At 36.7% G+C, this 209233-nt stretch overlaps 5 protein-coding genes across 9 annotated transcripts; 2 read left to right on the top strand and 3 right to left on the bottom strand.

The window, feature by feature from the left end:
* Positions 1 to 20542: 20542 nt before the first annotated feature.
* Positions 20543 to 30936, bottom strand: LOC139150229 (uncharacterized). Of its 2 annotated transcripts, XM_070722466.1 has the most exons (13): positions 30819 to 30936; positions 30135 to 30176; positions 29840 to 29892; positions 28228 to 28389; positions 27099 to 27252; positions 26754 to 26989; positions 26319 to 26431; positions 25896 to 26028; positions 25419 to 25498; positions 23473 to 23614; positions 23108 to 23219; positions 21169 to 21860; positions 20543 to 20726 (listed from the first exon to the last, which is right to left on the bottom strand). In XM_070722466.1, exons 7-11 carry the CDS (start codon positions 26319 to 26321, stop codon positions 23152 to 23154), a joined length of 426 nt encoding a protein of 141 aa, XP_070578567.1. In that variant the 5' UTR covers positions 26322 to 26431; positions 26754 to 26989; positions 27099 to 27252; positions 28228 to 28389; positions 29840 to 29892; positions 30135 to 30176; positions 30819 to 30936; the 3' UTR covers positions 20543 to 20726; positions 21169 to 21860; positions 23108 to 23151. The 2 variants fall into 2 exon arrangements, with proteins under 2 accessions (XP_070578567.1, XP_070578566.1); XM_070722465.1 differs by having other exon boundaries at positions 21169 to 23219.
* A 20378-nt stretch (positions 30937 to 51314) lies between these two features.
* Positions 51315 to 89413, bottom strand: LOC139150228 (apoptosis-stimulating of p53 protein 1-like). The gene is given in 13 exon segments (XM_070722464.1): positions 51315 to 52484; positions 53015 to 53214; positions 54097 to 54263; positions 54885 to 55018; positions 55520 to 57292; positions 57295 to 58518; positions 59335 to 59528; positions 59986 to 60115; positions 61045 to 61188; positions 84036 to 84094; positions 87535 to 87657; positions 88984 to 89131; positions 89327 to 89413. Coding segments are annotated over 13 exon segments (4401 nt in total). The 5' UTR covers positions 89399 to 89413; the 3' UTR covers positions 51315 to 52451.
* A 14317-nt stretch (positions 89414 to 103730) lies between these two features.
* Positions 103731 to 120264, top strand: LOC139150227 (DNA polymerase eta-like). Its single transcript, XM_070722463.1, has 10 exons — positions 103731 to 103995; positions 105812 to 105946; positions 106594 to 106841; positions 107415 to 107569; positions 107791 to 107894; positions 109178 to 109297; positions 111569 to 111692; positions 112390 to 112455; positions 117525 to 117694; positions 118321 to 120264. The coding sequence occupies exons 1-10, from the start codon at positions 103871 to 103873 to the stop codon at positions 119303 to 119305; spliced, it is 2232 nt and encodes a 743-aa protein (XP_070578564.1). The 5' UTR covers positions 103731 to 103870; the 3' UTR covers positions 119306 to 120264.
* Positions 120265 to 123975: 3711 nt separating this feature from the next.
* On the bottom strand, positions 123976 to 195169 carry LOC139150226 (ras guanyl-releasing protein 3-like). Of its 4 annotated transcripts, none has more exons than XM_070722461.1 (18): positions 195102 to 195169; positions 192685 to 192802; positions 173268 to 173373; positions 162890 to 163036; positions 159004 to 159109; positions 157796 to 157903; positions 155378 to 155509; positions 148619 to 148769; positions 147737 to 147910; positions 147327 to 147443; positions 146369 to 146466; positions 142636 to 142813; positions 136967 to 137047; positions 135370 to 135474; positions 134825 to 134940; positions 133594 to 133874; positions 131627 to 131871; positions 123976 to 129862 (listed from the first exon to the last, which is right to left on the bottom strand). In XM_070722461.1, the coding sequence occupies exons 3-18, from the start codon at positions 173344 to 173346 to the stop codon at positions 129692 to 129694; spliced, it is 2289 nt and encodes a 762-aa protein (XP_070578562.1). In that variant the 5' UTR covers positions 173347 to 173373; positions 192685 to 192802; positions 195102 to 195169; the 3' UTR covers positions 123976 to 129691. The 4 variants fall into 4 exon arrangements, with proteins under 4 accessions (XP_070578562.1, XP_070578560.1, XP_070578563.1 ...); XM_070722459.1 differs by lacking the exon at positions 195102 to 195169 and adding an exon at positions 193102 to 193475; XM_070722462.1 differs by lacking the exons at positions 192685 to 192802; positions 195102 to 195169 and adding an exon at positions 183864 to 184150.
* LOC139150225 (uncharacterized) lies at positions 193451 to 207277 on the top strand. The gene is made up of 10 exons (XM_070722457.1): positions 193451 to 193684; positions 194039 to 194133; positions 195275 to 195371; positions 195649 to 196237; positions 197330 to 197458; positions 198026 to 198137; positions 198526 to 198662; positions 199271 to 199451; positions 202186 to 202288; positions 202732 to 207277. Exons 1-10 carry the CDS (start codon positions 193577 to 193579, stop codon positions 205372 to 205374), a joined length of 4194 nt encoding a protein of 1397 aa, XP_070578558.1. The 5' UTR covers positions 193451 to 193576; the 3' UTR covers positions 205375 to 207277.
* Positions 207278 to 209233: the final 1956 nt, after the last annotated feature.

Here is a 209233-nt window from a genome sequence, read left to right as displayed (position 1 = left end):
ATCAGCAAACAGTTTGCTGTAAATCTTGAATGTTTAATTTTATTGTTTCTTAATTATTCATTCTATTCTGAAGAACAGTGTGAATTTCGCCAAATACAAGAACATTATCCTTACCATCTTCTTGAATGCCGGCTGGATCTCCTCAATACTCATTGATAGATTGTGAACTTGTTCATGTGTTGCGCTAGCTCCCGTGGCTTGCCCAGGTTGCATCAATGACAGGTGTGAACTGTCAGGTTGGAGTGTCTCTTCTTTAGAGGTTCTGCAGTCCACCGCCTCAGTTGAAGAATCCATTTCCATACTAATTGGTAAGTTTGGTGGTTTGGTCATCATCACACTCCCGTTACCTGGAATCGGGCCCTTGTCGAAAATTCCTTAACAAAATCATGAGAATTAAATGTTGTATTAGGAGACGATAAAACTGTTAATGAATTTTCTAAGAAAGAAAATAACAAGAGCAGCAATGTTTCATATTTTTTTATAAATCAAGTAAATTTCTTTTGATTTTATGAAAGTAAATGGCAAGTCACCTTCATCATTCACTGTATTATATTATAAAGGCTTTGATTACAAATCTTTGCTCATAAAATTGTATTCAAGTATGTTGTCAATTTAGTTACATATTGTGGCTGATTGCATCCAGCATTTAATATTGGAATTAGCAAAGTAGAAGTAGCATAAAATGAAGTTGAATAAACCTCAGTAAAAGACAAGCTTTAAGGCATTTCTAACAAAATTTTTATTTCAAAATTTGAGTTGCGTATGACCTTTTCATAGGTGAAAATGTTCGGAAATGCTATGAATATTATCAAGAATGGATTTTTGGGTCCCACAACTTTACTGTTTATTTGGTTATCTTAATTGTGTTTGGATAAGTCAGGATAAAGACAATGTTAATGGTTATCTTAATTTTTAGCTCACATTTGGTACACCAATGTGAGGTTATCGTACAAGGTGAAGTCAGTGGCGTCTGTATGTATGTGTCTATGTACATATAGTATGTCCCTCAACATCAAAAACTCGCTGCACATTTAGCTTGGTATTTGGTATGTGGATGCATCCTGGGCCATAGATTGGATTTTGTTCAAATAAAGTTTGCATTGCCGAAATTAAGCAAATGACCTTAAAAAATGAGAAAATGGTCAAAAATTAAACTAAACTGAGAACCACTGTTTTGATTGCTTTGAAAATTAGTATACAAGTACCTTAGGTGGTCCCTATACAGTTTTATGAATATTGTGAAGACATCTTGAATTTTGTATTTTTGCTGTATTTTTTGGTTATTTTCCTCATTTTAAGTAAAAATTATTCTTCTCTGAAATCACTGGCCAAATCGCTCTCAAATTTGGGTGGGATATTTGCAAGGATGTTACTCTTCTACTTTGTTGAAATTATGACAAAATTAAAATTGGAAAAATTTACCGTTTTGGAGCAATATTTGTCATTTTTGGTCAAAAAATGTTAAAAAATCTTTTCTTTAAGGCGAGAAAAAAAAATTATCTGTTCAACGGCCCGACCGACCCATATTTGGACCACTCCACATTTTTCTTTTTTTTTCCCCCGAAATCTTTACGAATCTGAAGAAACGCGGAGATGTTATTCAGTGAACATCTGTCTGTAAGATGAATGACCTTCACATTTTCGATGACATTGACTTGAGTGAGATTGATACAGGCTATGATTTGAAGAGTAAAGGTGGAAGCGCATCACAAACATTGGTCAAGGTGAAGGGCAGGGTTACGCCGTGGAAAATAAACTATTACGCCACGTGTTCCGTATAGCTTAGACACTCTGTACTGTATTGTTTCACCGGCGTTTATTTCACGTCCAACTGGTTGTACAGTCTATATTTTCTAGTGTTCCTATTTTCAGTGTTCCTTGAAAATTCTTTATTGTTCTTTGAGTTATCACTCGTTCCGATTTTCGTCATGGCTTTCTCCTATCGAAGTGTGATGTAAGCAGCAGTTCTCACTGCAGGACGGACATGATTTGTGTTCCCGTTGTCGAGACTGCACAAGGAGTCAACCTTGTGACATTTGTTTGACTTGGACACAGGAAGAATGGTCTAATTTCGCTCCCTCGTTCGACGACGTCACCCCGGACATTCCCGGGGCTGATCCGTCAGTTTCTGAGTCGCGAGTTTTGGTTGGAATGCACCGTGCTCATATGGCTGGTGACACCAACACAGAAATTGGCTCCGTTAGATTCAGGTGCCGCCAACGAAGCTGTTCGTGCAAAAAGGTGTTCGTGCGAAGTTTTTCAGTGGGCGGGCAGATTTCAAAACTAATGAGCGGGAGGGGAGAAAATATCGATATTTATTGTAGGCGGGGAAGAAATTTCATTACTTCCAGCAGGCAGGGAGAACATTTTTGACAGTGGGCACCGGAAAATACTTTGAGGGAGGGGAAAGCTGCGTGCTTAATAGAACCTAACTTAGAGGGGAGCAATGTTCCAAGGTATACTGCTAACTGCTTGCATGGTTTTGTGTTGATCTGGGTTGCCTAGTGGGCATCTAGTTGGCAATGGGGAATTTCAGTAGTGGGGAGAGGGCAGCGGGGAGCTTGAATTGTTGTGGGGAGTGGGGAGCGGGCAGACTGTAGATACCGGAGGGCAGTGGGCATCAAAATTCAGTGGGAGAGCACATTTTCAGTGTATACCAGTGGGAGGGCAGTTACGAACAGCTCTAACTTTCCCCTCCAAATTTTCGGTCTGGGTCAAAATAAGAAAAATCGGTATATCAGCCTTCAAAACAGGTTTTGTGATGATTTTGAGAAATTCATGAAATTTACCAGTTGGCGGCACCTGTAGATTGAACTGTAGAAGTGAAGGCAAAGAAGCTGTTGTGAGACAACCAACCCATGTTAATAAAAAATTGAAAAAATCATGAACGTACTAAACAACATATCCATATATGTTATGTGACTAGAAAAAGCATGAAACACACAAAAAGTGTTTATATTATATGTTCTGTTTAAGAAAAACCAAAAAAAAATAAAATTCAAAACCAAAAAAAAAATAAATCAAAAAAAAAAAAAAATCCGACCTACCTACCCAACTTTGAAGTCATCCGCCCGTTGAACAGCTTTTTTTTTTTTTTGGCCTAAGACTGCTACATAGACAGCTTATTTATTTGGTGTATAGATGCCGAGGGATCATATAGTTTGATATGTGGAAATTGTCCTGAAATATGCAAATTTGTATTTTAAGACAATTTTGTCATTTTGGTCAAGAAAACTTGCTCTCAAAAACTACTTTTCTGATAGCTTTGTAATTTGGTATAAAGACCAGAAGAACGTTATCAGATAAATCTGCTGTTCAAAGTGTTTTGAAACTCCCAATTTGTATATTTTAGGAAATTTTCTCAGTCTGTGACCTTAAATTACCTGAGTGTACAGTACTGTACCAACCGAAGATATGTAGTGAGACAGCGTTGACGGCTGTAATTTTATCATATTTGTATCAATTTGTAGTAAAAGTTGCTCCAGAAAACAAAGCTGGGTTATTTTTTTCATTGCGGACCAATTTTTACAACTTTTCCATGTAAGACACACAAGAATTGATGAGAAATTTGGATCCAGGATAATTCCAGATGTCGTAATCACCCCCACAGTGGAAGGCATTTCATTATCTGCAACTAACTTAAATGCTGTTTACATCGAATGATAGCACTGATAGCATTTAGCTCCATAAGCTGTAACTTTTGGCTATTTTTTTCAAAAGTTTGTTTTGTGGTTTCCCTACACTTTCTACATTGAATCCCTAAACTGTAATTTAATTCCAAGTATTTAGCATATCAACAGAACCTATATGAGTATAATCTACATTGTTGATGTTGAAAATTGTATTCAAGTCCGGACTAGAATTTATTTGTAAACAATAAACAATGATCACTACATCATATACAAGCTGTGTTAACAAAAGAATACTCGAAATTTCAGCATGACAAACGGATTAGAGTCAGACACGGTAGTTGATATACAGAAGCAGCATACTGAAAAACTTGCCACAAGTTACAGCTTAATATGTCCTTTTAATTAAAAAATCCCCAAGGTTGTATATAGTTGACAATATTACGTTTCCTGCCATCTGACCATTGTAACTATTTATATAAACATGGTCAATACCAAGGGGAGGAACATTTGATATCCAGGGGGGATCTAGAAGATTGATGAGGTGGCATTATTTTTTTTCATTCTCGTGAGCCAGAGCATAATATCCGCTCCGATGACCTACGCAAAAATTAAGCTCTGGCAGACTATGCTGGGAAACTGCAGAGGTATGAATGGGGTTAATTAATTATTCATGAGAACATGTCATCAAAGTTTTAGCCAATCACGAATTATGCCTTACAAAGTCATGTCGGTTCGTGTATTGATTGGGGATCTGCAAAACAAGGTCCTTATTAGTCCCCACGGACACCGTCCGGGGGGACTTATAGGTTTGGTCATGTCCGTGCGTGCGTGCGTCCGTCCGTGCGTCCGTCCGTTCACGCAGATATCTCAGAGATGCCTGGAGCGATTTCATTCAAACTTGGTACAAGGATTACTTCATATGTCATACAGATGCACATCAATTTGTTTTCTGATACGATCCAATATGGCCGCCAGGCGGCCATTTTATTACGATTTTTTCATGTACAGAGCCATAACTCAGACATGTTTCAACCGATTTTATTCAAAGTTGGTACAAGGACTTTGACCAATGTCATAGATATGCACGTCAATTTGTTTTGTGATACGATTCAATATGGCCGCCAGGCGGCCATTTTGTTACGATTTTTTCATGTACAGAGCCATAACTCAGGCATATCTCAACCGATTTTATTCAAACTTTGTATAAGGACATTGACCTATGTCATGCATATCTAACTTCATTTGTTTTGTGATACAATTCAATATGGCCGCCAGGCGGCCATTTTATTTCGATTTTTTTCATATACAGAGCCATAACTCAGGCATGTTTCAACCGATTTTATTCAAACTTGGTACAAGGACATTGATCTATGTCATATATATGCATGTCGATTTATTTTATGATACAATCCAATATGGCCGCCAGATAGCCATTTTATTACAATTTTTTCATGTACAGCGCCATAACTCAGACATGTTTGAACCGATTTTATTCAAAGTTGGTACAAAGGACATTGACCAATGTTATACATATTCACGTCAATTGTTTTGTGATATGATCCAATATGGCTGCTGTGCGGCCATTTTGTTACGTTTTTTTCGTGTACAGAGCCATAATTCAGGCATATCTCATCTGATCTTATTCAAAGTTGGTACAAGGACATTGACCTATGTCATACATATGCACATTGATTTGTTTTGTGATACGATCCAATATGGCCGCGATGTGGCCATTTTTTTACGATTTTCCATGTCCTAAACCATAACTCAGACATGTATCAAGCAAATTTATTCAAAGTTGGTACAAAGACATTGACTTATAGTATACATATGTACGTCGATTTGTTTCTCGGTATGGTCCAATATGGCCACATGGTGGCAATTTTGTTATGGTTTTTTTCATGTCGAGAGCCATAACTCTGGCAAGTCTCAACTGATTTTATTCAAAGTTTGTACCTGGACATTGACTTATGTCATACATATACTTGTTGATATTTTAAACAGTAAGATCATAAATTGCTGCATGGCGTGATTCTGCTAAGATTTTCTCATGTACTGAGCCATAACTCAGACATGACGTGTTAGGATAGTATGAAAAATGTTTTGCAACATCCTGTCAACTAATTCCCAGTTGACTCATTTAATGACCTTTAGGATAGTGGCCTACATTGGTTTTATGTTTTCATCACCATGGAACTCATTCTTGGCCATTGAGTACCATCTGTATCAAAGTTTTTTATCACAGACCTAATGAAGATTACTCTATCCTCTCTGAGGACCTGTAATCAAAGTACCCATTAACAAGTGGGGACTGTGTCATCAACGATGACTTGTTGTCTGTGTATTTGTACACGATAATCTTTACGGCCCTGATACGGCTTTTGCGGCCTGAGGTTGTACGGCAGAAGGGCCCGAGCGTGCGAGGGCCCGTACGGCGTACAACCAAGGGCCGCAAAAGCCATATCAGGGCCGTAAAGGTTTTATCATATACCTTATGGAATGATAAATATGTAGTTTACATAATATTCAACATTGTTTAGGAGATAAAAATGCGTGCGATATCAAAAATTCATCGCCATTTGTGTCAGTTTTTCATAAATACGATGGCCGCTTCCCGTCGCGGATTGACATACATAATGACGTCATTTGTTTACCTGCAGAATTCTAAAACGCGCAAAGCAATATGCGTGCTATTACGTGACCAACAGCGATCAAGGCTGAAATCGAGGTGTAAGAAGGACAAAAGCGTGATGTCAGTTTCTTGTAATTTATACTGAACAGGCACACACTTAGTATACACAGGATTTCACTAGAATTTAGAAATAAAAGCCGATGTTACGGCGCGGCTCAACTACGATCTGAGCGAGCAGAAGTTTTCCAAATCTCGCGCTGGCTTTGTGTATGAATGGAACGTTTGCGGATAGCAACGCGCGTAGTAACCAGAATCGGGATAGTGCAGAAATGCACACGATTGCCCATATTTGGGCACCGGGCCGGGGCATGATACGTAAAAAAAATGCACGGATCTGAGGGCGCTTTCTCCCATAGCTTTACACAGGAACGTGAATGTAGGTATATATAATCGAACTTTCAGGCTCTGAGATCCTGTTCCATTGCATCTCTTCAATATGTGTAGCACTAAATCCGGCAGTTTTCAAAATTTTGACACTTTTTCTGTCATGGTCTAGAGCAGCAGCAACAGCATGTGAATACTATGGCTTCATATGAACACAATACACAAGAGACTATGGCCTGCAACCAATCAGGCCGCCCCACTTCAACATTTTCCCCGTCGTGTATGACGTGAACACACCTGGCTGAACAGCAAACCCATGGAGCAAACTAAACCTCTTGGTTTGATTCCGGCTAGCGTAACTTTTATGATGAATTAATGAAACATAATCGGACTTGAACAACCATGCAATAGACGATGTTCCGCTGATTGCGAGATCTCGCGAGACTTTAATACATGCCCGTAGAAACAGGTTTCCAGCTTAGTAATACAAGTCAAACTTTGTATGGAACTAGAAAAAGTGCAGAACTGAGCAAAGATTGCAACTTCATATATATTATGCAGTGTTTAACGTAATTAGCGACTTGTCCTGTTTTACCAGCTTTGTCCTGTGTTGCGAGAACACGTCCACTGCGAACCACATATTCTCGCGATATCTCGGAATGTCTCGCGCGGTTCGGAACATGGTCTATTTGCCGAGGACAGTGTGATTTTGGCTGTAAACGATTGCAAAGCAGATACCACAGGCTTTCTCGAGATAATTTAGGGCCCTAATTTACATGGACAATTGTACCATTCATATGTTTCTAGCTCCATGATTATACATACAGCAAGATAAGAAAACCATCAGTTTGAACCTAAATGAAGTGATCGATACATTAACATTACATAACTTGTAGTAAAGAGAAAATTTATAATGGTTTTGACCAACGGTTTTACACAGCATTGTTGTTCTAGTCCTGGGTCGGCAACTGTACACAACAAGGCATGAGGCTGGCTGCTCCAGATATGTGATACCCTTCGATATAACGCTTGCGAAACACAATGGGGACGGCCTGCCTGGTAGCATAGAGACTTGCCACTGCTGGTCCTCGTGCAAAGAAAACCATCTTTTCCTTGTAAAAAAATTATTAATGACGTCTATTTGGTGTGGATAGAGTGGTTTGAGTCCAAAAACATTAAACATAGGGCCAAAGTCCCTGAAGACTATAGACATGGATACAAAATTAAGTATTTCCTGACTGTATGAAATTATCTCACTAAGGTCATCCTAGGGACCTGTAAACCAAATATTAAAGCTGTCTGACAAGCAGTTTTGAAAAACAAGCGACCCAACAGCCGACAGTTATGTAGAGAATAACTTTTTGTGATACATGTATTGATGAAGAAGGTGGCCTGACCAAAAATGGCAAAATTAGCTGCAAAAATACAAAATTGAAGATTTCATCATAATTTCAATATATTACATTAAGATAAAGCCTAGAAACCTGTATACCAAATATCAAAGCTATCAGATGAGTAACTTTTGAGAAAAAAATATTTTGACCAAAAAGGCAAAAATTGACCCAAAAATACAAAATTTGAAGATTTCATCAAATTTCAATATATCACACTAAGACAACCCCTAGAAACCTGTATACCAAATATCAAAGGCATCAGACAAGTAGTTTTTGAGAAACACATTTTTTGACCAAAAATGGCAAAAATTGCACAAATATATCATAACATATCATAATAAGTTCATCTGTAGGAACCTGTATACCAAATATCAAAGCTGTCAGACGAGTGGTTTTGATGAAATAAAGTTTTGACCAAAAATGACAAAAAATTCCTTAAAAATACAGATTTGCATATTTCATCACAAATTGAACAATTTAAGTTGCGTTATCCCTGGGGACCTGTATGCCAAATAACAAAGCTGTCTGATCGGTGGTTATGAAGAAGATTTTTTATCAAAAACGCCTTTTTTGGCACTAATTTACATATTTCATTAATATCAAAAAATTAAAAAAAAGTTTCTAATAATCATATTTTTCATCTACACAACAAATATCAAATCAGTTAGTACTGCGGTTCTTTAAGATATTTGAGTGGACGGATGCCTCCACAAATGGACATGCATACATACATATACATACATACATACATACATACATACATACATACTGACACGGACGCCGGATGGATACCCATCCCAATAGCTTCTATAGACTATAGTCTATAGTAGCTAAAAATTGCATGCTCATCATCGACAGTGAGCGTGAGCACCAAGATCAGCCAGATCGTTGTGTATTAGGCTTACTAATTATAATAATTTATACTGTTTTATGAGACACACTTTCTCATTGGCTCCGTTCAGCCAGCGCCGCAAACCAGCGATAGCTCTACGAATCTTTCCAAATCAGCAACCATGGCTTCTTTGCGGGTAGCACCAACCTCTTGCCGCAAAGGGGCCACGTGGTTTACGACGATGTATTTTTTTACCTGATCATTGTTACATTATTTTTTTCCCTACTCTCCTACCTTTTCTTTTTGTCAAGCCTTTTCTGTCTGATTTTTTCTATTGACATTTGCAATTGCTTATGTATGTAGGATCTGTTTATCCCATTGCTATGTTTGCATTGCATGTTCCTAAAATTGACCTCCAGTACCTAAGTTGCAGACCTTATGTACTTTTGTCATTCTTGTTTTTCTGGTTTAAATATTTCATGAATGGACCAATTCAAACCGAATGTGAGCACAGTGTCCTTGACAGTATTTTCTAATCTGTTGCAGTGCACTATCTGCACGTATTTCCAGTGTTGCGTGTGATGTTAATTATCAATCAATCAATCAATCTTTATTATACTCAACTCACACTAGCAGAGAATGTACGTGGTATGGTACATTCCAAATTGGACAAAGTACAAAACTGAACACTTTCAAGAGGACAACAAAGTATCCAAGTTGTACAATAAACAAACTGTTTCACAGTGAATTATGGCTGCTGTAACTTGCCAACATGCAAGCATGGTGAAAATAAGAAAGTCATGGATGAGGCGACCAGAACTTTAGACTGAGACTGTTGAACTTGGGGTCAAACTGACGGTGACGACATGTTTGATGTGACTTTTCTTCTGATGAGGACCCATATCAGTATCAGTGCAGCAATGTGGAAGTCAGCAACAAGTGAACAACTATATGGGAATGAAACTGGCGATTTGTCAAGCGATGCATATACATTTTCAGCCTCAAAACTAGAACAGGCGCCCAGTCCGATGAATGAACTTGCTTTGACATACGCTGTCACAGGTGCTTGGCTCATCACTTCGCAAAGCCCCTATGATACAACAACAAGTATAGAACTTCTTGTATCGTAGGGGCTTTGCAAAGTGATGAGTCATAAAGCGCCTGTGCCTGTGAAGGCTGCCTTTGTGATGCTGCAATGGCCAAATGAATGGGGTCCAAGCAGCTAAACTCCGGTAAGAACTTCTACAATTAGTTAGCCTATAATGGCAGGCGTAAAGACACTTCTGACTAAAGATAAATAGAAATTTAAGATAAAGCTAGACAAATGTTTATAGTTAACAAGCATAGACTTCATTTGAAAAACAGATTAGCCGTGGCAATCAAAAGAAATGGCGTTGAGAGCACAGATCAGACTGAAATTTCCAGGTGACAGTAACAATTAATACATATCTGTAAAACAGTGTCTCAGATTTTTGGTAAAGTTGATAGAATAAGAGAATTCTTGCCTGAAGTGATCAAAAACCAGTAATTTATTCAAAAACCTATAGTTGGTACTTTCTCACCTCATTGTGCTGAAACTAGAAGAATTGAAAATATCTGTTTCACCTTTTCCCCCAGGGTACTCAATTGTTGATTTCTATTTACAGATTACGAGTTGGCATAGTCCTTGCATACCTATTTTTTTTAAGTAAATCTAAAAATGCACATTTTGAGAAAAATGAACACGCCCAAAGTTATTTTGTAAATCAACACATTTTTCAATACTTTTAGATATAGAGCTATATTACAAAATATATAATATGTAGGGTCTCAAACGTGAACTTTGATGAGATACAGTGGATTCAAAATAAGTATCCCGGAATGTGGGTCTCCACCTTAAAATCCCCATTTTGTACCTACTGCAGTTTACACTTTTATGGAAGACATTATTTTTACAATCAGCATAAACGTTTGCTGTTAATCTTGAATGTTTAATTTTATTGTTTCTTAATTATTCATTCTATTCTGAAGAACAGTGTGAATTTCGCCAAATACAAGAACATTATCCTTACCATCTTCTTGAATGACAGCTGGATCTCCTCAACACTCATTAATAGATTGTGAACTTGTTCATGTGTTGCGCTAGCTCCCGTGGCTTGCCCAGGTTGCATCAATGACAGGTGTGAACTGTCAGGTTGGAGTGTCTCTTCTTTAGAGGTTCTGCAGTCCCAGTTGTAGAATCTTTTTCCATACTATTAGGTAATTGTCAGCTGCTGTAGATAAAACTGTTATGGAAGTCACATTATATAGAATGCAGTTTAATAAACCTCAGTGAAAGGCATAAGTAATAAAATAGAATGTTAAAATTCTCATTTTTGCCTACTGCAGTTTACACATTTGTGGAAGCAATTTGATTCTTGGCTTCAAATTAGCAGTAATACATATTTTCAAATATAAAGCATTGATACAATGACAACGATAACTTTGATTATCTTATCAGTGTATGCCTTCTATGAATCAAACTCATTTTCCCTGTATAGAACAAGAATATTGTCAGCCTGGCTAACATTGATTGCGCATGTGTATTGTAATAGTAATACAACTGTCCATGCCACTAGAATTAATTTGTTAAGAATGCTGTTGGTGTACACTTATAGGCGATATTATTCAGTGGAACACTTATTGGATTTGATTTGGGAAAAGACAAGAAATTAAGAAAAGAATAACATTCTTGAAAAAACATCTGAAAATTGCATCTATTATAATCATAGCAGTTTGGGTACAGCCTCCATTTTAAGCTTACAAGCCAATCACTATTTGTTTTGCAATTGCCTTTTTGAAACTGTAACAGAAAAACCAATCTTGAATTGATAATGCAACACTGAAGCAGATAGAATTGACTAAGATTGACTAGTTCAGTGAAAGGTGGCTAATGAGGGCAAATGAATGTTACATGTTTTCTTCAAAATTCATACATACATACAACTGCATTTTCAAGTCAATAAGGTGCATATTCTAAGACCTTGCAGTGCGTTCAGAACTCTTGCAATGAGATTTAGTTTTTGGAAACTCTGGGTGCCACCAAAAAGAAATTTTGTGGCACAAACAAAGAGGTAACTTTAACACTCCTAGAGATGTTGTTTATCAGTTTTTTATTGAAGTTAATTGGCATACAAGTAAAAGTGGAAAGTAAAGCCATATGAAAACTGAAAGGAAGCATATATTGTACCTTACTTGAAGTTCATGTGAATCTGAAACATTGCCATTTCCAGTGTTTGACATGTAATTGGTACAATCATTCCATAATGAGTGCCTGATAGCCCATAGAGGGCAGTGATACTTAGTAAATTCTATAGTGTTGCATTATTCAGTTTGCAGTTGGTTTTTCCATTTTTTCCATGTATGTTTCAAATTACAACTAAATAAATGCACAATACAGTGACATTTGAATATAGCAATTAACAGCCAGTCATATGGATTCCAAATGCACATGCAGTCACAGAGTATATAGGACGATCCCCTCCTCCATACCAGTGCACTGTGGGTGTATACATGCATGGTGGCCTAAATGAAAATCCTTACAAACTAGCTATGCCAAAATGAAAGTTTATGTTCCTGAGCCCCAAGGTTGGTCTGACTTAATTAATGGGCACAATGGTGATGGCCTAGTTTAATATGGGATATTGGTTTATGCTTGTTATTTCCGGTATGTTGTTTAATTGACCTTTTAGATTTCATTTTAAAATTTATTAAGCACTGTATACAGGATATCCAAAGATTAAATATGGATGTCACATATTTGGGTCCAAGTAATGGTACTTTTACAGGAAATAGTCAATACCTAATGTAGAAAAAAAAATTGTGGCAACTTGCTGTGGCTGGCTGAATACAACCAAAAGCATAGCTATTTTATAATACTTTTTTATAACGTACAACAGCCACAAATTACACTTTTATGCAATTTAATATTAATAGATCCTTTTTAACTTTTGTGGAAAGTCTGTTTAGTGAAACTATTGCAACACTATCCACCGTTTTATCTTCTAGGATTTTTTTGAGACCAATTACTTTTCAGATCATATAATTTAGCCTAAGAACAATTTTGAGAGACTGACTGTTCACACTATGTCAGCACCTTTCCTGTATTAAATGAACAAATATCAGCCAACGAAGGAGAAATATGCATGGGAAGTTATGGAAGTTCATATCATAGTGTCATATTGATGTCAACATCTCAATGTACTTTTCTGTGAGCTGGATAGCCTTGCTCATTTTTGGGTGCCAGTGAGCTCAGTTTTGAGCTGCCATTGAGCTGTTAATTAATACAAATGTAGTCCAACAAATTTTACCTCAGACAATTTTAAGCTGCATGATGGCTGGCAGCCTCTTTGATCTGCCAAGAGCTGCGAGATTCTGAATTCATCTGTAAGAGATACTGAATCTACAGTAGACCCTGATATGACAGCTCTATTTAATAACTGTGCAGATCTGTATTTGAGCTGCTTTGAACTGCCACAGCTCTGAAAAATTCTGCGACAGCTAAGTCCAGATCTGCAGGTTTGATAATAATTAAGGGGAGTGGCCATGGACCGACGGTTTTCCATTCACAGTCCCTGGCTGGAACTTCGTCAAACTACTGCTATTCGGACATTTTGATAAGCTTGGCATTTATGGAAATTAAGTCATAGGAATAATAATATCTATAGAAGACTTTGAAACTCACCACGATAAAAGCAGAACTGCCCGACCAATTGTGAAATGCGAACAAATCAAGACGACAAAATGGCGGAGACAATCGAGTGTGGATAGTTTCGCTCTCGAATGGCGATTCCTGCAGTATGGTTTAGTAGTTTAATTATTAGACAACACACGTCACGTGAGTTTAATTATTGGACAATACACGTCACGTGTGTATGACCCCCCTAATACAATGAAAAATATATTGCGGTGAAGTACTGGCCAGGATTGCTTTTAGTGCATTAAGGCCTCAGGACCCTCTTCCAAACCAGCTTTAATCCCTCTTCAGTTAATATTGGTATACTTTGAGTTTACTATCATGGTAGATTGACATGACCTTTGAATGACCCACCCAAAAATGCATGCCTCCATATTTATGGCTACTTAACTAAAGGAAAACATCTTTTGCATTGTAGATGCTGATTCCAAAAGTCTGGTCAGGAAATGATAATGAACAACTTGAAGGTAATTATTGTATTTTTAGATTTTGAAACTGATTTATACTACCTGACAATTTGATATGAACATATCAGCACATGTGGCTCAGACATATTCTGTTGGTTTGCTAGAGCTGAAATATGCAAATAAACTTCAAATATGCATAAGCTGTAAGACTATTCTGCTCATAGCATTATACCTGCATGAGGATCGATGCACGTCTATACTCATGCATGCTCAAATTAGTGTAGAGTGGAACAGTATTTTTTTAAGAACTTTTCTTATTTTCCTTCATGATGCTGCATATGCATTTATAGGGTTTGTTTTGACAGCCAAAGGGAATGACTTCGGGGAATGACCCCCACTTCCCCCACCCTACAATCCTTTGCTCTGACAGCTGAGCAACAAAGTTCCTGTAAGATTTGCCAGTGAGGGCACTGTTGATGTGCATGCTGAAACTGCTGATGGTGACAGAGTGGCCTATATGACATATCTTTGGCCAATCGGCCGCTGACAGATGGACATGATCTAGTAAATCTCTTCAATACCAGGATATTTTTAAGTATAATACAGAGCAATACAGTAGTAGATGCATTTCTGTTACATTATTTCCACACTGAACACTCCACATGCCTGGCAGACAGTCTGAATGGCCTAGAATATTAATGAACCTGGACAAGCCTCCTGGGCCTGAAACAATTAAGGCTGAGGTCAAGTGCGGTGTGCAAGAAAGATGGGTAGCTAGATAATGTGTACTAAGATGTCTATGTCAGCATTGCATAAATGGTTTCAGGACAGCTGTGTTCTGCAAGGCAGCCTAGCTCTGAGGACTTACAAACTAGAGAAATCTTTATTGTGTGGCAACCAACCTTTAGGATGTGCAATACATAAAATAATCAAAGAAATGGTCATTTTGGTCATTTTATTGTGAATTGAATAATCATAATGAGCAATTGTAGCCACTGTGAAACAACACTATACGTGTATACCAAATGTGTGTTAATTGCCCAACAAAAATACTTAGTTTAGTTCTGAATCACAATATAATCCACTTAGCAGGGGATTATGTCTGAGTGAGCTCTGCATGGTTGGAGGCAGATACCGTATACACTGTTACAACTACCTGAAATTAAAGCATAGCGATGCGGTCCTGGTAGCTTGAATTTTGTGTTGTGAAACTAATTTATAATAAAATAATAAAATTTTTATTTATAACTGACATATGTTGTCCCCAAAATGTGCAAAATGTCCCCTAAAATAAATGGTACCAGTGGGAAACAGTGTCTGCTGTTTTAAAATTCCTGGCTGCAACACAGGCAGTTGTATTACCAGTTACTTTAATAAACTATCGTTGCCTTAAGACAAGTAGTACTGTAGTTAATAGTGTTGACAGCCCAAGCTGGTGATTTATTTGACTTGAGCATTATGTTTTAATATCAAGTTAAATTTTTAATACGAAGATAATATCACAGCTAACCATGATTTTTATAAGCAAGAGGGAAAAATATGGCGCAAAAGCTATAGAGGCAATGAGCAAAGTGTTTTCAATCCTTTTATGAACTAGCAATATTATTACATACACATACTAAGATGTGGCAAAAGAAACCTTCCCATGATTTGTTGCCACAAGGACGGGCATACATTCAGCCTAAGTAACATCCAATGTGTAAATGTTTACCAAATTGATATCTTGTGATAATTTGTCAAATCGGCATAAATTTTCTTGCAATGCCATAGCTGGCAAAATGCTGTTACACAGCCATCCAGTTTTATTGGATGCCAGCTTTAAATGAGGATGCAGGGTCAAACTCTACAATTACAACCAGACTGAGGAATCTATTTGGAATTGAATACATGCTAATGTTTCATTATCAAGACCAAACAATCTATCAAAATAATCTCAAAGCAATGTTCACTTCATCATGTCACAAAAGGAACTTTTTAACATGAGCAATGAGCACTTTAGATGCGGTGACTGTAACTCTTAGCAGCTTCTTTTTGTTAATTTTATTGTATAAATGAAATCTTCTGAGTCAATTTCTATCAATACATGGAACTAATAGGCTATCAATCCACTGCTTATCTGTTCATTGCATAATTAATACTTACAGTTGATGTGTTCAACATTTGCCTTGACATTAATTCAATCATCACTAATGAAATCCACTTTAATAAACAAGCATATGCAGACAAACTAAAGATTTTAATATTTCTTTAGTACAAATATCCTCTGGTTGATACATAGAACAGGATTAATGAATAATCATTTAAAGTTATGGTAATTGGAGTAGATATATTATATTTGAAAATATCATTACAGTAAAAGATAAACCTGGATAAGCTAGTTGAGTATTCCAGAGAAACTGTGGCAGAAGGTGGGTACATGTTGATGAACAGTGAGGTGTGATTAAAAAGATAATTGTAACAGGGCATTAATGGAATGTAATCAGAGTGTGCCATAAAACAAAACATATCTCATGAATATGGGGAGCCTGAAATGAAAGATATTCCAATAATTGGGCACGTTAAGATTGCGCTGAAAAATGAAAGATATTATATTAACCCTTTGAGCACTGCAATTATTCCCACCAAAATTATTATAGTGTGCAACATTTTACCAATTATGTGAATTTTTCTGTAATTTTTTTGACAATTTTGGACCAAAAGAACATCACATTTTATTGGCTTCAGATTTTTAACAAAATTTTTGCAAAATTTAGAAAAAAGTTGACTGTTGGATATTTTGATATAGGCAACAAAAATTGACTTTGGAGCTCAAAGGGTTAAACATAAGCCAAATGTCACTGAAGCTACTATAGATGGTACAGAGGATGTACATAGCATACTGATACTGATACTGATACTGCCAGATATAGTGAGTGCAGAGGTCCTTTGGCATTCCAGTGTATTCTTATGGCAGAACTTGAGAGTGTTTAAGTATGGGTTGTACTTACAGAACCCGGTATTATACACAGACATTCATCAAGAGTAAGCACAGAAAACTGCCATCTATGCTTATAAAAATGCAGGATTGCCCGAAAAATACAAATTGCAGAGTTCATCATTATTTCAATGCATCATAAATAAGATAACCCCTAGGGCCCTGTATACCAAATATCACAGCTATCAGATGGGCACTTTTTTAGAGAAATTCTTTTGGCCAAAAATGGAAAAAATTGCCACAAAAATGCAAATTGCAGATTTCATCATAATGTCAATATATCAAATTTATTTAATCTGTAGGAACCTGTACACCAAATATCAAAGCTGTCAGACTAGTACTTTTGAGAAACAAATTTTTTGACGAAAAATTGCAAAACTTACTGCAAAAATACAAAATTGTAGATTTCATGATAATTTGAATATATTACATTTTGATCATCCCTATGAACATGTATACCAAATATCACAGCTGTAAGACAAGTGGTTTTGATGAAATACGTTTCTGACCAAATATGACAAAAATTGCCTTAAAAATGCAAAATTGCATATTTCTGTACAATTTCAAGAAATCTTGAATAGGTCATCCCTAGGGACCTGTATTCCAAATATCAAAGATATCTGACTAGCGGTGATGAAGAGGATTTTTAACCGAAAACGGCTTTTTTGAGCTAATTTGCATATTTTCAACAATATCAAAAAAACTAAAATTGATAGTCTATCGTAATCGTATGTTGCATCAACACAACAAATATCAAGTCTGTATAAAGTACTGCGGTTCTCATGATATTTGAGTACTGAGACAGACATCCTCACTAACGGACATACATACATACAGACTGACGCTGGACAGATACCCAATCCCAACAGCTTCTATATATTATAGTCTATAGTAGCTAAAAATGAGATGCCCACAGGGTGTGCCAAAAATGAAAAGATATGGCTGAAAGAAACTGTTGGTGCGTTACTTTCCACTTCATGTCTGCTGGCAAACTCTATTATTTTTTCTGCCATCCTGGCTGGATTTTCTTTGTTAGAGTCAGCTTTTTGGAATCTTTTTTTCAAAATCTTCCTAGCTCCTCAGGATCAAATGGTTTACTCCTTAGAACTACCATCTTGACACCAGATATGAACTGAAAGTGCTCACCTGTTTCAGTAAAGTATTTTGCGATAATCTGTAAATTGACACTTTTCTCTGAAGGCAGGGAGTGGGGAAAAAGCATTGCTACCTCATCAATCTTGTAGACCCTACCCCCTCCTGAATATTAAATGTTCCACCCCTTTGTTGATCATGTTTACGTAAGGCCAGATGGCAGGAAATGTAATTTTACAACCTTGGGGATTTTTTAATTCATGCTATGAGTGCTATCATTTGATGTAAACAGCATTTAAGTTAGTTGCAGATAATGAAATGCCTTCCACTGTGGGGGTGATTGTGACATCTGGAATTATCTGGTTATCTGGATGCAAATTTCTCATCAGTTCTTGTGTGTCTTACATGGAAAGTTGTAAAAATTGGTCCGCAATGAAAAAAATACCCCAGCTTTGTTTTCTGGATCAAATCTTACTACAAATTGATACCAAATATGACAAAATTATTTTCACAGCCTTCAAAACTATCTCACAACATATCCTAGGTTACTGATGTAGGTCATTGTAGGTCACAAACTGAGAAAATTACCTAAAAAATACAAATTTGGGGGTTTCACAAAACTTTGATCAGAAAATTTATCTAATAACATCCCTTAGGACTTTTATACCACATTACACAGCTATCAAACAAGTAATTTTGAGAACAAGTTTGCTTGACCAAAAATGACAAAATTGTCTTAAATTTGGGGGTTTCACAACACTTTGAACAGAAAATTTATCTCATAACATCCCTTAGGATTTTATACCAAATTACACAGCTATCAGACAAGTATTTTGAGAACAAGTTTTCTTGACCAAAAATGACAAAATTGTCTTAAAAATACAAATTTGTACATTTCAGGACAATTTGCACATATCTAACTATTGTCATCCCTGGACATCTGTACACCAAATATAAAGCTGTCTGTCCAACTGCTATAAAAGAAATATATTTTTGAGATTTTTTGACCAAAAATGACAAAAATTGCCCCAAAACGGTAATTTTCCGAATTTTGTCATAATTGCAACAAATTAGAAGGGTAACACCCTTGCAAACATCCAACCAAAATTTGAGAGCAATTGGGCTGGCGGTTTCAGAGAAGAATAATTTTTACTTAAAATGAGGAAAATAACCAAAAAATTCAGCAAAAATACAAATTCAAGATATCTTCACGATATACATAAAACTGTATAAGGTTCACCTCAGGTACTTGCACACAAATTTCAAAGCAATCAAAACAGCGGTTCTTGAGTTATTAATTTTTGACAATTTTCACATTTTTTAAGCTCATTTGCATAATTTTGGCAATGCAAACTTTATTTGAACAAAATCCCATCTATAGCCCAGGATGCATCAACACACCAAATACAAAGCTAAAACGTGCAGTGGTTTACGTGTTTTTGATGTTGATGGACATAAAATATGTACACACATACATACATACATACAGACGCCACCGACTTCAACTTATAAGATCACGACTCAACGATAACTACAAAATGTGAGCTAAAAACTAAGGAAGTTTGAATGTTCAATTTACGTATGTGCACTTTTTAGAACATATAAAGAAGATCAAGAGCAGTGATGATTATAATAGGATAACATAAGATACAACTTTATTAAGTCCCTAAGAGGGCAATTTAAATGCCTGCTTGACAAGCGATACAAACAAAAGATTCAAACGTTAAAAACTGCAAAAATCACAAGGCAAAAAAGCTGAGGAACTCGATTTTTTGGCAAGAAAATTAGATAGAGTGGGTACAAAACACATATTGACTGGCCAATTACTTCGGTATTAAACAACATACATAAATTTGTTTTCCCTCAGGCACGAGAGTCCCCTAAAACAGTCTGTTGCCCTCTGTGTTGGGATGACTCTCAGGTCCTCAGTCAACAACATAACAGTATGCTGTTAGGGCAACATTTTTTATTTTTGTGTTTCTCATCTCCCAAACGACTGTAAATTTCATTTCCGACATGTAAATAAAAAAAACTTTTTTATTTGCGCCGCCTCTGAGGCGATCATCCTAGCAACAGCACCACCATCATCAATTGTGAGATTGCAGCGACTCATACTGAAAGGACAGAGAGCACAGAACACTGAACTGAAAGACAAGAAATTGCAGAGCATTGAACTGAAACCAATATACGTTTTTTTGTACTTAAAAATTGTAGAGACTGAATGGACAGAACTTTGAACTGAAACAAATACAGTTTCTTTTTGTTTGTTTTGGTACTTGTTTTTTTTATTGCAACCGCCCGCCCCGCCGAGTATTCCTCTGGAGATGAGAAACAAAAAAATAAAGGGTCACCCTTACCCACATGGCCAGTCAATATGGTGTATACTGGTTGTGTGAGTTAGGTATCAATTAGACTGATGAAAGTGTACTGATCGAGTTACATGAGGACTTTGATACATGCAATTGGTAAATACGGCACTTTAATTATCAGAACTTTATTTCTTAATATGTATTTAAAGACAGACACAATAAAATCATTATAATCATGGTAGTACTATACTACTTTAAATTCTGTGTAGTAAGTGATAATATTGAAGAATTGTTCAATATGAAGATAATTTTACTGTGTCTTAAATTTCTCATGTTTGCACTTGACTTTGATTTTTCTAATGAGCAAATTTGTGAGATGATCAATTTTTCTCATTCTAATCATTGCAGATTTAGCCCAAATGTTCACACAAACTCATACCACTTGATAAACTGTTGAAATATGACAGACTTATAAATTAAATTCTATAAAAACATATTACCTACTGTAACAATATCAATGTGATACAAAAATGAACTGACATTACAAACTGTTTCAAGATAACCTCTATACCCTACCAATCTGTTCAAAAGAACTATGAAAATTAATGTAAAATATACAATAGAAGTATGGTTAAGCTAAACCACATATTACTAAATTTACATTAAATTTATACTGTACCTATGTATACATCAGATTGAAATATCATTGAAATATTGGATTTAGCATTAAAAAGTAAACTATGGTTAAATCTTGTGACATTAAATTCCCAAATAACCCTATATCTTACCTGTATATGCAATAACAACATGGATATAAGTTGAAATATTAGTCCTGGCTAAACTACATGACAAACTGAATTTCAAAATAACCCTATACCTTAATTTCCAGATAATCCTATATCCTCCTTATCTCTGCAATCATGATTGGAATACAATATGAACTGAATTTCCAAGTAACCCATGTCAGCAATGAAAAGCACATCTGATTATTACATATGATACCATACTTGAAATATGGCATGACTACGTTACACAACAAAATACTACATAACCCATACCTTTATACCCATTAGTCTCTCACAGAAACACAAATATTGAAATTTTAAGTTCAAATATACCATAAATGAAACATTATTGGACTACAAACTGAATTTCCAGATATCCCTTTATACCTTACCTCTCATTGCAATACAAACAGGAATATTTTAATTCAACTATGCCGTAATTGAAATATGTTTGATTACCTTATAAATTAAATTTCAAGATAACTGTACACCTTACCAATCTCTGTAATTTAAAAGGTGACACAAAAGTTTACAAATCAAAGAGTTGACTATGACAATTCGACACCTATTTTCTAAAATCTCGTGTGATAGCATATCAGTACAGTTTAATAGTTTTACAGTTTTTGGCCCAGACATAAGGACTTTACCTACATATGTATGTGCTGCCCAAAGATGTGGCAACACTCTAGTTTTGCCATGATGTTTCTGAGGAGAAAAAGAGAGCAAAAATATTACCCATTTCATCAGAAATTAGTAGTGCAATGTATGATTTTCATTCACTAAATATGTTTTGTTGTCTTTTTGGCAATTAGAATGATAGTAAGATTATCCTTGTGTACTCAGCTTTATTGTTTTATAAATAGATGTATCAACAATTTAGAAAGGATTTATAACAAATTATTGCAGCTGTAATACATCATATTGCTATAATGTAATTTTATATTAATTACACTGCTATGCAGATAAGATTGATCTACATGTAAATGTTATCACACTTGTGTAATTGGTTTGTAAAGTTGTTCCAAAACTTGCCACAGGAGTTGCACTTACTTTAACTGCTGTGAAAATTAAAGAGCTTTTATGGACCCATAATAAACACACACCAGGGAGTACACTTTGCAGTGCACTTCACATACACAGAATCATATTACATTCCAAGCCAGAGTCAGAGTCTAGTTGTCATTCGACTCTTGTTGCCTTTGCAATGTATAAAGTTCTTTGGCAAACAAATCATAATCTGCGGGAAAATAGGTGTACATATGTCAGAAGCTGAATGTGAGAAAGTTGTTGTAATGTACTGGGATGGAAAGTCAGGAAATCTTAACCCTAGACACAGACACTAATCAGTTCCTACTGACCCATAGGCTTTGCTGTATCAACAATTACAGTAGAAGCCTACTGTGAAACAACACTATCATCCATCTGTTGTTTGCCGCAACTTAACTACGATTACTGATCCTGAAGTAAATTTTGAAAAAATTTCACAAACCAATTTACACGAGTGTGGTAACATTTAGATCAATTTCACTGTCCTTCTTATCTGCATAGAACAGTAAATATCGTGACTCGTTGATGTGTCAAAGTTTCAAAAAGTTTCTGCAGGACTCCATATTCACTTTACAAGGTCATGAAAAGTTGCAAAAAGCTGAATGGAAATACCATTGTGTCGAAAATAAATCAGTACAAATGAATGTCACATTGTGATTTTTATGTGAATTTACATTTGTTTAGAGGTCAGAACTAACAGGTGTCCCAGATGAACATGAATTTAGAGTGTAATAACAACAAATAAACAAATAATAAACAGTAGTTTATGGTTTGCAGTACATGGAAACCGGTTACAGGTTTTCTATCCTGATACAGGGACTTGATACGCCACATACATACTGAACTACAAGCAACTGTGATGCAATACAAATTACTTCAAAGACTAATCAAACAGATATACTAACAGTAACACTTAATGTCTCAATTTCAACTGGTGATGTGGACAAAATCATGTGTCAATCTGCTTAAAGCCTAATCCATCTCCTTCACAGTTGCCATGTTCCTCCAAGTCATATTCTGAAAGCAAAAGAAAATACAGTGCATGATTTGATCTTGAAAATCTTGGCATGATGATGGTCTGACTACATTTTACCTATTCTGTTGATGGACATATTCGTGTATTCATACCTCTGGGTATTTTGCAACTCAAATTCCTTGATATTTGAAAAATTGTATTGATAACAAACTTTCTTTGACTCTGCTGCGGAGGAGAAATATTGCGCTTAAAGATTTTGTTTTGATAAAAGTTGAAACAGAATCGTACGTTTACCTTTGAAGTACTTAGAAATAGAATTACTACTATCATCCTTCAGTGCATAATTGCATATCTCGGTAACATCCATATCTTCATCAATTTCAAAGTTAGAAATTCCATCCATGGGGTCATCCTCTGTGCCATATTCAGCCTTACACTGTAAAATTAATAAAAATGAGACGAGTAAAAGTTGTGCCAGTTGGTACAGTTAAAGCTGCAATAAACTTTATAGGAGGTATGGAAGACAATACAGCGGCATAATACCAGTTGGCAAGTGTAAAAGGTCTTTTGACAGTATTCTTATGACTGATGAATTGTCTAGTATATGCTAAAACTTGCAACACCACTGCATACAAAGCACAGATAAGATATCTTTAATCTGTGGACAGAGGAACATGCATAGGAAGATATTAGCACAAGTACAGCGCTGTTATATATTTGAAAAATATGTACATTAATTTGCATAATATCAGGACTACAGCAAACATCCATTAGTTGCTGTACTGACAAGAAATTTTCGCTCATCCTTCTAGACTGTTCCATGTATCATCACCTGCTCCCATCACAGACAAACATAAGAAGTCAGTCAAACGTAGTGTAACTATACACAGACATCACAGTGATTGTATGAGGATGGCAACTAAACTGTCACTGCAATTCTTAGAATTGTCTTCAAAGTGCAAAATTGCTGATTTTGCCGCAAAAGCAAAAAAATTGGACAAAGGTCATCCCCAGGATCATCCATAACAAATTTCAAAGCACAAAGATGATCAGATTCTGATTTTTATATTTTATAACAAAAAAATGGCAAAAACTGCCCAAAAATACAATCATGCCAATTTTACGATAATTTCAAGTAATTCCACTGGGAGATCACCACCAGGATCCTGATACCAAATTTCAAATTTATAAGAAAACATCTCAGAGAAACAGATTTTTGACCTTATGACAAATGTTGCCTTAAAAATACGAACATGCATTTCAATCACAGTTTGAACAAATCTGCACACAGCCATTGCTAAGGGACTCATATACTACATATTATTAATATTACAGTTGTTTGAACAGCACTTATGAAAAAGAAGTTTGTCCAAATATTGAATTTTTAGCTCATTTGCATATTTTTGACAATATCATTAAAAAACATCACGTTGTATACTGACACAGCTTCAAACAAATTATCAAATTTGAAAGAAATTTTGTTCTTAAGTAAGTTAATGACAGATATCCTCGCATACCCCGGCATATACACATGTACAAATTGACAACCAATGCCAGACAAATACCCATATGTTTAATGTCTTCTATAGACATAGTCTATAACAGCTTAAAAATATAAATTTTCCATTTGTAGAACTGTCACTGTATATAATTAACAGAATAAAGCATTTACAGGAGACAACATATGCCATATTACTATTATCAATTCCAATGGACTTGGTGAAACTTGTAATATGCTCTTTCAAGTACCACCATCATTTTTACATATTTTAAACTGATGCATTATGTTACTACTGAAATAGAAGATTATTGCCTGTCAGAATACATGGGGTTATGTGCCCGAGAGCAGGTGACAATTTGCCTGACACCAGGAGGGCAAATTGTCTTCTGCTGCGAGGGCACATAAATTCATGTATTCAGGCAATAATACTTTTATTACATAGTTAATGCTATATGACATTTAGTTACATGCAGGGCATTTTCAAACAATTTTACCATTATTGACCAGTATCAAACAGATGTTAATGAAAGTCAAAATAGCAGTCAGTGCACATATGGATATTTTACATCTAGTGTTTAGCTCTACTTTGATGTCAAAAATGTCTAAGGGCTTCACTGGACTGGGTAACCATGGAAACCAGTCAGCACATGTTCACCGGCCCGCTGACTCCCCAGATGTTCCTATTCTAATCAAAGCACTGATTTGCACTCACATCAAGGCACGTAATAAGATTACTTACTCCACTGAAAACTTTGTGATTATGTAATTTCTCAAAGTCAGTTTGGTCCATGCAATCTTCCTGCTTCTGGTCACTGATTCCTGAAGGCAAATTAGAAATTTGTATTCATCTGTTTCTTCTGACAATTAAATTAGCTAAGGTTCAATTGATGCCCTAGCTGTTGTAGATGATCTGAGCTCTGCATTCATTACACTCACCTGGCCAAAAATTTATCTTAAAACTATAAATACTAACCAAGGTCATATAAAAATCAAATATTGAACACTTTATTGATAACCATGCAGGAGCAGTTACATGAAAAGCTAAGACTAAAATCCAAACAATTTTGAATCTGTATATAGCCATGTTGATGGTAGCATCATCTATTGAAATGAGTTCAATTAATTTAGATTAAGGACAATATCACTGGAGAAATAGTGTGACCTGTATAATTAACCAAATTTTGTCCAGGATATTCAAAAGAGAGATGAAAATTACCAGCAAAGTTGTCATTATAGCCGTCCATAGTCTGCTTGGTGCCTTTTTTTTGGCCTGTGGACTTGAACTCATAAAACACACCTTCTTCTACTTTGTTGTCCTCTTGTGCTGATTGACCATCATGGTAGTCCATCTGAAAGAAAAAGTGTTGTTGTTTAGTTTATGTGTCTGAATTGGTGATGTAAAGTTTCACCTTGATTTATGTTTTGTAAGAACACTGAATTTGAAATAATGTTGCTGGGTCAGATTTTCTCATTATTGAATACATACATGTATCATATCAGTACTTATATTAAAATAACTCCACACTTTTGAACCAAGTAAAATATTCATGATCCATATGACTATGATGATGCATCACAACTTAGACCAAACTAAATGATAAACCAGGAGCATGTATAAACATTGGTTACCGTAACTTACCATGTCTTCCCACCAGTATATGTAGACATATCCACCCCGGGATTTTCCTGTGGTTCAACAGTGGTGGGCTGCACTGCTTCTGGCAAGATCCCATCTCTTTTGTTTCCATGTTCCTGGAGCCATGGCAGAGATCATTAAATGATTTGATTACAAACTTAAAGAGGTAACATCATGCAGGTTCAGGACGAAGTAGGCAAACTTGAAAATGTGTAAAAGGGCCCTGGTCACAACTGTAATGGTATTGGGAGGTATTATCATTGGGGAGTTAATCAGAACATGAATTTATTTTTTTGATACATCTTTGGATTGAGATAGTCATTTTCAGTTATATTGGCTATAAAAGTCAATTACTTCAGGTGTATCAGCACTTGAGTCTATTTAAAAATGTGGCATTTTCTCTAAAGATGATTAGAAATTATATGCATATATACTCACTGCCTCAGCTAGCCCTTTAGATAGGTTGTGTATTTGAATATGTGTTGATTCATTTGCAGCAAAGCGGTCCACGTTAGTCACCGTGAAAGAAGTAGTACTTGTATCTGTTTGATTTGTTTCTTCTTGAGAGGCTTTGCACTCTATCTCCCTCTCAGTGGAACCTGTCTCCATATGTGCATTAGTACTTTTTATGGTTCGACCATCAGCAGAAGAGATATCCAGAGTTTTGGGTGGTGCTGTGAGAGAAATATAAAAAAATTTGGACATATCATCAATATTTACAAATGGAGAAATTGTGTTGCGTTGCATGTACACATGGGAGAACAATGCGACAAAAATAATTACCTTTTATTTTATTCTTAGAACATGTCCTTCCAATGTGTGTGAAAATCAGCCTTCCTGGCGATGGTTCGCCCGCATGGACAATGGTAGTGAGCATGCCTATCTTTTTTCGCCTTACGACATCCAAGATGACAAGCAAACACATTCAATTTCAGTTCTGTTGATTAAGATAAAAAATGAGCAAATTAATAAAAATATCTGAAGGCAGTGGTGCCTTGAAATTGAAAGACTGAAATTATTTTCCTCAGACTTCCCTTAAAGAAACTTTCCATCAAATTCTCAACCGTTCTCTTTCAAATCAAGAATAGCAATTGGAGGGTCACCATGCAAATTTTGGTACTATGAAAACACAAACAGCCACCATCCCCATGTTATCTCTATGGAGATTTGATTTTAAAACAAATTACCAAGTGAGTACTTTATTTACGTGGTATGAGCTTCAAAGTGAACCCCTACAAGTGGTAGACCAAAACAGTGGTATTGTAAAAGTTCTGAATGTCCATATATCTGTCCCAAAGGTGCATTCTACTTTATTCATAAAGATATGACACTGAACTCAATTTTTTGAATCAAAGGTTACTTGGGGGGGGGGGGGGGCCACCGGCATAGTCTGCTAATTTATTGTATTCTTTAAGCCACTACTTTTTTTGCTCCATAATTATTTAAACTAGAATATGAATAAACGACAAGAATTGGTGAAAATTTGCATTTGGGATGTAAGAGTATATGTACCAATAATTTATTATTGATATACACACACACATATATACGATATGCACCTTATAAGATTCTGTCACTCAAGGGAAAATGTAGTGCCACTTGGTATTATATCCCTGATACTGAATGACTGCAGCTAATGTTTAAACTTTGGGGGTCAAAACAAATTATACTTAACTAGTGTGTAGAATGCTACAATCTGCGTATGTACACTTGTCTCTTGTACAGCAATCCTATACTGCCTGGTTTGATGCCGAAAGTGAATAGTTTTACAGTTTAAACTCATATTTAACCATTACAGTCATCGGTAATAGTTGCCAGTGGTGTTTTTCATAATTAAACCTTCTCAGCAAAGTTCATAACATAAACAAAATTACAAATACAGAAGGATGTGGTAATATTCTGGAAAGCTTACCTTTAAGATATATTCCATGATTATGTGTTGCAAGGTGCTGATTAAGCTTGTCTTCTCGTCTAGTTGGTTTGAATTTTGTGAATGGACACAAACGACATCCTGATTTGCCTCTCTTTGTATTTTGATGATAAATTTGTTCCCTGTTCCAATAAGTGAAACGTGCTACAAAAGAAGTTAGACATGAACATAGGTCCAATAATCATTTATCGTTCAAGGTAAAAAGATTAAACTTACCAGGTCCAAGGAACAAATAGAAAATGACAATAACAAACAGGGTTATCTTGAACCACTGCTTAGAAAGAAAGCCATGTTCCTGTATATATAAAAAAGTGAATCTTTGTATCATTAAATTTGATAATAAACTTGAAATTGAAGAAAATAGCAGCCCTTTTAAAAAATTGTGTCATTAACAAATCCAATTTTCCATGAAAATCATGTAAAATAAATAAATAAATGTTACTTCTGAGTTCCTTCATGACTGCAAAAGCCTATATGTTTGATTTGTGTTTAATCAATGCATGCAAAAATTATGGGGACTCCAACAGTATGTGATTGTTTCAGTTAGATATGACCACGATCTATCTTGATCTATCATCAAAATCATAACACTGAACTTGTGCATAAGTGAACAGAGTAAACATTAATTGCTGAGCATTGACCTTCTTGAAACTACCAATCCATACAAGGTTGAAAAACGTATATGATGAAAATTGTTTTGTGGATGACCTGTGTGGAAAAGACTGCTATTTTCCTCAATTTTAAGTTAATTGTAACAGTCCTAAATTCTTTTTTCACCAATGATAAAAAGATTCATTTTTTTATGTATGCAGAAACATGGCTTTCTCTCTCTCTCTCTCCATTCATCATCATTAAAGAATGAACTGTGCATTCAGGAAAGTTTAGTGCTTCTCAGTTAAAATTTTTTTGGCAACAATAACTTAAGAAATAATCAAAGAAGAAAAAATTGAAATTAATGGACTATCATTCTTGATTTATTTTTGTTTTACCAGCATATCAGTGAGCTTTATAAGTGAATGGAACAGTTTAGTGGATATGTGTAAGCCAAAGAAATTCTCTGACTGATCAAAATATTAGTTTCCACCGCTACGAATTTTTCAACAGATCCAAGTCTTGCTTAAATCATGGTCCCCTTAGAAGGACTGTGCTTAAATGAAGACAACCTACTGGACACAGAGACTGAGTGGCAGATAAATCTTGTATAGGGCACTGACAATAGAATGATCGATACACCAAGAGCCCAGTATTTTAATCACAATGTAATTCCATTAGGCTTAGTTCAAACATATTGACACAATGTCCTTCTTCAAATACATATATCTAATATTCTGATGATTCTTTTGTGCATTTCACTGCAAAGCTTTTCAATGAGCTGATAAATGTTTTAAAAAAGTAATTTTGAGATGCCTTATTTCATCTCTTTCTTGTACGTGAAATTTTTCAGTCTTGTAATTCTTTTGTTTTGTACTTCATTTTATGCCAATGTCACGTATGTATACACGGCTAAATAAATAAAATAAATATACATCAATTGTAGTCAGATCAATTCAGCCAAATATTTTTATGTGTATGTATGTAAATCATAATTACTTACTGGAACGATATTCAGTTTCTTATCACTTGTCTCTGCTCTCCAGAATGCTTTTCCTGTTCAGAAAAGAGTATATCATAAACTTGACATATAGTACTTTGCTTGTATCCCCTATTGCTACTGCTTTCAGGGCCATCACTCAAACAAATACCTCTATTCCCTTTAAAAGTATGTATTGCATTTGTGTTTCGGGTTTTTGGTCATATTTATTAATGATAAAACGAAGTGACAGGGAAAACTCAGGTTATATACAGGCTAGTTTGTAAAATCAGATTTTTTATAACAGAATATAACTTACTGTATTAGATAGTAAAGCCATCACTGCTGCTAGTGAAGAAAGCTGCAGTTGTCAAAAGATGTGAAAGAAATGAAAGTCTGTCAGCGACACTGCTGTAAAACATATACTTTGGTGTAAACAACAACCAGGAAATGTACGTGTTCCCTAGAATCAATCTCTGGACTTTACACTATACCAGTCACCAGCACTTAAAGTCTGCACCAAGTTTGTACTTCTACTTTCAATTCTTTTATTGCAGCAAATGTAATACTGTTGAAAATATGTGCTTGGAAATTGAGCTAGTGGTGCAGTCTGCTAATGCTCTGAAACCAAAACATGACAGCTCAATGCACACCTATTATTATTATGTAGAGTTTGAGGAGGGGCCGGTACATTGCAATTTGTCATTTAGTTCCGCCAGAGGTGCTGTCCAGTTTAATTAATGTTGAAATAAGCTTAGCACCTCATTAATTATACATATCAATCTCTTGATAAGTCAGCTACCATTTTTGCTGTCCAGATTAATGACGTTTGCTGAAAACGATCTATTCTGTGAATGAAAATCTTTAATGCTGTTATGAGAACATATATATAATCTGATTACTACGCCATAGTAAAAATCTGAACAAAAAAATAGGATGCTGTAGGTTAAGTAACATGAGGTGACATTGCATCAATCTATATAGCAAAATATATAGAACTCACCGAAATATTCAATTGATTGACAAATTAGCTTGTTGTTACAGCACTTCCACACTCGGTATTATTTTTCGACTGTTAAATGGTTTCCAATCGGCTTCCTCTAGACCGCATGTCACCTGATTCCAGGTCACACAATGCATGATGGTATGTACAAGTCTTAGATTCACAACAAAGTGTTGATCGACCGCCTGCATAGTAAATGAACATGAACTAAACAGTTAAGGTCATAATTAAATTTTCATCAGCTTGTGTAATTTCAAATTGTATAAATTGTATACTTACTTATAAGCTTTTTTAAGTGTGTTCAGATTGTTATTATGATCCCTGTATTCATACTTCAATGAATGACCACTGAGGGCACTCAAGCACTGCGTAAATCATATTTGAGTTGTGAGATTTGAGGAATGTGTTTTTGCCACATACCATTCAAAGTTTTTTTGCCCTATAGATTGAAGCAATTATAGAATTTATGTTGAGCTCCCCATATAACAATGTCAAGTGAGCAGAAGTGTCAAATAGGCATCTTCAGCTGGCAATTCGTCTTTTGGTGCACAATCATTCCACAAAGTGGTCAGTGTCATTAATCAACACAAATCTTCTTCTTCATTTTAACTGCCTGTCAATGTCACCAGCTTTAACATTCACCAGTGAGGTTTCCAACAATACTCTCATGCAGATTTGTTCAAAGTATACAAAAACTGTCCTTTGTGGTATTTTTTCAGGCGGTTTTAGATTTTATTTTGGAAATTTGTCACTGAAATCACTGATGAAACACAGTAATTGTACTAAGTCTTAAAGTACAAATTAATGAATTTGTTATTATTTAGAAAATACATGTATAAATTTGTCATTTTTGCTGGTCATTTAGTCTCCAAAATTGCTCAATCCTAAAACTGCTTTAATATTTTACTTGTAGGGTTCTATGAACACTAAATTATTGTACTAAACATTTTTACCTATTTTTGGTGGAGAAAACTGCTATTGTAATAGATTTCAAAGGAATCACTTTCTAAATTTTTTTAAAAATGTTACTAGATTAGCAAATCCTTTTGACTTTCCATCAGCTAATAAATATACCATTCTAGTATCATCATCATTCAGTAATTATCACTCGAAGTCTTCTGATAATCTATGTTTCTCATTTGGTTCATTTTTATCATTCTGAGTGCCATTAAAGACTGAAATTATTAGATTAGCAATCTTTTGACTTTTCATAGAGTCAATACATATATTATATATCATAATTTGTGAATTAAAAAACAATATGAAGTGAATTGAATCATTTATTTTTTTAAATTTTGTTTATTAAAACTCCTAGAGGTTTTACATAGGCTTATCTGAAAAAAGTCAAGGAGAAAATTAACAAATCACATTACGGATATGATGTGTTCAATTCTTAATCTTTCTGGGTTATAACATCTCCTTCTGCATTTTACATCTTAAGGTAAACTCACATTTGAATCATTTATTCTTGTTGTAATTTTATGTGAAACAACATTACAGTAGAGCTGTTTTTTAGAAAAGATGAAAATAATATATAATATTCACAAATTTCTTGTCAGAAATATTTGTGTCAGATAGATATGCATATGACTAAATAATAAATGTATCTTAAGTAAATTAAAATGTTTTCTTTTTCATTATCGTTTAATACAAAATGAAATCCACTTCTGTTAATGTCATTTCCCACAAAAAAATTCAAAGGGACTTTTTTAACCTCAATGTACATATTAAATGTAGCATCAATAACAGTCTTCTTCGATCGGTCATTTCTGGGTAGAGATGCTTTGAGTTTTCTTGCTCTAACAAAGTGCAAGCTTTACTAAATGGCTACATATGTATGGTATTTATGAGGATTTTTCTCAATACTGATAAATCTAATGTCTGATAACTTTGAAATCAAGCATGAAACTTTTCATCAATAGCCTCACTCTAGTCCAAATTCTTTGAATAAATGAAGTTTTTATATTTTTCTTTTTAAAATATTTTCCCTCTTCTTTCTAGACTTGTGCAAGTAATGCAAAATATCACGTTTCAAAATCGACTTATGTGTTCCTTGACCTTTTATGCTTTCCATACCTATCACTCATTTGCCCTAAGCAGTTTCACATGCCTCTACAATAAAGTAACCCTCAGGCAAAAACTTCTTGCTTCTGTTTTGATCTCTGGTATAGTTAAAAAGATACTGACAGAGGAAGCACAATATCAACCAATATTGGCCCCAATTCAGGTCCAGTTCTGGTTTTCATGTAATCGGACGATGCTTTCAGCAATTTGTTTCATGTTTCAAGAAGTCAAAAAAACAAGCTCGGATCCTTTTCATATTAAAGAAAATTCATGGGGAAAAGCTACAAAAAGAGTCAGACTTAAATTTTTCTTGTGTACAATATCACTCTATTTGGAAAGACTGCAGGCTGTTGTGATTATTTTCAAAAATTACAGCCAATTAAGTAGATTCAGATATGAGTTGCATTCTCATAACCCTCACATCCATTGAAAGAGTGGCACCATCATTTTTCAAGTTGACAAAAAAAAAAATCTGACCCTGTTCCGATAGCTCTATTTGGCTTCCCAAGGCCAGGCTTTAGTATCTTCCCAAAATGACACAAAACAAGGTGCTCTTTTCTTGTAATGAAATGGTACTTTTACATTCAGTAGACACCATCATCAAAATACCGGTACTCATAATAAAAATATTTCACTAACTTGTAGCTCACATCTCTATTGCAGGTTTGTGGAAAGCACTTTAGTTCTGCCATACAAGGCTAATTATCAGAAAATGTCATGAACACTGATGTGATTTCTTTGTTTTTCTCTATCGTAGTCCAAATATGGAGACAAATTTTACAACAATTACGAATCAACATCAATTTGTTCTCAATGTGTTACAATTCTGCAGTACAAGCGACATACAAGTAGGCTGCAATTGAAGATTTCATTGTAACTTGATATTACCGGTATTATAATTAAGATCATCTGTAGGAACATGTCTACTAAATATCGAAGCTATCAGACAAGTAGTTTTCTTAGAAACAAATTTTTTGATCAAAATGAAAACATGGCCCCAAAATACAAAATTGTAGATTTCATTAGAATTTGAATACATTACATTTTGTAAAAGCCTGTTTACTGAATCTGTATACCTGTATCAAAGCTATCAGACAAACGGTTTTGGAGAAGTAAATTTTTGACCAGAAATGGAAAAATTTCTCCAAAATTACGAATATGACAATTTCACCACAATTTGAGCAAACTGACAGATAGGAATCAGACAAGCCGTTTCAGAGCAGAAGGAAGATGATTTGAAATTTGGAAAAATTTGGGTTTGAATATATGTCCCCAAGGCGCATTCATCCATAAGGGAGCACTAATGCCATAAAGTAATAGCAACAGAATACACCTGATACCTGTAAAATGGATAACTATTCGCAGGAACATAGTTCTCAATTTGTAATATAAACGCTGCAGCAACCTGAAATTTGATAAATAAACTCAACACAGTAACTTCCAGATTCAGTTTGTGCTCAACATATTCACAGTTCCTCTATCCACGTGGATAGAGGAACTGTGATTCATTCTTCCAAATACACCGCGGCAGTACGTGGATTAATTCCAGGGGTACTCCCATAAAAAGGTGTACGGATATTTTTGTGCCGACCCGAATGGATCACGTTTTCACAAAAAGTACCTAAAATGAGTCACTTTACATCAAAAGACCCTAAATATTGTACTGGTGTATAACAAAGAATTTTTAGCGTCCCTTAGACCTGGAAAACCTTCACATGCAGTAGTAGCATATTGGTAAAATCCGGGGGGGGGGGGGGGGGGGGGGGGGGGGGTAAAATACGATGGTCTTGCCAAAATAAGTAAGTTGTTCTGAATGGGTTGGCGCATATCTTCTGGAAGAGCTCCTTTGTTCTATTGTACGTTCCTGGGAAACAAAAAGAAAATGGCACAGCAATATGTGTGCTCCTTCGGCTTCTTTAGTAGTTTGTACGATCTGGTCCCCTAGCCCCTACTAGCCCCTTCCACATGTCTGCCGCTGGCTGCGCTGCCCATTCGATAGCAGACTTGCGCAGCCAACGGTATAACAAACAGGCAACTTACCAATGTGTCGCAGTTCTTCCGGTGGATGCAGGTGACTTTTGCCTGAGAGATGTGTGGTTACAGTGACACCGTCCGTGCTTGATTTTGCGTATCGTTTGATGCGAGAACACGATAATTTGTGGCAGGTAATGGGATCGACGAGGTGGGCTAGTGCCAAATTCCCAATGTAAATGTAACAAACGGATCCAGAGGATCGGCCAGCAAGTGCAGTGATTTGAGCGCGGGAAAATCACGGGTACACTTTAGTTGACGGACTAAGTTTTCATCGTAAGTTACTGTTGTGGCTGAGAATCAAGTTCAGACAACTTGGGAATATTCCTGACTGTTACATGTAAACTGTGGCCTTAGGTCGGAACTAACAGAAACTAAAAACTGATTGAGACTGGGTACAGTATGCAAGTACTGTATACTATGCACTAGTTAAAGAATAGTCTAACCGAGCGATGCAGTAGAGTCTAGAGAACTTGAGTCTTGTATAAATAATGTGTTGACGACCTCCAGTCATCGAATAAAAGCAGAGAAATTTAAACGAAGGAAAGAAAGACTCTGAACGTAGTTATACAGTGCTGTAAAAAGTTTACTGGTGTGTGTGACGCGTGACGGCCGAAACGACCTGCTAATACACTGTGAAGGGCCATTCATTCACTTGCAATGATTGATTGAACTTCTGTGTACAGACTGTGGTAGAAATACCTGCATGGTGCGCGGTGAGCCTCCCGTATACTGCATGCCACAAGTGAAGTCAAAGCTATTTGCTATGGACTTCAGCTCGACTGGAGAAGTCTGAAAGAAATGGGAAGCCCGCTTCGTGATACTGATTGTTTTCGCAGTGTATTGTGAACACAGACCGTGTGATGTCGATTTGCTAAATGAACCACAAAAGAAAACAATAATTTAGGTTTTTTTGTGTCATAGGTCTATGATTGTGTTTATGGTAGGACAGTTCTGTCATGTTATCTACACCATTATTGCACCAGCATTGGACAAGGGCAGTGCGAGCAGCACACGCAATATAAAATTTCTTGTGTTAAGAATTAGATAATAATAGATGGAGTTCATCAAATTTGCAAATTGAAATATATGAGTTTGTAGTCAAACACAAAAGAGTGAGAGTAGTCTAACTTCCGATTGTTAAATGCAAGTGCAAGTAAATTTTGGTAAGCCCACGCAAAAAAAGGCATTCGGGGTGACTCCAGATTATTTCATGAAATTAAGATAGTTATTTAAAATTCCCACCAGACCTGATCATCAGCTTGCACCTTATACCTGAAGGACATTGTTAATCAATACTTTCAGCAATTTTGACAGGTAAGTAAGGTTTCTCTAATTTTTTTACTGTAGTCCTATTTTTTAAAAACTTCTTCTGACATTGATCATAAAATTTGATGATTATTCTCAAAGTTTTGGAATTGTAAACACACTGAAATCTGGAAACCAAATTAATTTTACTCACTGAGCATTACACAGATAGATAAATATCATCTGTTATATATATAAGGAAGTCTTTTATAATGCTAAACGGATTTTAGTTGGTGTCAACTTTGACAATGTTTGCAAGGAAAGTAACTTAGTTTGATATTGTATTTCCTTGAAGTTTGTGTGCCATTTCAAAAAAATCATAAAAATTTTCACAAATTTAGTCTTTTTCATGCATGACCAGTGTCAGTTTTTATTAGTGTTTTGTACATTGTGTGCCTTCAGAAGTATTACATTAGTGAAGTCAGTTATTTTTATTTTACTATATCGGCATACAGTCTCATAATTTTAATTTATACTGTTTAATACTATAATATCACTGAAAAATACAAATTTCTTTTAAAACTAAAGTGTTTAGTGAATTTTGACTGAATACAATGGATGAAGTAGGAGTAGAAAATGATGTAACCGTAGAGATAGACGTAGGACATGATGATGTAGATTCGGCTAAAATAAGTTGTGAAGTGCTAAGTTTTGAAGCCATAACAGACAGACAGGCAAGTTGTAGTCATAGTGAAGGGTCTGAAATTGATAAAGAGGAAGAACAAACTGAGGGAGTTTGCGTCAAAGAGGATATAATAAGCAACAAACAGATACAGGAACTTTTCAAATCACTGAAGGAGAGATCTATGGCAACTGTGATCGCAAAATTCAAAGAAACATTCCCATCATTAAAACAGTCAACATCTGCTGACACTTCACTGTATAAAAAAATCAAAGCAGTATATGAAACTGTCAAAAAATTTAAAAGAAATAAAAAAGAAGAACAACTACAGCAATATCTCTCAGCAATGTTTATAATGCCCATGTTCACTACTAATGCTCATAGAAGACTTGCCAGCGGCAAAACTGAAAAGGAAAGAAACTTAGCCACGTGTCTATCATCAAAAGAAAGTGAAATCAGACAACTGAAGAGGAATGTTTCTCAGGCTGAACTTGAGAAAGATGACAGCATCAACCAGTATGAAGACTTGCAGAGAGAATACAACTCAACAAGGGAGGTACTGGAGTGCCTTGAAGGTAGATTAAAAAAATTAACAGAAGGTAATGAATTGGAAAAGACACAAAAAAGTCACAAGTTACTTCAAATTAAGTTTAACACACTGAGCAAGAAACTAGATGAAATTCAACAGAAACTTCCCAGACTAAAAAGTGACAAAATAAGGAATTTGAATAAAAAGATGAAGCGAAGAGATCTGACAATTGAGAACCAAGCTGGTAAGATTGCAAGTTTGGAAACAGAGAATGCAGAGGCTGAAGAAAACTTAAGATCGTTGGAAATGGAATTTCAAGCACACCTTGGAACACTTGGTGATGAGCTAGACTCTCTGCAGAAGGCATCAGCAGAAGTGGCAAAACTGAAAGCAGAGAGACGAAGTATAAAGCGGAAATTGAGTTACCATAGGTTGAGAAGCTACAGATTTAGCAGACCAAGGGACAGAGCTGAAAAGGAAATAGAAAATTTATGGAGGGAGGTTAAACAACTTAGACAGGCAAACTTGGAACTTCAACAACTCGTCAACCTATTAGAAGACGATGAAGTAGTGACCTTTCACGATGGGCGTTTCACAGATGACGTCAGGGAAACCATTATGAACCTCCTATCAATGAATGTCAGCATGAATAAGGTCAACGATGTCATCAAAGTTGTGCTCAAGAAGCTTGCTGGAAAAGACGCCAGACGGTTACCCAGTGCTGGGGTTAAGTCAAGACTGCTGACTGAAGCAAGATGCCTTGCCCAAAAACAGGTTGCAGAAGCCATGTTGCAGTCTGATCCCAACACGCCAACAGGAAATGTCTTGCATGGTGACGGAACATCAAAGTACCACCGTCATTTCCACTCCTTCCAAGTCACTTTACCAAGTGGACAGAGTCTGTCTTTTGGAATGAATGAGGTCGCAGGTGGTGACCAGCCTCAATCATGAAAAGCTTCACACAGTCCATCGATGACTTGGCAGAGGTAATTTTCAACAGTGATGGAGAGTGCTCAGATGCCATCAAGGAGCACCACATTGCCAGGTTAGTCACCAGCATTAAATGCACAATGTCTGACCAGGGAGCTGTTAACCCATGCTTCAACAGACAACTGGCTGTCCTACGGGAGAACCTGCTAGCAAGATCTGTGAAGAACTGGGACACACTGACATCTGAAAGCAAGAGACAGATGGTAAGTATGGGTAATTTCTTTTGCAGGATGCACATTTTGGTCAACTTTGCCACGGAGTGTGACAAGACTCTGAAGATCTTTGAAGGCATTGTCAGCAGTGCTGATCCATCACAAACAACACACACAGTACAGACATCAGAAAGTGGCGCTGCTAGACTGATCCGTAGTGCTGTGAAAGCTTTCCACCCACATGGTAGTAAGGAGGCAGGCGTAGCTTCTCATTTCAAGTCATATCTGCATGGAGTTGGAGACAACTTGAGACTAGCTAGTTATCGAGGAATCAGGTTTAATATCCTGTTCTATGATGCAGCTGCCCTGTACTACCATCGGCAGCATATCATTTCATTCCTGGAAAGGTGGCCGAACCCCAATTACCTGCTCAAGGCTGTACAAGAAGATCTGCAGTCAACTGTCAACTTAGCTGGTGTTCGTGCCCTGGGAATAATTGACAAGATCATCAGTGGCCCACTCTGGCGAGCGATTGAGGGAAGTAACAGCATTTTAGATGTAAATCAACACCTGCATCAACTACAAATTAGCCTGGAAAGATGGTGTAAGGATGCATCTTCTTTACTTAATGGAGAGCCTGCGTTTGATGTGAGTATCCCAATTCACAAGGATGAGCTCTACAATGCAGTATTTCATCACTGCACTGAGGACAATCAAGAGCCAACACACACACATGTAGAATTTGATCAAATGACAGTTCAAGCCCTGGAAATGGTGTGCTTCTCTCTGTTGTTGATACTTGAACGCCAAGCGGCTGACCAACTTCCAGGGGGTAAGTATCACATACCAACAGAGTATGTGCGTGATATGGCTGCCAATGTCCCAACAACAAATACAGTAAGTGAGAGAGACTTTGGGCTTTTGGATATGTTTATGAGAAGCAGGCCAGCAGCAAGTACACTTGCCTATGAAGCCCTTATCATGTGGACCAACAATGGTACTAGGACGTGGCTAGACAATAAAACACGTGATGAGAAGGCCAAATTGATGCAAGATGCAAGAGTTAATGCCCCAAGTGTTATTGAAAAATACAAGGAGAGGAAAGCAACTTTAGTGGAAGAAAAACTCAAAGTTCTGCTCCCAAAACAAGAAAATAAAGAGAAGAAGGAGATTAGGGACCAAGCCAAAAGAGAAACTATTGCAAATAAGCTGTCTGTATATGGAGGAGTGTGGCGCACAGAAGAAAAAATCGATGAAGAGCTGAGAGGTCTACCTGAATGTGACAAACGAAAAGCTCTACTGTGTCAGATTGACTTCCATCAAATAGTCCTAAAATCCAGTGGCAACAAGAAACTCTTCAACCACACGGAAATATGTTCAAATTCAGGAAGACGGAGAGACCTTACCATATCAATGCTAAAATCTAATCTTCTTGAAATTCTAAGACTTAACCCTGTCACTGCTCCAAGTACAGCTCTCCCGACAAGAAGTCCGTTGTTACAAGAACAAGCGCAGACAATCATTGATCAGGAGAAACTTAAACTTCACAGAAAAATCACTCTTGCAAGGGAAAAACGATTAATTACAAAATGTCAAGAGAAGCTACCTCTCCTTTTGAAGAACCCCAGTGATCTCATTGGACAGCGTATTAAACACAAGTGCATATCAAAGGGTACGCAAGCAACTTGGTACACGGGGAAAGTAACACAAATAACAGAAACAAATGAAAAAAACTCTCTGAAGACTCTTTACTGTGTGAAGTATGATGATAATAATGATTGTGGTGATGATGATGATGAAGACTGGATCATGCCCCTGTTACAAGACTTAAAAAACGGAGACTTGATCATTTTGTGAACAGAAAATAAAAACACAAATTCAGAAACAAAAAAATACATGCGCAAAGAAACAGTCAGTGGGCAGAGTGCTTTTATCACTTGATCGTTATTTGAATTGTAATTCTTTTGGTGTCCTCAAAATTTGTGTTTCTGGAGTGAGCCAATATTGTTATAATTATATACATGATACCTGATTACACTTTTCTATTTCTGTAAAAAAGTAAGTGGTCCAAAACGTATCTGTAATTTTATCCATTGAACAGATATTTCTTTTTTGTTTAAGAGCAACAGATTAAGGTAGAATGCGCCTCAGGGACAGATATTCGGACTCTCAAACGTTTCTGATCTACAACTTGTGGGCCTTCATTTTAAAGCTCCTGGTGGATGAAAACTTTTTGCTGGCTTAGTTTTTCGAAATTCAAACATTTTATTTTTCTCTGTAGAGTTAACACAGGAATGGCGACCATTTTGAATTTGAAATATCGGTAAATCTTGGGTTATTCTTTTCTCTATTACCAAAATTTACGCAGTGACCCCAATTTTTATTCTTGATTTTGAAAGAGAATGGTTGAAAGACTTCTTGAGGAAAGTTTGAGCAAAAGTTTAAGTCTTTCACTTTCGAGGTGCATACTACCTTAAATTGAAACCATTATAACAAAGGTAAAAATCCAAACATCAAAAACCTTCAAACATCTGAAGGATTTCACCCTTAATATCAAGACATACAGTATTACATGTACAAAAAAATTCCTTTCACCTCTAGTGTTTGGTTTTCTGCCGCACCTTTTTCTTTTTCAGAATTACACCTGAAGTGTAAAAATACAAACACAAAAAAGTTTAAAAACAAAAAAGCAAAACAATATTGAACAGCAAAGAAAAACATGGAGAGCAAAACCCCGAAAACAACATAAAAATCCAAAATCTGAATAAAAACAGCAATAAAAAAAAGCAACAAAAGTAAAATGATTGTGTAGATGAATATACCTGGAAAAGAGAAAAATAGTTGTATAGACAAGAAACACAGGTGAGACATACATCAAAGCTACAAGGTAAATGTTATTTAATTTCCTACAATTTGTGCATGGCTTATGAAGAGAAGAAGGAAGCACCAAGATACACACCTTGGTATTGAAAACAAGGGAAAGGCACACATGCAGTGCGTAAGAATGTAATAGTCAGCAATAACTTAATATGAAAAAGTGATGTAGCAGCTCATGTAGCTCCGCTGTTATAATATAAGAATATTTAGATAATAGGTCACTGGTGTGGGCTAGGTTGTCAATCTAGGGAATATATTACTAATGGACTTGGGAGATGTTTGAATATCAGAAGTAATTTTCTGAATTAATTGCTATACAATTTATGGGGATTGGAAAGTTCAACTGTTGATTGTTTCCATACATCAGTGCAGTGCTGGCAGGATAAATTGTTGGTGGCGCATTTTGCCTGGGTACTGACATTAAACCATAACTCATCTGCCCAGGCAAACATTTGACCAAATCTGGCAAACATTGCCCCCAAAATATATGCAAGTTTTTATCATAATAACAGGTCATCAGGTCATCCTTAGGAACCTGCATGTACGGTATAAGTAATTGGACAAGGGAATTCTAAGAAGATTTTTTGAATTTTTTTACCAAAAACCACAAAAATTTGCCCCAAAAGTACAATATTGTAGATTTTATCATGATTTATACAAAACTGATACTGATATTGATAATCGTTAGTCATATTTCCAAGCAATCATACAAGTGGTTTCAGAGAATTTTCAGCAAAAAAAGGTAAAATTGCCCTAAAATACAATTATGGAAATTTTCACTACAATTTGAACAGACCTAACATAGGTCACCCCAAGAAACCTCCATACCAAATTTCAAACCATCCCTGGGAACAGGCATGTCCAATTTTACAGCAATCAGGTTATTTCAGAGAAATTTTTGACCTAAAATGGGAAAATTTTCATTTAAATGCAAACAAACCTAAAGTCACTGTAAGAAAGCTTTATATCAAACTTTCAAAGCAATGAGACCAGCAGTTTTAGAGATTGAAGTAAATTGTTGATGGACGATAGACTGACAGACAGTGGTACAATCAACCTATCTTATAGGCTCAGTGTCACTGACAGCAGGGCTAAAAATGAAGAAAATTAAAAACATTTTCATTCCATCTTGTGTTAACATCTGTTTCATCATGGACTGCTCTAAACTGATCTCTCTTTTTTGCAGGTGTACTCCAAAGTTCTAGAGTTCCACAGTGATCTAATCCAGAAAAAAGATTAGAGTTCTTATTGTGTTACATGTATGCTTTCAATCCTTCGGGTGTGAGTACAGATGTAGGAAACAGTAACACCATTGCAAGTCCATGGTAACATAATTTATAAGCTATTTGAAATAAATGATCAGTCATACCTATCTATTATCTGAAAGTCATAGTCGTATGAAGAGGGATGTTGACAATTTCAGTTAACATCCAAGTTCAACAGATAACAAAAAAACAAATCCACACACCCACATGGCACACACATGAGGCACACAGTCAAATCAATGAAAGAAAGATGTATGGACTTCCATGAATGAAACATAACAAGAAAGATTAAATATATTTAATGAAACAGCGTCATTAACAATTTCATTTTAGTGTCTTTTACTGAAAGAGAATATCCAGACTATGAATCACATGTTGCCATCATGTGATTCCACACTATCTGTTACAAGGTTTCATTTCCATGGTAACACACTTGTAGCTTTTTTTTGTGTAATTGTTATGTGGTGTTGCAACCAAAAGTTACACCATCAGAAATTTTACAGGAATTGCAGAAGAACATCAAAAGAAGCTATTATGTGTGAATATGGGCTATGACATTATTGCTACAATGTAGCATTTCCATGGTAACACATTTTTCGCTGTTTCATGCTCTAAATGTGTTAAGCAATACAAAATTTACATGGTCATGCAAATTTTACACGCATTGCTGAAAACCTTTAAAATAATCTTTAATGTGCGACCACAATCTCTCCACCCACAGAGTGACTGTGGTTCAACAGTAGCCTATCTCATTACTGCTATTATATTGCATTTCCATGGTAACATCCTGTCAAATGTAATAATAATGTTCAAATTTAGCAGGACCACCAAATATTGGACAAGTTGGGAAATATTCATCAAGATTTGCTGTGCCGATCTTGAGATATTCACATATTAAGTGTAATTTCTAAGTACGCTAATATCTAATATGCAAATTCTGATGTCATGCCACTGAAATGTACCATTTTGTTGTAAAATTGTTGGCTTGAGTGTCCCAGAAAACTAGACCAGTTTTGAAATCCCAAAATCCCTAAGCTGAAGACTCAGGAGTCAAATTTTACTGGAGTGAAAAAAAAACCTACGTTCACTATGACAAATTCATTTTAAACGTTTTTTAGGCCCTTTTTCAGTTTGAAAAGTTCAAGTCAAAAAAATTGAACTGAAACGCAAACTTAGTACTGCATTGAAGTTTGTATCAAGGTTGATAGCAAGTCAATTATCAGAGAAGCATAATATTATACTTACAGTATACAACAGCTTTCAGAGAGTTATTTGGTTGCATAGCAACAAGTGTGTGACTACCAACTACAAGTGCAGTTCAACACTTAGTGTGTATTAAAAGGCCAGTAGCTGTAATTTTTGGTGATGTTTTCACTAGTTTTGTTTTGGCTGTCAACCACAATTTCAAGTTCTAAGCATGTTATATAGTAGAGCCTTTTATCTCAGCTTGTACATGTGTAGAATGCATTTTTATTGTTGACAATTGAATTCTGCCTGGACTAGAATTCAAATATAAACAATAATAATGCATTCTACACGTATAGATGCTGTGTTGGCAAGCTAAAGAGTAGTTGTTTCAACTCACTGTTTGGAGTAGAACAAGAACTTGTAATGGACAAAACTATCGTGAAAACAAATCATCTAATATGTTACAGCTACTTGCCCTTTGATTGCAAGTGAACTGCATCAATTTTATTGTGATCTTCAGTATTTTTAGACAGAACTCATATTTCTGTACTTTCTTATCAGCATTTCAGTGCTGCAATATCTGGCAACTGTATATGTATTTTTTGGTGTTGCTTTGTAATCCCAAGTACATGGTTCCTTTCAGTAACACCTGGCAATGGTAGGTTATCAGTGCTATCAACTGTCATGTACAGTTATTTTGGCTGAGTAGATTGTGTACTGAGTAAGCTTAGGGTATACTGCAGTAAAGCTGAGATGAGTATCACTGAGAGACCTGAAGGTGACCACAGTGCAGCTGAGGCACTTGTACAGTTGGGAACACAAGAACCCAAACTCCTGATCAAGACATGTTGACACTTGAAAGGGAACTGTGTTTGCATGATTTGTGGATCAGAGAAATTGAAGGAGGACAGCAGAGGCAGACTGAAGAGTTTCATCATGAACTCATGCAATTACATGATATATACAGAGCTATCAAAAGTGAAGAAGTTGGAGTACAAGAGTCCAAAAGTTGCAAAGTTCAAAGAGGATGATGAGATTGATGCATACGTACATCAGAACTTTAGACAAGTTAGCCAACGTGCATGAATGGCCAGGGTAAATGTGGGCTACAAGATTGGCTGTACTTTTGTATGGAAAAGAACTTGATGTTTACTCTAGTTATCCCCTGTAGAGAGCAAAGATTACAGGAAAGTTTGCAAGGCAATCTTGAAGTGGTATGCCAGAGAAAAAGAGTTGTAGATCAGGGACAAAGATGCTCACTCTCTTTTTCCGTCGCATACCGACAAGTTGCAAGCATAATGGCAGCCACAGGGACCATACAATAAGTAACCAAGAAGATTTCTACTGTTGACTATGAAGTAGAGATAAGAAACAAGAGGAAGAAAAAGGAAGAAGTGTTTCATGTGAACATGTTACGAAAATGGTTTCCAAAAGAAGGGACTGCCTTTCTAGTAAGGAAAGCTTATAAAGACTATGATGTGTCTGTGGTGGTTGAAATGGATGCCTGCTATTTGACGTTTCCCCAGGATACCATGAAGAGAAGTTGACTTAATATACAGTTGATCAACAAATATAGAGGGCAGAAGAAACAACTCTGTTTGAGAAGAGTTCAGTAATTTGTTTACTGACTGTCCTGATGTTGATACGGACAATCAAACATGGAATGAGCATATTGGGCATCTACGGCTGTTTTTCAAGAATCAGAGATGCGGGACTGACCATTCAACCAAGCAAATGTAAGGTTGGATTTCCAGAAGTCTCAGTGGTGGGACACATTGCAGAATGTGGCAAAGTAAAACCTAAGCCAGATAAAATTAAAGCACTACTGAGTTTTCCAAGACCAGTTATGAAAACTGATGTCAGAGCATTCTTAGGCCTAGTTGGTCACTACAGGCATTTAATATGCAACTATTCAAGTATTGCCTGCCTGTCCACTCACAAGCCAACCAACAAAGGTGTACCTGTAGAGTTTGCCAAATTTCACAGAGTTGAAGTGGTTGACTTCCACAAGCCCTTCGTCCAAGTAGATCCAATTGGGGGGTTGGTACTGTACTTTGCCAAGTTGATGATAACAACGAAGAACACCCTATTGCTTACTTAAGTCACAAGCTTACTCCAACAGAAATTCTTATTCTACCATAAAGCGTGAATGCTTAAGTATTGTTTGAGCAGCATAATCATTGAGAAATTACTTGTTCAGCAAGTGTTTCATTGGTCAAACTGATAATCATCCATTGCGTTGGTTGTTACATATGAAAGATAAGAATCAGAGACTTTTGCGATGGAGTTTGATACTTCAAGAGTACTCATTTGACATTTTTCAGGTACTGCAAACAGAATACCGATGTTTGTCTTGTGCATGGGCAACTTAAAGCCCAAAAAATCACTTAGCAATAGCGTGTCATACGTCTTTTACTGTTGATGTTTGGTGGCATTCTTTCCAAGACTTCTTGTATTTTTTCAGAAACTTGTTTCTGACTTCATAAGGGGGAAGAATTTAATGATTTTTTGGACTTCATTGTTTTGTTCTACTGTATGGTATTCATATGTACAAGTAAACATTGACCTCATCACTGGTGTATTGATACACCTACCATGTGCTTTTTAGTCCCCACGGACATTGTCCGGGGGGACTTATAGGTTTGGTCATGTCCGTGCGTGCGTGTGTGCGTGCGTCCGTCTGTTCACGCAGATATCTCAGAGATGCAAGGAGCGATTTCATTCAAACTTAGTACAAGGATTACTTCATATGTAATACAGATGCACGTCGATTTGTTTTGTGATATGATCCAATATGGCTGCCAGGCAGCCATTTTATTATGATTTTGTCATGTACAGAGCCATTAATACTCAGACATGTATCAAGTGAATTTTATTCAAAGTTGGTACAAGGACATTGACCAATGTCATAGATATGCATGTCAGTTTGTTTAGTGGTATGATCCAATATGGCTGACGTGCGGCCATTTTGTTACGATGTTTTCATGTACAGAGCCATTAATACTCAGACATGTATCAAGTGAATTTATTCAAAGTTGGTACAAGGAGATTGACTAATGTCATACATATGCATGTCAATTTGTTATGTGATACGATCCAATATGGCTGCCATGCGGCCATTTTGTTACGATTTTTTCATGTACAGAGCCATAATACTCAGGCCTATCTCAAGTGATTTTATTCAAAGTTGGTACAAGGACATTAACCTATGTCATACATACCGGTATGTAACATCAATTTGTTTCATGATATGAGCCAATATGGCTGCATGGCAGCCATTTTGTTACAATTTGTTTATGTCCTCAGCCTAAACTTGGGCACGTCTCAACTGATTTTATTCACCAATTTTATTCAAACTTAGTACAAGGACATTGACCTATGCATACATATGCACATTGATTTGTTTTGTGATACAATCCAATATGGCCGCCATGTGGCCATTTTTTTCCTGATTTTTTCATGTCCGGAACCATAACTCAGACATGTATCAAGCGAATTTATTCATAGTTGGTACAAGGACATTGACTTATTTATACATATGCATGTCGATTCGTTTCACGAGATGGTCAAATATGGTCACATGGTGGCAATTTTGTTATGGTTGTTTCATGTCAAGAGCCATAACTCTGGCAAGTCTCATCTGATCTTATTCAAAGTTGGTACATGGACATTGACTTATGTAATGCATATACGTGTTGATTTTTTAAACAGTAAGATCAAATATCGTTGCATGGCGGTGATTTTATTACAATTTTCTAATGTACAGAGCCATAACTCAGACATATTTCCACCAGTATCATTCAAAGTTGGTACAAGGACATTGACCTATTTCATACATATGCTCGTCAATTTGTTTCACGTCATGTAGCAGTAACATGTCAATTATTGAAGTTTCGTAAGTAGGCTGATATGTCAAGAAATACTGCACCAAATTTCATGAAACTTTGTACAGATGTTAGCTCACATTTCTTTAACATTGAAAAAGACATTTATCAGTGTCATTTTAATTAATTTGTAATTGCATATGTAATGAACTTTCCTAATTAGAGTGATATAGCCACAAATTAATACAATGTCAAATTTGATGAAACTTGATACAGATGTTGATCTCATAGTGTTGTAAATACTGCATCAAACTTTATGAACATGGTACCAGTGATAATCTGTTAATTAGGATTGTATGCAAAAATGTTTTGCAACATCCTGTTGATTAATTCCTAGTGGACTCATTTTATGAATTTAGGATGGTGGCCTACTTGGTTTTATGTTTTCATCACCATGGAACTCATTCTTGGCCATTGAGCGCCATCTGTATCAAAGTATTTTTATCACAGACCTAATTAATGAAGAGGACTCTATCCTCTCTGAGGACTTGTAATCAAAGTACCCATTAACAAGTGGGGACTGTGTCATCAACGATGACTTGTTAAAAGTAAGATATTTAGCAATAAAGGTGCCGGTGTTTAATTCAAAGGAACAGGACCTCTCTGTGTTTGATTTTGTGTATCATTGCCATGGATGTGAGAATACAACAAAGCTATTCATTTCACGTTTAATGGATGGTGCTGGGGAGCTGCTAGAATAGTTGTCTAGGACGAGTAAGTTGGCTGATGTTATTTAGTGAAATGGCAAAATGGTGAAATGGAGATATTAAGAGATAAAGAAATTGAAAAATAGACAGATGAGTAAATCCAACAAACTCTAAATTGCATCGTCAATATTGACGGATGGATGATTTAAAGTAAATTACTCAGGCCACTCACTCTCCCCATTGTCCCTTAGCAGTATTGTTACAGCGCCCCCAAGTGGTTAATTAATTGGCTCCACTCTCTGAAGATGGAATCTTATTGAACTCTTAGCACCAATTAAGCTTGAAATATGCCCCAATAGGAAAACACGAAGCACCCAGAACTCTGGTTAATGATGCGGATGGGTCAATTATGACACCACAAACCAGATCACGCACATATAGAATCGGTCAAAGTGAGTTTGTCAGTAATGAATTTGGCTTCTCCTCTTAGAGGGAAGATGACTATCATCAAACAAATGGGAGGGGGATAGTTACATGATAATAGGATGACTGATGAAGGGACCCCACTTTGGTCCCTAAACACCGTTAGCACGTAGCACAAACGTAAAATCATTTTCCAGGGACCCAAGTCACATTACCAAAGTCAAAGCACTTGCGATTCACCGTTGTCTTGCCATGTATTCCACATACCAAGGAAGCTGTCATTATTTACGGCTGGAGGGTCGGAGAAATCACATTAGAAACTCTGAAATTTTGAGTTACCCCTGGCCAACCATGATGAATTTTAATACACCCCCTCTTTAACACAAAAATTTTGACTGAACACCCCCCCAAACTTGGAAAAGACAAATATCAATGATGTTTTTATATTATTTACGGATACAGTCAATAGTAAAGCCCTTTAAAATATGGTACACCCTGATAGATAATCATTAGTTGCCTCATGAAGGTTGAAAAAGGTGAAGATACAAAATGAAATATAAGTCACAACAAAATATAGATTAAAAGCTTACTCTATAACCAGTATCCAACCACATGGTATTGTTATAATAATTTGAATGGGTATGGTTAAATGTCAAAATGGTTATTGAACTTTCAGTCAGTTAAAGCGTGTTTCTGTGATAATAAAGGGTGAATTCACAACAGTTGCATTTTGTCTTAGATCCTGTGCACTAAATAATGGTATCTGCTGAGAGCATTCCTCCATGACCCAGCTCTCTTTTTGTTGATCAATGTTGCATGATAATCTGATTGGTGGTATCTCTGTTTGGGTCCACTGTCAAATCTGGTAAGTCACCTGTCCCAAGCCATGTCACATGCCATTACAGCCAGCAGTTAAAGGGCGCCCTCAGAGGGATACCAATTCCTGTCTGCTATTTGGATCTGTATAGTTCATGACGTACACAGGGAGCACACAGCCAACCAACATTTCAGACAAACAACACCTACAACTCAAAGAATTTTCTTCATGATTTCAGCCGGTTTATGTGACTCAATATTGGTGCAAGCGACAATGTATTACATAGAGCAATTTAATGAGCATGCAACTTACAGAACATGTTCATGGTTGAAGATAAAGTAGTTTTCCTATTCGTCAGAAAATGTTTAGCTTTCAAAATCAAAGTGAGTTTCCATGGTTATGTCTTGGCTCTTCTGAATTTAGTTAGTTTCTGCATACCAATTTAAAGGTGAAACTTCAGAACAGATCTCTCGCAATTATTCTCGTCATCGCGTAGTGAGGTTTGTATTTAATTTGAAAAATCTCTTTATACTTTTATGACATGTGGTAACGATTTTTGAAAATAATTTGCCTAGTTAAGGTTTTTTTCTTTAACATTGATTCTGCCTTTTGGAAATAATGGCTGTTGTCATTTTTTTTTTCAAAAACACTGCCAAAAGTAGATCCATTCACTCTCAGTGACAGAAAAACAAGAACAGCTTATTTTGCTAACATGTAACAGATAGATACAGCCAGGAAATCCTGTGTACAGAGTATATGAGTTACCATCTGCTTATTTATGAATATGGGGTCTTCACTTGGCTATAAATCACACCATCTACTCTTGCCATACCTGTACTATATAGAGTTCTGTAGCATTGATTCAAAACATGTTGATATATGTAATGATATGAACATTGCTGTCAAAATTGCCTTGACTTCCAAGCATCATATGAAAACCCTTGGTCCAGGATTTTGATTCAGTTCCCCACAATTTTTTTCAGATTTTTGTCCAAAACATTAATTGAAACTATAGCCAATGAAAATTTGTGTCCTTTTGGTCAAAAATATCAAAAACTACAGAAAAGTTCGTAAAAACTAAAATTTTGACAGGAAAAACTACAGCTGTCAAAGGGCTGAAGGTAGAATGCACCTCCGGGACAGGTATTCAGAACTAAATTTTTACAATTCTTTTCTGATCTACCACTTGGTGGGGAGGTAAAAATTGTTACCATCACAGTTATCAGAGAAATTAAGGAAAACTTTATTTTCCCCATAGAGTTAACACAGGGATGGCAGCAATTTTGAATTTGAAATACCAGTAAACGTCAGGTAGTTTGTTTTTCTAGTACCAAACTGATCATGGTGACCCATGATCATTATTCCTGATTTGGTAAGAGTATGGTTGAAAATTTCATTGAAGAAAGTTTGAGCAAAAGTTTAAGTCTTTCACTTTCGAGGTGAACATTACCTTAATAAAACATTTGCGGGATGAAAGACAGATGACGTTGGGATGTTGATATAGCCTATCGAGTGATTGACCATTATTGTGTGTGATACAAAGAACTTTTACAGAATTGACTTACTTCAGAGAATTTCCTGGTTTCATAAACCTGGAGAAAGAGTTGGAACTGGTACCTCTTGGCTGTACACTACACGTAAAAAGACTGGCAGTAACACAGATGAAAACCGGCAAATCAATGCAATGACAAAGAATAACTATTTTGGAAGTTCACTTTATTTCGCTGGCTTTTTCTCCCTACCCTTCCCTTCAAGACAGAAGTAAAACATCTGTACAATTTTGAAAAATACACATTTCTGGGTAAAAACAGCATATATATTATCAACAGTAATTGTTTATATATACATAAAACAATAACTGGAGGGTAAATTGTTAGTAAAAGTACATACAATTTTAATGGGAACAGGAGAGACATACATGTATTCTGTACTGTCCATATTACAGCTGCAGAAAAATCATACAGATTTTATCCAGACATCTGGATATCATGATTATATGCAGTTCTCTGGCAGTTGGGTCAAAAATAATATCTAACTAAAATAGCTATCTTGGAGATTAAAATAGCAAAACTCCCTAGGTTAATTAAAGACAGTAAAATAAATAGTAAGTATCTAATATTCCAATTTCTTGGTAAACATATCGTTTTTCACTTCACGAGACACAAAGACATGTAAATCAAATGCCACTTCTTTTTTGAAAAAAAGGAAGGCATTATAGTCAAATCCGGTGAATTTTAGAAAATTCATGCGAGGGTAGCTTACAAAGTTTGAGTTGCATTCTTCATGACCCTCGCATCCATTGACACAGTGGCACCATCAGTTTTCAAATTTACAAAAAACAAAATCTGACCCTGTTCCGATAGCTCTATTTGGCTTCCACAAGGCCAGGCTTTAGTATCTTCCCAAAATGACACAAAACAAGGTGCTCATTTCTTGTAATGAAATGGTACTTTTACATTCAGTAGACACCATCATCAAAGTACCGGTACTCATAATAAAAATATTTCACTAACTTGTAGCTCACATCTCTATTGCATGTTTGTGGAAAGCACTTTAGTTCTGCCATACCAGGCTAATTATCAGAAAATGTCATGAACATTGACGTGATTTCTTCGCTTTTCTCTATCGTAGTACAAATATGGTGACAGAAATTTTACAACGACTTAGAATCAAGCATCATTTTGTTCTCATTTTTTTTTACAATTTTGCAGTACCTGCGACTCACGCAGGCACTGGTAGTGTCTTGGTCAGGTATATTTTTTTGTCTTTTTCTGTTTTTATTTAGTGATCCTGTTTTCTCATTTTAAGTATATCCATGAATTCTTGTGTCTTCATCTTAGTCTCTTCTGGACTTTACCCTTGGGAACATCTGAAAAGGAATAGTATGTAGGTAACATGTAAGACACATGACGGGCATGATGATGGTTTCTTTGTGAAAGTTGAAGATATGAACATGCAGTATACACATTTATGTCAGAATGGTTGCAGTGTTGGCAGTATCTGCAGTCAAAATCCACGCCGTAATTACAATACATATTGTAGCATTGTGACTGTGCTGCTGACTACAACATGTACAATCAGAAAACGTGAGAAATACACGGTCACACAACTTGTACTACTTAAATTTTGCCAAATGTGTTCATTATTTAAAGCTGGAGGCTTCCAATGTTAAGATTACACTTGGGCTAACTTTGTCTGCATTATCGTAGTTGTCAATTCAAGAGAAAGCTAAATATAGAACTGAAGTTTTACTAAACATTTTATCAGGATTTCTCCTTGAAGAGAAGTAGGTATGGTAGACTACATTCCTCCCTTTCAAACATTATAATTAGTAATTGCTTGAGCTTTTCTTTTCCAACTATATAGTTGGTAAGTTTGATAAGAGTGGTGTATACTCACTCCAAGCAGATTCCTAGGCACATAGCCTTCTCTGTTTCCTTTCCTTGCCCACCACCATTCTCTTTCATTTTCATCTCCTCGTCTCAGGATCACCATGGCGTCACCATCCTTGAAGCTGAGCTCATCATGGCTTTCAGCTTCATAGTCATACACAGCGTACACCACACCTTTGTTCATTATGCCCAGCTTTTCTTGTATACCTAATATGAGCCAAAAAAACCCTGTCAGACTTCATCTGTTCCTCCCTAATAAACTTCTGAGCTAAATTGCCACATTACGACATTTAACCTGTGGTTGTCAAATCAACAGTTTAATATCATGTACAAGAAACACATTTCAAAACTATCAAATTCTTTCATTGCAATTTGGCCTCTAGAACAGCTGGATGTCAAAGCCATGGAATGTAATTATCCTTATGGTCATAGACGGAACAAAAATCACAAAAGTGAAGTTTGATGCTTCTGTAAGAGCACATGTGTTATTTAATAGAAGCAATATAACTGGCAAATTTCACCAACAACTTTGAAATGTGTGTGTGAAGGGTAAAGTTTCATACAATTTATCACTCTCTTGAAACAAGCAAATTCTCAGCGGTATACATGGCTTTACAAAAGACAGCAATTTGAAAACTAGTGGTAAAATATTACACAAAGTTTTACCACTTTGAGTAAGTAAGTCAGAAGTTTGTAACACCACTTTTGGATCAGTTATGCCGTTTCTGTCCCATTTTACAAAAGATAATTCTACTTCTACGAACTGGAAAATTCACGGCATAACTTCACTAAATCCATTAGCCATGCCAGCATTGACAAAGAATGCCTCTGATTGCTTGCAATACTATCTGTAGACACAGGCTGCTACTCAACAGACACTTTGCTTCTTTGCAGAGAAAGGTCACTGACATGTCTATAGGGAAAACACATCTGTCATCCGGAGGTCAGTTCCCTGCATGCGGAGGTCAGCGCTGCCCATCGGCATGCATGGCTACTGGACAGTTTCTGCATGAATTGACAGGGAGACAGGCAGAGAGAATGCACAGCAATGATCCCCACACATGCTACTTCAATTTTTTTTTGACTTACCATAGAGGTATTCAGAGCAACCATCAAATCCCTCCTCGTCCTCTTCACATTTCTCCGCTGGTGTCTCTACGTCACTAATGGTGGTTGCAAACAGACAGGCGCCTCGCTCTACCAGGAATTTCACCATTGCCAGATTGTTACAGGATGCTGCACAGTGTAGTGGAGTCCTAGCAAACACATGGAGATGGAAATGTTATCAAATGGTAACGTGAAGATGGCATTCAGACTCTGAATCTGACAAAGTTTTCACGAATGCATACTGTATACATCACGTTTAATTGGCAGTGACATTGGCATGTACCGCTATGGGACACTTTCTACTTGACTTGACAGGGAGAAACAGAGAGAAGGTCGAGCCATAAAGCTAACATGCTTCTTTAATGTTGAGTGGAATAGCACACATTTCTCTCTGTGTGCTGCCCACTGTTGAACAGAGGTCTGATAATAAATTTTTCACGCTGTTTCTGTCTGTATTTACCTTTCTACATTCCAGTTCAATCTCATTTTAAAGTATGCCACTCTGTTTACTCATAACATGTTCATTTCACTGTAATATCTGAAAATACGTCCAACTCACATTTATCTAGATTCCCATATCTATTGCATTTCCTCACATTCTCACTATTAAGGGTAGTACATCTGTTCAAATTGCGGTCGGTTCCATGAACCAAGAATGATACATCCCCATTTTCTCATACAAAGATCCAAACTCACTATGGAACACAATGTGTTTGGGGTAAACCATGACGATGAGAGGGTTGATATTCTGTTGTTAAATTTACACTCACCATCCATCACTGTCTTGAGCATTGACATCACAGCCATAGTCTATCAGGAATGTCACAATATCATAATGACCAGCACATATTGCATTGTGCAGTGCTGTTATGCCCTCATCATTAGAACCACTTGGATTTGTTACCTGTGAAATTGCAATAACAAAGACCTTGGTAAGATATCATGAATCCTTATTAGTTTCTATGTCCGTGTTTTGTTAAACTCTTCCATTTGTTATGATTATCCTATGATGAGAACAACAAGCTGGGTCTCCTCATATGTTTGTGACTATCTTTGCTGTTTTCCTTATACAGGCAATGTTGTAAAACCAGGATAATGAGCCACTCAGACTGACCGTACTTCTCCTTGCTGCACTTTCAGTGCTGATATATTTATCAAATTTTATCGTATAGTTTCCTTCAATGTTTCACGTCTAAGATTATCATTGAGTTGATGAAAATATGAAAAGAATAGTACCGTACTGTTGGGAATGCAGGTAGGTACAATTAAACTTAATTCTTTCACATCCTTTTTTAAAGCAAACATGTATATATTATGGAACGATACACAAAAAACAGAAACAAACACTCCGAATACACAACTGCAAAGTTTCTTTCATTCAAACATCATATAGCTTGTCTCTTACCTCACCGATGACTTTCCTAACCATGTTAAATTCCCCTTCCAACGATGCATCCAGCAGCAATGCCAGTGGATCAAAGCTGACACGTCGGGTTTTCCTGGTCCCGTTGGGCTTCTTCAGATTGGACTTCTTGGGCTGTGCACTGTAGTGTTGTCTGATCTGCAGACTCTCCATGGCAGATGACCTAGCAACCTGTGATAATGCCTCCCTGTACTGCTGCGGAGACGGTTCTAGGCTATCATACATGTTCTGTTGCCGGATCTCAGTCCTGTAGCCATTCGGGCTATGCACAGGGTAGTAGCTGGGGTAGTTGTTTTGCTGTGCAGGAACAGGGGAATGGTTGTTTTGTGACGGTTGCTGGGGTTGTAGCTGCTGTTGCTGCAACGGGGGTTGCTGGGGTGGCTGCTGTTGGTAGAATGTTCGCCTGACAATGTCCATATTTGCTGCGTTATTGAATGTAGTTGGAGGTCTGTCAGGTTGGTAAAATGGTAAGCCATCACTCTCTGATACAATCCTATCCCTGTTGATTCCTGGTGGTCTGACCATCGGCATGGCTTCTTTTTCCTCTGTATATGAATGCCGCCTCCTCAATGGCCTGGGAATGTTTCTGAGCCTGTCGTTGTCCCAGTGTTTGAGCGGTGGGTACCCAGGAGGGAATTTTTGTGAAAAGTACTTTACTGGACTTGGAGGCCTCCTATTTGGATCGTTACTTGCCTCGTAAGGAGGCGAATTTTGTCCACTTGAATTTGGTTGACTTTTTGGGACGTTTGGAAATAGGTACTGTGATTGCAGAGGTATTTGCTTGCCTTGCTGATGATTACCGGGCTGAGTGGGAACATTGTTACCCGCTGACTGTACCGCCGGGTGTGGAGGTGGTGGCTGGAATGGTGGCCTGCTGGTCGCTTGGGTATAATGAGGCGGAGGATGATCCCTATACGCTGGGTGTATCGGCTGGCTTTTAGGCAGTACATCATAGATCGGTTCTGCAGCTTGATTCATGGGCTTGACCGTGGCTGTGGCAGTGGTACTGTTACCCTGTGTGGTTGCAGGCCTGGATGCTGGTGGAGAAAATGGTCTGACTGATGCCATGGTAGTGGTAGGGATATTTGGCGTGGATGGTGGCCGCGCTGTGGTGACAGTTGTAGTGGGGGTGTGTGGTAAAGGTGGGGACCTTGGTGCATTTGCGACAGTAGTTGGAGGCCTCTGGTATGACTCAACAGGAGGAGTTATTGTGGTAAATGTTGTACTGGCTGTGGGCTTTGTTGGTACATATCTCTGATAGGTCTGAGTGGTCCTAACTGTTGGATCACCATTTCCTCGAAGTATAGACAGAGCATCATTTACGGCTGTGACATTGCCTTGTGCAGTACTCTCAGCTCCCTTGTTGGTTTCTGGTCCTTGGGTTGGTGATGGAATATCTCGCTTTTGGTTCTGTGATACTTGTGGTTTTGGGAAAACAGACGGTGCAGACCCTTGCTGCTGGCTGGCTGTGGGAGGTCTGTAGGTCAATACTTCAGACTTTCCCTGACCATTTTTCTGGACACTGTCTGGAGGAACTGTGATGGTGGCAGCAACATTTGCCGAGGAAGATTTTGGAGGCACCTCAGGAGGCGGTCGTTTCTGCCACACTGGTGATGAAGGGTGCTGTACTTGGTTTACCATGTGAGGCGACGGCGGATGCTGAGCAAGGCGGTGTTGAGCACTTGCAGGATTGGAAGGCGACATTGGTTGGGCACGACTCGACACAGGTGATGGAGGTTTTTGCTGCTGTGTTGGGGGCCGCATTGGGGATGGAGGCTGCGTCGACATAACTGGTGACGGTGGATGGCTTCCTCCCTGCTGTCTCCAGGTGCACCCGGAGATGGCGGATGTCGCTGCAAAGGCTGATCAGGCATAACAGTGGGTTTGGTCTGCCCATTGGGTTTCCTGTTCTGATCGTTATTCAAGGGCAGATTAGTTGGTTTCATGGGCACTGGTGGCTTGGGCTTTCCACCCTTGTTGGTCATTGCATCAGCACTCCTCTGCAGTTGAGGTGACCTTTTGTGCTGGGTCTGCATAGCAGGGTGTGGCTTTGGCAGTGTCTGAGGAGGCTGACTCGGTTTTGTAGTCGTGGGTGCCACCGACTGAACATTACTGTTTACTGTCCCAGCCTGAGAATACGGTGCCACATACGTTGTAGTTGCTGGTTGTTTACCAATATCGTTGTTGTTATTGAGTTTGCTGTTACTGGTGCGATTTTTACTACTGTTGTTGGGTTTGGAGTTCTGATGGTAGACTGGTCCATTGTCTACGCTTGAATTGTCCGTAACAGACGCAGTATCACTGCTGCTTTCCGTATTACCCTCTGGTTGACCCCTTATTCCTGGAATACCTGACTCTACATTATTTTGCTGCATTAGGTCCACTGTTGGAGGGGCTACAGTGGTTGCAAGTCCTTTAGGTGGTGGAGAATGGGATGAGATCTGGGTTCTGCCACTACTGTCATTACAGAGTAAATCATTCTTAGGCATTTTGTCCTCTACTTTTCCATTACTCACAGATTTTATTTCAGTCTCCTTTTTCAGTTCCTCCGGTTTTTCCTTGTCCACCTCCACAAGTTTTGGCTTCAACGGAATGGAATAGGTTTCCTTGGCTGGGTCTCCCTTGTTACTCTTGTTTGGAGCTTGTATGCTGTAAGGTTCCACAGCGGCAATATTGGTGGGTCTGCTGCTTGGTGCCCTGGGAAGTGTCACCATGCCGTTGGCCAGTGAGTTGCCGATCATACCATGGAAGCTGTGTTGCTGCTGATGTTGGGGTTGCAGAGGTTGCTGCTGCTGTTGTGGTGGCTGCTGCTGTTGTTTTTGTTGCTGATGTATCTTTTGCTGTGCTCTCTTTTTTCTCAGCCTCTCTGTAAGCTCCTCAATCCTTTTATCCATGATTCCCATGTTGTCGCTGCGTTCAGAAATTATCTGCTGCTGGGCTTGCAGCTTTGAGCTCTGTTGCTCATTTAGTTTGTTTCGAATCTGTAGGACAAGGAAACAAGACAGTCAAAATTTGCGTATCTTCAATGTTCGTGTATTTCTATTATCTCTAAATTGATAGATCAAACAAATCAACCAACATAGAAAACAATAGCACAGAATTGAACAGTTTTTACTGTTCCTGCTAAAATTGATGAATCTTGAACTTGGCCCCCTGGATATTTACCAGTCAACTCCCAGACACTTACCAGCCAGATATTTTCCAAAACACCAATTTGGGCTATGGTTAAGGATAGCGTTACGGTAAGTGCCTGGTTGGTAATGTCCAGGGGTAACCGTCCTAGAAGCCATTGCTAATCTTGATTTCTCTTACTGTATTAGGGATGGTTACCCCCTGGACATTCACTATCAAGACATTTCCCAAACACCAGTTGGGCTAGAGTTGGGACATGATTAGGGGAAGTGTTGGCCAGGTTAATGTCCAAGGGGGTTACTGTCCTAGACCACTGCCTCCAGCACGGAAGCAGTACTCAAAGCCCTTCCACAGTAATACTAGTAATGGTAGCTCTTTTCACAGCATTCAAGGTGCTTAGCAACTGTTGGTATGGCTCTTAATAACCATGAAGTCTGATCATTTCAGGATCTGCACCTGGCACTCTGAACTAATCCAACATTCATTGGTGACACTTTACACTTTTATTTTACACCTGTTGAGTAAAAAGCTTTAAAAGCACTGGGCTCTTTCCAAAGACCTTGTACGCCCACTCTGGCTGTGAATATAGCAACCCATAAAGGCAAAGGACTCTTGTTTAAATATTCCAAAGAGATTAGGCTGCATTCCAATATTGTGTCACTCACCAAGAGTTCTTTGCGTAGTCTCTCAATTTCAGCCGCTGTTGGTGAATTGTGTGTGTTGTCTCCATTCAGGCCATTCACTTTGCCCTTCCTCAGTAACTCTAGCTGATCAGAGAGCTCCTCCACTTTGGCCACAGCTAAGGCCAATTCTTTCTCCTTCTCATTGAAGAGTTGACGAATAGTTTCTAGTTCAGAAGCTGTCGGAGGGGAATCACAGAGAAATGGCATTGGTACTGTAGAACACAGCATGTTTTCAAATGAGAGTTGTGGATGTTACAGAGCAAAATTACCACGGCAAAGTCAGGTTGGAATAAAGTCAAAACTACAATTATAGAAAATGCCTTTTGTTTTTCAATATCAAACACAATTCATGGAAAGCCTGACACTGTTTGCCACAGGTTACTGTGCAAACCAAGCCCATATCAAAGTTTTGAAAGTACTTGAAATTGGTAATCAATGAGAGAAACATAAATTTGTAATACTGAAATAATCACATTTGTCAAATTTCAACTCTCCTTACTTTGTACGGCATACTAACAGGAACAGCAGTGAAATCTTAGACTGATTTGACATCAAAATAAGAAGAATATACTGAAATACATTACACATAGATGGATGAATGATGCACATTGTATCATTCTGTCAAACACTTACTCAGGGATGAGTTATTGTTTTTGTGTGTATCAACCTGTCCGCGAATTGCTCGAAGTTTGCGTAGCTTTTGCTCTTGGCTTTCCACTTTTTCTCTTAGTTTTCTGAGACGTTCATTTTCTGCTGCCATTTGCTAGAAAGAGTGATAGAAAGACAGTGTTATTATAACATACACATAAAATGACTCAAACTACTGAAATAAACTTTGTGTGGGTTATTTGATAGCTAAATTATGTATTTTGAAAAAAAATCATCTGAAACATGGGTTCAGTTTTGTCTTTGCTTAAACTTGTCTGAGCGTATTGTTCTATGCATAAGTTTTACCTAAATACTGATACTTTGGAGAAAGTCACACAAAAACGGGGTCAAAGATCAAATTAATTACATTGTGGTATGTTCATTTCCATGCAGATGGAAAAGAGAAGAAAAGACATTCCACCGGGTCCATTCAACAATATAGAGTATAGGCTAAGTTAGTACTCTTTAAAGCAGTTCTTAAAACTTGATAGTTGAGGCTGATAACACTGATGTAAGTTTGCTTAGTTTGAAATAAATTAAAAAAACAGAGAGATGTTTTGTAAAGCTCATTCGATATAAGGTTCACACTATTAGCCATATTTGAATGCAACGTTAATCTTGAAGGTATGCTTCTATGACTACATACCAGCTACAAAAGCATCCTTGACTATCCCAATGTCTGTAGGATCCAAATATCCAGTATTCTTCAAGCATATCATAATTTTTGTGATTGAAATCTTACCTATTCTTATCAAAACTCATACATGTGTTCATGATATTAAACAATGTGTTGAGATCACAAAGATGTTTTCTAGCATGGACAGGTCTTGTAACGCTGCTGTACCATCATATTTTTAACAGCAGGGACACATTTCCATATTGAAAGCACACAGTTATTGCAATAAACATTTCATACACAACTCTGCAGGGGAATCATAACCCACTGTGGAAACTTTAATGCAGGGTTGTCTAGGTCAGCTGACATACTTTGAACTAGGGGTGTCAAGGTTTAAAGGCGACAGGGGCAAAATGGATGTCACCTACTTGGTGTTTCTTCTCTTGCTGTTTCAGAAACTTCAGCCGTTGCTCTTTAGCAACCAGCATCTGCTGTTGAGATTCAATTTGTTGCTGTTGACGAGTTGCCATTTCTTGCAGGTCAGTTAGTGTTAGGTCAACACCGGCAGGGAGCTGTAAGATTAACAAGAAGGAGAAATAATCTATTAGTGTATTATGTAAGGAGATTTCAACTGATCAAGAGTTGTAAAATTGTCGAAATGAGATTGCAACCTCTGAAATGAAACGCTCAACCCTTGTCATCATTTCCCTATTAATTAAAACATGTTTCTCTACCACTATCATGGGACAGCAGCAATATGGCAATAAACTCTGTAGTTTTAGAGAAACAGTAATATTGGACCTCTCCTTCCACTGTTATTGACAGAGATATGGGCTACCCTCAAACTTATTTTATTTTTGGAATGAGTTGGGAACATGTGAGAATCTTATGTGCCACACGATGAGAATGTGATAACTAGTGCAGAGTCAGCATGCAAATGACTGGAAATCATCATGTGATAATTACAAAACATGGTAATGAGCTCGATCACAATTCAGGACTTCACTGAAGAAAGCTAATGAGTGAATTCTCTTTCTTCTTGAGGAGTATAACTATAAGTGACAAAGAAAATACCTGGCCTATATATTTTTCATGGAACATTTAAGGAGCCACTGTCTCCTTGAAGAATGTGAAGCTATCTACTATACACCCCTTCTTGAATGAAAGCAGCATCTCCTTCTCTAAAGAGTAGAAATCAATATCTCTTACAACATCTTTTAAAGGCATGATTAATTTATTGGCTGGCAGTGGACAGGGGGTCCTTAGCTTGTGGTTTTGCAACAATGGTAATGAGCCCTAATCAAAGTAAGCAGATAAAACAATCAAAGCCTATTCACACAATATTATAGGCCCTTTTGTTTTCAGGCAAGGCAGACAATGATGGCACTCCCATAGGAATCTGGTGTCCAGGAAAAGCCCTGATTAATGAATGGCTTCCAGAACTATAACTGTGCTTCCATAAATAACTCATTACGACATATTGGCTTATTTGAGTATAACTGCTCAGTAGGAATAAGTAGGTGCAAAGCCTGTAGTGAAGGTTATTTTCCTATCTCTTTCAAGGTGGTAAAATGTGTGAAGAAAATTCCAACGTTTCAATAGTAGGACTCTAAATATGTGTTTTGTGTCTACGGTATTGTTCAATAGCATCAGATTTAATGCTGGTTATTGTTTGCTCATTTCACAAGAATGTATTATTCACATAAATGATAGCATACAATTTTTGGTGGCATGCTGGGACTTCATATTGTCTGTATCTCCTGGTTACGAGCAAAGAACATTTCATCTCCACACCTAACACGTAACATTCAATCTTCCCTCTGGAAAATATACATTTATTATTTTATGACAGAAAACACCATTATAAGCCCAGAATACCATCGTGTTTATGACATTATCCATCCAATAAAATGTAAAGCAGTTTAAAAAGTAACACTTCCGAGTGCTAATTGTATTGCTTCCGATTGCTGATTTACTGTTTGGGCCTCTGTCTGCATTTATGACTTTTAGGTCAAATGTGTTTATGATATCCAGGCCATATAAAATGATCGTGAGAGTGGGTATTCAAACCACACGGAAGTGATTATCCCAAAACAACAATGCATGTGTACCACACAGCAAAACCAAAACCAAACCAGAAAATTTAAGTGGGTGTTACAGTCAGTCACGGGACCAGGTCAAGAATTTACAAATATACGTTCTGGAGATCCTATGAAAATGACACTACATATCAACAGGAATGAAAGAAGTTTGTGTTCCATGTTTGAGATCACAACTTATAAAAGGAAACAAACAGAAGTACATTCCCATATCAATATCCTACATACAGGAATGCCATGCTGTAATGATACTGGGAAAACATGCACATTTCTCTTATTCAGTTTACTTATATAGTTTTTTCACCATTATCATGAGTTTTTCCATGATAAAATAAGAATTGTATTGGGTAATAGGGTATGTGATAACAACGCATTTGTACTGGAGCAGGTAGACTTTCTTCTCTCCCACTACAATGACCTGACAGACAAACTAGAGTTTGAAATATGTGTTTATGTACAGTCTACTTCAGTGCTTGAGTGTTGAGAAAATATGGCAAAACAAGAATTGATAAGAGTGTTAACACCAACCATAGACTACTGTCTATGCACCGACCATACAGCATTGGACCAAGCACGATACACTGTATATGATAAATCAATACCTGCAAAAGTTTGATATTGTACGTGTACAACACACACACAAAGCTGTGAATTACTGGCAGTTTGGAAAACCTTTGAAAAAGTCGTCAAGATATGCAAAGCAGTTTTCTAACCAAGTACAGAAATGTTGAAACAGTTACAATATAATACCTCTGCTGTCTGCCCCGTTTGGCCAGGCTGAGGATCAGGGTCGAGATGTCGTTCCAGCTGACTTTTCACGTATTGTAAAGCATGCAGCTCGGCATCACTCATGCCAAATACAATTGAATCATCCATGATTAATCTCCGTCTCCTGGTCACATTTGTCCAGTTGAACACATTTCATGGAGCAGAAGAACACCCAGCAGCGATCAGAAGACTCACAAAGCTACCTAAGAGTTGACAAACAGCAACCTTCCTTTGCTACCATTACTATGTCTCCTGTCCTTTCCATGTATGTAAATGAAGACTTTTGTTCATGATGGAAACAATAGGCTGTACGTATTAGAGGCAACCAACCACTGCTCAGACAGAATACACTGTTTTGACGTACACCATTTATCCTCTGAAAACATTGATTACGCTGTACTGTAAGATGATTAGTGACAGCATGTCACATGATAAAATTCATAGTGCATGAGAATAAATCATATTTACTCTGACTAAATGCCAATACCAGTTTGTTACTTAGATTGACAGTCTTCACCTTGTCATGACTATACTTACAGATAGCAGCAGAATGCCCTTATGAGCTTTCAGATCTAAGGTACAGTTACATGTAAATAAAACATTGTTTGTATAATGGGGACATCACCATGTACTGGCACAGTAATGAAAAGTAGCCCCTTTCTCATTAGAAGTTCAAAGATAGAGAAACTCAATTTTCTTAAAACTTTTGAAGAGGAAGTGTGCCACTTACAGAAGTCTGCCTACGTAAAGTCCAACAGCCTTGTGCTATGATTCAGCCTTACGTTTTCACTTATGCATCACGATACACTATGTAATGGACCGAGGATGAAACTGCTTATGGTGTGATGTCAAAAGAACTCACAGATGAAATATTCTTACAATGGTCCCGAAAGTTCACAGGCAGCCGGCAATAACGTAACAGTTCCATTCATAACATCAGGCACGGAAAAGAAACATGTACATTGCTGTCCCATCTCCATGGTAACAACCATGCCTTTAAGTCACAGGCTATTGTCCCCTATTGAAATAAACTTTTGTGCAAGTCCAGTTACTATTTTGTTGTTGTTATGAAGGGGTTCTGTTTACCCTAATAACAGACAATTACAAAATCTGCTGAAGTGAATCAGCTTTCCATAGTAACACATGTCAAAGCTAAACAATGTCAAATGGGTTCTTTAACACTGTCATGCTAACTTGGCTATTGCCCGGTTTCAATGCATGAGTTGAAATACACCCTCTATAGCCAAGTCTTTATGCAGCATTTCAATGAGGATATAAAAAAGCACTTAGGAAATTCTTCTACATGCACACAAATTTGTATCGGCTGGGGCATTTTCAAGACACCGAGGTATTTACTCTAACTACAGGATCCAAATGGCATATCTTCTACACCCACTCACTGGGATATTAGTGAAGATGTAAAAAGCACCATAGTATATATACATCTTGTGATTCAAATGCAAATTATTTTGCTAGCATAGCTGACGCTGAAACTTGAGGATTTGTATAAATTTGGAAGGGCTTGATGAAATGTTTCAGCAACAAAAAACAGTACTTTTTTGTGTATATGTTCAAATAAACAAGCTAAAACATGCATGCTATTCTACACATGATAATAACAATGACCCGGTATATTACATGTAACATACAGTACAGTGTGTTTTCCAGACAGACTTTACTGGTCTGTGAAAACCAATTTACCTCATACCAAATTCCAACCCCAGGAAGGTCATAAAACTGTTTGCTTTGCTTTGATTAATAAGGTCCTTCAATAATTAAAATTTTAGCAAATTAGGCATGGTCCCATTATGGCCCCCCTGACAGTATTAACTTACTGTCTAAATTTAGCATGTGATGTTGTAGTCATGTTGATGGAGCGAGGGCAACGAAACCGAATACCAGAAATACAGGAACAGCCAATTGGCCTCAACAGCTGACACTCATAAATCATACTAAAATTAAAACTGGTCTTAGTCACTGAGATGGATTCCATCCTATTTGCAAACAACTTAGGAGATAGTGCTTCCTTGAGAGAGTGATTTGTCTGGTATTGAGTGTCAATTAAATTCTAACCAAGCTAATGAAGTGTACAAAGCTTGGCCTTTCGCTTTCAAAGCATTGTCAAAATCATCCAATTCAGGAGACATGTTGACTGATTGAAACCACTCTGAGCCCCCTCCAATCGATCTTTTTTCTTCAGTCTTGATCATGACATATCATTGGTCCATGTCCAATTCCAAAACCAAATTTTGAAGCACGGTACCGTAGAATAATTTACAGATGAGAAAGAAAAAACATTTCTGGCTGCATCATAGTTTCTAAACAACTTTTTAAACTACCTCGTCTGTTTGTCTTCATGGAATAATAAATTATGAAGCTTATGTACCACAATTTTGTCTTGGTTTGCTATTATGGTACTGCATTATGATTATGCCAAACAGAAGAGAGCAATTTTCCAATGAACTACTTCACTGCTTTGCAGTTTGCCCTAAAGTCTATATCAATCACAATGTGTATAATATTTACAAATTTGAATATTGACAAAGGGTTTCACCAGTCAGAAGGGCATGTATAACTGTACAGCGCCTGAGGTCAGGAGGTAAAATTATTCATCAAACGTGCCTAAAATTATTCCCTGTCACAAACTGGACAGTGTTTGTGACAAAAGGAAGAAATGGCCGGAGGGGTAATCTTCTCATGTACGACCCAGTCAATACAGCAGTGTAATAGAACAAGAAAACTGTACGACTGGTTATTGTATCCTCTTTGCCAACAATGAAATTATTGATTAGAAGGAGGCACACATAACCAGCTGTTCTAGATATAGACACAAGTAAGTGTAACCAGGCCTGTGAACATTTGTGTTTAAAGAATTCCTGTAGAAATAGCATCACTATCAACCTTTAGTGTTTAATGTTGATCCACCAAAACAACAGAGTTCTATGTCGGCTTTTTTCACCCTAAAACCAGTTTTCTGCGGTACCATCACAAAAGGAGAGATTACATGGTTTCTTGCACACTCAAGGTTACCAACTTGCAATCAATATGTTATAAGAGTCAGTCTGCTTGTAGCTGTACAATTATCCCTTTTCAGTCGGAATTAAAGAGAAACCCACGCTTTCTATCTTTCAAACCTTGGCTTAACCACAATGCGTACAAGCAAACCGTGGTCTTTGTAACTAGCGTTGAATGATTTGTTTGTGTTATATCCTTTAGTCCCACTTCGACTGCAGCTGTGGCTGGGTATTGTTATCTCTAGATCCAGTGAGCTCATGCTGCATGTTAATATGAGCTGACAATAGCAATCCTAGACACAGAGACAATATTCTGGTTTACCCCACCTATTCTTCCGATTAAAGGTTCTGTGTTTCACTTGGCACCTCACTTGCTGACATACCCATGGTGAGGAGTTTGAATGACAATACAAACTGTCATATCTCTTCTGGTAAAATACATGGGAGATTGACAGTGTGTTTATGGTATTCCATCTTCCAAAGACAAACTGTTGATATTATAATATTTTTGGGCCCGATGCCGCATGCGTACCATCTTGCAAAGCTCACTAAGGGGTAGTCTCACACAAAGTGTGAATAAGTAGATGAAGTACAAAAGGAAACAAGATATAGCAAAAGCTCTCTACGTCTAAAACTGTGAAATTTCTATTTATCCTTTTATAAATCAGGGATAGTCAGTGGTCAAAGGGGACATTCTTTTGTCATGAATAGACATACCAATAAGATTAAAACAGGTCCAGTGAAATAAAGTGTAGTATCTGTTCATCCATTCTGATGGTGTTTGGGCATTTAGAGTCCAACACAAACCATATAAATACTACACTGACTGAAATAGTTTCAGCAACGATGACTACAATATATTATAACTCTGCTTCAAATTTAACTTGTACTTCAAATGCAGTCTATCAATGTTTCAAAGAACAGCTGCCATTTATGTGGTTCATAATGGTTGTTGTAAACTGTATATATTTCAATTTCTGCTGAGTGTGGTTCAGTTTACAAGGCTGTTCTATGACTGCCTTGCCTGATTTTCCATACATATGAAACTCTGGGTTCTATCATTACAGTAGCTGTTCATCCATACAAGTGAACAGGAAAGGGGGTAAGGAAAGATGCCGGAAAAAAATTGAATTGGGAATACAGCAGAAGGCCTGCCAGAAGACTTGGGTGACATATAATTACTCCACAATGTCATGGAAAGTGAATGCCATAAGAAATGGTTTGTAATTGCGAGGTGTTACTTTACATAACTGGCATGAATAGGATAACTCTAAAATCACATTACGGTACACTTTGAGGGGATGATGGGGGATTTGTATGCTGTTAAACACGGCAACAAATGAATTTTTCTCCCATACGAAGTGCATGTTGAGTAATGTGGGTGGCCTTGTTGTGTTTGGAGGTTGTCTCAATGTTTTGCAGAGGTAGCTGAACCATGAAAGAGTATGGTTCATTTCTGGAGTATTGCATACCATGTGAAAATCATTCTACTGGGATTAAAGAAGAAAATATCTTGGTTTTCAAGGCTGGAATCTAAAGCCCTCATTCATGCATTTGTGTGTTAGCAACGATGATCATACAGGGGATCAACATGCACATTATTTCAAAAATTGATATTGTGAGATCTGGAGAATTTCCTGACAGCATTAAATAATTATTGAGGATTTTACCATTGGAGACAAATCTTCAGTTAAATAACATTGCAATATTAAAAATTTTGCTCGGTGCTTGCAGGATACTCAAATGAAATGTTAATATTCCTTAGATTTTGCCTGCTGCATGCACATATTTTGAAGGTTGACCAGGACTCTCAAAAAGAAAATACTCATGAAAAGGGATGATGTACAACTTATGTGGCTGTACAAATGGCTGAAAAGGAAAATCTTGAACAGTTTGCCATTTGCAAACTACTTCATGGCGACTGATGTTGATAGAGCAGGGTTCAAAAGATACGCTGCTTTTCCCGGGTTGATCTGACACACTCATGGTACGATGTGTTTATGACTATAAACAGAAGCTGCTGGCCTAGATTTATAAGTCTACAGTCCAGTACTGCTTGTAATCATCAATAACATACTATAGACAATCCATTCTTCTCACCATGTGAGTGCACTCATCATAGCCAGCCATTTAGTTTGCAAACATGCCAAGATTTGCTATTGATCCAACCCTGGTAATTTGTTGGTTTGTATAACAGGTTCCTCGTACCCACTGTTTACACTTAAAATACAGGATTGACTAATCTACATTTACATGAGTTGACTTTTAGTGGCTTATTTTGATTTTAGAGAAGTGATACGGAAATAGTTATCATGTGATAAGAACCATTTCAAAGGTTACCTCAGAGATTTCTCTGTTTGCAAATATATCAACTTCCAGTGGACCCACTTGATATTCCAAACGATCTCAATCTTTAAATCTTTACTGTGTAGGACTGTGGTATGCTCACTTATCTTACAATCATAGCTGGGTGTATTAACACAACTGTTCATATCCATGTCTGAAAGACTTGATATTTTTGTGATGTGAGGCTTCATACATGAAGTATTAATACAGCGTACATGAAGCATTAATACAGATTTATAATAACGTTAACCTGTCATCTGTATCGGAGTGAGTCAAATCCATAAATATAATAATACCACCATCCATGGTCCCTCAACCACATAACTGATGTCAAGAAATATCCTCCTTATTTTGGTACACTATGACACTTCTCTGTTTTCCTAACTTCAAAAAAAGGTAAAAATTTAAATGTGAGCGACTGGCCTGCCATAAAATACTCTACTTTGTGAACTGTGGTGCCACTGAAAATTCCTCTGCAAGCTGGTGTGCCTTTGGACTGATGAGTAAACCAGCTGTAGCTCATCAGTTTAACCTGCAACTAACTAAAATACCAAATCAGGAATTCTCCATTGGTATGTATGTGCAAGTCTGAAATGCTATCATTATCATTTATTTTTAAATGGCATACTTTTGGAACGCACAGTTATCAACATCTCTCTTTGGCTGGCTGTTTAGAAATTAAACACCATACTGCATGTACACTGTACTAGGACAAGGAAGACTCCTTCAATTTTGAGCTATTAATGTCAAAACTTGACATCAATGTCCTTGATTCTATGTTACCATTCACAAACTTTTCCAAATTTGCTCAAAAGTGTCAGAGTGACAAATTTCCCTGAAGCTGATTGAAGGAGTCATGCTTTACATCCATGCTCTGTCTACAAAAGTAAAACACATGAAGCCTTGTGTTTAGCAGAAAGCTATAACATAAGGCAATGGTACTTGAGTAGTATGCTCTTCAGTTCAAAGTAGGCAATCATCTGAAGTTTGCACTTTACCATCTCAGCTGCCAATGGTGTCTTTTCAGTACAGCAATTGTAACAATAATTATCATATGTTGATTTTCAAATTAAGTTGTCCAACTAGATTTTTTATAACAGCAGGCAAAGATATTTAGAAGTTATTCTCTGATATACACTCTCTATTGAAATTTGCTACAATCAGAAGGACACACTACCCTGCAATATCAATGTTACAGTACATTTACCAATGATTTTGACGATGAGATACAGCTGGATATTGATACACTACCTAATTAGGTTTGTCAGTTTGCTCGAGAATTTACCCTTTTAGTGGTCAACTTTTACAACTCTGCGCCAACATCAGACAGACTAAAAACAGCAGGTGATGCAGCAAGATGTCTGTAAACTAATTTACAGCAGCTATCAGTTTCAATGGTGACACACACAGAGACTGGTTGCCAAGTTTTACAAGCAGTTCAAATTCACGGAGAGGTGGTAAAAGAACGACGTTACTGCAAATTTAGACTCAGAGGACAGTGTTCTTTGTAGTTGAATATCAATAAAGTTCATGACTTCAAAAATAATAGAGTGATGTGTAAAATGAACAAACTTTACTTTGAACTGCTTGTAAAACTTGGCAACCAGTCTCTCTGTGTGTGTCACCATTGAAACTGATAGCTGCTGTAAGATATAAACATACTACATAGTAAATTAGTTTATAGACATCTTGCTGCGTCACCTGCTGTTTAGTCTGTCTGATGTTGGCGCAAAGTTGTAAAAGTTGACCACTAAAAGGGTAAATTCGCGAGCAAACTGACAAACCTAATTAGGTAGTGTATCAATATCCAGCTGTATCTCATCGTCAAAATCATTGGTAAATGTACTGTAAGTGGTGATATTTATTTGTAAGATAACATGACCTGGACAACAAAAATTTGTGATTGGCCCAATCTAACAACTTTTTCTAGAACTTGCACCAGTCCTATGGTTTGATGTTACACTTTCAAAGGTAATAGAACTTTGTTTCGGTGGATACGACAACAAACCTTCCTTTTGACATTACCTGTGTAGCAAACACCACTGAGACCCGACTTGCTACTGCAAGTTCATGTTACCAAGTTATACAGAGCCGCTGCTGGTAATGTACACCGGAGGACGGCCGTGGCGGCTTTGGTCAAAGGGAAATGTTGCTGGGGCTACACATGTATCAGTTTCCAAGTAGAAAGCTTGTCATTAGGCCAAAAAAAAAAAAAAGCTGTTCAACGGGCGGGATGACTTCAAAGTTGGGTAGGTAGGTCGGATTTTTTTTTTTTTTTGAATTTATTTTTTTTTGGTTTTGAATTATTTTTTTTTGGTTTTTCTTAAACAGAACATATAATATAAACACTTTTTGTGTGTTTCATGCTTTTTCTTAGTCACATAACATATATTGGATATGTTGTTTAGTACGTTCATGATTTTTTCAATTTTTATTAACATGGGTTGGTTGTCTCACAACAGCTTCTTTGCCTTCACTTCTACAGTTCAATCTACAGGTGCCGCCAACAGGTAAATTTCATGAATTTCTCAAAATCATCACAAAACCCTGTTTTGAAGGCTGATATACCGATTTTCTTATTTTTGACCCAGACCGAAAATTTGGAGGGGAAAGTTAGAGCTGTTCGTAACTGCCCTCCCACTGGTATACACTGAAAATGTGCTCTCCCACTGAATTTTGATGCCCACTGCCCTCCGGTATCTACAGTCTGCCCGCTCCCCACTCCTCACAACAATTCAAGCTCCCCGCTGCCCTCTCCCCACTACTGAAATTCCCATTGCCAACTAGATGCCCACTAGGCAACCCAGATCAACACAAAACCATGCAAGCAGTTAGCAGTATACCTTGGAACATTGCCCCCCCTCTAGTTAGGTTCTATTAAGCACGCAGCTTTCCCCTCCCTCAAAGTATTTTCCGGTGCCCACTGTCAAAAATGTTCTCCCTGCCTGCTGAAAGTAATGAAATTTCTTCCCCGCCTACAATAAATATCGATATTTTCTCCCCTCCGCTCATTAGTTTTGAAATCTGCCCGCCACTGAAAAACTTCGCACGAACACCTTTTTGCACGAACAGCTTCGTTGGCGGCACCTGAATCTAACGGAGCCAATTTCTGTGTTGGTGTCACCAGCCATATGAGCACGGTGCATTCCAACCAAAACTCGCGACTCAGAAACTGACGGATCAGCCCGGGAATGTCCGGGGGTGACGTCGTCGAACGAGGGAGCGAAATTAGACCATTCTTCCTGTGTCCAAGTCAACAAATGTCACAAGGTTGACTCCTTGTGCATTCTCGACAACGGAAACACAAATCATGTCCGTCCTGCAGTGAGAACTGCTGCTTACAATCACACGTTCGATAGGAGAAAGCCATGACGAAAATCGGAACGAGTGATAACTCAAAGAACAATAAAGAATTTTCAAGGAACACTGAAAATAGGAACACTAGAAAATATAGACTGTACAACCAGTTGGACGTTAAATAAACGCCGGTGAAACAATACAGTACAGAGTGTCTAAGCTATACGGAACACGTGGCGTAATAGTTTATTTTCCACGGCGTTAACCCTGCCCTTCACCTTGACCAAATGTTTGTGATGCGCTTCCACCTTTACTCTTCAAATCATAGCCTGTATCAATCTCACTCAAGTCAATGTCATCGAAAATGTGAAGGTCATTCATCTTACAGACAGATGTTCACTGAATAACATCTCCGCGTTTCTTCAGATTCGTAAAGATTTCGGGGGAAAAAAAAAGAAAAATGTGGAGTGGTCCAAATATGGGTCGGTCGGGCCCGTTGAACAGATAATTTTTTTTTCTCGCCTTATAGGGAAACTGCATGTGTACAGTGTATTAGTCCACAGGAAACAGTCTGACTTGGAGCATGCAATTAAATCATCCCATATTGAGCTTCATAATATCTAAAAATACACAGTTTTTTTGAAGTGGATAGGAAGGGACGGCTCAGACAGCATTCATTGGACGGCTCTTCATTGAGTCTCTCAGACAAATGATTTTGTACTTTAGACTGGGTGGGAGAGTCGTCTACACTCCAACTATGGAATCAATTAAGCCTGCAAACTGCTGTTTTCACGCTATAAACATAGTCTTTGGTAAACCAGACAGGAAATAAAGTGTTTGGCTTATCTCTTGTGGTGATTTCCTCTGACATAAAGGAAAAACGTCTGTAGAGTCGAATCCTGGTTTTTAATAGACACTACCAAGGGAAAGTTTTTGAGACGCTCTGTACTCCTAATCAAAACAAGTCTACAAAACTGCTTTGTAAGTAAAGCCAAAATGATCCAGTATGAGGTCAAGTAGACCCTGCATTCTTCATGGGTGTGATTCATATCAAAGCCACAGCCTGGTACCACCAATGCCAAAAAGCTATCTTTCAAGCCTGTCCTTTAAAGGCTTCAAAAGGGAAACTGTGCTAAGTAGCCTTAAAGCTTTCACATGGCTACAACTTGGAATGGAAACTTTCTCTACTCTGCGATGGACATAAATCACTTTCAGGAAAGATTGGGAAGCTGTATCATTTGTCTTGAATTGAAATTACAGATATGTACTTCCTCCATTATCTCTACTTCATGGTGACTTCCACTTTCAATTTCACCACGTTTTTTCAATTGACTCTTGTTAGGGAACTGAAGGGTGAACATCATGTGAAAACATAATGAAATTGTTACGCATGATGAAACAACTGGAAAGAGAAGAACAATTCAGATGGAGTGCAGAAGCTGATCAGATTATTTACATAGAGTGTGATGTATCAATCTTTCATCACTAGGTCATCCTTTGGCGCCAATTTTCTGCTCACCGCTTTTCAAACAGATGAACACACTTACCATTCTCCTATGCCATACAGCAGCAGTCGCCATGGTTATTGCTTAAAATTATCCAAGTTTTGGGGGGTTAAATATGTGGAATCCTACAACAGCAAAGGCAGCAAGCGGACAGGTTTTCAAAAGTACTGCTAACACACACAAGACACCCAGTAGACTGACTGATCTCTTCGACTGGGGGCTGAGATGGTATGTGCCTGTACCAGATATCAGGGGTATTGAATTTCACCACCACATATGCCTGCTGTTTATTCCGAAGAAGAAGTCGTAAGTCAATAACAGATCGGAGGCTGTCAGACGGCGCTGTCACCAATCCTTCCTTCAGAATAACCAAAGTGGTTACTATATCCAAACCACTCAAGCCTATCTTTTGCCATAAAATATAATGACCTATAACCTTCAGAGGTTTGCCCTTTGACATTTTACCAGTAGCTTGGACACATTACAAATGATTCAGAGAAGATATAACGGTATCACTCTCCATCTCAAGTTAAACCTTATTTCCTCCTGGCTGAGGTAAACATTAATAACGGGCCCTTTGGATATTCAAGCACCTTTTTTATGATCGTAAACAAACTACTATTCCTGGAGTCATCAAATTATCTATGTCCACTTCAAAGGGCTCAGATAACCACCGCATAAAGCATAAAAACAGAAACGGCAAAATGAAATTTTATGGCTCATACCAAACACAATGATGTTGCTTACTACATCCGTGTATTTGTGGAAAATGTCCGTTACTTTTCTATTATCTGGACGGCGCCAAGATTATTGGTAAGGGGTGGAGTCTGCTTGTATGGCTCAGTGACAGCTATACAAAAACCAACAATGCACATAGAAAACGGGAATTGAAAATGAGAAAAAGATTTGAGTCCCTGTGCTCACTATCAAAACCCGGTAAAATACAACTAATTTGTAACAATGAATAGACTTTTTTCAGATAGCCTTCCCGATCAAAAAGTGCTTCCGCCTCGCTACATGTTCATAAAACTGTCAGCTACTTATTTCAGAAGAGTTTGTTGTAAATTTGAACATTTAGCTGTTATGATCAAAGTCTTCTGACTTCAACAGTAAGCGTTCATGTCACTACACTGCTATTTTTTGTACTACTCCAACTTGTGAAATGATTTACGTGGACAGAGGGGACCCTAAGTGATACCTACATGCCAAGCATATCATATTTATGAAATACATTTGGGCAAAGAATGACTCCAGACGTCAGAAGTCAAGCCACATGGGAGGTATGTAAGACCCCGAAAATAGACAAAGTGAGCGTCAAAGTGCTCGATCGAGCACTTTGTGAAAAATGACAAACTGAGCGTCAAACTGAGCGTCAAACCGAGCGATCGAGCACTTTGTGGAAAATGTTAAACTGAGCGTCAAAGTCAGCGTCAAACTGAGCGGGGCATGATGGCGCCTCCAACGATAGGATGTGGTATAATTAATTTTGCCATCAGCTGTGAGATCGCGTCCCGCCAGGTCGATGTTATACATTCACTATGGCGGTACCCAACGAACTCCGTTCGTCGTTAATCCCGCCTGATGATTTGGCATGAGTTGACATTTCCTGTTACTGTTGCCCTGTTTCGGGTAGATAATCTTTCCGAACAGATTTCGCTTCATGGCCATGACAATTATCATTTTTATACCAGGATTACCGCTGCTCAGAGACTGAATATTCATGAGAAAGTCATTTTACCACGGACTGGAAGTGAAACATTCACACCTCTTCCACTCCTAACGATCGCGGTAATACCGCAGGCATAACGGTATACCGTATGGCATGAACGGCTACAGTTTGCAGTATTTTTTTTTTTTTTTTTTTGAGAGAGAGAGAGAGAGAGAGAGAGAGAGAGAGAGAGAGAGAGCGAGCATGTACGTCTTGGTCAAATAAACTAGTACGTTGTCACTGTTGTGTATGTTCACTTCCGTCTGTAAAATATTGCAAACTAAATACCTAACAAAAAGGTGCAATTCATGAACACCCCTAACATGTCTTAGGTGTAATCGATGTCAAATAATAGTTGACGATTTATCAAATGTAACGTTCAAGTTAATTACGACACCCAAATTTTGTTCAATTTGTGCGAGATCGGGAAGTAAAACTCTGGTCATACATCGGTTGTAGAGCCATTCCATGATAGCAAATATCGACATCGCGTCTGGGGACAATTTGTCGGGTCTATTTTTTATCTATATTTGATAGCAGCATGAATGTCCTTGTACTCAATAAAGAAGGCACTGAAATTACCAGTTAAAATTGGCTAACTACTACGATGGATGGGTTGCGACGTTTCAGCCACATCGTTCACCCCCTACGTAACAGCCTATCACCGACCCGACATGCGAACATCCGGGTAGGCGAAGTTTATTCCTTAAATTTATGTCATTTTGATATTTATACGCCTACAGACTTGAAGCAAGTTTACGATCAAGTTTATCATCACTTCATAAACACGTTCAATAAAGAAAGCATTCTGCTATAAAGCTCGTGTCAATAAAATATGCTGCTGGTATAATTGTTTTGAAGTCCGAAGCTCTGCATTCAAGATTACAGTATGGTAGGTATTGTTTGATCTTTGAGCAAACAGAACGATGAATGTAAGCAAGGAATAAACTAGAAATATTTATGTGTTTATCACACGACACCAATGTTATGTCTTGTGTTGATAGCATTGTAGTTTTTTTACAGAGTGATAGAGATATTGCAAATCTAGTTGGCGCGATCACCATGAAATAATCAAGAAAAATATAAATTGACCGACATATCTACATAGTTTACGGCTCTGCACGCATCGATAACCATAGTCGCAACGGGGCCTGGGGTATGTGCCGCTACGGACCACGCTTCTCTAGATAAAAATCGCTCTGCATTTTGATGACTTTGAATGATTGTGTCTGTGCCAGGACTATTGTGGCTGCACAGTAAAATTTCAAAGATCATTTCTGCGCTGATCGCCATAAAATGCCGACGTATTGTCAAGCGACGCCGCTCACCGGTACCATTTTTTGTATATCCATGACGGTGATTTTTCCCAACAAAATTTTTGGGGGAGATTTTACCAATTTTCATGAATTTTCCTGTCATTTTTTATAATTATACACTGTTTAAGTGTATGAAGAGAGTGTACGCGTTAGCATATAGTTGTATCGGGCCAAGTAATGATAGTGTCCTTGTAGCGTTTCTTATGACATCTACGTTACGCTTGAAACATTAACAACAACACAACAGTTATGTTCGTTGAATTGTATTGGTCAACAACAACAACACGACTAATAAACATAAACAACAATACAAACAACAACAACAACAACAACAACAACAACAACAACAACCAGACTTCTGGGATCCCTATGCTCAGAGGGTTGAGCCCACTGCAGCACTGAAAATTCCGTGAACTTGATTTGTTTGAAGTCCTGTCAGCGAGGCTAAACTTGACTGACGTACAGTTCGCGTACGTTCAATAATGATTCTACATAAATCAGACTTGTTATCCAAAGACTCTTGATGTTGAAAGGTCAATTTAGACGTTGCCTGAATAAACACATTGTCTGGAAATCGTTTGCTGAACGTGACACTCTATGCGATGATCGTTTTTTGGACGTGGGATTCTGTGCATGTGATGACCGTGATTTTCTATCCATTTGACATCACGATTGCCGAACAATGTCTTATCATGACAAATGTTTCAGAATTAAAGCAATGTGAAAGAACATCTTTCACCCGAAAAAATGAAAGTTACAGTAATTTTTTCGGCTTCAGGCGTAAGCTTATGATTGGCTCAAAACTTTTCAGTCTCAGTCAACACATAGAGAAGGACGTAATTTGACCTCGCTCTGCCTGCCATTTGTCAACTCCCGTACATGCACACTACAGATAGTGATTGACATTGCTCCATCGAGGTCCGTCAACTGCAGGACCTTGACTCCTATCTCTTATTCTTTTTGACTACGAAGAGTAAACTGTAATTAATTGTAATTATGACACCAATATTGCGCGCATCATCGTAAACACGTTTTTATTAGCCGACTGGCAAATCGTGTACTATCCAGTACGCGCTAACTGAGCACCCATCATGCAAGCTATATTTCGCATATTCGCTACGTTTTAGCACTCTTACTAAGTTCAACGCTCAGTTCTTTTTTTCGCCCGGTTTGACGCTTGCTTCGTATTCAACGCTGTTCGTCACTCTGTCAGTTTCCAACGCTCAGTTCGACGCTCAGTTCGACGCTCACTTTGCCATTTCCAACGCTCAGTTCGACGCTCACTTTGTCATTTTCCACGCTCAGTTTGACGCTCAGTTTGACGCTCACTTTTTCGAATTTGGGACCCTTACATACCTGCACATGGACAGTTATCTCCTTCTGGAAAACATTAAACAAGAGTTAAAAATGCATAAAGCTATTCTGAGAGGAAAAAGGAATGTCATTCTGATATTTGAACATTTTATTCAAATTATCATATTTTGACTATAGTATTGTGCAGGTAAGTTTTCTGCTCCACAACACACAACATTTTAATGATAATCTAACACTTATCTGGATCATAAAAAGAGTTCATTCTTGATAAGAGTGTGCTTAAGGTAGTATGCGCCTTGAAAGTGAAAGACTTAAACTTTTGCTCAAACTCTCCTTGAGGAATCTTTCAACCATTCTCTTTCAAAATGAAGAATAAAAATCCGGAGTCACGTCAAATTTTGCTACTAGAGCAACAAATTACCCATGATTTACCGATATTTAAAATTAAAAATGGCAGCCATCCCTGTGTTAACTCTACGAAGAAAAATAAAATTTTAGATTTTTGAGAGACTAAGAGGGTGAAAAGTTTTCTTACACCAAGAGCTTTAAAATGAACCCCCACAAGTTGTAGGTAAGAAAAGAATTGTAAAAGTTTGAGAGTCCAAATATCTGTCCCCGAGGCACATCCTACCTTAATACATGTACATGCCAGGAAACAAAAAATTTGGAATGAAACAATTCAAAATAAACTGTACACAACTAAGCTCTACCCATCTTTCCAGCAATAATTACTGTTGTCACAGCCGTGAGTCATACAACACGCATGCTTGAAGTAGTGAATGCTTTAGTCGTATGTTGCAAACGGTGACCCCACCATCTTTGACTTTTTTGACTTCGAGGTTGAAAATGCAGGACTGTCCAATTGGATCTCATTCTTAAACAACTGCTTTAAGCCATGGGAAATGGCAAACCAATCTGCAAGTTTTAATTAAAATTCACCGAGGGTAGACTTCTATAAAGACTCTTGCATGTCAGCTGACAATCAAAAGATTAGTTGTGTTATTTCAACACTGGACCCATGGCCTCACCTTACAAAGTGTTTCAGTGTTTCCCCAGCATTGGCTGAACTGCTTCCATTACCTCAAGGAATCACCTATTGAATCACATATTAGGTAGGCTGGCATGCACAAAGTATGTTTGTCTGTGTCTGTTACTGTTTTTTTTTTCTCGGTCTCCCCAAGTCTCTCCCTCTCTAAATGCCCTGCAGGAATTTGCACCTTGACAACGTACTGTTGTAGAAATCACACTTTCCTGACCTGGGTACAGTACGCATCGGAATGTCTACTGATCCACTTGCAGTGTTAAAATGCATTTTGTTTGAGTTTACCACGTCATCTGTTTGAACCAAAGCACAAAACTAACTTGCTCAACACCACAGATTTAGTGGCACCACATGGCTACATTTAAATTTCTTGAACAAAGCTCCTTGGTTCAGTGGATACAAGATTATTGTCTAGCAGACTGCTGGTCAATCAAGGTCATCACCTTGTGGTAAAATATGGCAACTTTAACAAGGCTTGGTATTTACCAAATCAAGAACCATTCAACTGACCACATTCCATCCTACCACTATAGTTTTTTGAACGCAAAAAATATTTGGAAGTCTCACAAAATACAAACCATGTGCTGAATGGGACTAGAGCTGTAAAGAAATCATAATACTGCATGACATAATGTGTAACATGTGGGTACACATTCTTTCCTTTTATTCAGGAGATTGTGATTCACGATAAACATCTCTATAAGTAAGTCATATTTCAGCTCAAGTTAGAGTCGTGTTTGAATAATTGATGCTGAACCTGTTGATAGCTATGGAGGAATGATTAATGACTTTGCCTAGGCTGTAACTCACAAATTGAGTGACAATGGAGACAAATATGAACAGTTAGACATTACAAGTGATCCCGGATAGAGGGTTATGCGTAATTTAGAAACTGAGTGGGGGCTACTAATCAACACAGAGTTAGCCAGTGAGGTATGATACACCTGTCGTGGCTATTAAACCTAATCTCAAACACGCTGTACATGATTAATTCACAAAACGAGATCCACTCAAAAATGCTGTGGGAAACTAAAAAGTTGGTTCCATGGCACTTTTAATATGTACCTGTTGAAACATGGTCCTAATGGTCCTATTGCTAAATGTCATTCATGAATGGCTCTACTGTAAATCAGAAAGGCCTCTTGAACTTCACAGATAGTCACTCAATTTACCTATGTAGTCTGTGTAATATCCTGCCAGAGATTATGTGTGTTTTCACTTTGACCAAAGAAAGGAACTTTTCAGCTTGGATTAGAATTTCCCGTAGCAAAAAGTAGTACATGATTTCACACAAAGACTTGCGGTATGAACCGCTGTGAAGCCTTGTAAAAGCCATTGTGTTGTTGTAAGTGACAACATTCATAGACATTTACCTACCATTGATAGGAGTGGTGGATAGGAGTGGTGGAGGACGATAAGATTGCGTGCTCATAATGTTTAAACCATAACAAACATACAGCATGTACAGAGAGGTAGCAAATGAAACATGTAAACTGGGGACACCGCTTTTTCATGATTGGTGTCTTCAAGATCACCGAAGCTTGTGCGAAACCCAAACAACACAACAAACAGTCCAGAGTGAACTCTGTATCTGTACTACTCATAGGTTTATGGCTGGACACAAGCTCATAAAACTTGACATCTTGGAGTCAATATAGCTGAGTAACTTTTATTGGGGTGATCTATTTCTTGCCACACCTGATTTCAAGAAATAAATACACACCATGAACTATAATGAAACTACATGTGTGTGACTGATCTGCCTTATTTGACCCTCAAGTGTATATTCACTGACAGTGCCGATATGTATTGAGGACAGCCAACATACCACCATGTTCAGCAGACTGTGTGTACTCTGCTGGTATAACCTTGACTAATTTGGTCACTATTTTTTTAACACAGACGTTATACACACAAATGAACAGATACAAACAGTTTCATTCACAGTCAAAAGAATTGTACCCCTAAGTTAAGATTAATGCTTTGACTTGAGGAAGTTAAGACTAGTACAGTACAATCAATCAGAATGCTACCAGCCCATTAAAAAAAGGTGTACAACTTACCCAGTCCCGAATGCCAAAGTAATCCATACTGTTTGCCTAATCTCCCGTCCACCACAATCAGGGAGTTGACTGGAGTTTAAGAAACTATCCCAGCACACCCGAAAAAATCCTACACCCCTGATATCCCATGAGGGTTTGAGGGGGAAGAAAGATAGGCCACAAAATGGAGTGGCAGTCTCACTTGATGGCAAGCACACAAAGGCGGCTGAATAATTAATACGTAAACAGTGAGGGTCAATGACTGGGTGGAAGTGTAAAGGCTACCAATATTGACACATGAGAAGCGCTGAAAGCCAATTGATGTATTCCTTTACCAAGTCAACTGCCTCTGAAAAAAGGAACATGTTTGAACAGCACTACGCAGAAATAACCGAAAATATGCTAGGTCACAGCAGTGTTTTTTGAGACTGGCAGGCCGCATTAAAATCTTTCAAAATTCTCGGCTAGAGGCGAACAAACAGCCTGAGAAAGGTCAGCTGACTAATAGGCAGGTAGATTGACTGGTGATAAACTTTGGAAAGAAACACTTACATTCTAGTGTCATAAAGAAAAACACTGTATCTACTCTACAGAGTTAAACCTCTAATGAGAGAGAACACTCCAAGTCGCTTTGTCATGACTTCCAAACAAACTTTCACTCCCAGTGAGCTGGTGAAAACCAAAAAGATATGCTACAAGGCTGTGTAAGGGACAACTATAATAAATCTTTTTCAGTAGTGGAGGTTCTTTACCTGAGCTGACCTGGGAAATCCATTCGCTGCACCTCAGTTTAAAGCTGGAGAGACAGAGCCAGGACACATTACCTGGCAAATCCAATATATTCTGGGGGCTTTACTGAGTGGAATACAAAACTCTGCCTCGACATGCAGACAGAGTAAACACGGAGGTAAACAGCCAGCAATTGGCTGACACAGGTAAAACAAATCCCTGCACTTATCACCACGCTGTTTTTGCAGAAACATTAGAATGACAATGAGTCCCGTACAAACAGTTATTTGTATCACAGGCTTTTTTGGGGTCTTTTGCAGTGACAGAGAAGATCATGTAAGTTTGACGCAAATCATCATGTCCCTTTGTTTCTTCTTCACCTTCTTTTTTATTCATTCTGAAAGGATTGAGTTCAATGGACCTGCAAGATGAGCCTCTGAAGCCACAGACTTACCCAAGAACAAAAAACAACTTTCAATTTATGTGACTGAATCTTCTGTTTCAAGGAACAATCTTTGTTGTTGTTATTTTTGTCTTCTTTTACACGAATGCAATGAGTTGGAACAGCCGATATGTCAAAAGGTAATCTATGGCTTTGGCATTGTCAAAGGTAGCTCTCTGAATGAAAAGTATCCCTCTAAAATACTCTCTGTATGGATTTTGTTTTCTCTAACTGCCCAACAAGGTTGGATTACCTAATGGGCGCCCAGAGACCAGTTACAATTTGAATTTATTACTATTGAGTAAACTTCAATACACCATGCAGAAATATTTCCTGTTTAACTCTTTGATATACTTTCTTGATAACATATCTGGTCTCGCATACCACGGGTGATATCCTTTCACTGACCAGAAAATTTCCTTTAAGAGGGCAGTCCATACCAAAACCCACAAAACTCGAGTCCCCAGGTGATCGTGTATTTCATACACTGAATATTGTCGGTGTCTGTATCTGTGGAGGCTAAAAAGCATTTCTTTGTTTCCACTGGTGAAATATCCTTCGCTTACATCCTCATAAAACTTTTGAAGTGATCTTTTTGTTGTTCTTTTGGGTGGCAAAAACATGTTCACCGCTGGAGCAAGGTTAGACAAGCACAGGAAAAAGACATTGGTTTTAATGTAAACAGCTAACTTCTAATATGTCTCTGAGTAGCTGGCATAGTTCACTTGCTACTTTCACTCTCCCTTGACACTGTTACAGGATATTTTCAAACAGGAAAGCCAGACAAAAAGTCCTCTGTTCACAAGACAGGAACATATCATTGAAAATATGCTATGATCACTGGTATCAGTTTTGTACCAGTAATAATTTACCAGCAGATTAATTAGACTCTGCGCAGGAAGCATTTTACATAATACAGACGATTCATATCTCTGTTTTCACTGTCAAATGCAATGCTAATTTCATGATTAAAATACCTCAACTGGATGGAGAAATACTGAAATCCTTGGAAGAAGAGGGGATTCAACTGATAAACATATGTCTCGCTAAGTGGAGTTCAATTGAGTCTGGATGTTTCTAATGTAATCATGTGTGCTATGGAAAAAGCCAGGGGGCTATCTGTGGGGTAGTGGCAGTGCCATATCTGTTTCCTTATGGCAAGTGTGACATCTGCTCCTGAGAAACCTACCTGACACCATTAACTATAAATAAAAACACTTGCCACTTTTTAGGGCGAGAAAAAAATTCTTTGAAAAGTGCTCAGAAGCAATCATGCATTCCAAGCTTAAAAGGAACAGTATGAGGGCAGGTGACATTTCAAATTGCCCGGCCTTACTGCAGTGTGATCAATGTTAGTGCACAACAGCCAGGTCACACACAGATGTACAACGGAAAAGCTAAAATGAGCTCTATATGTTCTAATATACACACTTATTAGTACTCAATATAATTCGAAATTGCTTAATTTTGAGTTCAAAACGATAGTAGGATCCTTTTGCCTAATTCAACAGGTTGCATGCTGAGACACTTGGTTTCCAAAGTCTTTCCACTATATATATATATAAAGCACTCTCTTCCAGTATTGCTTTCAATTAAATTCTGAAACATTCCTGTTTTTGAGTTGAATGAATGACTTGCTATAAAAAATTATATTTTGTAAATAAACATGGTCAAATAACACTTTCTGTCAAGCCGAAAAAATGTTTTCCATACAGGCAAACATTGGGCCTTGCAACACAACATCTACCACTGATCACTACACTTTCCCAGCTACCGTGACAAGAAATTGTCACTTACCCTCAAATCTTCTGTCTCATCTATCTCATTGACACCGTTTCTCTTCTTATTTCTTCGACCTGCAAGCAGTGAGAATGCTAAGCATCAGAGAAACGTAAAATCAGACATTTCAAGGACTGTCTTTGACAATTTTCCGAGACAAAAGCACCTTTTTTCCAAGCCAACAGGGAGATTTAGATAATGTAGGTGTCACAAAGACAAGGGCTTTTATCAATACTGTACCGTGTTCAGCTGGAGTCCTTTGTTTGCTGTCCAGCCTGTGTCAGCCCTCTGTGATTTCAAACTACTCATCACATAATGTATACAAGATGGTTTATTTGCTAGTCTCTCAGTGGTTCCAAATTAAAATTCTTCCAATTGAATGGGTTCTAATTAAATTAGAGCTGAGGTGGCCAGTCCAAGATTTAATTGACTTACTTAAAGGGCCAAATGGCGTTGACACAGGTAAAAACTAAAAATAATTATGGAAAACTCAAATCTGCATGGGCCTAAAACGAGTTTTTGTCAAGATGCGTATTGTAAGTAGTAATTGTCCAAAGTGAACTTATCGAAGGCTAGATCAGAGATATCTCCTGTTTATGACACAAAATGAATAAGAAAAACCCAAAATTATCACAAGAAATAACATAATTGAAGTCCACCTCAACAAGGAATATGTATTTCTGTGTCTGCATTTTAAATATTTGAGCCTCTCTACCATCACTGCTCAAACTTCCTAGCTCCTCCAAGTAACCCCATGCAGTTATACTAATTGTGGCCCCCCTGAGGTTTATCTTACAGATTTATACACAATGGCCTAATTGTTTCTGACTAAAGGTTACACAAATAGCTTTCATGATGCATTCCCATTGCATGGGAACCTTTCAACAAATCCCCATTTTCACAGTCCCTTTGTGGTCCAATGTTTCTAACTTTGAACTGTGATGGCGCTATACCACTTCAAACCCCAAAATGCATATGTGTGAGACAACATAGTGGATATCCATATTCAACAGGGTCAAAGAGGCTTTAGGTAGTCAGTGAGGTGAGATGATCTCGTAAAACTGTTTTTTTTGTATGCATGGAACATAACCCTTGGGCAGACGAGACCTGATCATTCATAGTTTTATCACTCTAGATGATTTGTTTTCATTCATGTTGCAGGAACAGGGAACACAGGACTTGCACACAAAGTGCCCGTGATTTTGAATTATTTACCAAACAAATACATGCAGACCTGAGTGTTGGCGATTTCATTTTTGATTCCACAAAGAAAGAGCGCCGATAAAAGCATTCCTGCCAGTCAAATCTTCACGAATACCACACACAATAAACAAAGCAGGTACTTTCAATGATACAGTAATTTTCTGACCCTGCATTGCACACTTTCATGACTTTGTTTACTACATCGGCAGACTTTCAGGGTAAAGTCAATAATCTCTGCTTAGTGCTGTATAATCCATTTGAAATCCTGATCACAAAAAGACAGTGACCTTCCTACACTCCCAAGACACAGCTAAAGCTATGGACAGGAAACACGCTTATGCCTAGCAGAAGGAAACACCACTTTGTTTCTCCTTTCTGGTATCCTCTAAACACGGAATTTCCACTCTCTCACCTTACTTCCTTCAAGAGTTTAAAAAACAAAAGGGGAAACTTTTCAAGTCTGTTGTGAAAACACTGAATTCCTTTCGGAGAATTCGACATGAAATGTAAATGCCCACGGCAGTCGAAAGATGCAAACAGGAAATAAGTTTTAACAAGCGGCACTTTGCGTGAAGGCAAACCGAGATATCCTGACATCCTATGCACATACTTGGACAACTTCACTCTGCTGATTCTGGTCAGTAAACAAGTCCTTTCATGCCAGGAGATTGAACCCAGTCTACCCTTATGACTATCAAGTGTAGCGTTCACCGAGCGTCATGCAGTTTAAGCTGTTCAATTCATCTGGGACAGAGAACCGTGCCTTGTATTTGTTGTCACTCTGTAAGTTTTGTTGACATTCGTGCCACTCAAACCCTGTCATCTGGTAATGCGTTGAGTGATCCACAACATACTGAACTACTGAAAGGAAGTGACCACAAATGGATGGAAAACACCAAAAGCAGCAGCAGTCATTGATTTCTGGGTTCCCTGGAAATATCATCATGTACACTAGAAACAAAATCATTATTGACCTGAATCAGATAGATGTTTTATATTCTTCTCTGACAATAAAATTAATGTATAAATATACAGAGGAAGGATGCTTTTTAATGGTCATGATAAAGGTTTATGCTGATAATTTAGAAATCACAAGCTTTAAAAACAATGACGCCATATGTTTGCTTCTTTGCCATAAAAATAGAAGTAGGATGTTTTTTAATTATCACGATGAGAATTGATACTGATACTTTTGAAATCACAAATTTTCCAAACACTGATGGCCACTGTTTGTGTCTTTGCCAACTTTTACACTATCATTCATTCAAACCACAACTTGGGTTCAAAGTAAAACACAAACACATCATTTGCAACTGTAAGCATCACATCTTCCATGCCCCTTTGAACTGCTTTATATGATAGTAATGAAGCTGGGAGCCAGCAAATAACCAAGTGGCTGTCGGCTGAAATTTGCCAGCTGTGAAAATTATTAGATTATGAAAAATCAGGACATTTTACACGAACTTAACGAAGTGCTTGCAGACTACTTTTAACCACTCTTACTTTTATTTTCGCCATTGGTAGCCAAAATTTTCCACTAACATCCTTGTTAGAGTGGCCCTATTGTACATGGCGATATCCACTAAAAAGTCCTACATTTTTAAAGACTGGGCAATAGTCTCTGACCAGAACCACAGGAAGTCTCATATTTAACACACTTAACTTCATCCTCCTTGCCACAACAAGGATAATGTTGCTATGGAAAAACCAGCGAACACTCTTACAAACTAGTTCTGATTGGGACAACAGGTAATTGACAAACTTGACCATGAAATAAATTAAAAGCAGGACTGAAAGCAGCTCTGACAAAAAAAAACTTCTCTTGACAGGACTGATTGCTTTTCAAAACTTACCTGTGCCCTTGTGCCGACCAAATGGCATGGTATGGGATAGCCTCAATATATCTGGTAAATTCTTTGTTCTTATTTGCCCTTAAAAAAGACCCCTTAAGGATATTCCGCATATTTCAAGTACAAAACCCACAAATTAATATTCATGATAAGAACAAACCAACTGTTGGATGACCTCAGGTTATTTGAAAGAAATATGTGAAATCAAAATATTGATATTGACTGTAATTCCTAAGAACAAGGTTTGCTTCTAGGCATAGCATGATCTCTGAAAAATTCAACTTTAACAAACCCAAAATCAAAACACGCTCCCTATTATTCTTTTCTGTACCACGGTGGTTTAAAAAGCATTTCCAAGTGAGTGATTTTTCAGTAAAGGCACACACAGACCGGTGTATGCTGTATATGTGATGGAATGTGACAGAAAGCACAATGTGAAAGGCTAGCAAACAACTTCACCGTACCGGGATTCACATTCCCAAGAGGTATGGCATTCTCGTGTCTCAGAAAGAACTTGACTTCTTCTCTGTGTATGCCCCACTGTTGTAAAATTTCATACGGCTTCTCTTCGTCTCCGATTGGTCGCTCTGCACAGGTTAAAAAAGAAAGCGAACATAAAGAAAACACATTCTGAATTAGATAAACAAACCCTTAAGTGTTTTGTAGCCCTTTGACTTTTTTCCTTTCCTACCACAATATTTATTGAATGCTTTCCCTAAAGTAAAGTGAATGTGTCTTTCAATGATCCTTTTAATGTAATAGAACAGATGAGGTTAGGTTGCTGAACAAGAAAATTACCAGAGGGTATACACAACTTGACTTGCACTGGTTCAAAATAGCACCTTCCATATAAAAGAACGTTGTGAATTACTTATTCTTGATATCAGTAAAAGATGTCTTTCCAATGTACTGTTTTCATGTGTCATTTTACTTATAAGTCCTTTGAAAGCTGGTTGTGTAGCAATTTAACAATGTCACCAGCAGCTTCAGTGAAAATAGTGGTGTGCTAACTAATATTGGTTTTGTTCTGCGTCAATCACTCATTTGAATGTCCATGTTGACAGATTTCATATCACTTTGATTTGAACTTGCAGAAGAGATAGCATACATCCGTACATCTGATTTGGCAAAGGTGCATTCCGTATCTACACCTGATTTTAATCGGATTGTTTTTTGGCAGTTGTGACTAAAACAGTGATTCCACTTGTTGTTGGAGAAAGGAAATCTATTTGTTTTTCACATGTAATGACCATCAAAACATATCTCATATGGTATAACAACTACACCATAACTTGTATGTTTTATAAGATCAGAAAAAATACATTTCCATTACCATACTGTTATCTACATGTCTGGCAATAATTTACTCCCCAAAAGGTAAAATATTGAATCAACTTTTTACTTGTTCGTGAATTTAATGGTCACAGGAGACTGTTCAGTTTTGTAATGATATCACTTGGCCAAGGTACAGCAAATATGCTTTGTTGTGGTGCATATTTTCATTTTATAAGTCAGATTTCAAAAGCTAGAACAGACAAAGGTAACAAAAGACTGTGGTGGCAGCCAAAGCACTTAGTATTAAAAGACCAATAGTTGGGAGTGTGCTTGGTTTGTACAATGGATTTTGAAAGGACTTTATGTCTCAGAATGCCAGACAAATTATGAGGTTTCGTAGTTTTGATGAAAATGAATGAAGTAAAGGTGTCTGGCAAAGAGTATACACAATTGGCAAATGCAAAACTACAAGTGCACCGCAAGCATGCCAGATTTTAAAGGTGTCTGCCTGTTGTTAACACCATTGCATTGTACATTGTATGTTAAAAGCATTGTAGGGAACCAACACACAGCGCAGAATTCTTTGTTCACAAATGCAGCCTGACACGTGCTTGTAATACAAATTTTTTAAGACCTACCACAGCCTCGCCAAAGTTCAGCTAAGTGGCACTGTTCTTCACCGGGTTGTCTGCAACATTCTATCACATCTCTGCAGGTTGTTTCTGGTGTGATAGGCACGTCCACACCTGTGTCATTACTGTTACTAAGGTAAACCTTCAATATCACCTGTGAAGAAATGAGACAGAAGAGAAACTTCAATCAGCATGAAATTCTCCGCTGAGGTATTGGATATCACATATGTGCTCTGTTGTAAGACTACAGAACCAATGGGTATTGACCTTCTTAACTTTGGTTATGACTAAATTCAGAAATATTCCACACTTGATATATCCTCAAGAATGTGTACAATTCAGGGATTACCTGTCTGAAGGACTGACAACCCGTCCCAGGGAAAGGAATGACAACTGATTCAGATACGATGCCTCTTGACATACTTGATGTTTCCGATATTATCAACAGTTACTTTACTGTTACTTTGGAATCTGTAACTCCGATAAGCTGATGTATGATCTTGCTTGATGTATGATCACAAATGTGAAAGATGTAAAAAACCACAAATTGGTCTGCATCTGCTATCAAACACTCCTACAACAATGGTCAGTTTGTCCTGTGGTGTCTGATTCAACCAGCACCAGTATCTTGTTCCTCCAGCCCAGGTGTTTTTAACATTGACTGGGTGGGTACCAATAGTATAAGCTTACCAGGATCTTGTGTGTGTATGGTTTAGTGTATCACTTTTTCCTACCATTCTAAACTGGAATATACGAAAACACTGTTATGTGCTTTTGTTTCTCTAGTATAGCTGGCATACATCCAGTACCAGAATTGAGTATTTAAAACTGACTTAGCAGCAGCTGTTTTTCTAATCATTAAAACAGACCATTTTCTTGTTTCCATCATTTGGTACATGCAGAGTTTGGAACTGATCAACTATTTTGGAATGGGTACGGTAAATCAATTGAAAAAAGATAAACTTTCTAACAAATGAAACAGAGGATTTTGCGTGTATCTTTGTTCTCTGTCAGTGAAAGACATTTTATTGAAACCAACACACGAAACTGAAAAGTTGATTTTAAAGCTCAGTAATGATCATTTTACCACCAAATTTAAATAGAGTGGTTCATGAGGAATGCTACTTCCTTGCATTCATTGACTCTAAAGTACCTATTGCTAGCAGCTATGTATATATCTCTGGGCAGCAATCTGAAGAGGTTGTGTGCAATTACAGTGAAAAATGTAAAGATATTTGACACTATCACCAATCATGTTTACGTGCCAGAGATTTAACTGGACAGACTCTTGATAAACTAGTTACTGCCAGTCATAGGAAAGAATGTACTGTACAAACTAATGTACCAGAATGGTATACGGGACATAGTTCACACCTCTTACTCCAGACTCCTTAAATTTGTGCTGGAAGACTGTTTGTAGCATACTCTTGATGCACTTGTAAATGACCTTCAAGCCTCATATACATGTTACTACCCTCCAAAATGGAAAATGTGCACTGTTTCTTACAGTATGATCCTTTTAATCTATGTCTATTGAAGGAGTACTGTTGATTTCAGCAAGGCATTAAAGATATTAGCATGGTTTCAGAACAATGCCTTGTTTAAAGTATACAGTCATGCTGCTCCAGCTCTTGTAATTACAAATTTTTCATGTGGCCCCCTGTGTGGCCATCTTTTGTCAATTTTACGGTCAATTTGGGATACAAGATCTGCATCTCAGCTTTGGCAAAAGCCCATTCACATGATTTTTTTTCTTTCAAATTTCATGTAACCTCCATCACAGGTAAAAAATACATGACATGAATCAGTAAGAAGACAGTCACTACAAAATGATGCAAATGAAGTATAACAGGTCTTGAGTTTTAACTTCCGACCATAGACTCTTCTGATCATAACTTCTCTGGTGAACAATTGAAAATGGATACGTTATATTTTAGATATTTCTAATTGCACATTGAGACCAATGTCTCTTATTTGTGTTATATTCACATGGTCAGGTTGACCTATGTTCAAAATGTTTTTTAAAAAATCAACAAAAATGTACATTAAATGTATATGAAACATTAATAAACATTAATAAAAAAAATCAACAAAAATGTATATAAAATGTATATGAAACAATAGCACTGCAGCAGGTAAATAAAATATTTTTAGCACTACAGCAGGTATTAAACACGGCAATGGGATTCAGCATGTTTTACTGTTTACATGTATACCAGTATTTGTTATTTTCTATTTCACAAAATAATAAATTTTTGCATTAGATACATTGTTTTTGGGTAAATTTTTTGTCTCTTGGATAAAATTGAGCTATGTCTGTACAATCTCTGTACCGCATTGTAATACATTTGTGAGCACTACGTTTTTCAATTCATATACCATAGCATATTAGTGAACTAATCAGTCCAGGACAATCTGTGACCAAGGAGGCCTTTCCTTTATTTTGCACCTGTACTGTCAATAACGGAGGAATAATTGCTGGCATACAATATATGTGAGGATGTATGAACAGCTGTAAAGGATTTCAGGATAAGAGAAAGAAGTCGCTTTATAATATAAATTTAAAACAGAATTCCACCGTGGCTGACAGGCAATTACACAGTTCAAAAGCTTCTTGACATTGTGAGGTATGTTACTTAGTCACTGTTTATTCACAACTCTCTTTCCATTAAATTTTGAGCACATCTTGACAGCCTGACATACTATGGTATCCAAGAGAAACTCTCTTGTGTGTTCTGTATCTTTGTGGGAGGTTGATGTAGAGCCTATAATATCTGTCCACAGTTAGAATCTAAGTACTGTAATAACGTTTTTCCATTGTCTACATTACAAATTGGAAAATCTCCATATAAATGGTAGGCATCCTCTCAGTTATATAACACCCACAAAAGACTGGATTGTAACTGTGAACGGTTTTATTGAACTGACATTCCATGACCTTCATTGCTAATAAGATTTCAACTCCAATATCATTTTGATCTATGGCACAAGTTTCAATCACCTTTTGTTCTGAATTATGCTCAATGAAAAACTAGTAACTGTCAAAAATGCCAAAGACAAGGGCTTATTCAGATTACAAAAACACTATGTTGGTTTTGGAATGTGCCTGACACAATGCCATTGTGAGTCAGTTTTACTACCTGAGTAGTCAGGATAAAAACTTAACCAGCAGGTGTATGCCGGAGTGTGTCAACATGTATAGACTTTGATGTCCCTTTAGGCAAAGACAAAAAATTTGCATTTCCTATTGTGTGCCACTTAGAAGTATCAAAGGTCACAAAACTGTTTTTATTTTTTATTATTTTCTTGCTGTGATTCAATAAATTCATACAATGTAGTTTCTTGTTGGTGGGTAACATTTCTGACAGGTTATGTCATTGGAAATTACAGTTTTTATTTGTTTTTATTGCGAATATACACTGAGTAAACAAAACAATGATGATATTCGCAAATTTTGTAAATACTTAATCTTGATTAAAGACATTTTGAGTTTTTACACAATGTAATTTATGACTTTTAGTCTTCCATAATGCAAAACACTGATCAGAATAAGAGGAAGTCAGCTGTCACTGTCATGAATCTCGCCTTAACAACTCAAACTTTGCCATAATTGGTACTCTGATTAAAACTCAGCTCACATGATTGATTGATGAAATGGGCAATTATTTCTGCACATTATATTGAAAAAATAAAGCCCATCTGTGGCTTGTCTTTACGTCATACTACCAATGCATGGGATATTTAAAACCCAACTAGCTGTAACTCTTGAAATTTGTTGACCTTAAAATATCTTCCTATTCTTTCCTGGTTTTCTCTGAATTCTACCCTCTCAAGGGATATGGGCTTTTTACTGCATTAGGAAACCATTCCTTTGTGAACCATTTGACAAGTAAATTCAAATTAAACAGTCATTTTGATTTCTCGCCATGTTCAAAAATTGGCAATATTACACAGGAAACACAACATACAATGTCACAGTTGAAAACTGTGATTCACCCCTATTCATCACATTGAACTACTCAGTGCAGTTTATACGAAGATTTCAGTATCCATGATTTTCCTGACAAACAATGTTCTCACCCCTGACCTATTATAGGTTACAGACCAGAAGAAACAAGTATAGCATCCTGCTGAACAGAATTATTGTACCAGTAACAGAATATAGAACACCTATTATTCACACAGATTGTCATCACAGACTGTCCAACTGTTTTCAACAATACTACAATGCAGACCTTTATACAGAGTAGCTGGCTGAAGCTAAGAAACGTTCTGTTGTAAGTTGAACATGTGGCATTTATGCATATCTTTGAAATCACTGCTAACCAAACAACCTTGAATTCTAGCTGGCCTTCAGAAGTAAAATTGCAGGTCATGGCTGAACGGGTACTGAACTTGTGATATTGGCCTTCAACCCCTTACATGTAAAATGCACTACTGCTACAGGGATTTTATACAAATCATTGTGAACTTGATGTGATTTTGTATACGAGCCCTGAAATTATCTATCATGAATAAAAGAACTACATTAACATGTATGCTCCCTGAATTTTCTAGATATTGTGAGATACTTTACATGGGATTTTTACGTAAATCCATGTCAATCATCCATCATACTTTATTATTGATTAATTAATAGAAAAGAAAGCTATATCAAATTGTATTTGGTAATTTGTGATGGCTGTTTTGACTGTTTTATGTTATCATCACAGTACAATATTTACCTATTAAATAAATAAATAAATAAATAAATATGTAAATAATTTATTCATTCATTTAATATTTATTTTTGTATTTCAGATCAAAAGTACAAAGACACAGTTATTGCACCTGTTATAATATGACTTTGATACGACAAAATCACCGATACCTTCTTGCTGGTCAAATTATAATACATCAGCTGTCTGATTCTATGGCATAAGCTATCAGCTGTTACCTTTGTAGTGGGAAATGGAGGAAACAATGTTGACTCTACTTGTTTGGTTTTGCTATGATTCCATTTCTTCACAGCGAAACCGCCCATGAAAAGGTTTAAAAAGTAAGGGCAATTTTACAAGTAAATACTCTGGCTCAAGATATTAGCAATTTCTTATTAACTATAGGTGGTAGCAAATGAACTCCATCATTGGGACTTAGTTTTATGATTTACATATATACATGGCTAAATCAATAACTTTTGGTTATTTTTGTTTCATGCAAGAGAATATATTTGTATCTGACGAAAGAAATATGATTAGCAGCTGACTGCACGATTTCTACTCTAGCCTTACTGTACATACATATTATGTACACACACCAATGACGTAATGTCTGCTATACTCAAAAACGTTACCAATCAAAGTACAGTATGCGTGTTATATGTACTGCAAGGTAGCCCGAATTTCACCATTGTCCAAAATACACTGATCATGATGTACGTGAGTTGATAATTTGTTAAGATTTAACAAATATTCAACATGGAAGTTTGATGACATTTCACATACAACGAAACACTAGAATGTAGAAAGGTATATGTACCCTGGATTTTATACACATGGATGATGAAATTTTTGGTACACAACACAATAATTGAAGTATGTAGTATACTACAGACAATGCATATATGATGGTGCTTTCAGGGTTAGTGCAAACTGAATCAGTTTTCAATGAAAACAACAATTATTTCTCCAAAAATGGCATATTTACTCTTTTGATATGAGATTGGATTGAACACTGTATCAGTCCTGCAAAACTTATCTTATTGTTGGACCCCCTTACCATAATATAATTTTACGGTTCATACTACAAGACATGATGTAATATCTTCAGGTTCCTGACGCACTGTATGAATGTATATGCGTGTGCAAACATGAAGAGGGACAATAAAGTTGGTAAACTCCTCGCAAACCTTCCCCTAAAAATTGAGTGTTTCAATAGCAAAACCATGGACAGTCTGGGTCATCAATCTTTGTCAATCCATAAACTGTCATCTTGTCTTATAACACAAAACAATTTAACCGGTGAAAAAGCTTCATTGTTACTACTATTAAATGTTTCCGATAAAATGCCTACATAAAATGAATTTATATTGTTGCAAAACAAAAGGAAAGATAAATCAAGTGTTTATTATTAGAGCTATATGACATTTGGTGAAAAAAAACTGAATGTAAAAATTTTGAATTCTCATCTGTTCTGAGTAATGCAAAGCAGAACAACATCTGGCATTGCCTTCCTTCATATTAAATCTATTCAAACATTCAAACAGATTAAAATAATTGTATTCAATTAATGCAGAGACAGAGAATTTGTTTTCAGTCTAATTATTTTGTGATTTACAAGGAAAACATAGGAAATATTGTTCCTTTGTTGCAAGTGTCTGAGTGTGGTTCAGTTCTTAGTACACATTATGCATGTAAGCACAGATCAATGTTTAAGCAAACACGTCTGACTGGAATGATTCGAATGTCCCCTCATGACGTTGGAATGATAATATTCCCACAATGTACACAAGGCTTAGAATAACACTTCAAATATTGCTGTATGAACGAAACCAAGTCTTAATGGTTCAGCATGAGCAACCCTTCTTATGCAATACCAGACACTTGATCAGGAATATTAGTAAAGTAATATCAGTGTACGGTTCAAAGTTTTCTGAATGCTGGAGACGATATGAGTATGATACTGCGATCACAATAGGAGTGAGAATTTGATGAAAACCACAACAGAGTGAAGCACTGACTGGCACACCCACCAGTGTCAACACTAAATCAAACGTCGTACTCCTCACAATGAACAACACATTGACAATGCTGGAATAGAGATATCAGATCTTGAATTCTGACACCGGAAATGCTAGTTCAGGAATTTCATCTCACTCACATTCTTACTTTAGATCAATACAGCACTGTACTAGGATTGTTTGAGATAACATCAAGCTTGGAAAGAGGATGGGGGATTTGAATCCATGTAGTTATCACAGTTATAATCAGAAGATGTGATTGATAAGCAAAAAATATTTACTTATCATGGCAATGGAAGGCCAATGCCCTACGACAAGCTGGAACAAATGAGACACTATACAAATATGTGATACTGACAATAGAAACATTGATGTAGTTCACAGTACAAGGATCATTCTTTCACAGTAATTTAACTCAATTATGGATAAATCATAGGAGAGGTACACATAAAAATTACATTACCCTTTTCCTGGTAAAAATTTTAAATAATTTGCCTGAGAGTTGAAACTACTATAAATCATTGGAAAAACCCATATATTGGTTGACAAACAGGACCATGTATAATAGAGATACACATAAAAATTACTTATCTTTGTTTCCGGTAAAATGTCATATTTTTAAGAGTTATTATAAAATTATAAACACCCATATGCATAATGCTTTATGAAATAGCACTTTACAACTCACCTATCATTACTCTCTGGCTTCATCAAAGATTCTGTTACGATTCTGAATCTTGAACTCTACAGTAATTTACAATTATCAATTTAAATTTGTATGACTAAACATTTCAATACCTCATAAAAACATGTCATTAAGCTTTCAGGAAGAAGATGTAGGGGGTAGTAGAACTTTCCCATTGTTAATATTTCTATCTATAATAGAATTTTCCCATTGTTAATACTGCTATCTATAAATTGAACTAGGGGATTCATGGCAAAATGAAAGTCTGCACACTAATAACTGTCAGTTAGCCTTTCTCTGAAATGCACCCAATGTGAAAATATCCATAGATTTGAATGTATGAATGCCTCCACACGTCTAAATCAGTATGATTGATCATACCATAAACATGCTATATTGATATTTTACACTACTAATAGTGTGGTCTCGCTTGGCTTGTAAATCAATATGATATGATGTTGTACAATTGGCAGCACCATAGAAAAAGAAGCTGCATGCTACTCATGGAGTGATTGACGTTCCTGGTAACCATAGACGGCCAGGACTGTCATTGTTTTAACCCGGAGATACAAATTCCAATCAAGGTTCTGTCAATTACTTGAAAGAAGTGACCCTGTTAATCAGGCGAATTCGGCCACCTGCCTCTTTTCAAATGAATGCCCTGACTAATGAGGGAAGACTCACCAGCTAAAACATGTTTAGATCACATAGCTCATTACTGGTATTGACTTTGACAAGCGCATTCCTTGGATGGTGCTAGGCTCATGTCAAGTGAGGAAAGCTTTGCATTATGCATGCATATTGTTGTTTTTCACACTGGATAAATCCCCTGCATGTTTTATTCAATATGCGAGAAGAAGAATGTATCTTTGTACAATGGGATATGTAGGAAATATCCTAGCTATGGTATATAGAAAACTGCATGTATAACCACAATTCAGAACAAGTATCTCAATTTTCTTAACCTGTATTGTACGAATAAATAAATGGGTGATAACTACACCTTTTACCATTTAATATAGTGGACACTAACATGGACAAATGAATCTCATATTGAACAAGAAACATTTAAATATTAAAAATACACACCCCTCATGTACTCAGGGTTGACACAATTGAAAGGCTGTGATATGAATACCCTTTTTAGCATCATAAAGTTATTTTTGTAATGTTAGATGGCATGTCATGGCCACCTGTGCTGTCTGTTCTACTAGTACTCAATTATGACCATTTACATCAGAATGTGGTGTCTCTTCTCCGGCCGGCTGAGGAGAGGATGAGATTTTGTAGACGTGGTGATTTACTGCAACGCTGCATAAAATGTGTAACATCTCTGCTGCTTCTCTTTGTTATTTTGCTACTGAGTCAAACCCTGGCAGTGGACTGAGGATAGTATTCTCATTGCCAGCACATGTTAATTCATAATGATCTGTAATCCATTCTCTTGTTTATCTATTGTCTTTCTCTAGTGCCTATTGATTCCCTGGTTATACTTATACCATTCACATGTTCAATGCAAGTCTATAACTGTTGCCCCCTGTCTTTTGTACCATAACCGCAATGTGTGGTTTGTCAGAAAGTGTATACACTAGACTCCACCACTATACTTACATTTTTCATTATTTTCATTTTAACTGACAAAATGACTTTGTTACAGCCAAAGAAGAAATTGCCATTTGTTTGGGAAAACCAAAACATGTGAATGTTTTTAGCGGATAAGATTAATAGATTCAAATGGACCCACCTGGGTACATTTCATTGTCTCTTGTTACTTTCACAAGTCAAACCGTTAACGTGGACACTTCACACCTTAAACCACCATCTTGTTGTCTTATCTTTTGAAATCATTGGCAAGAATATTTTAATGCAACATTCCTTAATTGTTTTGTTCTTTGTTCTCTATGCCTGTGGGGTTTTGTAGAAACATGAATTTCTCGGTCAAGTTTTTACCAACTGGCATAATTTCTATACATTCATTACTGCAGAATTTGAACACTATTACCCATTTATTGAGCAATGTTCCCGTAATTCACATTTACAGTTTAGAATTCAATTTGTTAAAAATATATTGATAATAGTCTCTTCCTGTGAGATAAAAAAATTGCTGCTGTAACACTGATACGGAGTGACAGCTACCCATTTTTACTATTTTTGACATGCGATGGTAGAGTTCAGGCTTTTAGGATGCCACCATGAAAGCAGAGGTCAGTTTCACTACAAATCACCCAATGCACAATATACACAAGATGTCATCCCAGTGTGACATCCATGGTATTTCCCCTCCCTCATTCCACAGCTTTGTGTACACAATGGATGACCTGGTAATGCCATGGTATGGCTCTTTGCATGTGTCAATGTGTTTTAACAGTTGGTATTTTTTGTTTCTAGCTTGCCTTTTGTAATTTGTTACTAATCACAGTGATCCTTCACTGATTTTCTCGAGCTCCCACACAAACAGAGTGTCAGAAATTTGCCACAGCTTTCAATACATGTGCATTCCACAGGAAAAAAGTTATGCTTACAGACACCAACAGAATGATTCCAACTGGACACTGCAACCAACAAAATGATCCCAACTGTACACTGTAAGATTGTGTAAATCAACATAGCAATTTAGTCAATGGCTGAAACTAGCAGGTACATATACAAGGTCATGTACGCTGATATGAATTGAACCATGGAGGTAGTTAGGTGAGATAGGACATTGAAGGAGGAGTTCAAATGAAAACCACTTTCAAATTTGGAACTGTTATTTCTCACTTTCTAATCAACTCTGTGTTATGACTCACATGTACATGTGTACATGAACTGGGGGCAACCTAATTCTATAAAAATTGCTTTTACATGTAAGGTTTTTGAATGACTAGAAGTGTAACCTTGCGAGGACAGAGACATGATAATAGACTGGATAATGAAAGGGCATTTCATGATGTAACTCTGTAACATTGAAATGATCAGTATACACTTGAGTGAACAGCAATAACTTTAAATAACCCCTTTCATCATTTTGGTATTGTGTACAAACTATCCGTCTGTGTCCAAAGGGTTGAAAGATTGCAATTGCCTAACTGAATTTACTGCATGCCAAATTTTTATGAACTTGCGCTCAACAAGTCCCATTTGATTTGACAAGTTATCTGTTCAAATTTCAACAGTATGAATATTCAGAAAAATCAAACGTAAACTTCAATTTAATATTTCATTGCTATGATTTAAAGTTTATACACATTTTTAGAAATAGAAATATCAAGGGCACAGAATAGTGATTAATTAATTCCACATTGGTAAAAAAGAGGATCTCAGCTGTTTTTTTCCATGAACTTTACTAAAAATTCAATATTTACCCTGTCAATTCTGCTTGCATAATTTCATTGATTTTCATGGAATTGAGAGTCCAGAATTGTTTTATGAAATATGATTGAAACACAATGCACGCATGCTAACTGAAAATAATTCTCCAAGTATACGCTGTCAATATATTTCCATGAGAAAGTTAAAGTGAGAGAAAGTGAAACTTTCTGTCAGAACAGCAACAATGTGAAATTATGTCATCCTTACTGGTAAACCCCACACAAACATATTGATTGCAACTATGGGTGTTCTACTTACATGTAGGTCGCCAGCACGATTCAAATCAACGTATGTATACTTAAAAATTAGAAAGTCTTAAGTTGAGAAAAGTAAGATTGGAAAAGATTTAGAAAAACATTACAGGCTGTTAATTTAGCACAACCAGTGAAGGGTGCAAAGGGGAGTGTTTTCTGGTCTTTGATGCGAAAGTAAAGTGATTAGCAGGTGCATGAGGAATGACTTTCTGAAAAGTGATGGCACGTCGCCATTGTTAATTCAGGTTTTTTATTGACATCATTTGGTTAAATTGGATTGTCTGTGTTGTTATCTTCAGCATTACATCTTGACAAGGAATTTGCATGAATTATTTGTAATCTTGGCCTGCTACTTCTGACAACCACCTTTGACAAAGGCAAATGTATTGACAGAATTTAATCCTCTTAGCTGGTCTGGCAATGGGCCATTGTGATTGGAATGTCTAAACATCTTGGGGTGTCGGCTCCAAATCCCAAATACATCGATTTGTGTACAAATAACTAATTGCTAAATTTAAAAACTACAGTATGTGTAAACTTTCAGCTAGAAACAGAGAAGGTAAATTACAATTCACCACCACAAATCATTTCAAATCATTTGATGAATTATAGTGCAATATCAGATATACAGAAGAAAATGCACCTCAATACCAAAATGTTAAGTTTGAATAAATTGAAAACTTTCAACTTGTCTAAAGTACATTCTGACAGTGATGTATGTGAATCAGCGGAGTTCAGCTAAAGATGTGCACGCTCAACGTACGGGTACTGTTATATGTTATTTAGGGAATGAAACAGCATAGTCTGTTCAATGGACCATGGCAGTCTGGACTGTCTGTCATATTGCTTGACACATGGTATCCAACTGTGCACAAGTATGAAGGTCGTCATTTATGAACTCACAGGGGTGAAAATTTCTCCTTATGGGAAGAAAGTGTCTTGCTGCAGTCATCATAATTGTTGATGAAGTGGTATTTAAATTCAGCACATGGGGATTCATAAAATTTTCAGGAGAGATTTCTGTGATTGCAAGTTATATGTATCCGTTTCTTACCAGAACAAATGTTACACTCCTTGCTACTACGAACAGCGAACAGCGTTTGAGCTTTTACCACCACTAGAATAGGACCTCTCTTGCATTTACATGTAAATTTAAGAGATCCTAGATTATGTCAATCTACACATATCTGCCATTAGTACGAGACTTGCACTGTCTACAGTACATGTATACACACAGTAGAAAGTAATCAGTGTCATGTTTATGTCATTCTATCTGCTTCACTGGGAGTGCTGCGACAGACCATATGTTAATACAATTAATAGGCAAGTACCACCACACAGTGTTAACACTGCAATTACATCATTGGATATATTTTTTTGTCTTTTTGAAAATATTTTATTGAGATTTTGCCATTAAATAAACGACCATGAATATCACCAGACATATTTCCAAGTTTTTAAAATGTTCAACAGCACGCAGCATTATTCCATACAACTCTGGTGCTCACACAATCACTATTTTTGTACAATAATTTGAGGAAATAATCAATTCTTGAATATCCTGTTTCGTATGTAATAGTGGAACAGGTATTTGCGTCAGCAAGAACTGCTTCCTCCCTTCTTTGACACATGACAGGAAATACGCAAGTTTTATCATGAATGTTTCAGTCTGAATTATGTAATCTTAGTATGACACTATCATATCAACTTCACATGACTGTTCCCTGTGACTACACCTTGCACATCCCTGTATGAAGCATTTACTACTATACATCATAATAATATATCCATTTACCAATTTATGATATGGAAAAGTTAGGAATTGATAATCTCCTGGGAATGACTCTTGACATGCAGTTTACAGATAGTGTTCAAACACCATGACTTTGTAGTTACCTAGCAACTAACTTACTCAGTCAGTCAGTCTATATTTGTTCAGTGTAAATTGGACAAACAAATCAATGTGAGTAAAATCTACAATTATTCCCACTATCCAATTAAACCAAAATGGGTAAATTGTTCCCAAGACCACTAGCAGTTATTCGAAGAGCCTTGGGGGACATTGTATGTTCATATATATACAATCCTGGGTGAAATAAAGAGATGTTTATAGTGTAGGTATGTGCTATCATTCACAATCGAAAGATATAAGTAAAAGCCGGCCTGCAGGACCATTTCCATAATGCCATTATTTCATTGATGAATTTTGCAAATTACTGGATAAATTTTCAATCACAAGTTCCACGTGAGAATGGTCAAAACATACAACTGAAAGCATGATTCTTGTCTAATCAGAAAATACAGAGAAACCTGCCTTTCCTAATCTTCATGATTGTAGTATATCTGTTTTGGAATGACTTGATTTATGGTACTTTGTGACCTCAATGATAAGGAGTTTCCTAGGAAACTGAAGGCAATCCCCAAGAAGGTGTCTCTGATACAAAGAGAGTGAGTTGTGATGATGGTCCTTATTCATTCAATGGTCTATAAAAATCCGATATGTCCCTAGGACTATGATGAGACTCCCTGGTGCTCCACCCACTGGATTATCTTACCAGAATCAGAAATGAAGACACATGCCATCTGGGGTGTTTGTCATTATAAAGTCTGCTCTGAACAGCGGGGTGCATATCCATCGCCGTCTCAATATTCTTACAAACACCACTCGGCATGATTTGAGGAGATAAGCATTTTCAGTTTTGTTGTCTGACACAGAATTGTAGTATGTCTAATTTATTGTGCTGCACCGGTAATAGCTGAGTAATTGTAGGCCAGACATGGTGTAATAAACAATGGCCAAACCGTAAGCAGGGGAAAAAAGCGGAAATGCATGGTTCATCCGTTTTCATTTTCAAGCGAAATAAAAGGTAAATGAGTTGAACTTACCGGAACAAGTGGCTCTGACATGGCAACGTTATGATATATCCAAGGAACCACGCGAAAACAGAACGATCTAATATTTCTCCACTAAAACTACCACACAGCGTGATGTGTTGGGCCGCGAGTTTGGCTGCATGCACTGGTTAGTTGTAACACTGATCACTCATTCAATTTTGAATCCATCACTAATCGAACGGCGGCTTCGTTGATTTGTTTGCTGTGTTCTGGAAATCTGAGAGACAAATTGATAGTTCATGTGTTGGCTTGCATAACAGCGGTTTCAAAATAAGGCGAGAACGAAGGGTACGGTAGTGGTAATCACAAACTACGACGGCGTCCAAAGTATAAACAACAGCTGCCCGTCAAAAATAATGAAGCCGACAACAAGATGATGGGGGGAAGTACTTCACAGATCACTCGTACCCACATTTTAAAAAAAATGACTCCAAAGCTAAACAGACTGTGTACAGTTGTGTTGTCTGTATCGTATGGTAATGTTGGTATATAAAATTACCGTTAAGGAAAATTACTTCGAAGATAATCGGAGAAACCTTACCTGCTAACATGCAATTATGATATCCATTTGATGATTACCGAAATTTGACCTTTTTGGCGAAACTAATTTGCATCATATTTGAATACGCCCTGTGTGTCATAGCCTCTTGCGCGAGACATTTGCACCGCTAGTTTGGGATGCATTAAAATTCGGCCAAATTTATATAAAGTTATAAATAACCAATCGTGTTACTTTAAGTATTTTATCAGATTTTCATTATATTCCAATAAATGAAAGACTTACAATGCGCACCTTTCTAGAAATGTCCATAGACCAAATAGATCCTGTTCTCTCGCGAGATCTCGTAGACAAGTTCATGACGCGCCATTTTGAAAATTCTCTTGCACTTCAACTTAGCGCGCGGTACATAAAACATATTCTTATTGCTACTCTTCAGTCCCAATAAACATTATTTAACCGCGTATTACGGGTATCACTGTCTCACGGCCATGGATAGGGTGATTGCTCTCGTAGATATGGATTGTTTCTACGTTCAGGTCGAACAACGAAGGAATCCTGCCTTGAAGGGCAAACCTTGTGCAGTTGTACAGTACAAAACTTGGAAGGGTGGAGGGTAGGATGCACGACTTTTGAGTATTTTCATGTTGACATTTCCATTAACATGCATGTTTTCCATCCAAGGTGACTTGTCAGCGTCACTACACGGTCACTTACAAATTTGTGGAGTAGTGACCGTGTACTGATACAGTATACCATACCATCCCACAAAATATTATCATTTATTTATATCAATGGAGTAGAAAATGTTGGATTGACATCAAATTGTTGCAGTAAATCTCGGTAATCCCACAGTATTATTTTAGGGGAGAACGTTATTGGATTCAAGTAGTGCCCCTTCCCCACAACTCACCCAGTGGATGGCAGATAAGATGTCAATCAGCAAAGTGGATTTTGGAATACAACTGTCAGTGTAATGATCTGGAACACTGAAGTATTTCACTGCCAAGATCAACGCCAGAATTAGTTTGTCTTTTTAATGAGGGGGTTAATTAACACAAAGACAAACCAGACAAACAAACCAAATAAAAAGTGCATGATCTGTGTTTTCTCAGGACAGTGTGACATTGCACAAACGAACAAGAAAGGATACACATCATCTAGTATGAACTGAGTCAAAATTAGCAAATATCGATACTGTCAATAATTATCGTCTAGTTCATTTGACTTGACACCTATGTCACCTTTGACTTGTAAACCAAGTGAAATATTGTATATTTAAGCAATAAAACACACCCAGCGATGGTATAGTATACCACAAGATTTTGACCAGTTCTCGACATATATGCACGAGCGATTGTGAGTGCATATATGAAGTGAACTGGTCATAATCGAGTGGTAAACCATCGCTGGGTGTGATTTATTGCAATTATATCATAACAGTATATTGATATTTTGGCGTAGACTGTCATAAACAGATTTTTGCTCAAGCCGAGAGCTCGCGCGTACAGCAGCCGTGGTATATCGCCAATATACCACGGTTCTTTTCGCGTCTCGACCAATCAGATCGGAGTATTTGCACCATCAATATACTGGTATGATATAATATTGGATACTATCCATAATATCGTCTAGTATTATCCAGTTAATGACTAGAGACCCATGTTGCCTCCGACTTTGAAACCAATAAGCTATCAGATACTATCAATAATATTGTCTAATTTATTTTTCTCGTCCCACGTCACCAATGACATGTTAAGCACGATATCTGATGGTATCAGATACTATCAATAGTATCGTCTAGTTTATGTGAGTAGAGATCCATGTCGCCTATGACATGTGATGTCTATGTTTTAAAACATAAATGGTACTAGACAATACTATCAATAGTATCTGATACTATCAGATATAGTTTAGGTTGTGACATTGTCGAGATCCAGCCAAGGATGTTAAAAAAATATTGTTTACTTTTATAGCTGAGACGATACTAGATGACACTATCTAGTATCGATACTACAAGATATATAGGTTAAATGTACAATGTAGCGCTGTCTTCCGTTTTCTAATACAGAGTTGCCAAGGGGAAAATTACATTTTTTTCAGTGATCTCCCCAGGATTTTCTGATAGAGTGGTGGCTAATTTGCATAACAATAAATGTAATGTTATGGTAATGAGTTTCTATTGTTTACCAAAAATTATAGAGTGGCGGCCACCACTCTATAATAGCTCTGGGGAGAACACTGTTTTTATTCAAATTTATCATTCTTGTTTGCCCTCATTTGTCATTGTGTAATTACTAATGTATTTAAATCAAATGTTGCCATGACAGCAACTGTGTGATCAAGTATTTATAGGCACTTTTTGCTTCAATTATAAGGAAATAAATAGGCAGATAAGTAATTGTAAACTATTTTTACCTATTTATGGATAGGATCATAGCAGTTGGATATGAAGCTAGGGCACATGGAGTGACACGCAATATGAGAGGAGATGAAGCCAAGGAAAAATGTCCAGATATAGCATTGGTTCGCGTACCAGAAAACAGAGGCAAGGCAGATTTAACAAGGTATAGTAGTGAATGGAATGTCTCACCTTGAGATTATGTTTGAACACGGGTGCCCAGGTGAGTTGGCATGTTCATGTAATTCATGTGAAGATCTAAGCCTTGTAGCATCTACAGCATGTACAGGTAATATTTGTACTGATGAAGAAACCTGAGTATGTACATTTTCAGTCATTCCTGATCAATCAGTGGTTACTTCCATGCTTCACCCATAACTGATATAACTTCTTGGATTTAACCCTTTACCTGCCAGACAGCATCACTTCCCCATCTGCCAAGTCAGTAAAAAGTGGTATTGAGCCAAAACCATGTGTATTTTTACCCACTTGGCTTGGTATGTTATAGCAGCTTTAGTCTGCAAAAATTATGTTTACAGTATCTCTGTCTTAAGGGAACATTGAATCTTCAAGTCTTTGTTAAAATGTACCATGTGGGACATATTTTGCTTTACTAGTTTTAACAAACTTCACCTGATGGTGAAATATGAACTTGGCAGCAAAAGGGTTAATGGCAATATCTAAAAAATTGGAAAGCTGGTAATAGTCAAGTGACATACATTCAGCTTGATTTTGTGCCCTAGATACTGATATTTTTGTGGAAGGAGGTATAAGCATTATGGGTGACAAAACTGATATCATCCAATGTTTCAGGTACAGAAATGCGTGTGTAGAGGTGATTGAAGTGCTGTGTAAATTTAGCAAGAGTGTGGAGAGAGCAAGTGTTGATGAAGCCTACATTGACCTCAGTGATGAAGTGCATAAAAGGATTGAACGACTGGAAAATCAACAAATATCCATCGATATGTTGCCAAATACACACATCGTGGATTGGAATATCAATGAAGACACTGGTGTTACTGATGGAAATACTGGACAAACAGAACCTGAGAGTGCTCAAGGTGGATACACAACCTTTGTTATCCTAGTTTTTTCCCCAACCATGTGAAACCTTACCCTTGAAAACAGTGAAATCATAAGTAAGACAAGAGTGCACTGTTATTGCTGGCATTTGCATTTTAGTCCAGACTGAAAATCACTTATCAACAACAACAGTGCAGTTATAAACACCTACAGGCAAAGTTGACAAGCAGAAGACTGTATCTCATCATGCTTTGGGGAGTAGAACAAGAAACTGAAGTTGATATTAAAAAATAGAGAAAAATTCATCTAAAGTGACAGCTACTGGCCCTTTAACAGTTCCATTGACACCTTCATCATTCTACCTTAGACACCATTTGCAAATACTGACAGGAAATATTGGTATGGTACATATCCATCATTTGTTATCTCAGTTTATAGGAAGTTGAAAGATTGATAGTTAAAACTTAAATATTGTTTTGCTACATGTCACTCGTTGTATGCAAATTGCATATACACCTGCCACAGCTGAAGATTATCGCCCAAGTTTTAAAGTAAGTGCCCAGTCTTGCTTATCAATCTCTGTTTCTGTGTTACATCCTTGTATCTTGCAGATAAAAGGGTAGCAGAATTATTTCAATGGTTAGACAGTTATGGCAATAAGGAAGACAAGCGATTGGCTATTGGTGGATTGATAGCGGAAGAAATGAGAGCAGCTGTATTTCAAGAGACTGGCTTCCGTTGCTCAGCTGGTGTGGCACACAATAAGGTAATGTACTGCAAATTCTGTTGTAGATGTATTTTACAATCCCACAATTGTTAATGTTTGTACAATGTAGATAGTTATCAATAATTTCTTCCATGCTGATAACTTTTTCTACAATTCATCGTTATACATTTCCAATCATGGAATAGCAGAAGCAGAGCTTGTCTCTCACAATCAAAATAGCTGTTATTGTAAGCATATCATTCATTTTCTATATCCAATAGGTGCTGGCAAAGTTAGCGTGTGGACTCCATAAACCCAACCAACAGACAATATTGCCACATAGATCTGTTCAAAAACTGTACAGAACCATGCCCATCAATAAAGTGTAAGTCAGTATTCTATTACTTGTTCTCTGCTCCAGATTATGGACAATAGAAATGCTGACAGTTATGAAGTCTGATTAAATATTCTTGATATTTTGACAGTTTGATCATTTTCAATCAAAAGAGTACACTGTACATTTACAGCCAGTTTCAACATAATATGAAAATAAGATTCATAAATACCTTTCTGAAGAATCAATCTAGGTTACTGATATCGTTATGAAATGTACAGAAGTTGTTTCAGATGTTGGCTGCTAGGATCAGATCCTCAGAGACAAAAACAATATCGACATCCAGTTGTGTACAAAGAAAATATAAACTTGTTTTTGTATATGTTTACACAGTCACATGTATATTCTCATCAGTACTGTCTAATTACATATCTCACTTGTTAATCAACAGGATCACACTTGGGGCCATTAATTGTCACAATAATATATAATTATACAACATACACATAGCCGTCATAGTGACTGTGTTTGTTAATCTTTGTCTTTTAGAATCTGCCGCCAGCAGGTTATGTTTAGAGCAACTCCAATTATTTGGAAACAATGTATTAGATACAGATGTGTAATTAAGGAAGTCATCCCTGTATCTCATCATCATTTCCGGAAATGTCTTTGTGCTGGCTCTGCACCAGTTAGTCTGTGGGCTGGACCCTGAGAAAAAGGCTCTGGAAATTGTTTTTATTTATTTTATTTTTATATTATTTTATTTATTTATTGTAGATATAGATGTGATGTGAAATGACCATTTGCAATATACTTGTATGGAAATAACAAACCCAATTGAAAGTTCTGGCGCTGTAATTCGATTTTTGATCTAAAACCCTGTTTTTTGATATTTTCAATAAAAACAAAGAACTGTATGTTTTTACTCTTTTACGATAATTATTGAAGCTATTATTTCAATTGAAAAACTACCACAATAGCTGGTTTTTACCAAAACCCTATAATTTTCAATGTTTCCTGGCAAAAGTAAGGGAATGCATTTGGTTTACTTTCTATTAAAAACAGTTAAACATTTCTCTTTTCATCTCAAATTTTCTGACTGTCAATCCACATGTATCTACTGAAAATGTCTAATACATTAAACGTAAAATTTTCTTGCATCAAAGGAAACTTTCTGTTGTCAGTGAAGTGTCAAATTAGCTTAGATAACACTCAGGGTGTAAATTCCCAAAAATAAAGTGTGTGATGAAATCCTACCTATGGAAATAAATGCTGTATACAGGAATCATAGCTTGCTTGACTCCATCATGTTCTCCGACATTTTTTATTGACAGACGTCATTTCGGAGGGAAACTTGGTCAGCAGTTGCAAGATGAACTTGGAATGCAGTACATGGCAGACATTGGGAAACTCACACTAAAACAGCTGCAGTCTCAACTTGGTGACAAAACAGGGTAAGAACGTGAAACATGTGAATCTGAACATAGTACAAGGATTTGAAGTGACAGCCGAGTTAATGGACTTGTCTTCTACTGGTCCAGGAGAACAGGATATTACTCTTTTGTCAGAAATTATATGTAACAAATATTCTTACATTTACAGTGCTATAAATGTGTCATTCACTTTTAACCCTTTCACCCAATTTCTGTTTTTAGAGGTCCAACCTGCCTCAGAAAACGTTCGGGTCGTACCAAGATTGACTAGTGAGTGGGGGTTGAGATTGCCCAATTAAGACTGCTGAGTCCTTTGATTGTCCCAGTTCTTTAAGGTGGTTGGAAAGGCTAGAGCGTCAGTTATAAATTTCAACAAAACTATTAAAATATAAAAGTAGTCAACATTCTCTGTGGAATAAAAAAAACTAGACATTTGGGCACAAAGGCATTGCAGAGTTATAGCCTGTTAAAACTTCTGAAAAACTGACCAAATAAGAAGAAGTTGGGAGTCCTTAGTGTATTAACTATGGTAGAGGTCCCCTAGCTTTTAATATAATGTTTGAAAAGGGAAAGTCATTATTTGCTGTTTTTCAGGAAAGTTTGACAAGGCGGTGCTGGCATTCAGAGTGAGTGACTGCTATTGTAAATGCATTTTTAGATTCTTCGAGTGTCAAAGAGGTGTCAAAGTGAGATTAGCCAAAAAAACTGCTCTATGACTTCAAAAGAGGGGTGCAAATATGGCTTGTTTTCAACATTTTTGACAGAATAACAGTTTTCCTACATAATTGTAAACCAAATTAATCCAACTTTGAAATGAGATATGGACATGGAATTTTTACAGCCTATTAACAAGGTTACAGATAAGATTTGTACGGCACAATTTCCTGTATTTGAAGTACTTTTTGAAAAATCACATTTTGAAATTTGAAAGAATTTTTAATAATTTTTTGATATGTAAACCCATGTAAAATCATAAAAACAAATTTTATTTACAAATTTTGCCGTACAAATCTTACAATAAATAGTGTCAACATATTTATAACTAATTTGGTAATATTAATGCCATCCAATTATTATTAAATTCAAATATGTAAAAAATATATGAAAAATTAAATTTTAATATTTACTGGTGTCATATTTCAAAATCATGGCTGCAAATATACAATTTTTATATTCTTTGGAGAAAATATTAACTAAGGGAGTTATCCTGAAAATTTGAACTAAATATCTTGATTCTAACACTTGAAACTTGACATTGACTCTGAGAAAAGAATTGGTGCAAAAATAGCCTTTCCAACCACCTTAACTGTCTATGAAATATCCCTCCTGAAAAAGTGATTGCAGCTGGCAGCATAAATCAACTGTGATATAGACGCAGAGTGTAAATTTTACAAACTATAGAATGCCGAACCAAACTTGACAAAATATACCAAGTCTTGCATGCATTTGTCACTTGTTTTGAGTTGAGTTTCGCATCCTCCTTGAGGATCCATAATATGAAAATCAGTAAATTGTCTTGAATACTTGAACTAATTTTAAACAAATGTGTTGTTGTAGTCAATGACCATGAACCCTTTTCAGTGTTCTGTTAAAATATTTAATAGCATCAGAGAACACCATTTAAATGCAAGAGACAGCCTTGGAAATACAGCAATTTTACAAAATGCACACAAATGCATCCATACACTGTTAAAATCAACATGCTAAAAGGTTTTGCCTTTCATGCAAAAAGCCTGGGATAACATTCTCAGATTTAACCATGATAGGCTTCCATGGCAGATTGCAAATCTCTCGAAAATGTGTTGTTTTATTAAATCTCTCTACTGTCGGTGTTGTCATTTGATATTTCACTGCTGTGAGAATTCATAACCATGAAAATCTTGGAGAAGAAGAACCAATGAAGACCATTTGAACTGTATGAACAATGCGTAAGGATGGAAATTTGAACAAATTTTGACTCTCAATGGTAAATCATTGTACATTTTCAGTGGTTTCATGTTTTGGAAGGTAACCAATAGTGCTGACACTCCGACAGGAAATATCTTCCAGCTGTTTACCTAGTACTTTAACTTTTAAGTACCTTATCCCTGAAACTTGAGGTCGTTACCCCCTCTTTCTTGGGGTTAAAAGGTCACCAGAATTTGATCTTGCCATCTATTGATAGGGTTGGACATATCCTTCTGAAAACAGTCACTGTCTACAATCACTGTTGGCAACCTAATCCATCACTGTAATATTACAAAATTGTGAAATTTATATTGTGGGTTATCTCTCTCTCTGTCTATCTGACAGAGCATGGCTGTATGAGATTGGTCGGGGAATTGAGCATGAGCCGGTGAGGCCAAGACAGTTAACAAAGTCTGTCGGATGTGGCAAGAACTTCCCAGGGAAGACATCACTGGCAACAAAACAGCAGGTACTGGTAACATATTGGTGAAGTTATATGGCGGTTTCCTTGATACCAGTAGTAATTGCAAACACTGAAATGTATATGTGTGACCATTGCAATCAGAAACAGCTAAATAAAACACCACGGGTTGCAGTCATGTTTATTTTGATTCTATACTTCCATCCTGAGCATTTTTTGGCAGTGCTGTAAATTCAAACTATCTATTGACTGAAGTATTTCTTCCTGAAATCATCTGAGCTGAAACATAAATAAACTTTTCTTCGAAAGGTATATCTTGAAACTACCATTTTACATTCGTAGAATGTTCATTTTGCCTAATTAGGTTAAATTACTTCATAACATAATTACCATGCAATATGTGAAATAATTGACAATATACATTCCATAGAGACCAAGTGTTACGAGTTTTGAAACCTGAAAAATTGATAAACTGAATGATAAAAATGTTCAGTGAACACGGAAGTCATCAATTAAGAAAGTGGCAAGATTTCCGTTTTCACTTCAAAGTTGTAAAGTTGAATGAATACCTGGTGTAGCCAAGTATGGCCTGTGCAGAACACAGCCTTTGCAACTCATTTCATATACTGTGCGGCCTTGACAAGTGTATGTTCAAAGTCTTGGTTGACTATTCTATGACATGAAGCGGCTTATTCTGAAGTGAATCGCCTTGTGACACAATCTCATATGATACTGCCCTCTACAGGTGAAACATTGGTTGCTTCAACTGTCATTAGAAATTGAAGAAAGACTGGTGACAGAGCTTGACATGGTAAACACTTATTAAAAATTCAAATATTATTTGAATGGGTGAAGAAAGATGGGATTTTTATGTAATTATCCAAATTAGAGATTTCAAAAATGAGGGATTTAGGACTTTTCTTCATTTCTTTATTGCAGGTAGCAAGAAAAATCTTTTGATATCTCATGGCAAACAAAATGCTTCAACTTCCAAGCACAGTTGATATGTAATAGTTTTGCCACATAAGGAAATGACTGACAGCCAATGAAATATATAGGAACTGTATTATAGCCAACATAGATTGAAATTGTTCTCATGCAGGGCTCGAAAATTTTTTAAAAATTCACTTGCCATGGGGCAAGTGAATTTTCAATTTCACTTGTCCGAGAAAAAAATTCACTTGCCCTGAATTTCAGATGATTTAAGGAGTAAATGTGTATGGTTTTATTCATGTCATTGTAAAAACACCGTAGCTGTAACTTACTGATAAATTTGTGTCCTTATTCTGTGTATCAAAAATAATATCTTTAATATGTAATGTATACATGCACAGTGTTTCAGCCAGCTTTTGCTTGCATTGGGACACAGTGACCCATAGTAGGTCTTAATGGGGACAAATTAAATTTTGGGGGGACATGTAGTGTAACAACACCGGAACATTGTCATTGTGTGTCATCATGACCTGGTACCTTGTGTTAAATAGGCAAGTCAGGTAGGTGCACTAAGTGTAAGTATATAATAGGCCACTGGTGTTGTGTCAAATTGTGCCCATGTGAAACTTTCAGTATCATTTAGTTTACTGCTACCATGTGGTATGTGAATAAACTGCAAGGTTCCCCTATTAAAGTGTATGTCCCGCATAAATTCAAAGTTAATTTTGCTTACTATGAGCCATGCTATATGATTTTGCCACCCTACTTTACCAAATAAATGCATCACCCCAATGAAACGACGCGGTTAAATATTATTAAAATGCAATATGTTGTGCGACTTTGAAGTTAGCTGCCATTCGGGTCGTTTCGGAATTCGCGGGCATTGCCACCGGAAATGACGTAACTAATAGAATGTACGAGTGAGTGTGTTCACCTCGGCCATAGCGAATACCGCTGTGGCTTCAACATGGTGAGAAGTTACGCCTTTGGTGGCTGAAGTAACTGCAGCCATTGTCAGTTTATTGCATTTTAGGATGATGTATTAGCCGCATTTGACAAAATTACAAGAAAGGGTCGGAAAAGAGGCATTCAGACAAGCGTTTTCTGCGGTGCACATTTTCGAGTGCCGTGACTTAGAATAAACACGGTTCGGAAGCCAGATGTACGGTAAGATAGACTTTAATTCCCGGAGTTACTACATCGATTATGTAATCGCAATGCCGTACCAGTACGACAATTGTCACCAGAAAGCTTCGCGTGTATCATCATCAACTGTGGACAAGAGCGAGAACAGCAGCAAGACTGCAACAGGTTGCCCAAAACATGTCAAGGATGCGGGGGCCGCGGAGAAGTATGCCGTGTTTACATCCCCCAAGACTGATCGCCGATTCAGATGCTTTACGAAAGTGATTGTAAACAAATAAATGAATACAAGTACTAGATCTCATGCATGTGTGATTCTATAATTAGTAACGTTAGGAGATATCTAATTTTATATTCCTAAAAAGTTTACGTAGTGATTGACTGACTCTATGCGAGACTGAACGATAGGTCGTGTATAATACAGCACGGCGCTGCCAGTAACAGTGACACAACGTGTAGCAAAGAAGTTTATACTGTTGACGAAGCAGTCGCGTTGTCGTCATCTGTTCCCTTCTGCTCGACTAAGTCTCCCCTAAAATATTTAGCTTCTTTGAGAATTTCGCAGTCATGAAACAATGAACTCTGTGCTTTATATCGCTGACACTTAATCAAGAAAAAAAACTGCGGAAGCGTAGCTGATCACTCCGTCACAGAAATGGCCGGCTGAGCCGCGCTAGCCGCCCGGCCTCGGGTGCCAGTGTGCCCGATATTTACATCATGTCAATTTTAATTTATCTCTTCCCGAGAATTTGGCTAGACATGTCTTTACGGTCACATATTTTTAAAAGTGCCAATGTTCATGTGAGGTTTTATAACGCCAAACTGAAGATTTTGCGGCGAGAATACTACCTTTGGTGTTTATGCTAACATGACCCTCAGCCTGTTCCACTTCCAGCTGTTGATAGGAAAGATGTGTGTTATGAACGGTGGACAATTTTAACTTGATCTCTACTACATTTATCTACAAGCGTCATGGTGTAATTCAAATTTTTATATACAGATTTGAACGAGGCAATTTGTGTTGAGAAGTAATAATAAGGTGGGACGGCAACTCCAGACTTATATTTATATTTTGGTAGCTTGCGATTGTGTGTACGGTAGTGCACTGGTGTGTTTGACTGTGGTCACGGTGGGCTTGTCACTGACGCGACGGTCAACAAGAGTTCCGCTCTTGTTCTCGTTTAGGTTAAGGTTCCGACTGTTAAAATTTGCAGGCCTGTAAATTCTGAACAGCTTTGTCATATCTTCTGTGACGATGACATTCTCAGTTGCACTGCCTTCACTCATGAAATTATCACTGTCTCCATAGTCAATGCACGAAGTCACCATCACCCATTCTATTAGTGACGTCACAGCTACTTACGCCAAAACGGGGCGAGCTCGGCAATTTCCGGAAAATGTCGCCATGATGGAAATCGAAAAGTGCAACTTTTCCCGTGTTTCGTCGAAATAACATAATACAACCGTCTAAAAACCGCTCAAATAAGCTTCAGTTTGTGTGTAAATGTTTGTTTTATTAATACCAATTTAATTGACAACCAGAACTATAGTATATGCCCCAAGTCAAACGAAAAAGTCTCAAAATGTGGCAGGACTCACACTTTAAAGTCACCAAAATGATTAACCAACTCATTAGCCAAATCAAAATCAAATCAATAGCATCTTCAGCATAAGTATTTATCTTGAGACTTTTTGTCTCAGGTCAAAATCCTTTAAAACAAGACACAATGATATTATTCAATTCATTTCCCAATGTTTTAAAGAGTAGTAATAGTTTTAGTGATAATGATAACATTGTAGCCCAGGAACATTTTCATTTGATATTTTGATATCATCAGGAAACGTCTGGTGATGTTCACTATTACATCATTAAACTGGAGGAATCTGCAGAAATATTAATGTGATGATTTGAAATGGATATGCTTACTGCAACTACTGTTGACAATTTCCCTTTGCCATAACTGTTAATAAAATTTGATTTAAAACTGACAGTCAAGCTAAATGCCATTAAATTGGAAAGCACCAAGAAATTACCTTTTATCATAAGATTGTACCTATTAGACCTCCCTAGGTGGTTTCTTTTGAACCATATTGTTTACTTGAGGGGTCTTCATTCATGACATCACATAAGATGACCCTGATTTGACCTTTCAAAAACCTCAAGTTTTTCTCCTTTTCCCTTTTATTCTGACTCTGTTTGTGAAAGTTTCCTTTGAAATAATGGTTTTTACTATCAAACTGAGTAATGCAGGCCAAATTTGATTCAAGCAAAGTAGGTAAAACTTGGACTAAAAAGGCGACCGGTACACGGGACTCACAGAGGCGAAGCCAGGCCTCTGTGTATTCATGGACGTCCACAATGTAATGTAGCACGGTCTGTCCATAAGGGACTGGGAGGGACTGTGATTGCAGTATCGAACAGCCACAATTGGTACGTTCAGATTGACGACTTTGCGTCGGCCCAGGTCCCGACCAGGGCCGGGGCCGACGTAAAAAACCAATGTGGACACGCTGAGTCGGCCCTGGGCCGACTCAGTTTGGTCCCGGTTAGAAGGGGGGGTTCAGGGCGACTCAGGGCCGACGCAAAATTTGGTCCGACGCAAATCGCCAGTGTGGACACGTTACGTCGGCCTGGTCCCAGTTGACCAGGCCTCCGCTATGGATCGAAGTTGAACTAGTCACCCTATTCGCACAAAACAAACGACGTTTGAAACTAAAGTTTACACCTATCGAAAGTTTTCAATCCAGTCTTTATATTTTAATATCATCCCATGTACGCTGAACTTCCCACCAACCTTTGTTCCGCAAACGAGACCATGTCATTCGATTCCACAGTGCACGTAATAGACTAGAGAGGCATGTCAAAAATGCCGCGCACTGGTTATTCTCCACCGCGGTCTTATATATACCATATGCTCATCCAATAAATGGTGAAGATCTCTCCGATGATTAAAAGGGTGAGTGGTAGTCATATTTGCCCTTCTTGTGCGTAAAAACACAGGAAAATCATGAACAGTAGAAACAGCGTGCCATATTCAAATGCGCCATTTTGAACTTTGACAGGTCAGAGGTCACAAAGGAAGGTAAAGTTACGTCGGCCCTAATTCTGGTACCGGTAGGTGTGGACACGGACCAAATTTAATCCCAAAAGGACAATTATTTTGCGTCGGCCCAAATTTCAGTTGGGTTGCCAATGTGAACAAGATAAATGTTTGCTACCAGGGAATTTGTAACTTTGTAGAAAGGAGAGTAAAGTGTTTCAATTCATTGTAACTTTGTAGGAAGGAGGGTAAATTGTTTCAACACCTTACAACATTTTTATTGTAAGCTATAGTTTTCTGTTGAGGAGGCATTGTGATATGATTTCATGAGAAGAAAAAAAACACAAGATCGTGCAAAGATGTCAATATTTTGCCATTTTGTAACCAAGCAGAACAGAGCTATTCTATCGGCCGGCCATATCGAAAGCGGTACACTTGAAAGAACGGGCGTCGGGCGGCGGGAATTTTCGAGCCCTGTCATGGTATGATACCATAAAAAGATTGCCCTGTAGGTTTTAATATCTTCAAATCTCATGTTGGATAACAAATGCCAATGACAGGAAACATTGTTTACATAGACACAATTTATCCAAGATGTGTCTTTTCGAGTTGTGCATCTACGTTTCTGTCATTTCTTGGTGTTTGTATCATTTATAGTTTATTGATCATAATATGGAATGGTGGTTTTGTTTAGCAGAATTGTATCTGTTTGATTGATATATTGTGACTAAATTTGATCCAGACACCTCTTGTATTTCCACAGAATAAACGTAGTGCAAAACTACTGACTGTGAGTGTACGGATGGTGGGAACACCGCCACAGAGTGCTTCAAGATCATTCAAGTTAGTTAGCACCAATGCAGAGAGTATAGCCCGTAGTGCATTGGCTGTCATTCAGTGTTTCAATGTAGCTGGAAATCACCAAGGAGCCTGGTAAGATATTGTGCACTGAAAACTTTGTCAGCTTTGAAATGTTGGAGTTTCCCTGATTATTTGAGAGAAGGATATGTCAGCCAAAAAATCTATTGTGCCTATGCATTAATAATGCAACACCCCCATACAAGATATCTCAGTTGCCCGTATACTAAGTCCTCTGTGAGATTTTTGTTTTCAGCTGAAGAAGCTGAAAAAGTGAGACTGTATAGTTCATATTGAAGTGTGACTTTGCTGCAACTTTTCCAGAGTGTAGGTCAGGTATTTCTGTCAAGTACACTGGAAAGACACAGTTTAAATGTGGGCTTCTGATCCTTGAAATGCTCAACTGAGTACTAGCTCTCTATATTCAAAGAAAAATATTCAATATAATATGATTTCCATCACTGAGCAAACATGATAATTGATTGATATGCTTTCCTAGGAGGATGCATACTAGTTTTCTCTGTGTAAAAAGTTCTGCGTCAAAATTCTTAATTATGTACATGTATTTGTTTCAAAGAAAATTTCACTTGCTTTTGTTTCAGGCACCAGATGAATATAAGTAGGTCCATGTGTTATTTTTAGTAATAAACATGAAATCATCATGTTGCATGATGTGTTTAAATTTTTGTTTGACTCCCTAGGTCACCCCCAATTCTGACACTAAGTTTGTCAGCATCAAAGTTCAATGACACCAATGAAAGCAGCACACAATCTGCAACCAGTACTTCCAGCATAGGCAGCTTCTTCACCAGCCGTGCCTCTTCAAGCTCAGAACTTGATTTGCCAGGACCTTCACAGTCCATCGAGAGCAGAGTTGCTGAAAAGTCAGGACACGGTAAAAAGAAAAAGAGGAACAGTATTGAGTCATTCTTTGCGCCTTCTCAGAAGAAATTGAAAACGGTTGATGATGGTAATGAATTGAAAACGGCCAATGATGGTAGCGATAATTGTATGAAAGGCACTGGGAGTGTGCATTCAGGCGATGCTGCAAACGGAGGGGACTGTAGTGAAATTACAAGCGGCAGTACTAGCAATGTTAGAAGACATGGATTTTTTGCTTCAAAAAGTAAGTCAGATGTATGCATAGGAGGTGAGAAACCAATGTCAAGTTCAGTCAGTCAGCAAGAAGACTGCGTTTCGAACACAGTAATATCGACGCCTAACCTTGATGAAGATTCTGATGATGGTGACCTTATTACTTACAATTTTAAAACAAATGCACCAACTGTAGCCTCTGAGAGTATCAGCAGTGATAAACAGAATAACACCGGTAGTACAAGTGATGGAGGGGCTGCCCTGTTCCCAGATGATCAGGACACAGGAAAACATGTCACACAAGACACTAAATGTGATGCTGATGTTGTGGAATGTGACAAATGTGGCAATATGGTCTCAGTATGGGAACTGCCTGAACACTTGGACTTTCATTTTGCCATGGACATACAGGCACAAATGAACTCACAGCCACCAGTGCATACAAATGGTGTAGCGCCCTCAGTGGCAAATGTAGGTAAGAAGCTCGGTGCAAGTGGAAAGGCAGGACAAAATTCGAAAAAGAAAAGTAAAGCGTCAACAAACAGTACATTGCATAGTTTTTTCAAGAGAAAAACTGACACTACATTTTAATGAGTAAAGATTTTACCTGTATACCCTCAGGAAATTCATCATTGCTGAAAAGTGAAGAAATGAAATGAAATTTCAAACCTGTATTTATCAATAAATGATTAGTTTTTACTTCACCACAGCAATGCAGTTTGGCTGTGTATATATATTGATATTGAATGAATGGAAAGCTGTGGATTGAAAGTTGGTGAAAGACACTTCCTCATGGGACCATTTCTAAAGTGATTAAACTGTTTTCTTGCCAGGTTTGCCTGTCGCTATCTGGTCCAGTTTGGTAAAATCAGTAAAAGGCAACATTTAGTATACTGTGTACTTTAAGAGATGTAACCATCTGATTATCCCAGAAAACTCTCTGTAAAAATGATTTTCACTGACTTGTTATGCCTAGTCATGCATAAATAAGGTGATTTTTGCTGAATTCTCCTGATGGTGATATACCTGTCCTGGCAGTGCAGTGTAATCTTCTAGCAACCCAAGTGCTGCAATGATTTTTATGCAGGTTTTCAATATCCTGACCTGTAAAAGGTCAGTTCATCAATGATTGCTGGCTCTCCTGCCATTTTTATCAATGAATGTAGATGTGACAAAAAATACTTAATTTCCTTTCATGTCTATATGTGCCATCCCACTGCGTGGCTCATCCCCTTCAGTAAGGGTTCTTTATTGGCATTGTCTTCATTGTTTAATAAGTCCTTTGATAATTTACATTTAAAGGCATTTTTTAGTAAATGATAATTTTATATTTTAGCAGCCCAGAAAAATGATTTTAGTACTTCAACAGATTTTAAAGAAATCAAGTCATATGAGTAAGATACTGCTTCAAGTTCACCTATTTATGAAGTGCATATCTCAGTAATTGGAAGGCTACATAAGCTGTGAATATGCATCAAGAAGGTGGACATAAGCTGCACTAACTTAAAGCCCCAATAGCTGTAAATCTGCAATAAAAGGATCTCAAAATATCCCCCGTTTTCCAAGACTTTTCTTTGAATAAGACCCATTAAAGACTGAAAAAGTGTATAATACTGTCATAAGTGTCGAAGATGACATGTAAATTCAAACGCCTAACATCATTTTAGATTTCCCGCCATTTTCAAAAACTAATCATATGACAGAGAAAATAAAGATTACAACAGCAAAATGTTGGCCATCGTGTATTGTGCATTCAAATAATGGCTCCATGCTTGTTTCTGGTATGATCACCATGTGTACGTGCAGGAAATACTTTTTTTTTGTACTTGTCTGTGAGGGCGCCATTTTATGAATGCGGCACCCGTTTATTATTCAGCCTATTAAAACGTGAGCTTGAAGAGCACGCTGAAAAATATTGAACATACAGATATCTCTGATGTATGTATGCTTGATATGTTAAAGTTGGGCGTGCTGAAAAATATGACTGATTATTAAAGTTACGCGCCCGAAGGGCGCGCCGAAAAATACAACTGAATGATGAATTTGTGGCTGACACTAGCATTTTAGGCAATGATGAGCCTGTGTCAAAATTCAAAAACACACTGACCCCCCTATTGGGCATTTCAAAAACATGGTGACCCCCCCTATCACCAAAGTCAAAACAGGGTGACCCCCCCCCCCCCCCCAGGCTGAAGAAACTGACCAGTCCCATATTGGTATTCATTTCTGCAAAGTGCAACGACTGAACATTTAAATATGAAAATACAATGATAATGCTTATCATCAATGGAAAATATATTAATGTACCTCGGCTCATGCAATTATGTAAATGAGTTAGAATAAATGGATTGCCTACTTTGCTGGGACATGATGTATTAGGAATACCAGGCCATCAAAGAAGTGTTATGTAAAGTTTACACCAAAAAAGGAAAGGGCTAACTTCTCTATGAAGGAATAAGTGTATTCTGAAATTGTCTCTGATGTTGTTTTGTAGTGAATTTGGTAGACAGTAAGTAGTGCTTTACAAAGTGGTGGAGTTCAGTTATGTATTTACTGAAATAAGAGGTTCACCAGCACCGTAGTCAAGAGTTCATCAGTTGAATGCAATGGACAGGCAGTTGACGACAACACTACAAAGTTCTCGAATGGTGAGCAAAGAAAACTTTTAGCTCTTTCAAACTGAAATTATAATAAATATTTTTCAAAATCAAGTTACAGAGAGTGTCATGCATCTCATCAAGGTACAGGGATATAACTTACAGGATAGTTGAAAACACTGCCAAGTCTACATTTCTCTGTCAACAGTTTACAGATTGTTGAACAGAATGCCAGTTGTTTGATGATATTTTTGTGTCATTCAAGTACACTTCTACCATATTTCACCTCCAAGGCATTGAAGTTAGTGTCTGTTTGTTCATTTGTGAGGGTAATCGAAGTCTCATGAGGAATATTAGATTTCGACCAATGCTGCATGCTATAGCGGAACAAGATTCTGGTTTAGCGGATGCTGTGATGGACACTAACTATAATTAGGCCAATTCGTGACTTTGCTGACCATGACATTTTCCATGGAAGTCCCCAGATTCTATTTTATCTGATCAAGGAGTGACCACGGTCTAATGTCAAACACATTTTGTAATTTATAGCGACACCAAACCACCTGTGAGCTTGTCCTGTATATCACTGGCTTGTCAATGTGTACAATTCCCAGTGAACTTTGGCATGAACCTCACTTTCTGACGTGTGAGCTATTATTGTACCAATGTCTTTCTGTCTGTCTGTGTGTCTGTCAACGTGATACCTCAATTGAGAACGGCTCATCAGCAATTGCAAATACTGTGGCCAATATAGGACACTGAAACACCTTTTCTGGTATTGTAGAAATGTGCAATGTTTTTGGAAAGGCTTTGACGCTTTCTGCACTATAAGACAGAGTAGTAACAAGCTGTCACTGTCATGTTACACAGTAATTTTTGGCGTTTATGATAACCATTTTGTAATTTATAGTGACACCAAACCACCTGTGAGCTGTGAGCTCGTCCTGTATATCACTGGCTTGTCAATGTGTACAATTCCCAGTGAACTTTGGCATGAACCTCACTTTCTGATGTGTGCTCATCAGCAATTGCAAATACTGTGGTCAACAGAAGACACTGAAACACCTTTTCTGGTATTGTAGAAATGTGCAATGTTTTTGGAAAGGCTTTGACGCTTTCTGCACTATAAGACAGAGTAGTAACAAGCTGTCACTGTCATGTTACACAGTAATTTTTGGCGTTTATGATAACCATGAAACAATATTCTTAAATCTTCTTATTTAAATAGTGAAATATCAACTCTACACCATCCGATACACTGATATTAAGGTAACTATGAATTTCTTTATCCAAAAAGTTAAAGAAGTAATGTTGATAAAACAAAAATTTTTCATTGAAACTAAATTTGAAGCAAAGTTGGCTCTTTTTGGCTCATTATAATGTTTAGATTCATACATGCTCTCTCTTGTGTTTTTTTCTTAAACTTTTGTGGATTGTTTTTTTCTTCTTTATGTATTTTCTCTTTTTCAATGTAATAAAAACAAGAAAAACTTATCAGATTGGTGTCCAATCAGTGAGTACATAGATTTTGGAATGACAAGAACTGTGATTAGATTTTTGGTGGCCATAGCATACATAATAAATACTAATTTAGATAATTATTTGTTCAGAAATCAGGTATTCTCAAAATGACAGCATCAGATATTGTGAATCTTATTATAGCTGTCGATCAAAGAATGATTTGACAGATTTCAAGGCCATGTAGCAGTTTCATGACAATTATATTGCTTATTTGCATATGGTATATATATGTATGTTTATTCTAGATCCTTGATCAACTGAAATTTGAAAATGAAAAGCAGTGTTGAAGGTTCAGATTCCTCCGCATTGTTCAATGTTTGTACAGTTTTGGCATGTTATTATGCCAGAGATGCATCATAATCTGCAAATTTACATGTAACAAGGCGTCTTGTACAATACAATTTACATATGCTTTTTTTTCATTTTTTCACACTTTGTATGCACATGTTGACAACTGTGTACTGCATAAAGGGGACTAATAGAATCCAACACCCTAATTTGCTGACATGGGTTTAGGAATATTTGTCCCAATATGAACTTGAGGCTGGTGTGAGACACAAATTTCTCAATGTGTGTACATGTGAGACGAGCCATCTGAGACCATGTGATTTTATTTTTCTGATGACCATCCAATACTTGTTAAAATTTCACTTCATACGGGAAATAGTACCATTGGCATTGAGGACCTATTTTTGGCTTTTATTATTTACTGTAGAAAATTATAGATCACAATACATCAAAGTAACTACATTTAATATGGCATTATGATCTATTTTCAGACGTTTCAACAATACCTGCTCACTTTGAAGTACATCTTCTACCCATGCTATGGTTCATGTTTCACACAACTATATGTCATCCCATTCATCAGTTACCATTAGTACACATAATACTGCGGTAGGGCCAAGGAATGACCACTTGGCATTTGTCATACAAAAATATTTTCAATTCTTGGAATTATACAGAGTGGGAGGACAAACTGACCCTATGCTGGTGTTCTCACACTCCAAGGGTACCAGGGGTGTGAGATTGTTTTATTTACAGACGGCAAATTATGATCCGGTGGTATTTTCCATGTGCCACAAACAATGCTTCTACACAAATTTCTCAATTTCTACAAAGAGACAAATGACACAGGCTGTATATATTATCAGTTTAATGTTTTATTTGTGACTCAATACTGAAATTGCACATTTATTATTTTGTTTGTGATTAGAAAATAATATTTACAAAGAGGTATCCTCTGCCTGATACATAAATCTATTTGTAAACAAAACAAAACAAGAGTTCAAATCTGCAACACCAGTGACTTTTCAGGTGTTAAGGTCTTTACAAGTCTAAATCTGCCGTAACTTCTTCATAGGACTTGTGAAAAAAAGGCAACACGGCTGATTGAAATTACACGTCAACTAAAAAATTAAAAAAAAAACGAAAGGAGAATAGAAAGTGTATGCTCACTCACGTCACAAAGGAAATGTCATTGGTGTGTACATAAATTTGTTTCCAAATGTGCAATGTAAAGACCTGTTCAGAGTTGAAATTACTGTCATGAAAAAAACATGTTATCCTTTTTTTTTCTCTTGGTACAAGGTTGTTGATCTGTATCGATTAAAGCTGTCAACCACACTAAATACGCTAAAGCTAGGGATATTCTAAATACTTTCCACTTGTCCAATATGTTGGCCACCTAAATATACCTAAAGTTTTCTTGAAATGTGTCTATCAGACAAGTATGGTAATTTTATCATCTCTGATATGGGTAATCTTAAAGCTGAACCCATGCCGCCTTCTGTGGCATGATTCTACTTTTGTACTTTTTTTTCCAAAAAATTATTTTTTTAAAGAAAAAAGTGTTTGAAACCAAACAAAGTGTATGCAAATGGAAGACTTATTTTAAGAATGGATTCAAGAAATTGTGGTGTTCAAGTAACCAAGATAAAACTAACACTCTGTGATTTCTATGTCGATGAGTGCCAATACACAAATTTCAAATAGCTAAAACAATGTTGAAGACACACAAGTATGAATATGATATAATATCGGTAACAAAACCAGAAATTCTGGCAAAGTGCACTGAAGAGAAAACAAGGTGCCTTGTTTGAAATAAGAAATGATTGTCTGTTTTCCTACCAGTACATCATCATTTACAACTTTCCTTTTTTTGAGAGGGGGAAGGGGGAAACAATGGAAAGAGAGGGAGGGAGGGAGGAGGTGAAACAGAATACCAAGGGGAATTCTTGAGAATATAGAAAAGAACCAGACCTTTGGTTCAATGTAGTGGTGGTGTTGAGAGTGAGTCCATTGTGAGCGACTAGCCATTTCAACATCCATGTTCTGATTATGCATGTTGCACTTGACTTCGCAGGAACAATAGTAACTCCAAAAAGTTTTACCAAGACAACTGGTTTGCATTCCAACATGACTCCATTGGCTGTGACTTGCTTAGTCTATTCCTGATATCACGTCAAAGAGCATAGGATTCAGTTTGTGTGAATACAGTCTACGTATGTAAAGTCCAGTTGTCAAGTGTTCCACTGAGTTCTACTTCTGACCTGAATTCATTCAGCAACACTAACATTGCAATTTGGTTCACCAATGTTTTGCTAATACTTTCTATTTCAAGATAGTTTTGCAAGAAGAATAGGAAAATAATGTTATAAAACAAAAGTAATGAAAATGCTATCAGAAAGTTACAGCTTTTTTCCCACTAAGCACTTTCAGAAGAAACTGACAGACTTGTTGGAGATGACTGACCCCTATCCATTCACTGGAAGCAGTCGTGTAATAAGCTTTTTATTCAGATGATGTGCATATAGTCCAATTGAGAACAACCTTCAGCCCAATATGGCATCACATTCAAGCTCTGATTTTTAATGTCAGTTCCAAGGTCACGCTGCATCAGTGAAAAATATGTATGTCACAGCTTGCAAAACATGAAATTCAAGTCACTATGATCTTTTCCTTAATCCCCACGGTAGTTCAGGGGGAAAAGAAAGGCCTCACAGCTGTGCATTGACGTAACAAAAGCCTACTTGACTACAACAAAGGGATGAAATTGAAGATTACACTTCTAAATATCATGAACTTCAACAGCTGGCTGTCTGGGATTTAATCAAATTAGATTGGAGACCGTTGGGGCCCATAAAATCTTGATGTTTTGCATTGTGGCTGAATAAACTTGCTATTCTAATAAGATTCATTTTCACAATCTCGTCTGCAAAGCCTAATTAACAAAAGGATTAAAAATAATTTAGTTTGATTTTACTTGCACAATTGGCTGTATTGGTGAGAATTTACATGAAAATGTAATTATTCACAGGAAAAAATGTGCAAATTATATCAATTGATACTGATATTAAAGGGTTCAGCAATTTTGTCCGCATTTTTTGTAGCAGGGCTGCTAAGTGTGGTCTTGAACCTGAATTTCAGACACAAACTTAATCATTGTGATAATTTTAATTTCAAATAAAACTTTCTCCAGTTATCATATTTGTGGAAGTAACCCAGTCCACACAGAAGATAAGCGTGATCGACCCATTTTTGTCGAGCCTTTCAAAATGAGATGCAGCTTGTTTGCTGTGCCTGCTGATCAAATTCCTTCTTACCGCAGCAATAAAAATTTTGATAGGATTACATCAGCTTGGCAACAGTCCGTGTCAGTGTGTAAACTGAATGTGACCATCGGTTTGCAAATCAGCATAGGTTTGATTGAGGAATAATTACATTAAACATAGATACATGTCGAAATGAACAGACCCTTTTAAACAGATGTGCCATGAAAGTCATCAAAGAATGATAAAAGCTGGCTTTACTGTTCATTGCAGCTCTTTTAGATCATTACCATGACAATTTTTTCACTGTCCAAATATATCAAAGAAACAATACAGAATAAATGCCAAAGATTTTAAATTTGAGAAAAAAACTTCAAAGTAAACTTGCCTGATAATAAAATGGATGGGCAGTTGCATCTGATAACATCGAAAATATGTATTTGTTTGTTTTTAAGGTCAAGGAAAAATGTTGAAGCAAGGATGATGTTTGTTCTGATGGCCAAATTTAACCTCAAATCTTCATTAATGCGGTCAAAGGTTATTAGAGTTATGTTCATCGTATTATCAAATGTTTTGCTCCACCAATCACAGGGGTTGAAATGGTGATTCTTGAATAACGACTAGTGCTGCACCTGGCTAGTATTAACTGTGAGTGAATAACACTGGCAGCTGCTTCAATCTGTGTCAAATACACATTTCTGCAATGTCTTTATCAGATCCTGCTGATTCCTATAAAACATGTAAAATATCTCAAATGTATATCATTGGCAAACCCAAAGTGGACAACAAAAAGGACAGCCCTGCATCAGACCGGCTGTTTGCAGAGACAAAAGCTACTATTTATATGTCTGTTTTATATATATTATATATATATACTTAGAGTGACTTTCTGTATTTATAACTCCCTTTAAAAGAGACTAAAAATAAGCTGTTCAGTGTGGCGCTCCTTCCAAATATAAATGGTAAAAGAATATATACTCTTTGAAAACATTTAAATAACTTTTGTAGGACAGAACCATACAAGTGCATAAAGGAAATTATCGTAAAAGAACACCTTAGAGTTACACTGACTATGCTATATCCATGGATAAAATCTTCCCAGAGGGAAGAGGGTCAGCTTATGGAACAGCCACACATCACACAAACCATTGTGTCCTTGGACATGACTGTCAAAGCAATTAAAAGTTACAGAACAATTTTACACACAAAATTCCAGTATTGCAGGAAAAGTCAAAATTTCTTTACAAATTATGTACAAAAAAATTTACTACAACAATAGTTTTTTATCTCTTCAATAATTATTTGAATTTTTAAAGAAGAAGACGCATTCAAGATCGGTACATGTCCACAAATAAAATATGAATAACGTCCATATAGTTGCAATGTAGTACATATTTCTGAAGATTTTTAGACAAGCACCAGAATATCAGCTCTTGTCAACATTGCCTGATTCATGAGTCTTCTCTGTTTCTTGACTAGTTTGTATTTTGAAACGATCTCTCCCACTTCTAATGGCAGGATCATTCCATTCCACAGTAAATCAAGGGGGTGGAAGGTTAATTTTTGCATTTTTCTGTAATTTCCATAGAAAATGATTAAAACATTGCACAATTAAACAATATGTTTTTTTTATTTCTTTCTTTTATAAATTTTTTTGTTTACTTTTCTTTTCTCTGTGAAAAAAAATCGGTCTTTAAGCAGGAGTGACACGGACTCCATGATGAATCCAGTACTGAGAAGCTTTCCTGAATTGTAAAACCCCTTGTCAATACTGTCATGGTAATTGGCACTTGTAAGGCCAAGAAAAAATATATAGTGGTTCTCTATACATCTGAATTTATTCTCATGATCAGTGTGTTGTCAGACACTATCTTTTATACAAAAGAGTGTCTCTTGAATAATGCGCTTGTAATTTTCAAAACAAGGTAGCAATTCAGTAACTGTGTACGATGCATTGCAGATTTCATATTGATGTTGACACCGGATGTCTATACTCAGAGATTTATGCCTGGCAAAGTAAAGGGATTTGACCAGTGTGCTGAGATATGCAACCACTGTCTTATATTGAGAAAAGAACCACAATATTTAATGTTGCTGTTTGGGATGCATAAGCGTTATAGAAACTATGTAAGTCCCCCACAGTGATTGACAATTCAGTGGTGGCGTTTGGTAGCAGACAATGAGAGTACGATGTTGTTCCATTACTAAACAAATTGAACGGTTTTGCAATATGAGATTCCTCTTGGATAATTTGGATGGCCATGCATGGCTCTGGACTTTTGCAATAGTATGCTACAGTGGGGTCAAATCAGTGATTTTTAATTGTGTGGAAATCCCAATTTTGCCATGACAACACGTGGGCAAGGCTGAATCCTTGGATGTGGTGTAAGATGTTAATTTTCCTCAGTGACATATACGTAGTCATGAGAGATTGACTTCGCTATCATGGCTCCACTGAAAGTAGGTACACGTGTATCAGTTACACTTTAACCGTTCACCCCCGTTTTCTCTCTGTAGAGATCCAACTTTGTCATAGTAAAACTATGGTGTTGGGATAAACCATGGTGGTGAAAGGGTCAATAAATGTGTCAACTCTGCCACCCCTACTTTGATGTGAACATGTCCAATCACACCATTGAACACAAATGAGGTTAGCCTGAGTAGAGGTGGCAGAGGAGCTAGGATTATGACATAACCTCTCCCAGGGCCCTGGATGACAACTTTCAGCTGCTGTACCAACCAGCTGATACATAATTGCAGAGCTGAGAGAGATAATTGGAACACTACTAATTACTCATTTTCTACCTGTTTTTTAGTACTATCACTGCCGTAAATGAGTTCATGGGTAGAGAGTGTGGAAGGCGTGACACTCAGAGCCAGTATATCCAAAGTGAAATCTAATTGATCGGCTGAGGTGCTGCAAGAGATTTGAAGAATATGATCAAATATTCAAACTAGTAACCCATTAGCTGTGACAGCTATGCTGCAATATGGTCTCTCATCAGCATAGGCATTTTGGCAACCGTTTTATTATTGATCTTTTGTTTTTCATTGAAATGAGTACTCCAGATGAAAGAGCAAAATCTGCCAAGATGGGCAAAGTGAACTGTTTCCGATTTCAGAAACATATCTGTAAGTGTTTGCATTAGCCTCCATGATTGCACATCATGGTGCTGTCAGCTGTCACTGGATAGTTCTCTTGACCATAAGACGTCCACAAAGGGAGAAATGGCTGCGACACACTCAAGGCAAAGTTCCGCTGTATCCAGCACGCCCTATATTCCAAAGAACATCTCCTCTGTGATATGTCAGACTTCAGAGTCCTTTTGGAGGTGGAGCGTGTCCATCTGGTCCAAAATAAATGTTATTGTGTGCTGACGAATCACTCCTATGTGGTTTTGCAGTGTGTTGATTTTCTCTTGAGCTGCATGTAACTGTTTCTGAAGGCGTTCGTTTTCTGTGGACAGCAAATCTCTTGCCTGAAAATGAGAACACAGAACAAAATAATCAAATATTTGAATTCATCAGACATCAACCAGCCATGCACTTTTCTTTGATAGGAATTAATGTCCTTTCTAAAATTAATTTTGCCCCAAGTTGTCGTTGATACAGGAATAATATGTCCTTTCTAAAATTAATTTTGCCCCAAGTTGTAAAACAAAAGACACAAAGAGGCGGTTTGGTTGGTGCGTAAGTCTCTACCTGACAGCTACGGCATACACCTGTTGCACTGAATGATTCTTTATCGATGAAACTTAGACATGCATAAAATTGCTACTTGTCTGCTGCTAGCTTTGTCTGTATTATTTATGTGAATTGGTTTGTGGATTGGGAGGTTGCAAAAGTTCACAATGGGAGAACAGGGACACTGATCTGGGGTAAAAATGTCGGTCACATGTTGCATTTCAAAAGACTTCTTAGGGAAAATACCCTGATTGTCTCTTCATGTGCCTGCTGTTTGGTGCGACATATGTCAAAACAATCTAAAAAGTGCTTTGCACTCCAATTGTGTGGGGCACAGTTTTAAGTACTCTGCACTCTCCTATAGGTTTTGCATGCATATTCATTACAAACTCCATTCAGGTTTGCTGCTATCTCATTAGTTTCAATGAAACATTCTGAGTCTGTGTTTAAAGTCTGGAAATTAAAAGTTATTCATCTGAATTTTGTGAAGCCAGAATTGTACAGAGAGAGATTATTGAATTAAAACCAGCCATTATGGATGACAGCAATTGTACAAACTCATTTCCGTGGTAACCTGTCACTGAGGAGAGGAGGGAGGGATGGGGGTGGATGTTAATTTGATGCAAACTATCAATAATTTATCATACAAATATGTGTATGGTAAAAATGTATGCACCAAGCTATGGAGATCTATGGTTTTCATCAGAGTATTCCACTGTGGATCATTCTATTCTGTAGATGTTTTAGCATGGCTTTCATTATAATTGTTATTTCCTTTCATTACTGCTATCTTTCACACACAAAGCAAGTCATTTCATTGTCATGTTTCTTTCAAAACATCAATGGGATGTATTCACAGGTTAATTTGTGCAGGACTGGAGTGGGCGTGAGTTTTAAGGATGCTCAAAATGATCAATGAGGACATGTTATACCGGACTAGAGTCAGACTAGTTTGGTCTGGATCCAGGGGAGGTTTAGGGCTGACACAAAATTTAAGCCAACCCAGCATAATTTCTGTGGATAATAGATACGATGACACTTGTCCCAGCTGTGACCCTGGTACCAGCTGAGGCAAGGCTGTACTACTTCAACTGTTACTGTATTACTTCAGTCATAGCAAACACAGGTCCGAGGCACCGTAACCTTGGTAATAAATAATGTATCATCTCTGAGCAGGCATGAAATAAAATTATCAACAACAGAATCAAACCAAATCTATTACCTTACAATGTATGTGTACAAGACTAGCATGGCTTGTGCTCTTGGATGAGCTGGGTTAGATTTTTTCACAAACTTATTCAATTCAATGGGACCTTTCTCAATGGTGATAAGCTCACCAAAACATCCTCACTTTAATCTAATCTAATCTAATCTCATCTAACCAAATCTTCAGTCACGCCAAACTGATAAGGCATGACAGACCTTTTCATTTTTGCACTGGCGATTGAAATAAATGGAGATAGTTGTCAGAAATTAAAGCATTTTTGAGGGAACTGATACTTCGCCACAGATTGAATCTATCTGAATCAAAGGTCAGCCTACATGTTTTTATAACTGACCTGTTCAGCTCGTGCCAGTCTTTCATGCATATCCGTTTCCTCTTCATAAGATTCTCCATAGTTGTCAATATCATCATCATCATCTTCCTCATTCAGGCATTGATCAACAAGCTCTTTCTTGTTCTCATCTTGGACGTCTGGAACCTGGGTCTGTGTTGACTGTTGGTTGGCGCGGCTTTGTGAGTTTTGCTTCCGTCGTAACGACATTTTCCGCTTGCTGTCTATTGTCACATCCTTGGCTGTGACTGCAAAAATATAGATGATGATAAATTAAAGGCCCAATAGCTGTATCTTTTAGCATTATTTTTGTGATTTTACTTCCTAACTAAACCACATTCGTTGGAATGTACTCATTGAGCAGTGTTTATACAAGTATAATAAACTGTCCACTGGGACTGCATGTGCAATTTTGAGCAAGATAAATAATAAATGTTTGCCCAAACATAAAATGGCGCCCTCATGCAAATAAAGCAAAAACAATGTACGTCGTGCATATATGCATTAGAATCTTCACAGAAACAACATACAGTAGTTCAATATAATGCACAGTGCTGAATGTTTTCCACTGGGACATCATATGCTTTGTTTACGTTGTAATGTTACCAGTTTTTAAAAATGGCCGGAAATCAAAATAACAGTTAAAATTTAAATTTACATGTCCAATTTTTCAATACTAAAGGACTATATCCTTTCAATTTGTAGAATGTAAAGAAAACCAGAGAAAATAGAAAGCATTTTTCAGGTCAACAAATTTCAAGTGTTACAGCTACAGGGGCTTTAATGTTGCAACTACGGCTATAAACACTTTAATTCATGCACAGCCACATTGAGTATGGGTTCGAGTGAGAAGATTTTGACAATTGTGAAAGCATACACTGATCATTAACAAAATAAATTTTCTAATGTGTGCGCAGATCCACGCATTTTACAAAAAGTCAAAACGACATGAAGCTAACTAGTAAATCAATGCACAACTAAAGAAATACTATCACAGAGCTTGTAAGACAGAATTGACAGTTGCAACAAAGACAAACTTTTATAGATATTGAACAGATGTATTTTCACAGAGAAGGAAATGTTGCAGCGATCACATATCAGATGCATTGAATTTGTACATAGTATTATTTGTCCAACATCATTATTACTGGCAATCAAACTGAGCTGGGTTGCCACTGGTAATTTCTGAGACTGGATTATTTCACATTGGTTAGAAGTACATTTCCTCAGAGAATTATGTGTCAGACATTTGACATAAAGGAAGTTTGTAAAACACTGTTTTTTGACATCCATTTGCCTAATAGGGAGGCTATTGTAATTGTGACTTTTTCAGAAGCTGAATAAAATTATTAATTAAAACTGGGTTTTGACTTTTATAATGACATTAAGCTTGGATTCTCAAGCTCGAAAAGACAAGACTGTCACAGAGTATATGAAAACTGCCCTTCATTTATACTATAAACAATTATCTCAATAAATAATTAAAATCTAAATATCTGAATAAATACTCATTTACAATGTAAGCATTATTGATTTACTCCCTCTGCAAACTAAACTTATGATAATGCTTGAAATTGCAGAAATGCGGAACAAAATGAATAATTCGTGATGAAATAATTTAATCCATGTGAATGATAGAAGTAAGCTACTCTGACCTGTAAACATATTTAGACTTTTGCCTCTGCTGCCATAGAAACAGTGAATCGTAACAAACAAAGCCATGACGCAGATGCCGCGGATGATAGAAAATCTTTGAGTTGAGAACACTGGGTCTACTGGGTCAAAAAAGTGCAATGAATGCTATTGAGTTCATAGACACTTGATTCTATATGTTTAAGTAGGGAATTGTGTCTTTGCCCTCATTTCAATAGATTTCTATGTCCTGTTGTTTCTACATCGCTGACTGTTATTTCCCCAGGGGTGTACCAGCTAAACAGTCAGTGGCTTTTTTATAAAAGAAAAATCCCCACCTCCATCGACGGACCCATTGGAATGGCTGTGTGTGGAACTTGTTTTGGATCTGCACTCCATCACCACTAGGTCCTTGCAGTGTTTGTGAGAGTTGATGCCACATGTTTTGCACTTGACTCCCTGCTTGATGAGACCCCACAATAGCCCCGTGCAGTGCACGCAGAACGTGGGTTTGAAGTAGGTGTGTTCATGGAAATCATGTTTGAAGCTACTTCTCAGTGCGTGGTAATTGGCTCGGATAAAGTATGTCTTCATCTCTGACTTACTGATCATGCCATCCCTTTGAAATGAAAAATGATTGGAAGAGTGGAAGGAAAAAAAATGTCATTACTGGCACTGTAAAACTTGCCGTAAATTTTCCCTTTTTATTCAAAGGATTGAGTCAGACTTGGTCTGTACTTTGATCTACATAATATGAATAAATACGCAATAATGGCGTAAATTTTCACTGTTTGAAATGCTATCCATCAAATCAAAGCATGGTTCACTGTCAACGATCTACTACAACCAACCATTGCAATGCGTAAAATTCTATCAGAGCTCGTATTATTTTTGTTTTGGGTAATGCTGTATTTTGGCTTCTCCCAGGGGTCCTTCAATGGCCTTGCACACACCTCATATTTCACTTATTGAAATAACTTGGCACTCAAGCAAGCAATGTCTCATTTTTCAAGTCGTGGAGCGTGGACAGGTAAATACAAAATTTGTATGATGCACTCACAGAACAAGATGAATGGCTTTATTTACCTCTTTGACTTTTATATTTTTTTCCCCACTGGAATATTTTGCTTTTGTCAAAGCAGGGCAGTAGAGTGTGCACATAATTAAAATTTTAGCATAACAAGGCCATTTACGTCATATCTATTAATTAGCTGGACTGAATGGATTTTTTAGGCATCTCTCTCTCTCTCTCTCTCTCTCTCTCTCTCTCTCTCTCTCTTTATATATATATATATATATATATATATATATATATATATATATATATATATATATATATATATATATATATATATATATATATATATATATATATATATATGAAGGGATTTCATTTCTTTCCTCAAATGTCTAACATCCATATACCTTCCAATTGCCTATAACAGAACCATGATTATGGTTGCAGGTGGAAGAAAACATTCAGAACACTTCAGCGGTATGTCAACATTCCTTTCTGTCGATAAAAATACAGAATTAATGCAGAAAAAGTGTGAGAATTAGTGATCTTACTTGTCTGCATCCAGAACACAAAATGAATCCATGAATGGAAAATTGCCGGCAATGGCTTCAAATTCCTCCTGTGAGATGAACCCATCCCGATCATGATCATAGTTCTTGAAAACTGCCTGCAACAGGAAGTTGGAAAAAACTCATGAGAAATCGATAAAGCTTATCACTAAACTTTTTACTATCAAAATGCTCTGAGAAAACATGAATGGAATCAGAGAGTGAATTTTTGTCACTATGTTATTTTTTTGCTAAAGTTAGTTGGCAGGGTATCATTTGTAACTTCATGGAAATATGGATGACTGCCGCAAACAGAAAATACTCTAAAATATATAGAATAGCTTCAAAATTTGGCCTTTATTTTTAGCTTCACAATTACAAGTCAGCAGAGTTAGACCTGGGATATACTCCCAGGCACGCTACTTACAACCTAACAGTACAGTTAATATCTAGAATACCGTGTGGAGGTTATTAGCTTCATAAAACAGAACTGGGAGATTTTTTGCAGGTCTCACAGACCTGAATCCAGAATAGGATTAATAACTTACCTCCACCATAGCATGTACATGCTTGTTAATAGTTTCAGGATCTGGGGGAGTATTCACACCAGATGCCCAATCTGCAAACACTCCTGGCTTGGTTGGAGTTGGAGGCTGTCAGGGAAAACAGAGCAATTAATTCAAAAAGGTCAACAAAATTAGGAAGCATAAAAAAAACAAAAAATGGTGAAATTACATGAAGTATACAAGTGGTATGAATTTAAAAACATCGCCTTTATTTTCAAACAGTGTGTAAATATGTACACAGAACAAATTACCTTAAGGTTGAGAATAAATCTCTTAATATTGCCATGTGGCTTAAATTCAAAATTACAGTACCAATGCAATATCGGTGTGCATGGTCTTGTGAAATGCTAAAAATATCCAAAAAACCACACACTGCATCATGATAACTGGTTCTAATGAAGTGTTGGCTCAATGCATGATTTTTGTAAAACAGAGATGGCTGTGTTAAAGCTGAAATAAACTGTTCAGAACACTTTGTCGGTCTGTTCATCACGAAAAGTTAACCATTTGTGATGCTGATTGACAAATCTGAAATCATTCCTTGCTGTCTGAAATTGGTCATGATTGAGGCTGCAATACTCGACTCAAAGACATCAACTAAGAAATCGGCAAATGTGTTGCAAGGGGAAAAAAGAGTGGTAGGATAGGGGGTACTTTAGACAACCATCCAGGGAAGGGAATGTTCAAAGTCATGCTGATTGCATGTCGTTATATAATTGATGCCTTAGTGAAAGTACTTGAAAAATATTTCAATCAATTAGCAAAGAGCTGCTGTTAAACATCAGCTTTTGCTTGAGAGACTAGAATTGATGAAGAAAAAGTCACTTTTAAAAAATTTGGTTGCTTTAGATTTTTTCCCAATTTAGCACAAAGCCTAGATCTGCAATCAAGGGTCTAGATGACGATGACGAGTGAAAAGATGCTGTCTGCAGTAAAAACCATGGCAACTGGCATTAAAAAAAAACAAAGCAATGAAATTCAACTTGTATGGGGCTATAATGAGATGGTTCTCACTTGCCAATTATGCACATCTTTACAATGCGTTACAGAAAAGCTAAGATGTAGGCATTTCTAGGTATCATTAAGGCTATTCAAAATGACAAGATGAACTGCGCAAACCATCTGGGGGACAGGATTGTCATACAATTTCAGCAAGGATATCAGCCCACACAGTAGCAGCTATTTTTTAACATTATCCCATTTTTTCTCCTTGAGCAAAAGTCAAATGAAAATAGGTTATCAGATGTTATGTAGAGGCGTTTCAAAGCCCTTACATTGTAAAAATTTTGCTTTTTGCATTTTTCACATACCCTAGGAGTAAACATGTAAAATCTAGCAAAAGAAAACTTGCCTTAGATTTGAAATTTTGAGCTTACCCAGTGAGTCATGACAAAGAAAAGCTGTTTTATCAACAACAGAAATGCGTACTTTGAGGTTTTGAAAGTTTTTGGGTCTGAATAAAAATTGCAGTTTGTGCAAGTTGTTACTATTGCTGACCTACACGCATGCAGTGTCAGTGCATACACTGAGGGCACAGTTGTAAGAAAGGTGAGTTTCAAGCACATTACTGTGTACTCACGGAGCTTGTGGATGTCCTTGGTTCTCTTGCTATCGACAACTCATATATTTCATCTTCTGTGTAGTGAAGATCAAGAGATGCCTGCAGGAGAGAGAAACAGATGAGAAACTAGATTGTGATAGGTGAATATATAGACTCAAAAGACAGAGTCTGTTTTCATATATGTCACTTAATTTTTAACCTGGGACATAAGTGTGGATATACTTGGTTTTACTTTCAATAGTGCGGGGCTAAAAGACAAAGTACATCAACAAGTTTGCATGAACTTGCATCAATATTCCACGTGGTGTGGAAAAACTTCACACTTATACTCAGCTGTATCAACCAGGCTGCGAGGAGTTGAGTGTCACAGAAGAAAAGTATGATCTATGTTTTTATTTCATTCCTGAGAATGGAATTAATATTATTTTGTTTATGGATTTAACCGCTGTTTATTGATGGATAACCCCACATCAGATGTTATCAGTGTGTATATGCGGCATCATTTTAATTCATCTCAAATTGTTATTGTTATGTGTTGAGCTCTTTTAACAGGTATTTGGCACAATATTGTCTCTATATTCACAGTGCGGATAAATTCAGCTACAGGAGATGATGTATATTGACATATTGGTCTTCCACTCCAGAAGCAAGGGAAGTGGAGGGAGTCGGAGGGTAGATAAACGCATTAAAGCAAGCAGCTTGATGCATCACAAACCACTAGTCTAAGTTCCTTGCTATTTTTCTAAAGGGAGAGGAGCATTGCTAAGGATATTGATAGCGACTTAAACAACTATGTTATGTCCAGCATTTTATTGTCTGCCGGAAAATGAAGCTTGCACACAAACACATACAGTGCACACCAGGCAAGGATCTTAATCAAGTTTTGGCCAAGTTTCAGTGTCTGATCCATAATATGTGAAACCTATAGACAACAAATTTCAATGAAACTGGGAAATATGCCACTGCAACTTTTCAAGAGAAACATTCCTAGAACTGCGGTGATTTGGCGGTTCACTTTGTCTCTTCTGCTCTGCTCAGATTCCAGGGCACAGTCACATCATGACAATTACCTACGCTGACCCTATACATATAGGACATTGCCTTAGTCTTAGTTTCTATCTTCTACTCTTGCACTCATACATTGATATCAACCTACTTCTTTCTTGCTCAGCAAACAGAAGAGCAGAAGATGATTTCTAACAATCACAATGTTCACTTTCAAATTCATACCACACAGACAAGACAGATAGTTTAATAATGGGCTGGAAATTTACAGGAGAGATATGATGTTCCTTAAAAAAATAACAAGTCATTGTCGATGACATAGTTCCTGCAGACTATGGTTTAACTGGATCAAATGGAACTGAACGAAAGTCAGTACAATGTAGCAATTATCATGTGTGCAGTCTTGCATCAATTTTCAGTGAAATCATTTCAGGTGTTACTGTAATAATATGAAAAAAAATTGTAAACAAAAACAAAAACAAAAATTAAATTACAATTAAATTACCATGAGGCAGCCATATTGAGAAAAACCAAAAAAACAAATCAATATATGCATGTGTACAACATAGGGAATCCTAGGATGTGCCAACTTTGAAAGACATATATTGGTTCAGGAATGGTTTGGTCATGGCACAGCAGGATATGAAAAAATTACCACAAAATGACTTCTAAGCAGCCATATGGGATGAATATCATGAATAAATGATTGACAAGGACTTATGTTCTTGTACTAACTTTGAAAGAATATATGATCTATCCAGACATATCTGAGTTTTGAGTCTAGACATGAAAAGAACTGTTGAAAACACAGTGGCGGCCATATTGGATGTCCAATATTGTCCAGTAAACAAATCAATGTGCATATGACATAGGACTATGTCCTTGTGTCCATTAACTTTGAAAGAAATCAATTGAGGCATGTCTGAGTTAAGGAGATAGGGTTCATATGCAGGGCTAAAGTGCATCGTTTGGATGCTTTTAGCTCATTGGTTGGTTAAACTCATGGTTCTTATTGAATTATTTCCAAACACCCAATCAGGTAGAGAAGATAGCCCTAGTTTCAGGCTCCTAATGTTGCTCTAGATAATCATATCCTACAAATCAGATATAGCCTTTTGAGACGCTGCACATTACAGGGTGTATGATACAGAGTTTATGTCTTTGTACCAACTTTGAAACAATGATAAAAAAATCAGTCTTGGCATGTCTTTCTTATGGCTTTAGACATGAAAAAATACTAACAAAATGGCCACCTTGCAGCCATATTGGATCATATTGCAAAACAACGACATAATGTACATAAATTATGTATAACATGCGCTTATGTCCTTGTACCGACTTTGAAAGAACTGGTCCATGCATCTCTGAGTAAAGCTTGTGGACAGAATGGATGAACAGATGGACATACATGACCAGAACTATTAGTCCCCTACATTTCACACAGGGAAAAATATTAATTGCCAGAAATGTACGTGTTAAGACTTTGGATTTAGTTTGTCTGGCTTCCTCAATAATGAACACTCAGCTGAATTATGTCATCTTTGTAACCTCATCTAATTGAATAACCATGCCTCTTGATACTGTTATTACGGAGAGTACAAAAAGCTGCTTGAATAAATCGTACACTTGAAAATCAAGTGTTATTTACTTTTCCACACCTTTTCCGTGGGTGCATGCTGTCACTACAAAGTAATGCAACAAATGTATCACCTGCTTGAAAAATGTTAGCTGACTCATTAATCTGATGATGTACCTGGCACTCAAATGATAAAACAATTTGTGTAAATATACCTTTGTACACAAAACGATGGCTTTTAAACTTGAACAGTTCTAATAAATATTTTATGTGCAGCTGTATGGACAAGTTGAAATGTAATGGGTATTTTTCTCTTCAAATATTTAGTTTCTAAATACAGTGAAAAAGTATGTGTATGAGTAATTCACTTTTCTTTCAATAAATTGCTTGGTATGAGGGTTACATGGACCCTAAAATTTGGATTCAAAAGCTTCTTAGTAATTTGCATGACATATGAATCACATTAAACTCTACACTGTAAATACTTCACTAACATTTCTACAGTGCAGTTCCGTCATCTTACACTAACACAGTCTTCCATTGCTTTATCTGCATTGCCTGTGTTGACATGTACACTTCTACACTAATTTAAAAAAACACAAAAAAATAAACTAACATTAAAAAAACAACAAATCTAAAATAAACTTAACGTGGATACTCAATAAATATATTGATCAGATGTTAACTTCATTAAACATAGGGCCAAAGTCCTGAAGCTACTATAGACATGGATACAAAATTAAGTATTTCCTGACTGTATGAAATTATCTCACTGAGGTCATCCTAGGGACCTGTAAACCAAATATTAAAGCTGTCTGACCAGCTGTTTTGAAAAAACAAGCGACTCAACAGTTGACAGAGCTCTGCTGTGTTATGTAGAGAATAACCTTTTGTGATACATGTATTGATGAGGAAGGTGGATATCTTTGATAGCTCATTTCAGGATGGCCTGACCAAAATGGAAAAAAAATTCCGTAAAAATACAGATTTGCATATTTCATCACAATTTTAACAAATCTAAGTTGGGTTATCCCTAGGGACCTGTATACCAAATAACAAAGCTGTCTGACCAGTGGTTATGAAGAAGAAGATTTTTTACCAAAAACGCCTTTTTTGGTGCTAATTTGCATATTTTCAACAATATCAAAAATTAATAAAAACAGTTTCTCAAAATCATACATTTTATCCACACAACAAATATCAAATCAGTAAGTACTGCAGTTCTCAAGATATTTGAGTGGACGGATGCCTCACAAATGGACATACATACATACATACATACCTATACACACATACCGGTACATACATGTACATAGTGACAGTGCACGCCGAACAGATACCCATCCCAATAGCTTCTATAGACTATATTAGTCTATAGTAGCTATTAAACGAGAGTTAATTACATTCTAATTAAAGTAAACAAGACTTGCTTAAATCAAGATTTTTGTCATAAAAAAACAGCATATCTGTCAGCTTATAAAGAATCTTAAGTGGTTATCTTTTATCAGTATTTTCATCGTATTAACCAAGCACATTTAACTTTCAAATTAACATTGTCAGTAAGTTCTGTTGAATAAGTTGAGACTGTAGTACTCAGAGAAAGCACACTGAAGAGACAAATGTTTGAAACTTAAGAAGTTCAAGGTCATCAAAAGCATCATGTAACACTTTCATTGCACTGTTTACACAGATTGCATAATTGCTATAAATAGTACATGAGGAAGTTTACAGCCCAGCTTTACCATAAAAACCCTATCACTTTGACCACTCTTTTAATTGACCACTCTATTTTTTCCCCAAAAAGTAATTTTATTTTATCCTTACCAAGTCAACCATAAATGGAAATTAGAACTTTCTCTATCTCTATTTATTTGACCACCCTATCATGACAAACTATTTTGAGCAATTTCTTTTAGACAACATACAGGGCACAATAAATGACGGTTCAGAATATGTCAAAGTTGGGATTCAGGAAAGTTGCCTTTACATGTTTTAATCCTCCAAGATGGTAAGCATTTCACTATGAACTGTCAGAAAAGTTGAACTTTCTGATAATTCTACAATAAAATTATTTTGGCTTTGATGATTTCCTAATTAATTCAATTATTTAAAATCATATTAATTATTTTTTCTGGGTGAATTGATAGGGTTTATACAGTATAAGAATTACATACAATGTAAGTCAAATTTTGACCAAAAATGACAAAAAATTCCTTAAAAATACACATTTGCATATTTCATCACAATTTGAACAAATCTAAGTTGGGTTACCCTAGGGACCTGTATACCAAATAACAAAGCTGTCTGACCAGCGGTTATGAAGAAGAAGATTTTTTACCAAAAACACCTTTTTGGCATTAATTTGCCTATTTTCAACAATATCAAAAAATTAAAAAAATAGTTTCTCAAAATCATATTTTTCATCTACACAACAAATATCAAATCAGTAACTACTGCGGTTCTCAAGATATTTGAGTGGACGGACGCCTCACAAACAGACATACATACATACATACATACAGACTGACGACGGACGCCGGACGGATACCCATCCCAATAGCTTCTATAGACTATAGTCTATAGTAGCTAAAAATGTCCTGAGAAAGTTTTGACCAATGAGCAAGTAGGTGCATTATGCTTGACAATAGTATTTGCAAACAGATATTTACATGAAGATTTGCAGTTTTCTTTTTTAAATTTTAGACATCCATTTTGCATGTGTCAACACAAAATGTTAAAATTCTACATCGTTTCTGGTTAGCTTGTTCCTTTAAAAAAGCTTCTTTTAATTATGCATGGATGTGTCATAAAAAAGGGTGTCCACAACTTGTAATTTTCAGTTTTAAAAAGATGTTTAAGATACCTACCAAACACCCATTTCATATATATTTTCAGTTTCATTCTTTTGTTATACTGGATACAATTAAACCTATGTGCAGCAAGGTGGGAGTAAAGCCAGGGGAGGGGATGGGGGTTGGAGGTGGTAAAAAGTACCTCCTTTAGAAAGAAAATGCTGCTGTGGTTTGTTGTTACAGGCACAGCTCACTAGTCAGACTATTTTTAAAAGAGACAACGGAAGCATGTTACAGGGGACTAAATGCCTCACCTTCAACATGTTGACAAGATCCATGTTGGCTTCTATTGGTGGTGTGGCATTCTGCAGCTGGGTGAGCTCAGCTATTGTCATTGACAGCTGAGCCATCTTCCTGAAGTTGATCAGATCATTTTCAAGTCTGTCAGGAAACGCTGTATGGATTGTTATCAGATCTTTCAGGTGAACTCCTGCAAAAAGATACCGAGAGATAAAATTCTTCCATTTCTGGTATATTTTGATATCCTTTACCAAAAACACCTCTGAGAATATATCATGACTATAAATTTTGAGTTCAAGGCAAGCCAATTATCTATCAAGTTTCAATACTTCATAAATAGGTTACTGACATTTTGATCACTGATAAGCGATTGGTGGATATGGATGACACTGAATGGAATTAATAGGTGGTTGTTTTAACCGTGAGTGACACTTCATATCTAACTCACATTTCAAGTAAATTTAATTAGCCAGGTGTGAACTGCAACCTCAGTGATAAATGGGATATTTCAACTCAAAACTGTCTTTCATGAGTGACTCATTTGCCACAGCATATCAGTCATAAACGCTGTACAGCTTCTTGCATAAAGGAACTTGTTCAGAAAGTAGGAGCAGTTACTGGTTTTTAGAAGAATGTAACATTAGTCCTGAATAAGACCCACAGAATTATTCAAAGGTGTTGAGGGATTCCAGTTTTGGCTCCATTAGAAATAATGTGATTCTGAATAAATTGTCAAATGACCCATTTTTTCTGTCCAGTCTGTAAAGTGGGCTAATTTTGTTTTCTGTAATTGAAATTCCATCTCATTTTATTTTACAATTGAAAATGTATGATATCCTGAAAATCTCTGAAACATATTTCTCAATGTCATATACAAAATGTGATAATCTTTAACAAGATTAGTTTTGAAAACAAATTCTTTGGATGAAGCTCTGCATTATCTAACTGTCACATAAATGCACTCTTACTTAAATAATAAAATCTGATTCATCCTGATGCTAAATTATTACATCGATAATTTTTTAAAATGTTAGTAAACCTGAATGAGGCTTTACAAATAGCTGTACACAAGAAATTTGTTAGCTATCAGACATGCTGCTTTTGAAAATAAATTTTTGATCAAAAATGGAAGCAATATCTATAAATTTTGCCATGAGTTGAATAAATCTGAAGTACCCAAGTGAAACCTATACAAAACATATTGAGGGTATCACATATGGGATTGCTGAAAACTTTTTCCAACAAAAAATTTTAAAAATCCTTATAAAAATACAGAACTTCATCACACATGCAAATTGGAATACCCTGTAAAATTCCAAAAAGTTCACAATTTATCGAAGGTCTGCTGTAAGAAAAAGTCTTCTCCAATACGGAAAGAAATACACAACTGCCGCATAAAATAAACAATTTGTAATTGAATCAAAATCTGAACACATCTGAATCTGAGTCAAATATCAAACGAAGCAGAGATGCAATTGAAGTAAGATATAAGACATTGGAAGCAAGAGGTCTCTTTTCTTCTGCCTGCCGTAGTAAGTGCAAAATATTGAAAGAGTTTCTTGAGGATAACTGACAATAACCTGGACTCTAGGATTAAAATGCAAGATAAACACTGAAGAGATTCATGACTTAAATTGCAGTTTCAGAGAACGAAGCAGCGCTTTGGCCTCGATCATAAACGGAAAGCGTCATTTGCATAGACATCCAACTTCATTCAGTAACAGATTAAGTGTATTACTGCCATATCTGGTGGCTGGGTACATGGACACCATAAACATTAAAAGCTGTGTCTCCATCTGTCTATAGTACAGTGCCGTCATTTCATGGCAGTCATGTGACCCATACTATTATACTTTAAAACTAATGTTGGTTGGGTGTGTCATTAATGAGGCATTTGTTAAAAGAGGTATCTTAGGGAAGAACTATGATCAAAGGCTTATTTGCTCAATACAGAAGAGAATGACTGAATTTTATTTCAAGATTTTACCATGTGGAAGTTTTGAAAGTTCCGCACACTGCCATGAAGACGCAGACAGATAATGTGAACACAGCTGATTTACTATGCCATTTGACCCCTTTCTGTTCACTAAACTGCCTTTTCTATTTAGACACTGCACTGAAATGAACATAGTAACTGCTGCTTGTGTCGTCTATTACTGTAACATTCACTTTAGTCCTCGACCTTTTTTGAACTGTATTTGCAAGAATTGATTTGACTTGATGAAGGTTTAAAGAAATGGGCGTTGCAACTTTCATAAGAACATTAGGAATTTTATAGCAGGTATGCAAGGAATGCCATTGAGATTGCAAGTGTTTAGAAAACTTACCTCTGAAGATCGAGTGACCAGGAAGATTAGGAGAAGAGTTATGGAAAAAAAGAAGAAATTTAAACCATTAGAAAGATATATTATTTTGTTTGTAGAATTACCTTGTCACCTTTGACTGTATGGAATTGCTAGGGATCAGAGATTGTTAATAAGAGATGCTAGTAAATGCAGATGGCTCAAGTTGCTAGGAAATCTCCCTTTACTGGGCTCTTCAAACAGCAAACATGTCATAGTACAAAGATTGTGGAAGTTGCAGTTACAATTTAATATGATAGGGTTAATATTAGTAATAGACAACCAGGCTTGCTAGCCGCCATATTTGAACCAGAGGTGGTGTGATTTGTATCGCATCAAGTATTCTAGAAAAATAATCACTTATTACTTATTCCCAGATGAAAAGTCATTACTCTCCTGATCATGGAAAAAATTCCAACAGTCTGGGCATGGAATAAGTACAATTTGCATGCACTCAAAACACGTGGAAATCTTAAATGGAACAGTGCATTTTGGGGCATGTTTTAGACACAAAGGGTGCATTAATGGAATGATGCCACAGCCATTGTACAATCAGTCTAGAAAAACATCACAACTCCAAAAGAGCTCCTGTAAAACTAGTCTGAGAGTTTTCGTGTAGTAAGGCGGCATAAATACTTGACTTGGTACACACTCTTATGAACACACTGGAAATGCATCCAGGTTGTCTAATCTTTCTGTGATTTAAATCACAGCAGAATGCACTTTGGGGACAGATATTCGGACTCTCAAACTTTTACAATGTTCTTTTAGTCTACCCACTTGGCTCATTTTGAAGCTTATTGAGTAAAAAATGTTTTCACCATCTTAGTTTTGTGAACATTGGGAATGGCAGTCATTTCGAATTTCAAATATCTGTAAATATCGGATAATTTGTTTCTCTAGTACCACACTTTGCACGGTGACCCCTGATTTTGATTTTCAATTTTGAAAGAGAATGGTTGACAGTTTGCTTAATGAAAGTTTGAGCAAACTTTTGTCTTTCATTTTTGAGGTGCAAACTACCTTAACTATGTGTTTCCATGCAAATACTCATATCTTTTGGAAGCAGAGTGCTGTGTCAAATGTTTATGCATGTGAAATTTTTCTCAATAATCTAACAGAACAAAGAAAGGTGTACTGGTATGCTCAAGCTGTCTCTTGTTGTTGGCATGGTTGGCACAGTGTGTAGAGATTGGTATAATTAGGTCCTAGGATCAAAAGACATGCCTTTAACTGTATAATGTCTACCACTTAAGTGAGAATCTATATATGAAGCATAATTCTATTTTTCACCAGGTAAGTTGCCTGATATTGTAAACTTTACACACTTTGAGAAACAAAGGACAAATGTCTTAAAATAAAGATACCCAGACACAACTATTGTTCCGAGGAGATTTTTACTTACAGGATGGGTATTTTGAAACCCTTGCTTTCTTGAAGTGCCTTTCGATAATTGCAAAAGTTTCCACCTGATGATAACAGTTCAGTCATTTCACTCAGGGTCTAGATAAAAATAAAACATGACGGTGAGATTTTTTGAAGAAAAAGTGTTGAAGACTTCATAAAATTTGAACATGATAAAATGTTCCTATTGTTTTAGAAAAGAAGTACATTTCTCCTACTCTGTTACAAACTGAGAACATTGACAATAAAGTGCATTTTGTACCATGGATGCCGTCATTATTGATAAATGAATTCAAGTCCACACACAAATTCAGTTATCAATAATTATACCATATGTGAACAGGCAATTCACAACATGGTCTTGGGAACAAAACTAAAACTGTACTTTGTAAACTGGAAATAAAAAATAATGGACAATACTCCATGCTTGCAGTTGATGGAGCTTCAATAAAGATATTGATATTTTTAATGATATTGTAAAGAATATATTGATATTGTAAAGAACTTCTATTTCATAAATTGAAGAATAAAGATTATTTACGTTATATGTACGTGAAGCACTCAGAAGAAGCCAGAAAATGTGAAACTTAACCTTATAGTCTGCATGAGTATATGGCATACCAATTTCATTTTACTGATCATATGTTCCACTGAATCAAAGGTGCTGAATCTTTATACGTGCATACACATAACAAGGAAATTAATTAGCTTCATCAAAAGTGTGGATGCCTTAAAAATGACTATGCTGCCATTATTAAGTTACTTGGACTATTCTCGGCAGCCAATTATGTAATTATTGAGCCGCTGACATCATTGCTGACCTTGCACGTGAGAGAAACGTGTTCAGACAGCTCGAGACAAGTTTGATTATTTGCGTAAGTGCCCGTCATGCATCGGTGTCTGTGTGTGTATGATGATCAACTTGCAAACTCATTCACGTGCAGTGTACACCTGTTTACCTTTTGCATCTCAGATGAAAGATGGCTGTTTGTCTTGCCCAGTCTAGCCAGGGCACTGTGTGTTAGGCCGCCAACTACTGCCATTAAGGTGTTGAAATTCTGTAATGCTCTAAGTCTCTGAAATGATAATCAAAGAGTGTATGTATATGAGACATGTGGCAACGGCAATATTGAAAATGATTACTGTAAAAAGAATTCTTGGTTGAGGGTACAAAACTGCACAGAATTTTTCGTAAATGAAAATTAAAAGTTTGACATCATTGCTGTAAATTTACAACTGATGCACTTTAGCAAGAGAACGAGTCAATGTTAAAATCACATCCATTCTACCAGAATGTTAATTGCATTTACTGCAATAGTATTAAAGCCCTGAAAACTCTTGTTGCATGACTGAGGATCTGGATGCTTACCCTTGCTACGTCGACAAACTTTGCGACAACTTCAGCACGTTGTTTTGGCGTAGTTCTACTGAGCACCATACACTGAATCCACTGTGACAATCCGTTGAACAATGCTATTGAACGCTCTAACTTGGGATTGTCTTTAAGTTGGGTATAAGATGCATAGCTTTTGAAATCTGAAAACTATACCACACAACAGAAAATTTCATAGAACCATGCGCACCTCAAATGACAATTTCAGCCAACAGACTTAATCCTTTGAACACCAAAGTCAATTTTTGTAACCCTTATAAAATATACCTAAGTCAATTTTTGTCAGATTTCGCCAAAGTTTTGATGAAAAAAATGTGGCCGATGAAATATTGTGTTCGTTTGGCCCAAAATTATGAGAAAAATTACAGAAAAGACCATAAAAATTGGTAAAATGTTGCACTGAAATTTTGGTGGAAAAAAATACGGCACTCAAAGGGTTAATTCTATTCATGATATTTCATACTGGTGTTAGAAATAATTTCCTTATATAACAAATTAGTTTGGATAACCTTAGTCGGATAATCTACACTTTTTGTAATTTTCGCTCAGTTTTTTTTTTACTATCTATTAATCCAAAACAGGACAACTTGTTACTTGCAAATAAATCCTCCTTGATTGTCCTGTTCATTACAATGTACATTAACTGCTCACTCACATAATATGTACTGAGACATCTAATATTTGCTACAACTTCAAGTTAATTTTTAATATGATCATAGACTAAAATCATATTGCGATAATTCATTTGCCAATCATCTCTGTCTGAATAAAGTATTATAGATGTATTAAACTATCGTACACTTAAATTAAAAGCAAACAAAACAAGAGGATACTTCAACAATTAATGGTTGTACTTACTGTCAGCCTTCTAAATATTTTATACTCCAGGAATGTTAAATGATCGGCCAGTTCATTGGGCTCAAGGTGGTTGAAGACCAATGACACTTTACGGTTGTGCCGTATTGAGCTGTTCCGTACAGATATATGACGGATCCAGTCATATGAGGGTCTGTAATCATAAGTTTCATGAGAAAATTTTAATGGTTTGCAAGTCTTCAGGCTTTGATGCTGACAGTGGTGTCGTTGACATCAAGTGCACTTCAGAGAGCTTAGAGAATGAAAGTGCCCATAGGGCATTGATAATCTGGATCACAAAGTGGGGTTTTCACACACCTTAAAGGGGAAACAAAAGTTCTCCATCTAAAAAATTTGAATTTCTTGAGATGACATGACAGAAACAGCTGTTGGAATTAGGGATTGATTGGATATCGTTTTTTTTTTGGCTGAAGTGATGTTCAAAGTCAACTGTCACTGTTCTATGAATTCTAAAGACGTGAAATTTTTAGGCCAAGATTCAGAACTGTCAATGCAGGCAGATATAACCTAGCTGAAAAGGTCAAGAATGAATATAGAAAATGTATTCTGAAATGTGTCAATCATTCTTCTCAGAAGACACACAACATCCTTACAGTCAGTGTAATTACGATCTCTTAAGTTCATTTATATACACAAGGGAAATACTCTACTTGATCGTACAATGCTAAAAGATCCCAAGATATTAATAGTTAGGACAAGATGTCCTCTCTACATAAGGGGTACAATGAACGCATTTTCCTTGTTCACTACCAATTTGCCGTTCCCTTGGCAATAGTAAGGATGATTATGATGAAGTCAGACACACACCTCCTCCTGCTAAATGGAATCTTCCAATCCCAAGAGGGAAATCTACATAATCCTATGCACTGAAAAGTCTAGCACTTTCTTCACCTTAGTCGTCTTATCACAAAAATCAATCTTATCTCATTTTGTCTTAATTCTTATCAGGCTAAAAATAGAATGGACTAAAAATAAGTTGTGATCTGCTTTCGTAACTCACAAATGACGAGTCAAGACCACGCTATACCACCGCGACCTCTGCGTAATGGCCTACATCTCGTAAGAAGGGATATTTCAATATGGAACAAAATGAGTCATGTGGGTTTGTATGTTTGGATAACGTTACAGCAGTATTTTAACGGTGCAGTAAATATCCACCAGGGACAAATTTCATCAGTGGTTACATCCAATTCCACAACATCATATTAACGAGGAAAACGAAAAACATGTTTTTACAATATTTCCAAATTTTTAAGCAGTTCAAATTTTTAAAATTTATTCTAACAGCTCTGTTCTCTCCATTCAAATACTGACATCAAAGAATGTCAGCCATAAGCCCATAATAAATTCCTTGATCAGATAGAAATTTTGAGCCCATATTGTATGCCTGCATATTTTCCAATGAATAAGTCGAACAGTATAACCTTTTGGATTTTCGGAGGTCATAATCTGACTTATGGCTGTCCCATATTGCTGTAATTGGCTATTACCAGATTTATATTCTTAGTGTCCATGTTTTGAATGAGACTATCATTATGATATAGATATCACTGGCTTAATGGAATCAGTGGAAACATAAAAGTGAATTTTACTACGACATCTGAATAATATCCTAGCGCACTTGTGAAACACTGGAAAGTTAACAACATACTTTTTAAATTTCATTCTGTGGCCATTTTTATCTTGAGATATTGAGAGAGTTGATTCCCTTCAAAGTCTGAGCCAAATCATATTTATTATTATGGTAAATATAACAAACCTACACAGTAACAGATTATATATCTGACATCTTTTGATCAACCTGTGTGGTCGTGCATTTGGACATGAAAGTGTAGTATGTACAGCCCAGCACTTATCCATGGTATAGGTACTTATCCTTACTTAAACAAGTTGCTTGAACAGGATGTGACATTCAGTCACGGGCTTTGTACTTTTCAAAGTTTTAAATGTAAAGAGAAATCATGTCAGTTGTAAAACGTTTTGATATATTCCAGACTAATCTTTAAAACCTTGATCAAAATTGTTGTCAATGTTTGACAATGGCAAATTATATCACAACTTTTTTAGGAAGACTGCAGAGGGTCTCTGACTCAGAAAACATTAGGGTTTCAGAGCAAAGCAAGAATGGAATTTCGTACAATATTTTACAGAATACGTAAAATTGAAAGACCAATGTTCATGTATATGATTGAATAAAGATTTTGATGGGAAAAAGATGAGCGTGCTGACATTCAGAAGATTTAAAGACACAACAGATTAGGCCCTCACCCTGCCTATGCCTCGCTAAACATATGAAAGAATGGCAATGTTTTGGGCAACAAGGTTTGATGAATGTCTTGAAGAAATGACAACACCTACGCATAAACTGGACAGAACACCATACATATATGGCTAATTAATCAAGGAGAAAACCGTCGTGATTGCTAGATTTGACAGCTGGAATGACACTGTCCATCATGCACACTTGTGATTTCTACCCTCACGACGCATGTGATTAATTCTATAGTTACAGTTGCAGATAAATGTGTTTGATACTGGTATCATTTCTGAGAATACATAGTATATCATGTAAAACATGAGGAGATAATAATACACCTTCTCAGAAATTCAAGCTGATAAAAACAGATTTGACATGTTAGAAACTTTATGAGATCATTACAAGGTTTCCTGTCTCCAAACTAAACACTGAATTATGCAGGTATTAAATGTTTCTTCTTTGGGGAATTCTGCATATGTTGAACAGAAACACGGTGAATTAATACATATTTTGTATTTCCACTTTCTGTACAGTGTCAAAAGAGTGACACTAGCAGAAAATTAAGGGGACAGGAATCAGTACAAGCAGGTATATAAAGTTATCCACAAAATACTTGAATTTATGTTACTAATATATCGGCAGCGGAGGTATCAACTGAGGTGTCTAGGGTCCAGGACATTAAGCTTACTGTGTATGAGGACACAAATCCCGGTCTTCTATGAAAACCTTATTATTATACTCCTTTTTTAGTCCAATTTTACCAAAAAAAATTAAATCATAGCATTTTGAGGATGCCTGTTGCACACTGTGTTGTGTGATTTTGCCAGCAGACTGGGAATGCGTTCAGCGTGTCCCCAAAGTGCACAGAACGTAACTTCCACCCAGAGAGCACAGAGCGTGTGGTAGACATCGTAATTCAGTATAATTTCACCCCAAGTCACTGGTTTTGGACTGACCATTATTCACTGCGTGAAGTACTAAATGTTTGATATGTGTTTTTTTGTAAAAAAATAAAATCTTTTTCCCTGTGTTGACGTAGAGGTGTTATCAGGTCAAATAGCGTCCAATAACACCTGAAGTTATTGTACTTCATGTCAAAATTTTGGATTGCGCATCCTTTGATACCGAAACTTACTGTATGCAAAAATTCCATAGGTTATAGACGTAGGTGTATTATAATTATCGGTACAATCCTGGTTTTTCTTTATAACCTTAATTGCTGCCAACTAGGTCTCCTGTTTTTCATAATGCTTGCAACAGTATATTTCAATAACCTTCAAAACAGCTCACTCGAATAAGCTAACTGATTGAACAGGGTCATCTTGTAGATTTCAAAAGAAGGTAATTGTTGTGTTTACGACTGACAAATGGGATTAGAAACAATATAATTTAGGCTGCCAGTCACAGGAATGGAGCACTGGACAATGGCCCTCACTATGACTAAAATTACCTGAAAATATGATAGAACAGAAACTTTTTTTTGGTGACAAGGTTTAATAAACCCCTGAGAGAATAAATTACACCAACGCGTAGCTGGACAAAAACAGCACATGAAACCAAGAAAAACATTTTATATGGCTCATTAATCAAAAAAGAAAACCTTTGCGATCACTGAGATTTGACAAGTGGAAAGACTTGGCCTATCAGGAATGCTTGTGATTTCTATATTTCCATAATATAGTAAAGCATGACACATCATAGATAAATGTTTGTGATACTGGTATCTTTTTCTCAGAATACATCATATATAATATAAAGCAAGCGGAGATAGTTATGTACCTTCTTGGAAATGAAAGCTGTAAAAAGGTTTTGACATTGTAAACCCTTAATGAGGCCATTACGAAGTTTTTTGTCTCGCAACTGTATATCAAACTTATACTGGTATAAAATGACTTTTATGAGGAAAATTCTGTTTGCCTAAATATCTGTCTTGGCATTTATGCTTAATACAGATGCAGCCATCCTGAATGGATGTCCTGTCTTTGGCATGTAAATCTTTGTTATTGCTTCATTATCCATGAAAGTATGAAAACGGAAGCTTTGTGGGAAAAACTGAGACACGACACGCATTCCCAAAAATAGCTTTGTCTACCGTGAGAGACAGATTACTCAATTTCAAAAAAGGGGCTCACATTAAATTTATCAATATTTCAATGGAAGTATGTTAATCTTTCAAAAACACTGGAAGAAAAGATAAATCCTGTGTACAACATATATTCATTTTATGATATTGCTTAAAGTATCCAAAAAACACACAAAGTAGGACATTTCTTTATATTCCAAACTTTTGGCATATCAAATGATATCCCCGGCAACAAGGGACTTACTTGATCTTCATGTAAGAATACTGTCACTGCATACTGTACAGGTAATGCAATTCTTCAAAACTGTCACAGTTTACAGAAAATAGTCATCAGCTTGCGCTACATCAATTTTGTATTTATCTTCCTGAACTCATTGTTGCACAAAATTAAAATATAGAGGGCAGATAGGTAGCTGTTTGCAACTGCTCATCCTCTACAAATTGTACATTTTCCCCTCCTGCCCACTAGTTTCCTCTTCTTCCCCACTCAAAAGCAATTTCCTTTCTCATTGTGCCCTTTTAAAGATAACTTCCCACTGCATGGCCTTGATCTCCCCATTATACAGAAGCTCTAAACTGGCCTTCCTAATCAGCAATGCCCCCCACCACCAAGGAAAAAACAAATGCAAACAGACCCTTACAATACAAAACCAACTGAATCATATACAAGTATTAGTGTGAAATTTGCCTGCCTGCTAATGAGAACAATTATATTGAGATGTTTTCCTGATTATATTTGGACCCACTTTGGAAGGAAATGAACTACGGCGACATGGTTTGCACTTGTCAAATGTAATTCTAAGTTCAGGTGCATGCAACCAAGGTGATAACAGTGTTGTGGACAGACAAAAAGCCTGAGAAAAACATCTACAAAACATCAGAGTCACCTCTCCAATGGAAGATACCAAAACAATCTGAATTGAAAATTAATGTCCTGCAATAATCATAGTCACCTCTGCAATGGAAGATACCAAAACAATCCGACATGAAACAGTTACATGATGTGCCAAAAGTTTGAAACATAAAGAAATGTCTAACTTTGAGTGTTTTTTGGATATTTTAAGCAATATCATAAGATGAATATATACACAAAATTTATCTTTCCATCCCGTGTTTTTGAAAGATTAACATATTTACATTGAAATATTGATAAATTTTTTGAAATTGAGTAATCTGTCTCTCATAGTAACATCTCCCATGGAAAAATCTCACAGGCTGTTCACTACTATGTTAATTCTGTTGTTGTGTCGTTAACTGGTACCAATTACAGAGACAAGTCCATATGTGACAACTTAATCTTTCTCTATCATTTTTGAAGCATAATTATTCAAAGCCTCTTGTGTATGGTTGTTCTATACAATTGTAAAGTGTATTTGAAGCAATTAGTGTCAATAATCAGCCTATCCATGCATCCTCCATTAAGTATACAATACAGTACATTGTTGTAGGACAGTGAATTTAAGTTGAGTTTAATTTCATTTTGAAAATAACATTGATTCTCATCAAGTTGTATCTCTGTAATGGGCATACGGTACTATTTTTAAACAGGGCTGTTTGAGACTATCAGGCTTTTGGAACTATTCTATTTTGCTATTTTGAGGTCCTTCAAGGCGGTACAAAAAGATTCATATTGCCAAGCAATGGTTTAAATAATAGGGAAAATGTATACCATTCATGAAAACATTGATTTCTGTGACTTCAATTATGGTATATGCACAGAATAGTACGAGTATGATGCCCTTGACCATGACATGTCACAGATATGCAAAAACGTTTAGCCAGTCTCAGATGTGGTTCTCAGACTCCAAACTTCAGAAAAATGTTTGAAACTTCAGGAATTTACTCACAAAAGATACCTTTCCAAATATCCAAAACATGGATTTTTAATGGCCTGTTCAGTAAACCCCTGCTTTGAAAGAGCAAGATTGCAGTTTGGAATTTTGTTCAAATCTGAACAGATTTCTGTCACATCTCAAAATCTGTTAGCAGTTTGAAAAATCTATGCTATCCATTTTTGTTGCAAGAGAGCCACTATATGCTACCAAAATCCATGCCAAAAGCATCAAAACTTATTGGTTTCAGAAGTTGCAAAGTGTTAAAAACCACCAAGACCTAAAAGTATTTCAAATGGCACATACTAATCATGGTTGAAATTTCACCCAAGACAGCTTACACACACTTTGAATTCTTTGGCATGGCCACAAAGGCCAAGCGCGTGCTCTTGTACAGAGGATATATGCTTGAGAAATTATGTCACAAAGCAAATGTTTTCCATGAGCAAGTCACACAAAGAATACTGCATATTGAATTCTGCTTGACTAGGTAATGTCAGGGCAATGAGGTAGATTCAAAGTTACATGATTCAAAAGAAAGGGAAAAGATAACGATGCTTGATACTTACACGCTGGATATATCCACCACATTTTTGAGTCTGGTGAATCCATCTTCTTGGATATGTCTTTGTAATGTCCATACTACAGTGGATAAACTTTTATCCAGATCAAAGTGAACAGGAAAGTGACTGATCCAGTATCTACAAAGAGATATCATTTTCATATTTAAGATTTGAATGAGGGAAAAATGTTGTACCTGATCTTAGAATTCCTTTATAGTATTAACGGCTGGTAGCTAAAACATTTGATTATTTTTTCATTTTTTAATTGTGACCATATTTTCTTGTGCTACTCCCTAAAAATGTTACTTAGTATTCAGCTTGACAACTCTGGCTGCAAATGTATAAAGTGCATTTATATTGTTGGCAAGTGAATTCTGGTCCGGACTAGAATTCAAATGTAAACAATAACATCCCATTTGTCCCATATAGATGATGTGTTGACAAGCCAAAAAGAGGGTGTTTTAACATGTTTTGGGGAGAAGAACAAGAACTTGCTATTGGCATATTAAACATAAAAGTGAAAATCATCAATAGTTGCAGCTACTGAACCTTTAAAGAAACTGCTCCTATCAAAATTTTACAAAAAAATACTCATACTTAAAACTCAAAATACAATTTCATTTCTTTTTTCTCATAAATATGAACAAACACAAAATTATAAAGCTGATCACAGTCCCTCCATTCAGGAGGGACTGTGAGCTGATGAACACATGCTCTGAAACATTTGTGTTAAAATTAAATATGCATTTGCAAATTGTTAGTACATCATTGTTCCATGCAGCTATTTACTTTGTCAATCAACACTGGCATATATTTAGAAGTCGGTATGAATTTTGCAAAAGGCAAGCCTACTATAACACTTTCATTTCATTCACTAAAGGTATTAAAAGTTTATTTTCTGTTATGACTTTCATATTTTGAAACCAGGGTCTTCAAAAACAAGTGCTGTATTTTCTTTGTTATGATTAGATGAGTGTCAATTTATCCTTTGGGAAGACAGTATGCAGACATAATTAGATTAGTGCATACATAGTTAGTCTTGGCACAGCATACCGGTAGTATATAATAGATGTGCATACATAAGTAGATAGTTGCATACATAATTAACCTTGACACAGCATGACATTACACAATGCCTGACACTTTATGTAATAAATAAATGGGTATATAACAAAAAAATCTGACAACTTAGATGATTTCACACCACTTCCTAAAATTAAAAATAGTTTTCTGTTGTCATGGCAGGAGAACTTACAATGGGGTCAAACCAACTGCCATAAATATGTCTTTTGTAAGATGAAGTCAATTTGCTGTACAATTTTTACAATGCTTGTGTGCCTTCCTACCATACTGAAGATTTGGCACACAGTCCATGTAGCCGAAAATGATATGCAAATGATATGCGGTTAAGGTCTCCTCCACTAACTTTTAGCTGGTTGCTCACTTTCTACTATTTTTATAGTATTTTATACAAAGGCACAGACTTATTCTACCTGCAACTTAAAACTAATAGTGATTTTGTAGCTCATTCTTTACTATTCTTCATAGTTTTTTGTAGCCGGTAACAGACACTTCGTGTTCGTGTCGGCTACATGGACGATCTGCCAAAGATTTAGCTGTCCAGACTTACTAATTTTTAATGCATTATTTGTACCAACTTTTTCATAGGGACACTATACAGTTAGCTAATGTATCTCACTCTATATTCCACCAGAAAGACTGCATAATCCATATCAAAACAATTTTCAAGAGTTTCACACTTATTTTAGAATGTCACTTGTTATTTTAGACACACAAGCAATTTTTCTGTATGCTGACTTAACTACTGAGAAAAAAAGTGGAGATTACAGTAATTCAGATCCTATTGTCGTTTTTCCAAACTTGATTAAAATATGCACATATTAAGTATAATATATAATATATATAATATGTTTATTATGCTTCACCTATAAAGATTATACACAAATTCAGCAGTCAAATAATTGGAATTGTTAAAAATGTTAATGTCCTGCACAGATATTTTGTATGCTTTGCGTTCATATAACTGCTAATTTATAAGCACCCCCCCCCCCCCCCCCCCCAGTTCTACAGTCTATTGTAGGGCAGAGGCATGAAAGCCTATTCAATATTCATATACAGTGTAATTAGCTCACTAAATTGAAGTCCAAATAAAACATTAACAAATAAAATGCAAATACACATTCCCAAATATTTTCCTAAATCCAGCAGAGCATGAATGTTTCCAAAACACATAAACACAATTGCAGCAGTTTACCTGGATGGGTGCAACAACACATGATGTGAACTTTGTTTTAGTTCATGAAACAAATAATCTTACCTGTTCTAAAATAACAAGGATAAATTACTGGTTCATGTCCTGGATACATAATATTTTATTAATGTCTAATTGTAAAGGTCACCCACCTGACAGACTGGCATACATGACATCTGAATTGATACCGTTTGCAGTTTGCATCATCCGTTTTGTGAGTACATGATGTCTTACACAAAATGCCTGGACAATTTTTATATGTGCAATGTAGTTAAGGATGTTGCATCGGTCATCTGTTTGAAATAAAACATGTAAACCTTACAAGAAAACTAAATTATATTGGAATGAAAAAATACAACATTACCAAACACAACCAAAAGATGCTACATGCACTAATCACACTCCAGGGAATTGATGACAGGCAATTATTTAAAAAAACAGCATGATTAAAAATTTCAATCGCAAGTGCACGACTTTATCATGATTACAAGGATCATATTAGTAATAATTACATAAAAACTGGATTGCAAAACAGGGCAATGTGTGATAAACAGAAACAGTTTCTCATTTTATCACAAATCTCATGACATAAATAAATTCGTTTATACTGGTTAGTAACATATTGCGTCATCTGAACTGTTTTAAAATTTGTTTCAAGAATCTCATTATTGAATACTTTCCTGCCAAAATAAAAAAAACGAATTCATTAATATTTAAGTGTGTGATTTCTTTCCTGATATGACCTCAAAGAAGGAAGAATATCCTGGCATCCAGTACACAAAGGCGAAGACATCTGGAGTGAAGACATCTTTTACTGAATTTCAAATTATTCACAAAGTACAGTTAAAAGGTTACATCACAGATACATTATCTCTTTTAGGGTGTTCATGTCAGCTTGAAATAAAAGAAAAAGAGTCTAGGCTAAAAATAGCCGTACCGGTACACATATTAGGCAGAAACAACGAGACAATCTGAGTACGTTCGATGACTCTCATGGCTTGTTATGCAGTTATGGACATTGTAATGCACACAAACATATCGGCTTTTGACGTCAGAGCACTTCTTGAATAATTTTAGGACAAATGGAATTTAGTCATTTGAATATAAGCTGATTGCTGTATTTTTCACAATCTCTTGACTAATTTACTCCTGCTCCAATACAAGTTGGGCATGATGATATGCTTCGTGCGCTAATGCACAATTTGCCGTTTGATTGATAATACCATAAAAAAATACACGAACAGTGGGGAATGTTTAGCTCTGCTAGTTCACATTGGTGTAAATTTCTCTCAATTCCTACTTTATGCAGCCTTGAAAAAATGTCTTCACAACAGCAAGTACTTATGCATGAAAAGGATATAGCTCCAGAAATTTCGTCGCCAACTCCTCTGATGACACAAACCATTTGTGCATAAGAAAAAATACCCTGGGAAGAGGTGACTTCTCAACTAGGTCTCCGTTGTCATCTGGCAATAGAATTGACACAAAGGAATCCTGTTATTCATGATTCCTGCATAATCTAACCTTGAAATGCTCTGCAGACTCTGCCTACATGACAGCTTCTATTTCACTGTCATGCTAATGTGACCTCATATGAACTTGAGCACTGAAATGGGCGCCAGGCCTTATGGAAGACAATTTTGCATCATCATGTGATTACACAGAAGAGCATGCCCCATGCCCTAATATTAAAACAAATAGTAATATAAATTTCTCGTTTGAAATTAAATTTTTATGTCTGTGCACATTTGTAACATATTTACATGTATGTACTTACCTTTGCAATTTTGATTCAAATTTCACGCCAATCATTTAGAAAAAACAAGTCTTCATATAAATGACTGTACCACACACAAATACAAAACACAAAATCATGCAATCAAGTAACCTGGCATATATTTACGTGTATGTGTACACTGTAGGGGAACAGTGAGACTATAAGGCAAAAAATGAGAAATTTTAATTCATGGAGAAATGGTTTTTATACATTCAAAATAATCAAGGTCAAAATGACATAAATACTGGACAGCATAATCAAGTCTTCAACAAGAATACAGCGTGAGTGTGTTCACGAACTTCCATATATGTACAGAAAGGAGATTACAGATGCATATTACGCAAAGACCTTGTTGTATTTAAAATGTGTAAACTAATGGTTTCCCGTTGCGTATTCAACGCATACGCAAAATCCATTCATGTTTTAATATCTGATGACGGTACAAACAAATAAGGCAGAGTTTGCCTATTATTGTAGGAATGTAACGTCACACATTTTGCATTGATGTCATGGCTCTGCAAATAACATTTTCTAAAATGAACTTTTAAGCTATAGGGCATTAACATTAGCTTGTACTACGCTCTTCAATGGCCCAGTCTCATTTTTGTTCTTTGAATGCACGCTATGAATAAAGAATGCAATTGATTTTCGTCCGCACTATTTTGGCATAATTTATTCTTCTTTTGTTCCTCGCAAATTAAAACCACATTTAATGGTTGAAAGGTACATGGTGGTTGCCACAGCAACCAGTACTGGTCAGGTCAAGGACATCTGAGGATATGTATGATATGACATAGCTTTTCAATGGAATGAAAACCAGATTGCTTTGTTATACAAAGTGAAACTGCGTTTTCAATTATTGCTTTGTTCTTCTTGCTCAACAAATTCAATTTTGCCAGAGCACACTGCCAATGCTAAGGAATATTACCTCCTATTTTTGTATCTGAAAATTTACATACAAGTTAATTCTAAACTCTGAACTGCTGCATCTGCATCCCTTTCTCATCGGCGATAACAAAGCAGGTTTTATGACGTTCGTTGCAAGTACACCATATTTTATAGATGCTATTATGTCACATCTAATTTGAAACTGTGCACTTTTTCATGTCTTATAATAATATGTTGGCTGTAATATTCTGAATTCTGTTTTATTCTGACTTCAGTGAATTTCATTTACAGTATGAGTGGGCAGTGCAGATACTGGTTCTCAATCCCTGTTTGACTTAATTAAATTACTGACAACTGATTGTCTTGAAATGAGCGGGCTATGTAAATTAACCTTGCTTTATTCATATATCTCATTGTCATTGATGTTTAATACGATGTTCTTTATAAGCTAAAACGGGCAATTCTATTACGTTGCTACGTATGAATGATTACATACTGGGGAATTTTTAATCATATCTAAAGATCTAGCTCTATCAAAAATGGAAATAACACAGGTTTTACTATTCAAAATGACTGCGATACTGTGTTTCCCAAAGTTGGCTGACAGAAAAAAAAATTAATATGTGAAATAATGCATCAAGCAAGGTATTAGGTTTTTTAAACTAGTGTTCTGGATAATACAAGTTGGGGTTAACACAGTACACAAGTAGAACACACTAGAGGTCATTAAATGCCATCTGGCATGTTGACTGGCACAGTATCAGTGTTCCTCTAAAAAATATGTACCTACATCTCTTTGCATAAAAATGAAACATGTAGGGCTGGCTGTTATCAATGAAAAATAACACATCTGTGTGTCCTGACATGTCTGACTGAAATTGATGCATTTAGAATCGATTACCGGGAAGAAAGTTGGATCACTGGCTAAGTGGGCTTCAGTTCCAGTAAAGTCTATTTTAAAACACCACCCTGAGATAATATCGGATAAGAGCCCTGGATAATTGGGTGGAGCCAAAGTGTATGTTTCAGATGTAAAGACTGTTGGAAGGGTTTCCACTGAGGGGATTTTGAGGGTTGGGCCACCCCGCTGTTTTTTTTTAATTCAGTGACACATGTTATAATAAAAAAAATTCCACAACAAAGGAAGATGTAAATCATGTATTGTTATGTAAATTAGCCATCCCTCTGATTTTTAAGGTTGAAGGGAATACTGTATAGGATTTCTGCTTTTAGATGAGTGCAAAAAGGAAAACAAAAAATCTTAAAGGTGCTTCTCCTGATTGAGACAATGTTTAACTTTCTCTAGTGGCTACGAGATTAATAACAGGTAATTACACTCCTGGTTGCCATAGTGTGTTAATGAATGCAATTTTACGACTATAAAGCAGCACTACAACACAGCATGCATTACAACTTTGGATTGAAAATTGACATTTGATTTGATATTAAAGTCTTCAATAAAGGCAATTGGTATTGACAGTGACCACAGTGCTCAGATAAAATGTGTGACAAAACTACGAATCATTCAAGAGTCTCCCTATTTTTACTATAAACCCTCCATTTTTTCATAAACTTTCCATTAAAAAAATTGTGCGAACAAAACGGTGGGGTCAGATGGCAGCCTGTCACGTCATATGTTGACAGAAAGGGAAGTGTAAATGACCGACGTGTCTGCTACAAAGAGAGATGAAAATCAGCTGTGTAATGCATGCATACAGAGCAATCTCTTGTTTTGCTCTCTGCAACAAACTACCACAGATGTTGATACTTCTTCTGTGTAAATATCAAGCCCAATGCTCAGAGAGACAGAGCTTTTAATTTATTTCAAGTGGGATTATGATAATAATATTGATAGGTGCTTCATTGACTGTTATTGTTATTGATACAATTCATAGTATTCAACAGGTGGTTGCTAGTATTGTTACTGGTTGTTTACTGTGTCTCAATTTCTTATCAGATGAACTATGCGGAAATACACTTCATAAAACTGTGAAGATATTTTTTCATAAGGACCGTGGTAAAAGATTTTCTTTTGTCCTTGTGTACAAAGAGTTTGGCCTCAATAAATTTTAGCATGAATTTTCGAGTTACATAAGCTAGCTGGCATGTACCAAATCAATTTAATTTGAAAATAAAAATTCAAATGAGGTCGGTGAACAAGTGTAGAGGCAAAGACTGATACAAAACTTATCAATTTCCAAAAATAGGCATGTTTTACAGCTTCTTGTACATATTGTACTACCCTTGACAACAGGGGTATGTTATGCTACCCTGACAACTACACAAAGTTCCCTATATCAATTGAATTATCTAATGTTCCAGGTCGCAAGTGCTAGATATTTTGTGAAAAACACTGCACTATCAGCATTTTGCAGAATTTACAATATAACAATTGTCAGGATAAATGTGGAACTTGACACTGAATTTTGTTCACGTTGAATGATACCATTGACATACCAGGTATATAAATCCGTACAATCATCACTTTTATCATTTTTCCTTCCTTACTTTTTTCCACACTACTTTCCTTTCACTGGGATTATCTGATAGTTTTTTCATGACGGTAAAATATGATACTTACCAAAGGAGTCAACACAGATGGTTACAAGCTTGTCCAGTGAAGCAGCCTTGAAATTCAGCCCTGATATCACTGGTTTGTCATCTTCAATGTAGTCTGCAATAGCGGCTTTGCCATGCCAACTATTTGTTGCATCTCCATTTGCATGTTCTGGAACACAACGGGCCATAGTTCATGTAGTTAGACTCCAAACTTGCATAGGTCATACTAGAACTTCCCTGAGTTGCAAATTATACATCTGTTTGATGTCACACAGACCAGTCGCTGTAGTTCCCTGGAGCCCAGTGGAAGCTAACGGTCCGCGAACACTCACATGTGTGCACACATACAAGTACTGGTACGCACAACACATGCACACACACAACACTCAGTGATTCAAGTGATGTCTGGCTACACTATGCTGGATTATCTTTCCAAGTAATCTTTCCGAACTGAACAGTCCGAACAGCTGTTACCAGTGATACATATTCACACGTTCGACCGTAACCTCCTTCCTTTGTCCAGTCCCAGCCTACTAGTCTGTACGGCAGTTAAAGTTCAACATGGTTTCAAAAGTACCCTTATTTCAAATTTGCAGTCAATACTTTCATATATACACACAGAGGCAAAAACACACTCATGTTATTCAAAAAATAGGTAATGAACAGTTTGTACATACACATGAGGGGCCTGCATGGCTGAAAATAGGAACACAAATGATGAATGGCTGGCTAGCTGTATGATAATAACACTTACAATCCAGATTCCGTTGCCATGGAAATATCTAACTTGCACTGAAATCGAGGCATCATTTTGAAACTATGCTATATTGGTCTGTACCGGTAGAAAGATGCAAGGTTGACACAAATAATCTGGACTGGGAATTGTACAGCTGTGGCAACAATATGAGAGCTAAATATATATGTGCGTATAAGAAACAAAACATGTAGTGATAGCTATTTTGGGCTCTATGCTGTCGAGACAAGAAATGCTGCTTTCTAGTTGCAAGATTTGATTATTGGTCGTAACTTTCCATTTGTGGCCTAGTCTGAAAATGTAAATTTGATAATGCTGGGTTTGAATTACAACATGACAAGCCAGTGATCTAAAAATAGCAAATCAACAAAGATGAGATTTTTTCAAATTTACATATCCATGCATAAATTGCATTTCCCAGTAATTCGGAATTTGTTGATAATTCTATTTGTTATGAGGAATAGGGAGCATATTTTGGCACTCTGAATATATCCCACACTGTGGCACATACATCACGTTCACCACTCAAGTAATCATTTTCTGAGACAAATGCTAGTGTGTCAGTCAGCTAACTTCAAATTGCCACTCCAATTATGGTACAGCTACCACATCACTCTATGTCTCCGACTCTCCTATATTTTAGGTTGTATAAAACCTACCATTTGGATTTGGAGCTGCCCACGTATTGGCGGGCTATAAATTTTACCAACTGAAGGTCTTTTGAATTCAAAAGGACCCACAACTTGCCTGGAAGCGATAGCCCAGGCAACATTGTCAATGTGGATGAGGACTGTCATTCTAATCCTCGTAAAACTCATGCACCGTGGGAACAATAAAAACTCACTGCTGATCATCATTTATTGCATTGTGATGGAATTTTGTTTTCATTTTTTGCAAGAAAATTTCAAACATGATGGGCTGATATATGTATCTGATGTAACGATGTAATATCTCTTTGTTTTCAGGTACTTGGTATCATACTCCAGTGCCCGGATGTAAGTCTAGCTACCCTGCCTATTGGAAGCAATGCGATCATGCCACACTCAGGTGGAACAGGAATTAATATACATAGATACCAGATATGCTGATATATTCTTTAAGTTCATGTTTTGTAATGAATTTGTGACAACTTAAACTATCATATACAGACCAGACTTCTCAGTCCTACAAATAAATATGTCACTTACTTCATCGCAACTTCCCCCTTGTTACACTTGCTGATTTATCACCACAGTAAAGTTGACAAGGAAAGAACAATTGGACAATGGTGTATAATGATACAAAACCAACCTTTCCGCCCCAAAATGCTACTTGTCACAGACATTGAATTCTCCACATCTAAAGATTGGTGGCAACAACATCCACAGGTCAGAGTTGTGAAACTCTCTTGATGGATACTGAACAAAATTTCGGTCAAAAGACCGTCTAATTGAGAATTAATCAGACTCAATAAAATGAATATCATTATGTATTGTCATATCAATGATGCAATTAGGTACATGCATACCTAATGTCATGACGCTATTTTCAAGGCTCACGACGTATTATAAATTAGTTCAGTTTTCACAACTTGTTTTCCCTTACTATAAGCAAATATCTTACTTCCTAACGCCCTTGCTAAAGTCTCATAAAAATGCAAGTTGTAAATTTTATTAACAATGTAACTTGTTTGCTATTCCAACCAGCACCATCCCAAATGGAATGCCATGTCAACTAAAACTGTTCCATGATTTTCCTCATGCATTACCTCTTTTTGGAGTCTATTATTTGTTTTTCTTTCAATACAGGTGTGTGAATTGTTGCTAGAACTCAACAGAAAGGAAACAAAATGGCTATTTCCTGAATAACGAGTTTCAAAATACAGATTCATCTCTACTAAAGTACTGTACACACAGACATACAGATACATGGCAGCATGTATCCACATAAAAAAAAACACACACACTCATTGCACATGCACAATGATAATCACGACAGGATGCAGAAATGGGCACCTACAGTGAATTCTTGGCAGATCTGTCCAGTTCTGTATCTTTTAGTTGGACTAGACAACCATGAAGACAAACAGACCTAGTTTCCCAATAAAACATGACTGTTGTATACTTTGTGTTTTGAAGACAAAAAAATATGCAGCAAGCTTATAATGCTGTCTTCATCAATGAGGAAAACCATGCAGCTACTGGGTTGTTTTGACCCAAAAATGGACAAAATAAAATTCACAAAAGGATAACAGAGTCCATTGCTTCAGGTAAATAGATGGAGAGCTGCTACACATTGCTGGATTGAAAAATATTCCTTTCTTTCTCAACACTTACATGTTCAATACTTTTTTCCTATTGGAACTTCTGTCTTTTTCACTCAATCTAATCTCTCATACCCTTTTTACTGACCCGGCTGTTTTCCCAGGGTTCATTCATATTCTAAAAAAGAGTATTCAGTTAAAAAATAGATGGCACTGTTAAACTTTAAAGGTCAAGGTTGGTTTGACTTCAGATGTGAGCTAAAAAAATATTTAAAGAATGACATTAATTCGGCAGGTTGCACAGTTAAACGTCAGAGATTCCTGAATAAAGTCACGCATGTCTTCAAAATATAGAGAAAACTCATAGCCTGGTGAGATGAATTCTGAAAATATACTTTTGAACAGTGTTTTGCTTATATCCCATGCTGAATTGTTTAGAAAATTGTCCTTGTTTGAGAGAGGTGAGAGCAATTTTTTTTTTTAAACTTTTTCAAACTATTGTACAGCCAGCCATATATGGTGGTTTACTGCAAAATAGTGAAACTTATGATGTCTGGTTCAATGAACAAAAACCACTTTTTTTCTCACAGCTATAACACAAAGAATTGGATGATCACAACTTAGTTGGCAATTATTTTTCTTTCTGAAGTATGCCATTTGTGATACCTTCAAACATTCGTACTTGACTTTTACAGCATTTACTGGTTAAAATGTTGGAGGTTTTTGGCTTAAATACCTAAAAATACTTTATATGAGATATTAGGAAAAGAAAATTTTTGTCGTGGGGGCTGATAAGATTTCAATTTGATGTTTGTGGATTAACATGACCATGAGCATACACAATGTGTTGGACTGACTGTGTAGTTGAACTGCTAAGAATGGATTTAAGTGTCAGTTGGGCCAACTACGTAGTTGAACTTCAAAGAATGGATATACACACTGGAGTGACTGTGTAGTTTGACTTCAAAGAATGGCAATCAGTAAGAAAGTGAGTACCCACAGTTCTAGTTGGCATAAGTAAAATATGATACAATGAATAAAAGTACAAAAAACAAATGGATGTGAGATATGAAATGAAGAAAAAAGATTGTATGAAGATGTTCTTTTTAAAGAGCTGTCAGCAACCGACCCAATCCCTGGGATATCAAAGTCGCCCACGCCTTCCAGCTAATTGTTCCCCATAGGATAACTCATGCAAAGCTTGGCAGGTATTGCTTACTATACCCAAACTGGTGCGCATAGGCTAGGTGTATTTATAGTTTCCATGGCTGGCCTTGCTCAATCAAATGATCATTTAATTTACAATGCTCCACTGGTACAGGTGGTGCTGTTTCCAAAGAATGGTTGCCATGAGTACCCAGGAGGGTATATGTATTGCTGGTAATATTTTCCATAGGGTATAAGGCAAATTGCTATCGCTGCTCTACAGCATGGTAAGCCGTACTATAACTTATAAGTACGTACTTGGGCTGTTGGACTTCATGGTATAAGTCACCGATTTTGGTGCCTTTTCGCCAATCTGTCCGGAAATACTTCTCAGAACTGATCAAGATCACAAACCAAGTTCAGCATAGATGATATATGAGAGAGACAAATAAAGCCATCCATACATGATGTTTGTGGGGAATATACATGTATGTTACATTTTCTCATCAGCATCAATATCCTGGTTGATACCAGAAATAATGTTATACTTTTCTTTGTACATTCTTGCTGCATAAACCGTGTATGACAGAGTGGACTGCTTTTTCAGCATGTTTATAAGTTCTGGACAATACAGCCAACTTTATAAAGTAACATAGAATTGATGAAAATATTGCCCGAAGACAGAAACTGTTCCATAAAATGACACTCCACACTGGTATCATGGTAAAACAGACAGTATTATGTCACTGATGCAATTGTTTGTCATATACGGGTACATGTCACTTTTCAATGTGACAAATGAAGCCTAGTAACTTGGCTGACACAGGTCTATATATTCAAATGTACCACTCCGGGAACAGTACTGGTACCTGTATATTTAGGAAGTATATTCTCCCATGGGGCCATGTCCGTTACATATGACAAAGGTTCCTTGAATTGAGGTACTGCTAAATGCACTGCTGACATGGCTAGCATTTGTATTAAAATACAATGGTCTCCTGTAAGTATTGACCAATCTACTGCTAGTGCCCGCTGTGAGTTAAAACACACATTATTTACACTCATGTGATTCATGTCAAAAGAATATGTAACTAATAGAAAATCTCTCAAAGTGTTCATTCCACATGGTTCAACCAATTGCACATCTCTACATGAAAAATATTCTGGCATGTCATCGGCCATTATTTTGTGAGACTAATTTTAAGTCTTTCTTATTAAAATTAAGCCTTGTATGACTTAACTTTTATGAGCCACAACAAAACACAACCATCTTCTTGCATTACTCTTTCAAAAAAGCATGTACTTTTAGTTATGTTTCACATATTTTTACACTGAAAAGTAATTTACAATATGCATGCGTTGCTGAGTTTTAAATGAAAGATCTTTAATTTCAGTTAAAACTAATTGCATCTTTGAGGGAAAAAGTATAATAGTCATATCATCTTAATAATCATTTCTGAACAAAACAATTAAAATGGTAATAGACAGAGTTGTATGGTTTGCAGATATAAGGAAAAGTTTCTATGTAGGGGAAAAAAATTTTGAAGTCCAGTAAAAAAGCAAAATTATTTCTTATTTTTCTCATTGGCATATATTGCTGGTCACTTCCACGGGTTGTGGGATGGATGCGATGACAAGATATGTGGCAAAGAAAATGAATTTCTGATCAATTTTTCATGGTGACACTTTCATTGAGTTTGTTGTGAAAAAAGAAAACATGAAAAACAAAATTATTTTGATAAGTTTCCACTTCTAGTTCTGCCGTAAGTTGGTGACCTTCCCCAAGGCATGTATAAATAGCTTGCCAGTGAAACCTGTTATGCTAATATCGATATCAATGACGTCATTACTTTGAAACCACATGATCTGCAGCAAAAGGTGGTATCATGTGTTACAGCGACAAAAAAAGTCCTTACTTTTGTCTCGAGTTCAGACAACAAATATTCTATTCTCTATATTAGTCAGCGGCACTGAAAGCAGTATTTCAAATTCTCAAATAGAATCAGAAGTTTGGGAAAAAAATAAAGGTTTTCAACAATCACTACGTAACTTTTAAGGAGCTATGTTCATTCAAATTAAAACTATGATTCCTGGAATACCTTTATGCTTGAATCTCCAATCAATATCTTTTTGAGGAAGATTGTTGATTATTTGGCATGTAATTTCATGGACAAAACCATGAGTACACTTGAATATAAGAGTAATTATTGAGCATTTACCGATTACCCATCAAATCCTATTGGAAAATCAATTCGCCAAAGTCAACTATTTTATTTCACCAGAAAGCCAGTTTTGATTTTCACGATCAATACCATCCAGGGATACACCTGTTCACAGCTGAGAGTGATACATTCCACATTCATCCTATAAGCTCAAGGGTGCCATTTTTGAACTTATGATGTGAACTTGGAAAACATTTATGGAGTAATTGAATTTGACGCCACCTTGAAGAACTCACACTTCACCATATGAAAGATTAGGTCACAGAATATTTTGGATCTCTCTGTATCAAAATAGATTTTAACGCATTCACCTCATTTATACGATACAACTTTGCCACTGAAAAAGATGGGATTGAGTCAAACCATGGTAATGAAAAGGTTTCATCTCAAACTATTATTGATTTATTTAAACTATTGTTTTTTGTGTGTCAAATATGGACTGCCTTTGAAAGTACTTTTTTACATTTCCTTTACTGCAAACAATTGTGACAAAAGAAATGGTGTGATGATTTAAACATGGATGTAAAATGCATTGGGGGTGACAATAACGGCTGACGGTGTCCAAAACACTTAAAAGGTATACAGAATGATAGCACTGACAGTGTACCGATGACTATGTTCTTTTGACCTTTGACATGATTCACGGAAAAAATTCTCACGCCTCCAACTGAACAGAAAATCAGATCACTAACAACATGAGCTTAGCAGATGATCACGACGATCATCGTAATGTCAGACGGACCATTATTACACTTAAAATTTCAACAATTGGTGATCAAGGTAAAATAAGGCAAAAAGACATTTAGCCAGCACTTTAACAAACAGCGTACCTGACAATTTATTAATATCTGTCTTCAATCCATCAAACAGTTGGTGATATTTGATGCTCAGGTGTCATCACGAGAGAATTTGTTTCCGGGCATGAAAAAGGTGCACATGGCAGAGGTGCGTGGCAGGGGAACCTAAATACAAAAATCAATCAGCCAACTGGTACTGTTAGCAGCACACAAAATGAACACGACAGTCTAAATATAGCCCTAATCTAAGATTCACAGACGTTTTCAGTATGAACACCGGCAAAGATTAAAGCATAATCATATTATATTCCCAGCAAGCTTGTTTCTATCAAGTTTCATTTTTCAGCCGGGTGACAGTTTTGGTAGTCTACTCCTACTGTAACTTTTATCGTTTAAAATGGTGCTGACACGTTAAAATGTGGTATTTTGGTAATGTATTCAAGATTTTTCAATCACACTTTCATGCAAATTTTCCTTTCCAAAATTTTCCGGCAAATAAATACCTTCCCATACTGCATTTGTTAATATCATAAAAACAATGATCATGATCATTTTAAAATGTCTTGACAGTTATTTAAACAAAGCGACAAAACATTAACATTTCTAAATTCTCAATGAAACCATCTCCTTAACTTTAACACGGGCTTCAAAAGTTAGTGTCAAGTTTATTCCTAATTTGATAGACAAACTCCACTTGGCCAAGAAAGAAAAAAAAACATCACTGGGGGTTAAAAAAGAACCAGCTAAATGTGCTTCTAAACAGAGGTAGGGATAAATACCTCTATGGACAAAAAAATTTGATCGAAATTTAATAATTGAAAAGTCAACTCCATGTCTTCTATGAAATAGAGGATCATTATGTTAGCGCTTTAGATCACCCATCCATGCCACATGTCACAATCAGAACACCATAATGGTTCTTGAATCGTATAGAATACATTTGACAGTATCTTGCCATATCTGTATATTTTATGCTCATCACAGAACACAAGTTCGTGGACCCTATGTATAACATTTCTCCAGTAAGAAGAAATTCTGTCATTGAAATCAAGCTCACAGCTGAATGACATTCACTTTTTTCAATATTTCTTAGGTGAATACCCAGCTAGGGACTTTGCATGCGCATAATCATGACATCATGGATGTTCCATGATCACTATTTCTCTGCAATGTAATTAACGTTGCCATTGGGATTGGCTTTTACACAAATTAAATTTTGCAAAGGTGGAAAAAAAATTCCTTGGCATCCATGCACTCTTAATAAAATCAGCAATGGACTTTAATGATGCAAGTGAGGAACACAAATCTGGCTTCAACATCTGATAGGGAATGTTTTATTTTGGACACCACGGTAATTTCAATACTGAAACAGCCCTAGATAGATGCATAATGATACCTGAGAAACCTGTTGTGGTGTATGATGGCAAAGAAACCAAACAAAACTTCGCTGTGATGTGCAGTATCTTGATAATGTATTCGTCCCCTCAACCTAAATAGTGCCTAGATTATGATAAATACGACATGGTACAAGCTACTCTGTGAAAACCATTATTTACCCCATTTCTTTTTTTTAAGATCCTCTATTGAGAAAATTCATAAATAAATTTCTACATACAAAATAGTAACATCAAAATGTGTGGTTTTGAGTTTTTGCCTTGGTTTCTGTTGCATATACCGCAGATGTTAAGATGGTATAATGATGATCAGCCACTAAAAGTAAGAAGGTATTTAATAGTCTTGAATCAACATCTCAATTATTGTACATCACACACACATTCATTTGAAGGAGTGAATCCTTCACTTACATGGAAAACCTGCGAGGGAAAGTAATCTAGAATTGTCATTGAGGTACTGAATTTATTTCATTTTTTGCTTGTAATTGTGGCGCTATACAAGCCTGCTTGAATGAGTACAAACTTGTTAAACATTGATGTGAGAATCATTGAGCTTACTAAAGAGATGGTGGACACATTGTTGTCATAGACACTGCATGACATAATGTCAAATCACTGATTTACGCTTGCAAGTTTTCCAACCGCAGCCTTTCAAAGACCTGTCATCCATGATTGTTTGTGTACAGATCTGCGTGTGCAATACCATAAACATTGGAAATCTTGCCTTGAAGTTGAAATTAAATCCTTTGGAAACTTCAAGTTACAACTGGGTTTCATCAAATACCGATTTTGTAATTCAGTGTGCACAAGTGTAAACTTATATACGGTAATATTAAAGTAAGTATAGAATGTGAAAACATATAAATGAAACGTCGGCAAGTCACAGTTCCATATTTTGATATATTGCAGACAAAGAAGAGGGATTTGTGAGAAAGCTTCATGCAAGTGTGGTGCATAGGTGGCAATCAATTTACACTCTCAACTGATAATTAAAGCAATTTCAATTTCCCTAATTGTCCCTTTTGTGAAAATTGCAGTGTTTTCTTTGTTGAGGTCAATAAATCATGCCCCCATAGTAATATGCAGTACATATACCACACCAATATGTAAATAATCCAATTAACTCCTGGTGTCTAATTTCATTTTTGCACAGCATGGAAGCACAAATAAACAATTGCATCGTTTAGGATTCCGTATCTGTCTCACTTTATTGGTCGTCTAGGTGACCAGTCTCCTCCCATTCCATGGTCAACGCAACTACAAAATTGCAGCTATTAAAGAAAATCTCGTCTAATTTTGTTTTTCCTTGACTAGAAAATGCCTAATTGCCACCATGAAAGATAATGGCTTTGCTGTGGTTTGATGATGATATGATCTGGATGAAGTGATGACTGCTACATATAACCATGCCAACTTGAAGTGAACTAGATCTTCTGATCATTTCCATGGCAACATCTGCGCTCTGCTAATCATTACGTCACTGGTTATATATTTGGCTTTAAATTCCAGGTTATGCACGCAGAATGCTTCAATTTTATGATGTCCTCACTGTTTTGTAACGACTATCCCGGCCTTTTTTTTTGTCCTTCACATTGATGCCTTGTGATGACCTTGAACTTTAATCAATAATGTGTTCTGTGGGAGAGGAGAAATGGTTCTGAACAGGACTGGAGGATACAGCTCAGAATTTCAAAAATATCAGAAAATAAAAGGCCATGGCATCATATCAGAAAAAGAGGGCCTTTGGGACATTTCTCCTAAAAAGAAAATGAACTGCAAGTTGGAGGACACGATACCGAGGTTTCTCAAATGCTTCACATCAAGTTGAAAAAAAAATTAACTCACTGCGCCCTCTTATTCTTTTCATTGATCCTGATAAGGAGCGTATGAGTGCCCGTTTACTGGTCGTCGTCGGTCTCGGCATCTTGTTGCATGGTGTACACCCATATACCTGGAAAAAAAAAACACAACAAATTTATCATGAGCCAATTGTAATGTGTATCAAAAGCAGACATTGGAAAATTGTATGATACAACATCATAGATTTTGAGTTGAAGTCCATACAAATATTAAAATCCTTTCTTTAGAAAATGTTGTGTTCTATAACACTGTGATGGACTGGTAATTTCCATTCAATTTATCCAATGTACTTGTCATTTAGTCATAAAGTATGACTCTCTGCAGATTTTCTGAGCACAAGAAATATAATGAAGTGTCGAAAAAGGAAATGAAAGAAAGATGAATAAATCACACAGTGTGATATGCTATGAATTCATCTCAGTATCAATGCATAACAAAAGGCTTACATTTTCCCTTAAGCGCTGCTGCATTACTCACACCAAACTGACTTTGGAAGAATGAAAACTGTCCAAAAGAATTGTGCCTTCTCAGAATGGTAACATTAATGAGTAGTATGGTGATGTGCAAAGCGCACGGGGGAAAAAAACCCCGTCACAGCTCGGAATCAGAAGCTGTACTAGAACCAGCTATGCTACACTCATGCATACATGCACGGTTGAAGGAAAGAAAGGTAAGACTGTGGTAAGATGGTCCTCATACCTGTGCTGAGATGGGTTGGAATTCTGCTGTCATGATTGACTCAGCCGTGACGTTGAAAAACCAGATTATTTTGCATGGTATCTACACCAAGGCAAATGCAACATCACAGACAAACTCATAAAAGCAAGTCTAAACCATGGGGATTATTGTTTTCTATAGGCAAAAGGGACACTGGGAAGAAACCATTCCAATCTTGGGGGCGGAGGGTAGGTGTTTTCATCAAAATGCACACTCTGTTATTGACAATGCTTGCAATATGCATCAGTTATTAGTATTAAAGAATCTATTTTTTTCCTTTTCATGATACCCCTTGCTGAGCGCTCTTGAAAATTTTTGCCTTGAATGATGGTTAATGATCTTTTACATCAAAATGGAAATCAAGCAATTATTAGTGAAAACTCGTGACTGCATCACAGTCACTACAATAAAAGAACTACGCAGTTTTAATATTTGACTTTTGTTCTGTTGGAAAAAAGCCAGTACCTTTTTTATGACAAAGCAGAGTGGACAAGTTACAAACTGCTGATTTTCATACATTATGGTTTGATTGACAGTCATGGATTTCAGCATGCACACTTTCTAAAGACAGACAGGGAATAACTTGTCACCACTGACTTTTCACTTTTTTTTTGCCCAGAGGAAGGCTATTTTATTGCACAACATATTCATAGAGGCGGAACATCACACATGCATGCATCCCTCCACAGGGAGTACCCCGTTCACAGAAATGGCAGATTCCATTTGGCGCTTGTCTGATGACGCACATAGGTTTTTCGGGAGGAATGATAAAGAAGGTGTCGAGAAGATGGTGTCTGTCTGCTATGTAAAAAGAAAAATCAAAAATCAAACAGTGCAGATGATCATGACAAGACACCATCATGTACCATCCATCTTTGATGCTTCTTATTTTGATGAGATATCTGTCGTGTGATGTCACGTATGTGATTTTCTCCAAGGGTCAGACAAGGTGATACCAAGTTGAATCTATTCAAGTCTGTGCAAAGTGGGTCACATATGGTCATCTGTATGTAAATACAATGTAATTACTTTTAATCTGGAGAGTAAACTATAACCATATTACCCAAGTCAATAAAAAAAGACAAACAAATATCATTGTAAAAAAAACTGAAAATTTTGCAAGGGAAAATACTAGTACTATTATTTGCTCGTTTATTGAGATCCAACAATCGATTTCCGAGAAGTTTGAATTATAGCATATTTTTTATTGATCCCTTTCAACATTTGATGTCTTTGCTTTTACGACAATTGATATTAAAATAATTGCAGGAAAAACAAAAGTAGTATATAACAGGATTACTTGGTTGGGTCCAGGGAGAGGCTCCTTGGCTGCCATGGCAACAGACTGATGTCAGTTAGCGTTTTCAAATGCTTATTCAGATAACCCTGATTGTCCCTTCCAAAGTGCATTACTATGAAAAATTTAAAACTGCCTTGAAATGAGATCAAATGTCCTGATTTGTCATGTACTATATTTAAAAAAAAAACAGTTTTGTGCTGTCGATATTAAAACTCAAAGAAAAGACGACGGCAAGCATGTATCACTGCTTTGATACTACAGGCACTGAAGCACAAAAGAAAACCTTTGCATTTATGAGTGAAATACACATCACAAAAAAATGCAAAATTGGTTTACCTTGACCTGACCCGATTGTGCCATTTCGTGATAGTAGGATCAGTGAAAGCTAAAATCGAGACAGAATTCACAAACTGGGAATCCCTTCTTTTAAAGGTCAAAATTTCATGACATTTTACTGCACTAGAATCATGCAATGCTTGTTTTTTTCATCCAAATCTTCAAAGTCTGTTCAATCTTACAACAGCTGAAATGTTTTCCACGATGCATTTCAAGCAAATTGATGCCTGGAGGGACCCAGTTAACATGAATGATATTCTCAGGGTTTTATTTTTTTGGCCTTCTTTTTCACTCAGGCCATTAAAAATGCATGCATAAGTATATGTACTCATTGTATTCCAGGGTACTGACTCAGCTGCATACATCGGCATCATTAGTCATTTCTGCAGAGTCAATACACAGCCACGAATCCATGGAAGAGATAAACGCACGGCATCTTAACCTCATTACCCCCAATGCCACTATCCTGATTTCACCCTCCGAAATCAATTTAATTTCATCATTGTCACTAAAATTAACACTGTGTTTTTTCTTGCACAATAAGATTCATTGCCAGTAATTGTCCTGAAATATTATTACATTCTTACAACGAAGAAATATTACACAGAACAGTGTTATGATTCCCACACCATATTTACACAATTGTAATGTGGAAATTCTGAATTCAAGCATGGACTAGCTGGCATGTTGCTTGTTTGTTTTCCTCTTAAAAATATTGCAAAATTTCATAATGCATTTTCATACTGTCCCAATTTGAGGTATGAGAGCGCCCTCTATGAAGCTTACTGTGAACAGTATTTTTGACTGGGTTTTATATATATATATATATATATATATATATATATATATATATATATATATATATATATATATATATATATATATATATATATATATATATATATATATATATATATATATCAGTGTTTTCTCTGCATGTTCATTAAAAGGGGCACTTTCTGCCCCATTCATCAAAATTAGGGGGCAGACTTGACATTTTAGGGGGCAGTCACTTTTGATGTGAATTTTGCCTTCTTATGAAGCGCTTCCTTGATATCATTACGATCGTCACCCAGTTCAGTTGTGTCGTATTTGTCGTATGCAGCACATATGCATAAACATCGACATGATGACGTTTGTCAGCTTTTGTTGTGCTCGGCTGCTGTCTATCTTCTGTCTAATTGTCACCTACAAGTTTCCCCGACTCAGGATTTGACATACATGTTCCCTCGGATACGATTTGATCCGAATTTAGGGGGCTTAAATCCATGAAAATATGCACCGATCCCCATGCGCCGATCAAACGATAGTGTTGCATTGCTATACACGTGCCTACACAATGCTAAAGCTCGAAGTTTCCCAACTTCCATCATTCATTCACACAGTTCGCTGTACTATGTGCTTTGGTCATCCTCATATATCAATATATGTGGACGCCTTTGCTTGCTGTGTTCTGTGCGCGATTTTCGCGCAGTCAGTGACTTTTTCAGGGCAGACAATGACTCGAAATGCGCAATTTGCGCAATCGCGCAGTCGAGAGAAAACCCTGTATATATATATATATATATATATATATATATATATATATATATATATATATATATATATATATATATATATATATATATATATATATATATATATATATATATATATATATATATATATGCAGTTTCAGCTGTTAGACAGCTCCACAAATCTATTACAGTACACAAAAGACATCGTTTCTAAGTATACATGTGGCAGACTCAAAATATATGTTGGTATCTGATCAGCATACTGCTTAAACTGTCTTTGTTGTCTTTTGTTTAATCCAAAAACATTTTGTGTTGGTAAGCAAATGATCAATATTTCAGGAGGTTTTTGATGATCTTCATGCTTTGGAAAGTAACACTTGTTCATCATGTAGTCTTACTCACTGGATTTCATGTTGTCATATTTACCATCTTGTGCTATCATATGGATTTGACATCCACATGATCATTCAGAGATTTTGCATTTGAATGATGATCAAGATGTTACATGTATCTCACTAAAGACCACATACATTTCTATTCAAAATGTGTGTCATAAACTGTATACCAAGGCATATGTATACGTGTCCATATACAGTAGACCGGTATATACGCCTGCCTGTTTGTCTATTGGCTGTGCTTGGACTAAGTGTCATGTACTAAAGTCAGACAGATATAGATGCTAGTCCTCAAAACATGCTGTTTTTTTATTTAATGAATGTATTTCTATTGATTTTTTGTCAAGAGAACTACTTGCCAAAAGGTTTTCAGTTTCGTTCATTAGTTACTGAGAACATTTCAATCAAATCTTTGCAAAAATGCAAATATAGTATATTAGATATTCAAATTCTTGGATGTGAAAATTTATCATATTAGATATCTAATATAAGCATCCTTGATAGATTCCCAGGATTCTACTGAAATCCACCAATCTTGGGATAATAATTATTGCATTACATATGTGTATGGACAAATTCTGATCAAATGGGAGCAAAGAATCACCACTGCTACAAATTTTAATGACTGTTTCCATAGCAAACCTATCTTTGTAGATAAATGACAGTTTAAAGTTGCCTTATGAAAGGGCTCTTGACAATACTTTGATAACATGTTGGCATTTAATGAAAGGTCATATAAGTCACCAATTACTATTTGCAATTAATGTCATTAGGTCTGTTACACAGTTACAAAGGAATCTTCAATTAATTGATTTTTGATAATTGCTGGGAGCTTCAATTGAACGACTAGTAAAAATGGATATGCAGCCCGCTGTGTTAGTAATGTTAGACCTATATAGATGGGAGGCACCATGGACTAGTGGTTAGGGTAACGGACTCATTATCAGAGGATGGTGAGTTCGAGACCCAGTTCAAGTCCTGATAGATCCTGAGTAGCGGATTCACTGTCAGAAGACGGTGAATTAGAGACTCTAGTTTGGCGTTGTGCCCTTGAGCAAGGCACTTTACTCCTCAGTTGGGGTAGTGGGTTATGGGTACCTCATCCTGTAAATGGGCTAGCACCCGTTGGATGATGGGCTAAATAAAATAAAAAAGACTGTGTTATCTCCATGTGTATTTTACGGTGTATTCTAGATCTCTACCTGGCAGCATATTATTTATGGATTTGAAACTTCACTGAAAACCACAATAAAAGGCCTTGACCTGTTTCAAGGACATACCGGTACTCAATACTAAAATCCAGCTACAGCTGTATATAATCCTCCTCTTTTTCAGACATCAGTGAAGCGATGGCTTGGAATAATGAAGATAATCACAAGCTGGGGACAAGCAAAAAAGCCTACTGAGGTTGAAGGACAATCTCATCGATAATGTGATTAAATGCACCTCTTGTACAAATTCAAAAATTGGTTTAACAGAGCAAAAACACCAACAGAAACGAGCCAATCACAGTGAATCTTATGAGGTCACTGCAGGTCAGCTGCAACAGCTGGGTTGTACAATTGGGTTAAACTTTCTGTGGTAGTAGAATGATAATGTTTTCAAACTAAATAGATGTAAGTTTTCACACACTGTGACAGACTTGTCCAAAAAAAGTTAACCTAGTTGTGAAAACTTTCAATATTTGGATAACATTCTATGACATTGGAATTAAAAATGATAAGAAATTTTTATAATATTTTTTCTGCTCATTTCTTTGTTGAACAGGCGCAATAATATATGACTGCCTTGATGTAAATCGATCTGCCTCTGATCTTTTGTGACTCAATTAGGCCACATGGAAACATACTGTTTATTCAGGACCCCGTTGTCACTTTGTGCATTTTAAGGTGCACTTGCAGAAGTACTGTACCGGTATGTATATGCAGCCTTTAAAACAAGCAGACTGAGTATGATACACTTCTGGTTTATAGAAGGCCTACCAGTGTGCTCTATTATTGTCTACCGGAACTATGATTTTGATCCTTCTCAAATTTCAGGAACAATTTCTGTTCCTGTGTATTACACAGTAAAGTAACTTCAAGCTTATACTGTGCTTTATCTGTTGCTAGAAAAAAACGCTACACAGTCATTAGATTATTTTCCTGGTATAATATATCATACATTACAAGTATTGAAGGAGTTGCCGTAAAACTTACCATGGACTTTGAAAGAAAATCAGCCCATTACTACAGAACTCTAAGCTGCGTTACAGTTCAACATGATCTCACACGGCAGTTTTCACTTTTAAATAATAAAGGTAACCTACAAGCTGCTAGATTATTACGACAAAGTGGGCATGGCTCCGATATCCTTGTAGGCACATATGCTACCAGGGTTGTATCATGATTGTGAATTGACTGTTCAGTGTGGGTATAGGAAACTTGTGAATTGAAAGTTAAATCAGAAGCTTGAATTGTCCTGTTAATATCAACACTTTAAAGAGGCACTCCCATTTGGTAACATTTTTAAAACACATTTTTTTAATGCCAACGGTCGATATTTGACATGGCAACTGCGCGCGGATATGCGAGATATCGATAAAAAACATGTCATTTCCCGAGCGTATTTTTCACATCCCGAAGTTTTACGATCGTTTCTGATTATGACGTGAAATCCACCGAACGTTTGTTGTTCTGCTGATTGATGATATTCTAGGGAGTCCATAATAAGTTTGAGCAATGCAATTTTACCTCCTACTGCGAAGATTTTATATACAGCATTATGCCTTTACCACAGGTCAGTTTTTGAAATCTTCTTCTTAGCTTTGTCGTTGTCATTATTCTAAATCAGTTGTATTATAATTTTAACCAATACCACATAAACATAAGTTTTTACGTGTTAAATATTAGCCGCCTCCGATGACTACATTTTGTCGTCTGCCACACAGTACGTGTGGTTCGCCGCGTGTGGTATGCGTCTATGCATACCACACGGTGGCCGCTATGTATCAACCGCACGTAACTGGGCTAGTCACCTATGCGAATTCTGGTGGAATCAGCAAAAATTGTTTTTCGTTTTATCACCAAGTAAGTAAGACTCAGCTTTCTCCCACGGGGCTTGACCGATCACCGAGGCAAGTGATACTGTGGCGTACAGCAGCGTCAGTGTAGACTCGTACTCCATAGCTTAGTTGACAATGGCCCCAGTGCCAAACGTTCGATGTTCGGAAGCTGAATTCAGGTGGGCCACCGGAATTCAAACTTTTACTTTTTTGAAGACATGTTTTTATCGATATCTAGTGTTCCGCGCGCTGTCGCCACGTCAAATATCGACCGTTGGCACTAAAAAAATGTGTTTTAAAAATATTACCAAATGGGAGTGCCACTTTAATGTGAAGACTGTCAGATTAATTTTAGATTTCTTTCTATTTAAAATGAAGACCCTGTAATTTTTGTAAGTAAGTACAGCAGAAACAATCAAATAAACTTGAAATGAAATTCAAATCAAATCAGAAGCCAAAATTGCCAACAGTCTTGATATGGAGACTTTCCAATTAATCTTCGATATTAATCTTAGATTTCTCTTTGTTCAAAATGAAGATTACATTATTTTTTCAGTAAGTACAGCAGAAACAATCTAAAACTTTTGGGAATAACGTTCCACTTCGGAGGAGGAATATTAACATCAAGGCTGCAAGTTGTTCTAGATGCCATTGAAATGTACAAATGTATAGAAGCAACAGGTTCATCTGTACTATCACAATGTCAGTGTCAAAACAGGCTGAATAATATTTTGGTATATCCTGTTTTTCAAGGCTAAAAATACCTGCCGGAATACCGTAGTGACGGACACTGAGAATATTAACAATGGAAGAACCTCAAGTGACCTTTACATAGTCTTGTCCATTGATAGCCATGGCCTAAAGCAGACTGTCCTCAATCCTCAATTTTCGCATCAGTCCACGTTGACATTGACTATTAATATGATATTATTCCTTTGTTCTCCTATGAAACTTGTATCAAATTAACCAATTTGTGCAGAGATAAAGCTGATGCAACAAAAAACCTGGCCCTTTGAACTATTATTTTGTCACTATCTCATGGACCATGCAATCTCAAAGTAATTTCAGAATTCCATTGTCTCCATTTCTTGCGTCTTTTTCTCCACTTCAAACGTTTGAAGGTCATATCACAGGTAACTTAATTGACTCTTCAAAAGGTCACATAATGCTACATCATAATGACAAAGAAGTGATCAATCTTGTTGCAAATGACAAGAACTGAGCAAACAGTCATTAAATTGTTAATCATATTAAAAGATTAATAGTTAGCTTCATTATCCATCGTGCCTCTATAAACTATTATTGTAAAAAAGATGTTGAAGAAGAATCTGACACAAAGTTGAAGTTACAGATATTGAGGATGTTGAATATCAGGCAAACATATACAACAAAAATACTTGAAACTACTGACTAGATGAACTGCAAAGTATACGTGGCACTCTAACAACGCTTTGATTCTCACTAATACAAGTGTGACATGATTTATTCAGGAGGAAGTTTAATCTATTGTATAATATCTTTCATTTTTCATTTCTGAATCAAAAAAGTATCTGGTGTAGCATATCAATGAGAAAAAATATTGATGGTCACAGTAGGTAATTGTCAGAGGTTACATGATAAAAATAGAGAAGAATTGAAGTTACAACTTAGTGCCAAAGAGTAAAATGCATTGAGCCACAAATAAAAATAAAAAGAATTATTCCAGAAGAAAATAATGCTAGCCTTCAAGATGTTGGGGTTTCCACTCAGACTTATAACTCTGGTATTTAACAGGGCAATCAGTTGCTGTATCATATTATCTGTGCAAATGACCAAGCTAAATAAAAAATATAAGCTTTTATGTAATTTGCATTTTGCAAATATCCTTGTGTAGATTTTGCTTCAAATGACAATCTTTGGGAAAATGAAACTTATTTGCTTTAATGAATGATTTGATACTTTACTTTAAATATCAAGAAGTTGCAAACTGCAAAAAAATTATAATAACTTTGTCTCTCATTGTGTGTCCTTTACAAAAATGATGCAGTATTGTGGTTTTCCATTTTGGAAATTTTTGAGCTTGCAAAACCCAACCACAGAAACGCCACCTCCAGAATGTTTCCATACAGGGTTGTTCTAACATTATCACTGAGATCATGAAGATGCTGGTAAATTCAATATTCTGAATCTCACAGTGTAAATTATTCTACAGATATACAGACATTAACATTTTGTGATATGTCTGTAGAAAAACAGAAGTTGCCATGGTTTAGTCTGGATTGACAAGTATGTGGAAGCAAACACAACATTTTGTTGGCGTTGCGCCACACATGATATGTTTTCACAGCCACTACAAGCCTCTTCTTCACTTACTGCAGTCTCAAAATGTTAAGGTGATTCAGGCTCACTTGAATTACAAAACTTGATGAATTTGAGGGCAGCATCCAGGCCATTTTGCTGGCCCAATGGCAAAAATCATGCTAACAACAATACCACTATCAGCAAAACATGTACAAAAATTCAAACCTTATAAAAAAGTTATCAAATTCTTAAAAAATTAGCTCATATACATAGATTTGGGAAAATTACGAAATAAGCTATACGTACTTTAAAGATAAAACACAAACACCACATTGGAAAATGAAGGGGTTCAGTTTTAGCAAAGTTTTATAATAAATTCTTCCCTATCAAGAAACACCTTCTTACAAGTCAGTTTCCGATCTTGTCAATAGAGGGCAGCAGTGATGTCTTAGCACAAACCCGATTCGTATACCTATCTATTTTCAGAGAGACAATGTATCTCATATCATAAGTCCATAAAAAGTTACTGATTAGGCAACAGAGTAATGCTAGATCACACACTAATGCTTACACGTCAAATACTTCTGTTGAATACACATATTAAAATTGCAATACAATGATAAAATGCTCCAAAGTCACATTCCTACTTCCTTCTCAGTTGATGATTAAACAAGTTGACACTATGACCTGCCACAGCAAACTTTCAATGTTTGTTTAAAGGTTAATAACATTTATGCTCGGAATAATACTCATTAAGTGGGTGGATGATCACCAAAGTTCCTGAAGCAAGCTCACATTGAGGAAAACCAAAAGGAAAAACTCAATATATTGGTATTTATGATTCTATATTCTTTCCAGGAAAGCTGGATAACTCAATCAGAAGGAAGTTGACAGAGTCGTGTAACATTTTTTTCTCTTGCCTGTCAAAACTCAATTTAGCAGAGAACTACTATCTATCGTTGAGCAATGTGAGAAACATAGTACTGTACATACCTTTACATAACGGAAAATATGGTATAACACACTGCCAGGAAGCAAAGTCAATGAAATATTGAAACAGACTTCTTGTCTCTGTGGTAACTCAGGAGCCAATTTAACTCAGTGGTTACAGCAATAGTACACTATCGACAACTTTCGAAAACTCTTTTGATTCACACCATGTGATTCTGAAGACAATGACACATGATGATCTGAGATCAGCTGCTACTTTCTAAAGCCCTCCAAAAACGGACAATGGGTCATAATCATGGAAGATCGGACTACAGGAAACTTTTCCCTAAGCAGGAACTGAAACTCTATCCTTGACACAAGTTAACCTGCAGCTTTCTAGCTACACACTGTGCCACATACAGGAACTGAGATAAGCAGTTTTTTGTAAATTTATGTCAATGACACTATGGCATACTGATGAGTGTTGGCTTGTGATTGTATGAACAATGTATAAACTGAATTTTCAAAGGAGTTTGACCATCAAAAGAACCTTACGATGTACTTGACAGCCATAAAATTACCAGTACATATGATCGATAGGACAATTGAAAACTACTGTATTTCTGAAGTTGTCATAAATTGAACAGAACTTTAAAGGTAGTACATACCTCAAAACTTTTGCTGAAACTTTCCTAAAGAAAAACTTCAATTATTTCTTTCAAAATCAAGAATAAAAATCAAAGGGTCACCATATAAGTTTTGGCACCACAAGAACAATTTACCTTAAATTTACCGATATGTGGAATTCAAAATGGCAGCCATCTCTGTGTTAACTCTATTGGAAGAAAATTAAATTTTCAATTTTCAAAAAACCAAGATGGTGTAAACTATTTATTCCACAGCCTTCAAAATGAGCCCACACAAATGGTAGATCAGAAAAGAATTGTAAAATTTGAGTCTGAATATCTGCTCCTGAGAAGGATTGGATCATCATTTTGTATCTGCACATTGAAGTGAACAGATATATTACCATATCTGACCTTCAAATAATATGAAGAGGGAGAAAATACACAAAAAGTTTCTGGGTGCAACCTTCAAGAAAGCAACATTTTGCAGCCGTTCAGGACACATTCTAAAAGATTTGTTATCATAATGACTGCACTATAGGCGTCAACAACAAGCCAATTATCATTGTGAAAATCAATTTTTGGAGTCTAATAGGTTAAATCATCCAGAGATCACAATCAAATAAAATAAATCAAATATGAAAACAGGAACAGCGCTTGTGATTATGCGGCTGGGAATAATTGAAAAACTACACTGTTCTTTAACGAAATGAGGAAGAAATTCTTCAAATACAGAAAAATTCACATCTATCTGCATTGGCTCAAATCTGAATAAGGTACCCCTCGCATCTTAGTAGAGTATAATCACAAACTTGAATACTATTAGACAGCTGATCTTAAATTATTACAAGTTTATGAGAAAAAATGTAAATGATTTTTTTTCATCAAAATGAAAAAAGTAAGATTATTTTTATTACCTGAGTGAGACAATCCAAAACCAAATGTGAAAGATCTAGGCCTAGCAGTTTTTTGAGGGATGCACTAATTGACAGACGTGTAATGATGCCAACTTACAGTGATGGAACATTACCTGTTTGAAGGGTCAGCTTGATCATGTTGGCTGAGAGTAGAGCTAGGACAATATACATAAAACAACAATGTTGCTAGTCTTCTCATGTTTTATTTAGATCAACCTAAATGAAAGTATTTCTAGCAATCTGCATGTCAATTTTACAGCCATAAAGCATAAAGTACCTGGTACTCTGAGAAAGGAACATGTTGTGATCAAACAGGACAAAAATATCTCTGAAAAACAGAACTGGTACATTGTATCATTTAGTTTGTCTCGATTTGAACAAATAGAAGATCCCTGAGAACTAGCAAACTAAATTTCAAAAATTGAGAAATACCCTTCTAAATATGTCACAATTCCAACAAACCTGAATGAGAACTTTCTAGGAATATACATACTAATTTCAAAGGTAACTGGGTTAGTCTCTTCTGATAAGATTTCTGAATAAAAAAATTGAAATTATGACAACATGAATCAGCAAAAGTAGCAAATTGTAGATACCAGTATAAAATAAACAAATCTACCAAAAAATTTGCATGTATACACAAAATGCAAATTCAAGCAACCTGACAAGTACTTTCTAAGTTATTCATTTTTGTTTTGAAGATATTAAGTACAGAAGATAGAAAGTATTAAATGAGCTAAGAAATGTGGAAATACCGTACTCGTCCGAGTATAAGCCCCTGCTCATGTATAAGCCCCCCTACTGATTTCAGAGGATTTTAGAAAATGCATTACATCCGTGTATAAGCCCCTACCCTAGTGTAACTCAAATACAGAAAGGTTACGAGAGTATATTTGGTCATTTAACTTGGTAAAATTACTTTTAGATAATAAAGAAACTATTAAAAGATGTTAAAACAATGGGAAACTGGAGTTCCCTTGACAGCATCGTAAGGAAAATGACACGTTTTCCCAGTACTATCTTGATTCTTTGACTCTGCTCACCCCCGTCCCCTAAATAGAATAGTCTCACTCACGTCGGCCATTGTTCATTTTCATTCACGGCCACGATGTTTTCATGCTGGAAACATGCAGTTTCTTTTGTTTGAAGCAATTATCCTTTCATTTGTGAAGATTTTCCTGGTGACTATTACAATTTTCACTGCTATGTTGTTGTTTTCACAAAATGTAGACAGTTTGATACTGGAATATTGAGTTGCCTTTCCGTGTAGGCAATGCATGTGTGTTCACATTACTGTTGATCAGCAGCATACATGACGTCTTTGTTTCAAGTTTAGGTTTTTTTCGATGCTGAAATTTCACCAAAATGTCACTTCTGTATTCAGAGATTGTATAATCAATTTCTTTGGAAGAGTAAGTCGATTTTGAAAGCGATAGAAAGATCGAGTGGTGTTGAAAAAAATCGTGCATAAAATTAGCATAAATTAAGCGTCCATGGCAGATAACATGGGGTTGCTCGAGTATAAGCCCCTCCCCTAGTTTTACCGCTGTTTAGTGTTGCCGAACCGGGGGCTTATACTCGAACGAGTATGGTAGTTGTAACTCAACTAATAGTTGAATTACAACAATTTCCACAGTTCTTACCTCATTTAATCTTTCTATCTTCTATACTTAATATCTTCAAACCAAAATCACATCTTAAACAAATGAAGCATCTACACATGAAATATCTTTGAATGTTGTGAAATACTTGTATTTTGATTTTTTACAGTATCAACAGCATACATGTAGTACAGGGAGATGATGGACGCTATGTTGATCCTATGCTGCTGTTGCCATCTTAAACATAAATAAGCCTCACTGTATTAGGGACGGCACTCAGGTGACCATAAATTGCCCAGAGCAGAGGAAATATTGGTTACCTCTCCTATCATCAAGGTAACACAAGCAGCGACCTCCAAAACAATGGAGGCAACAAGGTTGGGAGCTGTGGATGTGTAATGAATACTGGTAAAGTCAACATCTTTCCAGTTTCACAAATTACATACCACCAGGCAATTGTCATGTTGATCATGTTGATATCTGACTGTATGAGCATGCAGACATCTGCTATTAAACAACAGATTCTCACAAAATTTTACGATAGCCAGAACGAAAATAAATATCAAATATTTACTCAGGGCGTGCTGTATGACAGACAGTTGAGAAACAAATATCTGGATCTTTGGGGTAAAGGTAGTAAAACAACAAGATCAAGTGAAACCACAATGTAATGATGCGGAACATACAATATTTCCTATTTGCATATTAAAAACACAAACACATGTATTTCTAAAGTGAAACCCTTAGTGCATAATTTTTCAATTGTATTTTTGAGTATGTTCTGCTTGAATTACACATACTGATATTTGAGAAGTGTCGGTTTCATTGGTTACAAGTATGGTACTCACAGCCTTGCGTTAGTACATATGCAGGTACAGATACCTGTAGATTGTATAACTTCTGAAGGGCTGTGTGTATTCAGAGAGTAAATGACTGAACCGGTCACTGATACATTTACATAAATAGTCAGCAAGCACAGGCAAAGGGTCACAATCCTCTTGCCTGTACTACTTACTGTCTCATTCAGATAAAATGTACCTCGGGGACAGATATTCCGACTCTCAGTTTCTGATCTACCACTGATGTGGGCCAATGTTGAAGTTCTTGGATAAAATGAAGTTTTCACAGTCTTATTGTGTGAAAATCAAAAATTTAATTTTTCCCCATTGAGTTAACACTGGCATGGCAGCTTCTTGGAATTTCATATTTTGGTTAATTTTAGGGAATTTGTTTCTCTAGTAACAAAATTTGCCCAGAGACCTCTACTCTTATTATTGATTTTCAAAGAGATTGATTTAAAGCTTCCTAATGGAAAGTTTGAGCAAAAGTTAAGTCTTTCAGTTTCCATGCCCACACTACCATAACTATACACAAGTTACAGCATCATTCCAGGATTAAGTGCATGTGGTTGCTAAATTTTAGCAATGCCAAAAATATTTACTCTAGTCTTGTAGTGAAAATTTGTCTACTTTTTAGGCAGCTTTATCCTTAGGTTTTGGTTCCTGTTGTATTCACATACTGTAAAAAGTTTGTATACAAAGTTTGTACATTTTATTATTCTGGACACGAATTTCAGCAGAATTTAGAGAAGAGCCTTGAAGTACGGATAGGCTTAAATTTTCATAACATTAACTGATTAAATTTGAATCTTACCAGAGAGGGGACTCTTGCAACTTTAAATCAGGGGTTTACTGTATAGAACAGAGAAATAATCCATTCTAGGGTACATAAAGAAATTTCTCTTGTACATACACTGTAAGTTATAAATCTTTTTGACAAAGACAGAGTCAATGAAGCATTTTCAAATCTTGTGAACCCAATTTGTATTTCTGAATTCTGTGATGTAACACGCTGCGTAAATGTATGACACACCAAGAGTTAAAGGGGCTAGTAATACTAACTTTTAATGAATTTTTATTATTTTGTTTTGTATGTCAATTTTAAGTTCTCATTCTACTCCCAAAAGAATGTTGAAACCTTTTCTTAGTTTCATATTACTTAACATCCTTTTTTTAAGTTGTAAAATGCATTGTTATTGTTTATTTTTGAATTCTAGTCTGGAGTAGAATTCAATTGTCAACAATAACAACAAAGTTTACACATCATACATACTGAGTTGACAAGCTGAATGCTGTGTACATCAACATGCTTTGGGGAGTAGAACAATGAATTATGGTTGATATTAAAAACAAAAATAGTGAAAAAATCATCAAAAGTTAGCATTTCTGGCCCATTTCAAATCATTACCTTGAATTCACTTGCATTCAAAAAATACAAGAATTCAAACTTGAGAAAGAAAGGGATGATTTCAAGGAGTAACTCCAAAAATCTGACGTCTCATGGCTGTTTCTGATTTTGCTCAGATGCACTCTGAAAGTGTGTTATCACATTGCTTTACACTATTCTAATAAGACTTGGAATATCTACAATTGTTCTATTCCAATGGCATATTCTATCTTGAGGCATAGCTACAGCCTGGCGGATGGACACCATGTGCTAACAATAAAATGATGTCAGAGATTTAACAACTTCAACAAACATGTTAGATTTGAAATGTAAGTGATAAAAGTCTCACAAAACCACTGAGTTGTATTTGTAAATTCCATAAAGCTGTTTTATTTTTAGCTACCATATTCCTATGTCAGCTTAAGTTAGTTATTAGAATTATTACTCATTCAAGATACCTGCATAACATGCCTTGGTATAAGTCCGGAATTTCACAATTAGTAACATCTGGTCTGCACGAACTCACTGAACAATAGGTATTACAATCCTAATTGTCTATCAAATGTTAATATCTTATTAAAATAAGAATATAAATGTGCATTGTGACATTTCGTTAAATTTAGATTGCAAATAAAACTTACTTAGACAATTTTTTTTGGGTTTTTTCGTTAAAATTCATATAAACAGGAGAAAAATTCATTTTTTCATTTTGGTTTACATGTCTTCTGCATGATATTTCACCTGTTTGAATTTGAGTACCAGTCAGAACACACAGAGAATTCACTTTTAACTTTTTGAATTTTATCCTAAATATTAAAAAAAAAATTCTGCAGTTTGCTACTATACCAGTGAATGCCTGTCTTGCAGTAATGCCATAGAACCAGTTGCAAAGTGTCATGATGAAGTTTGAACGCATGCACTACAACTGTTCTTTCTGGTATAGCTAGTTACCGATCTCTGTATGTACAGCTAAATTAATTGTGGTACTGTTGTTTGTACAGTATTTTAGGATCATATCATTTTCTCCTTTGTTCTTCCTGAATGGTTTCATGCATAGGAAAGGGAGCTTCAAATTAACATGATGATTATAGTGCTTGTCCATAGTTTTACTCAATTTGTATGATGTGTTGTGTAGAACTCTGTATTGGTTTCTGTGGTGCTGACTTCAGCAAGCATTAATCCTCAATCAAATACCAACTGGTCTACACATACTCTGACAGTGTACAGCACTATATCTGGGGTTGACACTTTGTTTTATGTTGTGAGTTATCCATAGGGAACTGCATATCAACCACAAAATGACATTGTAAAGCAAATACAAGTCTTTCTGTTTGTTTCTTTTCTCTTTCTTTATTTATTACCTTTATTTATTTATGTACACCTCTGTAACTCCAGACAAACAAGCTTCTTTTATATTTCTTTAGTATTTTCTGTCTTTTGTCACTAGGGTTTAAAGATGTGATTAACCATGCCTCATTACTGAAAATTTCAATTGTTGAGAATTCAAACTGGCTCTGACGTCAAAAAGTCTGGCAAAATGACTGACAATGCGTTTTACGGTAATATTAATAAACTAAATATTGGTTTTACTTATCATCATCAACAAATACAATAAATGAATTTCGAATAATTATCTGACTGGTTCTCTTATCCAACAATTCCTTTCTTCCAATGAGATGCTTTTTCGAACAGCCAGAATGTCTGACAGATTTAAACAGCAAACCACCGTGACTGTATTCTTCAAACTCTTTGTTACCTATATCTAGTCATCTGCCAGTGTCTCTGACAGTCCTTTAACCTGTTCATCCCCAATTCCCTGTAAAAATGTCCACATTCACCGTTGATAACAATGGGTCTGGGCCAAACCATGGTGGTGGAAGGCCGAAGGGTTAAGTTCAATATTGCTCTAGGACAACATACTCATTTATTATGACAAAGAATTTCTAAAGTGATTATTGTAAAATGGTCTTCCATCAAATGCATGATTGACATGATATATCAGATTCAGGACTTTGTGACCCAACTGATAAGATGAGAAAAATTGTGTACTACAGATGGTCCTTTGTACATAATATGTTGTCCTTTTTCGTCATGTCTTTAAATTGCATCAGAATTTGCTCAAGAAAACCAATGGAGCATATGCCATTAGGCTTCAACAGGAGAAACCTATTTAGTATAGTGCTTTCAAGGTTATTACAAACTTTTTTTTAATTTTGATGCACTTTTAATATAACTTCAATTATTTCTGCACCAGTTTGACATTGCTTCAAAAACATTTGTATGACTCATTACCAGTGATTACATTAGCATGTGGAAATTATAGCAATTAACAAAATCACAAAACCAAAATTAAATGATCATTTGAAATTATAGCAATTAAACAAACACAAAATGAAAATTTAATGAGCATTCAGAAATTAAAAGCAATTACGAAAAAACATTAAACGAGAAATAATTATGAAATATTTTGAGATAATAGTAATTCAAAAAATATAAAACAATTGATCAGCATTCAGAAATTATAGTGATTAAGAAAAATACAAAACGAAAATGATATAGTGATGTTTCCATCGATTGTCCAATAATACTTTATGTACAAAATTTCATGATTCAAATATGCCTAATTTTGATGCAGACATCTATACTGATACCACGATCTTTTTCATTTCCTACACCAAGCCAACCTTGTGAATATTCCTGAGATATTCCTATAATATTTCTTTTACTTGTAAGTAAAACTCCCGTCATTGCAAAATATTAATCACACTTTGAAACTTCCAAAAACTTGTAACTTTGGTACACCACAAAACTTTTGCGACGTCCTTTAAGGAAACCTCTGTTGAAATATTTGACTCGTATTGGCTTGATTATATTTGCTGCATTGATGACAAACAGATCTGAGTTGTAATGACGAGGAGTGATGATACGATCAATGAAGTGTGAGGCTTTGAAATATGACGATATTAAAAAAATATATTGTAAATATGAATCTACCAGTGCCTTACAAATTTTGCACATTAAACAGGCAAGCATCTTATAGTTTATAAGCCTTACTGTACATTATTTGTAGACAACAGACTGACTGTAAAAATAAAATTATCTGCAATTTTTAAAGCTATAAAATAATCATGTAGAATCTGAACATAGTCCCTATAAAAACTAACTTGGCAGCACAGCATATGCTAAACTTGGCCGTGGAATACCATTTGATTAATAGTTAACTGGCTTTCTTACAAAAAAAATATAAAAAATATTTTCTTTTATTATAATCTATAAATGTACCTTCTTCAGGTATTGTTGCAGTTGTAACAAAACATGCCCTTGACACTTGCTGTGTGTACTAATTAGTTAACAGGTCACCCTCTGGAGACAAAGGCCTGTGACAATTCTAAATTTGTCATATCAGACCACAGCTGTTACAAAGGGTTGGTTCGTTCATGGTATTACACACATACTGGAAAATTATTGCATTATTCGCCGTTCTATTTCCACTGAGGAAAAACTTTATACTCACTCGTTTCCATTGTTGTTTAACTGGAGATGCATGCAGTTATACCAAGCATTAGCTGGGCGACAAGTCTCATCTGTTCTGACGAAGGCACAGTGTCTTCGCAACCCTTAGTGTGATTGCTCTGAAAATGTATGAAGAAAAATTGAAGTACGTAATCTATAGAAACTAAGAAACTGCCTGGACGATAATAATAATTCATATGCATGTGCGCTAACACGCTTACAAAGTTGAGGCACTGTAAAATTATTTTCCTTGTTCTGTATATGTGTTACACAGGGCTATGGGGCGTTTGTTTTACCAGCGCAATGAATGTTTATCGGTCGTCCCGCGCTCTGGCATACGTATGGGAAGACGTCTTCCTACAAGCACAGGACAACCATGGAGGTAGTACCTCATACCCATGTATGTGGTAGAACTTACCCTTGCAGTAGGTTCTCATACATGCAGCACACAAGCAACAGAATTTCGGATACCAGACATGAAAAGCTCTCTGTGATATAAACGCACAGGCGCACTCGACTCTGAAAAAAGTAAAGTGACTTCAGAAGAGTCCTGGAGGTAATCCCTGATGATGGCGCTCAGTGAGACTTCATTTGTTTTCATCCGTGCATGAGTTCGTTACGTGCGTTGCATGCCTATCAAGAATCGAGTATTATACCTTCGTCCGGGGGATCTTCCCATTTTTCAAAATATTGCGCCCTCAACGTTTATTTGACCATTCTCGTTATGTAAATTTAGAATGGGGCGACCAATCACATCACAGAATTTGCAAAATTGCGAATGGTAACGAAAATTGAAATCTAAAAAAAGAGGGCACCATGAATGCAAAATCGTTTCGGTAGTTTAATAGTGTAAAATCTTTGTTTTACGAATTATAACCAGGATATACAGCAGCATGAAGGATATTTCGCAAGTAGAAGATATTGACTGCCTAAAATATGCGATCGGCCGGGAACTAAAGAGCAACGGCATCAAGATACCCAAGGAGAAGAAATCGAACCAGGTAAAAGGATTTGCATTGAGACTCAACATAGACCCCAAGAGAGTTCAGTGACTGTGTTCAATTTTTTTTTTCCAACTCGGTAACCATCTTCCCGGTTAACGGAAATTCCAGTTTATTGATTTGGCTTTGACTGTGAAGGCACCGTGTGTAAAAACACATGTCCATTACGACAAATCTATCCCTGAAGTGTCCCTGAAAACATCTTGTAATCCAGCGGTGTATCAATCATGAAGCCAAAAAAAACAAATCACGTATTACAGAATGTTTATGCTATAAAAACATCTAATCCATAAAATGACAAGCTATAACGTGTGTAAGACTTTGTCACGCATCTCCTTATTTTTCTCTAAATAGCCTGAACATGGAAGCATCGCTGGCGTCTTTGGAAGCAGGCTGGGATACTTGCCATCTCTCATAGTTGATCACGAGACAGGATGTACAGTACCAAAGTACGTTAATCAGTCATTTTGTATTTCGATTCTTTATATAATAGTATAGTGTAGTAATAGCAATACCGTACGCAAGCTTGGTGCTTCTTCTTTCAATAATAATAACAATAATAATAATAATAATAATAATAATAATAATTCCCTTAAACACTAAATTAAAATGGTGTAGGAGTATTGTAGTAACATTCAGTTGTAATTCTTTTGCATAAATTACAGAACAAGGGGTATACGAGACAAAAATGGAATTCAGTTTCGACTTGGTTTACATGTAATTATACACGTAACATACATACATGTAGTCTATTTTGCCATAGGCAGACAGTAGAGATTGCTTTGGACATGGAGGTAGCAGCTTCCTCCATGCTCTGGATAACATTTTGGTTTGTCAACTCTCATATGCAAACTGTACACTCGATTGGACACTCGATATTTACACAGTGATCACTGATATATTTTTTTAACAATTACTCTTTTAGACTTGTAAATCACTTTTGAACCAGCTTTATGTGTCTAGCTTTGAATGTTGCCAGGTTTATTCACTATTGTTGAATACTAATATCAAGTGTTGTCTGTTTGAATTTAGACAAGAAAATAGACTCATTGCCTGCTATCTATCTGCATGTTCCAAATTACACCAAAACCATTTAAAAAGAAAAGATCTTTGACATTTTTTGCTAACAATTAAAGCCTTTCTCTGCGAAGAATTGCTTTATATATCTCTTTATTTTATGCGTGTAACTATTTTAACCAGTTATTTGATAATGTATAATAATGTGGGGACATGAATAATGGAGATCAAAAAGAGAACTTTTTTGGATCAAAATTGTACAGACATGATAAAAATATCAAAATACCATTGATGAAAATGGAGCTTTTACATTTACATCATTTAAACATCACAGTTTTTGGAAGATAACCTTAAATGCCTGAATTAGAGTTCAAGGTAGAAAAGGGAAGGAAAACATTACCTGGCTCACCGAGACCTCTGCTGTAGTTTGGGTTTCTCGGATTTCTCTGAGTCTAACTACAGTATTTGGTCCCAGTTTAAAGGTATTATTCATGAGAACTTGACAGCTGTGTGAATGTTGAACGCTGCATATTTTCTGTAGACGCTTCATTGTCATTGATGCTATTGTTTCAGGTTCTTGGTTGAAGCAGTTGCTTTCTTGGAGAAGCATCTCAAGTGTGAAGGCTTATTCAGAAAGTCTGGATCCCATTCACGGCAAAGAGAGCTCAAGGTAATTACAAGCCATGTGGAAAGTTTCTCATGGCATTTATACAGAATACATTGATTTTCTACTATTTTACTCATGCATATGTAACAGTTATTTGATTTTACACTTTTTATTGCAAGATTGGATGAAAAAAAACATGCAATAGTAAATGCTTGTACTATGCAAGAATTTTTACAACTTTAATATAGGTTGTTTACTTCTGATCTAAAGTCTGAATGAATGTATCTGACAGTATCTATAAAGTTTGATTTAATATTCCTGGTAAAAATTTGTTTTCCAGCAACATATCCAAGATGGTGGTGCCATTCCTGACTCAGCTCATGTTTATGATGTTGCCAGTCTATTTAAACAGTTCTTTCGGGAATTAAGTGAACCTTTACTCACAAATCGACTACATGATACATTCATGAAATGTCAACAGTTGGAGGACTCACAAGAAAGACAATACACAGTCTTGTTATCATGCAGTCTGCTTCCACTGAGCCATCTTCACTCATTGAAATACATTATGACATTTTTGAAACGCGTATCTGAAAATTCTGAGGCAAACAAGATGGACATTGGCAATATCTCTTTAGTGCTGGCACCAAACCTGATGGGAAACATTGAGAAAAATGAGAAGCTGAACACAGCGGCTGAGAAATTGCGGCGCACCAGAACTCAAATCGTTGAGCAACTCATACGGGATGCCGACAAGATTGGACTGATCCCAGAATCTGTCTTGACCAGAATGTCCACACTGGGTGTCCAGTCTGAGAACTTTTCCTGCGATGGTCTGACTTCAGAAGATGACTTGGACAGAAGTACCGAAGTGATTCTTGAAAAGAAAAAATGGAAAAGAAAGAAAAGACGTAGTGGATCCATTTCTGGTGAGTTAATCAGTAACACTTACAATAATTACCTCTGCAGCAAGGCGTGCAGGTTTCGACCACAGTCACACCACAAATTTGACCGCAAACTTTAACACAACTCCACCAGTCACTGTTATCACTAATGTGTCTCTAAAAGTTCTGTTCAAGTAATACTATTATAGGCTTGATTTGTTAAAGAAAGGGGGGTCTAGTTGATAAACATGGCCTCTTCCCAGGAATTGGTGATAAACGTCAAGCATAAATGTGATGCGATTTCAGCATTTGAGGCTTGTTTATAGTTTTACAAGTGTTGTAGCTTTCCAATCGCAGTAAGACTTTGAAAAATAATCTTTTGTTGCATTGCTTCATTCATATGAAGCTATTTTGCTGTGGTCAGCAGTGTCGGTTCAGCCTCCAGTTTAAAATTTTGGATATGTTGTGCATAGCAACAGACCTGTTGTATGGGGTTCCATACAGGCAACCGCAGAAGGGAGGACTCCCCTCCCTGTAAGTACGTCAATAAAGTGTTAGCAACCTCGGTCTGACACTCAGCTGCATGTCAGTGCACTGCAGGTAGTGACGGGGGTGGGGGTGTAATATTCTTGATCCCTTGACACAGATAGGGCAGTGTACTGAAAACACAACGGTATATGTCAACATCCTTTTTTCCCAACAAACTAATTAAATTCAGTATGTATCGTGCACTTGAGTATGCTCAGCCATAGCTTACAGCTCTAACAATGCGTACATACTTGTAACTGGATAATAAAACAGAGTGGTTGTCAGAGTTTATGTTGCATGCACCTTACAGACTGATTTCTGAGGGCTGATGTGCAGCGTCTCGGAAGCTATTATCCAATTGAGTGGCTGAATCTTACCATATAATAATAATACAAAAAGACTCCGTAAGTTGCTGTGAATAGTAACAATTGACCAATCAGATATAACCTTCTCAGCATGCTGCACATTGGCAGAATTCTTACTCAGAATGGAATCCATTTTGTCAAATTCCTAGGAAGGGCAGTTGATTATACATTAATTGTTAGTCTTTGGCTACTTTTTATTGTTCATCTGTCAATAAATATGGTTGTTTATTTAAACCATCTTCAGGTATTGTCAGCGGCCTTGGTCAAAGCCTTGGATTGTTGAAATCTAGCAGCAGTAATACAGTCAAGACACCAGCATCATCAACTGCTAATACACCAGCGTTCTTTGATAACAATGCTGTACACACCGACTGTAAGTATTTACATTACTTTATTGGTTTTCGACACTCATGTATCATTAATAAAACGGTGGCTTTGCTGATAAAACAAACCTTTACTTGACTGGTTGCATCTCACTTGCTTAGAGAACTGTATTTTAGATGCCAGTTCAGATAAGCTTGTTTGATCAACAAATCATCTCCACATGTGAGGATGTCACACACATGTCACTTGTTCCAATTTCTTGTGTACTGGGCCATCGGGGCTTTATACAAGAATGTTTTTATTTGTTAAATAGATTAATATCAGTTGATGCCCTGGATAAATCAAAACAGATACTATAAATTGTTTACTCTTAGCTAAATGGATGATTTCCATGGATTTCTCCAAAACTGCTCTTTTAATTATAAATTTTTACAATGAATATTGGCCTATTTTAACATTGCCCCTGAAAATATCCCCAATTATCTAGCCACAGTTAGGTTTATCAAGTTTGCATGTGATCATAATGCCAATGTTTTGGGTTTTGTTTTGTTTGGAAACATCACAATGGCCTCTAAATACCAGGAGTTTTACAGTCACATTGCTTTCATGTCATCAGATATTGCCAGTCCACATGATAGTGTCATACCAGTTGGTGAGACGCCAACCATCAGACGATCAGCAAAGAGAAAGGCCCATGAAGACATGGGGTCGTTTTCTGCTGCCAAAAGGTAGGTCACTGTTTGTATATGGTATGTTTGTAACTGTGAGTCATTGTATCAATCATAAAATAACAACTGTTGGTAAATCCTGACATCACCATCACGTAGGTCAATATTTCAAACCAAGGTATCTGTGCTGAGAGCCAAAACAAGTGAGACAAAGTATACTCAGTACTAAAGAGCAGAAAAGTTTCCGTCTGTGTTCTGAATTACAGCAAAGTGAATATAAAATTATTATTTCCTCTGCTGCTCCAAGAGAACCATGATAATTTTCAGAAAAACCTTATATTTCCTATATTCGATATATGGTCAGAAACCATACCATTGGTTCATTTTGGGTCATATCCAATTTGGGTTAGAGAAAGGAAAGTCAACTTGTTTACTATTTTTTTTGCAGAAAAGCCATGCTGCACCAAATGACCAGTGATCCCAAATACAGCAAACAAGGTATACACATACACAAAGGTACGCCAGGTAGCCTTGGCACGCCAATGACTCCACTGCGGGCACCGTCATCAGCCATAGGAGACAGCAGTTAGTAACCATTCCATGCTTTATGCTATATTTTTTTATTCATGTACACATACCAGTAATACTAGTTCTAGAATTACCATCTAAATCATTCCATCACAACATGCGCTTTATCAAATCATCAATAGCTTGCAAGAAGTCATAAAAGCCTTTGTACTGCTTCTAAAAGGAAGTTGTTGATTGTTATTAGTCTATATTAAAGATTCATGAATTAATGATGGTTCAGTCTTCTTGATACTGGATATTTGAAATCTCTATAGTATCGTTCCTTTTGTATTGCAGTATTTTGAATTTTTTAATTTGACTCATGCACACAGCCCTCACAGTCCTCATATTTTCTTTATAGTATACTATTAGCCATTGAAAATGAAAAAGTATAAATGTTTTACAATGTTTTATTGACACATTAGTACAGATATTCACAGATACCGGTGCAGATATTTACCATTTATAAGTTCCTGGTATATGCAATAAACTATTCTGTAAAAAATGTATGTGTTGTCCTGCATAGGGAAATGAGAATCTAATAGAGTTCATGATGAGGGCAATCCTCAGGGCATGAGAGGACAATGTAGCTAATTACTAATATTATAATATGTAAATCAACCCAGGTGCTGCCACAGAGTTGTTTGGTTTCCTGTCACCGTCAATCAAATATGCTGATGATTCCATGGCAAGCATATCATCCAGCCCCAGTGTGAAGGTATTGGATGAGAGCGCGGATCTACTACTTGATTCAACACTCACTCCTTCCAAGCAAAAATCAAAGATGAAGTTGAAGAAGATAAAAAGGTAAGTTTCCAAAATGTGGTATCAGAATAAATCTAAGCAGATGGTAGAGCACCTTACAGGCAGCCTCCACACTGTACTCTTCAATTTTGCCAAAGTTTGCCTCTTGCCATAGCCAGAGGAACCTGATTCCGTTACAGATGCTCTATGAATGTTTACTGACCAGAACTCTGTATTCAACCTAGTGTGGACCTTTGCTGACTAGATTTCCTAGATTTTTCTTTTGGCAAATTTTGACTCTTCTAACTTTGCTGGACATGAAGTCCTGCACTGCTATTGTTCTCCAAGTGGACTCTTTTCTGATGCTCATCATATGATAATTATGAACATTCTCCTGATGAAGACACTGCTGTTGGTTACTGTATTCACCACTATGCAATACTCCTGTGAAATGCTACACCTGCTGAACAAAGTATTAGCCAATGAAAGACTGCCAACACCATGCAGTCTGGAATGTGATCAACACCTGTAAACCTGTTTGTATCTGCAAACAAGACCAGCAACTCATTGTGGTGTCAGGGCAGACACTCGCTAGCAGAAATTCACCTCAAGTGCTCCACAGCTGCATCAACACATTCTACCCAATAACAACCAGTTTCCTTCAGTCTCACCAACAAGTGACCAGTGTAAGCCAATACTCAGACAAACCAATCTCCTAACAACCAGGAACGTCAGGTCAATTTGCAACAAAGTAACTGAAGTTTGTGATGTAATCACATCACAGAACAGAACATTGGTTTATAAGCTATGACTGAAACCTGGTTGAAAGACACAAATAGCCATGTCATCAATAAGTGCACTCCTACAGGATACTCAGTTTGTCAAACACATTGCAATTGTCATCTGGTAGTCTTGTTGCTCTAGTTCACAAATCAGTAATGACACTGTCTTCATTGAATACATTAAATTTCAAATCCTTTGAGGCGATGCTAGCTACTCTTTCATACCATGGCATCTTAATCAAACTGATCTATATTGTCCACCACCAGATAAAAAGAGTAAATTAACTGCCCTCCTGAAAGTGCACAATGACATTTATATATCCGTGGACTCTGGCAGTTATGTTCTACTCGTTTTCCTTGATCTCTCTGCATCATTCGATACAATTGATCACAAGATATTACTTCACAGACTCTCTCATCTTGGTGATCCCCTGCATTGCACTCAAGTGGTTCCACTCATACTTGATCCAAAGGGACCAGTCCGTCAAAATCAAGGACATCATCAGTTATCCATCAGAATTAAGTTTTAGGGTACCACAGGGCACAGTCCTAGATCCTCTTTTGTTCACTATCTACATTTCTCTACTGGGAAAATTTAATTCACAAGCATGATCTTAACTTTCACCAGTATGCAGACAACAACCAGCTTTATCTTTCATTTGCCCATCGTGACTCTCCTGTAGGCTTGTCCTCAGTCGAAACATGTTTTCATGACATCAATGAATGGATGACTCACAATAAACTCCAGCTCAATGACAGTGAAACACAAGTCCTCCTGATTCACTCCAAGTTCAACTGTGACCCGCTCTAGTCAATAGTGACAACATTGGTTCTACTTCCATCGTAACCAACTCATCTGCTCGCAATATTGGCATTGTCTTTGACAATAATCACATGTTCAATCGGCACATTAAGTACACTTACAAATCAGTCTACAGCAGCTCAAAATGCCTCAGCGAGATTAATCACAAGCACCAGGAAAGTTTGCGTTGATCACCCCAGTTCTCACCCATCTCCACTGGTTTGCAGTTCGTCTCAGGATTGACTACAAAATTTTGCTGTTAACTTTCAAGGCTATTCACAACTAGACTCCTGCGTACATCAGTGATCTACTCCAGCCCTATATTCCAACTTGTATACTCCGTTCATCCACCAAAAAACTTTAGACATGTACAACCTACAAACCCATATCACCTATGATGGCCGTGCATTTTCATATGCTGCTCCTAAACCATGGAATGCACTACCACTTGACATCAGAGAACCCAAAATGTGGAAACTTTAAAATGAAAACTGAAAATGCACATGTTGTCCCGAGCATACAGTGTGGTTTAGCCATTGAGTGTCATAGAGCAAAACACTGTTTTTGGATTTGGGCGCTATATAAACTCTGCTGATTGATTGATAAGGAAGATTTACAAGTGTAATAAAAGTTGAAATAAAACTGACTTTGGTAACAGTATAGTACTGAACAAAAGTTGAATTTTCAATGGAATATTCATATTTTATCACATAAGAACATTGGTAACTCAATATAAATGTTGAAGTGTATTCTGTTTGCTAATTAATTATACAATGTACAGATATGTCCATATTATCCAATTTTGAAAAAGAGTTAGTCAAAGTTTCCATGGCAGCATATTTTCTCACATTCCTGGCCAATGGGACAGTGGGAGTGCGGGGTCGACAGTGTGGGATATTTTGTCTCACACATGCAGCAGGCAACTGTGAGAAAAAATATCCCCAAGTCATGTGAGAAATCTGATCCCAGGTCCTTGGGATGTGAGATTCTATCAGTCTGAAGCAGTTTCAACAAGATCTACTAATATAGTCATATTTTGAATTTAGAACCTGACCACATGCTTGCTAACATTGTTGCTGAATTTGTCATTATAAAGGGGAATATAACCCTCTATCTTTATAGAACAGAATTTACCCAACATAAGATTTTGCTACCTGAAGATTTGACTGCATGCCCACTCAGTAACAATGCTATGTGTTCACTTTCCACACAGACGATCTTCCAGCAATGCTGGTTCAGGCTGTTTCTCACCCAGAAATGACAATAAGAGAAGATCAATCAGGCTGAGGCTACGTCAGAGATCTGCCAGTGTCCAGGTATCTACAATGTTACTACTAAATCACATCATTTTTATGTGTTTTTGCTGTTGGTTTTTTCATAGTTTACTATAAGACATATATTCCTGACATATATTAAGTATTTTGTACATATATAACCTAAATGTGAAGTATCAATGTTATAAAGTATCACTTTACACATTTCATACATATTGGGTAAAGTGTATAATTTCAGTTTATACATGTACCAGAATTCTTAGCACAATCAATTCAGGTTTTCGAAGGTGGATTGGAATTGCTCTACAAATCACGGCCATTTTTCACCCCAGAAAATGTAATTACAAACTGACATATTCAAGCATTGTGGACAGAGATCTACACCGCTATGTATCACTTAAGTTGGCCATTATACAACCTAGAAAAAACTAACAAGAAAAACCATATTGATGTCCCTATCTGTTTGTTCTTCTTGATTGACACAGGGAACACCAACAAAATGCCACAAAGAGGATACCGTTGGATGGAGACTGGCCAATGCGCAACCAAGAGTTGGACTGGACACTCTAGACTTTAATATGCAACAGAAGCAACCCACAGCACACAGTACATCCTCCACTCCAGCAGAAGACAAGAAAACCAAGGGTCTGTTCAGAAAGCACAAGAAAGTGCCAAGTTCCCCAGGGAGGCTGCTGTCAGAATCTACTCTGTCAAAATCATCAGCTGCCAACGATTCAGTTGTTATCGAGAATCCTCAAATCCTTCAACCACCATCTCCTCTGTCAAAGTATAGGGTTAAATCTCACTTGACCCAGGTGAAGAAAATTGATGAGCAAAGTTCAAGTTCACCTAAGGTAGTCACTGTTGATGTTTGTATGCAGTCACCAACTTCTACAAGGAGAATCAGAAGCCATTCTGGTTCCAGAGCCCAACTGAATGCCACTGTCACATCCAAGCCACCTGCTCCAAAGCCAAGTGGACAGAAGCACAAGATGGCAAATACCAGAAGTGTGGTAAACTTGAAGCCACCATCACCCATACAATTAAAGAAAGAACAGCTTGCAAGACAAGCCAGATCAATATCAATGACAACTGACAATGTCCAGCTAGATTCCAGCAACAAGACCAAAGAAGCGAAATCAGAACATTCCTCTTCTGAGCTTTTTGTTAGGCCCAAACCTGTCGTGAAATCATCAAGAAGTTTGCCAGAGGAAAGCAACATAGCCAAAGTTCATCTGCCTTCCAAGACAAAACCTGGCATTGAAACCAACCAGGGTCGCCCCATCCTCACAGCCTCTGTGAGTCTTCCTGAAGCTCTTGACAGAGTTGCAGATATGGATTGCACTCAAATCACTCGTTCAGCTAGCTGTCAAAGCGTCTCTAGTATCCTGTCTGCATTAAGTGCCAATGACAGATTTGTGGAGATTCCATCACCTGTTGAGAAGCCATCGCCTGAGCCAGTTGAAATGCGGCTTTTTGATGAGGCTGAACCAATGTCAGTTGATGAAGATGTTTCCACTGAGAAGAGTTCCACAGCTGAGGTGCCAAGTGGAGAGCCAATGATAGGTGACCAAGAAGGTGAAGTGGCTGTCAATGCTGAGACTTTCACCAAAAAAATAATCAGTAAATCAGTTTCAATTGACAGTGGTAAAGGAAGGTCTATGTTTGATCTGACAGAGATAGACAATAGAGAGTCCAAAAGTGCAGAGGTGGAGGTCAAGGAGAGCACCGTGAGTGCTATGGAGTGTGAAAGTTCTCAGTGTGAGCAAAGAAACATCTCTCTTGGAAGTATTGATAGTGCTATTGATACCACAATGGTAGATGAAGCAGCTGACACACCTATGGAAGAAGAACCTCATGATGGACCCGGTAACAAAGTGACAACAGGGGAATCGGAGATGGGGAAATCGAAGTGTGAAGAGGGTGAACATGATGCCAATGTGCATCAAGATGCTAGCACTAAAGAGGAATTTGACAAGGTAGTGCTTCCTTGCACTGAAGAAATTTCCCTTAAAAAAGACAGTTGTACAGAAAACCGTCATGGGGAGGCAGTGTTGAGTGACAGCTGCCAAAGCAATGAAGAGAATCTAGAAAATCAGTCTGGGCAAAATGCCATGGTCGGTCATACTGCAGCCAGAGAAAGAATGGCTTCTGTTTGTTCTGATTCAAATATAAAGGAGAGTGAAGCATTCATTGACTTTGATGACTCTGATGACTTTCTGCCAGGTCGACTCACTAAATGCTATACGCTACCGGAAAGACGACCGCCCAGGAGGGAGGCTTCCTCTAGCAGCGTTGATTCAGGCCTTGTACAGAGACACATCAAACACTTCAACTCTATCACCAAGACAGAAATCACATCCCCACTTCGAGTTTCTAAAGGTCCGTTGGCTTTCAGGCGTGCTCCGGGCCGCGCATCTGCAAGGTTTGCCAGAGATGATGACACTGGGCTTGATCAACAGCTGAAGTCCCTGAAAAGAATGAGATCAGACCAGGCTATCATGAAAAAGCCAAAGATTCCAATAACAAGTACTCTGGTTAAATCTATGAGCACAGATAGTGGACTGTCACGGCTGACTTGTGACACCTCCTATGTGACTGGAGCCGGTGATTTCAATAGGTCATATGAAGAAGCCATAGCATCATCCATAAGGCATGTATCTTCCACAGCAGCAAACATCAAAATCCCCAAAGCCTTACAAGAAACCATAGATGATGTCTGCACACCGAGAAATGAAAAACTTGTCAAGACGCCACTCCAAGATAACAACACAGCCGGCAATGTCCAAGGAAAGTTGACTCCCATGAAGACTTTGCCGAATAAATTTCCCCCCGCACCTCATTCCCTGACACCTCTACACCTGGCATCCAAGACCAAGATTCGTCTTGCCTCTGGTAAAACCAGCTCAGCACATAAACCCAACACTCCAGTCAAACCTGTCAGGCACCTGACGCCGAGTAGATCTCCAAGTGTCAAACTAGATCTAACAAAGGGGACGCCAACAGACAGAGAGATGAAGAAATACAAGAAATCACCCAGATATCCCAAATCTCCCAGGTCACCTGCAAAACCAGTGGTAGGATCGAAAATGGCAATGTTTCCATATCGTGTTGCTCAAGATTTCTGATGAGGAAAGTAAATCATGAGCATTGACAATTATAGAACTTCCAATAGATTGTTTACAATTATAAGATTTTTACATCCATAAATTTCATACAATGTTACAGGTGTCATCTATCTGAGATATTGTGTTTAGGGATAATGACGGCTTTACTGGAATATTTTCTATGGAAAACTCCCGAATATAACAGAACTATACTCCATTGGTGAATTCTAAACTATGTGGGATGGGAATTATTTCATTCAAAAGTTTATAATCATACGGTTTACCAATACAAGTATAGTTTTGAAAATAGGCAGTGTTGCTTCCAGCATACGTAGATCATGAATTTTGTTAATGAACAAGTTTGGCGGCAGTAGAAATAATGCAAAAGTAATCGCTCAAACAAAAGACATACTTAAACTTTTGGAATGCCATATGTAGATCAGACAGTTGACAAAAGAAATGTATTTATCATATTCATTTGTTGGATACATGCTACAGGCGAAATGCAGGAATTCCAAAGAGTAAAATGAGTTAATTGAGTTTTTGTTGTTGTCGGTTATTGTAAAGCTTTGACACAACAGGTTTTTGTTCCATATGTCTAATTTTATTATCCAAGCAATATCCATCACTGCCAAATTTTGTAACAAAGCTATATGTTAACATTACAAATTGATTTTAGAGGATAACTTCAAATTATTTACAAGTTCCACTTTTGCAATATTTGCATGAAAAGTATCAAAATAATTCATACAGAAATGTAACCAAATGGTAACAATTATCAAAATACTGCCATTATGTATTCAAGTTTTTTCCTGATTTTTTTCTTCTTTTTAAAAGCAATAAACAAAGTATTTGTAGTTTGATGTATAAACGGCTTCAGGGCTGTAAATTGTTAACAACTGCAATTCATGAGAGAATTTTAGACAATTGACATCTATGGTCGCTGGCAGCAGGATCGAGGAACAAATTTGAATGATTAACTTTCTCCAAACCAAGCTTGACATTTTACGGACAAGATGTTAATTTTCAATTATTTCAAAAAGACTAGCTTCCATGAACTGTGTTTCTGAATCTGACACATTCTTGTATTATATTTTCTGCTGTATTTGATATTTTTGTTATGTATAGATTAATGTTTATCTTTCAATCATGTAATGCAATAATTGTAGACCACTGTCTGTAGATCAATCTAAAAGTTTCTTGCCTTTTTTCTCCCCTTTATAGAAAACTCGGTATTTTATAGCTAGAAACAGTAACAATGGCCAACATCCCTTGAAACAAATCACATTTTGTTCTCTTTTTTAAGTTTGGTCAAATGTCATTACTGCTCTGCATGCTTTGAAATTCCTCTCTGATTTCATTGGGTTGCAAAATACAAAATACACTAACAAGTATGCATTCAAAATGTTGTTTTCAGTCCAATGAACATTACAGTAAATATGAACAATCAGTATTTTTGTGAAATGCAGGATTAGACCTGTTACCACCAAAACATGATGATGAAAAGTCTTGTCAGCTGATGTACGTTAGTTAAAGGACCAGTAGCTGTAACTTTTGATAATTTTTTCACTATTTTTATTTTGTATGCCAATCGAAAGTTTTTTGTCCTACTCTCCATAGCAAGGCACCAACTATTCAGCTTGTCAACACAGCGTGTAATGCGTGAAATGCACTGTTATTGTTGAAATTTGAATTCTAGTTCAGACCAGCGTTCACTTGTCAACAATAACAATGCAGTCTACATATGTACAGGCTGTATTGACAAGCTTCGCACGGTCATGCTTTGGCAAGTGTCATGCTTTTGGTAGTAAAACAAGAAACTCTAATTGGCATTAAAAACAAAAATAGCAAAAAAAAATCAAAACTTAAAGGTGTTGGCCCTTTATATAAATAAATTAGAGAGTATGTTTCACTTCAGTTCAATAAGTACCCATAAACCTCATAAATATGTGCGATAAAAGTACAAATATTTGACCATTGCTGAAATAAGGAAAAGCTTTGGAATTTTGATATATAGAATATACAACAATAATACAAAAATTTATGTGACATATATAGTTTCTCTCCATTGTAGACAAAGAATTTCTGGTAGGTGAACAAAAAGTATAATACAAGGGAAAAACAACTAGCGTTTAGTATTGTAACTTCTGAACGCTGTTGGTGATAGAGCGCTTAACATTTCCCCAGACCAATTGGATTGCTGGAGACTAGCATGTGAGTTGCGCTGTATGAATAGCATGATGTCTTGTCAGGGACAAGATAAAGGTTAGATGGCACATGGAGGCCTGGTTTAGGGTGGTGCCCTGGTCTTTTACCAAGGTTTCCTCTTGCATTAGAGGACAACAGAAATGGTATAAGTAAAACCAATGAGGTCCCCTTCCTCCATAGTCAAGCCTCTGGGGCTCAATCAACCTTCATTTACACACATACACCACAGGTCAGGCAAACCAAATCTTGAAACAATGCAGTTTACAAGCCAACTGCTTGGCATTTCTCAAATCATCACTGGTAATGATAGACTGAAAGATTCAGTCGCGTGCGGGCGCTCTGCGACCTACGACCCTTTACCACAGGGCACAGTGGTAAAGGGTCGTAGGTCGCAGTGCGCCGGAGCGCCCGCACGCGACTGAATCTTTCAGTCTATGCTAATGGCCAATATCAGTGATATACATCATTTTTCATCACAAAATTCAAGGCAATAGGAAATACTTTCACACTACCATTTCACTGTAAAGTACACAGTTAAGGCCAAAAAAAAATACTATTAGGTTTGTTTCTGGTCATTGACATATGGCAAAAGGGATACGGTGACGCAATTTTTTTTCATTTTTGGTGGAATTTGATACATTTTCCCCTTTTTTCCAGTGGGGCAAATGAAAAACAGGAAAAAAAACAGTTGACGCACACACTTTGAAGTGATGCGGGTGGTGACCAGAAACAAATCAATTGTTTTGGCCTGATGGTACAGTTTTAAAAATATTCACAAAAATACATAAGGGTCGAAAGTTGCCATCCAATAACACATGAGACAGAATTTCTCATATTTTACGCTACAAATACCTAAATGATAAGGGATATACATCTCCCTATACGGTTATAGTCTTTGTGTGCATGGATGCTGTCATTGTCAATGAGAATGTTATTGGGTTGAAATGAGCACAAGATAAAGTGATGGCAAATTTTCTCACTGTGAGTGCATTTAGTGGTCAGTCCACACAATGGTGAAAGGCAATGTCTTTTGACTTTTAATGCCTGAGAAAATCTGAACATGTTAATGTAAGCCTTTGGTATTCATGCATAGTGATGGCTTATTAGTCCCCGCGGACGAAGTCCGGCGGGGACTTATAGATTGGGTCCCGTCCGTGTGTCCGTCCGTCCGTCCGTCCGTCCGTCATCAACAGTTTCTCAGACACTGCTTAACTGATTTTGTTCAAACTTGGCACAAAGGCATAGCACTATGACCTACAGATGCACGTCGATTTATTTTGTGATACGATCCAATATGGGCGCGAGGCGGCCATTTTATTGCGATTTTTCATGTCTTTGGACCATAACTCAGACATCCTTGAGCACATTCTGCTCAAACATGGCACAAAGGCATAACACTATGGCTTTCATATCCATGTCAAATTATTTCGCGATATGTTTCAATATGGGCGCGTGGCGGCCATTTTGTTGCGATTTTTCATGTCTTTGGACCATAACTCAGACATCCTTGAACAGATTCTGTTCAAACTTGCCACAAAGGTATAACACTATGGCCTACATATGCATGTCAAATTATTTTGTGATACAATCCAATATGGCCACGAGGCGGCCATTTTGTGTGCGATTTTTTGTGTCTTTGAACCATAACTCAAAGATCCTTGAACCGATTCTG

This window comes from Ptychodera flava, chromosome 14 (genome assembly GCF_041260155.1).
Source record: "Ptychodera flava strain L36383 chromosome 14, AS_Pfla_20210202, whole genome shotgun sequence".
NCBI classification, from domain to species: Eukaryota; Metazoa; Hemichordata; class Enteropneusta; family Ptychoderidae; genus Ptychodera; species Ptychodera flava.
The sequence above is the reverse complement of the archived record's forward strand: the minus strand, read 5'-3'. Positions and strand labels throughout refer to the sequence as shown.

Coding starts and splice junctions, on each gene's coding strand:
- LOC139150225 (XM_070722457.1), top strand. CDS start 193,577: ATGAAGGATATTTCGCAAGTAGAAGATATTGACTGCCTAAAATATGCG. Junction 193,685..194,038: donor AGGAGAAGAAATCGAACCAG/GTAAAAGGATTT, acceptor TTCTCTAAATAG/CCTGAACATGGAAGCATCGC. Junction 199,452..202,185: donor AAGTTGAAGAAGATAAAAAG/GTAAGTTTCCAA, acceptor CTTTCCACACAG/ACGATCTTCCAGCAATGCTG.
- LOC139150226 (XM_070722458.1), bottom strand. CDS start 174,014: ATGACAGCAGAATTCCAACCCATCTCAGCACAG. Junction 146,467..147,326: donor TTTCATCTGAGATGCAAAAG/GTAAACAGGTGT, acceptor ATTTTTATCTAG/ACCCTGAGTGAAATGACTGA. Junction 137,048..142,635: donor ATCTTGTCAACATGTTGAAG/GTGAGGCATTTA, acceptor TCTCTCCTGCAG/GCATCTCTTGATCTTCACTA.
- LOC139150227 (XM_070722463.1), top strand. CDS start 103,871: ATGGATAGGGTGATTGCTCTCGTAGATATGGATTGTTTCTACGTTCAG. Junction 105,947..106,593: donor GGCAAGGCAGATTTAACAAG/GTATAGTAGTGA, acceptor CCAATGTTTCAG/GTACAGAAATGCGTGTGTAG. Junction 106,842..107,414: donor AGAACCTGAGAGTGCTCAAG/GTGGATACACAA, acceptor TGTATCTTGCAG/ATAAAAGGGTAGCAGAATTA.
- LOC139150229 (XM_070722465.1), bottom strand. Junction 25,499..25,895: donor CTATAATGACAACTTTGCTG/GTAATTTTCATC, acceptor ATTTGCCTTCAG/GAATCAGTGACCAGAAGCAG. Junction 23,615..25,418: donor ATCACAAAGTTTTCAGTGGA/GTAAGTAATCTT, acceptor TTAATTTTACAG/TGTAAGGCTGAATATGGCAC.